This window comes from Columba livia, chromosome 2 (genome assembly GCF_036013475.1).
Source record: "Columba livia isolate bColLiv1 breed racing homer chromosome 2, bColLiv1.pat.W.v2, whole genome shotgun sequence".
NCBI classification, from domain to species: domain Eukaryota; kingdom Metazoa; phylum Chordata; class Aves; order Columbiformes; family Columbidae; genus Columba; species Columba livia.
Genome location: NC_088603.1, coordinates 60,196,212 through 60,483,813, shown reverse-complemented (window position 1 = coordinate 60,483,813; position 287,602 = coordinate 60,196,212). Strand labels below are relative to the sequence as shown.

Below are 287,602 nucleotides of genomic sequence, written 5' to 3'. Positions count from 1 at the left end.
AACCAGGATCTAGAATGCCCTAAGTATGGATTTGTTTGGTTCACCTTACTTCAACCTTCACAAGCACCCTTGATCCCACATCTCTCCCACGAGGTTGCCCCTCTCCCTGAGCCCTCACAGTATCTTACTAGCAGGTGAACTTTGCACCCTAGGGGAGGAACTGGGTCAAAGGAGGAGGAGAGGAGGGAAAATAAAATAAAGCCCTTGTTTGTTGACAGAGCTGTTGTCAGAGCTGTTTTCATTACTCAGAGTGCAAGTGTTGGTATATTTGGGTTCCACTGTTGGTTTTGGTCCTTTCTGGTAATACAGAACTAACCAGCTGTGGTCCCAGCAGGTCCCAGCCTTCTGTGCCTTTACCTAAATGTGACAAGGTGATATAGGGTGATACGCCAGTAGTAAGAGAAGTCCTCCACCTGCCCGAACTCTGATGCTGGTGTTCACCATGTATCACTTACCCAAGCCTTAAAGAAGGCAAATGTGCCAAACATATTTAGGTGCTTGTTAGGATGCTCATACCCCACTTTCCTGTGTGGTCTGAATCCCTGCCCGATTCTCAATGAAATGTACAAGTACATAAAATAGTTGGTCCATAAATATGAAATGTGTTGGCAAATAGAAAGCCTGGGACCTGTCATCAGTGTGCCAGGAGAGGCTGTTTAGGCTACTGGTTTATCAGTTAAGTGATAGCTGAGGAAAATAGACCCACTCCGAAGGTAGGGTCTAAAGATAGGGATAGGACTTGTCCATTTGATGTGCAAGCATGGGCTGAGAGTCTACTTTGGAATGAGTCACTTGGATCTTTTTTTTTTTTTTTTTTTACAGATATTTTTAATTATTATAGGTGGGTTTGATTTAGACACTGGAGTTGTTCTGCAGTAACAAGGCAGTGATGGGAATAGAAAAATAACATTTCTAATTCTGCAAAGTCAGTGCTCATAGACTGCTGGTAAAGCACAAACATCTTTAGTTCTGACTTTGCAGAAAAAAACTATGTCATTTTATTAATAGTAGTTTGTTGGGGTTCCCATGTAGTGTCTGATGCTATGGATCCTGTGCACTTCCTAGGAATGCAGTAAGTTCTGTGTCAAGCCTCTGCTTTGTGCCATTCTTTTCTAAACCACTTTTCTTCCCCTTGAGGAAAGAAAGCTATATGTGACACATTTTCTGTTTCCTTTTTTATTTTGTGATGTGTTTAGGATTCTCATTAGGAAGTGCAAGGTCAAAGGAATATATTTGTTTTGCAAAGGAAAAGCCTAAATCTTGATGTGTTTAATATCTGACCATGTTTTGGGCTGGGTCTATAGAAAGCCGTTCCCTACATAAGTTTTACCTTTGCAAAGCATGTATCCTTATGGTAGAGAAGTAACAGAGATGCTGATGAGCTTTCAGTATTAGTGCTGGCTGCCCTTCACCCCCATTGTTTTTCTCTCCTTCCTTCTCTCCCCTCACCTCCTGCCAGCGCTAGCCAACACCAATGTGTCTCCAGGGTACCCCAAAGCAATGAGCAGAACTGACTCTGTATGAGTGGAGCCCAGTAACAGGCGACTGAAGGTTGTCTTGGACAGCTTTAGTGGAAAAGCAAGGTAGAAAATACAGTGCAGAGGGCAGTGACCTCATTTGTGTGCTATGAACATTTTGCATCTGGCAGTAGGCCAGGGGCAGGAGGAGGCATGGCTGGAACGTTTGTTCTGCTGCAGAAGACCTGGCAGGGTTTTGGCAGGAAGGAGCACAAACTGGGTAAGTAGGGTTCTCAGATAACATGAACCAAACACTACAGATGCTCACCTAAGACCTTCCCACCAATTAATTTTTTTAGGTGGGGTGGGAGGAATGCAAGAGGGTGTGAAGGGAGGGAGCAGAAATAACGAGGAACAGTACATCATCTTTACAAATCCAGCTGCACGCTAGGAGATCTGAGCGGCTAAGAGCACTCTGTTGTACTTTCCCCATTTCCCCCCTCATTCCCACCAGGCTTGGCTTGCCAGTGCAGGTGGGACCACTTCAACAGGCATACACTGAGGCCAGGATTGCCAGATGGCACATGTCAAAAAAGAAAAAAAAAAAAAAAGCCCAACAAACAGAAAAAATATAACTAAAACAAAGGAAAACTACAAACCTTTGATTTTTCCCCCTGTTACTGAGGGTGATCATAAAAATCAGGACAAATCACAACCACGTGGCATCTATGGCTCAAATGTAGTCCGACATCCTGGCAGCACAGTGATAGGGAAATAAAATTTGCCTTCCTTGCCTCCTTGCATTAGTTCTAATCCTAGTATACAGAAGAGTCTGGCCCAAGTCAGACAGTCCATCCCAGAGCAGCTCAGCAGAAGTCTATCCTGGTGAGTCCTGGCAAGATGTCACACAAGGCCAGATTGCAGATAAGAAGGCACCCATCCCCTGTTGCTTTCAGTAGGAGGTTAGGAGCTAAACCGCTCTAAGAAATTGGCCTGTCATGCCCGAATGCTGTATAAAGCAACTTCTGCTCCTGGTACTTAACATTTAAAGGAAAAAGTTTCCCTAAACCTCTGTCCCTGTTAAAAACTCTGATTTCTTGCAGCTAGGATGGGAAACTGCCACCCTGCAAAATATTGACAGTAGCTTTCCACTGAATTGCTGTACTGCAAATTAATGTGATGAACATTTCCCCTGTATATATAATGATCACAAGAAAAATAACCTATTTCTGTTCGTTGGAGATCAACCTTTACACAAGGGCAATGGGGTGAGAGCAGTCAGAGTGCTCTTAAGTATGTGCTGTAGCTGTGAGTTTATGATTTCCCCTCCTTTCTTCACCATTTTCCCTTGGCAATGCTGCATGACAGCTGTTCAGTGCTGGGTAGACTCCATGAAAGGACTCTAAGGTTCTGCCCAAATTTGCTGCTTCTTCATTATTCTGACACAATGATTGCCAAAATATTTTGACACCATGAATGCAATGTTATAACACAGTTGTATGCAGGTCTCACTGTAGCTCATTACAGGGAGGTTAGACTTTAATTACTTATAATGCCAATGCTATTAACTGCTTTGCAGTGCTTTCCTTGGGAAGATCTCAAAACACTTCACAAAGAAGCTCAGTAGTATACTCATACTTTTAAATCTGGAACAGTTTGTTAGACTGACACTGACATCCAAGTAACACCACCACATTCAGTGAGCACAACATGCGACGCCACAGAACCATAATACAGAGAGCAGAGATCTCCATGCTTTGGCTTTCCAGTTTCTACAAGCTGCTTCCCACTCCTATTTAAAATCCAAAGCTTGTGCCACCAAATGGCAGAAGGATTTTATGCCGTTTCCCTCCTGCCAGGCTCTTAGAAAATGTTATTAGTCTCCTCTCAGGCTGTTTTCTCAGGCAGGGTTGGTGCAGTCTATTCCCACCTCTGCGACTTGCTAACTCCCACACTAATTTCTCCATGGACAAAACCAGCTGGAAAACAGCAGGGCTCTCACTTGCTTTCTCCCTTTTTATCTGCAACCACTAAGTCAAAGGAACGTTCTGGAGATGAAAAGGGACCACATCTCAAGCCAAGGGGACCTTTTTCTCTGCTTTCAGAAAAAAAAAAAAAAAAAAGGCCTGGCTTTTTAACAGGTTCCTTTTTATAACCTCTGACTTTCTGTGCAGGACAGGAAACGGCTCTTTCTAGTCTCAACGTTATCTTTTAAATGCATTAATACTGCTGCCTTGGGCTTTTCAGTGGAGAAAGGCTTTTCTACCCAGAAAACTTTTCAGTAACTTCTCTTGGAGGCTGCTGCTTTGCCCAAGGCAAAGGCTTGCAGAGCGCAGATGGGATTGAAGAGGATGGGAGAAGGGGAATTAGGGTAAGGAGAGTGAAAGAAGAAAACTCATTGCAGGAAAATAGAGCTAAGCGTTCAGGAGGCAGAAGTGCAAGAAGTGTGTTTTCCCCTACGCTCCCACCCACCACTGTGCTGTCCTGCTGAGGTCAGACAACTTAACAGGAACATGCAGAAAGCAAGAGACCAGGAGAGTGTAGAAGACATTATTTAATAACTCATCTTAAATAACACGACAATGTCAACATGTGAACGATTTACACCTGTCAAAGGTGGTACAGAATATCCTCTTGTGTTTTCCCATTTATCTGGTGCATATGTTTGGAAAATAGAAAAAAAATACTGCTCCCATCAGGAGCTTCAGTGTATGATCAAGGTTTAGACACCCCTTTTTAAGACACAGCTTGACATTGAAACAGAGGTGCAAAAGCAACATGATATATAAACAAGACAGGTTTTAAATAAGTTTCTGAGCAAGTTCTCTAGTGAAAGCTATTTTTTTAAATGCAGTTTTAAGTCTATAAATACATAGTACAAAAATGCGAGTTTACAAGCCATTTTTCCCAATAGAGTTATGCCATTTGAGTTTTAAGTAGCATCATTCCTCCAACATAAGAAGCATACATTAAGAACAATAATATTAAGTATTTACATATAAAGTTATTAAGTGTTTGAGGATATAAATTAGTAACAACACACAAAAATAGACATACTGTGAAATAAATAATTAAACAGCTTTACATACGAGGGTATCTATGATATTATACAAACAAAATATACAAGAGTGTAGGACTTCATCTTGCACTTGCTCATATTCTCAAGCATCTGAGTAACCCCAGGACAGTAATAAAGCTGCTTATGGGGTTACTCAGATGCTGAAAATCAGGTGCACAAAACTACCCTACAAAAACAGCTCCTCACTGAAATGTCTCCTGACTACATCAGGCCCTGTAGAAAACTTGGTGTGAATGAATATGTTTAGTTTTATTCTTGCGAGCTGAGATATTGTTGGCATTCGGGGTCTCCTTCCATATCTGGAGACACAGGAATTCTTCTTCCATTTTTTGGATAGACACACCAGCATCCAGCAGGCTCTCCATCCAGTGAAGTTTCACACTAGAACATTATTAGCAAAAAAAAACCCACAATAAGTAACTGTAAGCAGAAGATTACATGTGAGATACTGCAATTAGAGGTCTTGGACAGAACTAGGATCAGAAGGTTGCGACCTGCCATGCAGACTTGTTTTGCATGTGGTGGTCCCTGCCCTGACAGAGCCTCTGACCAATACACTTGGTTAGGGAGCCATGACCCAAGCTCAGCAACCACAGTAGCAGCTTCAGATTTAAAAGTTTGTCCACTCCATGGTAAACAGCAGTATAAAAAAGCAAAATCTTCCAGCATGAGAAACCAGAAGAAGGCAGAATATACAAGCTGGTAGGGCAAGAGCAATGACTGGCTCGTCCGGCTCTTCTTGCAAGAAGGCAAATATGGTGGGTTTTTTTCTTGGGGAGGGGTTTCAACAGATTTCTGTTTGTGCCTGATTAGATCCCAGGTCACAATGTTTGTGACTCATACAGTGCTGCCATGCCCAAAAACAAGGAGTCTTGGTGATACAGATTTATGCAAACCTGCTAAATTTGTGTGCATGACCTGTGGTTACAAGGGTGTGGCTTGAAGTTTGGAGCTTTAGTTAAATTTGCAGATTACACTCAGTGTAACTTGCAATGGCTTTTTTTTGAGGCTATAATGGAAATGAGCATAGAACATCATCCATAGGCAGCACAAATCTGTATTTTTGTTCTACTTTCGGAAGGCTAATCTTACTCCACAGAGATTTTTCACTGACAATGTAACTTTTTCACTGCCCAGGAGCTGAAAGCCTCCTTTCTCCACAGCGATTCTTATACATTCAGTGGGCTTTGCAGGCAGATATAGCGGATATTATGAATTAATGTCAACTGTCAATTTGCTAACAAATTAGGTACATGGAGCTTGATTTGGCCTGGGAGCAAAAAGGGTTAAAATATTTTGGAGAAGGCCTTGCCTGCACCTGTTCTGTGAATGGAAAAAGCTCCTGCCTCTGTTGCTGTCAGCCCATAGCATGCAGCTCACTTTTAAGAGAAGAAGGACAAACCATCTGCTCCCACTACTAAGTATCCCTGTTTTCGCAACCTGCTCTTCCAGCAGCTGCAAACTTGGGAGTTTGCGAGCGGAGGACTGTGAAAGGGTTGGCTTTGACAGGCTAGTTGTACAGCTAGTGTGAATGGACAGAGGAAAAAACACGTACCTGTTTGCTGTGGTAAAACCCATTCTTGTTGCAGTTGGGCAAGTAGAATTTGTAGATCTCCCCTCCGCTTCTCTGCTGAGCCTTTGCCAATTTATACAGGGCCCTGTAGAGCTCCTTCTGACAAGGTCCCTGCAGGAATACAGTGCAAAGATCGTCAATATCAAAATTGCAAAGAAACCAGCTAAACAAGAAATTATCAGTACAAAGCTAGCAAATAGCTGAAAATACTTATTAGTCATATAATCTGCACCAGGCTGCTTTGCATTTAGTTTTTACTTGTTTCAGTAGGAGCACAGCCAGAAAACTCTGGTGTTGCATTTAGGCCTTTGTTTTTATTCTTTGAGGTATTTTCTGTCCTCAGAAACAGGAGGATTTAAGTCCTCAAATTGCCACACAAGGAAATTTAACCTGTGTTAAGTAAACACATTACTGCTCATAGGGTACAATCTCTCCTATTATGGGGAGGTGCACGTTAGAAGACTGGTGTACGTGAGACTAGCCACGTTTTCTGGGTTGCCATGGCCCTGTGCTCTGTTGATGTATGGAGAATAGGTGAAAGACGTATATAGACAGTGCAAGAACAAACATCTGAATGTTTGTTATCTTTTATACAGGACAGAGCTGTTGCCAAAGCAGAATAGAGAGCACCCCTGTGGCTCTGAGACCTAAAGCAAAAGTTCCTGGATTTAGGGATGAAGAACTGTTTGTAATACTCACTATTTTTACAATTTGCTTGCTCCTCTTTTCAAAGTCACAACTGCCATTTATTATTAGTACCTAACATGTTTAAATGAGTGAAAGGGGGGAAGTGACTGAACAAATACTTTTACTTTAGAGTGAAAATAATCACACTCTCTGCTTTTGCAAGACTTCCGTGTATCAGTCCCTCACATTAAGTGGTGCTATTTAGGTCACATGCCTTATCTGTGACTCTGGGTGACAAGAGTAGAAGTCTAAAAATCAGAACTGGAGCTCACAGTACTTATGTATAATAGTTCAGACTAAATCAGTGGTTAAGTCCTGTTCTGGATGTGCAATGAGGCTTTCTAGGTGGGCTGGTGGTTTGTAGGTTTTGGTTTTTTTTTTTTTTTTTTTTCGTTTTGTCTTTGACCATTACAAAACTGGGCTTCTGTGATGCCCCATTCTAATTCAACGCCGTGCTGCGGGTGTGCTGGCTGCCTGGGACTGGTCTAACTGTGGTACGCTGATGCCCTCCAGTGGAACACATACCTGCTTGCAAAGGCCTCACACCCCCATTACCCACGAGATTTTGCAGTGCCGAAGGTAAAAGCTAATTTAATTGTTGAGCTTTATATCTTTTTACATGCACCTGATTAACAGTGTTTCCTTGTGATCATCAAGAAACACGTTTTGGTTTGCATTGGTGTTTCACCAATAACTGTATGTAGGGACTCCTTTTTATTTCACTAAGCATTGGACCAGCAACAAATGCCTTTGATTTTTTTAATTTAAACACAAAAGCAGTTCAAGATTTTAATCTGAGCTCCTGGAAATTAAGGGCCCATGTTATAATCTGATAATAAACGTAGGGAAAGATTCAGCCTCTGCATGGAGTGTGTATAGGATATATATGATGCATACCTGTTTTTATTGCTTATGCTATTTTGCCTGTTCCTGAAGCATCTGATGAAGGCATTCCAAAAGTCTGTTTGCTGGCTACCCAAAATACTGACATGCTAGTGTTGCTGCTAAAATTTCACAGACATTTTCGTTTTTTATTCTGAATCAATAGCATCTACTGAAACGGTCTCTGAAAGGTTTGCAAATGAAACCTACCTGCTCTTTCCATTTCTTGAGTTCAGATATCCTCTTTGCTTTCATGTTTTCATATGCAGTGATGGCATTCCAGGGGATGGATTTGTCCTGGCCTATGGGAAACATCAACTGATAGCTCAACAGCTGATCCTGTGTCATTTCAGTGCTTTCCAAAGGCACATCCTCAGGGTCAATAGAGTCTGGAAAAAAATGATAGTAAGGTGAACATTTCAGCATTTATTTCTCCAAGTTAAAAAGGTAAAGAATAAGAAGAATCAACAACAGCAACAAAAAAGTAATATCTAGGACAGAACCATTACAGTAGCTCTTGCAAGTGTAATAAATTATGTATGCAACACAGCCAATTAAACTTTTGTCACAAATTCATATGAGGACACATCAGCTGTTTGCTAAAAAGTTGGTTATTTTACAATTTTTCAAAATTACTCTAATCCCAAAAAACGAAGCTGTAGCCAGTCTGTTAGAAATGAAAAAACTTTCTTGATCACAGTGCATTGCAGAGACCTTGCTAAATGAGGAAGGACTGGAGTTAAACTTTAGATTTACCTTAGATTTACTTTTGTCAGCATGATATGTGTCAGTTTTTATTCAGGAGAGGAACTGGTCCAGACCTGATCCTGTGGCATCCTGTACTTTATTATGTGGCTTGCCTCACATATAAGCAGGGGTAGAAATTCACAAGAACCAGCAGTAGCTCATGCTGGCCTGCAGCTGATCAAATAGTCAGGCAATGGCACAAACTGGATCTGCCTGATTATGGCCTGCATGCCACTGCCAAACTCAGCACGTGTGAACTCTCCCACTGGAAACAACATAAACCATTTGCAATTGCAGGGACTCATCATGGGATAAAATTTTGTCACGTGTCTAAATAACTTGTTGGATCAAGGTTATAAACACTATCCAATTGACTAAAAATCACCTGCTTTTCCCTTTGACAGTGCTTAAGAAAAACTGGAGGTGGAAAATTGAGGAGGAAAAGAAGAAAGGAGAAGAAATAAAGGAAAGAAAGAAAGAAAGAAAGAAAGAAAGAAAGAAAGGAAGGATAAGAAGGAAGGAGGGAAAGAAGGGAAAGAAGGAGGGAAGGAGGGAGGGAGGGAGGGAGGGAGGGAAGGAAGGAAGGAAGGAAGGAGGGAAGGAAGGAAGGAAGGAGGGAAGGAAGGAAGGAAGGAAGGAAGGAAGGAAGGAAGGAAGGAAGGAAGGAAGGAAGGAAGGAAGGAAGGAAGGAAGGAAGGAAGGGAGGAAGGAAGGAAGGAAAAGAAATCAAATACTAGACCTTTTAAACTGCTGGATGCTTAAACACTCAGTTTAGTCACTGTTGTCTCCCCTCCTCACCTCCTCAAGTACAAGCGAAACTTCACTTACTGCCACCAATGGCCATTGTTGAGTCAACAACGATTATTTTTGTAATGCTACTGAACTACCTTAATCACCACTGCATGAATATAGCAGTAATGATGGTGAAAATATTAACAGTAATAAATTGCAAAATAATGAAATCACACTGAAGAAGTTCCTTATCATCATATACTCTAAGATGCTTGATATGTCTTTTTGCTCAAAGATAGTTTTGGCCAGCATGACACTACTTCAGATACATTTTATTCTTGAAATTAAGCCAGGCACAAAGCATGTTTAGGTCTTTCAATTCTCTATCATGACTTTTGGAGATGGACACAAACAAAGTCTAGAAAACATTTGTCCTACTCCCCGTTTACTACTAAAGATAAACTGTCTATATCGTCCCAGAAACCTTATTCTGATTATTTTGCATTGTCCAATTAGTAGGCTTTAGGGTTTTCTTGCTGCCTGTGGGGTAACAGCCTGCTGGGAACATCTCTTGGCTCCCCACCCAGATGCCTCTCACCTGGCACAGGTCAAAGCACGTTTTCCTGGAAACCGCGGTTTGGCTTCCCTATTTTCAAACTCCTGCCTAACTTTGCTCATTTTTCTAAGCTCCTGACAGCCAGTCCCCCAGCCCCAGGCGCATCCCGCCTGCTGAGCCCCTGTTCCTCTGGGCGCGGGCTCTGCCGCAGCGCCCGGCGCGCAGCTCCCCAGCCCGGCGGCGCGACCGCGCGGTACCTGCCGGCTCCGCCATGCTCATCCCGGCCTCGCTGGCGGGCAGGCACGTCCCTTGCCCCTGCATGAGGGCGGAGAGGGGCCGCGGCTCTCCTGCGGGGACGTGGCAGCGGAGCCCCTGGCGGCAGCGGGCCGTGTAAACCCCGCACGGCTGGCCCGGCCCAAGCGCGCAGGTCTGGCAGCAGCCGCAGCCGGGCTGCCGGGCCGTCTCCGGGCAGCCGGGGGCGACGGGCGGGCAGAGGGCGAGCTTCTCCTGGGTGCACGGGGCGCAGTGCATGGGTTGCAGGGCCATCCCGGCGGTGAGGCGGCGGGCCAGGAGCGCCGACAGCAGCAGGGACGGCAGCCAGCAGCGGCCCAGCAGAGACCGCGGGCTATTCATGTCGCTGATGAGGAGGGACGACGGAGAGGGCCGTTCAGCAGGCTGAGGAGCGGGAGGCAGTTTACATACATTCAGCTCGCCCAAGCCATTTATACAGTGCTTTGCCTGGCTATTAATCTTTAACCCCGAGTTAACTATTATCTGAACAGGACGGCTAGAGAAGCATCATTTCACTGGCAGTTCAAGTCCCTGAGCACTCTTTCCCTCCCCTTTCACTTTCCTCCTTTATCTTTTTTCTTTCCTCCAGACATGCAGGAATGCTTTTATGCCCTCACCCCCACCTCTCTGTCCTGGCATAGTTAACAGGCAAAAATGTGGCTGGGGTGGAGGGGAAACAGGCAGAGGGGGATGGATGAGTGGGGGGTATCCCCTCCCCTTTTGGGGAGGTTGCTGGGGGGGCGGGGGTGAGGAGGAAAGAGGGAGATCCCGTTGAAAATGAAGCAACTGGCTTCATATTTCCACAGCAACAAATGCAACAAACCCTTGTTTAATTTTCGTCATGTGGCTGCAGGTTAGGAGGACACTGACATACCGAAGAGGGGGCCCCAGGGGTAATAAAGGCATCGGGATCCTGTAACGACTGCACATATGCACGTAGGAGTCCTTGCATTAACATCCGGAAGGGGCTGCGCAGCCGAAGCTGCAGGCATCTCTTGCGTCTGGGCTCAGTTTTGCTACTGCTGCTAGGATGAGAGAAATAACACTCCTCAAAACATCCACTTGGGGGAAACCAGTGTTTGTCAAACAGTCCTGAAATAAATGAGATAACTGCTTTTCTGTCTGTCCTGTTACTCTCTGCATCTCCTCCTGTATCACCTGGGGAAAAAAGAAAAAATCTCTTTTGCATGCAACGATTGTCACTGCAATAAAAGTGAATGTATTCAAACTTCACTGTGATGAACATATTATTTTATCCTGGCATCTGTAGCATGTACTGAGCTTGAAATAGCAAATTCCACTGTCAAGTCACCAATTGTCGCATGATTATTGTTTGATAATTTTTTTTCATTTAGTCCTCCTCTTCTGTAACGATATAAGTTGTGTGAAAGTGAAGCAGAACAGCAGAGCATTGTTTACTTTTCTATTATTCACTCCGCTTTTTCTATTATTGATGCCAAAGGTTTAATTTATAATGTAGTGAATTTTTAACCCCCTATATTCATAACTCATTTTTTAAAAGTATTCTCATTGGTTACAGACTTCTACAACTTGAGACATTTTTGCTTAACTACTTAATCTAAAGTTGTTGTTTTTTTTTTTTTTTTTACACTTCATTTTTTTTAAGGCTTGCTATCTGGTTACACAAAAGTTGACAGTCCTTAAAACTCACTAACATTTACAAGCAAAACTAATCTTATAGATTTTAAAATAATTCTGTGGACTTCACACGTCTGACTAGGAGCAAGTTTTGACTGAAAACCTAGGGTACCACAATCTCTGCAGAATATTGCAATTAGACTTTTCAAACTTAATGCTCTTTCCTTCTTTCATTTGTAGTTTTTTCACATAAATCTCTCAGAAAATCACAATTCTCTTACCATTCAATGTGAAGTGAAAAATATACAGAAGCATGTCTTCTTTCCTTCCTCAAAGAGAAAAAGAAAACAATGTAAAACAAAGTCCCTTTCATGGAGAAACATGAAAAAAATTATGAATTAAAAGTAGACCCAGTTGCAAAATGACAAAGACCCAAAGAGCTCATATACATTTGTGTATATGTATGCATGTATTCATTCACTTACCTATGTATGTCTCTCTCCTGTGTTAGGTAGCTTTCTGTGAACTGAGGATAATTTTACTACTGAACTGCTTAACAGAAGCTACTTGCACCCAAAATGACTGTAACTCCAGAGTAACTGCTACCATCCTGCCTGCACTTTTTCTGTCTATAAAAAAAAGGATGTAAACTAGAGGAAATAGTGTTTAATGGTACACATGAAATGGTTTTTAAAATTATTTTTATAACTCATCAGCATAATTTTTAAGTAACTAGATAAAGATGATGCATGCAAGAACAGAGTCCTTGTCTGACATACAGGTCTATACCATGAGACTTCCATTGTTTTCAGAATCTTGTTATTCCAAAGCATCACTATGTGTTCAGGTCCTTGGCACATTTTTCCTTGCTGACAGGCAGCTGGGAGTATCTGAACTGACCAGGCAGATCCTAACAACTGGCTGCCTTTTAGAAACCAGATTTTTTCAGTTTACCCAGTAAGATAAACAAAAGATAAATTACCACCCCCATGCCCCTCGGATTAGAAAACATTTTGAAGTTGGTTTTGTTTTGGTTTGTTTTGCAGGTCAGCTCTAACTGATGGCCAAGCCTTTTTCCCTTGCTGTCTTTTGTACAATCAAACTGAAGAAACCTAATACTGTGATAAAGCAGACTTAGTGAGCAGATGTTCTTCTGCACAAAAGGTAGACCTATAAAACTCAGTCCCTTTGTATTTTATTTATATAAACGTAATGAACATGTGTTAGAACAGGCTATTATGACTTAGGACAGTACCAGTCAACAAGGAAATGCTTTTTTATAGGCCATGGGACATCAATGAAGTAAAAGTAGTCTATATGTTTATGTAGGCTCTCTTTGACTCTTTGACATAATACTACAACTCATCTACCAACCTCCATCTCTGACCCTGACGTTGCTTTAAAGAACACAAACAGATAACAGGAGGTTAAAAACATCCATGATGTAAAGTTGTGCTTTCTGAAGACTTCTGATGGTAATTTTTAATTGTTCCAACTGTTATCCCCTAATTTGAACCGCTTGTTAAAAGATATCATATGGATCTGAGGCAAGGGTTACTTTTCTGCAAGACCCTTCCAATTGGTTTCTCAATTATTCTTAGTCAATGACCTGATTTTGCATGTTAAATGAAGTCTTGGATTTTTAATTTTTTTCTTTAAAGTCACATAGAGTGACTCATAAAACATAAAGCTTTATATAAGTTTGTCTACAAGTGATCTTTATCCTCTGATCACCCAAAATTCAAGACTTGCTATGATAGAAGTACAAAACACCTAGTCCCTCCTCTGTCATTTATCCCCCAACAATAATGCTTTATTTAAGCTCTATGGATTATTAGTAATTTTTTATCCACGTAATTGACAGTACTTAGGTTATTTATGAATGATTTGATTCAAGCATTTTTTGATTGATTGTTGTCACTTTGTGGCATATATGCTGTTTGGTATTGTTTCTGTATTTTGGTTGGGTAAGCATGACTTTTAGAGTTAGATTCTGGATGTAGATAATGTGTTGCAAGTTTGTGTTGCACTGATATTCTCTAACTTTTGCAGACAGAATTTTGCTTTTTTTTTTGTCAGCAATTCATTTTGCTAGAATATTTTAGAAATACCTAAAACTAAAACTGCAGAAACTCTAGTGAGAGAAGTGAAAGCCTGTCTCATGGCAAGTCTAGATAGGGAAGGCTATGGACTTTCTGCATCAAATCATAGGTCAACAGGTTCAAAAAAGGGTGATTTTCTTGGTGGCATCTGAAGTATTTAGGCACTGAGTAAAACACAATGTTGTGCCTGCGTGGACTAGCCAGATAATTATTTTCTAAGAACTGCTGAGTTCTTCTGGCAAGACAGGTTAAAGTCCTCCAGTCACCCTACCAGCTGCTCCATGCAGTGATGGCACAAGTGTGAGTTTGCCTAGCTGGAGAAATAAACCAGAAACACTCTGACTAGAGATAAAGCTGAAAGCATGCTGCAGAGTGTGGGTTCCTGTGTGGAGAGTCAATATAAAAAAGATTCTGCTTCACCCGTTCTGGTGTAGTCAGCATCACTAACCCCAGGTAGGGATATTCCCTTGGACCAAATATGGAAATAAAGCTTTTCAGTGCCCACCAGAATGAGCTGTAGCTTAGCAGGGGGGTTGAAGAATGTAAATGGTCCCTGTAGCACGGGCTCCAGGCACCTAGACTAGCATCAGCTGTTCAAATCTCTTTGTATTCTTCAGCCACTGTGTCTCTCTGGTCCCAAAGATGGAAGAGAACCACCAACCAAATAATGTGCTCTTTACTGCAGTCCCTGAGAGCTGTAGGGACTGATGACATGGGTCTCCAGCCTTCACCACCATTAGGTTTACTTTCTTAAGTGGTTGCTATCTTATGTTGATAACAGAAAAGGTAAATTCCCCAGAGATTAACTCTAAAAGCAATTTAAATATGGTAGGGCTTTCAAATACATATTAAGGCATCTCATATGAAGGACAGTTTGAGACAGTAATAGAAGGCTACTGCTTAATGTATGGATCTGTCACATGGGTTAAATGCCAGTATGCACATGAAACTCCCCTTTCTTCCCCAAACTAATATATGGCTTTTCAGAAACAAGCCTTTTCACATGCAGTAGGGAGAAAATTAGGCAGTACTGATGGAGAAAAAGTGAGATCCAGTCCCAAACCAGGGGTATCAGAGTTGGAGCCACTTGCACAACTTAGGGGAAAAGGGTCCATGAGAAAACAGCCAACAGTAATTCATTTATATTGCTTTATACCTCATCGAATGCAACAGATTTAATTTCACAATAGAGAGGCTGGATTTTTAAAGCAGCTACTGCTAATGCAAAAATGGAGGAGCCCTCGATGTTTCAAATTCCTGCTCTTTCCTTCTGAGGCTTCATGGAGGTTTTTCTCCTCCATGAGTATATTTGGCTGTTAGTACTAGAATTTAAAATGAGTCATATGACTCAGACCACAGTAACTTAAGAGGTCCATTTTCTCTGGTTATCCATCCTACAAAGTGGGAAGTTAAAACTGGGGGACAAGCATGTCTGATCTGTGCCTGCTATAGGAACACAGGCTGGGCTTCAGCCAGAGCAGAAGACAGCAGCTTGAAATTCTCAGCAACAGAGCAAGAGAGCTGTTACTGACAGCAAAATGATATGCTGTTAAAACAGAGAGGCACATTTTTCTGGATCATTTACATTTTTTTTCCACATTTAGGTTCTTTACTTCTGCAGTGGTTCTTAATAAAACAGTTTGACTAGTTTCTTTTGTCAAAAAAATCTGTCCCTGCCTTTAGTCCCGGCGCATTTCTGATTTCAACAATATTACTGCTGTTAATAATTATTATAATATTGTTGCCAGTAATACCAAGAGTACTTTTTTTCAGGTTTCAGAGCCTCTGTTTTTTCCCCAGAGGATGGCAGACAGGACTGTGTGACTTCAGTCAATCTACAGAGCTTGGTGCTTGCATGGAGAACTGAAACCAGGCAAGCTGCTGCTGGGATTCAGGGTAGCCTGAGCTATTTGAACATCACCACCATTGAATTAGTGCCTAATAGTTATCAAGTGTGAAAGCTTTTGATGCTCACTACAGACTTAATCTACATGTATTTACTATTACAAAGTCTTTGCAGTTGTAGGCCTGCATCTAATGGAGTGCCTCAGAGGTCAGTACTGGGGCCAGTATTATTCAATATATTCATCAATGATTTGGATGAGGGAATAGAGTGTACTATCAGCAAGTTTGCTGATGACACCAAGCTGGGAGGAGCAGCTGACACACCAGAAGGCTGTGCTGCCATCCAGCGGGACCTGGACAGGCTAGAGAGCGGGGAAAATTCAATGAAATATAACAAGGGCAAGTGTAGAGTCTTGCATCTGAACAGGAACAACCCCAGCTTGCATTATAAGTTGTGGAATGACCTATTGGAGACCAGTGTAGGAGAAAGGGACCTGGGGGTCCTGGTGGACAACAGGATGACCATGAGCCAGCCCTGTGCCCTTGTGGCCAAGAAGGCCAATGGCATCCTGGAGTGTATTAGAAGAGGGGTGGTTAGTAGATCGAGAGAGGTTCTCCTCCCCCTCTACTCTGCCCTGGTGAGACCACATCTGGAATATTGTGTCCAGTTCTGGGCCCCTCAGTTCAAGAAGGACAGGGAACTCCTGGAGAGAGTGCAGTGCAGAGCAACAAAGATGATTAAGGGAGTGGAGCATCTCCCTTGTGAGGAAAGGCTGAGGGAGCTGGCTCTCTTTAGTTTGGAGAAGAGCAGGCTGAGGGGTGACCTTATTAATGTTTACAAATATGTAAAGGGTGAGTGTCAGGAGGATGGAGCCAGGCTCTTCTTGGTGACAGCCAATGATAGGACAAGGGGTAATGGGTTCAAATTGGAACACAGGAGGTTCCACTTAAATTTGAGAACAAAGTTCTTCCCAGCAAGGGTAACAGAACACTGGAACGGGCTGCCCGGGGGGGTTGTGGGGTCTCCTACTCTGGAGACATTCAAAACCCACCTGGACACATTCCTGTGTAACCTCATTTAAGTGTTCCTGCTCCGGCAGGGGGATTGGACTAGGTGATCTTTTGAGGTCCCTTCCAATCCCTAACATTCTGTGATTCTGTGATTCTGTGTGCGAAGAGCATGAAGACAAAGTAACTGTGAGACACAACAGCCTCATTTAGGCAGGTCACTCTCTGTGACACCTACTCTTAGGCAAATACATCAAGCATTTTAGAGGAAACCAAAGCTCCTAACTCTATTTGTCAGCAGTTTTAAGGGTCCTTGAAGGAGAGCACATTTTGCAAATAGAGATGTGAAAGGGTTAATCCAACCTGTAATTATATCAAAATCACACTGGAGATAAGATTGAATGTCACGTGAATATTTGCCTGACCTACTGTATAAATAGTCTCTGCCATCAAACACAGAAATCACACACAGTTACTGGATTTAAAAAAAAAAAAAATCAATATAATTTATGTATAATGAAACAAAGCAAAAAGCCAAGATTAGATTGTCAAGACACTTCCTAACAGGTGAAAGCACAGTGCCTCTCTTTATGAATATGAATTTGACTGCATTCAGTAAATCACTGTGATTTTACCTTCTGCAGCAAAGCCACATGGAAAAGTATAAAACTTCTAGTGACCCACATCTTGGTGATGATGGGTCAGTTGTAAAAGACAGACACAGATAAGAATTATTAGATGTCTCAAAAGCTTTTCTCTCATGAAATCTGATTAACTGACCTGTTGTAGAAAAGCTTGTATGTGTAACTACAAAAGTGAGATTTTAATTTTCTTTTTGTTGTTGCTGTTGTGATTATGTGACTGGTTGACATGGTCAACACGACAAAAATAAACAACGCCCCCAACATCACCTTCTTTTTCATGTAATTTTTCTACATTTTCGCATATAGCTCTTTTCCCCCACCTCTAATTTGATAATTTTATCAGTCTCAAAGTGAAAACACATTCTGCAGACTTATTAAATATATGCATAAAAGTTCACCTTTAAAAATATCAATTCAAGTCTTATTTTTCTTTAACTCCATTGATCTTGTATTCTGAGAAACTACAAAGGCCAATTGATCTTTTAGATATCATTAATCTGCTCTTTGTTTTTGCTTGCTATGTTCATCTCTTCTCCAAACGGAGTCATCACAGTCTTTTCATTTGGCCAGTCTCATGTAAGAGCTTTGTTCTGTGTTTTGTTTTCTTTAATCAGTTGTTATCATCACCCAGTTCTGGTCAAAAAAAGTCCACCTACTACTGAATATACTAGTCAAGGTCAGGATACAATATTGATTTGTATACTTGCTGCCTAACCTTTGTAGTACAATTTCCAATCCTACAGTCCAGTGGACTTTTTCTCAGCTAGCTGGGGGCATTCAGGATGCCAAACAGCACTTATTTCTCCACTACACCAGTTCCACCCCTTCTTTCTTTCCTCTAGCAGTTACAGTTATAACACATATCCACATTAGCATATCTGTTGTTATAATTGAAGATATTTGATGGCAATTGTAAGCCTTATGTCCAATTGTAATGGCTTCCCTGTCATGGTGGCAAAGCCTGTTGCTGATGTTGAGCTATGGCTTATGTAGGTTTAGGGGCTCTTTTTTTTTTTTTTTTTTCCCCCCCAGGGAGGAGCACCAAGTGCTAAAGCGCCCATCTAATTTGTATAAATAGTCTTATGCAGCACCAATTTGATTTAATTGCATGCTGTATCATGCAATGACTTGTTTGGTGCTCTCTTGGCTGGGAAGTATACTTTGAAAGGCATCTTGTAAGTGCTTTTCTGAATCCAGGTCCTCTCCCAGTAAATTTGTCAGCAGTGCTGCCCATGCTGCCCACTCCATACTAGAAAGCTGGATTATTTCATTTCTAGAGAGCTTTTGTTTTCCTGTCCCAGAGGTATGAGATATTTCTTTCACCCTTTCATTGCTGGCATCTCCTCCTTAGGAGGAGATGTAAGATGTAAGCTTTAGGAAGGAGGCTTACGATATCTGCTAGTGAAAGAGGGGTCAAACCTACAATGACATGAAGAGCTAAAAGCAAGCCATTTAGAAGAGGACATGCAGTGCTAGGAAAGGCCAAAAGAACAAAATGGAGGACAATAAAAGGAATCAAAATGGCACGAACAGTAAGAAACAGGAATTTTTTTTTTTTTTTTTTTGATCCCTGTGAGTAATGAATGGTGTTTTTCCCCCTTCTTTTCTGCAGTTCTTCAATAAAAATGCATGAAGACAGAGGAAACCCCCACAAAACCCCCAAGAAATAAAATTCCACAAATGCAAGACTGTGTATCACTGATCAATGTGATCAATGATATCAATCATGTTCAATCTTCTTTTTTAATGAGTAATTAGGCAAAGTAGAACAACTTTGACAGGTAACTCTTAAAAGGCTTGGCTTCACATTAAGTCAAGAGAGGTGATTACTGCCTTGTGGCATACGACAGTTTCAAGGTCCTACCTCAGATGAGAAGGGGATTTGAATTGCAGTCTCTCACTTCCACTAGTTTTATCCTGTGGGCTGCTGAAACTAAAGGCAGATAGATATACCTCCTGCCTGACCGGTGTCTGCTATGCATCTCCTGTGCACAAGACCCATTTCAGGGTGGAGGGATGGATCTGGTGTAAAGTATTGTGAGATCACATGCATGGGCAGAGCCAGGAGGCTGGCAACCATGAGCTGCTGTCATGCTCTACAGAGTTTATGTGCCTGCTGCGACTGACTACACTATCAAACAAAATTTCATTGTATAGGAGCATTAGGCACCCACATTGCAGGACTGAGCAGCAGATCTGAAGAGTTTTTGGGGTGGCCCCTGCATTCTAGGTGATGTGCTACGATCTGTGCCTAGGTCTAGTTTTTAATAACATTTGAAAATGTTACAGAATAGCTTCAACTGGTCCAACTTTTCTAGCGGCTGCTAGGCTCAGTAAAAACTTCAATATGTTTATTCTTTTTCTAATATGTCAGAAGTGTTGAGAAATGAGCTGTTTTAATAGACATTGTGGACTGCAACGACAGAGGGAGCTAAGGGAGACTTTTGTACTTGTGTGTCTTATAGAACAAAACCACACTGAAGTATGGGTCATTGACACTGCTGGGCAATTTATTATTAAAGATTTTGTCTGTAGCAGGAATGTAACTATGTTGTGATCTAGAGAAAAAAAAAAAAAACACCTGCTTTTATTTGAGAGTTTTCTGCTTTTCCAAGTTATCCTAAAATTGTTCAGCTATGATCAGCAAAGAAGTAACTTGGTTATCAGTTCTCTGTTATTTAAATGTTAAATATGTTTAAAAATATGTTAAAAAATGTGTGCTAAACATTTTTCTCTTCAATCTGGCCTCCTATAGAAGCACTGCAGCTGGGCAGAGCACTCCCAGCTCTGTCAACAGGAGTGTTGCCATTGCTTCAGTGGGAACAAGGCTGAGCTCATAAATCCAGGGTGAAGACATTTCTGTCTCATCCCTCTGTTCTTGGTATTGTTTTTTTTCTTCTCCATCCAACATCATGCTTAGTCACCATCAGCAGGTAGATTGTGTAATATCCATTCAGAGACAAGGGTACTGAAAACAGTTCCCTAGGTGAAGGTCATAGCTTAGCTCCTGAGGGAAAAATACTGCCCTAAAAGAGCAGTGGGAAGTGGGAAGGCACTTCCAAACATGTTCAGTGTTGCATTTGAAAATCAGGACAAAAGCAAGGCTCAGGAACCTGTTACAATTCTGATTGGCATTCATCCATTCAGAAAAAAAAGAGTTATTTTATTTTACAAAATGTGATGCCTTGGGGGCTACATTCTCATAAGAATCTACTGTCTGTAGTCCCTAATCTTTTTCAGCCTCGGCACCTGCAATCTATACTTAAGGTCACTAATAATTAGAGACGCCTGTTTTTTAGAGGTGTTTGACTCTGTGGCTGACACAGAGTTGTTTGTTGTTGTGTTTGTTTGTTTTGTTTTTTACTCTTTGTTGCTATTGCAATATAAATATGCCTAAAGGAACTTTGCACATGAAGAGAGTTGCTAACTAAACAGTAATTTGCCATTGTTGCCACTAGCGGATGAAAGAACACTGAAACTGCATACTATTACTGCCTTTCTCAAAGCCTGTTCTGATAACTATAAAAGAAAACTAGCTGTAACATTAAACTTAGACATTAAACTCCAGTATACCCAGGAGTCTACAGAAGAAACAAATGAAAGTGAATATCCTGTGAACAAAATAAATACTATTCTTTTTCATTATGGATATACTCACATATTCCACATGAGGTGCAATACTAGCAGTGTAGTTTTGTACATGTCATTTGATACATGTAGTTTCATATTCCCTAACATCCTGGCTTTTAAAAATTAGAGAAAACCTCTCTTTAGGAACATCATTCACTAGGGGATAATGTGCAGTTTAGTGCTATATAGGTCTAGCTGAAATCCCTTAGTATTCTAACCTATAACTAATTATTAGGTTGGTGCAAAAGAAATAACGGTTTTTGCATTGTTGAAATTTGCCATGTGATATTTGAATATATCCATAAATAAATGTGGTTATGCTATACATCATTTGAATAGACTTTTTTTGCTTTATTTTTTTTTCTGCTGACTTTTTAATTGCTTTTTATTTGATATTTATTTTAGACTATGGCAATTATGTTAGACAAAAAGCAAATTTGAGCAATTTTTTAATTTGAGTTCAAAATGGGTCATAAAGCAACAGAGACAACTCAGACCATCAGTGACATATTTGGCCCAGGAACTGCTAATGAACGTACAGTACAGTGGTGGTTCAAGAAATTTTCCAAAGGAGATGAGAGCCTTGAAGATGAGAAGCATAGTGGCTGGCCATCAGAAGTTGACAACGATCAATTGAGAATAATCAGCAAAGCTGATCCTCTTACAACTACATGAGAAGTTGCTGAAGAACTCAACATTGACCATGCATGAAGCAAATTGAAAAGGTGAAAAAGCTTGGTAAGTGGGTGCTTCATAAGGTGGCTGAAAATAAAAAATAGTCATTTTAAAGTGTGGTTTTCTCTTATTCTACGAAAAAAAAAAAAACCACAAACAAACACCACATTAACCAATTCTCGATCAAATTGTGACATTGATGAAAAGTGGACTTTATATGACAACTGGTGGCCACCACCTCAGTGGTTGGACTGAGAAGAACATCTAAAGCACTTCCCAAAGCCAAACTTGGACCAAAAAAGGTCACGGTCACTGTTTGGTGGTGTGCTGCTTCTCTGATCCACTACAGCTTTCTGAATCCCAGCGAAGCCATTACATCTGAGAAGTCTGCTCAGCAAATCGATGAGATGCACTGAAAACCGCAATGCCTGCAGCTGTCATTGGTCAACAGAAAGGGCCCAGTTCTTCTCCACAACAATGCCCAACCACAAGTCACACAACCAGTGCTTCAAAAGTTGACAAAATGAAGTTTTGCCTCATCTGCCATATTCACTTGACTTCTCACCAGCCAGCTACCACTTCTTCAAGCATCTCGATCACTTTTTTGCAGGCAAAATGCTTCCACAACCAGCAGGATGCAGAAAATGCTTTCCAATAGTTTGTCATACCCTGAAGCATGGACTTTCACAGTACTGGAATAAACAAACATTTCTTGTTGGCAAAAATGTATTGACTGTAATGGTTACTACTTTGATTAATAAAGGTGTGTTTGAGCCTAATTATAATGATTTAAAATTCATTATCCAAACCCAGAAGTACTTTTGCACCAACCTAATATAATACTGTTGATGTCGTATCAGACACATTTCAGAAAACCCCTGAAGCACCAATTAATTCTATTAATATTTTCTCATGAAATGCTACCAGAGCAATATTGTGACTTTTGCAAATTCATGGGGACCTAAATTAGTGGGAGATGGATGCTATACAGTCTTCTGTATTTCTTTATAAACACTCCAAAGACAAGGAATAGAAGTGGTTTCCAAAATACTGATAGCCCTTAGTTTTGTGCATCTGTCTGCGTGATACAGCTTCATGACCTGCAAAGACCCAGTCAAAGTCAATTCTATGCTACCACTAACATCAATTTTTTTCACTCCACTGAGGAAAGGCTCTGGGATTTCATTGGAACCAACTAATACCATGAATCTGGCAGGGTGGCAGCCCTGTTTTCTGGAAAACTTTCCCACCATTTGCTGTTCTTAATCTTCGAAAGTTTGGGGATGCACTTGGCATAAACCCAAAGATTTCTTAGATTATAAGCAGCCATATTCCCCAGATTCCTCTTACATTCAATGTAGCCTGAAGCAGGTCCTGAGAAGGACTTTCCCAGCAACTACATCTATGGCCTCCTAAGGGCTGGAACTTGGCCCAGTTGGCCTTTAATAACCTTTCCATTTGGCCTAGCATCATTAACTTGGTCATACTAAGCAGACAAAGGCACTTAGGGATACAACAGCTGAGTCTGATTTTTGGCAGAAGACTGACATCAGGTATCAGAGGCTGTCAGCAAGTCTGTTGGTCATACAAAACTGGGAGGAATGGTTGATACACCAGAAGCCTGTGCTGCTATTCAGCAAGATCTAGATAGGCTAGAGTACTGGGCAGAGAAGAACCTAATTAAATTCAACAAAAGCAAATGTAGGGTTCCTGTACCTAGGAAGGAATAACCCTATGCATCAGCACAGGTTAGGGGTTGACCTGCTGGAAAGCAGCATTTCAGAGAAGGAACTGGGAGTTCTGGTGAACAACAGGTTGACTATGAGCCAGCAGTGTGCCCTTATGGCTAAGTAGGCCAATGGCATCCTGGGCTGCGTTAGGAAGCGTGACCAGGATGTTGAGGGAGGCTATCCTCCCACTCTACTCTGCTGCATCTGGAGTACTGCATCCAGTTCTGGGAGCCCCAGTTTAAGAAGGACAAGGAATTACTGGAGGGAGTCCAGAGGAGGGCTACAAAGATGATTAGGAATCTGGAGCATCTTTCTTATGAGGAAGGACTGAGACAGCTGTGTCTGTTCAGCCTGAAGAGGAGAAGGCTGAGAGAGAATCTTATAAATGTTTATAAATATCTGAAGGGTGGATGTGAAGAGGATGGGACCAGACTCTTTTCAGTGGTGCCCAACAATAGGATGAGAGGCAATGGGCACCGACTGAAACAATGGAGTTTACATCTGAATATGAAGAAAAAGTTCTTTACTTTGAGGGTGACAGAGCGCTGGAACAGGCTGCCCAGAGAGGTGGTGGAGCCTCCTTCTCTAGAGACATTCAAAACCCACCTGGACACATTCCTGTGTCATCTGCTCTAGGTGAAGCTGCTTTAACAGGTGGGTAGGACTAGATGATATCCAGAGGTCCCTTCCAATCCTAACCATTCTGTGATTCTCTATCATATGGACAAGGAATTCAGCAGTGAAGACCAGGCATGGAAGACAGAAAACTTCTATGTTTTATAAGGAAGGAAGCCACTAGAGGCCAGATTGGAGAAGACATTAGATGGAGACATTTGGAGATCAAGGAACTGGATGGGCTCAAGAAGGAGCCAAGATTGACCTTGAGAGGTGATTGGTAGAGAGAAAACCAGAAGCAGTATCAAGACTTTCTGAGACCAGGATGAGAAGCCTGAAGAAGGAACAAGAGTAACTGGCTATCTGGGAAGGTACAAATAAACAAGACAGAACTGGGTCATTTGGATTAAGCATCAGGTCATGTGGCCAGACTAATATGTACTTGTCCTAGGAGTAGAGGAGGATTTTATGCTAACCTTGCACTTGCCTGATCTTAGTTCAGCCCCTGGCACAAATCATAGATGCTGATGAAATGCCTTCAAGCTCAAGGGGAATAGCTGCACATCTGCAACCATGCCTATTTTATCTCAAAAGCAGCTTGGGATTTACATCAGCCAGGAGCTCCCTGGTTGCCAGAGGAACCTGTGAGGGCCAGACAAGCAGCCTGGGTAACACACACAAACAAATACCAGAACACTACACTAACTAAACATCAAACCATGTGAGTGTGCTTTTGCTGTTGACCTGAGAGGAGACATCACCCCACTGCCTGGCTACCGCAGAAAGCCAGGTCTGAGGACAAGGCTGTTCTACTGAGAAACTCTGAAATTTCACTTCAGGAATCATTAGCAAAATCATCCTGATTCCTTTTAAATCCTGAGAGAGTTTGTAAAACCACAACTCCATTTGCATTTTTGAGCATAACACAGCTGCTATTGGTTAGCCTGTTTCATAACATTGGCATGGACCATGCTTCGGCTTCTCTGCCATCTTGGACATGAGATATTACAAGTTCAGTGTATGAAAAGGAAATGGAAAAACTTCCCTTGCCTCTGTCCTTAATTTGCAGTTTTGTTTGAACAGGGATGCTCCCCTTTGGGGTAATTAGGTAGTGCAGAGGACAGGCTGCAAAACCAGAATGGCCGGGAAAGCACATATGCTAGAGCCACGCAAGTATAATACTACGTGTGCACATGTGGTAAATCTGTTCCGAGTGCCTGCTGCTGACATACCGAAGATCACTTTGCAAACACTAAACTCTGCCTAAAGAGTAAGTAACAGACAGTAGCAGGAACTAAGATGAGCACTATGCTTTTTGCATCACTTCTTGACTGGTGCTTCAGAAAGAGCTGCTATGAGCTGAATTGCTATTTTACTAACACAGCTGTGAAGGAGATACCCTTCTTCCCCCTGCATGCAGCAGCTCCAGAGAAAAACAGAAAACCCATACCCCCTCAAAACACACAGCTGAGCATTAGGGACCTTCAATGCATCAGAAAAGTGCATTTACCATCAGAGGCAGTGGCAAAATAATTTTGAACCAAAACTTCAAAACAAACTGTCATGAATTAGTAATCTCTAGAGGCTGGCCTCCCTCCTTGGTGCCTCTAACTATTTCCTCATCTCCTCAGCTAGCAGCAAAAACATTCCCTATTGCATCAGTTTTGATTACTCTTTAGATGAGGAGATTCTCCTTTAGCTAACCGTGATTGCACTATGTGTGGCCACTAGGACTTTGTCACTTAAGGAATGTCAGCAATCCTAGAAGATTTGAACACTACACAAAAGAGTATAGTTTGAAAGAGCTGTGGCATGATGAAGAATGATTCTTAGATAAAGTTCTCCTTCCCTTCCTTGTTCCAGGCTTTCAACTATTATAAATGAACATTGGCTCTTATGGACAGGCACTTCTTAATTTGTACCCAACTCTTCCTAGATTTAAGAGACAGAAATAATCACAAAATGAACAAACAAAAAGAACACTTTGGAATGAAAGAGTGAGTTTAACAGGCACTTTAGTTAGGTGTGCAATTTATCTGAACCAGCTGTTCCCACAAGCGGAATGTGATAGCACTAATTCCATAAGTAGTTAAATCAAGCTTCTTCAATTGTCAGTTCATGTTCAGTTGCTTCCTGAATGTTTTTAAGTTGTCGAAGAAGCCATTCTCTTTGTTTCTTCCTCTGTTATAGAAAAAAAAAAGTAGTCAACCAAATCCATTCAGGTGTCACCTGCTTAAAAAGAACCACCACCACAAAAATAACATAAAACCAAAACAATAAAACCATACAACATACACAAAAGCATTATGAACTCAACTGGATTTTGGCTGAAGTTTTCAATCTGTTTTAAGTTGAGAAGCCTTTACTCTTAGAGTAGGCAAGCTTTCCTGAACATTCACACACCTATGAACAATATGGTACAGGGGAAAAAACAAACTAGAATAGAATCTGATGGCCTCAAGCTGATGTGACAGCCTTCAGAGTCTGAATCTACTGCCTCCCTATCCTTTCTAGGGGCTTTCCACAGCCAATTATCAAAGTTCCAGGGAATTGAGCTCTTGTACTCCACTGAACAGAAAAAAGATCTGTATAAGGTCTATTAATTTAAGCTTTCCATAGGAAACCCCACACTAATCAAAGTACTGCACACAACACCCCATTAGCAATGACTGACATTCTTTTTATAAAGTAGTATGATTTGGACTGAACAAGGAAAGCAGTAGATTTGTTTCTCCAGTTTTAGTTAACTTGCCAACATTAGGAAACCTGAGAATTTAAATCACTGATTTCTTCCCATTCTTAAGTTTATCCTAAAGAAAGATATACTAAAAAAAGTGTACTTTTGCACTAGTGTACACAAGTAGTCATGCAAGTTCACAAGCTGAAGCAAATACTGGTTTGGAAAACTGCATCCCATCCACTCTATGATAAGGAATGATAACACAGAGTCTAGCAGGTTATGACTCAATTAATAAATATATGTTCTTGCTGCTGAAGTTGTGGAGATGTTCCATAACTAAAATTATCCCATATTACTAGAAAGACCTGTATATATTCAATATTTGTGGGAAATAGTATAGTTTAGCTATTTCATAACTAAAAGAAAACAATTACCACAAGAGCTTTATCAATTTTCTTCTTTCTGCTTTTTACTATTGGCAGATCTTTTATCCCTGGTATTCCAGTAACAAGCCGTGAAGGTCCACTCTTGGAAGTTACTGTAGCCTCCTCAGATGATTTGGTGGGAGCTTGAGTCTCTACATTTGCAACAACATCATCACTTGGTTCTTCATTTGATTCATCAGAGGCCAACACTGTTGAAAGCCTTCTTCTAGAAAATACAACCTGAGAGCTTTGGTTTATCTCTTTGTTCAATTCTTGTGAGTCAAACGCTGCTGAAAGCTCTTTTGGGGACATACGAGGGATGTATGCTTCAACACGTACTGATGATACTTGAGCTAATGTTCTACTTAGATTTGACTTTGGCACTGGAGATCCATAAATTCTCTTAGTGGCATCTTGGTCCTTAATTGACTGATTTGTCAGATCTGTAAGAGATGGCATTGTTCTTGAAAGCATTGAGTCCACTGGAGTGCTGTGTTTCACCATTCTCTTTTTCAGAGATCTTTTAACATTCAGAAAAGGATCTTCTTCCTCCAACATCCTGAAGTCAGGTTTATTGCTTTAAGAAAATAAGAAGAGAAAATTGTGTCATTGCTTACATAATGAGACTTGTTATGTAAGGTGTTCAGGTGCTGCAAAAGCAAATCCAAGATATTCTACTTTCATATTTGAATTCTGTCCAAAAATGGAATTTATCCTTTGTATAGATCAGTGTTCTTCAAAGGTTTGGAAGAGCCATATCGAAAACAGAACATTAGAAGACAGCTTGACACACACACACACCACTTACTCTTGCCCCAGATACTCCACATATGCTAGAATTTTTTAAGGTAGCTCATTAACTGCAACATCATTAAGACTGTGCTTTCTTCTTCAGAGTATACAAATAATATGCCTCTGGTGTTTCAACTGCTAACACTTGGTAGGTAGATGAAAACTGTTACATGCCAGAAGAATTACCATAATGTAGCAAAAATTCAAGTGCACTAGAGAGATACGTGGAAAAGTTCTGGACTCAAACAAGCATCTCTTACTCCAATTACCATTTCACTTCTCTTATTTTCTTAGAAGGGGGCTCACAAATCTATCATACCCTCCTAGTTACCTGACATTTGGCTTACTTCTGCTGATCCTAAACTTTGATCCTAAAAACATCTACGTTTTGTGCAAGTCTGTTTTCAACTCAATTTACAACAACGGCAAGGTTGTTTTTGTTAGCAGCATTTCCCCTACCCATTTGTTAACTCCCAACAAAAAGGGACTTGACTTCTTACACAAAGAGAAGCCTAAAAATAAATAAATCCACATGGAGATATATTTAAGATAAATATCTTAATTAGATGAGCAGTTAAGTATTTCTAGTAACTGTTGAACTCTTTGCTTTCATGAGGCAGTTCAGATATTTCACGCAGATTGATTTCATGAAGCTTATCAAGGGGACAATATGTTTTCAGTGCCCATATTCTAAGCCCTGTAGATAAAAGGCCTTGCCAGGGGCTGGGAGGACACTACAACCAAGCGAGGCACAGGAGTACAGGGAGATATATTTGCTGGAGTTAAAGGCATCAGTTCTCCACTCCTTGCCAATGTTTTGCACCTGTCTGAGTTTAACAGACTTTCATATCCACTTTGTGTTTCTAAAGAACAGGAGGCAAGAGATACAGCACTGATTTTTTTTTTTTTTCTCCTTTTTAGCCATAGTATTTATTGTAGAAGCTTACTGACAGTATGCTTGCATGATTAAACTTGGAGAGGGAATAAGTAGGAATTTGCAACCACCACTCCCACAAGCCCATCCTCAGCTATATATTTTGATACCTTCCTCTTACTCATTAAAATTTAAATGGTCAATTAAAACCTACTTTTAATTTAAACTTAGTTTTTAAAGAATGTTTTAACCAAAGTTTCTGAGAAAAACTACTTTTTTTTTTAAAACGTCACACTTTCTCATGCTTTAGATATATATATATATATATATATATACAAACAACAACTTTTTCTGTTCAGTTGTTTCAATAAAACCATTAAAGGGGTAGAGAAGTGTAAAAACAACAAAGACAGATAAACCATTTAAGATTGTCAGAGTCTACCATGGAGAAAGTATCTTGCAGCAACTTGCCAAATTAAAAAAAACAAACAAACAAGCAGAAAACAACCAAAAAACCACAGCCTTACCCAACCTACCAGTTTCCCTGATCTCTTCCTCTGCTCTTCATGTGATCCAGCTTCAGCTGCTCCTTCACTCTAGCTGGCTTCCCAGCATTCTATGCTGCAGAGACACATTTAGCATTTTTCAGGAGTTTCAGCTGTGCTGCTAACTGAATAAACTACTAAATAGAAATCTGGGATGAATTAATCACAGGAAAACGGGCTAGCCAGCTTATCTATGTGCTATGTTTGCTGCTATTTATACTCTGCTGCTTGCTACCTATTTCAATCACAAAAATACATCCAGTGGTTAATTGGCTTCACATGGCTGCTTAAGGCACATTGAGGATCTGTTACAAGATAAGACATATATTGATGGACGTATGTACGTTGATAGAATGTATCTATTCTCATTCTGATTTTATTTTCTCATTGCTTCTCTTGCCCAAAATATAAATGAGAAAACAAATGTTAAATTTGCCATGAAAACCTCTTCTATTAGGAAAACAGGTAGTGATAAACTGAAGTTTATTTTACTGCAGTCTGAATGTAATGGTGTTTTCAGCTAACAACTGTGGAAATACCAGCAGTTTATCTTGAAGGAAGTGGTTTAGAAATATCAGGTCTTAGATGAGAACTGTATTGGTCTGAAATGGTATGGTTCACATTAAGGACCATAATTACTGGTGACAGAGAAAAGCAACCAAAATGCACCAGCCCTGCTGAATTGCAAATCAGCTCTGTGGTGGATGGCAGTGAACAGCTGCTATCACAGCACTGTAGAGCAAGAACAGGCAAGAAGTAGCATGTGCACAAATGTTGGGGTAACCCCTTTTGACAAAGCGTTACTTGTGAACCTTTAAAATCTAAGCTGATCAGACAGACCTAATTTCAGGGCTCTATGTGGGTGACCTGAGGTTATAGGGTGCATCTAGCGCAGACAGGGGTGAAGGGCTGATCTTGCTGGGATTTGAACTTGTGGTTCCAGGCTGTCTGGGCATTTCAAGCCTAACCATAAACCATCCTTTCTTGCTGCATTAATAATTGCACTATGAATAGAGGATTGGAGCTACCAGTTCAATATTGAAGAATAACAGTCTGTCAGTATATGGGGAAAGTTGCTAGGTTTAAATTATGTGCCCCTAAGGAATTGAAAGAGAGCTTGAGAAATGGAGGCACTTTACAATCACATGGACTGCACAAGTAAACATCCTGGAAATAAATAGTCTGTCCAGGATAAGATATTTATTTCCTAAACTCCCAGGGGAAGTTCCTGCAGGAATATTTTGAGAACTAAACAAAAACTATTTTTGAGATATTTGTGGCTGGGCCAAAAAGAAAGAAAAAAATCCCAGTCCTTTATAAACATAGAAGAGGCTAGACCAACCCTTACCTCATTTTGAATATTAGTAGTTAGTTTTCAAACTAGTGAGCTTGTGGCTTGGTGAGCAAACCGACCAGGTCAGTCATACTGTAGCACCTTGCAAAGCTCAGCAAGCCAGTTCCTTATATAGCACTGGGTGAAGAGTGATGTCCTGACGTGGTGTTGCAATGTTTGCACTGCCCTGCTGTGTCAGTGGGACACAATATCGCCTCTCGCAGTGAGGCAGTGATGCAAAAAACGCTGCGTAGCTTGAACATGCATAAGAGGCTTTCTGGTGAGTCTGAGCAAAATTTACTCCTGGCCTTGTCTTCCAGCCTGTGTCTTGCCCGCCTTGCCATACTTGCCCTCACTTTATAGTGTGTTCTTTTTGTGGCATCTCACAGTCCACCAGTGCTGTCTGTAACTGCATCATCTTTATGCCTACCATCCATGGCCTTTTCCTGCAAACCTCTTCAAAAATGACCTTCCCTTATCCTGCAATGTCATTACTTGCCATTTCCTCTAGTTCCTTACCAAATGTTCTCAAGATATAAATTAGGAGATTTGGAAGTTGGTCTCACTCTTAGCCATGGTTTCTCTTGTGTCCTACAGACTTAACTTTTTTATGAAGTGGTAGCAGGATGTTACAGAGAACGGGAAGAATATAACTATGTAGAGATCAGACAGAAAAGAGTCCAAAATTAATGTAAGCATGCAGAGCTCAGCAGACCAGCTGCAGTGATGATAGTATCTTGACCTTGGTGTGTCTGTAGTGTGGACATGAAACACCCAAGCTCTGGCATGAGTAGCACCTTGAAGGCTTCTTGCATCTTTCAAAGAATGACACATAGTATGTCCTGCACTCAGGCCTATTCATTATGAACCATTCCTTCACTAAAATTATAATCCTTGGTACAACCATCTTCCTCCTCAGCATTATTGGAGCAAGAACTCCATAGGTCTAGATCCATCTGTTTGGTCTACATTTATGTATCTTCCACTTTTTTTGCTGTATGATGCAAAATGACACACAATTCTAGCAGTATTATTATGCACCTCCATATATATTATATCAAAGCTCCCACTGCCTTATGTTTATGACTTGAAGAATACTTTTGTTGATCTCATTTTAGGAGATAACTTCATCTCCCTTTCTAAATTTGTTCCAAAATTACAAAACCCACATAGGAAATGATTTAAATGTTTTTACTGCATCCCCTTGTGGGAAACTAATTCTTAATACTTTTACTTCCAAAACCAACAAAAGTGAGGACAACAGAAACAACACAGTGTTTTGTTCAAATTTCAGCCTTTTCATTCCAATTCAAATACACAAATTCAGTTCAGAGACATGAGAGTTTGAGGAGGCCTCATGTGGAAGATTACAGAACTGGAATTACTTTTCAGTTTACCAAGGAATAACATACATACAGGAACACAGAGATACTTTTTCTCTTAGTGTTCTAGTCTAGACTGAGAGAGTGTGCTTCTTCATTGCTGCTCTAGTATTCATTTCTTCATTTCTCACACTGACAATGTTGCCAAACAGTTTTCCTGAAGGGAACGAGGATGCTGAACCAGTCCTTAGCTCATATGCTTCCCTACCATATTATATTGAATTGGATATGTAATTGTAGTTTGTGAAGTCACAAACCTTGCAAAAGTGTCCAAGCAATTAGGAGCCCAGTGCAGGCTTTCTTGGGCAGAATAGTATCAGGCCTTTTCCCTACTCTTGCAAGTAGTCTGATATTTTTTTGGTGCAGAGGGTGATTCCACAAAGAAGTACACAATAGGCAGTAGGAGCTGGTAAGTGGAGCTCAGCCCTCTACTCTGTCTACCCATGGTAGGATGACCTATGTTTGGAGAATTAGAAGGGAGAAGGAAGAGTCAGAAGATGATTATATGTAGTGATGGGGAGTAAGAGGAGGGTAAAAAGAAGAAGAAGAAATGAACAGAGGCACACGAGGTGAAAATGTTTTCCTGAAGTTAGAGCCATGTGGAAAGAATAAATTAGAAGAAAGATTAAAGGAATAGGCAAGACAAAGGAAAAATAAAAAATAAGGGAAATTAAACTGTATTTCCTAATTTATTTATTAATAGAGGACTTGGGCCCCGATTATGAGTTTTTTATGGATGAAGCTCCATTAAGATGCAAATCTGAGTCAAGTTCCCACAACCTATTCTTCATGTATCTGAGTTTTGTGTATAGGCAAGTCAAACAGGTGTGGTCTAAGATTGGTGATCAGGCTGAACTCCTGGGTAAAAACATGAGTGGAACATCTCCTGTGTTGACATGAAGGCTGAAACCAGCAGGGAGCCTCATCATGAAATAACCTTTGCAGATGTAGTGCCTCCCTTGCTCTTTCCAGCATTATGGCAGAGTGGGTCATGCAAAAGGAGCAGAGCCTCTGTCCCAGTCAATCACAAGCTCCCTGTGCAGCCACAGACATTGACATGGAAACAGTCCACCACTTCCTGTGGACTTGGCCTCTTTAGGTACATAAAGCTGGAAAGAGGAACCTGGTGGGACTTTTCAAAAGCACCTCAAGCACTTTATTTCCACTTATTTCAGTGGGAATTACATGCCTGAGCACTATTGAAAATCCCAAGATTCATGATAGGGTATGCAGTGAAGGCAGTAACTTTGTATATGTGTTCTGAAGACACGAATAGGATAGATTTTTGTTTCGGTTGGAAGGGACCTACAAGGACCATTGAGTCCAACAGCCTGATGACTTCAGGGCTGACCAAAAGTTCAAGCATGGTATAATAAAGGGCATTTTCCAAAAGCCTCTTAAACACCAACAGGCTTGGGTCATCAACCACCTCTCTAGGAAGCCTGTTCCAGGGTTTGACCACCCTCTCGGTAAAAGAAATGCTTTCTAATATCCTGTGTAAACCTCCCCTGGTGCAGCTTTGAGCCACTGCCACATGTCCTGGCACTGCGTACCCAGGAGCAGAGCTCAGCACCTCCTCCTCCACTTCCCCTCCTTAGGAAGCTGGAGAGAGCACTGAGGTCGCCCCTCAGCCTCCTCTTCAAACCAGACAAACCCCAAATCCTTAGCTGCTCCTCAGAGGACATGCCTTTTAGCCCTTTCACTAGCAAAACCCTTACTGAAACCTTCAGAAACCAAGGACTATATGAATTCTTTGGGGTCTGTTAAACAAGCTTTTCAATGTTTAAGCAGCACTTACGTACATTTATGAACTTGATCTCCAGCAACTTTAAAGTTTTTGTCTCATAAGCAGCATAAGAGGAAGGCTTTAGGGAAACCTGAACAGATGGTTTGGGGGTTTCATAACCTATCAGAAAAAAATGGCTGTGTACTGGCAATACACCCATTCATAATGTGTATTTCAGGTTACATGTTTACACATTTTGAGTAGTGTACCTCTGCTGTGACTGGGTCTGTCCAGCTTGACAACAAATCTGATTTTGCACATTCAAAACCACAATCTTGATATACTGTGTTTCACAGCTGCTCAGAAAGTCAAACCCTTATTTAAATGTCTAAATCACCTTTCATATGATTAATTTCAGTGAGAGTTTGAGGAACAATGAGATTTGGCTCTTTGTCTCTGAACCATCACAAATATGCTTAAATGCTTTTAATGTAGATGTTGATGTTATATTTTCGGCTAGGTCCACCAATTGCAGGAAATTGGAAGTAGTATTCTAACTGCCATTTTTTTTTTTCTGCTTAAACATAACATTAGGACTGAGGAAACAAAAGCCTTAAGGAACACATCTTTATCCATTATAGACAAGTTCAGTGCCACATCCTCCCTCTGCATGGACCAGCTCTGCCCTAAGATGCAGTGCTTGATGCCTCTGTGAGAGGAGGATTAGGTTGTACATATTTAAAGATGCTACTATCTTAAGACCAATTATGAAACCTTAAGACATTAAAATTGTTGCCTCTCTTCGTTAAACAAGGTTATAATACACAAGCAGTGACTCTGAAACCAATGTGGGAATGCCAAATTGAGAAAAGTATCTTTTTTATCTGGTGGATTAATATTTGATTTTGAAAAGTCTAATTGCCTCAGTAGTAAGAAACTAGGTACACTTTAGTAGCAGTAGGGGTCATTGACCTTGATAAAATCAATGTGCTACCACCTGCCTTTGTAATTACGTCAACGACTCCTCTTCATTATAGGCTTACCCACTTCAGTATTACCGGAGTCCCACAATGTGTTCTACCAGCATGTTGTTTATTCACTGGACAGTGTCCTATACACTTTCTACGTGTTTCTACACACTAGAAGTCAATTCGAGTTAATATTCAACTGGGACCTTTCCTCAGTGACTTGCTGTGTGTTTTCTGATATGACTGCTCCTTTCTAATTATGTTGGCAGTGCTGCTGAGGAACACATATTATTGCCAAAGTTCAATAAACATACAGAGTAACTATAGAGTTTGGAGGAAAACAGTCAGCGGTGCTTTCATGACCTTTGGCAACAGTATGAGCACAGTTTGGCTAATGCCAAACATATGTCTAACTTCAAATCTCTCAGCAACAAGAAAATGATGGATTTGCCTTACTTCATTACATCTAACAATAAACAAACAAACAAAAAGTCATGTTTGTGCAGTGCAGTAGCGTGGTCAGACTGAGTGTAGTACTGTGCAGGAAGTCAGGCCAGATGAATATCAATAGCTCTTTCTTATCATATTGGAATCGTACAGATGACTCCCCAGATAGTCTGAGATGAGGGAATGCTAATGAAGTGATTGGAGTTCCACTGACTTAGTGAAGCAGAGCATTTGTGATAAGGAAGCTCATCTGCTTGGTCTGTGGTGCTGTAGTAATCGACACGTTTCTCTCTATGAAAGCCCTCATTGGCATCTTCAGACTATGCCTAGTAAATGGAAAGGTAAACATTCATAATAATCATGACTGCTTCATCACTAGCTCCTTCTACTTCATTGTGAGCTCACTATGGCTAAATCTAATAATAGTGGACAATGTCTGGCTAGAAGTATAGAAATAGCATAAGCCTAGGGAGGATCATATTAACATAATAGTAAAAGCCCACTTATATTCTTTGAGCCTTGAGCCTGAAAACCTATGCAAATTACTGCTGCAACTGATAGCAGAAATAATCTTCACAGGATTGGATGTTTAGGATCAGATAAGGACTCCTAAGAAGCCTGGCTGTACCTCAAGATCTCCATCCTCAAATGATTTCTCCACAGTTCAGTGGGATTTACTGAGAGCCAGAATTGTCACAGGCAATTTCCATAACATGGCTTACTTTCCAACTATGGCTTTCTTTCCATCAGAATGACCCAAATGAGAACATGGTCCATGACTGGTACCTGTATAATTGTTTCCTTCCATTGAACATCATGTTCCACCATCAGGAACAGTGCATTAGGTGACCCACTGCCCTAGGCTGCAGAACTGGTAGGCTTTGATATATATATATATATACTGTGGCAATACATCAATAATGCCTGGATAATGTACACAATGTTCTCATTTTCCATTTGACCCTTCCCACTATCTCAAATCAATAATATCCTCTGGTAACATTTTTGGACAGGAATGCCTGTTCTCTCTGAAATTTCTCATTCAGGTACTGCATTTCTATAGGATAAACCACCCACAACTGGAACTGGTGTTCTTGTAAAAAACTGTTACCAGAGAACGTAAGCAACTCACCATTGATACAACCTCATTCTTTAAGCAGAACAAATTCTCTTACTCTGTGATTATGTTGCTCAAGTGATTTGGCTGTGTAATGGGGCGTGGCAGAAAAATGTTTCCAAGTACCTGACCTGGGTCATTAATCCAGAATACACACTATCTCATTAACAAATGTGTGTGTGTGTGCATATTTTATATACAAGCATAGATAGATCTGTGTGTATATACATTAAATCCTCCAAAACCACACAGGCAGTGTTGCACATTCAGAGAAAGACTTAAAATACCTATGTGGCACAATTGGTCCAATGAAAGATGGAGGCCAGATTTTCAGTTTGTTTATGTCCTTTTGACTTTAGTGGAGCTATTCTGATTGACAGTAAGGAAGATCAGCCACAGTCTCTCAGAGGGCAAGGAGAAAACTAAAAAATGGCCTCAAACACTTCCCACTGGTGTAAGGGCAAACAAAGAATGGTTCCATCCCACTCACTGTCAACAAGATAATTCTGTATAACTCACACTATGCTCTCTAACCTGCAAGAGAAACAGCTTGGGAGTCTTAGTCTAGCACTTGGAATAGGAACCTTTGTATCTGAGCCCAGGCCATTTTTCATCACAAGGGACTCTGCATTTCCAAGTTATCTCAAGGCCTATCTGCAAGGACAGGCTTGACAGACCTGAGCACCTCTGCTTTAACTCTGAACTGTCCAGGTGGGAGTCTGCTGTGATTTGGAAGTGGTACAAACTACTTTGGTTCTGTGCCCAAACTTACAGAGTCTCTCTCGAGACATGTTACCTGATACAACTTTATCACTTTTCAAATAAATTTTAAGTTAACTTATGCAATTTTACACTTAGGTTAGTTCTGTACCTTGCACAATATAAACTGTCTACACAATCTACACCTGGCCCAAGTAGCCAATTATTCCTGGCTTGTGGAAAGGGAGATATGATCTTCCCTTCCCTGTCTTTTGGTCTACGTGGCCAGTATTTTGCCAGTATTTGCACGTTTACTTTCCGCTGCTTGCACAATTAACGGAGAGCTTGGCCCAAGCTGGCTTCCGCTGTAGTCAATGCAGAAAGTCAACAAGACTCACAAGGGACCTAAATTGTTCCCATAACGTTCTTCAGTTCAAAGCAATTGTGAAAGTACAATTGCAGGCTTTCTAGATGCATGTTCATATCCTTAAAACTGAGAAGTTGTAGTTGGACCCTTGGAAAGGCAGCTTGGTGTAGAATAATGATTTATTTGATTTACAAATAAACACCCCAAACCAAAACAACAATCCCAAACAGCTCTTTATTCAAGCAATTTTTTCCTTTATTTTTAATTTTATTTCAGAAATCATAATAGTGCAAACACTCAGTATAAAAGTTGCAATAAGAAATTTACATTCACATTTAACATTTCAGTCCATTCACTTTTTAACATAAAAATAGGACAAATATTGAATTGCTCTTCTCAATTTAACAATTCTGAAAAAGACTGGAAGATACTCTACAATATTCTATTTACATAAAAATAGACCCGTATTATTAATGCAAATCTATCATTAGAAGTTACCCAGTGTTAAGTTATTGTATTGTACTATGTATATACATACATATATATATATAGTGTATAGCTATATAGATATAAAAATTGTTTCTAGGTTCAGTGGGCTATAATAGTTGGAAAAATGACATCTTGACTTACTAGTACATTCCTGAAAGTTAGGACTATTAATTTTATTTACCTATGTAGATATTTCTACCGTGATACAGTAGGCCTCCTCCTGGTCCCTTTGAAGTCACTGACAACATGCCATTTGACATTAGTGGGAGAGGATCAGATATTAGAAGAAGGCCTGATCTAACAATCCAACAATAATTGAGATTAATACTTCCATTAATTTTACAGGGCTGTAAATCAGACTAAAAGATCTTCTGAAACCTCATATGCCAATTAAACAGAGAAAAGGATACATTTGGTTTTCCATTTGAGGAATGGTGTATCTTTACCTGATGCAAATCAGGTTTTTTTTGAAAGTCCAAGCAGAATATTCAAGTTAGTTTGGAAGCAATGGAGAATTTACTGCAAACATGTGCAGGTTAAGCAGGTGATAAATTTCCTCTAGCATGGTCTTCTTACTGGATACTTCAACTCAACCCACCTTATATTATAAACCCCTAAGACTGTCTATTTCCTTGCTCTTATTTTTTAGTAAAAAGTGGCAACCAGACACAGGCAACATGTCTGCCCTTGAAATGGGTTTGCACATGTTTAGTAAGCTGCTAGGGAACAGAAATTAGGCTACTCTACTCTAGCTTATCTGTGTCTCTTGTTTGGGGACTTGAGCAGAGACTGCCTGTCACTGGCAGGGTTAAGCCTCACTGCCCAGCTTGCTGTCAGCGGCTGGTGCCTGCACTCCCACCACAGGGTACATTTATTAGCCCTTTCAGGTTTGCTGTCACATGTACTGCTTCTTAACCAGATTATGTCACAGAATCACAGAATCAAAGCTGTTTCTTTTTCCCCAAACACCTATTATATGAAAAAACAGATTTTTGAAAACGTATTTTCTTTTTGAAAAATAGGTTGTTTAACAACCGTGTGATGGAGGACCTACAGAGGAGATGGCAAGCTGGTCTGAGTGGACAGTAACAGCCTGCAGCAAAAATGTGATGGCACTGAACAAATGAAGTCAAGTTAAGGGCAGCAGGCACACTGATTTCTAAGAAGCAGTGTTTTATGAGCTGCAGGTCACATTTTTACATCCAAACAAGTGTTGAGAGGCAGGTAGGCATGCCTAGCTCCTTTTCCTCTTAGTGCTATGGTATTTATTACATTTAAGTATTTCCAGGGCTCTTAAAATCATAGGAAAGCTTATAATGGACACTGTGCCATCATGTATAAGCAGACCAATTTTGATCGTAGAACACATGCTCCGTGTGGTTTTTTGCTTCCTACTTCAGACTGCTGAACATTTCATTATAAAAAGGAATCACACACACTTTTAAATCTTTTCAAATAACAGATCAAAAAATACTTAATATCTAATTTCCAAGCAGAACCTATTGAAGTGCAAAAATTAACCTGTCAGTGGAGAGTGCAAGGACTACTCAGCAGGATAATATCCAGACAGGTATGAGTTGCAGCACGAGTTTTAGTGGCAGAGTTTATAAGAGGTCAAATTTCAATGAATCTGGTTGAAACTCTGAAATGTGTGTATTACTACTGTTTTGCATGGTTTTCCACATTCCATTTCCATATTGTACACATTCTGTGTATAAACAGACAAATCTACACAAAAGCATATAATGGAAAAAGAACCTCCAAGAAAAGGCTTTTAACCTCTGTTGGAATTTAACTGAAAATAATCTCACTGCTCCAGAATTCTCCGTATTGAGTTAAATTATGCCAGAAATGGTAACTACTCTTGGACTCTGCTTTTTACACCAGTAACTCTGCAAGCGTTACCTTCATTCTTACAATATCTTGTGACATTTTTCAAAGCTACCTCTGTGTAATAAGCAGGTGCTTGAATGCAGAAAATAATCCATTTGGTTTGTTGAAATCCGAATTTGTACAGACAATTACACTTGTAAATAGGAGCAAGTTACACCATCACTTCTTTTTTTTTTCTTCTTAATTGAATGCTAGTAATGTGACTGTAAAAAAGCAAAAATTCTAAGTGAAGAAGGATTTCTACCGTAACAGCTTAAAAGTGTAGTTATCATGAAGCAATTTTGTGATGGCACAGGTAATTCATTTGCATCTATATTTCATTGAAAATTCTTGATTTATTGCTTGAATCACATCTGAAATGTAGGAACAGACAATCTTTCCACCCATGTGCACTAAGGCACAAAAGGCATGAGAAATCACCTAAAAAACTTCAATGTGCCAGCTCAAATTTTTCATAAATGATGCCATCATTGACAAGTCCAGGGTCAGAGCAGCAGGACAGGCACTTGAAAGTAAGACACAATAGTGTGCACGACTGCAGTAATTAAAGCACACCTTAGCCTTGCCCACAAGAGCTGCTTAGCTATTTTACCACCAGCAAGCTTATTTACATCTAACAAATCTGGCAGTGCAGTTACAAGCTGTAGGTGCGTTCTGGATGTTTTTAATCAATGTGTTGTGTAAACCTGTTCTGAAGAGGAGGGCAGCCAGCTTTTTAAAAGGAGCTCAAAACTATCTGGATAGATTTTTTGCAGAACATAGCTCACTGTCTGTGCTGAGCTGTCTTGTTCTTATACCTGTGTATGGCCCTCCCATAAACACTTGGAACACTCCTTGCACCCACATAGCTGTGCTGGAAGTAAACCCAAGTAGTAAAAAGCTTCACAGTGATGCAGCACTTTTTGTTCCCTCAGTTTTATGCAGGTGTAACATGTCAATGCCACAGAAGGCATAAAACAGGGATCCTAATATAAAAAAGCAGATCCTTCAGCATGCAGTAAGGCACGAGCAAAACCAAGTCCTTTCAGCACATAGGCTATGTATATTATTAACCAAAGCTAATTCCAATTTGAAGGTTCTTCCTCATTATGAGAAAATAGGCATTTAAGGTGACAACTCCCAACCATTTCTAAAGATTCCTTCTGAAATTCTGAAAGTAGTTCACAAAGAGATCTTGAACATTCTTGTGAATGTGAACAGACACCAAAACTCAGATATGGATTTGGCTGTGCAGTTACCACAAATATTAGCTTTGTTGCACTAGTAATCTGTTTGAATACTCTGCCAGCTCAGATGCTCAAGACCTGTCCCATGTCACTGAGAGCTTCGCCACTGACTTCGAAAGGAGTACTGGCTCTTCACCTTTTCCTTCCAGCATTTGCTACCTCACAGGATCCTATTCCTTTTGTTATTTTGTACTCCTATTAACTTAGTGCTTTTAAAAAATTATTTTCCTGTTTTTGTCTTTGCACCAATTAGATTATAAGTCACACCAGGCCACCCAAGCAGTGTGACATTTTGAAGAAAAATTATAGAGCAACAGGTAGCCCTCGTGTATTTCTTACCATTTATTTAGATTTACATATTTATTCATTATTTTGATATGGCCTGAAAACTCAGTAAGAGATGGGATTAAAAGGAATGAAGAGCTGAAAGAAGCCTTCAGAGTTCTGGAAAAAGCCAATACAGAGTTCTGGAAAAAGCCAATCATAAACACAGATGGGGTAGAGAAGCAGAGCCCAGATTGTCATTAGTTACAACAGTTATGCCACACTGACACATAAAACCCACTGAATTTGAGATAAGTTAGTTTATGACTGTTAGAAACCCTTATCTGCTGTATGAAGCTAATTATCAGTACAAGGTAGCGGTTCTTGTATGCAGGCAACTGGGATAGGTTGAATGAAACTACATCTTAACTCATGATGATAGAAGTACTTGCAGAAGCTATACTGCATAGTTAGCCTCACAGTCAGCGGGTTAAACAAACAAATTAATGGATTTCTAAGTCCTATTGTAAAACTAGATCAAATCTCTAAAATACAATAAGTCCTTATTAATCCATAGTAGAAGGTATTTACACTCCACACCCTTTTTCCTCTGCCACCAACCTCAGCTCCTACATTACTCCTCATTTATCATGCAGCAATTTTATAAGTAATTTGAGAAGTAGTCCCAAGCTGTAATGGAAGAGATAGCACAAGTTTAAAAATTATGCGTGCAAAATACCTCCAGAATTTAAAGTTTTGTTCAGCAGCAACACAGGGAAAGTCAGCTAGAGGATTGGATATTGAATTCTTATTCCTATGTCACTAACTGACATGGGCCTCAAGCTGTGGGTTAGACTGTTAAGCTTAAGGGAGGCATCCTTGTAAGCATGACTTCAGTGGGAGCAGCACGAGAATCAGCACAGAGCCCAGATGGCTCAAAGCCAGAGAACCCAGTGAACTTTCTCCTAATACTTTCTGTTAAATACTTTCTGCTTAGCAATATAAGTTATTTGGAAAAATGAATCCAAAAACCTAACAAAAATAAGGCAGCAAAATTAATTTATGTATATATACATATGTATGTATCTAGGAAAACAATCTATTTGCATTGTGTACTTTTCATATACAATAACTTATTACCACATTATAAATATACTCTGGGTAACATCAATGGGCCAGAAATTCACCTCCTTTTCCTTCATAGTGTTGCACCTGCATACAGCAATGATGGACTTGACACTTGGTCCTTCTTGATGACAATACTACATCAATGCAGTATCAGAGAATACCCACTGAATGTGAGATATTACACCATTATGAACTAGAATATCTGCTTGCTTTTTATATTACAGTAAGTTGAGTTTATTGCTTCTAATGACCAGAAGGTACCTTATGAAGACAGCACAGATGTTGATAACACTTTTCATATACTATGTTATGGATCTTTGAACACTGAGGTTGGCAGATCACAATAATTAAATTATTTTTCTTCTTTATTTGCTGTTTGCATTTTGATTTTGCTTTGCTGAACGCACATGCAACTAGTGGATTTAACTCTGTGCCAGAAGTGATATGTCAAAACCATTTAGGAAAACTTACTCTTTTGTTTCATTTTACCAAAGTCAGGCATGAGTGGCATGCAGTAGGTTGCAAGGAAAAGCAAAAGGACATCCATTTCCAAAGGATTTATAATACCCATGCACATGTAAAATGTCTCTTACAAAAATCATTAACATTTGTTAAAAGTGTGCCTTTTTACCTCTTTTTATACAAGTGTACATGCAATTACCTGTCTGACCTAAAACTATTTACAAAACTTCATAATACAATACACCTTTTAAAGTGAATAATACATGAAAGGCCAATGTTTTCTGTTGCTTTATAACATTGTACAAGATTAAAAAGTAAATAAGGCATTATAATACAGGTTTATCACAAATTAAAAAATGTCAGTTTTCACTGTAATAGAAAACTCTAACTTGAAAGAACATTATGGCTAAATAGTCCTCCTGCTTGGGGAGAATACATACTGAATCTGGACTTGCTGATGTAAAGAAAATGATTTGTTTCTGCTACAAGCAGGAATTCCACACATTTACATGATTTATGCTACTTTCTAATGTGTTCAGACTCCTCAAAGCACTGAAATGGCACAAGTCAGTTTCCCTTCAGTGACTCCAAAGTATTTTCTTTTGCCTTACAGATAAATTACAGGCAAAAGTGTGAAAGAGATTTAGGCACATGACCTACTCTTGTTTACAGTGTTGTAAAATATTCAATTCAGTACTGATGCAAGACATTGCTGTAACCCAAAGCAGAACTTGGCCTACAGAAGCTCCTGACCTTCACAAGCATGCTAAACTCCTGGTGATTTCTACAGGCCTTGTGGGTATATAGCAGATGCAGATTCGGCCCTAACAAGCTGAAGCTTTTTGGCTCTCAGCCCCGCCTGGAGAAAGGAAGGGAGAATTCGCATCTGCTTTACTGAAGACAACAGAGTGCGACTTGCCACAGTGGGAAGCAGCTACAAAAACCCATGCATTTTACAGTCTGGATTAAATAGCTTTCTAGTCAATGCAAATGGAAAACATTTGGAAACATCTAGCCAGTAATTCAAATGAATGCCAGTTTGTAATCTCAGCAGAGAATAATAATTAAAAAATCATTTAAAGATAAAGGTAGCATGGCAACACTTTGAAATTAGCTCTGAAGACAGTGAAGTCTGAAGATCTCTGATACTTATCTCCTTAAAGAAAGAAAGACTTCAGTATTACTGTTATCTGAAAGAGAAAATGTGCAAACTGATGTGAAATATTGTGCTTGCTATTGACAGATATCAATATGCCAAAATGGCACCACTTTGTTGTAGGGCTTGTATCTGTTGTTTCAAGCTGACAGCTGCACATAAACTGTGAACGGAAGAGCAGGAGGCTATTCTGCCCACAATGCAACAAGTTACTATCCTCAGTTAAACGTGAGGGACTTTGAGGTACTGTGGGACAGAACTGACTTCATGCTCGGGCTAAAGCAAGGTCATCCAGACAAAAGTTAGAGCTTGACCAGAAAACTAATAAATGCAACACAGGAAAATCAACTGCATGCATTAAGGTGGAGACAACCCCAATCTCACAGAAATGCAAGGAAACCCTTCTGATGATTTTCAGGGATATTAGAGTGGCCCATATATTATCTTCAGCCGATTGACAATAAACATTTGTTGACAAGCTTCTCTAATTTGGCAGAAAATGTGCATTTGTGGGGTTATCGGAAGTATCACTACTACCTCTTTACATTTATAAAACTTTCTGAACATGTCAAAGAATGCAGAAGAGCAGAGAGATTAAATCTATCATTTAACACTATCACACAAGAGCAGAAATAAAATGAATGTACACAGAAAAGGAAAATGGGGAAAAATTATATGAATAGGGGGGGAAGCATAAAGGCAAGAGCACAGCTTCATTATATCATGATTTCAACAGGCATTTAGTTTTCTCTGTTGGAATGGCCGTTGAACATTGCCTATCATTCTCACATGGCTTTTTACTAATTTGTGCCTTGTCTTAACCTCCTTCATGATTCTGTACTATTTACTCCAGGACTACGTGGAAAAATATAGTTTTTCCCATAGTAAAATCGGCAATAACAACTACAATAAAAATACAGAAAGTGTTAAGGGTAGGAGTCAAACCAAGTCTGGGAACTGATTCAAAATACATCATCATTGGTGCTGTAAGCTAGCACATACACACTGGACTGGCTGCAGCACCAAAAAGCCGTCCTGGTCCACTCAACCTGCTCTGGAGGCAGGTTCCTGCCAAGGGCCGAATGAGAAGCTAATGATGGATTGCGCCTGTCTGGTCCTTTCTATTCAACATTGATAAAACATTATTACAAAAGTCACACACCTCATTCGACTGTTGGCCAGGAGGACCAGGCTTAGAAGAACTTTGGAACAATTCTACTAGCACCTGCTAATCTTTGAAAATATTCAAATGAATATTCCAAATTTACCTTGCTACATGATCTTCCACTGACATTACTCCAGGACTAGGCTAGGAATGAGTCTGGGAATGAGAACAGTCCTGAAAATATTAGAACAGGGGACAACTCATTTCTGCTCACTGTCCATTTAGTGATAAAAGAAACAATGGCAATACTGTGGACCTATTATAATAAAAAAGTAACAAATAATTCCATTGTAAGCTTTTGAGGTGGGTCAATGGCTTTATTTGTCTATGTGTTCACATGCTACCAGATGTACTGGGCGATCTGAAAATGCTTTCAATAACTACACATGTAAAAAAATGTACTGGTGAAATTATACCAAATTCACTGATTCAAAAGTTGTGTAACTTGGGCTCTTTGTGAGTAGGACTGAGTGATTAATGCTATTGCACATAATGCTTTCGATTTGGTTAAATATATAATTTACTTATGTGATTATTTAATTCTTACAAACCTATTAGAAATCATAAATATGCAGTGTGCTTTACATGGATACTACTTATTCAGTTTAATTATTCTCTACATGTATTTCTTTAAATGGTTTAGAATGACTCCAAACCAGAATTAAGTTATTCTAGAAGACTACCTGTGAACTTGATAGCTGTTAGAGAGACAAAGATATGCAGTGACTTTCCACAGATCAGCCAGGGTGCATAGACCTAGTACAATTAGGAAGTAGTTATCATTTTTTAGTCATTTTAATAACAATACTAATTTTGCTAACTTTGTAATGAAGCACCCACCTGACAGGGTACATAAAAATTAAGTAAAAACCCTGCTGAACAACACTGGAGTCCCACAGCCGCCTGCTATGGCTACATGGAGTGTGGAAACTCCTGCAGCATTTCTTTAACTGTTTGCATCTGTTGACACAGTATTTGTCCATATACTTTTAACACAACAAGTGACTGCTCCAAAACAAATGCTGATTTCAGGAGAATCAGAATATTATTTCCACTGAAATCGGTAATGAAATAGGCCAACCAAAGGGAAATGTCACATCTAGTCCATGCAAGTTTTCTACTGTACTGTCTGGACAACTTCTGCAGACTTAGGTGTTTGTTTTTTTTGTTGTTTTTGTTTTTGTTTGTTTGTTTGTTTATTTGTTTGTTTTTAGGTAAAAGGAAGTTTTGAATGTTTTTATATAACATGAAGTTTTGCTTCTCTTTTGGAAAGCAGTGAGGCTGGTTAGCCTGTGCATCCCCAACAGGACAGTACGGCACCTGTCCATAGAGCACATCACTCATCAGAATGACCTCCAACTGCTCCCACAGATCAGTGTTGCAAGATGAAACTATGAACAATAGGATGTGGGCTGCACTGAAGGAAAAAGCAGTCAAAATATGTTCCCTTTTACGCCAATTAAGAGCAGGCCTCACTCTTCTGGCACGTTTACCAGTGTGCTCCTCATTTGGGCAAAGTTTGACTGTGCTTGTTTCTCAGAATTATAGTTTTCTATAACTGAACATATTTAAAGAGTGAGCCTGGATAGAATCAAGATATAATAAAACTGTGGCGTAAATTTTAAAATCAATTAAGATGTAAGACTATGTAGGCAAACATACAAATGTCACAAAGCTAGCAACAGCATGTTTTTCACCAGCACAGAACTATTATTTGAGCTGTTTTGAAAGGCAAATCTGAATTCTGGAACTAAGCCACATGACCTGTGCTGTTTGTAAACATCTGAAATAATACCATACTTCTGCTCTTCAGTAAAATCAGTACTGTACATAAAGGAATGTTTTTATATTGCATAAACATATTGCTGTGCTTGCAGGGTGGCTCCTCAGTCTTGCACAGAGTCAAATGACCTGTGAAGAGGCAGCAACTTCTAAACTCTATCACTTCTTTTTTAATGGAACGAATATATATTGTTCTTCTGCCAAACCTTTAAGTTCTGTAGTTTATATACTTCATGTCCTAGTGTTATGGTTTGAATTGGATTTTTTGGATGGTTTTAGAGCATGCAAAGAGAATTTTAAAAAATATATAGGGTTTAGCAATGAGCTAAATCCACCCTTCATTAATCTGCCATTGACAGCACAATGAACACTCTTCTCATTGCTTTAACTCATGCACTGGGAGCGCAGTTTCTCTAACTCTTGCTGTAGCCCTGGAGAGTCTTCAGCTGCCCCACAATCCATGGTTAAATGCAGCTTTGCTAATGCCTGAGCTAATAATGCTGGCTATGACAGAAAGAGAAATCTCTTTGCTATGTCATTGCACATATATGTGTAAATAAATACATATTTTTATGTTTATATCTATATCTATATCTATAAATCTCCACTAAGTCTACATAGGACTGTTTGTATATGTGCATATATAGATTAAAACATATATACACACATAAATAATTGCTTGCACATTTATCTCTTTTTTGTTTTTTTTTCATTTACCCTTTAAACATGCCAAGAAAATATTCCTCGTTTCCAGAAAACCAGGTTTTTACTTTTCCTAACAGAATTGCTAGCCCTTATATGTTCCATCTCAAGAGTTCATTACACAGTCCCCAAGTTGTCTTTGGTTGGGTTGTAGTGGTCCTTGGTTAATGCCATGGCCTATGACCTCTAATCTCTTGGTAAAAATTCAGGCAACGTTTGTTCTCCAAGTTCACTGCAAATGGCACAACCAAATCTCCTTTGCTCTATGCCTCCTTCACAGCTGGCACAGAAGGAAGATAATGCAGTGTTTGATTTGTTTGAGTGGCAGGGGCCTGGCCTGCTCCAAGCCCAGCTTTTACATTAAAGCTGGCAACTGAGGACATCGACGGACAGCTGGTGCCCAGTTTTGTTTGAATGTTTGCTCGCCCATAAGGGTACGTTTTCCGCTCTAAGTTTAAAGACCGTGTTTGTGAATTATTTCCATCAGCCTTTCCTTCCAGGAAATAGGTCAACATTTCGCCTTTTCCCTTTACACTGACTTTACCCCTGCACATGAATTCATAACTGCACCTTTTTAATATCCGCTGAACTTCTTCTGTCACCTGAAGACAGTAAAAAACAGTAATTAGTTTTTCCTGTTCATATAAGGCTGATCATTGAACTGCCCACCCCTCCTCATTTTACTTCTCTGTCACAAAATATGCATAAGCAGAATGAATTAGCACCTTCTGCTGTTCTCACGCTCAGTTAGAATTTTCTTAAGGAATTAAAAATCACTGACCAAACTGAAATCTGAGAAACAGGACTTCTGGTCTTGAGCTGAATCATTACACAGACAGATTAAGCTCTGTCCAACAAAAATGTGTAAACAAATTGTCCACTCTTGTAAGCTGGATCAGTTCCAGTGACGTTAATTTACTCCAGAAGAACTTTTGATCCCTGGAGACTAGACTGGTAGTTTGGATAAAGGGCTGCAAGAGGTCATAGAGATTTTGAGAGGTGCAGCATAGTTCATAGCCAAGCTCTAGTAGAACAACGATGTTCTTTGTCTGTGTAGCTTCTCTGATCAAAAGCATTCAAGGAATCGTTAAAGCTTCATAAGAGCCTGCAAGATGCAAATGGACATGGATTCTTTCCTTGTAGTCCTTGTTCAGGCAAAATTCCTACAGCACAAGGACTGGGCCATATAGAGTTGGCATTCCCAGGCTTGCCTCCAACTGTGTGCAATGTGACAGAGAACTCTGTTTCTTCTGGTAGGAAATGATTTATTTGTGGATTTATTTACCTCTAAGTAGTGAAGTGTACTGGAAAACAACTATACCTCTGATGCTTGAATCATCTGGAGAATGTCGCCCTTTTCATACGAACCACAAGATCAAGTGAGGCTGTGTTTTCTAAGTGGTCTTGAAAGTGTAACCACATATAAACTAGAAGGTATGTAATGTTTGCAAAATTGTCTCAGAATGAACTCACCTGAATTTTCCCTTGTACTCCTGTACTATCCATCCGGCTGGCAACATTTACAGTGTTTCCCCAGATATCATACTGTGGTCTTCTGGCTCCAATGACTCCAGCCACTACTGGCCCGACATTAATACCTAAAATCAAAACAATGAGTTTGGTTTCAAACACTACAGCATATTATCCAGGGGAAACATGAATCATGCAAAATAGATCTAACATGAGCACCTTAGAATTTTTTTGGTCATAGGACATAATATATATTAAGTTAATGCCAATTGGACTTCTGCATTTGTAAGAGGTTTAGTAACAAAATGAAGATACACACAGACATATCTTATTGGAAATGCAATATGACAGACCACATAGAAATTTGGCTCATCTGTGGATTTTCTTCTTTTGCTTGTTTTAAGAAAAGAAGGAAAAAAATGGTAGTGCAGAGTTTAGCTCTAGAACAATTCAGAATAAACAAGGATCTTCAATTGTTTGCTACAACTTCCACTATGCGTGCTCATATAAAGCTCTTAATAGAGGTTCTCCAAGTGGAACAGATAAAGTGGCATGAAAGACACAAGGAATGGGGTAAGGGAAGTGTGTCACATTAGTTGACAATACCAGATAACTCAGATCAGGGAGACACAAAGAAGACAAGAGTATGTGAAAATGGCTCAAGTGTCTTTTTTTGGAGGAAACTATGGGGCTCAATTCTACATTTCTGACTTATTTTGACATCTTGTTTAGAAGATAAATGAGGATGTTTATTCATCAACAACTTGGATGAGGGAATAGAGTGCACTGTCAGCAAGTTTGCTGATGACACAAAACTGGGAGGAGTGGCTGACACACCAGAAGGCTGTGCTGCCATCCAGTGAGACCTGAACAGGCTGGAGAGTTGGGTGGGGAAAAAAAATGATGGAATATAACAAGGGCAAGTGTAGAGTCTTGCATCTGGGCAAGAACAACTCCAGGTACCAATATAAGTTGGGGAGCGACCTGTTAGAGACCTGGGGATCCTGGTGGACAGCAGGATGACCATGAGCCAACACTGTGCCCTCGTGGCCAAGAAGGCCAATGGCATCCTGGGGTGTATTAGAAGGGCGGTGGTTAGCAGGTCGAGAGAGGTTCTCCTCCCAATCTACTCTGCCCTGGTGAGACCACATCTGGAATATTGTGTCCAGTTCTGGGCCCCTCAGTTCAAGAAGGACAGTGAACTCCTGGAGAGAGTCCAGCACAGAGCCACAAAGATGATGGAGTGGAACATCTCCCTTATGAGGAAAGGCTGAGGGAGCTGGATCTCTTTAGCTTGGAGAAGAGCAGACTGAGGGGTGACCACATTAATGGTTATAAATATGTAAAGAATGAGTGTCACGAGGATGGAGCCAGGCTCTTCTTGGTGACAACCAATGATAGGACAAGGGGTAATGGACACAAACTGGAACACAGGAGGTTCCTCTTAAATATGAGAAGAAACTTCTTCACAGTGAGTGTGACAGAACACTGGAACAGGCTACCCAGGGAGGTTGTGGAGTCTCCTCCGGAGACATTCAAAACCCACCTGGACACATTCCTGTGTAACCTCATCTAGGTGTTCCTGCTCCGGTAGGGGGATTGGACTAGGTGATCTTTCGAAGTCCCTTCCAATCCCTAACATTCTGTGATTCCGTGATTCTGTGACTGTGATTCTGTGATGTGTCTTCTTCTGAGAACTCTGAAGAGCTGCAGATGCTAAACCCTGAATGACATTCTGTACAAAGTATTTCCCAAGCAAATTATGCAGAAGAATGTGGGTTAAATATTTGTCTTTTGCCCCTTTGTAAACTTGGAAAGGCCAGTTATAACAGACCTCAAAGACTATTTGGGGTTTATAATTATTAGGACCTATAGGAGGGCAAAGATGTATTAACTCTCCGATTTCCACCCTTGATATCTTTGGTGTTTCTTGATCTTCTGCTGCCAACAACCTCACTTTTCCCATTGTCCATCCACTATTCTCATAATTCAGCCATGAAAATATATAGATAAAGAAGCTGGAGAAAACTATCTGTGTTAGACTATGCAATGAAATGAGAACAGCAGTAGAAGTACCATTGGGGAGGAGCAGGATGCTGGGAAGGAAGGGAAGAGGGGAACTTGCTATCTAAGAAGGCAGGGAGAATGGACTCTGAGATGTAAGATGTAATAACATGTAAAGGATTTCATGACAAAGTTTGTGTTGTGAAGATAAGAGGATTTGATTTGTTGGAGAAAACAGGACTGGTTGAGGTGATCTGGCATCTGTGCACAAAATCTCCCATCACACTTTTAATGCCAACAAAGCTTTTGCACATGCAACTTAAATTAATAGTTAAGTACAATCAGACTCAGTTCTCAGCAGTTTAGCAATGCAAACCAGTGTAAGGCACAAGACTGGAAACACTAATTATATTGTATAAAATTATTGCTGCAGATTCCTTTTAGGGATGCTGAGATGAAATAAACACAGTTGAACTGGACTCAACTATAATTCCTTAATACTGATGCTCATCATCCAGCCTGCTGATCTTCTACATAGATGTGACTCTCCAGCTTTTCAGCTTTTCAGTTTTAATCAGGAGTGCGGGACAGGTAATCCTTTGAAGACAGCACAGGGAAAGACAACAAACAACAATGTTCTGCTTGCGTGATAGTTGTAGAAATGTGACTTACCAACTCTTAGGACAAAGTCGTTGTAAGACTGATAGTTGATTTCATCAAGAACGTCAAACATCTCTATTGCAAAATCTGCCAGTGTACTCAGATGGGAATAAATTGATTTTTTAGCCTAGAAACAAAATAGTATTGCACATTAGATTTGTATGGTACTGAGAGGCAAATGAAATACCGAAGTGAAAAACAATGAAAAGCTCAAACTAGATGGCTTAGGAAAATCATCTCAACCATTTTGTTTGTGAAAAGAAACATTTGGTGGTGGCCACAGCACATGCATTCTTTTCTCAAGTACTGAACTCCTTTTTCTTTTTTCATTTTTTTTTTTTTTTTCTTCCCACTCTCTTTATGATTTCTGGGAAGAATAGAAAGCAAAGTTCCCGTGGTAAAGTGGTTCTGTTGCTAGAGAGCTGCAGATGTTTGTTGTGAGCATGGCAGGGAATGTAACCTGCTTTCTTACAAAACTGCTTTGCGTGATGATTATTAATAACTATAGTTTCTGCCCTCTTCTCCCTCTGGGGCTTTTGCTAGCTTCCAGCTCCATGGGGTGTATGTTGTTCCCATTGACAAAATTCCTGTTAGGTTTAATCCTGTGAGATGCAATACATCCCTCTTTTCTTTCCTTTCCAGGCAAGTTGAAGCGAGTTGTTATAAAATGTATCTAAATGAACTAGAGCAAAAGAACCAGAAGGGATTAAACGAAATGCTGAAGTTTGAACTTGTAAAGAAAACAGAAAATATAAGAAAATAGTTTTTACAACTTCAGTCTAATTAAAATGTTTAACTAATTTTCAGAGAATATTGTAGATTCCAAAAGTTAATAAGATTCAAACATAATTACTCAAACTCATAGGAGAAATATTTTCTACAAAGTAGTAAAAATATACGTTATCTGTAGCTCTAGAATTTCTTAAGCATCATATCATTAGGAAGTGGAAAAAGGAGGTTTTCATGTTTGTCCTGTAACTCATGCCCTTCCCCCAGGATGTACCATTGGCTAGTAAAAGACAGTTTACTAGAATAGACCTTTGACCTGACTCAGTCTGGTTGCTTTTATGTTGTGCTCTTATTTGAATAATAAATGTGAATTCTTGAACAGATTTGTAAAGTGAAAGTGGGCTAAAGGTAGGATATGGGGAAAGAAATGCAGGGTCAGTAGCAGTCTAGCTTCAGTGGGGTGTTGCACAACAGGGCTGTAGCAGCTGGCACGAGATGAGAGCTTGCTGAGTTTTTTTCATGATAGTGAGATTGTATAAATGAAGGACTTGACATTGCCTCAGAAACAGGTTGCTATTTGCTTTATTCAGCTCAGTTTGAAAGGTTTCCTTCACGTGGCTGAGAAATTTACAAAAATTAGAGCAAAGTGCTAACAAAAAATTATGAAAGTCGTCCTTCTGGCAGTACAAAGTTTTTGGAAGAATATTTTTATTTACCTGCCTGGCTTTCTGGCATTCTGCTTCTCGAAATGTCAGCTAGGTCTACTCATTTCCAGCCTCAACCAAGACAAAGGAAAAACAAGAATTATATCTAAAGAGCTAATGGCTACACTTCCAACAGAGAAGGAGAATAATATTGAATGTCTGGAGGAGGGATGGAGGAATGTAAAGTTTTATGTAATCCTCTAATCTTCCTTATATTCCTTATCCTTCCATTTCTTTGCTGCCTGATGAATGCTTTGGTTTCCTGCAGTGCCCCTCAGGGTTGCAGGAGAGAGAACCAGTGACAAATACTGGATGCACTGCAGGTGACAGATACCTCTCAAAAGGATTACTAGCAAACTCTTTTGAACCTGCACTGAAGAACACCACAAGGTTAGCATCCTGGTAAAGTCAGGATGATGGTGAAATCACAGATGTAATTTCAAAGGATGCCGCAAAAGATCTTCATTTGTGTGCTGGCCTGGTGGTGTAACTGGAAAGAAATTATTTATTTAAACATCAGAGGAATAGTTACTGGTAAGACTGCCCAGAGCATCACAGAAAAACCACTCTGACAGAGGCAGTGTGCATTTACTACAGTCACCTGCTGAAGTCAAGCTTCAGAAACAATAGCCCTGTAAAATATGAGATTTAAATATTTGACTTCATCAGGACGCGGCCTTCTCATGTGAGTAAGTACCCTCAGTTAAGAGCACAGTTAATCTCATCTACTGCCTTCTGCTAATGTCCAAATCCTAGAATAAAATAGGTGGCTCACAAACAGAGCCTGTGTCAGATCTGATTAATCTGGGGCACACCTAGCAGAGGAGAGAACTTGAGTGTCTCATGGCTCCCCATGGACACATATGACTTCGTAGGGCAGCCCGGGAGCTGTGTGAGGGCTGGCAGTGATCATCTGCACATGACGGACTGCCCAGGATCATCAGACTTCTAATACGTAACTGGATGCTGAAGACCTAGGGCCAAACTGCCAAAAGGATGTGAGCAATTTCTACTCATTTGCATCACATGAGGAGTGGGAAGACATCACAGAAAAGCTGAAACCTCAAGTTGAAGTAAAAAGTATTGTCTGTTTTATACAAGATCTTTAGGTTTTTTGTAATACAGAATGTTAAATAAATACTACTTGTACAGAAATATTCAAAATTTGCCCCAAGGTCTCAGAGAAAGGCAGAGGCATGACCACCTGCAGTCATTTAAAATGCATTACTATCATAAGCTCAAAGCAGTATCTTCAGTACTGGGCTAACTCAGCTGATCCTTCAGCTAGCAATTATAAAATACAAGAGATAAACACGTTTAGGTTTTGGAACATATACGGCCAAAGTTACCCAATAACACACTTGTTTTCAGCACTGTAGTTCAAAGAGCATTTATAGCAGACACACAAGTATGCCGTTGCCTGGTTGCCTGAAATCACACCGAACAAAATTTGAAGTATCATTTTTTTTCCTGTCTCAGGACCCAGGAGTCAAACATTTAGCATAAACAGAGTTTTAAAAATATCTTTTTGTAATGTGTAGATTTCTAGGAATGATACAAAGGAGAGCATCAGTTCTAAATACCCTGCAGACCAGAAAATTAGCTGCATGTGATATACTCCAACATGATCCTAAGAGTTGATTTCAAAATGGCCTTGTTTTTTATTTACTTAGCAAGGATAATCGTTGCCAGAAAGTTCACAGGCCATCTTCTGGCCCTTTTTGCTTTCGCACTCCAACTTGGTGTTACTTTATAATGCTAAATGTACAATGCATGAGTGTACCTCTACGACATAAGTAAATGCATATCAGAACAGGGGAGAGGTGTCTGAAAATTCTGGGCAGACTAGGTGCATGGATTGCTTTAATTTTAATTATATTCCTCATGTTATTAATTATATTATTTTTCGTAAATTAATTTTACTAATATTAATGTGTGTAGTACTCTGTATACAATTTATTCAGTATACTAGCTGCAGGGTTTTCTGCTTTTCCAGATGCTGAGTGCAAATCTAGGAAATCTCTGTCCCAAGACACAAACTTAAGGTAAGAAACACACTCAGGAGTAGTAAGAAAGATATAGAATAAAAACTGTGCTTCAGAAATAGTGGGTCTGAAATTACTTTGACTTTTTATTATTAAGAGGGTAAAAAGAATGCTACCATTAGAGACAAAGAAGAGCTGATTTGGAGGGACCAGGGTAAAATGCAGCAATATACCTAAGCACTATGTTGAAAGAAAAATAAAAAAAATAATAATATTAATGTGTTTGTTTTGCAGCAATTCGTTACATCTAGAGTCTCCCCTTCCCTGTATATTACAAGGTCACCTGAGATACCAGGTTTAAAACATTACCAGTCTGACTTAGTAGGTTTATATGCCAATTTGAAGAGAACCCAGAGCTGCAGACAACAAAATCCTGAATGAAGCCACATAAGCAACTGCTAGCATATTTTTATTTTCCAGGCTAAAGTTGTTCTTTTAATTTCAGATTGAAATTGTGGTAAAGTAGTAGTACACGTTATCTATAATCACATAGAGTTAGTTGTGTTTCTGATGTTCTTCTGGAAATTCATAGAATCATAGAATCATTTGAGATGGAAGAGACCCTCAGGATCATCAAGTCCAGCCATAACCTAACCTAAATTTAGCACTAAGCCATATACCTAAAATCCTTGTCTGAAGACCTTTTAAACACCTCCAGGGATGGTGACTCCACCACTTCCCTGGGCAGCCTGTTCCACTGCTTCACAACCCTTTCCATGAATAATTTTTTCCTAATATCCAATCTAAACCTCCCCTGGTGCAAACTGAGGCCATTTTCTCTTGTCCTACCACTTGTTATTTGGGAGAAGAGACCAACACCCTCCATGCTACAACCTCTTTTCAGGTAGTTGTAGACAGCAATAAAAAATGGAACGAGAATGGTTCGTTCACAGATGACTGTCATGTAAAATCATCTTACCTTAGTTCCCGAAGTAGGTACGAGTCCCACAGCTGCCATATATGTACTTCCAATTGTCTTGATTTTTTCTATGTCCTTATAATATTCTTTGTCCATAAGCTTTGTTTAAAACATAAAACTGTTAAATATTACATAATATTTTAGACAAGCAACCATAGTTACCAGATAATATGTGCAAGTTGATTAAAACATATTATTTTTGGTAAGTTGAGGCTTGCCCACTTTGAAGTAATTGAAAAAAATGACCATTAACTCACATTTTAATACACTACCTATATTAGAGGAATTTGAGGTCAGACTCACTTGCCTAAAAATACAAACTAGGCACTTAGGAGAAGCCCAGTGGACACCAGCTACAATTAAACAGGAAGTTTACAGCACTGTTTGATTAGGCAGTGCAAGATAGGCTGAGTTGCTACAGATAATCTCTGTTGATAGCAATTAGGTAGAACTGAAATGGTCAAAAGACAAAGTGTTTAGACCTTACCTCATCAAAATCAGCAATGATTTCATTTAAAAGGCGTAAACATTCCACTCCCATATTATTGCCGTCCAATTCGATGTAAAAATCATTGAAATTTGGGATGGAAGCAAACATCACTCCCACTTGTGAATATGACTGGTAATAAAGGTCCTGCAGTTCATGAGCAGATACATTTTTTATTTTAAAAGATTAATCAAACCAGACATCATTATTATTATCTCTATTCTACTACTAAGCAATAGAACCATGGAATCATAGAATCATTTCAGTTGGAAGAGACCCTCAGGATCATTGAGTCCAATCACAACCTAACTCTAGCACGAAACCATGTCCCTAAGAACCTTGTTTAAACACCTTTCAAACACCTCCACAGGTGGCGACTGCACTGCTTCACTGGGCAGCCTGTTCCAACGCCTGACAATCCTTTCTGTGAAGAATTTTTTTCATAATATCCAATCTGAACCTTCCCTGGTGCAACTTGAGGACATTTCCTCTTGTCCCATCACTTGCTACTTGGGAGAAGAGACCAACACCCTCCATGCTACAACTTCCTTTCAGGTAGCTGTAGACAGCAATAAGGTTTCCCCTCAGCCTCCTTTTCTCCAGGCTAAACAGTCCCAGTTCCTTCAGCTGCTCCTCATAAGACTTCTGCTCCAGGCCCCTCACCAGCTTTGTCACCCTCCTTTGCACTCTCTCTAGTAGGAGAGTAGCTAGGACAAAAGCCATATTTTTTGGCAAAGACAAAGACAGGCTTATTAAAAAAGTGTTGAAAGATCTCTCTACTCAAAAACACTAAAGAAAATTAACACTCAGCTATTAAACCCTTTTAAAACATCTTAGTATTTTTCTCTGTTTAGGCAGGGAAGTAGTGAGTAAAAATTCTGTAGGAAGTCTTAACAGTTGTAGAACTTTTGTTATATGAGAAATATAATTGCATTTTCTCAGCTTCATTTTATAACTAAGATAGGAGACATAACAATTTTACCCAGCAGCACAAAACCAGCCTCACTCCTTCATGTCATTCCCTGAATTGCAGAGTCCTGTATTCAACACTAACAATACAATGCTGTTATGTACAGTAAGGTTTCTGCTTAAGAATTTGGAGGGCTCATGGAAAGTAAACCCACTCTTCTGTGGTTCAAATACATTGACCAAACTCTCAAGAGCAGTATCATGGCCATTACAACTACTCCAGTGCTGCAGGTATTGCAGCTACACCAGGACTCTGGGAAAGGGCTTCCCGAACCACTTACACTGCAGCCATTGATGTTAACAGCTACTCTGTCTTTCTTGGGTGTGTACAAGTCTCTGTTTTTAACTTTAAATGGATGGGTTTGAAAATGGCAGCATATTTCCAGAACTAGAGTGGTTCATATGAAAGTATCTGGCAGTTAATACACTACTTCACCATTCAGAACCAAACTGACCTCATGAAATACTATGATAAATTCCAATATTCAAAACTGATTGAAAAAAAAAAAAATTGTGATTTGCACGCAGACACTTGACTGCATTAATATGGAATGACACAACATTCCCTTATCCTGCTTTTTATGAAAATTCTTCAGAAAATGAGGACACTATAGTGAAAGAAATAATCCAAATCTAGTTATTGAATGCAAGTTTTTACAAAACTATCCCTTTTAACACAAAAACATACAGTTGAAATGTGATGCAAGCTACAACATCACCATGTATTTAAATTTTATCTTGGTTTACCATATTTCTTGGATTAGACATAAGAAAGTGCTGTGCAACATGTGCTGGCAACAGGTTGAAGAGAATTCTTTTATTATCCAGCTTGACTCTCTCCATATCGTCTCTCTCTTCTTCTGCCTGTGGGGACAGAGAAAAAGAAAAACCTTTCCAAAAAGCAAAAATGTATAGAATCATCAAATCATAGAATGTCCTCAGTTGGAACGGACCCACAAGGATCATTGAGTCCAACTCCTGTCTCTGCATAGAACAACTCCTTAGTTCACACCATGTGTCTGAGGGCATTGTCCAGTCTCTTCCTGAACACTGTCAGGCTTGGGGCCGTGACACCTCCCTGGGGAGCCTGTTCCAGTGCTCCACCACCCTCTGGGGGAAGAACCTTTTACTAATATCCAACCAAACCTCCCCTGTCACATCTTCCTGCCGTTCCCTCGGGTTCTGTCATTTGTCACCAGAGAGAAGAGATCAGCGCCTGCCCCTCCTCCTCCCCTTGGAACCCCTCAGTCTCCTCTTCTCCAGGTTGAACAAACCCAGTGACTTTAGCTGCTCCTCATACAGCTTCCCCTCCAAATGACATGCCATTAAAAAAAAAAAAAAGAAAAAAAAAAGAAAAAAAAAGAAAAAAAAGAAAAAAAAAGAAAAAAAAGGCATTTCTAGAGGTGTTTTAATTACTCTGGTATTTGGCACAGAAATTTCCATGCACAACAGCAACAGAAATTCTATCATTCATGTGAATGTGAGCATTCAGAAAGAGTCCATAGGACTTAACACATCTGAAGTCCTTAATTCAAGATAGTGGTATCTTATTGCAAGTGCCTTGACTCACAGGAGTTAGTGGGAGTCATGCCTTAGGAAACAATTCTAAAAATCAGATACCTCTTATTGGAAAAATACTGAATATCTAGGGATCTCATTTGGGATTCCTAGATTTGCAAATTCCAGCCTAGTCCTTAGCAGACTCTCTGCAAAATTACTTCTCTGGAATTTGGTCCTTGTTGTGCCTTTTGGCCCCACATTCTGATTTAAATTAGAAAACATTTGATCAGTACCATATAATTCTTCTTATATAAATCACAGCTTATTCTTTGCTCTTCCATCACACTTACAGAACTATAACACAAATCTGCTGTGATGCCTGTATGATTTTGTTTACCTTGTTACAGACTGGAAGGCCAAATCTCAGGCATTGTTGAGAAACTACAATCATGTAAACCAGTGAAGAAAACCAGTGAAGAATCTGCTATAAGCTTTGTTAGTGCCCCTTTTGTATCTAGAATTTTCTATCCTGATCTGTTACAAAGTCCACATACTTTTCTCACTATACATTTCTGTCTAAGTAGGCCGAAACCAGTCACCTCTTGCCTTTGTATAGTCCTAATATAGTATTTATCATTTTTTTTGTTCCCCCCTCCCCCCCCCGGGAGCTAATTTTTGCTTTCTATGACAAAACTTAGGAAACAGCCTTTTTACTCAAATCACACAGTCCACTTTGACTTGCAGTTTACTTCTGTATTACTAAATTTTTTTACAAGTGGAAAGAACGCTATAACAGAATTGGTTTTGTAAACATAACTTCTTCAGGAATCATTTCCTTTTGAAATACATTCTTAGCTCCTCCTCTAATTTGTGCAATGAGAATCAGAATTTACTCCAGGGGTGAAATATCAGTAAACATTAAGTAGTAGTTAAGCTTTGTAAGAAATAAGCTGAAATTTTTATTCTAAGTAAATACCTATTTCTTGTTTGTGTCCTGTTTTTCTGACACTTTTTTTTGCTGTTTAAATTCCATATCCTGTTTTCTTAAAATATTCTTCCCCTATTTTGGTGGTATAATTCCATTTCTGACTTATTGTTGTCAATAAACGTGATAATGGCCTCTTGTGTTTATTCTGATTGTTGGAATTTCAGTATTCTAATGGCAAAAATAAAAAGCTTTTTCCAGCTGAAAATCCAAACTAAGCTTAGAACTCCATTTTTACATCATACTGGAATATGGAAACTTTGATGACAGCAAAAAGATTTGCAAACTGAATCCATGCTCTGTGTAAAAAAATCCACTTTGGGCTTGCTTATCCATTCCTCTATTCTTTGAATAAGAAACTTCTTTGTTACTTTCTTCCTAGGAATGTTTAAGGTTCTCAGTTACACCCCCAATACAATATGGGGCAGAATAGCAGCCTAAAGAACAACACACCTTTGGGCCAGGGTGCAGAGATTTCTGGACAAGTCAAAATAATCAAGTAGGAGTAGGTAAATGGAGTAACCAGTTTGATGCATTGCATGGATAGTGCTGTTGCTCAATCACTGGCAGCTGCTGTTAATTTCTGATCTGAAAATGTGTGATCAGATTCCTCTGCCTTGCCCAGTAGTGGACCAATGCATTTATTTTGGAAGAAATTATTGAGAAGGTTCTTCAGCAATTCGTAATGTTTCTTATCATTGTGTATGATTCACAACGAAGGCTTTAGAGCAAGCCATAGCACAAGGACAAACCTGCCAGCACTGAAACAGACCTTTGTGACCATGGTCATGTTGCTGAAGTTCTGTCCAGCCTTTGATGCACAGAAATAAAAGACAATTCTAATACACCAACATAAAATGAGAAAGGACACTCTAGCCTGCTGGTTTTCTTGTTGCTTCCCTCTGATGGCAATTTAAGGCATGTGATGGCTTTTTTCCTTCTTTCTGTCTTGCTTCACTACAGTCATGAAACTACTGGGAAAGAAATGCCAGTGACATCACTGTGTGCATGCAGGTATGGGTGTGACAATGTTCACAATGATGGGATCACAGCTGTGACTAAGAGGCTGAGAATTGAGCTCTGCAGTGAAGAGCTAGTGGCTCAAACCAAACCACAAAAGTCATGACTGAAGTGGTGGCAAAATCCTCTAAGAACAGTAGAATGCTACATTTCAAACGCACCTAGCAAGTGCCTCTTCCTCTCTTTGGGTGCAAAGCTGTTAACTACAATTTTGACTCAGAAGGTTCAGTTGCCAGAAATGAGATGAAAGCCACTAAGGTCATGGTAGGCCCTTGAATAATACCATGGTGAGTAACTGTAGCAAACACTAAATACAGACATAGTATGCAAACAGCAGAACAAAGGGAAGGTAGGTCAAGTGCTCTTAGCTTTTTGTGCCCTGGCCTATTTCATGTCAGGCACTTCCTAGTGAACAGGGAGAGAGGAGTGCAGTCTCTCCCTGTGGTTCAGGGAGACATTTGCACTGGCAATGGCTATGTGGGGCAATGAAGAATAAGCTGTGTTAGCTCTGCCTGACCTAGGCCCACACATAGAAGCAGAATGTTCACGTAATTAGCATAGCACTCCTTCTGAACTACTTAGTCATGTTGAAAAGCAAGGTACAATAGCCTAGACCACACACTGGGTTAATACTGTGTACTGGTTTTGTTAAAAAACAAGTTTCTCTTTTAGTGAATTTGCCTGTCAGCTAAAGCTTCATATTAGCTGCATTTTCCTGGAGAGCCAGATAAATGTTTTGGTAAAGATAGCAATGGAATACGAAGTTATTGATAAGCACGGATGGACATCTCGTGAGAGGGGCGACGAGAAACTGGTGACCAAGAAACTGACCAACTGTGTATAACATTCCATTGATGCGAATACTTCATATAAAAGTGGGAGATCACGAGGATCTCGTCCCTTTTTCCTTATGGCCGACATTAGGAGAGGACCTTGCTAGTCGCCCCTGCAAACTGAGGCCTAGTGAGAGACTGAATCCAGCTCCGGTTGGCTGCAGAGTCCAGTCCAGGACTTTGGTTGCCAGCTCTGCAGCTGCTGAGACTTTCAAGATTGGTTTTGTATATTTTGTATTATTTTCTCTATTCTTATTAGTAGCATTAGTAAAACATCTTTAATTTTTTCCAACTCTCTTCTCTCTGTCCTTCTTTCCCTCCCGATTGTCTGTCCTTAGTGGGAAGGGGGGAGAGGGAGGGGCAAACGGGGGAAGTGAGGGGGAGAGGAGGTTAACAGTACATCTGCCAGGGTTTTATTGTCACCCCGCAAACTAAACACTCGACATACTGCTATATTATTGCTGGTACCCCAGCCAGAGTTTCTGCATGGACTGCACTTCTACTATCAAGACATACCAAATGTCTTAACATCCTGCCTTTCTTACAGTGATATCTAGGCATGTTAACTCAAATGTACCTTCGCTCGGTAGGGCTTGTTGCAATAGGACAAGGGGAAGTTCTTTTTAACTAAAAAAGGGTGGATTCAGGCTAGACATGAGAAAGAAATTGTTTACAATGAGGGTAGTGAAACACTGGCACAGGTTGCCCAGAGAGGTGGTAGATGTCCCATGCCTGGAGACATTCAAGGCCAGGCTGGATGGGGCTCTGAGCAACCTGATCTGGTTGAAGATGTCCCTGCTCATTGCAGGGGGGTTGGACTAGATGAGTTTTGATGGTCCCTTCCAACCCAAACTATTCAATGATTCTCTGCTACTAGTGCATAGAGTTCGAGTACCCATTCTCTTAACCTGTACTGCCTAAGACAGCTCTCATTTATGCAGTTCTTCAGAGAAAGACCTGGGAAAAGAAGAAAGATCTCCCTGTGTCTCTTGCAAGGGAAGATAAGGAGTGAAGGCGAGGTAAAAAAAGACTTGATCATGCTCGGCAGTGAGGACTCTCAAAGTATTCCATCACATGGCTCGAAGGGAAGTAAACCGATTATTGATATTTTCTGGACCTTTTTCCAGCGTCCTGCTTTCTGCCCTTAGGGGGAATACAATGAATACTGTCCTTCTTGTGACTCATGAACTCCTAAGAGTGCCTACTCTTTGACCATCTAAGATAAAAGGAAATGTATGCATCACCCTTTCACAGGCAAAACAGACACTTGAGTGTCTTGGGGCTGGAGAAAGAAGATTAAAATAGCACAGGGAGAAACAAGGCTAAAATAACACATATCACAGGTATTTACATTCCTGGTGGAAATATTATCCAGACAGCTAAATAGCATCCAAAGCTTCATCTATTTGCTCCTATTCCAATTTGTTAAAGAAAGATGCCAGCATGATATTTATGCAATACCTGCTGGATCAAAAAACAAGGCAGATTATTGTGAAAATAAACAAGAAAGAAAATACATAGGCACGAGTAACATAATTTTTTATATTTTGCTTTTTGCTTATGCCTATTTGGTATTTGTGGCAGGTATGTAATTTTGCAGAACTTAACTGTATTTGCAGAGCTGCAGTATTTAAAAGCAGGCTTTGTTTTTGCTTTGGATCTGGTGACAAAATTTAAAATGTTCTTTGGTACTATGGCTTTTGACATCAATGTAATTTACAGCTATTGCATTTTACAAAGTTTCATGGCATCCCAGAATTTGCACTATGTTGGTTACTGGTTACACATTCTCTCTTCAGGAAGTGGTTTGAGCTGTTGTATCACCTGAGGTATCAGGTGACTGTTTAGTAAGCAGAAAAATGCTGTATCAATGCCACTGACTGAAGTTACCCCATGAAAATACACTTTCTCAAGATACAGCTAAGCAGGGCACCAGCACCACAGAAACAAAATCTCTGTACCTGAAGGTGGCACTAAAACCACGGGGAAGAGACTCATCACGCTGTTTCTAGAGGGCCAGATTTTTAAGAGGAAGTGTAAGCAAACCTGGCCAGTCTTGCCTGCTGAGTGTAAAATACATATTTCTTGCAAGTGTCATGGATTAGAAAAGACAGCTGAATGATATTCTAGTATTCCCTAAAGAATGCAACAATCAGTCATATCATTGTATTATTCTTATTTTCCTCCCCTGACAAATCCTGGGTGAGTGAGCAACTCAGCGGTTTTTGGAGGTTTTAGCTTCTTCATACATTTATTGCTTGTATTTATTTGTTCGGGTTTTTTTTCAGTTTTGTTGAAGAATTTGCATAAGCAAAAGTGATTATCAGTCACCAATAAGTAAAATATGAAATATGAAATATAAAATATGAAACATGTTAAGCAGAATTAGGTGAGAGTTGCTTGGTGTCTTCAGCAAATCTACTGATAGTACACTCTATTCCCTCATTCAAGTCACTGATGAATATACTGAATAGTGCTGGTCCCAGTACCAATCCTTGAGGCACTCCACTAGATACAGGCCTCCAACTAGACTCTCTCCCATTGACCACGACACTCTGGTTTCTTTCCTTCAGCCAGTTCACAGTACACATCACTACCCAGTCGTCCAGACCACACTTCCTCAGTTCAGCTGTGAGAATGCTGTGGGAGACTGTGTCAAATCCTTTACTGAAATCAAGATAGAACACATCCACTGCTTTTCCATCATCTATCCACCTGGTTATGTCCTCATAAAAGACTATGAGGTTGGTTATGTATGACTTCCCCTTGCTGAAGCCATGCTGACTGCCCCTAATGACCCTCTTATCATTGATATGCCTTGAGATGGAGCCAATGATTAGTTGTTCTATCACCTTTCCAGGGATGGAGGTGAGGCTGACTGGTCTCTAGTTACTCTTGTCCTCCTTCTTGCCCTTCTTGAAGACTGGAGTGACATTTACTTTCCTCCAGTCCTCAGGCACCTCTCCCATTTTGCATGACTTGGCAAAGATGATGGAGAGTGGCCTAGCAATGGTTTCAGCCAGCTCCCTCAGCACCTGCAGGTGCATCCCATCTGGACCCATTTATGGATGTCCAGATTGCTTAACTGGTCCTTAACCCAGTCCTCATCAACCAAGGAAAACTCCTCCATTGTCCTGACTTCCTGTGAGGCTTCAGTAGTACGGGGCTCCTCAGGACAGCTTCTGGCAGAGTAGACAGAGACAAAGAAGGCATCCAGTAACTCTGCCTTCTCTGTATCTTCTGTCACCAGGGCACCCACCTCATTGATCAGTGGGCCTACACTGCCTCTGGTGTTAGTTTTATCTGCAATGTATTTGGAAAAGCTCTTTCTGTTGTCCTTGACCCCTCTTGCAAGTTTTAATTCTAAGAAGGCCTTAGCTTTCCTAGTTGCCCCCCTACATCTTCTGACAACAGCCTTATATTCTTCCCAAGTGGCCAGCCTCTCCTTCCATGATCTCTAGACTCTCCTTTTCCACTTGAGTTTGCCCAGCAGTTCCCTCTTCAAACAAGCAGGTCTCCTGGCTCCCTTTCTTGACTTCCTATGTGTTGGGATGCTCTGATCTTGAGCTTGGAAGAAGCAGTCCCTGAATGCTAACCAAGTATCTTGGGAACCTTTAACTTCAGGAACCCTGTCCCATGGGATTTCCCCTAGCAATTGCTTGAAAATGCCAACATTGGCCCTACTGAAGTCCAGGGTTGCAATTTTGCTCTGTATTCTGTTCCTGCCACATGAGATCCTGAACTCCGCCATCTCATGGTCGCTGCAGCCAAGGCAGCCCTTAACCTTTATGGCTTCAACTAGACCCTTCTTGTTAGTGAGGATGAGATCCAGCAGTGCTCCTCTTCAAGTTGGCTCATCCACCATCAATGCACTGGAGGAACCTCCTGGATTGTAGATGGCTGGCTGAGTAGTCCTTCCAGCAAACGTCAGGGTAATTAAAATCCCCCATGACAACCAGGGCCTGTAATTGCGAGGCTGCTCTCATTAATAAATAATAATTAATAAATAATTAATAAATTAAAATTCTGTTGACTCCCAAAACAGCTGAAACAAACCTTAAGTTTGCACTAGCTCCATGAAAATGTTATAAAGAGGAGCAATTTCCTACAAAATTCATCTATGTTTCTACTGTCCATAGACAGAACAGATGATAAACTACTGTGCTTTTATGAAAGAAAAGAGATCATCAAAACTACTCCCAAATAATTGTGTAAGTTTATAAATAAAAATATGCTCTGTACCAGATACTCTGCTAATATACTATTTATGTTTCCACAAAAGCCAGCCACTCCTTCCATGATCTGTAAACTCTCCTCCTCCACTTGAGCTTACTCTGCAGTTCCCTGTTTAACCACGCAGGTCTCCTGGCTCCCTTCCTTGACTTCCTACATGCTGGGATGCTCTGATCTTGAGCTTGGTAGAAGCAGTCTCTGAATGCTAACCAACTATCTTGGGCCCCTTTACCTTCAAGCAGCCTTGCCCATGGGCAAGAAAGCAAGAGGGTCCATTCTGAACCTTGCTACTTAATGGGAGGGCCTCCCTCTACCGTTTTGCATCTCCTGTCCCCATAGAAATCACTCTAAAGCAACTCTCACCCAATTTTGCTTGACATATTTCCTCCACACAGAGGTAACCTTGCCATTGAAGTATGTTAATATTGCACATTGTTCTGAGGCAAACAGAACCCAAAATCACTCATTAGTTTCCTGTACTTGAATGTTAAAACTAATTGATTTCTAATTAAAAGCCAACTTGAAACTAAGAATCTTTAAGTGCTACATTCCTTAGGGATGCACAATTCACTGTGCAAGTCATAATAGCTGGAATGATGAAAACCATTTAAGATGCTGGAATCCACTCTTAACCTTTTGAAAAGTCACAAGAGAGTAAAATAGTATCTTCCTCCTTGCTACTCTGTTTCATGGCTAGGAATAATTTACAGAAGGTCTCGTATTCATGTATCATATGGCACCTCACCATGTGCCAACTTACATAAAGATATCCGCTATACAGCTAGTCATGTGCTGCTGTGAGTTTCGAAGTCAGGGGATATTTTTTCCACCTGAAAAGTATATTTGATGCTACAGCAAGCAGAAACTATTATAACTTTGTCCTAAACAAACTTCTGATGCTGACAGGCACAGCACCTATCAATACTGCAGGTTATAGGACAAAAATTAAACTAAGTGATCACATATTGTTGACTCTGTTAAACAGCACTACTAAACACTCTAAAAACAGCACTACTAAACAGTCTACTAAAGTTGTGGAACAAGATAAACCTAATCATAAAGGGGCTGAAAATGGTCTTGGACGTCAAGACAAACAAAAAATCCTGACAGAGCTTGTCTAACAATTGGTAGGTAGAAAAACTTTAAAAGCAGAAAGTAACAGAGCTAAGTCATTCCTGATTTCTCCATTCTAGGTAACACAGTGGAGCCAGTGATGTGTTTAACCCATGTGTTCCAGCCTTGATCTTACATGCAAAAGCAAGCACTCTGATGATTTACACAGTTCTCTTAACAACTTAGTTAACAGGGTGTAGATGAGAACAGGATGTGATCTGTGAACTAAAAGAGTGTAAATTTTATCATAAAAGCAACTTCCAAATTCCATCAAAACAAACTTACATCTTCTTCAACTTTCTCTTTCCCTCAGGGGTCAGTGTGAAACCCTTCAGAGGTGGGAACAGGACTGCAGAGAGGCATGGCAGGATGTAGACATTTCCTGATGTTCCTGCTTATGGCTAATAAAATTTCTACGGGTTTTGCTGTGATTATGATAGGAAATATATATATATATATATATATATATATATAAAAAGTCCACGCTCTTTGTATCTAAATAAATTCCTGATCTTCCTTTGGGAAAGAGTTCCAGAGTTTCATTGCATGATATGGTTATAAGTATTTCAACAGTTTTATTTCTTCTTTTCAGTTTACCTGAACATCAACTTATTTTCATCCCTTTATATATTGTAAGATGAAACAACAACATGGATTTAATATCTTTATCTCAAGTTGATATTGCTAACAGTCAGTTTCCCATGTTTGAAATTCTTACTATTCATAATGCATGTTGGATATAGATACATTACTTTATTAATAACGTATTCTTATGGAACAACTACGAACAAACAAAAGAATCACTTATCCAGAGCAAATGAGTTTTCTAGGTCTGTGGAAAGAAAGCTCTACTAATTTTTCTCTGTTAACCCCAACAGACCTGAAAATTTGAAAGTGTCTTAGTCCAACTAATTTGTTCTGAAAGTATTTGCAAGCCACTTCAAAAAGTCAGACATCATTTTGTGTGCACGGATACTAGAAAGAAAAGTCCTATGACTTACCTGCACAGCCCAGAGGTAGTCCAGACGCAGCTTCAAGTCCACCTGTCTGGAATGTAGTGCCAAAGCACAAGAAAATAGCAAAATGGCTAGTATTGGTTCATAGCCACGCATATAAAAGGAGCCACCCCTTAAAAATAAAGAGAAAGTAAATGGGTTATTCCACGTTTTCTAATACCTAGCACTCGGCATTTTTAATATCAGATCTTTAGTTTAGAACACATGGGTACCTCCTAGTCACTAGCCTCTTCTGAAAAGGCTCACATGGGCAGGGAGGAAGGTGAGAATAAACCTGATCACATCAACATTCAGCTTCTTGAGGATTTTATAATGCTATACATTATTATAATGTGTGTGCACGCTTTTAATTAGGAAATATAAAACCACTCAAAAGCTCAAAAGCTTAAATGGAAATGGAATTGGAATTGGTTAAGGGCTGCTGAAATGTGGAAGTGAAGTTTTTCACAGTGTTTTTCTATTTCATATTTTAATTAGACTGAAGTGTGTTCAGCTGAGGTATGCTGGCATAAAACTACAGAATAATGGTGCAACATTTGCTATTTCACAAAAGCTGATCTCCTGTCGATGGATATTACTAGACCCTAAAATTGTTGGGGGGGCGAAGCCTTAAGTATTTCTTGTGCTCTACTGAGTATATAGTCCTAAGCAGCACTGAGTGCTAGAGGACAGTTCATAGATGAGTAGTCAATGTTCTGACTATCCATACAGAAATATGCATAGCTTTTACTTTGCAAGATACCTACCCCACCGCTTTTCTGTAACCACTGAGTTCCAGAATAACTATGTACAAAATTGTAACAAAAAGCAGAAGAATCATTTTTGGCAAGGAAGATACTCGTAGAAATATTGCCAAGGTGAGAGTCCCCACGACACAGGAAAGGAAAGCATAGTGGGCTGTGTCACATGGAAGTTCATTCATTGTTTTATTTGTTCCACCAGAAGAAATTATAACTATTGAACTGCTGGAATTGATATTCCAAACCCAAGGCATACAGCCAACCTAGAAAAGAGAGGAGAGGTGAGAAGGGGAAAAAGTTAAATATAAAACAAAAAGAAATGGAGCTGCGATGGGGGCTGACTGTAGGTCATTTCTAATTGGGAAAATATGGCTGTGAAATCCCCATCCAGCCACTCCCCTACTAGAATCTCTCTCCTTTTCCTGTAACACTTTACTCAGTCTTAGGTGGGAGACACTCTTTATTCATTAGATGCCAGTAAGGTCGACCAATTAAGGTCTGGCCTTAGTTGAAAAGTTTCCTGCTCAGTGCTCAAAACCAAAAGATTCTCAAGCTAACATATTCCTGAAAAACTAGGGAACTTCAGTAAACACATTATGTGGTTGTGTGAGTAAGAAAGGTTCTCACACAGAGAACATGAAGAAATTTGTTTGTTTTATTGACTACGTAAATTGTAACAATTTTAGTTAATAAAATATAAATTAAAAACTAAACATAAATAATATATTTTCTCCACTTCGGAACTACTTCTGCTATCACATGTGATTCAAATACAAGGTCTCATATTTAATTATCCCTGCCATTTCAGTTACCCAAGGAGTTCCATTTCCTCCCTAAACTGGGAAGTAAAAACGTGTTTTAGTGCATTTTCTTTGGGAAATGTGAGGAAATTTAACCCGCTTCTTACAAAGGCAACATCATGTATATTAGAGCTATTACCCGAGGAAGGGAGGAATTTCTGGCAAACAGTGCAAGTCCTTAGAGCTCTGATTTGTAATTGCACTCCAATTTTCACTCCTTATGAAGGGAGAGGATAAGAGCATAAGTGCGGAGAGTGGGATGGTAGTGTGAAATCAATTTTATCAGGAACCACCACATAAGCCCTGCACTGTACTTAAGCTTCTCTTTTGAACTGTGTTATTAAACCTTTTTATTTCATCCTAACCATTGATAATGAAATTTTATAGCATGCTGTAAAATAACTGACAACCTGAAAGGCGATTAAGCAGTATATATTAAAGGGGGTTGTAGTAATTTAAAAAGATGAGACATAACAGATAAAATGTGAGTTAAACTCATAAAGGCTAACATAATGAAATAAGATGAGAAAGAGTGAAGTGAAAAATGTTTAATGTGATTTCGTTCAATATCCTAAAAATGCTGTTCAAACTAAACTCATCAGAAAACACAGGCATGCATGAGGGCTTCATAAATGATGTGCAATCCATCCAGGAAAACACTGTCTACCCTACAGCTAAAAGTGAAACCTCAACATCTAGCTCTTCCGACAGCTGAGAATTCTAGAGGTATTGCTTGGCAGGAACCAATAATTTCTACCCTAAACATTTCTCCTAAGCATTTCAATTGTTACAGGCTATTCTTGCTTCAGTAAAGGATAAAGTTATACTTGTGATCTATTCTAAGTTGCAACTGAATGATCACTGCCTTGTTGGAGGCCAGAAATTATGAATTCTAATCTGCTGCCTTCTACTGATGTTCAGCATTGCCTTAGGCCTTATGATGTCTGTTTCCCATTTTCACTGTCTTTAAGTGGCAATAATGGTGCTTGTTTCATATGGCCAAAGTAAGTGTCAGATCAATGGGGGCTGATCCAGAAAGGTTCTAGCTGTCACAATACTAATCTCAATCCCAAAGTCAGAAACAGAGCTTGCTGAGATGCTAGCTAGCCTGGAGGCACTGCACATACCTATGTGGTTTGGGTTTATATGCACATTAAGAAACATGTATATGTCTGTGTGCTATTGAGGCTGTGTGTTACTCACACAGCTGATGTTCAGGAATTCCCAGAAATGTCTGAACAACGCTAATTCTTGGTACCTCTCAGGACACTGGAATTAGTGGACAAGGGATCTTCTGCCCATTCAGTTCATGGGAATCAGCCTGGCAGATGTTCTCAGGACAGGTCCAGGGATGAAGTGAATACACAAAATAAAAAACAATGGGCTTGGCATTTCAGCACTGTGAATTACTCAGGAAATCACTGTCTTCCTATTGGTCAGAACATATTACCTAAATCCCACAGGGAGGCATGATTTGAGACATCTGCCTTCTCAGCATTTCCGATTGTGTTTATCATACTACTTTTCTGTGGATTCTTTCCTTTGGGTAACCTAACAGGTTTAATTAATTAGCATTAGCAGCCAAAATACTGGAAATAAGTGCTAGGAATTTGACAAAACAACTTAATGCCAAATACTTAAGGGAAGTTTAAATCCCATTTGACATTGAAGTCCAAGAAGTATTGAGAAAGTTCACATCATACAAGAGAAGCTTCCTAGATATTAGATGTGAAAGGATCATGTAAGTAGCACAGTGTAAGCACCTCACCTCGTTACGCAATACTGTCTATATTTTAAAATGTTGTTATCTTTTCTGATCTGCCTAGACTAAAAATATCCCTGTTACTAGACAGAAATATGTTCTATAAGTTGCCACATCATAATGTTGTTTGACATCATGCCTTGTCTGTCACAAAATTTTAGCCATTGAACTAGTAAGTAAGTTAAACATTTAAAAATTGTTTTCCCATGAAGTACACGACATCAGCAGACTATGTGATACTAAGGTTTGATATAAAAATTTCTGTAGGTCTTGACTAGGCATTATCTGTGTAATTTGCTAATAGCTTTGGCATTATTAATTCAACACCCTGACTCAGGGCAGTGAAAGTTCAATTTATTAGCAAAGGGTTTTATTTTTGAAGAAATATGATCTGCAAGTATGAATAATAAAACCAGTAGGAATTAACCAGATGAGAATATGGTATGTGTTTAACAGATCCATACCAGGTTGTTCATTAAAAAGAATGCTAAATTAAGCAATACTTGATTTAAATACTCACCACACATCCTTGAGCCACAGAGTATATTAAGATCACAATAAAAATACACAAAATGGTACGAATTTGTATTGTCAGGCACCCTGGAAAACACTAAGGAAGAAAATAAAAAGATTTATAGATAAATAAATAAATAAATATATTTTAAAGAATAGCTGTTATTTTTTAGTAGTCTATAAAAATAAGTGAATAAGGGATATGGAAATTTTGCCTGGAGTGCAAATTATGAAACAAGCATGCAGTTATTATTTTGTATATGTGTTTTAATGGTAACTGCATTTTTGGAGGAAACAAATGTAAAATTATTATTACTATACACTATTTCTCGCCAGAATTGAAACTCTTTGACAGGTTAGTGGGATGTCTGCTTATAAAGCAAATAATAAACTAGGATGGCATTTGATTTTTTTTCTCATGGGCAAATACTCAAAGCATATTTTGCCTCATAAACGATCAGATAAAATTATGAACCAAGAGAACATATTGTCATAGCACAGAATTTTGGAGTGGTATTTGTGTCTTCTGCTATGATACTCCTGTTAAATGCCAGGGTAGTTTTAATTATCAGGACTCATTTAAAATATTGAATTTGTCAGAGCAGAAAGAACAGCAGAAAACAAAATGGTCTGTTGCAATGGAGTCTTGTGAATCTCTTGCTCATCTCCATTTTTACCCTGATTCCATCACTGTGAAGTGCTTGCTGCTGTAAGCATTTATGAAGCCAGTGACAGAAGGTAAGAGAGAAAGGATAAGTTTGTCAGGTTGTGGCACTTATGGTTGTTCTAGTCATACTGATCTCTATTTTCAGGGAAACCTGCTTTCCACCTTTTTCCCTTGCATTAAGAATGTTTGGGGCCTCTATTATCAACTGGATCCACGACATGTCCTTCAGACCACAGAATTTCTTCCAGTGACTTCAAGAGACAAGAATGAACTTCAGGAAACAAACAGATTTAAAGGAGGAACAATCCTGTGTCCCTTAAAAGGAGGAGTCTCAGACTTATCAAGGCTGGATTTGACTAAATATCAAATGGAACAAGCAAACATCTAATTTTTGGATGAAAGTCTTGATCTTACATGCAAAAGCAAGCACTCTGATGATTTATACAGTTCTCTTAACAACTTAGTTAACAGGGTGTAGATGAGAACAGGATGTGATCTGTGAACTAAAAGAGTGTAAATTTTATCATAAAAGCAACTTCCAAATTCCATCAAAACAAACTTACATCTTCTTCAACTTTCTCTTTCCCTCAGGGGTCAGTGTGAAACCCTTCAGAGGTGGGAACAGGACTGCAGAGAGGCATGGCAGGATGTAGACATTTCCTGATGTTCCTGCTTATGGCTAATAAAATTTCTACGGGTTTTGCTGTGATTATGATAGGAAATATATATATATATATATATATATATATATAAAAAGTCCACGCTCTTTGTATCTAAATAAATTCCTGATCTTCCTTTGGGAAAGAGTTCCAGAGTTTCATTGCATGATATGGTTATAAGTATTTCAACAGTTTTATTTCTTCTTTTCAGTTTACCTGAACATCAACTTATTTTCATCCCTTTATATATTGTAAGATGAAACAACAACATGGATTTAATATCTTTATCTCAAGTTGATATTGCTAACAGTCAGTTTCCCATGTTTGAAATTCCTGCTTTCCACCTTTTTCCCTTGCATTAAGAATGTTTGGGGCCTCTATTATCAACTGGATCCACGACATGTCCTTCAGACCACAGAATTTCTTCCAGTGACTTCAAGAGACAAGAATGAACTTCAGGAAACAAACAGATTTAAAGGAGGAACAATCCTGTGTCCCTTAAAAGGAGGAGTCTCAGACTTATCAAGGCTGGATTTGACTAAATATCAAATGGAACAAGCAAACATCTAATTTTTGGATGAAAGTCACCAGTCCTGAAGAAAAGCTGTTTACTTCAAGGGTATTATCTACATCAAAAGCATAGCTTCCAGCAGGCAGCGAAGTACCCATACAGAGGGCCTTCTCTGGCCTTGACACAACAGAAATAATGTATTGAAAATCCTCCCCTTGCATTCACAGAGGCGGAGACTTTTCTGCTGTATGTGTGACCATGAATTAAAAGTCTGAGATAGCTATAGGTGAATCAACTTCATCTGGACTGTGAAACATGAAAATACAGCAATTACAGAAAAGATAAAAATCCATGTGTGATCTGCAAACACATTTTGGCTTCAGTGTGGATTAAGTCTATGTAAATGGAGGTGGGGAACAACCAGCGTTAACACCAATAGAAGATTTAGATAAGCATGTTATGGGCTTGAGTTAATTGGCTACACCAGAAGCCAATTCAGCTGTTAGTCAGCATTAGTCAAATATATTGGGATACCAGAGGTCTATCACCTTTAATAAAACAGTGAGCATATTGTAGAACAAAAACCTTGAATTGTAAGAATCTCACATTGAAAAGCTGTGTCTCAAGGGAGGGGATATAGCAGTGTTCAAAATTACACTGTGAAAAAAGATATAGATTATTTCTGCGTTTATTCATTGTTATCATACATTTCAGGCTGGAAGGGACCTCGAGGCACCCAAAAGTACTGTCTGCCTTGACCCTCAGAGACATTTTTTCAGATCTGATCGGTCCCCAGTCTGGTCATTGCAGAGGTTCTTCCTTCTCAGGGCTTGGACTTTGCATTTATCCATACTGTATTTTATAAAAGTCCTGATGACTCATTCTGCCAACGTATGTGAGTTCCCTTCAGTTACCCCAAAACTGGAATTATTGGAAAACCTTACATGAGTATACTCCACATCTTTCTCCAGGTCATTGAGAAAAATGTTTAACATGACAGGTCCCAGGACAAACTCCTTTGGTCCCAGGACAAACACCACTTATTACTGGCTTTCATGTATAGTATGACCATAAACTGCTATGCTCTGAATGTGATCATGCAGACATTTTTTTACCCATCGAGCTGTCCACTCAACTAGATCAAAATCTATGCACACATGAGGTGGAACATGTGTGTTTTTTAGTATATAAATAAAATACAAAACAATAATTTTGTTTGAAGGAAATATATATTCTATTAATTCTTTCTGCAACCAAATAAATTATCTAACGCTTGTTGAGGAGAGAATCCCCATAGTTCAAAGTTAATGCTGTATTGTTAACAGTGACAAAGCAAAATGCAAATTCAAAGACAATGTGTCCTGGCACATTGTGTAGACATTTTTTTTTGTCTGTAGTACGTGTATGTTTTAAATGTTGACATGCTAGGCTATTGGTTTAAAAAGGAAAACAAACCTTTAAAAGATAAGGTATGATAGGTCTGAATTAAAACTCTGACTGACATTTAAAAGAATTATACTTCTCACTTTTTATCATTCTAAGATTCTATCTCAGCTTTTATGATAGCATAGCATCTGAGGCTTAATTTTCTTTGTTTTCTTTTATTTGTGGAATTTTTATTAACTAAATAAGTACTGTCAGATCCCTGAAACACTAGATAATTGGTACAGTAAAGCAGTATATTAATGGTTTTGAGAGAGAAGTAGTGCATGCTAAAGCATGGAGAAGTTGAATCTCTTGTCCAGTGTGAAACAGCAAATGAATGCCAGAAGACGGATTAAAATCATGGAATGACCATTTTACAATTTCATATTTATTATACGTAGGATATTAATTTTATTTGACTTATTATATGAGGCAAATTTTCACCACAAAATTTCAAACTGTTGTATTCTGAGTTTTTATACTTCTTTATTTTCCTAATGCTGGATTTGATCCTGTGAGGTACTGAATCTCTACAGGAACCTGGAATCACAGAGAATCAAAGACTCAGAGACTGTTAGGGATTGGAAGGGACCTCGAAAGATTGTCTAGTCCAATCCCCCTGCCGGAACAGGAACACCCAGTTGAGGTTACACAGGAATGTGACCAGGTGGGTTTTGAATGTCTCCAGAGAAGGAGATTCCACATCATTATGAAGAAGTTTCTTCTCATATTTAAGTGGAACCTTCTGTGTTCGAGTTTGTATCCATTACCCCTTGTCCTATCACTGGTTGTCACCAAGAAGAGCCTGGCTCCATCCTCGTGACACTCATTCTTTACATATTTATAACCATTAATATGGTCACCCCTCAGTCTGCTCTTCTCCAAGCTAAAGAGAGCCAGCTCCCTCAGCCTTTCCTCATAAGGGAGATGCTCCACTCCCTTCAGCGTCTTTGTGGCTCTGCACTGGACTCTCTCAAGCAGTTCCCTGTCCTTCTTGAACTGAGGGGTCCAGAACTGGACACAATATTCCCTGGTCTCACCAGGGCAGTGTAGAAGGGGAGGAGAACCTCTCTCAACCTACTAACCACCCCCCTTCTAATACACCCCAGGATGCCATTGGCCTTCCTGGCCACAAGGGCACAGTGCTGGCTCATGGTCATCCTGCTGTCCGCCAGGATCCCCAGGTCCCTTTCCCCTACGCTGCTCTCTAACAGGTCGTTCCCCAACTTGTACCTGGAGTTGTTCTTGCCCAGATATAAGACTCTACACTTGCCGTTGTTATATTTAATTAAATTTTTCCCTGCCCAACTCTCCAGCCTATTAGGTCTTGCTGGATGGCAGCACAGCCTTCTGGTGTGTGAGCCACTCCTCCCAGTTTTGTGTCATCAGCAAAGTTGCTGACAGTGCACTCTATTCCCTCATCCAAGTCACCGATGAATATACTGAATAGTGCTGGTCCCAGTACCAATCCTTGAGGCACTCCACTAGATACAGGCCTCCAACTAGACTCTCCCCCATTGACCACGACACTCTGGTTTCTTTCCTTCAGCCAGTTCACAGTATACATCACTACCCAATCGTCCAGACCACACTTCCTCAGTTCAGCTGTGAGAATGCTGTGGGAGACTGTGTCAAATCCTTTACTGAAATCAAGATAGAACACATCCACTGCTTTTCCATCATCTATCCACCTGGTTATATCCTCATAAAAGACTATGAGGTTGGTTATGTATGACTTCCCCTTGCTGAAGCCATGTTGACTATCCCTAATGACGACCTTACCCTTTATATGCCTTGAGATGGCGCCAATGATAAGTTGTTCTATCACCTTTCCAGGGATGGAGGTGTGGCTGACTGGTCTATAGTTACCCTTGTTCTCCTTCTTGCCCTTCTTGAAGACTGGAGTGACATATACTTTCCTCCAGTCCTCAGGCACCTCTCCTGTTTTGCACAACTTAGCAAAGATGATGGAGAGTGGCCTAGCCATGGTTTCAGCCAGCTCCCTCAGCACCTGCAGGTGCATCCTATCTGGACCTATGGATTTATGGATGTCCACATTGCTTAATTGGTCCTTAACCCAGTCCTCAACAACTGAGGCAAACTCCTCCGTTGTCCTGACTTTCTCTGGGGCCTCAGGGGTACAGGGATCCTCAGGACAGCTTCTGGCAGAGTAGACAGAGACAAAGAAGGCATCCAGTAACTCTGCCTTCTCTGTATCTTCTGTCACCAGGGCACCCACCTCATTGATTAGTGGGCCTACACTGCCTCTGGTGTTAGTTTTATCTGCAATGTATTTGGAAAAGCTCTTTCTGTTGTCCTTGACCCCTCTTGCAAGTTTTAATTCTAAGAAGGCCTTAGCTTTCCTAGTTGCCCCCCTACATCTTCTGACAACAGCCTTATATTCTTCCCAAGTGGCCAGCCTCTCCTTCCATGATCTCTAGACTCTCCTTTTCCACTTGAGTTTGCCCAGCAGTTCCCTCTTCAAACAAGCAGGTCTCCTGGCTCCCTTTCTTGACTTCCTATGTGTTGGGATGCTCTGATCTTGAGCTTGGAAGAAGCAGTCCCTGAATGCTAACCAAGTATCTTGGGAACCTTTAACTTCAGGAACCCTGTCCCATGGGATTTCCCCTAGCAATTGCTTGAAAATGCCAACATTGGCCCTACTGAAGTCCAGGGTTGCAATTTTGCTCTGTATTCTGTTCCTGCCACATGAGATCCTGAACTCCACCATCTCATGGTCGCTGCAGCCAAGGCAGCCCTTAACCTTTATGGCTTCAACTAGACCCTTCTTGTTAGTGAGGATGAGATCCAGCAGTGCTCCTCTTCAAGTTGGCTCATCCACCATCAATGCACTGGAGGAACCTCCTGGATTGTAGATGGCTGGCTGAGTAGTCCTTCCAGCAAACGTCAGGGTAGTTAAAATCCCCCATGACAACCAGGGCCTGTAATTGCGAGGCTGCTCTCATTAATAAATAATAATTAATAAATAATTAATAAATTAAAATTCTGTTGACTCCCAAAACAGCTGAAACAAACCTTAAGTTTGCACTAGCTCCATGAAAATGTTATAAAGAGGAGCAATTTCCTACAAAATTCATCTATGTTTCTACTGTCCATAGACAGAACAGATGATAAACTACTGTGCTTTTATGAAAGAAAAGAGATCATCAAAACTACTCCCAAATAATTGTGTAAGTTTATAAATAAAAATATGCTCTGTACCAGATACTCTGCTAATATACTATTTATGTTTCCACAAAAGCAATTACTTTCCTCCTGTCAAGGGGCATTTTTCTTAACTAAAAATTTGTGTGTGTTAATCAGCAAAGCTGATTAAATGTGTAGGTGTTTTCTTCTGCTATTTTTTTGAAAATACAAAATTTACATTAAGCCACTACAGATTTCCTTCATCAAAAAATTAGCCTGTAGGTGCTTTATTCTGTTCTGGCAGAACTAGTTCTCTCCTACAACAACCAAATGTCCTTCTACATCATTACTGTTGTGAAAATATAATGTAGGATAATTAATCATTACTAAAGGTTTCAAAAAGACCAAGGGTTTCATGTGCAAAACACTGTGCTTCACCATCAAAATTGCTGCTGCTTTGGCAGGAAATGTTTTGAAAACAGAGGGGAAGTTTGCAGGACTTTACACCCAGATACAGTTGGAATGGGAGAACCTGTGTGCTCTCTAGTCAGAAAGGAGAAAAAGTCAGATTAAAGCAGCTGTTTATCTGAACAGTGGAATGATTCAGTAGCTAGTGGTAGGTGTTCAGGGAAGACACAGCAAAAAAAAGACAAAAAGCATATCATTAATAGCACTGAATGCTACACTGCTGTAATGAATACTCATGTAAAAAGTCTACTTTCAGGTGAACCATCTTTGGTTTTGAAGTGCCTAATATATTACTTATCAATGGACTTGAAAAACCACATAGATTTCAGATTCTATGAATCTGTGAAGAACGTGCCAATGACTTAATACTCCAAAGGACAAACAAAACATAGCCACCAAAAGCAAGAATAGCAATAAAATTTTAAATCACTTACTTGTACTTGTGTGACGTGTAGGTACATAATACAAGCCACTAGGAAGCATATGCAGAAAACCAGAAGAACGAGAACTACGGTACTCCTACAATCAAAACACAGTAGAAATAAAGCAATGCAACTCAATAGCAGATGAGAACAAACAGCACAGAGGTCCTTCTGAAGTGGTATTTTGGATGTATGGTGAAGGATCTCCCCCTCACCTTTGCTGTAGCACTAACTGTTGCAGAGGAAATTTCATAGTGAATTACATTGCTCTCAAGAATGAGAAATTGGTAAATGCTCTTGTATATGGTGCCCACTCTGACCTCAGCAAGGAGAGCAAAGTGCCTCAAAAATTCAAACTGAATGGTGTGTCAGGGGAGACACTTTCTAATTGTAGGCTAATGCAGAATATTCAGCATGATGACTCTTGTAAGTAGAGTCTGTAACCTAATTACTTGGCCTTGGCAGCTGTATAACAGTTACCAGATGCTCTTCCCTTATAATCTCCTTCTCCAAATTCAGAAATCAGAGGTCGAAGAAGCTTCAATAATTTTTAAAATTCTTAATCTTCCCTCTCCTGATCTGTCAAAATAGGCTTGTTCTTCATGAGAAGTGCAGACCAAGCACTTCCCCAGAAAGCCTGTTTTATTAGAACAGTACCTTATGGATGTGAGCAAGCTGGCAAAAATTAGTTCACCAGTGCTGCTGCTCTGATTTATGCTCAGGGTCAGCCTGGCCCCAAGCTAGTCATGGAACAAGTGCCATATGATAGCAGCATAACATGATCTTCACATCTTCTTTTCTAGTCTCATAAGAACAACCCAGACAGTCCAGAAGATGTGAACCATCTGCAGACATTTATTTATCCGTGTCCCTGACCATCACTGGAGAAAGATTGCTTATACAGAGTTTCTAAAAGCAGAAGAGTGCAATTCCTCTGCTATAGAATTTCTCAGTATTTGGCTTTGATCTCAAATTCATGTAACAATACCAACCAATACACTAACAGGGAAAATTCTGTGGTGTAGTATGTGTATCCAGAATGGGGTGTGACTGTAGATGCTGTCAGTGCGGATTCTGAATACAAGTATTAATAGATAGCAGGGTGTGTTTTTAGAGAACTGGCTTTTATTCAGGATGATAGTGTGTTAGAAAAAATGTAGAGGACATGATTGCAACAGTGTCTTTTAAGGCAGCAACAGCCAGCCAACAACCAACACTAGTGCTGAGTGGGACACTGACAGAGATTTGGGTTAACAAGGGGCTACATTGTTTTTTAAAAATAAACTCAGCATAAGACATCATCAGGACTATTAGTAGCTACACTGCATGTGTGCCTCCATAATTGGGCAGCTTAGGTTGACAGGGTCATAGCCTTACTTTCACCACTTCCAACTGGGGATGTAAAATATGTTTTTAACTGAGAAGCTGTTTTGCTCGGATCATCAAAGGAATTGTGAGAAAGTCAAGCCAATTGCTTTCTTTGTATTTATCCAGCAATTCACTTTTCTACAACATTTTATTGTCTCCAGATTTTGATCCTCGTTGGAATACTGTGATACATGTCAAACACTATTCTCATTACTTCCCCCATTATAGTAACACATTACACTTGTTCTCTTGGCTTTTGCGTTCTTTTGTTATACTTAAAACTACTTCAGCAATCTAAAGAGCAACTTAAAGCTCCAAGTTCTGTAGAGAGCGAAAACTTTCCAATACTTCCAAAATTTAAGTCTAGCTCCTTGTTGCATCTGTGTCACAGTGAGGGAAGAGCCTGAGAAGCCTAGTAATTTGGTTGCATGAAGCCACCACCACCAGACACTGGAAGACAAAACTTAAGATCATTCAGTGGGTGGCTTTTCTAACTAATCCAATGATGAACCTATTCATCTTCATGGCCTTCAGTGGTCGTGTTCTGCTGGAGCTTTTGTGTCTGTCAGATCAGAGCCTAAACTAAATCTCTGTCCAGGTGGTCTTTAAGTGACAGTATTTTTTGGAAAGGTTACAAACTACCATACTATATGACTCTTGGAAATTCATTCTAGTTAAAACTACACTAATACTCTCTTTCTCTTCGTGTTCTAAATTGCTATGTACTGAGCTTTACTTCAGAAGTAGGTGAAAGAGTTCTTAATTATGCTTTAGCTAGTCATCAGAGGCCATTAGTCTGGAAATTAGACAAGTTTTGTAAATGTCTTTGAATTCTTCAGATGAAAGGTGATATATAACAAATTTAAATGATGATAATTATTATTAAAGTTTAAAAGTTGTTTCTCAAACTTCCAGTTAGAAATAATAGACTATAGGAGTAAGTATTATTCTGGCTAGGGATTTGTGAATAGAAAAGACCAGAATTTAAAATAGGATTTTCAAAAACATTATCCTGTGGCCAGTTCTATTCCCACTGAAGTCCTAACAATTAGTAAAAATAAGAGAAGCTTATTTTGAATGTTTTGATATTCTCATCTGGAAAAACTTTTTGCTAGTATTTTTATAGCTTGAACACGATTACATCTACTTATTATAACCCCCAGATTTGAAAGGGAAGTCTAATTATTTTATTATTTAGTAAGCATCCACACAGAATTCACAAAATCTGAAGTAATCACTAAAATATATCACTCAACAATAGGCACCAGACACCCATCAAACAAATCACAAGTATTTGGTTATGTCTGCTTTAGTGCAGCCAAGGTCTGACTGCAACTCTTGTGGAAATGACGAAACTATGTACTAAGCAGTTTGTGTAGTGAGAGCACTGATACCAAAAACCTCAATGCAGCCCGTAAATTTGGGTTGAAGAGCTGGATGGATATTTCAGTACTTAGTTCCCATTAAGTTCTGTATAGTTTTATCTACATTGCTATCAATACCTGAAGTACCTTATCCAAAGCCAGCACAACTACATTTAGAAATGCTGCAGTAACACCTTTGCAGTGCAAAATGCTTTAAATAAGTTTAGCAGATTTCCGTGGTTTTGTTTTCAAAGTGCACCCTTCTGCCAAAAAAAAAACCCCAAACCAGCAAAAAACGACAAACAAACAAACAAACAAAACAAACAAACAAACAAACCAAACAAACAAACAAACCCCACCCAAACCAGATATTATTTGTTTATATATATATTTAATAATATAGCAAAATGTGGCTCGTTTGGACAAATGGAAGAGATAACAGTTAAGACTGAGAGTATACCAACAGAGATCCTCCTGTGTGAAAAGATACCGACCTGGGAGCTAATTCCCATTCCAAAGACATTAACATCTTTAACTGTGAGGGATGCTTGAAGATGTTCCACCTCGAATTATAATGGCCAAAGACAGAAACTTACTGTGGTATTATTAGAAGGTAGACAAGGCCAAATAAGGCAGCTAGAATTAGTGAGAGAACTACAGCACTGGTGAAGTACTCGTCCTGAAGCTGGTGGTACTGTTAAAGAAAGGAAGAAAGGAAGACACTGAGCATTTTATACACACCCAGCACCCATGCTTGTCCATTCTCATTAAGAAAGAACTATAGCCTAAAATAAAACAAGCCCCCATCCATTTTACAAACATACTAGTAATTATTGCTTAGTTTACATGAAAAAAAGATGAGGCAAGTCTGCACAACATTTTCCTTGACAGCCTTCCGTTCAGCTGCTCCTGTTGGCCTAGCTGCTTAGATTTCACCCTGTCAGTAGTCAAATCTGGATTAGGCTCAGACATAAGTTTATCTTTTGGAGCAAAGAGGATTCAGCTGTTTTGAACCAGAGGGAGGTGGCACTCCCTGCTCTCCACTTATTCTTCACAAAAAGAGGCCAGAACTCCCTTGGTGCTGCCTTGAAGGAGTTCTGTCATTTCATTTGCTCAGGACAGGACACTAATGGGTGGGCTGGAGGCAGCTACTACTGAGACACAGGCTCAGTTTTGAGCAGTTACTGTCCCTGATTCCACTAAGACACACAGTCCTTACAACACAATGCTTTTTAGTGTTGGAAACATGAGTGTTTTCTCAGAAAGATCAAACTTTCAATCTCATTTACACCAAAAGACTTTCTTATTTTGAAAGAAAACAGTTTAAATAACAAATCACTGTGGAAACTGGAAATCATAGTTAATGCTCAAAACCTTAAAAAAAATGAGTTCAGTGTGACACAGAGCCACAAAACAGTAGTGATGTGAAATCTTAAGGCAAAAGATTAAAATTAAGTGCAAAAGTAAACGCTACTGCCAAGTTAATCCAAAATCATATCACATTTGCTTTTTCAAACACATAAACCAAAAGCTTTTTTTATTTTTCTAATTTACAACAAAACTCCATACACGATAGGAACAAACAGCTCTACTTTGTTAACTTATATGCATGCTTGTAAGTCTGGAGTAAGTTCACTGCTTTCAGCACAGTCACACCGGCATAAGTTCACAACTTAGTCCAGAGAGTTAAGATTTTTTTTTGTATTTTCTAGGATTGATGGGATCAATACTTATCAGGCTACTTATGCAGATGGAAGCATCCTCCTGTCCTTAACACTTCTCCAGAGCAGATTAATCAGTGGGAAGCCAAATTGCCATGTGACAGCATTAAACAGGTGACACAGGTCAGGCAGTTTGGAGAAGCAAGAGGAAAGCCAAAAAAAAAGGATGTGTAACTTTATGGGGAAGGATCTTTATGAGTAGAAAGATACTGATCTTTCTTTTTGTGGTGTCCAAGAGCTTCCATAGAAGGTGGAAATAATGTCTCCCTCTTAACTGAGAGACAGTGTTTAAAGATAGTGCATAGAATTTAAATACTATCTAAAACCAAACAAAAAAAAACAATGCTAGTTGGCTCATGGTCAGAGAAATCAGTAAAAATAATTTAAAAACCCCTTACTTTATTTTCGCGCTCAGCTTGCTTATACTTCAGTGTAATGAAGTTCAAGTCAGCCATCTCAGACTCAGTTTGCCGGGCCTCTATCAAACGACTGATGTATCTGTTTACTCGAGTTCCTGGAGTGTTGTATACAACATTGGTAGAAAAAGAGGAACGATTCCTGAGTTTTTCAGAGGCTGTCCTTAATGCTCTCCTCTGTAGCACAGATGAAGAAAGAAGCACAGATTTATTAACATGGAAATTTTTTTTGTTGTTCATATTATCTCAAGCTAACAGATAGGATGAGGAATTCATTAATCAGAACAACTACAAAAGACAGAGATCTTATCTTTATCTTCTAAAACCTCCTTAGTATAAATGAGAAAACCTCCGCTGCCTTCCTGAATTTCAGTCTTTGAGGACTGATATCACTGAAGAAACCCTGCATTGCGAGACAGTGTATTTATATTAAAATCATATATCATGCTGCAAAATAAATTTTACGTATTAGGTCCAAAAGCTCAGAACAACTGGTTCAGTTAAAGATAGCTTTGTGGAACTTCACTGTGAATGTTCTGACATGAGAAAATTTTCATCAGATCCCTACAAACCCATGTCAGGATTTTCTGTGTATACTATCATATCTATACATATACATATACAAGATACATTGTAAAGTATTGCATGTGCTTCAAAAATGTGTGGGTTATTTTTTAAAAATACAAAAATAACAGTATTAATTCACAATTGGAAGGCCTTGCACATGGTCAGTTTCAAAATTAAATCTGGAATTCCTGAAAGTCTTCACTGACACTGTGTTTTCTGGAACTAATGAACTTTCCTACCCTTCTCCCACAGAAGAAACACAAATGCATTTAAAATAAAAAATATGAAAGTTAAAAAGCTTTCTGAAAGTAAGATTGAGGCTGATTCTTCAATAAAAGGACATTCTTAAAAAAAAAAAAAAATCGAGCAATCAAGCAATCAGTCAAGATGAATTCCAAGGCACACATGCCCTGCCTTGGAAAACTGGTGGAGTGATCGATATAATATTGCCACCTGCTGGCAAAAACACTGGAATGAGCAACCTTTCAAAAGTTTCTTCATAAATTTCTGGATAGATCCACCCATAGAAAAGGAAGTAAGCCAGGTTGCTGGTATGTAAAGCAATTTTGAGTTACGGCGTTACTAGTCATTCAAGAAAGTGGTATTCATATTTTTATTAGGGACTTTTGAATTTACCATTTATCTTAGGGACTAAGAGGTCATTTGGCTAATCGGTTGCCTGTCATTTTTAGAGAACCATCTAAAGATGCAAAATTATTCTGTTATTTTGCAATTGCTGCCATCAGCTACAGACTGTGATAGACTCGTGATGCAAAAGAACAGCTCTTGGTAATTGTAGAAAAAGCCTCAGAAACTCTAATTCCTGTCAAGCAAGCCCTTAATGGGAGCCACATAGGTCAACTGTGCTGGCTTGTTCAAGAGGAAATCCAAATCTGAGGCCTGTTATAATTAATTTTTGTCTTTATTTTGAGAAGGCTGTAGGCATGAGACAGTGGTAGCTCCAGCAGGAACACCAGAAACTCCTCTATCAGTTGGTCAGATCACCCCATAGGTTCTCAGAGTACATGTGCTTGATGCAGCCCTGGAACCAATACCAAAGATGCATGGATTACCTTATCATCATCCTCACACGTCATGACATTGGAGAAAGGGATCTCTGCTTTGAACATCTTACGACAGTGCATGAGCTGAACAAGCAGGTAGCAAACAGTCTTGAACTTCATTCTTTTGGCAGGCTTAATGTCTGAGAGAATCAGTCCAGGAAATATCTGTTGGTCAGAAAAATTGTATTTCTAACTGTGTCACCACATTCCCTGGCAGACATTTACACCATCTAGTGGTCAGAACAAAGTAATACTCTAATCAAGAAGTAACACATTTTGATAAACATTGTATATTAGCAGATGAAGATTACTTCACATTTTCTAACCTGAGATACAACAAATCTATCGAACAGGCAGTATTTAGACACATACATAACATTTTGGGAACTGTTTTCTATGTAGAAATGTAGACTATAAAAAGCATATTAATGAGGAAATCATAAAAGAGGCAATATTTGTATTTCTTTCACCTTAAAATAAATTCTGGAAAAATATGGGAAAAAATAAGAAGGAAATCAGCATTTTTATCAATTGATATTAAAAATATAGTTTAAATATTTTTTCTTATTTCCTCATTTTGTTACTTCAGCCACTGGTAAATGCATTAAAATCACAAGAGGGTAGCTTTTGCTTTAAAGATACACTTACATACATGCCCTAAAACGAGGATGCGAGGCACTGAGGTTATATCCTACTTCTTATTTCTTCACAGCAAGAAGTGTTATACTCAAAAGGTTGGGTATATTCTATTACTTTTACCCCAAAGCACCCAGTTCAGCAAGGACAAATATTTTCTTGGTTAACTCTCAAGCATGTGTTTAACTCCTGGTGACTTTGGTAAACCCTTAGCACATGTTCAGATGCTTTCACAGATCAGAATAAGAGTGCTTCTTTATTCTACTGTCAGTATTTATGCCAATCTGGCATGTGGAATGGGTAATGAAGTGTTCATGGGAAATGTGGAAGGACTCCATGCCACCACAGTATGGGACCTGAAGTTTGTAAATTAGTCTTTTCTGAAACAGCAAAAGAAAGAAGCACAGAGGTTTGGTCCTTAGTGTTCCTAGGTACAAAAGACAGAGCAAATCACACTGCGAATACTTTATTCAAATGCTCTAGAACCCACAAATGGCACTGAGGATTTGCTGTCCAGTCTTCAGAATACTATGTTTTACTAGAGCAGTTTACAACATTACTTGACTGACCAGGGAATGAAGAAGGAAGTGATCTGGAACCATTTGTTTAATGCATATTCTCATGGATACCTAAATTTAGAAGGACAGGACAAATGACACTGCTTATATTCTGAATAGCATTGCAGATATTGATTTGCTATGCTGTTTAAGATGTACAGTTATGTACTTGCATTTTCTGGAGAATTCAGGGTATGTCCTATTGACTGACCAATATTGTACATTTTTTATTAGTAGCTGGCTGTGTTATAAACATGTGACATGTTTCAAATGTGGAAAGGTGCCTAGGTATGCACATGTGCTTTATTGTGCAATGAAAGGCTGACTGAAGCTAGCTAGCATCACCACTACTGTACTGCATGGTCATCAGCTGGAATGTAAAAGGACACCAGTGTATATAGTGTATAATAACATGTATAAGTGACAGCTTAACAAAAATCTCCATGAAGGGATTCCCAATATGAACCCTTTCTTTTGAGGGTTTTCTGGCAGAAGACTTACCATTGTGTTGCAAGAGCCGCAGAGAAGATACTGTACCAGGATATTTACATACTAATCATCCTTTAGGTATTCCTAAGGACACCATGTAGATAGTTGCTAGGCTTGAGTATGGCAGATGTGATCAGCTTTTCAGCTACCATTCCCAACAGCTAAAATATAATTTTTGGACAGGTACTCCATGTACAAATTGTCCTAAGGTAGCCATAATTCCTCTAGAAGTACTATATATTTTACGCAGTTGCCATATCAGCATTTTGACACAAAAAAATGAGCAACTTTCTTGAAACTCCCTGCACTTTTGCATTTTTGTTCATTTATTTTTTAAGACAGAGAGACAAAAAAGGAACCAGAGTGATTAAATAAAATTAACTTTGCAGAGAAAGAAATCTCCTACAAATATAGATGAAAATTTAATTTGAATGCAAACAATAAATTTAAAATAATTAAGTAATTTTAATTAAGTAATTTAATTAAAAATAATTAAGTAATTTTAGACCTATTGTTTCACTCAGTTTAATTTTTTCTTCTGTAGCCATCTTTTTTCTTTTATTATTGTTCATATGATAATGTCAAGATGACATCTTTTAATCGTGTTGGACAAAATCCAACAATCTGCTATCAAAAATCCTAGTAACATATGGATTATATACATCAAATTGCTTCACTTTAAAAAGTAATCTGAAAGTATTATTAAGATATGACAGAACACATCTCAAGAGTGTATATGAGCCATTATACTTTTGAAATATGCTAGTTGCTAATAACGATTCACAGGTAAAAGTGATTTGCCAATAAAGTCAAAAGGTAAGCACATGTAGTTCCTATGTATTTCATTTATACAACACAATAAAGCCATCATGAATCTATGTTGTTTTCTCTGTGCTGTATTGCATAAAGTTCATTCCGTGCTAGGGAAAAAAAAATCAAATCAGCCACAGGAAAGACATAAGCAGACAAAAACCTGTTGGTTGTTGGTAGAAAGATATGGACCCTAGTATTTTACTTTAACATAGAAGGCAGATAATCTGCTTTATGCAACAAAGCCAAGCTGACTAAGAGTGAAGGAGGATATTGTACTCCAAATCAAAAAATACTGCCTTCTCAAGCAGGAGAGTGATAGAATATTTCTTTATTTTCCCGTTACCCCTTGGTAATAGGACTGCAAGGCAGGAAGTTTAAAATCACATCTGTTTATCCTAGGTGAAAAAACAACATATAAAAGTGATGTGACAGCCAGCCTTTCCCACTTTTCTTGCAGCTGCTGTCATGCCAATTAGAACAAATCTCAGATTGCTGAATTTCAGCCTCTTTGATCATGAGTCAAAGAAATAAACTGATCAACCTTTTGAGCTGTTAAATCATCTGCAGTTCACAGCAAATTATGTCACAGGTGTGTAGTGTACATAATTGCTCTAGATCTTTCTGACGGTTGCAAGCATTTTTACATTTTAAATAGTATTTTCCAAAGGATACTCCTAAGCTGTGTTTGCTTATTGGGAGGATTCTTGAACCTTCAGGCTTTTGACTGACTTTTCCTGAAATCAAAAGACTGAGAAGAGTTCTCTTCCTCAACTATTGTTTTAACTTCTCTTTTAAAATACTGCTGGTATTTTGGTTTAGGTATAATTATCTTTTGGACAAAAATAAAACTGAAATTTTATCCACCTGCATTGGAACGTTTAGGGCACGATTCAACACAGCAAACCAGGCAGGAGACAGAGGACTATTCCTGTTATAAGCATGCGCTTCCTTCCAGCTGGGTAACTAAACAAGGATTCAGAAAAAAAAACAAAACCAAAAACCAAACCCCCCAAAACATTACACACTTTTACCTGGGATTTTCAGGATGGTCTAGCATTAGTCAGAGATTGCAGATAATAAAGCAGGGCTGTTCATGCTACAGAAAGGATTTTCTGAGACTGCTTGGCATGGCTTTGTATGTATGCGGTAACGTAGGAAGAGAGATGTCAGCCTTTACAGACAAACAGCTAATTTTCAAAGGGTGAACAGATGTGATACTCACTTTCATGGGCTTTTAATGAATGTCCGTCACTGTGTGCTATTCAAATGGTAGATGCAGATATCATGTGATTTACATTGCCAGAAATAAAAGATTACTAATATAATTGTATACACATTTAACTGGTGAATAACTCATCAGCACATCAGTAGATATTTTGCAGATGGTGATTAGCAACCTATCGGAAGCTAATTATTGATTGTATTTTATATTTGAGGTATGCTGTCAGATCTATGAGATACTTATGAATATATAGGTATCATCTATAAGTTGTTTCTGTATGATTTTTATAATTTTTGTTACGCCCCTTCCTGGACACAGCTTTGTTGCTCCTGCTATTGTTCTATAGCATTATTTGTCCTCACCTTAGCTCTGGAGCCAGCTGGCAGTAAGTAATAGTGACGGCAGGCCCACTTCTGTAAATGTAAAAACTAACAGTCTAACAAATCTTTCCCCTCACAAAAACTTGACCACTTCTGCCCATTGCTTGGCTATCAGTAAAAGTACCTTAGAAGTTTTGCTTAGCTGTCTGTGCTGGGCTGTTTCTCAGCTGGTGAAATTAATGAGTCTTTTCAAAACTTGAGAAGTACCATCAGAGAGTGAATTGCTGCAACAAATACAGAGAAGTAAGGCCAAGTACAAAACCATCTGGTTATCACTGAAGTTGTGGTCAAACCTTAGGAGGTGTTATACTGCAGGAGAATTATACTTTCTAGAGAAACCATAGAAGTGAAGAAGATAGTCCAACTAAGCTCACTACCTCTTGCTGTGCTTCTGGGAGCCAGCTGTGCCAGCTATAAAACTGAGGCAAAGATACTTTGACAATGAAAGAACAAAGAATTCTGGTGAAAGCCAGATCAACTCTATTAAAAGCATATAAATTAAACGTTAAGCATACAGTTTGAAAGTCAGAACAGGATTAGTCAGGTAGATTACAAAGGAATCATGAATGGAAAAAGTTATTTAGCTAGGTATGAATTATAAAGTTCTTATAAAGGGCTCTAAGATTAATACAGAGTAATATGTACAGTACTTCAAAAAGCTAGGATATTTTGAAACTAAGAGAATGTCCATGTGTCTAAAGCGTAGAATATGGATCTTGTGAATATTTAATATATTAGAAAGACATCTGTTTTTCTAACTGGGTCAGACCCATTTTAAAAGTCCAAGATGTTCATGTATGTGATCTGATTTATGGTGAGTTAAATAAATCAAACTCTTCAAATCTTGTCTCAGTGCAATATTTTGGTCACACTACTGGAAGTTCTAGTATAAATATAAAATATATTGAAGACATAATTAAACTTTATTTAAAGGGGAAGTACTGGAATTTTTGAAACTAGAAACTTTCTCAAGACATTATAACATTTTGTATTATAATTAAAACACATATTTGCATAAGTTTTTAATTACAATAGCCAGCAAAAAAATCTAATTTAATTCAAAAAATTTCTGTATAACTTTGGAAATCAGATGAATTACTTAAATCTGTTTAGAAGCTGAATGTTGTCCAGTTAGACATGCATAATTATTGCTGAATAATAATCATAATAGACTAATATAATGTCTACCAAAATAAAACCAGCAACAAACCAAAAAAGTATTCCCCCAGTGGTGACTTAGAAGTACTCTCACACGTAGTAGCTTATACACCAAACTAACTGTCGGATAGGATCACAGAATTGTGATTGTTAGCTGATTCAATAAAAAATTAAAAAAATTTGGAATACTTTATAATTTGTTCACATCTAAAATGTAACTTGTCTTCCACTGTTATTCTCATCCTTGGCTTGGGCAATATTTGTGATGGACGATTTTCCTGTCAGACCAAATACGGAAGAATGTGGGGCATGTATCTTCTAAATAAGTAAATAAAAAATTTTTAAAAATTTAAGTGAGCCTATTTACCTTTCAAATTCAACAGATTCTTGGTCATCTGTTAATCTTAACATTGTTTTTCATTCCTGTTGGCATCATACCTGCTAAAGTAGTTTCATATTAATGTCAGAGATGATGCATGAAGAATAACAAACGTGTCTGCATTTCAGCTACTGAGGCTCTGGAGGAAGAAATACAACATTAAACCAGTTGATACCTGAATTGATCAAAAGAAAGTCCACCTTGTCTGTGCTTCATGAGTAGCTTTCAGTTTCTATGTGTCTGAAGAGTTAATGACTGAATCGGGGTAGGAGGGGAGAACACGTATTTATTTTGAAGGTAAATAATACTATTATGTGTCTCATGGTCCAATAACCAGTATGCAAGTATATGAAGACTGGAGACAGCGGTTATGTACTGTGACAAACAGTGAAGTAACATGCTGATTAATCTGTGAGCCCAGTGGAGAAGTCAGTCAATACCAGTAAAATTAATGATGTGTTTCTGTCTGCCTGTTTGGCTGACATGCTGTGGATGCATGCCATAGAGCTAATGTCATTAGCCAAGCTGTAGCACAGCATCTGCCACTTCTACAAACGCATCAGTGACACCCATGGGTAATACGGCATTTGGTATATGTAGTTGATAACAAACTGATCAGTCATTTCTCAGCAGTCACCGGTAGTTTCTCAGCAATCTTGCAAAGACAAAGAAACGTGTTCACACAGTAGCAGGCTCTCATCCTTGCACATGAAGACATGCATTGACCCGGTTTACTTTAATATGTGAATATCAAGCTTCTGTTCCTCAGTCACTGGTTTATGCAGCAGAATTGCCATAACACAGCTTCTATATGTAAGAGACATATTTATCCTGCTTTCTGTACTTGTCTCTGTAAACAAACCTACCAATAATTTCCTGAAATTCAGCTATTTAACTCCTCATTATGAAATGAAACCTGATACAAAATAACATAGGAAACAAAATTATACATAATGCTGCAGGAATGAAAACAGCAGAAAACCAAGACAAACAAATCTAGTAGCAATAAGCAACACACCTACCTTAATTGAACCCTCCCTTGTGATTTCTTCTTTATTGGGATTGACTAATTTAGAAACTAATTCTGATTTCAAGAAAGCCACCAGAATTATCTCTCACTGATTGCTAAAACAGAATCTAGTCCACTGTTTTTCCACCTGTTTTCTTTCATGCTACCTAAAAACCAATCCAATCATATATACCAGCAGAAGAACAAAATGTGAGCTTGCATGATTTTTGCAGTGGATAAGAACACTTCAACTCTCTAATAACAAAATGCTTTAGAGGAAGTACATAAAAAACATAATAGCAGTAACCTTTCTGGGATAAAACAACAAGAGTTTTCACTCCTAGAATCAAATTCCCCTGGTGACTGGACTCCCAACGTTTCCATAAAAACTTCCTGAGTCATCAAATTCAGGCAAAGAAACTGACTGCAGATGTGGAATTCAAGATGACCTGCTTTTTCCCTGTTTACATTTTTGTCAAGCATCCATTGGTTAACACCCCCAAGCATGGAGCTTTGCCATCACTTCAAAAAATCCTCTGTGTTGTTTTCACACTTACATTCAGAATCGGATAATTTTCCCTATAAAGGTCAAATCCCTCAATGAATCTTGTTTGGGCAGAGTCTCAGAAAGTAAGGCTGCAAGCATCTGTATCCTGAGTTGTCTGGCTAAGAAAAAGAGCAATAACGTTCCTCTTGGACTGTAAACATGTTATGGTGGATAACTTCTAAGATAATCTTCATTTGATGTGGAAAAGTTTGGAACAAATCGTATGTGTTTAAATGACGATTATGGACTCTCAAGGCTCCTACTGAAGTCACAATACATTTTGTAGTAGAACAAAAAGCTGCCCTAAATGCAGTAACTGGTTGAGGATGAAAGATGTGACTATAAATGAATCCATTGGGAAACCACTGTTGCCACCTTCACTGCATGCCGAGACTCAAGACATTACCATCACACTGCTGAGCCTCTGTTCTCCTTATCCTGAAAATCTGGTTAGAACAAGGAGTCACATTCATCTCCATTAGGGGTGGCTAAATCCTGAGCAACAGCTAAAAAGTAAAGTTCCTGCTCAAATATGCTAAAATATTCTCTTACTATATTCTTTCCATACTTTTCATTTTCTGTTCTCTGCCAAAAAAAAAAAAAAAAAGGAAAAGAGCAGAAAATGTTATTGTCCCTCAATAGCACTGCTGATTTCCTCCTTTTTTCCTACTACGTCTCCAGGGGTCTGACAAAAGGAAGAAGCTGAAGGTAAGGGGGAGCTTAAGAACATTTGGAGGGAAGGGCAATTAAGAAAGGGATGGCCAAAATAATTGCAGGTGTCAGAGGTGGCAGAGCAAGCAGGGAAAACATTGAATTTGTCATGAGCAGCTCAAGCTAGAAAAAACATGCATGTTTTGGACAGTGAATATTATTTGTTGCAGTAATCTTAGAAAATTTATGCAGCTCCAGCATAAATACCTGATCTGTGGTTCAGTGGTATATACATTTGAAAGCAGGATGGTTGACTTCAGCATCTTCCTCTGACCTGGATAAAGGGCTTAAGTTGTACAGCTTGGCACATGGTGGATTTTCCAAACTTCCATGTGATGTTAGTTCAGTCACTGCTGAATTAATTTCATTAACTTCTCTGCTGTGGGCATGACATGTCTGCAAATTCTACTTTTTCTGTGTCTATTCATTGGGGAATCCTCCAGGTCCAGTAAAGGAGCCACCAGTATCACAAGTTGTTGCAGAAAGTGTTAGGAGAGCATGAGTAAAATGGCATGGGTATTCCCATGGGAAAGAAAGAGTAAGGAAAACCAGAAAAAAAATAGCCAACCTGTGAGCATTAAGATTCTGAAACACCCTTTTGAAGTGAGAGGGAAGGGAAGAGTGAATTAATTTTTTGGAGGAACATATAATATAATTTCTGGTAGAATAATTACAGAATCTGAATAAAAAAACCAGTGTTGTTGGTGGTGGTTTTTTTTTTGGGGGGGGGGAATAAAGCGAATAAAAGTTTTATTTTTAAACTTCAAATGTAAATTGATCACCTTCTCTGTATAGTATTCAAGGTTAGCTATTTTAGCATACCTGTCTCAGTCAAAATCAAAATATCTAATTTCAAGAGTATTTGAAGAGCCTTTAGAAATAAGAAATACCAGTATTGCCTCTGCTTTTAGAATATCACAGAACAGCTGTTAAACTATGAAAACATATCACAGAATAAGCCAGAATTTGTGGACCTTACCTTCCTACGATGAGATGGCACAATAAAGTATGTTTCAATATTATGCTTCTTCAAGAAACTATTTCTTTCATGACCATGTCCTGGTTCTACCTCGTAGTCCCCATTTAGGCACTCTAAGGTGGTCTTTGTAATGTGAACTTTCCTGAAGAGAAAAATTGGACATTGTTGTTCAAAGCAAAGATACATTATGACCGAGTTGTTACTGAAATACACTCTTGTGCAGAAGATCATAAAGAGGCCAAATTACACGCAAAATCCTATTTTTGATGTAAAAAAAATAAATTATTTAGTCCTTCCAACTAAATAGAACATTGAAATAATCCTATTACTTGCATTTTCTAAATTTGAGCAGAGTGAATAGAAAGATAACTATTGATTGTCCAGACACCTGCAGATTTGTTGATTTGTAGAAAATGAAAGTCTATACATCATCTTCTACAATGTGTGGCTTTCTTAATTATTTACCTAACTGCCTGCTTAGAAAACCATCTTGCCGTTTGAAACCTGTGACTTCACACTCCAAATCTCTTTTGTGCATAAAGGAGAAACTTATTTTTCTGCTCCTCTTCACGTCTCTGACTTGTTTCTTTTAGCACTCTGTTTCATAGGCAGCTTTCTAATTCAATTTGTTGTGGCAGCATAGCCATCTTTGACACTATTGGTGAGTTTTCTTATCCTGAAAACTTCACTTTTTCTCCTGAAAGACCCCTTTTATCTGAAATGTCTTCACAGAAGACATCTGAAAAGATACTACTGTTTTCCTCTATTAAATATGTCTTCAGACTTTTTTCATTGGAAAGCCTTAAAGTAACGAACTTACAAAATACACTGCCAAAATTGTGTAAGGTAGACATATGTAACAAACAGAAATTCACTCATCTTAACCACAAAAATTAAGAGGGTCCATTGTCCCCCTGTTCAGCAAATCATGATCTTGTGAAAAACCAACAGAAGATGGTAGGTCCCAGTCCAAATGTGAGTTGCACACAGAAGCACACCCATGTAACTTTGCAAAAGTGACTGTATGCATTTAAGTTTGGTCTAAGGAGCACTTAGAATTCCAGGATGTGTCCCATGAAATGGCTGTAGGTTTATGTGCTACTGCATCATTTGCACACACATCATCAATATTTGAGTGCATAAGCAGGTATTTTTTCTATAGCACACTGCTAGTATTGGAAATCTTGCCATGTAAAAGGAGTAAGACACACACCCCCAATCTGTGTAGAGGTGCAAGGGTAAAAGTTTCATGAAATAATTAGAGGGTTTTACTTTTATAACATAAAATGGTGAAAACCAAGCATTCCTGCATTCCTAGCATTCCCTCATTCCTACTCTCTATATTTGGCAACCTAACCTTTTACTAACATAAATATCAAGGTAATTTAGAGAATTCCATGGGAGAGACTGTACAATACATTGCTGTTATCAAATACAACCCTTCTTATTGATAGCAATTACACTGCAAATGCCTCAAAGAAGGAAATAAATTCTTCAACCATACAGGTTTCTGGGTTTTTTTTCTATGATTCTTTCTCTGACTTACCCAGGCAGTCCTCCAGCTTCCATGACATTAGCTAAAGTCACGTCATTTGACCAGACATCATATTGCCATTTTCGGAGACCCAGGACTCCACAAAGCACCCTGCCTGTATGCAATCCAACTCTCATGTTGAGATCAACCTCTGTGGCTTCTGCAACAGACCTGGGATAGACAGCATTAGAATATTAGTCTTTAGACAATGACATTGCTCTTGATTTTATTTTTCATTCCTTCCCCAAAAATTAACATATATTTATATGTACATATATATATATATATATATATATATACACATGACTGAATAGACAGGATATTTTTAAAATCTCAGATGACGTATTGAGGTACTGTTATTTTCCTTCACTAGTTTCAAAGCCCTGATTGTAATTCCAAATAAATAGTTTTCTTGGTCATATATTAATTATTGTTAAACCAAAATCACAGTATCTGCAGCACACAGGGTTAAAAATATTTTTAAAGAAGTTATTGTCTCATGTATGTGGTCACAGTTTAGATTTCTGATGTTCTTTAAGTTCATAATTTAATAAAATTTCAGCTCAATGAAAACCTACTTGGCTAAAAATTAATATTTTTTTTCCCAATTGTCTAAGACTGTCAGTCTTCTTGGGTAAAACTTCTTTAATATTTCATGTTTTCTCTTTTTTTCAACTGATATTTTTTCCTGTTGCTACTGCTAGGAAAGTGTTGCAACTACTAATAATCACACAGAGTTGTGCTACACCTTCACAGTACACACAGCTAAGCATTATTTCCTATGGTGAAACTGAAAGGGCACAGACATATTTAAATGCTCTTACACTCTCTGCAAATAGAGAAGGCAAATGGATAAGCAACGATTCCACTCTACTATGTTCTAACTGGTTCAGTTACCCAGTTACAGGAGTATAGGACAAATAAAAGGATAAAACCAATAAATCAGTGCATGAGCAGGAGACGAAGAGTGATTAGAAACACTAATATCTTTCCAAAGCTCCTGCAACAGTGGCACAGAAATCACCTGCAACTGTGGATTTGTACCTGTAAATTAAAACTAACCTTCAGAGATTTTAATTGTGTAGCTGGAAAAGGAGGAATTAATTGGCAAAGTCATTATTAAAAGCATTTTTTATTTTGGTGCCATAGTTAGGAAGGATTCCTCATTTCTGTGAATGCAGGACATGCTATGACTTCCACTCTACGCAATTTATGAATACTGAAAAGGAGCCTTGAAGTCTTACACATTACCTGCAGAGATAACACTGCATAAATCTTTGCAGCTTTTTCTGTTACAGAGACACCTGTCATTCCCCAGTTGAGTTGTAGTCCAAAAGGACATAATATTGGTGAATAAATGAAACTTACTAATCAGCGTAAGATTTGATTTTCATCAGGTTTTTAAATTAAAAGTTTCCAATGCTTTTAATAAAAGAAGACCTTAAACTGAGGCTCTGGCTGTAATTTTCACTTGATCTCATTTGACAAATATATTTTTTAGAGTTTCATCCAGCTACACTGGATTTGGCAGAAACATCTTTAGGAAGACTTTTCAACTATTTCAGGAGCAGTCACTGTATCTCTTGTATCATTGTACTTGTTTAAATACAATTAATGGAAAGGGCATCACAGGTCAGGATGGGGAGTAAGCAGCACAAGACACTTGGCCTCAATATAAGTAAGGAACTGTGCAGCCATGAAGTGCTGAGGTATAAACCATGTCAGCCATCACTAATGTGAGTAACATGGAGATCTCTTTTCTCCCCATAGACATAGGCATACCACATTTTTCAGTTGTATTTTATACAACAGCATATAAAGGCTTATGCACAGATTTCTGAAAGATTAATTATTTCCTTGTCCTGTTTCTGCTCACTGCAAGTCAGCTTTCCTTTATTCAGTATCTGTTCTCATTAAAGCCTCAAAAAAGTCTTCAAGGAGTCATAAAAGGACTCAAATGTTACAGGACTTATTGTGTACACTGTCTGCTTGACAAAGCCTTCAGGAAATGAAAGGAACTAATAATATAAGTCACCTAATGATAACTTAACCTTTGTGCCTTCACCTGTGCATGTGTATTGTGCCATTAACAGACTGACCTTACACCAAGATCATGCCCTGCAGGCCAAAGCCCTTCAGGATTACATCTTGCTTGCCTGTCTATATTCTCCTGCAAAACTAAGTAATATTAGGTTGGTGCAAAAGTAATTGCAGTTTTGGATCGTCACTTTTAAATCATTATATCTAGTTTCAAATACATCTTCATAAATCAAAATAGGAACCATTACAATCAAGACATTTTTGACAACGAGAAATAAGTTTGTTTATTCCTGTAGAGTAAAAATCTGTGCTTCGGGATTCAACGAACTCTTGGAAAGCATTTTCTCTATCCTGTGGGTTGTGGAAGCCTTTTCCATGCAAAAAGTTGTCGAGATGCTTGAAGAAGTGGTAGTGGGTTGGCAAGAGGTCAGGTGAATGTGGTGGATGAAAAAAAACTTCATAGCCCAATTTGTTCAACTTTTTAAACATTGGTTGTGCAATGTGTGGTCGGGTGTTGTCATGGAGAAGAATCGAGCTCTTTCTGTTGACCAGTGCTAGCTGCAGGTGTTGCAATTCTCAGTGCATCTTATTGATTTGCTGAGCAGACTTCTCAGATGTAATGATTCCGCCAGGATTGAGAAAGCTGTAGTGGATAAGACTGGCAGCAGACAACCAGTGACCATGACCTTTCTTTGGTGCAAGTTTGGCTTTGGGAAGTACTTTGGAGATTCTTCTCAGTCCAACCACTGAGCTGGTGGTCACCAGTTGTCATATAAAATCCACTTTTCGTTGCACATCACAATCCATTTGAGAAATGGTTCATTGTTGTTGCATAGAATAAGAGAAGATGACACTTCAAAATGACAATGCTTTGGATTTTTGGTCAGCTCATGAGTCACCCACTTATCAAGCTTTTTCACCTTTCCAATTTGCTTCAAATACTGAATGACTGCAGAATGGTTAATGTTGAGTTCTTCAGGAGCTGCTCATGTAGTTGTAAGAGGATCAGCTTCGATGATTACTCTCAATTGGTTGTCAACTTCCGATGGTCGGCCACTACACTACTCTTCTTCAAGGCTTTTGTCTCCGTTGCGAACCATCGCTGCACTGTATGTTTGTTAGCAGTTCCTGGGCCAACTGCATTGTTGATGTTGCAAGTTGTCTTCACTGCTTTATGACCCATTTTGAACTCAAATAAGAGAATTTCTCAAATTTGCTTTTTGTCTAATATAATTTCCATAGTCTAAAGTAAATTTCAAATAAACAGCAAGTAAGAAGTCAGCATCAAAAAAAAAAAAAAAAGCAAGTGCATTCAAATTATGTACAGAATAACCACATTTGTTTAAGAATGTATTCCAATATCAAATGGCAAATTTCAACTATGTAAAAACCACAATTACTTTTGCACAAACCTAGTAGTGAATTATCTTCTTTGGAGAACATGCAAGTGCATGAGTTTCTCTGTTCACAAATTAATGTCATATTTTTCAGATTTAAAACAGTACATAAAACCTCTGGCTAAATCTAAGTGGAAAGACAGTGGAATTCAAACATTGATAAAGACCACTGTAGACCTTTGACTTTGCCTTTTCCCAACCTGCTTGAGGGGGAAATTTCATCTGCTTTTAGAAATCTGAATAGCAAAATGAGAAGTGAGCAGAGAAATACAACATGGCTGATCAGACTCCTTGTTAAACAGGCTGGACTGTATAATGTACCAACAAAACATAAAGCAGAATCTGAAAACACTTCATGTTTTGAAAAAAAGTTTTCCAGAAGTAGTCACTTAGTAAAAAATCCAAATGAGAAAGTATTTCTACATTTTCCCCAGAAACTACAGTGTTTTTCAGCGGTGCTTTCACCACTATTAAATTTGTGTAGGAAAAAAAAGCTCATGAGCAGTTCACTAAACTTTTTGAATTTACCTTTAAGATCTGTGTGCCCTTTATGCAGTTAATTTCCATAAATACACCCTACTAACCTATCAAAAATGAGGAATGTTAAGTAACAGATAAAGAATAAAGGCAATTAAGTTTTGTTGTTTGAAAACCTTTTCTGCATGCTTTCACAGTACATTGCTCATCCAGAGCATTGCAGCAGAGAGCTAGGGCAGAGACCCTGAGCTGTGGCAGTCTGATGGCTTCAGTGATCAAGAGGCTCACTTTAACAGAGGTGCAAGCTGACTAAGCTTTCATGAATGGTAGACAGATTTCTCCATTTCTGAAAAATGCAGTTGCTGGTTCTCCCAGAATTCAAGGTCAACTCACTCCTGCCAGTCCAAACTTTCTCAGGCCCCAGACCTCCAGAGGACCAGAGCAAAAGCAACAACAGTGTTGACATCAGGAAAGTTAGTGCTTCTGTCTTCTTCCTCAGATAAAAGATCATACTTGACATTTCAGCTTGGCTTCCTCAAACCGGCTGTTGTAGTTTCTCTCCCTTCTTTAGTGCCTTTGGTGAGCCAATGACCAAACCCATAGGAAGGAGACAATTCAAGCATCAACCTCCACAATGCCCATGAAACCAACCAGCAACACAATGTGCAGATGCAAAATAAGCCCAACTTCCATCTGTTACTGGAGGAATAATTCATATTAGATGGAGTCATCCGTATGAGATAAACTCACCTACGTGACACAAAGAAAAGCTGATAGACCCCATTGTGGTGCCCAGATTTCAAGAAGCACAGGTTCACGGACACTTTTCTTCAGACCTCTTCAAATCCCCCAGGGAACAGGAACATTCAATCCAGGGGTCCAGACAAGACCTTTTCTAAAGTAATCCTCTCCCTCCTCCCCCCTGTTATATGTATAGGTTAAACTGAAGTAGTCAGCTCCTGTGATCTACAAATGTGCTCCTACTGTGCCATGTTATCTGCTAACATAGACATCACTAGTGATGCGGCTATTGGTGCAATTCCCTCTGAGTCACTACTAAAATGGCATCCTAGTAAGATGTAGTAAGGAATATAATGAAAATGTACCATTTATGTGACAACATGAATGACTACAGGATCCTATTACACTTTTGATAAGTTTGTGAATGTTAACCCAAATATTTTGGTCCAGTCCCAAATCTAGTATTCATATCCTGTTCACCCAGATTCCCTCCTCATTTCCAATTGGAAACATTACAGTTCGCTTCTTGCCCTATGGCATTATTGAATGCATTTAAGTAACTCCCTCGTTTCATCCCATTTGATCTCCTACGAGGTTACATTTCTGGACTAAGCCAAAGAACTGTTTAATATAATTTATGTCAGTTGATGAAGCGCTCTGTAAAGAAAGACAAGCTATGGCTAAGAATGTGTAAAATTGCCCCTGTAACACTAGCTTAAACCTGAACTCTAGCCAATTTATGGGAGAGAGAGAGGGAAGAGCTTGGGCAGCTGGGTAAAACTTTTCTACATGGCAATTAGTTAACAAATATATCTATTTAGAAGGCAAAATACTGTAGTAAATAGAGTGGAACCTTCAAGTGTGGCAAGCAATTTAAGTAAGATGAAGACCCTGCTTGGCCTAACACATTGTTCAAAAACAAGGTGAGGACAACATCTGCCACATTAGAGTAACATCTGGCACATTAGAGACACTAATGAACATGACCATTTTTATTATATTACTAACAAAAATATGACACTTAAAACTCACCTGATGAAAGCAATATCGGTAGTATCTAATACTTTACTTCCACTTAAATATTGCCATCATGGCTTAAGTGACTCTGAAGCAGAACAAAAACCTGACCTGTACTGACACATTGACAAAAAACTCATTGGCAGCAGAATTTTTTTTTGCATAGGAAAAGAATATAACATTATCTGTTTTGTTGGGGTGTTTTTTAGAAAAAAAATCCTCCCGTAAGGGTTCTGGTCTGACTTTAACTGTGTCCTTGAAAAAAATACTTTGTAGAAGGCAGATGAAACTCTGAAAATTTTAAGTATTTTATAATGTTATTTGAAAATTACCTTGAAGATCTCAATCAAAAAGTAATGAGACAACATTCTCAGATGATACTTATATGCAGCACCATACTCTAGGATAGTTAAGTAACGGTTATATGGAATATGAAGAGCATAGAAAGCATCCATTTATATAGAATCATAGAATCACAGAATAGTTTAGGTTGGAAGGGACCTTCAAAGGTCATCTAGTCCAACCCCAGCATGAAATGTGATTCAGCTGATGGATGTCAAAGTATGCACCAAGATGTGCTTTTTCCAGGAAATCAAGAAATACAAACTTCTAGTGGCTGATTGCTGGATCTGTGATTTCACTGATTCTAATGTTATAATGAGTTTATATATTTGAGTTCAGGGCCACAAAAATTATCAGAGGGATGGAACACCTCTCCTATGAGGACTGGCTGAGAGAACTGGAGTTGTTCAGCCAGCAGAAGAGAAGGTTCTGGGGAGACCTTATTGCAGCTTTTCAGTACTTCCAGACAGACTTTTTAGCAGGGCTTGTTGCAATAAGACAAAGGACTAAAGGACTAAACTAAAAGAGGAGAGATTCAGGCTAGACATGAACAAGAATTTTTTTTACAGTGAGGGTGGGGACACTGGAACAGGTTGCCCAGAGATGTGATAGACGTCCCATCCATGGGGATTCAATAATCACATATGATTCTATAATTCTATGCATAATCATACGAATAGAAGATAAAATATTGCATTCCAACTTCACCGACATAGGCTCTTCACTTCTCCCTTTCATTTGCTCAACATATTTTCAAACAAATTAATTTGAGGAATCCACCTACTAACTTTGGTTTCTGTGAAGGAATGAACAGCTTTTTTCCTAATATTCAGCAGAATCTATTTCCTGATTTGGACATTTTTGCGCAGTTGGCACATGCTTCTGTCAACAAAAGAGCCTCACCCAGAATCCACCAATAGCTGAACAGGCGATGCTCCACTTGCAGTAAAAAAAAAATAGTACTGCCATCCACAGCTAGGGTACTTGTCATGCACCATCTTCCTGTTTCCTAACGTAAGAAGAACAGGTGCATTCATTTCACTAAAATAAACAATATGCATTGAACATGGATCTTACAGTCCTTACTCGCTCTATTAATTCCTCATGGAAAAAAAAAAAAAAAGGATTAATTAATTCTGCATATGTACAAAGGATGCAAAATAGGTCTCTAGCCATTCAACAACCCTAAATAAATCTGGCACTCTCTTACAACCTTGCGTCTTCTCCATCTTGCGCTCTCACCATGCTCTAGCCACTGACTATACTAAAGACTTACAATTTATTAATTCTTCAAAAAACAAAATGCTGAAATTGTCAGTTAGTTGTCTTCTACTACAACATCTGACTAAACATGTCTAGATAACAGACTATAGTCCATCGACTTGGAATCAGAGTTGCTGGCATTGAAAGGGGCCTCTGGGTCAGAGAAGACTTCTCTGGTCAGAGGAGAATGTTGCCCAGGACTATATCCAGCTGAGTTTTAAATCTCCCCAAAGATGCAAACTGCACAACCTTTCATTGCAACCTCTCCAGTATGGGACCATCTCCGCATAAAATAACAACAACAACAACAACAACAACTTATATTTAAATTGAATTTCTTGTATTTCAGTTTGTACCCGTTTCCTCTTGTCCTGACACTGGAAACCACTGAGAAAATTTTAGCTTTGTTTTTTTTTACACCCTCTCATCAGATATTTGTTTGCATTCATAAAATTCTCCCTGAGCTTTCTCTTCTCAAGGCTGAACAGTCCCAGTTCATTCCTTCCTTATTAATTCAACTCCTTTTTAAGTTTACATTATCACGACAGCAGCCAAAAAATGATAACATAAAAAGGGAACATGTTTAATTTCTAGTATTAATAAAATTGAAACATTCAAAAAAGGAAAATTCAGACAGTTATATCACTACCTTATTTGTGTACTTGAAACACAGCACAACATTTAAAGGTTAATGCTAGATTTAGAAGAGATTGAGAGTTTTCCAGGGAATTAGTAAAAACAAAAGACTTAGGAAAATGTGTACAAGGCCTGTATATGTAACTATGCTTCCAAAGGCCAAGGCTTCCTAATCAATGGAGTATCCATATACTGCTGGAAGAATGCACATATCTATAGTCTGCAGATTTAGGATATTCTTTCAGGATTTTATAGTATCATTTATTATAATAGATTACAAAGTCTATCTATCAATTTTACAAAGTTTACAATGATGATGAACTTGCATTGAATGACAGGGAGAATATGTATTCATTTGCCCATCTCCTTATACTTTGAGAGATTTTATAAATGAACTTGTAAATAAAAACACATGGATTGAGCTAGAAATGACAAGCAGTCTTCAATTGCTTTAAGTACTCTCATTTTTTTCTATGCTTTCAAGTCCTCTGTAAAGAAAGCTCAGTGAATCCAGGGTCAAAGAAAAGTTTAAGGTTGATATCAAACAACAAAAATGTGTGGTCATGTCCATGTTCCCCTAAGGCATTAGCAGGGTTTGAACCACTAGCCATTACTTCCACCAGAGAGATAAACCTAACTTTCTTGAGCAAACCTTACAGTGAACTCTGTGAGAGGATCAAAATACACTCTTCTACAAAAACAAGACTCTCCAGAAAAAAAGCATAAATTTGATTCGGAAAAACAACTTCTTTTTTGTATATTTGTGCATAAATACCCTCACATACAAATGGAAGACACAAAACATAAGATGTGGTAAAAACTTTATTAGGAACAAGAAAGAAGGTGAAATGTTCCAAACAAAAAATGCATAATTTGAACTTCTAAATCTTATGTTTGCTTATTTGATATATTTTTCTTTATTTAATTGTTTACTATTAATTTTAAATTTAGATTACAGTGTGGTCGATTCACCTTCACAGAGAAGGCAGGTCTTCTCTGTATACAATGCAAAACTTAGCAATTAAGTGAGGGGAAGCAGAACCTTGAGTCAACTCCATATTCCCAACAGTCCAGCTGACAACAGAGAGAAAGAATAACTGGCTCACTCTCTCACATTCACATTTTTCACCTTGATAAAATAACGATCAATGCAGAGCTCTCAAGTATAAAAAAAATATTTTGATCAGCAAAGTGAATTCCACATTACATTTCTGAAAAGTAAAATTAATTCAAGGATTAAACATGACATACAGAAATGACCACCAAAACAACCAACAAGCTATCATTTTGAGAATACAAACACATACACAAAATGCATACATCAGGACTGGCTTTGAATTGATGTACTGGTGTGCAAAACAAGTGGTGTTTATTGCTGTAAAACAAGAAATTGAACTCCTTTCTTTGTGGCAAATGGCAATACGAATATTTCATTATTTCCCAGTATATTTCTGTTCCCTAGTAAGTGCATTTATGTGACTCTGCATACTCATATTTGTGCACTTTTTCCTCACAGTGATCACATGGAGTGGAAAATTGATGTCTAGAATGACCCCTCCTAAAATCAGTATCCTGTGACCTGAATGTAGCAGTGTGAATTGCTAGGTGGGAAGTGCTAGCAGACATTGGTGTTTTTCTGAGAACACACCTCCTGAATGCCACATAGAAGATGTAGCGTTCCTGTCTGGGTTCACTGTGCACAGTACTTACGTGATGGTGTCAATCATATCTAGTCCCATTTCAACACAGCAGTGGGCATGATCTGTTTTGGGCTGGGTCAATCCTGATACACAGTAGTAACAGTCTCCTAGGATTTTTATTCTTCTGCAGTGGTTTTCCTTTAATAAAAACAGAATGGGAAAAGTTTTACAATTCAAATAAATATTACCATTGAATTTATCTCCTGTTTCATACAGTTTAATTTCTACAGCCAAAGACATCGGGATAAATCCCTCCTATTTTGAAAAACCTATGACGCCATGTCATGATTGCTACATCTATCTGAGCAGAAAGTTAATTTCTAAACAAAGGGCACATAACAAAAGGCCTTTAACAAAGCTGTGCCTTTAACTAACAAACTATGAGGAAACATGACAAGATGATAGTATTCCTCGCAGCTAGACTATGGGAACTTGTACCCATCCAGAGTATGGCACAGAAAAGTAAATAACCTGATTTAATGAATCCAACTTTAACAGCTGGGACTATATCAGTAAGAGCCATGCAAAATCAGCATTGTGAATATAATGAGACAGGATTAACAAAAATCTGATTCCTTCCCCAGCAGTGTGCTATATAGACTAAAAAAAAAAAAGAAGAGAGAGGGCTGTGGTGGGAAAATTTAAAATTTCTGCAAAAGAAATGACCTAATCATACTGGTCTTATATAGGTACATATTCTCATCCTGTCTCCTGTCTACAAGAATCAAAACCTTCCAGAGTTGACCACACTCTCCACATTATTAACCATATTCCAGCTCAGAAGTGATGGCTATGTCTACAGCAATCCCATTCTCAGACATGTCAGACACCAGCATTTGGGGCTGGTTTTTACACTCTTTTTCAGCTGTAGACATTACTACACCTGTCGTCTTTAGAACTGTTTCTGAGTATTGAACAAATATTATAAAATGAGAATTATCTCTATTCAGGCATGGAAGAAGGCATGCTAACACTGTTTGGAAAAATGGGTTTATCTATTTGTCTACTTGTTTTTATAAATTAAGCAGTAAATTCAGATCTTGAACTAAAGAACAGAACAATCCTTTTGACTATGCTTAAGTAGTAGAAAAGACTTTTCTAAGACCGACTACTGAATATATCTTCTGCAGTACAGCAGGATTTAAAATATACTGCCATTTATCATTGCTAAGATATATTTTAATCAAGCATAATTATTTTAGAAGCATTATTACCTTAAAATTATTGCCTTAAAATATTCCCACAGCCTACCGTCACAAATGCCTCACCAATTTTGCTTAGAGTTTTAATTGTGTGCTTTGAGATCCTTGGCTAAATGGTATTATATTAATAAAATCATTATTGATGTACACAAAATAATATGCAGAGCTCCAAATCTATCCTGACACAAAACACGCCTTCCAAATCAAGGTTTTTGGACAAAAACAACTAAGTTTTTTAATAGAAAGCCCCAAATTTTTTAGTAGAAGCCACTAAATTATATTGCCAAAATAAGCCATTAAAAAAAAAAAAAAAAAAGCCAAATCTTAAAGCAGTAAAGGGTACTAAGTAGTTAAAGCTGGAACTCACTTTCCAAAATGAATCCAGTTTTGACTCACACCTTACAATCCTCCATAAAGCCCTTTTCATCTTCAAATTTCATGTGCATGATCTGTGGCCAGGCAATGGCTATTTGACCCAGTTAAAAGTTATTCAGAAAAGCCTTTTCAGTAACCTGGGCTTGACAATACAACTGATCAGTGTTCCTATTCAGTGTCTACCTCCAAAATGGCTCATTTCTAACGACTTAGTTTTCTTAGAGAGCTTCCTGTGCTATAAAGCAGTGCTGCACATTTTATAACAGGATACACAAAATTACTGTCAGATTGGCACAGAAAAACTAGCAGTCTGGTAGATAGATTAAGAAAGGAAAAACAAAGAAAAACATAAAAAAGCTTGATCCATTACCACTTTTTCAAGTCAGTTTATTACTTGTGCAGGAGAAAAATAAAAGAAAATAAGGGCTACAGCATTTTCTAGAGAGAGATAATTTAAATGGAGGACATATGCCTAAACCACCTGCTGTTTTTGAAACCACCACTCTGTTCCTTATCAGATGTATCCTCACTGTCCTTATTTATAACAATCAATTAATATACAGTAATATCTAGAAAAAAATGTTTGTTTTCTTTTTCTTGACATGTGAAGCAGACTTCCAGGAAGGAGAGGCAGTGCAGCTTTGTAATAGCAATCTTTTTAAGGATTGATATGCAAATTAACAAAACAAACCCTTTCCCTCTTTTTGTTTTGTTTCCTCAGCAACTTCCAAAAAAGCCCTCGACACAGCAATATTTTTCACATTTGTGACAGTGATGAATTCAAGTGTGATAGTTACAAATTCCAGTCACAGTTTATACAAGCAATGCCTGTTTAGTAACAGCTGATTATTTGGTTTTATGAACATGATAAAAAGCACCAGAGATTGCTAGCACTGCATCAGCCAGGCAGCTTCCCCACCTGCAGTGCCTTACTGAGATTTTTCCAAGCGGATCTGCAGAATTCTCTCTGGCACAACTGTCAGTCACAGGGTTTGTCAGTGTGAAGTTGAGGCCCAGCTGGGAAAGCAGAGAATACTTCAAAGTTGCTAAGCGCTTTCTTTACACTTTCAGACAAGTACTTTATAAAGAATTTGATTCTACGTATGTGTTAGGTAGAATGGGGAGGGCCTTCTGTTTCAAACAACTCTGGGTTTTTGTTGTAGTAGGGTTTGTTTTGTTTGTTTTTTTTTTGTTGTTGTTTTTTGTTTGTTTGTTTGTTTGTTTGTGGGTTTTTTGTTTTGTTTCTTTTCTTGTTGTTTTGATTTGTTTTTGTTTTTTAAATGTATTCTGCAGATAGAGTGAAGTCTGCCAACTTAGACAGCAAAACTGGAAATTTGGACCATTATCTCCATATTATTGTACTATACAAATCAAATAATGTTTAGTATACTCAGGATGAGGGTTCTTTTTTTAATAAAAAATAAGGTGAAAATAATTTTATCAAAAAAAGTTGTCTCAAAGAAATAACAAAGTGTAAGGAGCTTGAAGACCTCTCCCAGCTAGGTGTTCTCTTGAATAGAGGGACTGTACTGCATAAATGTAAAGTCTTTTAAAGGAAGATCTTCCTCAGATGTTGGATTGCAACAATTCTTACTGTTTCTGCTGGATTTTTTTTTAATAAACTATCCAAGTTAAGTATTTGTTACATAAATAGATCCAAAGTCAGGGATGCTCAGCACCTTATTTTTGTTTCTTGTAACACTGTCTGGTAGGAGAAGAGCCTCTTTAAAGCTTTTATTTATCTTAGAGATGGCAGATGCTAATCCAGGAAAGAGTCCCTGCTCTGTCTTCTGTCATTGAAACAATCTATGTATTTCTACATACTCATGTGTCTTCATGATATGTGAGTACCTATGAAAGTGAGCCAAAAAGGAAGGTCAGACGTAAAACAATTTTAAAAGCTAAACACTGAACTTCTCTCTCTCATAAGTCCACTAACTGCAGTGGAATTACACCAAGGATGATTCTGACTCTGTTTGACTTAATTACAATATCTTTTATGTTTATTGTACACATCCATTTATTTTTCTGCAAGTCTGCTAGCAACCTGATTTGCAGGTGTTCTCTTCAGACTTTTACTATCCTACCCTCCTGGAATCACAGTCTATGAGTAGGAGGGATTTTATTTATCCATGAGTTATAAAGACACTTTTTTTACTGTTCCTACTAATAAAAACTGCATCAGCTAAGGTACATAATAAAGATTCTTTGCCATATTCAGACAATTTGGATTTAGTTATGATGTGCAGAGTAGGAGAAAATATTAATAAGGACTACAAAAAGATGCAACTTGAACCCTACCAGTCTTACACTTTTCTAGAATGCTCTTGGATGTGAGCAGTAGTAACATTTAGTTTTGTTTAGGCTAGAAAAATGTGAACAGGAGTTTGGTCACTACCTATGATGCTTACTGGTTGCAAAGTTAGACTGTAAAAAAAATAAAAAAAAAAAAAAAGAGAAAACCAAAACCTGCTTATATGTTGAGGTAAAAGGGAGGAGATTTATTAGGCCTGGACTTACACTGAAGGCTTTACTTTGTCAGGGGAAGGCTTTGGCATCCTCACCAAACCTCAGACTTCGACATTAGTGACATGTCTGGATATTGCCCCTGCACAGCTTCAAATTAGTACAAATTAGCACTGCATGAAGCAGAGGAGTGGCAGGAGGTGCACTAGCAGCACTGTGAACACAGTGAACAGCTCTTGATCTCAAAAACCCTTCATGCCCCCTTCATCCATTCACTGCCTGAAACTGTTTGAATCTGTGGAGTAGAAAACATTACCTGGCTCCCTTAAAAAAAAAAAAAAAAAAAAAAAAGTGTTAGCTCAATGTTTTCTTCACACATTGAAGAGAAGTGTTGGGTAAAGGGAAACCATCCAAATGCAAATCTCTGATGGCTCAGTTTTCACTGAGAGTAGACTTAATTCTAGGGGGACAGTGGTGAACTATGGGGGTTGAAGAAGGAGTATACAACACTCTCCTGGCCCTGTCACTGCTGTCAAGATCCTCATCACTGGAGCCAGGCAGTGCCACAGAGGGGGAATCGTTACCCTCCTTTACAGGAGTTCAATGAGACAAAAGGAAGATCACAGTGACCCTGAGGAAAGGACCCATCACAGAAATACTTTCATGTTGTTCTTCTTGTTTTCCTTTCTTGGTTTATCAGTCAGCCCCATTCCAACAGCTTCCTCTGAGCAGCCTGCTGTGCTCAGAGCTGAAATGTTTGTATCAGGCAGGCAGTTTATATTAATCAGCATGGCACCATAGGTTCAGGGGAAGTCCACTAACTTATACCAGCTGTCCCTCTAATCCTCAGGGATCCAAGCCATGATTCAGTAATCCAGGTTAATAACATGACAGTTACAGTCCTTTCTTAGTTATTACAGTATAAAATGACTATTTGGGGAAAAAATGTGATAGCAATAAAATGCATTCCTTATTTATCTCTCTTTACAAACCCAGAACTTCATTCTACTTTGTCCTGGGTTTGACTGTGATAGTTAATTTTCACAGCAAGCTGGGAGCCAGGACACAGCCAGGACAGCTGACCTAAACTAGCCAAAGGGATATTCAATACCATATAACATTATGCTCAGCATACAAACAATCTCAATAGAAAATTGGCATAGAAAGCTTTGAATCACTCTAGAAATTAATATAAATTTATCTATACTATATATGTGTACAAAGACACAAAAGAAACTGGCAGAAAGAATAGCATTTTCTACTGCATCCTCTAAAACTGAAATGATGTCTCTATCCAATTGCATTGAATTCATCCATTAGATTGGAACAGAAGTGGAAAAAACCTATCATACTGTGTAAATATATGAACCCATAGATATATACGTGCATTTACAAGATGTACAAACACACAGTTCTGAAAACTTACCTACACTGTCTTGCATATATACACGACATGTGATAAATGCAAATTTTTATAATTCATCCTCTGCACTATTGATATATTAACCAAGTTGATTTTGCCTGACAGTTATGGGTCAGATACCTGTTTTGAGCCCCCCTTTCAACACAGAAGATGCCTGGGTGTTGATGTCTGTTCCCAACATCCACTCCTTCCTTTATAGAGAGATAGAGCAAATGCCTTACTGTTCCAAGTACATTTGAAAGGGCATAATACAGTGTTCTGCTGTTAAGGAAATGGTGAAGGACAAGCCATTCTCCTTCAGGAACATAGTAGAAAAGGCAGTGAATTGGATGGAGTTAGTTGGAAAGCTGTACAGTGCAACTAAGCAATACCATATTAAGTTATTTAAGTTCAGTGCACAGTGGGAGGAACAGATCCTTTCTGAGATATCAGTTTGCATTTTGGATATTTGTATTTTCCTACTATACTTAATTTCCCTATAAAATTAGGCAAAACATAAAAGATCTTGCTATTTTTTTTTCATTCAGCTGTATTACTTTGTGCACTAAAGAGCTTTAGAGAAAAACAAAACCAAAAATATTCCATGGGAAGGACCACTCAGCGAAAGTCTCTTAGACTACCACAGTATTTACAACAGTGCAGCTAGATACAGAAAAAGATGAAAAAATGGTTTTAGATTCCCATGAAAAACACTCCTTAGAACCCTGCTTTGAAGCCCCTTTGAAAGGGCCCTTTTTCTGTGCTGATAAAATGTGAGCCTACTCAAGCTAAATTCTCACAGTTAAACTTGTGAAAATCATAAAATCACAGAATCAGGATGGTTTGGGTTGGAAAGATCATCTAGTTCAAACTCCCCTGTCATGGGTAGTGACATCTTCCACTAGATCAGGTTGCTTAAAGCTCAATCCAGCCTGACACTTCCAGGGATGAGGTATCTACAACATCCCTGAGAAACCTGTTCCAGTGTCTCATCACCCTAATCATAAATCACTTATTCCTTATATCTCCTCTAAATCTACTGTCTTTCGGTTTAAAACCTTTTTGCCTTGTCCTATCACTATAGACTCTGGAAAAAACCTCTCTCAAACTTTCTTGTAAGCCCCCTAAATAAAGGCCTAAATAACGTCTCCCTGGACCCTTCTCTTCTCCGAGTTGAATAAACCCAATTCTCTCAGCCTTTCTTCATAAGGGAGGTGTTCTCTTTGTTACTCTCTTCTGGACCCTCTCCAACAGGTCCATGGCTGTCCTGTGTTGGGGTTCCCAGAGGTGGATGCAGAATTTACCCACACCATCTGCAACTTTCATTAATGACAGACAATAATTTCACTTATCATTTTACACTGTTTTCAGTAAAACAAAAATATTTACCAGCATGGTTTCTCTGTCTAGTACTGAAATCTATTTTATAACTTGATGAATGTGGGTCAAAATGTGAGAGGTTATTTAAGCCATTTTATCAGATATACTTCATACTCCAATCCTGAGTGTAATAAAGTGACATGGAAATTACCAGCAGGTCCATTAAAGTGCAGCATGCTAATAATGATAATACACTTTTGAAAACTGTCCAGCCCCTTAGAAAATTTCATTGATTCTTGTCAATTACTGCATATACATTTTAACATTTCTTTTCACCCAGGTTTTGAACTGTCTGTTTAAAAACTGAAACAACTATTTTGATAACCTTTTAATGGAATGCCAGCAAATAGTAACTTTACTGACTTATATATGTGCATATCTGTCAGTCCCAGCATAAAAAACCTTGAGAATAGGCTAACTGCAATACTCCATAGAGTTCAATTTAGCAGGGTAATGGAGACATACTCATAGCAATAAGAACGAATATAGACTTAACAAGAAGAGCTTCTACTGAGGGGCAGAAATAATAGGAAAGGAAAACAAATCTGGTTATGACATAGGAAGTACTACAGAAAATTGCTTGATAAGCTCTGATTGAGGAAAGCTGACAATCTCCAGATGAGCATATGTAAGCTTGTAATTTAGAACTGTACTTGAGAAGTCATGACAAATTATCTGCCACCATGAGAGTCATATCATACATGAACCAATGTAAACTTAGTCAAGATAGCTATAAAAAGGAAGATATTTTTCTTCAATTTTATTGGTAATTATACTTGCAATAACCTACTGGTTCTTGGCCTACCTTTTCTGTGCATTCCCATTCCCACAATAAATTCCTTCCCTACTCCACATGGAGCATAATTTTACAAAACAAGGAGGTTAAATGTTTTTAGTACTGGAGGGTGAGAACATATTTAACAGTCATATATGTTCATTTACTTACAAATGAAAAAGGATTTTAGGAAGAATATTTTACGCAGTCATCACGACCAATATGCATGCTTGTCTCCTTTCCAGCTTTCACTAAGTATCCTTTAAGATGCCATCTTTTTATGAAGAGGAATATCCCAGGAGAAACAAGTCTAAACCAAATACACTCTAAATGTTGAAAAACTAAGCCCTATATTTCAGGAAATGGATATTTTTCCAGATTCTTCTGGAAACAACACAACAGATTTAAAATATTTAAGATTTAAAAAAAAAAACTGTCACGTTTGTGCACCAACAAAAGTATGAAATTCAGTCATTCTCCAAACAAAAAGCACGGGAAATCTTTAAGACCTAATCACTGGAAACAGGCATTCCTTTCCATTTGTCAGAATTACTGAAAAATAACAGCATGGAAAGAGCTAGCAAGATATTGTATACAGCTGGCTATAAAGAGAGTAGTTTCCAGAGAGATTTCCATAAAAGATAAAAAGCGTGGCTTGAGAAGAGCAAAGCTGACTGCTCTGAAGATAGGGCTTCTGGACTCCACTGCGGGAGACATGGTGACCTCCATGCTGAGGAGAGGTTCTAACAACTGCTCTCCTGATGTACTGCCATGCCCCGCATAATAGAACTGCACATAGGCAAAGGACTCCAGGTAGGATTGTGTATACAAAGTCCATTAGACACATCTGACTTATCAGTCAAACCGCTTCTACAATGATGAAGTGAAACAGGCACTTCTGGGGTGCAATTACACAGCCTCCTTGGATGACACATATTGGATTGAACAGGTTTACTCTTTCCTGGGTCAAAAACTGCCTGGATGGCCAGGCTGAAAGATTTATGGCAAATGGTGTTAAATGAGGTCGATGGCTGCTCGCAAGTGGTGTTCCTCAGGGCTCAGTATTGAGGCAAGTTCTCTTTAATATCTTTATCAATAATCTGGATGAGGGGTTTGAGTCCACCCTTGGTAAATTTGCAGATGACATCAAATAGTGAGAGTGTTGATCTGATGGAGGGTAGGACAGCCATACTGAGGGATCTGGACTGGCTGGATTGATGGGCTGAGGCCAACTGTATGAGTTTCAACAAGTCCAAGTGCTGGGTCCTGCACTTGGGTTCCAACAACCCCAAGCAGTGCTACAGTCTCGGCAAAGAGTTGCTGGAAAGCCGCCTGACAGAAAAGGATCTGGGGGTGTTGGTCGACAGGTGGTTGAATATGAGCCAGCAGTATGCCCAGGTGGTCAAGAAGGCCAACAGCATCCTAGTGTGTATCAAGAACAGTGTGGTCAACAGGACCAGAGAAGCGATCATCCCCCTATACTTGGTACTGGTGAGGCGCCACCTTGAATATTATGTTCAGTTTTGGGCCCTGCACTACAAGAAAGACATTGAGGTTCTAGAGAGAGTTCAGAGAAGGGTCTGGAGCTCAAGTCTTATGAGGAGCAGCTGAAGGAAATAGGGTTGTTTAGCCTGGAGAAAAGAAGGCTGAGGGGGAGAACTTTACGGATGTTGTAGCGAAGTGTTGTAACAAGGTGGGTGTTGGTCTGTTTTCCCAAGTAATAAGTGATAGGACGATAGGAAACAGTCTCAAGTTGCATCAGAGGAGGTTTAAATTGCATGTTAGGAAAAATTTCTTCGTGGAATGTGTTATCAAACATTGGAACAGGTTTCCTAGGGAAGTGGTTAGAGTCACCATCCCTGGAGGTGTTTAAAAGGTGTGTAGATGTGGCACTTAGGCACATGGTTTAGTGGTGGATTTGGCAGTGTTGGGTTTGCTGTTGGACTGGATGATCTTAAAGGTCTTTTCTAATCTAAATGATTCTATGAGCTCCAGAAATTCCTTTCTCTGTGACAACTGAATGAAGAATCAAAACAATTCGTTTCAGTGCAAATGCCCACACTGCAAACATCTGAAGCTGATCAGAATAATTCAACACAGTCCTATACAAAGATGCATATCTTGGATTTGTGGAATGCACACTCAGGAAGCATGCATGACACAGAACTGGCACACCAAGCTCTGTATCCTCCTACCTAAAAAGTACCGTAAAGGAGGTTAGGAAAGACCTAACCTCTGTAGTACCTGCCCATTTAGATATTCCTAAAATACTTAAAGCATGTGACATTGTCTTCCTCCCTCGAAAAGTGTTGCACAAACACTTACCTTAGCCATACACACATCATTAGTCCTTAATCCTATAGAGTCTCAGGCATATTCAATATGACTATTCTAATTAAAGCAAGCTTACTTCCTTAGGTCTCTCTAGAAGACCTCTCCAGACAGTTGCTCAGACTGAATTCAAGCTGACCTGCATGATCTGCCTCAGTGGCATCCCGTGTCTGCACTGGTTCTCAAGGGAACTAGGTAGACAAGTCTCCTTAAAATTAGCCTTTGTAAACATCTCCACCTAGTGCACACGAACCAATTTCCACAAAGAAGGGTTACATGCTGCAAGTTTATGTTTTCCAGCACTAAATTTCCCATCTTAACCCGCCCACAAAACTTTGTTCATTTTATATTTTAGAAATACATTTTAATTATCTTCTCATAAACTAAAAGCATTCTATATATTCAATAGAATCAATTTCTTAAAGTGTTGTTTTTTGCAGAAACAGCTAGTTTGAAGCACAGCAAAGGACTGACTGCTCTTGACACAGCTAAGAAAACAAAACAAAACAAAAACACAGAGGCTGATTAAAAATATTACTTACTGACCCTTTGCCTAAGGCTCAGCAGCAATGTACAAGACAAGCGTTTGAAAAACATTTTTTCTATAGAGGTGAATAAAAAAGAAAGGACACAATAAAAATACAAATGATTTCTACTAGGGATTAAGAAGATCAGGATTTTTCTTCCCTGAATTTTTTCTTCCCTGAACAGAATGCACAAGCAAACTTTCAAAAGAGTTGAATGACAATAAATTGAAACCTAAGGTTTGCTTTCAGAACTCCCTGTCATGAGCTGTAATTACATTGAAGATACTGTGATTTTAAAAATAAGGAGTAGCATTTCAAAAAGAGCAAAACTATTTGCCTTACCAAACAAACAAACAAAAAAAAAATAAAAGAAACAGCATAGAGAAAGAAGGAAAAACCTAATGCTAAAAAGCATAAGCCAGCTTCTAAATGTCAGAAGAACAAACTTTAGGATTACCTTGTCCTGGATCTCTCTACAAGAATTTTTTTATGCTCATCAGAAGTATCTGTTTCTGGTCAGCTTCAGAACTACACTGTCAAAAAGCAGACTCATTATTCCTACAATATGTCAATGTTCCAAAATGCCAAAGCTCTTCCTAAGTGTCCCAGCAAGTATGTTGCCTTACACTTACTAGACTTCCCACAGTAGCGACAGGGATTTTTTTTTAAGCATTATAATTTTAAGACAGGATAATTTTTTTAACATGGATTGCCATAAACTGCCCCTTTCAGTTGACCTTGCTTCCTAAGAAGCAGCAGCACACAGCATGCACACGCACACATCACACCTTAGTAGTCACAGGGAACGTAACTATTGCCACTACATTTTTCTTTAAAGTCCCTGCAGTTTGCTCCTTCATCATGCTGAATGTTAAAGCACAGCACTGTTTTAAAATCAGCCTAGTTCTCTGTTTTGACCTAATAATTAATACCTAGAAGTTGATTTAACACAGAGATCATAATCCTTCTGAAAAATTGCACTTCTCAGCACATTTCTTCCAACTGCAGGAGACACAATAACAAGCAGCCCTTTACCACAACAGAAGGTGTCAAGGAAAGCTCCTGTGTTCTGTCCTTCATCACAGCCCAATACAGCACAGTTTGAACTAGAGGGACATGTAAATAACAAATCTTCTTCACATAGCTGAAAGAAACCATGAGGTTTATTTTCAAATGTGGAAGAAGAATGTAGGAAGGCTGAACAGAAAAGCCAAGGCTTTTTAGCTCTTCTGCTGTCTCTGATATGCTTCTTTCCCTGACAAACTGACCTTGCACCAAAAGCTGGCATCTGCCTGTTACCCTGGCTTCAGGTGTCACTGAGACCTCCAGTTGATTGCACCTGGCCACTGCTAAGGGAGCAAGCACGGTGCAGTAGCCATCTCCCTGGCTTCAATGCCATGTCACATGTCACAGCCCATGTGCATTTGTGTGTGCACATGTGGCATCTCCTGTTATGTCACAGTACTTGGGTGTTATTACATTGCTTTCTGTTTCACGACAATGATGACTCCAAAAATTATAGCATTATAAGTTTTAAAAGAGCTTATTAGATGTCTGGTTGACATTTGGAGGATGAAATTCAGTAATGAAATGAAAGTAAGAAGACTATCTGAACTTTAAAAGCCATTTAAACTCTTGCCAATGATTATGGCAGTCTCTTTTATTTCTAAGGTATACATCTCTGAAGTACTCTAGTCTGGGGACCTGTACTCTCTATGAGGCACTGCCAGTAGTTCCAGTCATGAATCAATTACACAAAGTGTGTTACAAATTCACACCAAACCAGCACCTCCATTGCATCTCTATTCAGCATTTGAGTTAATCTTCTGTTTTTCATGCAAAAAGGGAACACACAATAATCCCTCTCTGTTCAGATTTGAATAGAAGATCTAGTACAAATCAGGACAAAGCACTTGATCAAACGATAACCCATTTAACTAAGAACAGGCCTTCCTCAACCCTAGCATCTTGCGGAGCAGAAGACTTATTTCTTCTTGGGGTCCTTGACAGCTGTTTATCAAGAGGGAGTGTCTTGGTTTTGGCTGGGATAGAGTTGATTTTCTTGCTAGTAGCTGGCGTGGTGCTGTGTTTTGGATTTATAATATGAATAACGTTGATCATACACTACTGATTTAGTTGTTGCTAAGCAGTCGAGGACTTTTCAGCTTCTCATACTGGCCTGCCAAAAAAAAACAGGGATTGTCCAAGAAGTTGGGAGGGCACATAGGCAGGATAGTTGACCCAAACTGAGTCCACAGACTTCAGATCTCTCATGTTGAAGACTACATCAAGGAGAAGTGAGTTTGGACTGAAAAAATGTGGATGCTGTTTATGTTTGGGACCTGAAGAAATATGTCCTCTTGGCTGCTGTGCAGAGTTTGAAGACAAGAAAGACAATGAAGAAGCATAACCTATGTGGAGGTGATAGTTCTCAGCAATGAAGGCTCCGAGGACATGGTTGGCAAACAAGATAGATTTGATGAAGTTATGCTTTGTTCAAGGGGAAAACACATTTTCAGCATATTGTTAAATGAAATTTGAAACAAGATATGTGGCTTTTTCAGGTACATCCATTCCTCTCATTTCTTGTTAAATGCTTGTGGTACCATTAGACTGCTAGGAGTTATATGCTACGAACATTTCTCTCATTTTCCTTTTCCTTGGGGAATCTGGTACAATGTAAGTGCAATGACCCAAAACATCAGCTTCAGTTATGATATCGATCCCATTTTGCCTACAATAGCCTATCTGAAAAACTAACATCATTTCTGTGACAAGGAGTACTCTCTATCAAGAACTAATTTTACTCTGTAGCTTCTTATTATCACAGACAGTAGTTTTATGTCATACTGCCAATATTCATATTTTCCATTATCCTGTTTTTTTTCCATGCAGGACAGAAATGTAAATATTGAACTATTTTCTCTCTTTTGTGCAAACAAAACCAGTGACAAACACTGATGGCCTGCAAGGAGGGGGAAGAAAAGTATATTTAAAAATAGCAACTTAAGCTTCTTTCCTAAACAATTAAAATAGACTGTTTTCTCTCCAGAATATTAATTAAGAATGGAAGCTCTAGAAATTCATGATACATGGGGCTAAATCAATCTATTACAGATTTCTGACATGTATAGCTCATTCATCATTTATCAGAAGGGAATTTAAATTAAATTGAAATAAGGATGTTATACTTACTGTAGCTAATTCATCAAATTTGCCAAAGAGCTCATTCAGCAGTTTCACCAGCTCTTGGGCAGTACATTGTGACGCCAAACTTGTGAACCCCACAATATCTGCAAACAAAATACTGTAAAGAGGAAAAAGACAAAGAGATATCAGTATCAGAAGACATTGAAATTCTCATTACTTTTATAGCATGAATGTGATGCAAAGCACAAACTCCAAACAAGCCCTTAAACACTACCAATAAAGTGCTAGTTTGAACAAAAATGGCAAATATTCAGACCAATACACATCAGTCTGGTGCTGTCAACTGTTGTAGAGAACCCTGGGACACTTTCAATGCCTATACACTTATCCAGTGTACATATGGCAAAGCACCTCATTCATGAGGTTGCCCTACCAGCACTCCAGGAGTACAGAGAACAATTGCTTTTCCTCTTTACAGCTGGGATTTTCTCAGCTGGATTGATTTCAAAGACAGTTTTTCACCAGCAGAGTTCCACTGCCAAATTGATAAACCTTGAACGAGGTTTACTAAGTACTGAAAAACAGGAATTAGTTAATAACTTGTATACAGTAGCTCTGTGATGTGGTTTTACTGCTCCTTCTGAGGAGCTAGCATCCACAGGGTAAGGCCAGGCTTCTCTGTACTGTGCTGCATGTCTTGGGGTAAGTGTCCAGCTTTCATCAGTGTTAGCAAGGTTTTAATGTCCAACAGTTTAATAACAGTTAACAGTTACTTATCATCTGTGATGATAAGGGGAGAGACCTGAAAAAGTGCATATACTATTGTGACAGAGTGAATAAAAATTATTGTGCAGATCCTGAACTCAACAGCATGGAGATATGATCCTTTTAATTATTCAGATCCCTTTATCTGTTGGCAGGGGCTCGGACACTGCTGCAGAAACCTAATGCATTTATCTCCAACACCCAGACTACAGATGTCAAACAAGTCTTTATTTATACAAATGCTAACAAACAGTCCCATGCTACATGTCTTAGGTATACTTGACACAGTGTAAAACTTAGCTTGCAAATTGTAAGTTAAATTAAACATTACCTACTCCTCTTCCTCTACACAAACTTTCACCCTATAGATAAAACAGCAGATGCTAGAAAAGCAGGACTAGTAAGTCTACTGTTTCCCATTTAACATAACCAGGTCTGAGCTCTTCCATAAAGCTACAAAAAAGAGCAAACACAACTCATGAGCCAGCCCCGTTTCTATAATTTTATTTAACCCAGTCACTAAAATCTCTTGTTAATCAGAGCAGGTTAGGTAACATATTCCAGCACAAAACCAACTCATCTGAAGTTCAACCACTTTAGTCTACGAATAAAAGCTCTAAGTTATCATATTAATCCTTGGGGTGGTCTCCCCACTCTCTTCTCCTTTGAGCATGCTTTATGACAACATTGCTCAAGATGTCCCTGGTTCAGGGGAACAATAGCTTTATGAAACACTCTGCTGTTTAAGCACAACAAAAGGGCTTCTTAAAATATTCAGAATTTAGTAAATTTTACTGATTTGTGACTCTGCTACCACGAATGTGAACAAAGCAAGTGATGATGGGTATGGCAAAAGGCATTAACAGACTGAAATAACACCAGCAAAGTTCTCTGCCCATTTGCTTCTGAGGATCTACTAATTCTCGTAAATCTGGACTCATATCCTTGTTGTTTGACAGCCCCAGGATGGTCTTTCTGGAAAACCATCAGTCAATATCAAATTACCCTCCTAAATTCCTTGAAGATTTTTCAAATGTATTTAAATGTACATCAAGGTCTTTCACATGGTTTGTTTTATAACCCATTTGCTTTATGACTAAATTCACATCAGAATTCATATAACTACAGTTGTTGCAATTCAATATGTCATATAGTTTCCAAGTTTTAGTTAGTATGGAGGGGGAATGTAAATGTTATTTTATAACAACAGCTTCTGCTAGCTGCCATTTTACATCTCATCCTTTGCACATTCTACATTTTTATTGTTTTCATTTTTCTATTTAGATTTTAAATACGGCAGTTCACATTTTTGTGTGTGTGTAACCATATTTACAGTAACAGTAATATCTCCCGCAGCATCAACAACATCCACTTGAAAAAAATTAGCTTTTATGGTTGGTTAGGCCTTTGAGGTAATAGCAATGTTTATCTGTTTACCAAGGTCTTTAACAATGAAGAACACACACAAACCAGAAATGTCCAGTGTTTGTGGATAGTATGTAACTATGTCTTAAGAGCAAACAGAGCAACCATTACACTGCTGACTTGTACACTTAAATCAAAACCTTGCAAGTAGTTAAGTACAAAGCACAGGAAATACATTCATGCACAATTATTCAGTTAAAAGTAAAGTTATTTTATATACGACTACCTTAATAAGTCAGTTTGAGATCCTTGCTAATCCTTTAAACATGTTGAAAGAGCATCTATTAATGCTTAACCCTCAGAATTTGATTCAAAAATAGGTAATTATACAAAAAAGCTAAGTCCATAAAAATACCCATGAAACATAACTCAACATGTAATTGCAACTTCAGGTAAAATACTTAATTACGGTGTTCTGAGACACAGTTGTAGTTCAGTTATGCTTGTGAATTACTTCATACAGCAGTTAACTGCATATATATATCTTAAGGCTAAAGGAATATGTTAGGTTACATAATTACTGATGCACTTTTTTAGCATAAGGATTGTTAAAAAAATTGTAATTGTTTTTTTTTTTTACAAAATTTCTAACTGCATTATTAAAATGTGCAAAGTATAACTCCCATGACTGGACATGGCACAGTAGATGCTGTGAGTACAAGCCCTGCTTTTTTTTTTTTAGAGAAATTATTTATTTCTACCACCACAAAATATTACAACCATAGCAGCTGCTGCATTTCTTTTGAAGGTAGGCTGAAATAGAAATGACCAAAACTGATTTTTCAGCAGACATTACAGGAAACAGCCTTGCAGACCCAAAGTGCAACTGGGACTGAGAACCTGCTGCTTCCGTGGTCAGTTGCCATTCAGGGGTAGCAGTCCTGAGGCGGGTGACCCCCTCTCACACACATGGAGCTCCGATATTCTAAAAATGGCATTGAAACTCATTAGCCAGTTCATTTTATTTTAGCTACTGTGCTGACCGATACTGTCTCTTGCACTTCTTTACCTCTTCGTGTCCATCTGTTGCCTCTTCCCTTACTACTTGGGCTGCAAGTGTTGTTGTGGCAGTGCCACTACTTACTCTTCATTGTATGACGTCCTAAAACAAATTTTGACAGCATCTTGGTCTGCGACACAGAGTTTTGACTATGGAGTCAAATAGCCCATCTTCACACAAAAATAATAAGACTCTTAAATGTAGGCCATGACTAATATTTATATATTTAGAAAAGCTAAGACAAAGCTACTACAAAAATTATGTCAGTTTTAAGGTGCATTAATCACTCCAGTAGATGCACCCATTCAAAAGCAAAGTAGTCTTGGTTCACAGTAACTTAATCACTAATTGCCATGGAGGTTCAACATCCTCAGAGACGATTAAAGCAGAGTAAACTAGGGCTACCTTATTTTTGCATGAGAGTCCTCGTAATGATATAGTGTAGAAAGGAACACTTCACAGTGATTGCCATTAAAAAAACCCCATGCATTAGCATATATAGAAACAGCAAGTGAGAAGCTACTCATTAACAATTGTTTCTCTTAACAACCATTCAGGGATATGACTCTATCTGCTTTAATTCCACAGAAATCTTAACAATGCCATTGGGGCACTCTGGTGAAAAACAAAACAAAACAACAATCTCAATTAAACTGCAACTATTAAAGAAAGAAGAGAAATGAAAGTGGAAAGTGAAAACAAAGGGTATTTCTGTCCAGCAGCATAGCTTGCACATGATTCAAGCACCACTCTCTGTGACAAGCGGTGTGAATGTGAGGGTTAGGAAGGTTAAGTAGTTATCTCAGTGCTAAGCCTGGTGTTGCCTCATTGCCTAGAGACTCAGTAATGCTCTTACTCCTCCGTTCCACAACTGAGCAAAAGGATCCCAAGGTTCTATCACTCTTTTTGCTTGTGGGCTACAGCAAAAATCCTGCAAGACTATGCTTTTTGAGATATTCAGCATTTCTCCTGTATTTTCAGTCATACCAAGGTTTTACCAACAAGTTCACAGGATCAGGAAGTTTGGCTAATTAGATAAAAACTTAAATCACTTCAGCTTTTAGACAGACAAGTTATTAGCATCATAAATTACAACAGCATGTCAATATTCTAATTAAATCCTAGGGGAAAAAGTATCTAGTTATTGAGCAGAGCTTTGTCAAACTTCTGCTCTGCTCTCGATTTTAAAGTCTGCTAGAGTGCTGTCCTGGGTTAGAGGTTTGCTTACTCCCAATGCTACCTGCTTGCTTACAAAAGATGAGAGGAATATATACTGGGCATTAATAAAGCACAAAATAGCAGTAGATGGAGGCTAATTTGAAATCTTTCCTTGTGATGGCTTCATTTGAGATGCAAGGAATGCTTTTGCTACTGGTTTTCTCTCTCAGGGTAACAGCTATGATTACCCCCTCCATGACTTAAAACTCCCATTGTTCCTGTAACATCTTCTGATCATAGCTAACAACTGCTTGTAGTTGCAGCTGCACCTGCATTAGCATTGCCTTACTTCTTGCAGCACTCTCAAAGCAAGGCAAAAACCCCGTTTTGATTCTAGCATTTCTGTGGCTATTTTCTGAAACTTTTGACCAGTCTTACTCTCGTTTAGTAAACCAAGCTTAAAACTACTTGTGTTTTTGTATAATAATATTTTAGTTTTAACATTTTTTAAAATGTTGATTGCTAGAGTGAAGCTTAAATACTGTACAGTGTACAGTAATTGCATCTACAATTACCAATGAACAGTTCCTGCTAGATGTTCTATATACAGACAACATGCCTCAGCTCTAAAATCCACATAAATTTGGTATAAGACTGTATGTCAGACCGCTGCAACAAAGCATATATGGTAGATACCTGTATCTTAATGTGTAAATACAGATTTGTAAGCATTGAAGAGCAGTGTTTTTCTTTCGATTATTCATTTCCCTCCTTATTTATTACTGTCATAGACAGAGGGAGGGAGTGTGCTCTTAGCAAGATTGCGGATGATGCCAAGCTGAGTGGTGCAGTTGAAACACTACAAGCAAGGAACGCCATTCAGAGGGACCTTGACACACTTGATGAGTAGACCCATGCAAATTTCATGAAGTTTAACAAGGTAAAGTGCAAGGTCCTGCACCTGGGTCAGGGCAATCCCAAACCTGGATACAGACTGAGAGATGAATAGATTGAGAGCAGCCCTGCGAGTAGGACTTGAGAGTACTGGTGGATGAAATATCAGACGAGTCAGCACTGTGCATCTGCAGCCCAGAAAGCCAATTATATCTCAAGATGTATAAGATACTTGCATACCAGCAGATTGAAGGAGATGATTTTTCCCTCTCTACTCCACTCTCATGAGTCCTCATCTGGATCACTGTATCCAGCTCTGTGGTCCTCAGCACAATAGACATGGACCTGTTAGAGTGGGTCCAGATGAGGGTCATGAAAATGATCAGAGGGCTGGAACACCTCTCCCATGAAGAAAGGCTGAGAAAGTTGGGGTCGTTCAGCCTGGAGAAAAGGTTCCAGGGAGACCTCATTGCTGCCTTTTAATACACGAAAAAGGCTTATAAGAAAGACAATGAAAGAGTTTTTACCAGAGTTTGTACTCACAGGACAAGGAGTAATGGTTTAAACTAAAAGAGGGTAGATTTAGATTAGATACAAGCAAGAAATTCTTTACTATGAGTGCAGAACAGGTTTCCCACAGAAGCTGTGGATGTCTTATCCCTGGAAGTGTTCAGGGTCAGGCAGGTCAGGGTTTTGAGCAATTTGATCTAGTAAAAGATGTCCTTGACCATGAGAGGGGGATTGGATTAGATGAACTTTAAAGGTCCCTTCCAACCCAAATCATTCTATGACTCCATGAGCCATACTTTTAATGGAGGTTTCCTAAGAATCTTTCTTAAAGTTACCTGGAGTATTTGATTTGATATGCAAACAGCTGTTTCGAATTGTTTCTGATATAAAAATTCTGAACAAAATCAAAGCAACAATACAGTGTGCAACTGCAGGAAAGAAAACATAAACAGACATTTCTCTCATCTCTGTCACAAACAAGGAGTTGAGCTGATTCAGCACAGGCATACAGGTTACATACATCATTATTTCATACTCCTTGATGATCTGGAGCACTTCTGTATTGGCAAGCACTGAGTCATCCCTCTATGACCCTCTGTATTCCTGTTTTCTCCTCTGTGATCCCTACACGCCAGCATAGCCAGCACCTGCCCGGTGACTCTGCAGCCTTCCCACAGCACTGCAGGAAGATGCTGCACCTATTTGGAAAGCCTATGGTTTGGTTTAAGAGATTTTAACTGCTTCCCAACTGCGAGTACTGATGGAGCAAGCCTTTTCTATTTTACTCTGTGGGGTGTTTACAAGCAGAATGCCTGTCAAGTTACGCAAGACATTTAAGAGCTTGTTAGGTGGTAAATGTTCACTTTTAACAGCACTCATTCATGTGCTTTATGCACTTGAATAGTCCTGCCGATTTCAATGGAGCCACTTGTATATAAACGAATACTCAGCAAAATAAGGAGGAGTTGAATGCCCTGTTTTTTCTTTCCTCTTGGGTCATTTGTTTAATTAGAGTACAACTAAAAATGATATTTTAATGGCACATGCTGCCCCAGAAAGGAACCTGTAGGAACCTGTAGGTCTTGTTTTTTGTTTTGTTTTGTTTTGTTTTGGGGTTTTTTTGTTTGGTTGGTTGGTTTTGGTTTGTTTTTTTGTTATTTTTTTTCTTAAAGATCAACCATAGGGGAAAATTATTAATAACTTTATCTATAACTCACTGTGACAATGAAGAAGCAAGTGCTCTCAAAAAATTAAAGAGAGCTATTAAAGTTAAAAACAAAGGGAGGGTTGTTTTTACAGAAAAATCATTAATGAAAACTGGTTAACTGGGAAGTCTCATGAGCTCAGAAAGACCTACATGCAAAAAAGCCTGTTCATAGGTGTCATGATCATGGCTTTTTAAAACATTGGAATAGATAAGCTAAATCCCATTTTTTTTTTTTAATCCTGATGCTTTCTAGAAGACAGGACAGATCAGAAGGATTTGTATGCATATTTGTATGTACATTTGCTGCAGACTGTGCTCTGGCCTCAGACTGGGTCAACAACCTCTAAATGGCCATGAGGAATCTTTTTAGTGGTAGCTTTGAACCAGAAAGTATGTTGCCTGAAATTAACATATCTTCTTACAAAGCAGACAGTTCTATTTCACACTTGTAAAAATTAGGCTAAATGAAATTGTTGTGACAGAGGCTTAAGAAATTGGTAGCAGTTCAGTGTTCACTTTCTATCTCTTGAACTTTTTTTGAATCATAGAATCACAGAATCATTTCAGTTGGAAGAGACACTTGCTATCATCAAGTCCAACCATAGCTTAACTCCAGCAGTAAACCATGTCTGTAAGAACCTCATCTATAGACCTTTTAAAAACCTCCAGGGATGGGGACTCAAACACTTCCCTAGGCAGCCTGTTCTAATGTCTGACAAACCTCTCCATGAATATTTTTTTCCGAATATCCAATCTGAATCTTCTCTGGCACAACTTGAGGCCATTTCCTCTTGTCCTGTCACTTGCTACTTGCGAGAAGAGACCAACACAACGCTACCACCTCCTTTCAGGTAGTTGTAGAGAGCAATAAGGTCTCCCTTCAGCCTCCTTTACTCCAGGCTAAACAGCCCCAGTTCCCTCAACTGCTCCTCATCAGTCCTGTGCTCCAGACCCCTCACCAGCTTTGTTGCCCTCTTCTGAACTCCCTCCAGCACCTCAATGTCTTTCCTATAGTGAGGGGCACAAAACTGGACACAGTATTCGAGGTGGGGTCACACCACACCAAATGCAGTAAAATGATCTCTCCTCTAGTCCTGCTGGTCACACTATTCCTGATACAAACCAGAATGCTGTTGGCCTTTTTGGCCACCTGGGCACACTGCTGGCTCATGTTCAGTCAGCTGTCCATCAACATCCCCAGATCCTTTTCCTCCAGGCAGCTTTCCAGACACTCTTCCCCAAGCCTGTAGCATTTCATGGGGTTGTTGTGACCCAAGTGCAGGACTCTGCAATTGGCCTCAGGCCAATGATCCAGCTGATCCAGATCCCTCTAAGGAACCTTTCTACCCTCCAGCAGATCAACACTCCCACCTAACTAGCTGTCATCTGCAAACTCACTGAGGGTGCACTCAACCCCCTCATCCAGGTCATTGATAAAGAACGGGCTGCAGTACTGAGCCCTGAGAAACTTCAGTCGTGACCAGCCACCAACTGGATTTGACTCTGTTCACCACAACTCTTTGTGTCCGGCCATCCCGCCAGTTCTTTATCCATAGGAGAGGACATGCATCCAAGCCATGAGCTGCCAGCTTCTCCAGGAGAATGCTGTGGGATACGGTGTCAAAAGCTTTACTGAACTCTAAGTGCACAACATCCACAGCCTTTCCCTCATCCACTAAGTGGGTCACCTTGTCATAGATGGAGGTCAGGTTGGTCAAGTAGGACTTGCCCTTCATAAACCCATGCTGAGTGGGCCTGATTGCTTGGTTGTTTTGTTTTGAGTTGCGTGATGGCACTCAAAATGGTGTGTTCCATGATCTTCCCTAGCACCGAGGTCAGACTGACAGGCCTATAATCTTCTGGATCTTCCTTCCAACCCTTCTTGTAGATGGGCATCACATTCATCAACTTCCAGTAAACTTTTCTGGACACAGGAAATAATAAAACTTCCCTGGGAAATATTTCTTGTTCCCCTTTTCTCATGCACAAATACATGGAGAGGGTTGGAATGGATAATAAAATTTTTTTGTACCATTATCTCGCTTCCAAAATAAGGTGAATTTGTGCCTACTGATCTTTCTTTTTTTTTTTTTGATATGAAACTGCTGCTAAATAGAGAGCTTTGATGTTCTTCAAAAATTAACAGTTAATGAAGGAAAAGAGCAGTTATTTCCTTATGTTTCACTTAATCTCCAAATACAGCCAAAAAAAAATTGCAGAACCACCACAAAACTGCACTAGGAGAAACCAAATAAAAGGAAGGGGAATAATGCAAATAAAGGTGATAAAAAGTTAACATAAACAAAATATTCAGAGCCATTAATTTGGAAATATAAAAGCTAAATAAAAAATAAAGAGTTACAGATCAAAGGGGCCAAACTACATTTCAGATTGTGGACTGTCAGTATTTGTTTCTGCAAAGCTAAAGCAGTAAGCATAGGCATTGTGCAAAGGATCTGCTTCTACTGGAAGTAAATTATAGAAGTTCAAGCTCTGGCATTGGAGGAACATGGAAGCTGCAATCTTTCATCTTTCCTCTGCACTTCTGGCACTTTCAGTAAAGTTATATAAAAGACTTTCCCTAAGGTACAAGCTTGCACATGTCTCTCTTAGCGGGAATTTTTCATTTGCTAAGTGTGAGCATTTTGGAGGAAAGAAGGGTTTTCCCACAAACCACTACAGTTCCCAGTGCCCTTGCAAGTTACTTTGATGACACTGTAATTTGTTGTAGTAAGCCATCTATTCAGTGCTCATTTATGGGCTATATTCATTGATGCCCTTAGAAATGTCTCAAATTGAAATATAAAGTAAGTTTTAAACTGGCACCCTCTCCACACAGAAATCTTCAATTGATATTGAAGGAGTTTAATGCTTTGTACTGCAGAAATAAAAATAAAATCCTGGATACTAAGGTGGTGGTCTGAAGTGATTTGTAACTGAAAAAAGCTATCTGTAAGCAAAATAAAATCCTCACTTTACTACAGATGTAGGAATAGCTTATTGAAGCATGACACAACACTGAGGGCTTTGACCTCAATATGGAGAGGCATGTTTGCATTCCCTTCCAGGGGTCTGGTCAGTTGCAGGCAGTCATTGAACAATTATTTGATAGTTGGTAAAATATTTATCAGCTAAATGATAAACCAGGGCTGTTACCACATGTATTTGAAATATGCCAGTATCTTTTCCCAGTCCATTATTCAATTCTTGCAGGGGTGTATATATATATAAATATATATGACTGTAATGTATCAGCCTGCGTTTTTCTGGGAGAAGGTGAGGAAGCTACCTGTGTGAATCTCTTATTTTTCACATGCAAGATCTAATACTTAAAGATTTGTTGTTGTTGCTGCTCTTTTATGGGATTTGTTTGTTTGTTTTGGGCTTTTTTTTTCCTTCATGCAGCTATTTAGAAGACTGAAACAGATGGGTTTTGTTGCTGGTGAGACTTTTCCTTTTTCTTCTTTTCCTTCTGTTCCTTCTGTTCCTTCTTTTCCTTTTCCCTTTTCCCTCCCCCCCCCCCCCCCCTTTTTTTTTTTTTCCTTTTATTTTGTTGAAAAATTGTGTAGTTTACTAACTGCATGCCTACCTCCTCCAGCCTATCCTTTCTGGAGGATAAGGCTCTGACACTTCCATATATTTGCTGGGAGAAAAAGAGAGCATTGCAATAGTAGAGTTGAAAGTGCAGCTCATTTTCTATTTTCCACTGTGTAGCTCTAGGGTTAAAAACTCCAGAAGTTTAGAACAATAGAGGGTTTTTTTGTTAGTTTGTTTTAAAAGTCACATTTTACAGAATGCTTCATGTGAAAAGGGCAGCTTGTGACAATATGGGAATGGTCTCTTAGGTCTGCCCAGCATAGCACTAAACTGCCACTACTCAGAAGAAAAAAAGTTGTTTTCATCTCCTAAAAAGGTAAAGCCCACATCTTACTATTGGCACTCACACCCAGCAGCACTTCCTGGAGGGATGCTGCAGTGCTGTCACCCACACTGGTGTCAGGGTGGCACCTGTAGGGAGTTCCCTGGCATCATTCAGATCAGAAGAGTCACACAGTCCCTATGATGAAACTGGTTTATCGGGACCTGCTAGCTACATCTTGTTGGGTATTTACTCGGACACTATGCCCCCCTTTATCTTTTTTTTTTTTTTTCTTTAATTAATACAGTAGTTGCATTACCGAAATATAATGTAATACAGTTTCTTAAAGTACAGATGGTGAGGAGACGTCTCCTGTTTTCAGTTCTCTTCCCTGAGGATCTTTCCTTTCACACTAAAATGAGACCGTCTTACTTTGCCTCCACTAGCCCCAAAAGTACCATCTTAATGTCAGAGAATGAATTCACCTCTCCAGATGGGGTATTCAGGTTCAAAATCTTTTATGAACTTCACATCAAAGCAGTCAGGAAGCCATAGCAGCCTTAGTGGTTATGTGAAACATCATTTCATGTAGAAAACAAAAAGGGTACTCCTGAGGTTACATTTCAAAAAGATCTCGGTGAGGGAGAGGTCTCAGAAGCATTATAATCAACCAGTTCAGCTGCAAAGCAATACCATTTAAGAAGACTACCCATACTGCAACCAATGCAGACCTGTGACAATCAGAAGTTATAAATGTGCTAATCAGGATATAATTATCATTGGCTTGCCTTTAATCTGAATGTAAGTGCAGCCAACAGTAGTATACATGTATTCTACAGCACCGTGACAGCATAACTAGACACAATTTTTGTAAGTATACAAGCAATGTGATCACAAAAGGGACAAAGACAGTAGAAGGCACCCAAGCAACAGAAATTTGGCAGATAGCAGACAAGATAAGCACAAGTGACTGAAAATAGACAGGACATCATCCAAAAGCAAAAGATTGGCAAGAAAAAGAAGAAAAAGAAAATGGTGTTGGAGGGGAGAACAAGATAAAAGCATGAGGCATAAACAAGAAAAACTGGAGAAGGAGGAAGACAATCCACCTTGATTTTGAATTCTGTCCTTCAGGAGCTCTCAAGTATGACTTTGGCAATTGAGAACCATCAAGGACCATAACCAATAATACTAACTTTGCAGCATGAACTCTGGGGTACTGTACACTTAGATCTAACTTCAGATTGGATTGTTAAAGATGAAATGTTTTGTATACATAGTGGTGACGATGATAAAAATTACGTAAGGTTTAACCATTAGCAAGAAGTGAGCTTCTAATGAATAAATTGAGTAAGGTTTAATTTTACAGTGTAAAACTGACCTCATTTTTCTGTTTTCCAAACACCCCCATTGCAGCCATCTCTGATTCCCTCACTGACACAAATGCCTTTAGTTGCAACAGCTTAGTCACTAAAAAGTGATCCTTGCAAATATTAGTCAGCTCAATGGTAGACTGAACTCCAAGAGAAGGAACTTAACAGTTGATGAGGGAGAGGAGGAGGTGCTAATGGAGTTTACTCCTTTGCCACATGAGTACACAGTGCAAACCAAAGTAGCTCTGCAGCACCACTTATTAAGCTTGCACCTTGCTTAGTGCTAGGGTGGCACCAAGTAAACCTCTCCGACACTGTTTTTAGTGTGGAAGCAAGGCACTTGGAGAAAAAATAACTAGAAACAGTATGATAAAACAATACCATTCAGGCAAGATTTACAAGGAATTTGGTTTGGAGGACAGAGAAGAATAGCAAATGAGAATGCACTTTAACAACAGCCAGTATAAATGAGGGCACTTGCACAACAGTCTGTTACTGAACAGAGCAAGAAGTAGAATGGAGCCTCAGCCAATAACCTCTGAGTAGAAATGGTCATATGAGGAGGACAGACACACATTTTTTTTAGTTTACATTGCACTTTCTTTACACATCTCCATGCTGTTACACAGAAAATCTATTGCATTAGAAGTAACCTATCTTACTATCAGGAAAATATAAATCTGTAAAAGTTACCATGTTAAATAAATACTCCTATTCACCCAAAACATAATACAGTGCAAAAAGCATGAGTACTCATTCGATAATTATACCTGCCTCCCAGCACTGCTATTCTAAATCATTTATTGATTCACCATTATCTTCTGAGAAGACAATTAATTATTCCTGGTGGGCCCATTCTCCTCCTCTGCATTAATGACCATTCTTCATTGTACTGCTTGTTTGTGGGTTTTAGGGGGGTTTCTGTTGTTCATTTGTTTGTGTTTTTTGTCTGTGTTTTTTTGTTTTGTTTTGTTTTTCTGTACGACCTGACTGCAATTGCATGTCACTGTATTTGTACTGAATATTCTTTTTTTAAAATTATTTCTTGGGACATATCATTCCTACCTAACGTTGTCATGCCTTTGAATGTAAATCTTGTGGAAAATCCTTTCAGGAGGCTTCAGGAAATCTTCCTTCATTTCCATTGCAACATTCCTGGGCAAAAGACTCATCAAGAGACGTTCCTAAAAGAAAACATAAACAACATCAGTTTTGTGGAGCAGTGTGTGACCATTTCCCTCCACCTTCTACAGCCTGTGTAGGAATCTTTTTTAAGTCTTATGCACTATAAATAAATAAATAAATAAAATAAAGAAACTATACAGAAAGGGAAGATACAGCTTCAAGAGCAGATAATTGTCCATAATTTTCATTAACATCACAATGCTAATAATAACAACTTACTTTATTGTTAGTAACATTTATCTGTCTGGGAAATACTGCCCAGAATCATTTGCTATCCTTTTGTGTGTCCTATTTCTGAATCTAGTGGATGTGTTACATTACAAGGACTATGACAGCTGCTTATTAAGCAGGGAGAGTGGATGACAGATCTATACACAGTCTGAATCAGCAGAACAGTAATAAGGGTGCAGTTTTAATTGCATCTTATCCAGTGTGGCAATGTCTGTTCCAGCCAGCTCAGTAATGGAATGCATCAGTACAAACCCCTGGTTTAACACATCTCTTCTTGCTATACACTCAGAGAGATTTTAGGCATGGATCACCAACCTCACAAAAAGGACCTCTGATATTTTCGATCTTGTAAGTATTGACCATAAAGGCATACATAGTTTTTCCATATATTCATGGGTATCACCTGGAAAACTTGCAGCAGGTGTTCTTAGGTGTTGTGAGGTGTCCTTAGTTACCTGCTTAAGTTTTGTTTTCACACAGAAAGCACTTGCCATTTAAAATGCAGTTCCAATCTTATCCATCAGGTCTGCTGTCCTCAGCCATGGCAACAGTCTGAATGAATTCACATATATGCATCTGATCTGATTCAGGAATCCCAAGTTCCAGAGAACATGGTAAAAGACTGGATGGAGCAAGGAAAATGTACCCTTGCTGGAAGAGGATCAAGTCAGGGAATAGTTAAGCAACCTGGATATACATAAGTCCACGGGCCATGATGGGATGCACCCAGAAGCACTGAAGGAGCTGGTAGATGTCATTGCAAGTCCAATTTCAATAATGTTTAATCAAACATGGTGACTGGGAGAAGTGCTTGAAGACTGAAGGAAAGAAAACGTCACTTTTGTCTTCAAGAATGGCAAGAAGGAGGAGCCAGGGAACTACGGATGAGTCAGTTTCACACTGAGTCCTGGAAAAGTGATGGAGCAGCTCATCTGGAAACCAGGTTGGTTGGACCAGATGATCTTCAGATTTCCCTTCCTACCTCAATTATTCTGTGATACTACTATATGATGATTGAGAGCCACCATAATGATAGCTGAGAGACATCACAGAAGTGCAGCTCCTGGCCTCACCACATCCTCTTCTTATTTAAATGACACTAAATAAACAAGGAGTAACTGAGGTTATAAAATGAACTGATCACCTATCAGACAATACAGAATACACAAAAGAGAGAAGTTTGGACTGATGGTCAAATTCTCTGGTGCTTAAGATGGCATAAACTCCAAAGGTTGATGGAAATTCAGAAGTATTTTAATGGTGCAAAAGTATTATTGAAATTTGTTGTTTGATATTGGATATATACTTAAATAAATGTGGTTATGTTATACATATTTTTTTTTTTTTTTTTGCTACTGACTAATTACTTGCTGTTTATTTGGTATTTATTTTAGACTATGGAAATTATGTTAGACAAAAAGCAAATTTGAGCAATTCTCTTGTTCGAGTTCAAAATGGGTCATAAAGCAGTAGAGACAACTTGCAACATCAACAACACAGTTGGCCCAGGAACTTCTAGTGAATGTACAGTGCAGTGATGCTTCAAGAAGTTTTGCAAAGGAGATGAGAGCCTCGAAGATGAGAAGCGTAGCGACCGGCCATCAGAAACTGACAATGACCAATTGAGAGCGATTGTCGAAGCTGATCCTCTTACAACTACACAAGAAGTTGCCAAAGAATGCAACACTGATCATTCTGCAGTCATTCAGCATTTGAAGCAAATTGGAAAGGTGAAAAAGCTCAATAAGTGGGTGCTTCATGAGCTAACCAAAAATCCAAAAATTGTCGTTTTGAAGTGTCATCTTCTTTTATCCTATGCAACAACGAACCATTTCTCAATCAGATTGTGATGTGCGATGAAAAGTGGATTTAATATGACAACCGGTGACCACCAGCTCAGTGATTGGACCTAGAAGAACATCCAAAGCATTTCCTAAAGCTAAACTTGCACCAAGGAAATGTCATGGTCACTGTTTTGTGGTCTGCTGCTGGTCTGATCCACTACAGCTTTCCGAATCCTGGCAAAACCATTACATCTGAGAAGCCTGCCCAGCAAATCGGTGAGACGCACTGAAAACTGCAATGCCTGCAGCTGGCATTGGTCAACAGAAAGGGCTCGATTCTTCTCCACGACAACACTCGACCACACATTGCACAACCAATGCTTATAATTTGAACAAACTGGGCTACAAAGTTTTGCTTCATCCACCACATTCACCTGACCTCTCACCAACCAACTACCACTTCTTCAAGCATCTTGACAACTTTTTGCATGGAAAAGGCTTCCACAACACACAGGGTGGAGAAAATGCATTCCAAGAGTTCATCAAATCCAAAAGCATGGATTTTTACGTTACAGGAATAAACAAACTTATTTCTCGTTGGCAAAAATGTCTTGCTTGTAATGGTTCCTCTAGTTATAATGATTTCCTCCTAGTTATAATGATTTCAAATTCACAGTCTGACACTGCAATTACTTTTGCACCAACCTAGTACTATCCTGCACGCCAATTTTGTGTCTTATAAGGACTCAATGTTCATTGTAGCTTCTATTTAAGTGATGACATTAACAAGATCTTCGCCATCTTGCTGAAATGGATAAATAAATTCCAAAACTTTTATGGACAAAGAGTGGGGTTTCAGCTTTCCTAGAAAATCAGACTGAAAAAACAGACAAACAACCAAATGAAAATTACACTGACAGACTCTTACAGAGACCAGTGCTGACTGAATAGTTTTTCTATGTCTGTAAACACAATTAAAATACAAGACATGAATAAAAAACTCACAGATAACTTCTGCAGTGCATGGCAAATAGCGCAGAAGCCAGGGAAGTAGTAACAATCATTATTACTATGAAGGCAGCATTGGAGAGCTGCAAGATGCAGCACTTGACAACATTGAAACCTGCAGATGTCAGGTACTACTGTATTAAGGGAGGCTACAAAAAATGGTGATTCCTGTACATGTGAGCCTGACTATTACAACACCTGAAGCGAACTTATGAAAATACTACATCAAATTGTTGTTGCTTGCTTTTTCATTAGAGATGGGGAAAAAACAAAAAAAAAGGTAGATTACTGAGGAACAAAGAGTTATAGTGTTTTTACAAAGAGGGTTAGCAACCTCAGATTCACTGAGCAAGGAAAGACTTAATTATGGCTTTCTCAAAGGCCAGCCACTGCTGACCTTTCAAGCCAAGAATGGAAGCAACATTATGGCTGTAAAGAATTGTCACTAGAAGAGAGACTGGAAAATGTAAGAAACAAGTCCACACTGGAAAGTATTGGAACACTGAAAATAAATGAAAGACAGCATCTAGCTCTCTAGAAAAAATATAAGAAAAGTCTCTTCTATTTTGGGCAAAATCTCATCTGTCAGTCAAAGCAGGATTGCCCTTCAGGTCAGCTTAAGGAATGATCAAGGACTCAGAGGCTGGAGCTGCAAGAGTATACCAAAACCGTTGGAAGGTTTGGGAAAGGCCTCTGCCTGGGTCTCTATTCAGCAAGTCCTACCATCATTGTCTGTTTTTTTCACGTGCTCCTGTATGTTTGATCTGATTATAAAAATAGTCTGAAAACCAGGTTAAAGTGAAAACTAGAGGTGCATGACTTGCATAGTGTATTGAATGGAACAAGTGACAACACCAAAGCAAGGCTGGTCACATTTGTGGTGACATTCATGCTTGAGTGGTTGTTGCCTCTGACAGGGATGGGTGATGGCAGAAGAAAATTGAATGAGTAAGACAGGGAGCACTAATCAATTGGTAACAACTCTGACTAGAATAAAACAATACTCATGGTGCAGACGTTCTTATTGGTGATAAATGGTGTACTGAGGTAGACTCAACACGTGGCAGATTCCAAAACACAGGGAGAGAAAAATGTTTCCATATTTTCACCTTTCTCACTGGTTCACAATGCTGTTTAGGCTTATTACAGCTGGTTTCTACCCAGAAAATTAAAACTTGGCCCTATGACCAACTTATGTTATTTTAGAAATCTGTACTCTCTTACTCTCCTGCTGTAAATCCTCATTCAGCATTAATGTGGTGAAAAGCGAAACCACGTGCTGAAAAAAAAGTTTAGTTTCAGAGACTGCAATTGTCTGCAAATGATTTTGCATGCCCTGCACAAATCTCACTAACAAAATGACAGATGAGTATCTGTATTTCCTTTGTTCACTGCATTTTTCATTAAATTTGTATTTTAAATTGCCAGTCCTAGCCTGGGATTTGAAATGTCAAACTGGGCTGCCTCTGCCAGCCATTTTATCCTCACTAATGAGGATTTCTGTATCATTAATGAAGACTTAGTTAATTTTGAAAAGGACACTTGAATTAGAAAAAATCCAGATTTTTTTCTCCCACAGTAATGAAGCATTGCTAGAAATAAGAGAAAGAACAAACATTCATTTGACTCCAAGGCAAGTCAAAATGTGCATACCAAGCCAGTTAGGAAGTATTCAGTGCTACCTTGGCACTATTCAAAAACTAGGACGATTATGCACATGGTAAAGAAGGAAAATATGCAAAAGCAGAGAAATTGAAATAAAACCAAATTGTTTCCCACTGTTAATGACCAAAAGGACCCTATATTACTACTTGTTCTTTGGAATGGTCTCAACCCTAATTGCAAGTACAAGCTCCTGTAATTCGATGCTCACTCCGGGTTGGACCTAGGGAAAAACTAAGTTTTGTAGTTATTCAAGACTTGGTTAGACAATGCCATAGTTGACCAGACCTGATGTTGCTGGCAGTCCTGCTTTGAGAAGGTTGTTGGACTGGATGTTCTCCAGAAGTCCCTTCTAACCATTGTGTGCCAACAAGGGGGACAACAGCACAAGGATCAGGAGTGGAGGATGCCTGTGGCTTCCTGGCTGAAGCTATCCTGCCACCTTGACACATACAAGTGTGGCTTCTAAAACAGCAGCAAAGCTCAAGGCTCAGCACCCTTTAGCAGTAGCATGATTTCTCTTTCCTGAGAGGAGAAGCAGAAAGAAGCAAGCAGACTACTGAGACTGTTGAAACAACAGTTTCCATCATCTGCACACTCTATTTTGCCCCAATGCTCTGTTCAGTTTTCACCAATTTGGAAGCTTCTCAGTACAACTCCTCCCATCCCCATTCCTGGTCTGCACAGCTTCTCCGACCTGCATCCTGACTCTGCTTTTATGCAAATGCCCAGTGCACGTTCCTAGTACATTTCTTCTGCCTGTCTCCAAATGAAGATGGCCTTCCCCTCCCATTTTGAAATATCATTGTCTGTTTTATTTTAATGCTTCTTCCAAACACTTACAACTTTCTCAAAGTACCTTTGAAATTTTCACCTTGATTTATAATATTTTATGCTGCTCACCAAACAATACTATCTAGTCCAATACCACATTGTATTCCTATTGTACAAAATTATTTATTTCGACATCCGTATGGGGAACGACTGTGAAATATTTTCAAATTCCTTCAGCAGGTTGTAAATCATTTATGAACCCACTCTCCCTTAATCAGAAAAGACTGAAATGCAGAAAAATGTCTTAATGTTTCCAGATAGCATCCTTTCCTTTCTTTCCCACTGCCTACTGTGTACTTGGATGACCCCTTACAAATTTCTGCCCATTAAATGGATGCACTTGCTGTGCTTCTCCATGCTAAATTGTATTCTTGTAGATATCATATGAGATAAATAGAAAACAAAGTGGTAATATTAGTTACAGTCAGTGCAGAGTATTTTATCAAAGGAAATAGTCGTTGACATTTTTTTCTGAGATACGGAAGAGAAGCAACCAGAGGAACTGTAGCATGCCCTCAAAGCTGCAGGCTCTCTTGTGTCCCTGGTTCTTTGAACCTCATTACTCTTTGTCTTCCCACGCTACTGTATACACACATGGAGTGAAATTCAGGACATCCTGAAGGGCCATGCAGAAAAATTTACTGCACTTCATGACTTTCAATCCCGTGAGAGCAGGACTGTAATGGAGGTAACTCAATCTCTTTTAGTCAGGTTCACTAGGTTCCTTCTGAACTGCTGCTTACAGCCAGCCTGCTGGTACTGCTGCCGTTGCCCACCAAGGAGCTTGAGCCCAACGCCTGTCTTGGCAGAGAGCTCTGCCTCTTGCAGCTTGCTCAAAATGAGACTCAGAGGATTCCCAAGCTCATGCTGGGGAAAGCAGTAACTCTGGATAGCACACCAGATCCTGGTCCTTTCTCATGCTTCCTGGCACACAACCACATTATTCAGGTTAGACTGCATGCCCATGGGCCACTGTTTTCTGCATTTTCATAAGGACTTTTAAAAAAAAGAAAAAAGGAGAGAAGGAGGGACGGAAGGAGGCAGGGAGAGAGGAAAGAAAGAGAAAGAGAGAGAGGGAAAGAGAGAGAGAGAGAAAAAGAGAGGAGGGAGAGGGAGGAGAGGGAGGGGGAGGGGGAGGGGGAAGGGGAAGGGGAAGGGGAAGGGGAAGGGGAAGGGGAAGGGGAAGGGGAAGGGGAAGGGGAAGGGGAAGGGGAAGGGGAAGGGGAAGGGGAAGGGGAAGGGGAAGGGGAAGGGGAAGGGGAAGGGGAAGGAAAGGAAAGGAAAGGAAAGGAAAGGAAAGGAAAGGAAAGGAAAGGAAAGGAAAGGAAAGGAAAGGAAAGGAAAGGAAAGGAAAGGAAAGGAAAGGAAAGGAAAGGAAAGGAAAGGAAAGGAAAGGAAAGGAAAGGAAAAGGAGGAAGTATTTAACAAAATCAAGTTTGGCACCTTTGTACCTGGCTGATAAAATATGAATATTCTCGTTGGTTATAGTAACACTCCAACAATGATGACAAATAGGAAAATGAGCTCACAAAAGAAAGGAGCATTTTGATCATCTGTTCTACAAGTTTTTTTTACAATACAAAACATGAAGTCTAACCCACCATGTTTTGCAGTCTACCACAGATCTTCTTTTGTTATTGCTATACTTAAAAGGAAAGTGCCACCATAATTAAAAAGGATTTTGTTCCTGGAGAAGACAAGCATTGGATATGCATAAAAATATTAATAAGACTGTTTCAGTGTCAACTCATCTATACAATTTTGAGATTCACTTTCTACTTTCTACATCTGTGACTCCAAAGTACATCTTAAATATTACCACCTGCTACGTAATTATACTTTGATAAGTTCATTCTTGCATAATTTTAAAATCCACAGCTTAGTAGGTTTATGGTCTCTGTCATCCTTATATTACACTGCACAGCCATTTTAAATTCCCTGTAAGGAAAATTTAAAAAATGAGAGAGAAATGAAACCTAGTGCAATGCATGGAAGAAAATCTTTGTGTAAAACTACTAGGATTCATTTATACTTCCTGTAAGCTGGGAAAAAAGAGAGCAGATTTCATTAGTGAATTATTTTAAACTATGCTATGGCCTTTCTTCCAAGTAAGCACAAAAAAAGCACTGTCAAAGATGGTGATATTAAAAGCCACAAGGTGGCAATGTTTCAGAGCATTCCTGAGATTTCTTGAAAAATTATGCTTATCAGTAAGTCATTATTACAATCATAATCATAAAAGATCATTCAAAAAGCTGCCATCTAATGCACAGGTTTTTGAGTAGGAAGAGGGTGGCTAACAACATACAGGTATGGTAGATGATCAATATACCATGTATGAACTGCACAATGGATTCAGGATGAGTTAACAGACGTGTACCAGACCAATTTGACATATTTCTATGGTTAAAATTAAATGTATCCACAAAACCATTGCATAAAACTTAACAAGAAATGCATGATAATTCTTTCAGTTAACGGAAATCTTCCTACTAGAAGTGAACTTGAGTAGGAAGCTAAATTCACAAAACCAAGCAGTGCCTTTATACTTAAATCATCTTTATTTGCCTCACTATGGTGCTGATACTGCAGGCAAGTAGCTATACAGATATGATCAGATGTGTGGTTTAGCCCCTCCTTCCTTCTTCTTCCCCTAGCTTTATATGCTGAGCATGAAATCACATGGTAAAGAATACCCCTTTGGTCAGTTGGGGTCAACTGTCCCAGCTGTGTCTCCTCCCAAATTTTTGTGTACCACCAGCTTACTCACCAGTGGGGCGATCTGCTAGGAAAACAAAACAAAACAAACAAAAAAACATCAAATGGGAGTTTTCAAATTTTCTCATATTTATTGTTAGTATAATAACTGTCCTTGTTTCTATCAAGCTCCAGCAGGATTTTAATTAACGGTATATCAATGAAAATGAAACTTTTTTTTGGCACAGAGCAGCCACTGAGCATATAATTCTAAATCTTCCTACATAGAAAGAAGACGATTTGCCCCTTCTATTGCAGAGTAAGGAAGACCAGGTTTCAGCTTTCAATAAAATTATCACCTCACAGTAGCACTGACAGCATGCATATGTTTTGAGTACATATGTTAAAAAGACATATTTAAAGCACAATGTTCAAAAATTTAATCTCTTTATGAAAACACTTTTGTGATTTAAGTAAAGAGCATCCTTAAAAATGACCAGAAAGACTACCAATCATCTGCCAATGTTGATCAGAGGGAACACAGAAGTGTTATTGCAATTCATAGGCAGGCCTGCAGCCAAGACATGTGAGCTCAGGCTTGCTGGAGGCTGAAGCACCGCACAGAGGGATCTGTTCCACCCCGAACAGGACTAGGATAACAATTCCATCATTGTATCTCACTCTCTTCTTTTCTTCTGAAGATGCTAGAAAGATGGGATCACAGGCAGCATCAGCTTCACCAACACTACTTCCTTCCAGGGTAAATGGAAGAGCAGACAGAGCTTCACTGGCTTAACCCTGCTGTACTAAGTTTGCTGTAGAGTTATACATTCACATTTTTCCAGTCCACAGCTATGTCTGGTTTGTTCCACCAGTGTAACACTGTATACTTGGGCTAGCATGTATGTATTTCTTGGGAAGTGAAAGTCACAGAGCTCAACTTTCAACAAGGCTGACACATACCCCTCTTCTGCCCTCACTAATCTTCCAGTCCCCAGCTAGTGGGATTTTTCTTGAAGAACACACTACATGTTCCAGCTCAAGATGATACTGGGACTGTGGCACCCTATGCTTTTCCTCTGCCCCATGAGATATGACTTCCTTCCTCACCCCACTCCTTCTCCAAAATCCATATATCTTCACCAGCTCCACACAGATACGTAGCAAACTTGCTGTGGTCTGCTCTGGCACCTTGCTAGGAAATGGGGCTAGCATAGAGGAGAGGGTGGAGAAAGGCCACAGACATCTCCAGTCTTCTTTCCGCGCTACTGGAGCAGACACACTGTGCAGCTGAGGGTCCAGAATGGGGGAAGAACCAGAGGAATCTTAAGGTCACACTGCTGTGCTAGTACCGGTGCTTTACAACATTCTTACTGTCTGACACAGCATATATTTAAAGCTGCACTAGCCACTCAGTATTAACACATGCCATTTCCTATTACAGATTTTTGCTGGCAGTGGAACAAGCAAGAACTCTTCAGTAAATATAAAGCTTTTGATTGCTAGTGATAGAAACATGAGCTTAGAAGCGGATGTAAGCAGACTAAGGATTTTAAAGAAACAGGAACCTCAAATCAAAAGCAATAATTTTAGAACCTAAGACATAGTAAGTGGTAAGCAGTTACCATTTCTTTTTTCAAAAACCACCGATGCCTTTGGTATAGCAATATGAAAGCAACTTATAGCAAAAACCGGTAAAACGGAACGGACACCAAAATCTCCAGGCACTAAGATAAAATACTTTGCTTTGAAAAATCCACCATTTTTCTAATCTAGATTAGAAAATTCTAAAAGCTTTTATCCTTTGCTGCTCATCCTCATTTTGTCTTCACAGAGCAGGGGAGTGAGCCTAACCTACCACCAGAAAATCACATTATCTTCCGAAGAGGAAAAAAACGAGGACCAGCCATGAACATGCTAAGGAAGCAATTAGTGTATGCACTCACTTGAACTGACAAGAGTGTTTCAGATTTAGTCCATTATTACCTTGTCAAACTGGGAAACTCCTAACCAAATGTACCTGAAGGGAAGCCAAACTCCACATAAAATCAGTTTATATTGAAGAGGTAATGAGGAACAGAAACTTTGGAAATAATTTAAATTATGTGACAGATGGAAGTTCATTCTAGAATGGCAGACCCGAAAAAAAATTACCTTAGAATGTATTTTTTTTCCAGTTAACAGGGTGTGGTCTAACTCTCTTCCTCCACAGAAGATTGACCAAAAGAAACAGGAAATACATCTATGAAAGTATGTGTGTGCAAACAGTGTATACTGTCCAACACTGGAATGAAAGCAAAGTGCTCTGCTCAGTACCCTGTTCATGGAGATAATCTGTGCTTAAGCAGTAACATAGCAACTCAGAAACCATTTGGCAAACTGCATGTGTGGCTACACCAGCTGCTGTAATGTGAAGCACCTATATGGCACAGGTGCTGGTCTATGGTAGAAGCACCTTGCATTTAAAGAGTGGCACAGCAAAAGTTGTGTCAGGCTTGTGTTAAAGCATTAGCCATCTTTTTGTTACAGTTAAGACACTTCTAGAAGTTAAAACAATTCTGTGGATTACAATAAAAACACATGTAAGGAAACTTTCCTAATGACATTTTAAAGCTCCTTATGAATTCCCTCTGTTGCGAGAAGAACATCAGGAATCAGTCCTGAGGTTGCATTACTTTATACCATGACATCCTACTAAAATACATAAAAGCATTGCATGAGTGTCCACATAGCACTGCTGTCATGGATATTTATCTAAATTTAGAAATCAGTTATAAGAAAGTGCTTTTAAAGTATCTTTCTTACTATTTAACTTGAGGATCTGATGCACTACAGCCAGAGTTCTTACCAATGACAATTTACCTTAGCAATTGTTATCCATGATGTTATCTGTTATAGCTGTATGGTAGTGTATTTTTAATCATCTAATAGCAGGTTTGTGTGCTCTTATTTTTCCCTCCTCCTCCATTCTCTCTAAGAGACAATACACAGAGTAAGCAGGAAAAAATAAACTGAAAAGTTCAGAGTTAAACACCACCAGCATATTTGACATTTCCCAATATTTATTTCAAAACTCCTAATAGCCAAAGTATTAACATGGTTTAGAATGATACAACTATTTTTTAACTTATCTATTTATGTTTGTCTACTCTACTCAATGTAAGCCAGCATCCACTACAGCATAGAAGGACTTAACATAGGTGGCATGAATATATGTCACACATAAATCTATGAGAAAAAACAAAGTGCAACAAACAGCAGTCCAAGGAATCCCCCTAGTATGAATGACTACATAGACTTATACTAAAAAGAAAAATTCACATGCCCTATTTTCTTCCTTAGAAATCTGTTCAGTTGCCATATTTCAAACCTTGTGTCCAAAAATGAAATGGTTAATGACTGATCTAATTGACATAGTAACATCAGGAAGCTTTCAGGGAGTGAAATAAAGTTAAAGCAAGTTGTTACAGTAGTCATCTGGCCTGCTGTTACAATTGTGTCTTTTTAAAGGGTTTTATTGATTTTTCTATAATATCATATGCTACATTTTGCAAATAAAATACTTGGGTAGAGTAACACAATTACAAGGAAATTGAAATACATGTACTTTGTATGATTTAGAAGTAAATGTTTTTTCTTGTGTGTTACTGAGTTTATACAGTTTGCCATTTCAAGTCCAGTTGCAAGACAACTCTCTCTTACCATTCAGCTGTGTAGCCCTAAGTTTAGGTGTCTACCTGATACCACTCCCAGGATAAAACCTCATCTCATCATCAGCAAGAATAGAAGGGATTAACTACCGTTGTTCGTGTCTATGACTACTGAGGATTACTACCTATATGTTAAAAAGTTAGACTACAAGTTTCACTTTTACTTGGTCAAATTTAGGTAAGAAGAACTCCAATGGTATCCCAAACAATGCAGCTTCTGGCACCAACTGCATTCAGATGACATGTTCTGCATAAAAAGAGGTGAAACAGAGCTGTAAAACTAGAACACATTTATTGCAACCCCACCTTGCAAGCGGTAACAAGCAGTTCCTAATGACTCCAGGTTGAAGCTGAAGCCTTCCGCCTGAAGGTTCACATTTAACCTCAGTAGCCCCAGATTTATTATTTGCTGTATTAAGGATAGACATGTGCATGACTATTGCAGGACTGGGAACTACCTGATGCTAGTCAGTGGAAAGCTTCTGGGCAATTAGTACTGTGAGGGACAGAGAAATGTGCCTCTTCACAACTCCTTTTACTTGAGAAAGGTGGAAGACAGACCTAGGTTGCCACATAGGTTCATCCCAGCTCTGTGTAAGGATCTAAGCAGCCGAAGGTTGCAAACAAAGCACAGAGTATGACAAGTTCCCATCACTGTTGCTGCGGTTATTTGGCTAAGAGGCATTGCTGGCCAGCCTGCATGAGTGGGCATGAAGCTGAGCAGTTCAAACTGAGAGCGTGGAATTGCAACATTCCTTATTTTCTCTTTTCCCTATCCTAGAAAAGAACAGATAGATTTTTGAAGGTGGACTTTCCTGTGGAAGATGTGGTTTGATGACAAAATAAATTCAATTTTAAGCATCCTCCTAACAGAACACAGTGCTAATGTGGTACAGGCTCAACCTGTTAGCTAAAATTAGTCCACCTAAATTTTTCAAAGATTGCTCTGGCTAGCTTTTGCAGAGGATCAGTTATCACCTCTCACCCTGCAATTTGTGTACAATCAGGATCACCTCCCTGTTGCACACTAGATAATTTTACAAGAACATTTTTTTGTGCCCACACATGATCCAGATGAAATGTCTGCTGCAGGGCAATTTGCTGATGCATATAGCCAGTATCAATGATTACAGACACAGGGCCTGTGTTTTAATGATAAATTTCATATTTTCTTCTCTGTGTAATATCAAGATTGTTTTGAAGGGGAATCTGAACCCAGCAGGGAATTTGAATCTAAAACACCCTAAGTGGCAGTTCAGAGTATTCTGCACTGAGACTCATGGTATCTTCTATTGAGGCTGGTTCATTTTCCATGAATAGGTATTAATCAAATCTCTGACTCTGAGATGTCCCAGTTACTATACGCAATATTAAGGATATTGCCCTAGAACGCAGCAGACACTTGGAATGCATAGACATATACATAGTATATGGGATACTAGTAAAGGGAACAGTCTTACCTCACAGCAAAACCAATCAGACTATCTGGAATGCTGAAGCACAGAGCTGGCTGCCTCAGCCCAGTGCTTCCTGACTCCCTGTAGTTTTTAGTGCTTCCTTCAGCTTCTTATGTTGAAGCCTGTAATGAACTTAAATTTCATGCATGGTAGTGGAGTACATAACTATTTCATGAAAGATAGATGCCACCACTGAATACATTTCTCCAGTCGCAGTGGTTTGAAAGGCTAAATGTGAATTCATAAATAGTTTTTAAGATAGGCAACCCCCCATTCTGGAGACTTCGTTGTTCTCCTGTTGTTTTTCCACCATCATGTTCTAATTGTGAGCAAGTACAAAAGTAACACTTAGAAGTTAAGGAAAGGTATAAGAAGTTGCTTGAAAGATGGTCTTTATTTTGCAACCATATTTGCAGGTACTTATGCAATTAAAACCCAGTGATGATATCTAAGCTGTCTTTGTGGGCTTTGGAGGTTTGAATGATGTCAAACATTTTTCCAGCTTTCCTCGTACAAAAACAACACGCACTTTTCACATCAGCCTGTGCTGCAGCAAGTGCAGCGATGGAAATTATAAAGTTTATCTCCAAATCCAATTCATGAATATGCATAAAAATATTCTTATTGTTGTGTGGGGGGAAGAAGTTGAGTAAGATTCATTACAAAGTTGGCAAGATTGGGGTAGGAAATAGCTTCCATACATTGGAGACTAAACAGGCTACAATTCTTTAGTTTGGAGAGGGAGCTGAGCAGGCCTATGAGAGAAGTCTACAGTATTGTGAATGGCATGGAGGAGGTTACTGTAGAATGACTACTCATAATTTATCACAAAATAATTGCTGGAGAGCACCCAATCAAGTCATCAGATAGTAAGCCTATGACAAATAAAAGGAAGTCATGTTTCAGAGAGTGTATAATTAAAGTCAAATTCACCATCACAAAACTGTGGTGAGGACAAACCTATACAGACACTGAAAGAGAGACTAGAAAAATGGAAGATGGTCATCTACAGGCCTGTAAACGCAGTGGTCCAGTTGCACTTCAATTTCAGATGGCCTCAGAATTGCAATGCTACCATTTCCTTGGAGCATCGCACCACTTTAAGAGTTGCCACGCTGGGAATTAATAAGTGGTGATCTACAACTTCCTTACTGGTTTCCCCTTTGAATCAGATGGCAAGCAGCCTCAATCAGCAGCAGATTACTTCTTTCTCTATGCTGAATGCATCCCTCATTCCCCATTCCTGCTCACTCCTTTCTCACTCACTTGGGAAGGGGTGAAGCACTGCCTGGAGGCCACTCTCAGAATCGGTAGAGACATCTAATGCTGGGAGTCCTCCAGGGAGCAGGGTGACAATGCCTTGCATGAAGTGGACACAGAGAAAGTGTCCAGTGGGAGTAGAGGGGAAGGGCTCAGGTGCTCTGAAGGAACAGGAACAGAACAAATGCAGTTCCAGGGAACAGGTTCCACCTCATAATATTTATTCTTAACTGCCTGTTCTGCAAAGGATGGTCTTCATGCTGAGATTTATAGACAATGAAAAACCTTATCCCAGGTGAATGATTATTATTATTTGCTCATGGTCTAAAACTCATTTGGTTCTTGGCCTTCACTCCTGGTGTTACTCTGGAACTGCAGTCTAACATTCAGCAATGTAACAAAAGTATGAAGCCACCATTGAGGCCAGTTATTTGTTGTGACCAAAGAGAACAGGTAACAGGATGAACATCAAACTGAAGTTTAAAAGAGTCCATCTGCTCCCCTTCTCCCCAGCAACGCCTCCAAAGCCTCCTTGCAAACTCCTACATGATAACTCCAAAAATGCTACATGAGATCTTTGCTTAAGCTCATAGAAATTGATTTATCAAAATCATCACATGGTGCTATTACTACAAATGCATCCCATATAAGGAGAATTGCTGTAAGTAGGACACAGGGGAAGAAACCTCAGTTATGTTTTCAGCATTAGTATCTGTGTCACAGAGTCAACACTTTAACTCCAGAAGGCTGTTTATGTTCAAAAGACAAGACCGTGTTCTTTCCTTTCCCACTAGAGACTTGCACGGAAATACCAGGGAAAGGTGTTCACATTTTGGATTACAATTGTCAGTGTAAAAGGTCGATGGTATTTAGGCCAAAGCATTTGAATAAGACATGAAAATCTAACAAAAAAATTCATTCCTTTTTATCATGTAATGTTGGTACTTCAAAGAACAAAAATACATGAATGAACACAGAAACTGAACTAGGTCAGCAGCATCGCTTTTGCTCTCAAACACTTTTGAGTGTTGCCAGCTGGAAACTTGGGCTAAGTTATGCCACAGCAACTGCAGAATAATTTTGTAGCCTGTAATCACATCTTTATTGTTACGATGATTTTAGAGGTGTTCTAATACAGTGTGAGAGCTGTCATATAAAGTATTTCGTGGTACTTTTGACAGTTAATTAGTGTATTTCACACATGTATTCAGTTTTACATCGTGTTGCATAAGGTTAATTTCATAAGTGTAGGAGAAAATTGTCTTCTCTTCACTGACCTGTATACTGCATTGGAAAAACATTTGCACGATTCTCTAAGTATACTATCAACAGTAATGGTACTTATGTATAATGTTTTTGCTTTCTTGTGTTTCTATATGCACGGATAAAATATAAAACAAGATAGATTGCTAATTTGCTAACTAGAGAAGCACAATAATCAATATTATTTTAATGTTGGATCCTAGAAGTGGGTTTTCAAAGGCACAAATGGCAGAGTTGCCTAAGTCCTATGGAAATTCACTGCTGGCACATTTATGCCTTTGAAAATCTGCAGCTTTGGATTACAAAAGACCAGACTCAAACCTAAGGGCTTTGATCCTAATACCATTTTTACACAGTGAACAGAAAAATGCGGTTGTTCAAAGAAAATGTCTACTTATTATAGAGTACCTTCAGATCATAAAAATGCATTCAGTCAGTGAACAGAAAATGCTTAATGACTTGCATTGTTTCATGCATAGGAACAGACTTGCTAGAGAAAATGCAAGTGAAGGGAAGCAAAAGTGTGTGAGGTACACAAGCTTTAAGGTCTCTGACATCTGATGAACAGACCTTATTAGGTTTAAGATTCAGATCTGTGAATAACAACACCAAGCTCCAAAATATAGCATTTTTTTGATTGCTTCCAAATCTGCTTGGAAGATTGCTTGATAAAACTGTGTGAAATAAACCATCAAACTACTAAGGTGGCTTTTGAAAAAAGGAATAGGTTGTTATTACAGTTATTGATGTATATCGGTGCAGCCCTCTCTCCTCAAAATGTTTACTTGTGTTTATAGGTCTCATGAATGCAAACAGGTTATAGCACACACAGCCAGAAGAGAGGTATTTACAGCATAACTAACACCTGCCTAAAAACATCCATGCTGAAAACAAACAATCAAACAAATAAAAAAAACCCACAACCAAACAACAGCATCTTAAGTTGCAATAGAATGTTATCTTTGCCTCAGCCCTAAAATGCAACCCCCCCTGGTACTGGAGCCGACAGCAGCTGTGGGATTAGCCTGCACCTCCTGTGTGTGATGCAGATGAAGAGTGAAGTGTGTGTTTGCAATGGGGAGGAAAAGCTGAAGCAGGCAGGGGGAAGCAGCACCCTTCCTTCACCATGGAAACACACACATACCCTATCATGCACTCAGCAGCAACGTCCTGACTTGTAGTTCACATAGCTACAGTCATCTCAGAAGAAACGGAGAAAAAGAAATAAGGCTTAGAAACTGACCTGTTTTTCATTTTCATCCTCCAGCCTCAGCCTGTCCTCAATGCAGTTCCTGGCCTGAAGGAATGCCTTCCTCTGAGCCCTTTCTGTCAAAATCCTCACAAAGACCCCATACAAATTTACACTGACAAAAAGGATTGCATTGGCCACAAGCTGTAAGAAAGAAAGAAAAGTAAATGAATATTTTAAAACACAGATTTTTATGTTACATTTCTGGTCAGCAAAATCTAAAACAAAAAAAAAGGAAATAAAAGAAAATAATTTAAAAGTGCACCATCTTTAAAAATTCTACCTTGCTAGCCATGTCACAGATATCCCTTCCCACAACCCAGCTGCAGTGAAACAATTATAGCAGCTACCACAAGTCCAGGCAAGCAAAACTGCAAAATACACAACTTTGCATCTTCTGAAGTTAATTTCTCTTATGATGATCTGTAGCTTATCACTTTTATTCAGCATAAGTTCTTTCATCAGCCCATTGGCATATCTGTCAATCTAATAAAGAAAGCAGTATCTTCAGCATTTGTTCTATTGCAAGATGCCCAGAAGACTAAAATTATTTTACTATGCCTTTGCAAAGCAGGGAGACTACTGTCCCTTTCTTTATAGTTGAGATGCAAGGCATCGACAAAATCTGTGACTAAATAAAAATGTATGCTTGGGCACTCCAAGGTTCCATAATGTGCAATTTGCACTTGGAAAATCTGCTTTGCTTCCCATATCTATACTGTTAGCAACCACACTGTATTTTTTGAGAAATCATCCAAAATATTGTTGATGCTATCCTGTAGCAGACCTCTCAGGTGCTGAGTGCTTTCAATTGATGGCTCTTGGCATAAACCAAGCCCCATCACAATAATATAAACAGGAACAATTAATTACTTTTGAACGACTTCTATGAACAGTGCTTTCATGGAGACAGAAATGACCCAACTACCCTTCTGGGTTTTTACAGTATGCGATAAAGTTGTTAACTAACCTAAATAACTCGACAGTGGCTTGCACACAACCTCCCTAAGACAATACTGCCCAAGTTTCCCACCGCATCTCTAATGTCTGTAACATGTCTTCAGATGGCAAATTCTGCAATGCAATGCAGTAGTTGATTAGAAAGGAGGCAATAAGACCTATTTACCCCATACATTTCAAGTCTCATTCTCCATATTTACTCCAGTTACTACCACAGCATCATGATAAGGGTTCATGGGACTCAAAAATTCCAATATTTCAGAAATCAGCTGGCACATGAATTGGCCATGACTGGGTATAATAAGAGCAAAGAAAGGCATTACAGCAAGTAATATAATTCATGTACAATTCCTGTTCACCTAAAATAGTTCATAAAGACCATATACCTGACATTTATTTCTTAATTCAAGGTATACATTTCAAGCTAGCACATCTCTACTGTTCTGTGATCTGCTACTGTAAATTGGAGACCACTGCCATTGTTAGCACTGCATAGTGAGTCCAGCTGTGCCAAAAACACAATAAAGTTTTAAAAAAAATAGAACCATTGACATCATTGTAGACAATGTTCACTGACTAACAGGACTAGTGCTGAAGGCTTAAATCCAGCCAAGACAGTAAGTAAAGATCCAAAATTACATCCAGAAACTCCTTGCTGATTTTGGAGAAACTTTGGGAAATGTTTCACCCTACAAAATCAAGAAGAAAGCTTCTGACGTGTATAACTAATAGCAGTATACATCTCCACTTCCTATGATCTCAGTATAGTGGGGAAAATGGAAAGATTCATTTTGGGTGGGTTCTCCTGACCTTCATGGATTCACAGCTCCTCTTTTACCTTCATACCTGGTTGATATTACTTAACAGGACATCAACAACAACTTCCCTGTAAACATTCTCACCAGCACAAAACCAAAAGATACCCTGTGACAATAAAAGGAGCTGTGCCCAGTGTTAGCATTTTCTTTCTCCTCAGATATCGAAAGAGTTATCTCACAGGAGCTAACACTAGTGAAGAATGGTGTTATGGCTTCCTGTTGAGAACTGTAAAATGTGGGTTCAGGTGTCATCAGTCAGATTAATTTCAACCTGAGGATCTCATATACCATGTCATTTCTCAGGTCTGTAGATGGTAAAAAATTGAAGATGAGCAGTACATGAGCATGTTGTTTCATGATATAGGCTGAGCACAAAGAGTGCAATTCCTATCCTGCCTTATTTTGTGTTATCACAGAGAAATGTTTGAGGTATATAAATTTTCAGCGTAAGTTAAAGCCTACTAAAATGAAATTCCTGTATAAATTCCAGTAGAATCCTATTTTTAGAGATACGAATGTGGCCACACTCACCTTTATCCCTGCATTTTATCATGCTGCAGTGTAGAGACAACAGTGTATTTTACAGCTAATTCTTAGAAGTATAATGGAATAAAAATACAAAAGGATTTGTAAAGGCCCTATTCAAAGGCAGTAGAAAGAACCCACAGAATAACCTGTTAAGACAGTTACACAGTGCAACTACTTGACTGTGTACATATACAAACCAGCTCCTAATTACACAGGGTGAAAAACTAATACTATCTTTATGTGCTGATATCACAGTGGCCCAAGACATAAATAATTACTTCCAGAGAGAACTAAAAAAAAAAAAAAAATAGTCAACTCAGTTTCTGGACTTTAACTGGAAACAGTAAAAGACCATATATTGTAACAATTTGCCAGCTGTTCTGGGACTATCATTATGATTTCACTCAAGTGATGGTGATCACCTGGACTGGGGGTAACCAGTAAGTGCATTCCTGCAATCATCCAGCTGCTTTCAGACTCAGCAGGGTAAGTAATTTTCTGACATGCTTTGAACAGTTTAAGATAAAACAGAGGCTTAGCTGTCAGCTCTGGCCTGCAGGGAATCAGGAAAAGTGATAAAGCAAGTAAAATATTCATAGATTTCAAAATGTGAGAAAAGAAAGTAGGGCACATTGTCTCCTGAGGTATGAGTTCCTTCCCTCCACAACCCATTTTCTGCTTAATTACTGTTTTTTTCCCAATTGCAAACTGCATACATCTCTCTCTTTAGGTTTCTCAAATGCATGCCATTTCCTGGTCCTTTTCATTTTAGTATGTAAATATGTAACACTATATATATACACACAGGCATACATATATAACTTAACATATATTATGTGCCATAACTCCATAAGAGGTTGGGAGACTTGCTGTTAAAACTAAGAATCATTGAAGATGTACTGAGGCCTTCAGAACTGCTGAAATATCAAGGAATTAAATTTTAAATCCTTCCTACAATATTCACTATACTACTGCTTAGTAGCAGAGAGTGCTCTTCAGGTTTCACCATTGCCTTCTATTTACAGTACTACCAAAGAAACAATTTACTTAATGCAACACAAAATGTCTCAAAGACATTTTTATGATGCAACCTCTTTCAAACACTATTACTCTCACATTCCATAATGAGACTATAGGTCAGACAGAGTAAAAAAAAAGGAATCAGGGTCATTAAAGTCTTTTAAAAAATTTATTTATTGTTGTAGCTGAATCTTTTATTGTGCATTCAGCATATGTGCTGCGCTTCCATACCAACATCCTGAGATTTAGGTTTCTCTAGTCTTTGGTTGGGTAGACTTTCTGCCACTGGATGAACTCTGGCATAGTTCCTTGTGCTGGCTCTAGAGGGTGTTACCAAAGGAGGACTTCCAACACAGAGAGCTAGTTCTTGTGGGCTGCCTAGTCAGTGAAGAGGGACTGGCAGCTCCAGCAGGTATTTTAACCAAATTTTTGTCTCTCCTGATTTTTTATCCGTTGACGTTCCCGCATCTGAGGTTAGTTTTGGTAGGGAACTCCCATCAGGGAGTGAGCAAATAATTCTGGAGGTAAGAAGCATGTAGCATTCACATGCGTACATAGGGCTTGTGGAGTTCAATCAAAGATCTCCTTTCTTTTTTTTTTTTTTAATTCCCCAGAATCATCTCCCACTTTTTGAGTGTCCCTTGGGATTAGTTGAGAGGCTCTTTGAAGAGTGTCTCAAAACTTTTCTCTCTATTCCAGATAGGATTTATTCTCCACTTCTTTTACCGTCAAAGAAGGAACCCTCATGTGTACACTCATGGCATGCGCTTGTTCTCTCAAACAAATGGTGGAAGCTCCTGTTGAGAGGCCTCTGTTTACTCAGCACACTAACTCTGCTATCAGGTAAACAGTTGCACAGTAGATGATTCAAACCTGAGGCTGATTTTCATTGTGGAATAGCTTTCTGCTTGTCTCACAAAATTGCCTCATAGGAAGATGTGGTTATTTCACAAACATGCAAATGACTTCTGGATCACTTGAAGACTACGAAGTGGCATTAATATTGATAGATATTTAAATACTCAACTGAAGTACACTAAATGAGAAATACAAATTCCCAGAAAACTTCAGGAGACTCCCTCAGAACTTCATTGTGATTTCTAAAACTTGTCACGTGAATGGGACTGAGAAGGCATTTCAATAGCTACCACGCCAAGGGTTATAATTTAGTGGCTAACATCAATATTTTATTTATTCTCAGCAGCATGAGTTCTCCCGATATCCCATGAAGTAGAGTGGAATACATAGGAAAAATGGCTGGCATTTCCAGGTGAAGGTTGAAATTTGAAGAAAAGACAAGATCAATGCAGTTCTTGTATGTCCTAAACCTCACAAAACTCATTAAGATGAGAGTTATGTAGGGCTTGGATTCTACTTCCGGTTTTCCCTGTTAATTGAATTTTACTGCAAGTAATTTCTGTGCCACTATTGTTCCTGTTATGTAGACAATGTTACATTTACTCATTCTGTCAAAATGCTTTGAGATATGGCAATGAAATGTGTTTCTGTAAAACATGAATGTCTATTGTGAGGCATGCCTTTAAGGAGTGTCATGAGCAGCTTACCAAAATGAGTCAGTGCTTCCACCATTAAAACTCTTGAAGAAGAAAGCAAGACTGTGCTATTCATGAAAACTATTGATATCATGAAGAAGACCTTTTACAAGTTTAAACAAAAATCATTTATCTTTTTCCTGTTATGGAAAATGTTACCATTAAAACAGTGTTTTATTTACAGCACAAGACTACATAAAAGAGAATGCATGATTGCCTCTTGATCCTGACGTGATTTTGTCAAGTTTAGTAATTCACTCAATCAACTCACTTTGTAACCTTTTGAGAACACTTAATTACTGTATATGCTCCCTCTGTTTGCTTCAAGTGACATAACATAGGAGCGGAACTTCTCCCTAGTTCCTCACTGCATCCCAGAAAACACATCATCCTACTAGAGAAGGCAGCCGAACAAATTTTCTCCAGATTAAATAAATGTATTCCCATTTTTAATAAATATCCTGTTTTAATTTTGTTAGTTTTTGTCCTAACTGGTTTATGCCACGTACTAAGAAAATACTGTTCTGCTGTGCTATTCTCTGTGATGTTTGTCTTCATTTGCATCCCTCCTGAATCTACAGCATATTCTCAAAGGGAATTAGTGACTAATTATTTCAGTGATAACACGTTGAATGAGAGCAGATGTCACTGCTGAGGAAAATACAGAAGCACGGGAGTGTCTATAACCATACAAGTGAAGAGAGACTTTCAGGATACCCAGGATGCTATATCTGTTAACCACAGCTAGTTTTTTTTAAATGTACAGGCACAATGTATAATTGCAGAAGTACACTCTGTGTCTCTCTCTCTCTGTTTGCATACATGTTTGACTAAAGTACAAGACATAATTTATAACCACTATTTAAAATACATGCCATAAACCTTTCTAATAAATGCCCCCTACAAAAACAAAGTCATTGAGCTCCTCAGTGTTAAAAGTTCATTTGTTGCACCTTTCTCTAAAGGCCATGTCCTTTTAACTTGGAAACATGCACTGGGAGGACCGTTAGTGCAAGGCAACAAACTCTTTCCAAAGCCAAGAGAAGTGCTGAGGCTATCACAGACAGAAGAGAATATATGAAGAATATTGCACATGAAGAAGTACAGTTTCCCAGTCATCCATACTAATCAGTCAAGTCTACGTACAAAAGAAAACTGGCTGATCTCCAGTTTTTCACTACATGAGAGGCTATGAATGCCTCTCAGATAAAATATGAGAGAGATGATATCTCAGCTATTATATTTCTTTCTTTTGCTGTTACATTATGGTACTGCACTCCAGACTGTGTAACAGGTTCACAGCAGAACATACACCTTAAATGTATTAATATAATCTCAGTCACTTCGATCTGTGGAAAGCTGACATAATGAGCTACCCAGTAAAAAGTCAAAATATTCTTATTCACTGGCTTACATGTCACATCCCACTAATTTCTTTCTGCTGAGAGAGGCAAATGGGCAAATGTCACATGTCTTTCCTGATTTATTTTTTGCATTCTTTTATGGTATATTGTAAGTCACCATCAAACAAATAAGACCTCAGTTCTTTTGTGCTTTTGGGGTGGGTTGTTATGGTTTGGAGGTTTTTGGACATTGCAATTGTTCCTAAGCATCTATCACAAAAAAACTTAGAATATTTTGCCAAAGCTATTTGAAATAATTTCTATAGAAATATTGGCCAATAGTTTTATTTATTTGTGCATGTTATTTACTTGCTTGACAGAGTCCAGGTGATCAGCCCCTGAAGATGTTCTATATCAAGCAAAAAAATACAGCTTTATCTCCTTTTCCTATTAGTTAGTATAATGGCATGTTGTGCAATTAGAGAGTAGTACAGTAATCTCTTGTCCAAAATCTGTCTGCGTTTGTTGTATGCAACACATGGTTCCTTGCCAGTACTTGTTCCCCCACAAGAACCCACCTGAACATCTTAATACATTTTATCTTTAAAGCTGCAGTAATTAAATACATAAAGACTTGTGGGGATATACTATCCAAGATAGTTTTAAAGTTTTGGTGGGACTACAGTTGCTACGTGATGGGATCTTCAGATCTTAAATGCAATTTTTCTTCATTTGAGTCCTGTATATGACTGAAAAATAACATGTAGCAGCCCCCGTCTTGTGCCTGGCTGCTGTAGACAGTAAGTGTTTCCTATCTAGTTTACAGCTCTCAGACTACAGAGACACAGGATGAGGCCATGGCTTCAGTTCAGCAAGGGGCGACAGGTTTTCAGATCGCTCCTGTAACAACCCAGGAGGAAGATTGCCCAGTCAAAGAGGGACAGCCTCCTTTTGCAGCCCACTGTGTGCCATCAGTCAAGTGAACTAACTGTTGTCTCATGGTCCTGTGGCATGATTTGGTCGTATCCATAAAACGTAGTCCACAATGTGCCTCTTATGGGACCTGGCTTACCGAAGACTGATAGCTATGCTCTGAGCGCCTGCACATTCTGGCAGCAGGAACACAATTTCAGCTTTTCCCTCAGGACCTCTTACTCATCAGCTTTAGTTGTCAAAGTGTTTTCTGTAAAAACTCAAAAGTGCTCTATAAAGCTTTGCCAATAAAGAGCGCCAGGGCAGAGGGCTCATTGGGTCAGCCAGTGATGGAGCTGCTGACTTGGTCTTCCCAAGTCCCAGCTCTGTTCTCCAAAGGTTCAAGCTGGGTCTTGTCAAGGCTAGGAACTGCTACTGGGGACAAAGTACTACCCCCAGGGCTTATTTTACATGCTGCACAGACACTGCACCATCTATTTGGTACTGAAATGGCACTCTCCTGTGCTGTACACCGGCCACTTCTTGAATTTTCCTCCTGGAAGGCTGGGTGCATAAAACCTAGGAGATCCAGCACCCATCCTTAAAACCTCTAAATGCCTTTTTTAAATTTAGCTTCAGGGGACTTTCTCAAGATATGGGAGACAGCCATGGATACAACCAGGTTCCCAAGTCAGTGTATGTCAGTTAGGTACAATCACAGGCATATAGCAGCTGAAAAAATGAAAAACAGCTCAAGCAACTGTCCAAATATTACACTGTAGTGAACTCACTATTAGGAAATCATGCTGAAATGCATTACTTAAATTTCTATATAGCAAATTCAATTTATTTTTGGTGATGCAAGCAGTGTCAGGTACACATTTTTCATATTGAGCATGGGGCCTCATATTTATTTTATGCCACTAAAAAGAGTCTGCCCCAACAATGTTAAGAAATATACAGAAGTCTTCTAGCAAGTCACCTGCAAACTATATCCAGTTACTAAACTGTGAAGCACTTGGTCTCTTTCCAGATGAATGAAGGCAGATGAAGATAAGGAGAGGAAAAAGTGTTCTGGCTACCAGTGTACTGCTAAATGAAAACATGACTGCATTAGGACTAGAGTGATCTCAGCCCATTTTCCTCTCCACCAGAAGGATTGCCTGCTAGACCTGACGAATGTCCTCTTATATCTCTTTACTCTTTTTTCGTCTCCATACACATATTTGAAGCAGTTGGTGCATGATGTCACTTCTGGTCAAATGTCTTGAAAAGATGAAAGTGTTTGCCTTGAGGAAGCTATGTTCTATTACACAGACCCCATTTACTTTTCTCCTATTGTGCTTTACAACTTGCAAGAGCTGTCACTGCAGATAATAAGATTTTCGCTCTGCAGGGTCATTTAAGCTGTGGCATCTTCTGTCAGTGTTGGCACTTGAGAGCTTTCATACTGTCAAACTTGAAAGGAACAATTTAAGCAGAAAAGATAGAGAATGATAGCCATTTTCTTGTTCAACTTTGAAAATTATTTTTGCAAAGAGAAACCAGCTATACAATATGTAACTAAGCAATTGATCAATCAAGAAATGGATGGAAGATTGAAAATAATATTTCCAGTCATAGTAGTACTTGAGAGACTTACTGGGAAAACAAGGGGATATACCTCTGCTTAATAATTCTATTTGACAATTGAATTAATCAGTCAATTATTTCAAAAGAAGACAAAGCAATTCTGAAGATTTAGGACCAAAGGACCAAACTCTGTTCATTTTCAGTTAGTGATCCTAAAATCAACTTTGTTGTTAGAATCTCTACGCTGTATGATTAAAAATAGTCTGAGTGTGCTAAAAAAAATGGAAGTGTGATTCTGTAGTTGGGAATTTGGCTAGTGTTCCAAACCGATTCATACAAACCTCATTGCTGGATCAGAACAATATGCTGATTTTATGAGCAACAGGATACTTTTAAAGACATATCATGAGAGCACATGACTAATAACTTCTCGTGTTATATGATCTTGTTGTGTGTAGGTTTTCTGTTTCTGTTTTAATGTAACATCATTTGAATGCAAAAAAAAAAAAGATTTTATAAAAAAAGTCACATTATTGTGAATGTCAAGCATTTAAAAAGAGAGTTGAACTGCAGAAATATATCAAAGTATTAAATCATTAACCTGGAGGTGTGTAAGAGACAACAGAACATAAATCAAGTGTGTTTTTGAAAGAGGAAGAATAATTGAGGGTAAAGGGAAAATTTAAAAAAAAAGAAAGAAGGAAAATAATGATAAAAAGTGGAACTGAAACATGCTTACTCTGAGCAGAAAAGAGAAAATAATAAGGCAGCTAGAATTACAGATATGATGCCAAATTTAGATAAAATTTTGCACAATTTTGAAGACTGTGCTAATGCTTTTTTCTTTTTTTTTTTTTTTTTTCCCCAATGTCACATTTTGTTCTATCTCATTAGAGGGAGGTATGCAAGGTTTTCGAAAGTTTTTTTTTTTAGTTGAATGAAAGAGATGACAGGTAAGGATCATGAACTGCTATTCTTTGAATTGTGAATGAGGTAACTTCCTGGGTTTTTTTTTGCTCCTACAGCTACCAAAACACTCAGAAACTCATCCCAACTTGCATTTAAATGATAAAAGTCCTCCTTCCTAGAAACCATCTGGTAGGTCATTTTTCTGCTTTGAATACCTTGTCAGTTCTCATTAGCTTAAGGATGTCCATCAAATTAAGAATGTGCAATGGTAAGAGAAACAGTGCTATTTCCGCTTACATATTATAAGAGATTGCAAACAGCAGAATTTTATGCCCTGAAAAAGACAAGAGTGGGATATAAATGAGTTATGGAGAATCGTGAAAATTACAGCGGAAAACTTTTGTAATTTCTTATTCGGCTTCAAAACAAATGAGACAGAGGAGACAGTATGTTAGACCCCAAAGCAAGCTGTTCACTGGTAAAAACATAATAAGAGTCAATTGCAACTACTGTAATATGTCATATTATGTCATATTACATCTTTCTTAACAAATTCCCTCTTAAGGTTTTGTGCTGACTGCACCTTTTTTTTCCTTTTCTTTTTTCTTTTTTTTTTTTTTTTTTTTTTCCACAAAGAAACAAAGCAATAGCAAGTATGGAACAGGACATGTACTCTTCAGTGCTCCTGCATTTTTGCTTTCTTCTGACGCAGGCTCTGTGTTTTCTTTAAGATGCAAGATAAATCAAGGACTGCACTTGACTACATCTCAAACAACAAGAAAAATACCTGACAGGTGTGGACTTGCAGCTGGAAAGAGATGGTGCTAAGGCTACACACAGTATGTGCATTCTGGGAGAGGTTAATATGGATCAGCTCCAGCTTGGTCTGGTGGACCAAACAATAGTTAGTCTACTTTCCACTGAAGTCTCTGTTCTTAAAGGCACAAGACACATTACCAGAATACAGACAAGAGATTGAGGCTTTTTCTTTTTTTTCCCCCAACGCAGCAAAAAATAGAGATTACTTTTTTTAAACAACCCACTATCCCATAAGTCTCAAAGGGTTTGTATCATAAAGACTGCACAGGTACAGGAAAAGATGGCCCTGACAACAGAAAAATATGTGCTGAATCATGCTAATCTTAAGAGTGTATAAAAGGGTCTCATAATAAAAGCAAATATAGCACTGTTGATTATACAATATGTATATTAGCAAGTGACAATATACACAAGTCTGGCAGATTAATAAATCCATGGCAAAGATTTGCTTACCTGCAGAAAGATTAGATTACAAATCACCTATTCAGTCAATAACTTGTAAATGATTTAAATATTTTCTAATACCTCCTGATAATAGTAGTCTTCTGAAATAAGTAGTTTCTAAATCATTACATTATTATGTCAGAAACAATCCTGGAAAATACAAGTCTATAAGAAGGGAATTAAAAATGAGATATGTGGTAAAGATAGAACCATAGAATCATTTTGGTTGGAAGAAACACTCAAGATCACCTAGTCCAACCATAACCTAAATCTACCACCAAAACATGTCCCTAGGAGCCTCATCTATAGACATTTTAAATACCTCCTGGGATGGTGTCTCCACCACTTCCATGGGGAGCCTCCTCCATTGCTTCGCAACCCTTTCCATGAAGAATTTTTTCATAATATCCAATCTGAACCTTCCCTGGCACAACTTGAGGCCATTTCCTATCACTTGCTACTCAGCAGAAGAGACCAACACCCTCCACACTCCAACCTCCTTTCAGGTGGTTGTAGAGAGCGATAAGGTCTCCCCTCAGCCTCCTTTTCTTCAGGCTGAACAGCCTCAGTTCCCTCAGCGGCTCAATGTCAGACTTGTGCTCCAGACCCCTCACCAGCCTCATTGCCCTTCTCTGAACCCTCTCTGGCACCTCAATGTCTTTCCTATAGTGAGGGGCCCAAAACTGAATACAGCATTTGAGGTGGGGCCTCACCAGTGCCAAGTGCAAGGGATTGATCACTTCCTTAGTCTTACTGGCCACACTATCCAACCCTTCTTGTAGATGGGCATCACATTTGCCAACCTGGCGTGTTTCATGTGCTATATTGCTTTGCTTTGACATGTTAAAAAACATTCTTCAAAACAGGCAGATTTTCATATTGAACAACTAAAGGCTCAATTTATATAGTCAGAATTAATTAAGCACAAGAACTGAAGCAAGAATTGAGATTAAATCTTTAGAAAGAACTCTAAATAATTTTATACATGTTAATATATGTTTGTAATTGTGTTCAGATTCTATAAACTATATACAACACTACCCTTAGAGACCTGTGCTCAAAGGGACATTGAGTGAGACAGTTTTCCAGTGAAAGGCAGAGTGTAATTAGTTCAGTGTAGGAAATATACCAAGTAATTACATTTTTGCCTGCCTAAATTACGCCTGTAGGTTCAGCTGATTATAGGAATCTGCCAGCTGTTAAGCAGCCACTGTGTTTCACCTCGAGTAGCAGCTTTTCAGCAACACAGTAGGCAAAATAACTCTTCTAAGTCTGTAAGGCATCACCATGCTTCCAAATGGGCCAATATATGTAAAAATCTTGCTTCTCATCTGTACAACTGCAGAAATAATGAAATCCAGTAATACAACAGGTTGGAGTGTTAGAGCTCACCACTGCAGTCCTTCAAGGTGCTGACAGGGAACACCACTGGTTTTCCAGGGGTTAGTGACGAGTGCATGCACAATATGGCTTTTTGAGTAATGAAGACAAGACTACTGGTAGGAGTAGGATACGAGTGTAAGTGGATCAATAATTTGATTTAGCAATGCAACTGTTTGGCAGAAGACATGGCCTAATGAGTCAGTTTATTTAGGGTGTTAGACTTCTTTTCACAGTCCAAATAGAAAGCCAGTCACCTAATACCCTTCCAAGGCATATGTCCTAAGGCTGACCAGTAATTGTATGTCTTCCGAGCACAGCACAGTGCTGCAAAGGCATCACCAGCTGAGCTCTGAAAGCTGTTTGTCCACAACAGCACAGTCTCTCTGCCAGAAAGACTCAAAACCCTCTGTTAGGAGAGTTTATCCTCCTGGGTGCAATGCTGTGCTATTGTGGCCACAATATTTCTTGTTTCAGTGCTAGAATGGAGTCTGTAAGCTCTGCATTATGCTGCAGAGCTGCATTAGTGCTGCTGCATATGCATTAAATGAGGAGTGGGAGGCAAGGAGCAGCAAGGCAGCTTGACCCAGCTGAAGAGGACACTGCTCTGATGCTACTTGCCCTTGTGCTGACTCTTGTTCTTATCCTGTGCCAGCAGTCATGTTTAACTGGCTCCAGGAACTCACCTGGCCAAAAAATAACCCACACTTCACAAATAATCTTATTTTTCAAATTGTGCCCCTTGAGAGGTTGCATGTATTTCAAGAGTAAGCAACATGAGCTGCACCACTGCATGGAAACTTGTTCCAGTTAAACAAAATTAATAAAGAAAGATGCCACAGATATATGTATTAAGTCATAAAGTATTGGCCCTGGTTACTTCCACAAGGAGGTTAGTGACAATTATGGAGGTGCTGATTTTCAAGATGCATTGTACATTTAAGTTAGTTAGAGTGGAAAAATAATCTAGAAAAGTTGAACCAAAGAAAAATATTGAGGAAGGTGGTTCAACTGAGTTGGAAGTGTCACAGAGGAGAAGTCAGGCTGTACCCTCCACAGCTGCTGTGAAAAAAAAAAAAAAAAAGAAAAAAAAAAGGGTGGGTCATGATCATAGGAGATTCCCTTCTAAAGGGAACAGAACGCTCTATATATGTAGACCAGACCCATCTATTAAGGAAGTCTGCTACCTCTTTGGGGCCAGGGTTACAGACATGAAGAGAAAATCTCCTTCCCTGGTTAGGCCCTCAGATTATTATCCTCTACTAATTTTTCAAGTATGCAGCAATGAGACTGAAAAGTGAAAAAGCGATTCAAGAGGGACTTCAGAGCCTTGGTACAACTGGTTAAGAGATCAGGAGCTCAAGTAGCATTTTCCTCTGTCATCGCAGCTGCTGGGTATGATGAGGTAAGATACAGGAAGACCCAGCAGATCAATACCTGGCTGCATGACTGGTGTCACTGGGAGAATTTTAGGTCAGTTTACACAACACCTGGCCCGCTAGTGACCAATGGGCCATGCCAGTCTCAAAGAAGGAAAAGGATCCTTGGGCAGGAGTTATCAGGACTCATTGAAAGAGATTTAAACTTGATTTGAAGGGGGAAGGAGAGAAAATCATGCGCAGCAGAGGTGAACTCAAAGGCAGCATGCCACCATTTGAGGGACGGGGTGCTAGTGAGGCCCTTTGGTCTGCCATCTCAGCAGAGATAGGGGATGAAGTGCCAAGTGGTAGAAGACACAAGGATTATACACATGCTAGAAACTGTGGAAGCACCTAAGAATGGTCACATAGGAATCAGGGCTTCCCACCAGAAAAAGGGGGCTGGATCAATAGCCCAGCGGAAGTGCATCTATACAAATGCACTGTGCAGCAGAAAAGCTATGATGTAGTTCACATCAGAGAAACATGGTGCAATGACTCCCACAACTGGAGTGCTGCAATGGATGGCTATAAATTCTTCAGAGGGGACAGGCAAGGAAGGAAAGAAGGTGTATGTTAGAGAGTGTTTTGATTGTCTGGAGCTTGATGAGGGTGATGATAGCTTTGAGTGTCTATGGGTAAGAACCAAGGGGAAGGCCAACAAGGTGGATATCCTGGTGGGAGTCTGTTACAGACCAACCAACCAAGATGAAGACACAGGTGAAGTATTCTGCAGAGAGCTGGGAGAAGTCTCATGATCGCTAGTCCTTGTGCTCATGGGGGACTTCAACTTAGCAGATGTCTGCTGGAAATACAACACAGCAGAGAAGAAACAGTCTAGGAGGCTCCTGGAGTGTATGGAAGACAACTTCCTGACAGCCAACTAGGAAGGTGCCCCTCTGCACCTATAGTTTGTTAATAGAGATGTACTCATGGGTAATGTGTCGTTTGGGGGTTGCCTTGGGCATAGCAATCATGGAATGTTCAAGTTTTCTATTCTTGAAGAAGTAAGGAGGATGATTAGCAGAACTGCTACGTTGGATTTCCGAAGGGCAGACTTCGATCTGTTTAGGAGGCTGGTTGCAGAGTCCCTTGGGAGGCAGTCCTGACAAAGGAGTCCAGGAAGGCTGGTCTTTCTTTAAGAAGGAAATCTTAGAGGTGCAGGGTCAGGCTGTCACTGTGTGCCAAAAGACAAGCCAGCAAGGAAGAAGACTGGCCTGGCTGAATAGAGAGCTTTGTCTGGAACTTGGGAACAATTTATAACCTTTGGAAGAAGGGGCAGGCTACTCAGAAGGACTGCAAGGATGCTGTGAAGTTATGCATGGAGAAAATGGAAAGGGCCAAAGCCCAACTAGAGCTGAGCCTAGCTGCTGACATAAAAAGGAACAAAGAGACAAAGCTAACATTAAGTCCACCATCTGTGGCACTAAAATTGTTGCACAAGCTATTATTTTGTCATGTGCAGTTTTAAGTAGTTGATGGGGCCTATGATGCAATATGACCAGAAACACATGCAAGAACGTTGTATTTCTGCCTTTATCCAAAACATGATTATGTATTTGAGATGGGATGAGGCAGTTTCTGCACCCTGGCTTCCAAGAAGCACAGCACTGATGACAAAACTGGCTGAATGATCTAGCAACAAAAGTGATATGTCATCCTGTTTGGTTTTATCTGTTGCACAGCCCCTCCTCAGCAGTTCTTCTGAGTGAGAGAAAACAGACTGAACCAAACAGAGCCAGGCAGAGCACCCTCCAGGCTCTCACAGGCAATGGCTGGGAATAACTGCATGCCATGTTCTGCACAATAATTAAGCTGGAAGAATAATCTGTGGAAAAATACAAGGTCTCTTCTGTTTTCTTCAGCTAAAAGAGAAGACTTTCACAGACGATGGGATATGGGAAAGAGACCTTGGCTAGTCTGGTAGTGTGGGAAGTGACTGATGCGCATCCCAGCCTGCGTGTCACTGAACAAAGCACTGCAATGGAGAAGTGTAACACTAGCTCTTGAGAAAAAACAGGTTTGGTATCACAGTGTTTTGTATAGCCACCCTGATATTTCACTGGGGAGATATTTTATTTATATAAACAAATATATGAAAGAATCACAAATCTCCACTGTGAGACACCAAATACAAAGGGCCAGGACCAAAACCAAAAATAGATCATGGAGAAATACATGAGGCTAGCCCTGCAACCCTGTCAAGGGATTCAAAATAGCACAGTAGGAACTCCATAGGAGAGCAAATCCCTTTCATCCCATACAGTTATCCCTTGTCATGTAGTTGGTTTTGGCTATCATCTCCTTTCAAGCTGTAAAGGCCTAGATACTTCTCTGCAGAAATTAAAAGTTTGCTGGATATAACATGATAATTAATAATTCTGAGTTATCTAAAATGCAAATTAGGCCACCAGATAAGTTTCATTAATGATTCTTTTAAAGTTAGAACCGCATTTTTGGAAAAAATATTTCCCCACAAATGTAGGTCAGTGACTGAATTCCATTGATCAGATAACTGGAATATCTTAACCCACTTAAAGGAAAATAAATTTAAACTTATTTCCAAAATCATCCATTGCAAAATGATACATGTATATATATGTGTGTGTGTGTGTGTGTGACATCTATATATATGTTTTATATATGTGTATGTATATATAAAAAATATGTTCGTAATTCCAGTTTAGAATGACTGAAAAGCTATCCCAAATATTATAATGAAATCAAAACATATAAAATATAAAACAGCAATTAAATAGTCCTTCATTATTTCTAATTACAGTTCAACACAAATATATATGCTGCCCTGCCATATTGTCCACTCTCACTTCTTGTAGCCAATGTTTCACAGCTTTGCAGGTGAGCAAGAAATGCTAAGGCTCTGATGTAATTCCATACAAAATTCCCCTTGACATGCTTTATTTGTTTTTCTAATTAAGTGCTTAGCCAACCCACACAGCAATATGGACACGTGTAACTCTATGAGTGTACATCATGCTCTCCACTCCTGCAAATGACTCCACCTTCCTGGAAACATGCATGCAAACCTCCTACATCCCAAATGCAGATGGCATTAATTATCAGAAAGGACTTAAATGTTTACAACAGGGATTTAACCTTTTCATCAACATGCTTCTTTACCAAGTATTGACAAAAAAAAAGGGTGGAATAAGGGCAATGTTGGCCAAACTAGAACCAGAAGTAATGGTGAATTCACAGCTTTCATGCAATTCTGCTTGAAATAGTTACTCAAAGATACACCCATTCCCAAGTGATTTATGATGTACTTATAATAAAATAAAATAAAATAAAATAAAATAAAATAAAATAAAATAAAATAAAATAATTTTTATACAGCAATTATCCACTCACTCAAATGAATCATGACTCTAAGTTCTACCCTTGCTTCTAACACTGGAAACCAGAGGACTTCTAGTCAGGGTGAAGAGCGCAACATTGCGGCATCATCTGCAGTAGACTCTCCAGTTTGAGTTTGTTGTACTTAGGTGTTGGCCCTTCCAAGGACTTGTTGTGAATTTGAACAGAATATAATACACAGCGTAAAAAAAGTGAAGTTACAGCACATCAGAAGTATGAGCCGGTTTATTAGTCCTTGAAGATGAGTCACTAACCTCCTTATGAGGGGGAACAACAACCATGGCAAACAACCCGGCACCTGGTCTGATGGTCACTCTCTGCCTCACTCTGCCCTGCTCACCTGCTGATACCAGCACCAGTGTGGCCAGTCTGCAAGCGAAATACCAGTTCATTTTAATTGCTGGACTGAATAGCCAGCTAGTGGTAACTGTGTGATGGCAAGATTATCACTAAATCAGTGATTTCTCACTATTAGATATGCAGAACTGCAACTGCATCTAATTTTTATTAACCTTATAGAACACAGTGCATGATTTCCCACAGCCTGACATAATTCAAAGGCCTGAATTAATCTTACTGAGAGATTATCCCATTCTGTGGTAGAGAAAAGGAAAATAGAGGGAAAAAAATAATGGAGAGGAAAGCAATTTCCAAAATCTGCTGCCAACAGCATAGGCATCAGTAAAATCTCTAAGACAAAACTCTACTGAGAACACCACTGCATGTGCCCCAGGCACTAGGTACAGTGAAGCAAGCGTGGAATTGTGAGTGAGTAATAGGCCATAGAATAAGAGTTTATTTTATAATTAAAGGTACCACATTCTTGACCATACTCTCCACAAAGGCAACTTTGATGTGAAAGTCTAGATATCCAGATACGTATCCAGGGAGTAGCTACATTGACATCCAAAGCACGGAGAGATTCCCCATCCGTAAGGGATGAGCAAAATGTCCCTTGGCTGTTGCACGCGGAGGTGAGCCTCACTTCATCCCAAGCAGAACAAGAACAGAGCACTAAAGTCCTCCTCTCATTCAGCTAATTTCTTGGGTGCTTCCCTTATACCACTCTCACTTGGAGCTCAGCTTTCCCTCTCTCTGCTACAATCCTTTTATACTCTATTTGGCCCCACTTTCTGTTGTATAAATCTCTGTATTTATGACAGGAGGCTGTGACCATTTTTCAAGCCAAAAACTCTTCCTGAAACAGATCAGTGCTGGAGACATACACAGCAAACCCTTCAACAGGACTAGAAGTGCTCTGCTGGAGTGCTCACTACCAAAAGCAATATCTTCGGAGTAAGGTAAGGGACATGGTGTCATGGTGGCTAGCAACAAAGGCAGAAAGTATTATTTCCAGAAGACACAGGAAGCTTTTGAACAGATGGGACAGGTCCTTACCTTCCCTGAAATCAGCTTTTTTCTAAATGTATGCAGAGGTACCCCCAACATGGATGCATTAATGACATGATTACTACAATAATTTGTTATCCTACTGCAGTGCTTTAATATTTACTGTTCAATACCAAGCACAATAAGAAGAAATTTATTTGAGAGGAGGCTGCGACCATATTTCTGCTTTGCACTAACAGAACAGGTAGTTCAACAAAACCCTGATGCATGCCTTTGCTGGGGGATTTTTTTTCTCATTTATTTTATTAAATATAGTTTTCGTAGCGCAAGTGCTAAAGCAGTATTGAAGAAAGTGGAATGGAAGGTTTTTGGGGGTTGATTTGCCTGTCTGATTAAACTCTGCCTGACCCTCTTTCCCTTTTTATTTCTCTCCATGGCATTGATTTTCACAGAGGTTAATAATACAAGGGGTGGTGCTATATACTCTGACAGTCAAGTGGGAGGTGGCTAAGGAGCAGCTTCTATTTTAAGACAACCTACATGGCATGCTGTTTTTCCTGTATCATAGCTTAAGAAACTTTCCTTTTTCTGCCTTATACAGGCCATAATACTGTTTAAGGGGAACCAAAGAAAATTCTAAGAATATTTTAAATTCTTTTTCTAAAGGGAAAATATCTTCATACTAACTTAACTCATCCAGACCTTCAGTTCCCACAGATTTGTCAGACTTCTTAGCATAAAAACTTAGCACATGCTTCTCATATGCCTTGTCTTCAGTGATTGCTAATGCTCTTGAAATCCCCAGCCCCGATGCTGTATTGCTTGTGCTCATCAGTGTGATTAAGAACAAAAATCTAAGCTGTGCAGTTACAACCATGATAGCCCAGCCATGATCCCTCCTGGTAACACAGATAGCATTTATCTGTGTGATTCTGTATGACCGTGTCTTTCTTTCTCCTCCGTGTATGATCTCATAGCAAACTATATTCCTGTTACTGAGCATATGGCCACAAGAAAAGTCTTAAAATCCGTCTTTTAAAATATTTTCAGAGTACTCATTCAGTGATGGTAAATGTATTCTGTGGTTATTTGAAAATTAGTTATAATCAAGCATAGAATTAACAAAGCAAAAAACAGGAGGTGGTAGATTTTCAGTTTATATAAGCTAAAGTCACTGGAGCTATGGTGGTAAGTATACTCTGGATCAGGCAACAAAGTTCAATTTTTAATTGTGGAATATATAAATAAACCTCTCTCTCCTGTTTGGGTAGGCTGTCATAATTAATCAAGCATGTATCACTATGTTTTTAATGACAGTGCCTGAGCAAACAGTTGCACAATTACACTGGTCCCATTTTAGTACACACTTTTGATTGTCTGTTTGGTACCAGTGGTTCTTATCTTGACCTTTGAAACACAACATGCTACTACAGTCTAATAATTAACCAAGGCCAATCACAAACTGACCAGTTGTGCAGTGCGCAGCCAGTGTTCATGTGCACATCTAGGGAATCACCAGCCTGTGGCGCTCATGGAGATGCCTGTGGGGACCACAATGTGACTCACATGGCCATGCAGCAGGAACTCAGTCCTTTGAAGCTGCCATAACTCCTGTGCAAAACAGGAGCACAGGCTTATAAAGTTCTTTCTGCACCGCTCTATCTGGTTGCAAGAACTAATGTTTGGAGTTAGAGGCTGAATTCTACCAAGATCATGGAGAGTTGCACAACTAGGTACCTTTTGGGTGTTTCAGCCCAAATTAAATTCAACAGCTAAGACATTTTCAGAATGCAATACTGCAATGTGTTCCAGCACAGCTGGAGCATTATTGTAACACAACTTCCATAGCACAAGTCATCCAGTGGTATCTACCTCAGGCCCAAGCTAGAAATCCAAGGTCTTCTGTCATGGAGCAAGGAGAATCTGACCTCCTTCTGCAGAGGAAAGGCATTTAAAATCATTTATCAGAGTTCAACCACTTTTGCTTTGCCGTGCCCAGTAAATGCCCAAAGTAATAGGGACACACTGAACCATTTCTATCTGCATTCATTTGTACTTCACAGCTTGCATGTGTCCCTCCTGATGTGGAATCTGACAAATGGCAAGCAACTCCTGAGTCAATATTCATCAAACTAAGCCCTACTGGTAAAAAGAAGTTATTTCCTGCCTATTCTTAGCACTTTCTTCCATGTGAATAAGAGCTTCCATCAGCAACCAGGGCTTTCATACTGTCTGCTAAGTAAAAGTCTGGTTGTGGAGAAATTACTAGGAGGCAGCTGAAAGCAGTCAACTATGGGTTGACTTGGGTGCAAAGATATTTGCACAGGTATTTAGGTTCCTAATTGTCTCTAAAATCAATCCAGAGACTGCAACATAAATATGTGTGAGGACCTGTGCCTCACAGTTCAAGTTTCATTGAATATATATGGATAATGTAGTATTTTATATATAATTTGGTCACCACCATGTCTTAATTTTTTTTCCAAAGTGATACTTAGCCTTTGTAACAGCAAATAGAGGATACCTTTATAGAGGATACCTTTACAAAATTTATAGATAAATGTCTTTACATTTACTGACCAGTTTGGTGATGAGACCTGAGTAGGTCACTGCTTTTCTGTGCAAAAAAAAAAAAAGAAGAAAGAATATTTTCAAGCCTCAGAAGTTAAAATGCTTTAATCCATGAAATACTACAAGCAGCCAGAAAAGCAAATCTTGAAATCTGTACTTTACTCTTCCTTAGGCCATTTTAGTCAAAATCCCCAGTGAAGTCAGACACAGAACACATTCCTACAGAAGGTCACAGGCACCTGTACACTTCTCTACAGATTTTCCAGTGTGCTTGTGTTGTGTTAATCATCATCTGAGCTGTCTGCATGAACACAGTGAAGTCAACATTTCTACCTGAGGGAATAACACAAAGGAAGAAAATACTGTTTACTTATTTTCTCCTATCACCTCACAGAGAGAGAGAGAGTGAAAGAGATAAATATGAAAAGAGAAAATGAGGGAATCAAAGTAAGAGGGAATGAAAGAAAGAGGGAACAACAGAAGCAAGCAAGAAGGAGAGAGGGAAAAGGAACAAAGGAAAAGGAAAAAAAGAGCATGAAGAAGAAAAAAAAGAACAAAAAAAGAAAGAACAAAAGAAAGAAAGAAATGGATGGACAGGCAAATAGATAAAAAATAGGAAATGATGGAGTCTCTGAACCTGTGTGAACTTCACTGGAGGTAAGATGTCTTAACAAATAGCCACAAGTTCGCATGTGACTTAACATTCATAAAAAACCTGACTAACTTTAAAATGTACTAAAACGAGTACACGTAATTAAAACAAACTTCCAATCTAGGTCATTGTTTTGTACAGTACTCAGATACGTATGAATGCATTTGGTGAAGAAATCAGGAAGGGTTATGCAAATATAGCTGATGACAAGATCTGCTTCATTTTCCAAAATTACTGTGCCTAAACCACCTCTTTAGTTTCACAAGAAAACTAAATAATGATCCCACAGTATCTACTGTGTTCTCTAAATCTCACCAGACTAATCACTCTGCATATACCGAAAATATACTACCCAAAGCACAATTAGAAAGGCATTCAAATACTTTTTTTTTTTTCTCATATTCGCTTCAGACTTTACTTTTAATCTATTGAGAAGTCATTTCAGTCCAGCCAAGTCAGTTAATTAGCTGTTCATATGCTACATTAATTACAGCAAGTAAGAAGGGTAGGGTTTACATACTGTCTGTTGGTCCTGCATTAATACTTAAATAGGACATGCAAAAGCTAAGCTTGTAATGCTGTGATCACATGAAGCAGTATATCACAAAAAAGCAGAACAACAACAACAAAGGATTTGATTCAGAGTCTAAATATGGAAAATGGTGCTGGTCATTGCAAATGACTAAATTATTCAAGGAGGATATTAGTCAAGTGGTATATGAGTGCATTTGGAGTTTCTGAAACAAGCTCGTTAACACAATCACTATTTTTCACACAAAAAGTTCACATGTTGAAGTCAATAGCAAAGTAATAAATTTTTTCATAGCTACACCCAAATATATTCTGCCAATTCAAAACATCACCCTTTCCACGACTGAACAGTAATAAAAGCCTCACCTGGGATTTAACAGTGATGTTCCAACAAACAGGAACAGCAAAGCACACCGCACTGAGAGGGGACTGCACATCAGCCCCTAGCTGGGTAGTAGAAAGGATGCTGCTGCAGCACACAGGGAAACCTGCCACGTTTCTTATATCACACTAGTTGTATTTACAGTCCAAACCTCAGCTACAAGTGCAGTTGTACAATATATTTCCATGCCTTACTTTCTAAATAGTCCAGACTCAAATGAGGATGAGAGAGCTATTTTTTCACAGGGGGAATATAATTTTAAAATTAACATGCTTAAATGTAAAATAATCCTCCAGCAGACAGACAAATACTTCTCCTTGAGAGCACAGTGTTTATGAAACAGCAAGCCCTTTAGTTTCCCTGGAAACTGTATTTGTCAAGGGCCACAATTCATATTGTCCCAGAGGCTTTTAACATTTGCAACAAAGTTTCAGAAGATGAGAACTGTCAGTGAGTATTTATCCACAAAAAAAGCTAACTTCACTTTTAGAAGGTTGACGATTGACTGTTTTTTTTTTTTTTTCCCTCGCTGATGATAAATAATCTTTCAAGAAGAAAAAAAAAAAAGAAAAAAATGTTGTAAAGTTGTACTTTTGCATTGTGTTTATGCAAAGTCAAGAGCAACACACAGGACGTTACACTTGCTGGTCAGGGTTACACAGAGAGCTTCCAAGCAAATAGGAGAGCGAAAAAAATTAAAAAAAAAGAACACCAACAGTTTAAGTACTGTAAGCATTTTCTGTTTACATCTGTCCAGTAATGACCCTGAGAAACCTCCATCAGATCATGATCTACTTTGTAATCAGAGTAAAGGAGATCTTCTTAGAAAAAATGTAAAATGTAGGAAGCTAAAATTAAGTAGGCAGAAAAACTTGAGTTTAGGTCAAATACTTAACTGACAAAATGTTCTTAATCTTAGAAGCTGAGAGAACTTTATTTTTTCCAAGAACTCAGCTACTCTCAGAGGTTCACAAATTCAAGTTGTACAAAACCCATTGCAGAAAGAGCCTATACGCTTCCTACTGTTTTCTGAACTTAGATACCAAACAACAGTCTACAGAGGAGTCTTGATGATCATACTCAAGCAAACCCACCACTGAAGTCACTGGGTGAATTGCTTACTCCGGGATGAAGCAGAACAGTCAAAAATACATCCTTTGATTTTTCTCATTTCTGCATCAATTTCTACTCTTGAAAAGTTTAAGAAATGGAAGCTGTGCCAAGGTGGATTCCTCTTCTGAGGGTTTTACACGAGCAGGAGTTGAGGAATGCAGAATTTTGTATTAATCACCTATGTAATAAAAGAAATCAGGAAATATATAAAAAACAGAGAATTCTCCTAGTCATACAGATGCTGAAGAGATGAGTTCAGGGAAAATCTTTGAGAGGTCTATGCAAGAACACTAACAAGGAAAAGAGACAGAATGAGAAATTAAGAGTCCTGTGACTCATTTCCTTTGGGAGGGGAAAACTTACTGAGAAAAGAGAAAAAATAGAAATCAGGCAGGATACGTCTTTCAATAACTTTCAGAATAAATCTGCTCTATCTTTGTGTAGGCGATTGTATACTTTAGACTAGCATTTGCAATATTCAAATGTAATATTCAAATAGCAAAAAATAACCACAGTGAAAGTTTCACAAATGCAAGCAGACAAGAGGAGGGAAATAGTAATTTTTCACAATATTTTATAAAACAAAGCCACTTACATTCCTCACACCATAAACTTTTAATCTATTCTTTCATCATTTTGAGTCGTTCTGCTAAAGTATGCTCCATTCATGTTCTGTCAAACATACAGCAATAGGTAAAATTTCATTATGTGCATAGTAAGATTTTTCTAACTCACAATATTTGTGAAGCTGCTCCTGGGAATTACCATCAGCTAGCAATGGATGCAAGACAGCTTCCCTCTTCTTTTTGTTTGACTAACTCCTGACTCCTTCAAGCTTCCTCTCAACTTGGCCAGGTACACATATCTTATTAATACATCTATGTCTTTTATGTCATGGAGCAAAAAGAAGCCAAAATCCTCTGCAGGTATACCAGTGTACTGCCTCCAAAAAGCCTGTTAATATTTCTTTAGAAATGCCAAACAGAAATTTAAAAAATCTTTGTAGATAAAAGCATTTAAGGGCCATCCATTTTTCAGATTCTACATGCTTAATGTTAGTTTATTAGCATTATTAGAATGAAAATAAAATATGCTCTGGCATAACTCCATCCATCTTTATCTCAACATTATATCTGGGATACAGAATTATAATGAATAGCCATTAAAATGTAAAAATTACACCTTGTTTCTTCTAAAATGTGATGGAAAATTATTCAAAAATATATTTGTAGCCTCACTATGCCCAAGAGAGAAAAAATGAAGTGAAACAATTCCCACTACTATTGGAAAAATATATAGATAAATAGCTATACTTTGTTGTCTACATTCATGTCATTGCTCTGGGTAAACAAAATGAACTTTTCATCTATATCTTGTGCAGTTGATAACCAAGTTACTGAGGAAAATACATCAAAAAAAACTTTAAGTGGCTCATAAACGTGCTCCAATTAACTGTAACATAAAACTTCTCACTCTTTTATGAACATCCTGCCCCAAGTCATGCAGACGAGAGGAAAAGGTTCATCTCAAATAAATTGAACAGAAGAAACCATGGCAGTATGACTTAGCCCAGAGTAATTGGAAATATGTTAAACTGTTCCTTGCGGCTTTACGATGCTTAATATGAAGTCTTTACTTTATGAAATTCTTGTGCCCAGACAAGAGTACCTGGAGTAAGGAGACTCACAATCTATTCTGATTGACCTCTGAGTTTCAGAAACTCATCTTGCTTCTCTATCTCTACTCTTTTTCTGTTTTTTGCAATGTCTTGCATAGGACAACGGATTGCCTGTTATTTGTGCACTTGTACAGCAAGCAGAGAGTTGAGAAGCTAATCAAAGTTGACACCTGTAGGCATTACCATAGCTTCAGTTGGTAAATAAGACAAGCTGAATTTCAGCCAAGGATTTGATGCATAAGGTTTGTGAGCAATCCCTTGTTTGCTTTGAGTTACTATTTTCTCAGCTGCAATGAGAAAACAGTCATTGAAAAAGAAGCATCTTAAGCAAGCAGTTCATCCCTGCGACGCTACTGCAAAGTCAGACTGGTTTCAGGACAGAGTATTTTAGAGCATTCTATCATGAATTTTCAGCAAGTAGTCTTCCGTGTTTTCCAATAATTTGCTGCAAGACATCTCTATTTGAATACATGAAACTACAGTACTATGCAAAGCCTCTTCCTGAAAGACACTGCAAAACAAATTTAAATATATTGTGAATCTCCTTCTGCTCTTGACAAGGAGAAGAGGAAGGGCAGGCACTGATCTCTTCTCTCTGGTGACCAATGACATAACCCAAGGGAATGGCAAGAAAATGTGCCAGGGAAAGTCTAGATTGGACATTAGGAAAATGTTCTCCACCCAGATGGTAGTGAAGCACTGGAACAGACTCCTCAGGGAGGTGTCACAGCCCCAAGCCAGACAGTGTTCAAGAAGAGACTGGACAATGCCCTCAGGTGTGAACTGTGGGATTGCCCTATGCGGGGACAGGAGTTGGACATGATGACTCTTGTGGATCCTTTCCAACTCCGGAGATTCCATGATCCTATGGACGTAGCAGTGCTGAAAAGTACAGATTATTACAGGGTGTCATCTTACTATCAAAAATAAGATTGCCTTTTTTTTTTTTCCAAGTGCCTGCTTTGTAACTCAGGTATTCAGATCCAAACACATCCAAAGTAATAATAGAAGATAGAAACTGCCTATTTTGTATGCAGCAAAGATAGTTTCTGTCCATTTTGAAAGAAATAACATATTCACACAAGATTTCCATGCTAGCATGCAAAGTCCATTGATTTCCCATATCAAAATCCCATATAGTATCTTCTGCATTGGGCACCAGACACATCATTACCTGCTCCAGAACTAACGGGTTCTGCAATTCACTCACTGAGTCCACCATACTGGTTATAGATAAAAAAAATTATTTATGATAATTTTTTTTCTGTGTTGGCATGAAGAGGCTGGGAATTTAAATACACTTAATGTGTCATCTTGTAGGAATTCTAAATCTTTAAAAAAATTGATTTGCTTCTAGCCATTTTAAAAAGTCACCTCCCTCTTTTGGTACCATTTAACAAACTAGTCCCTCTATATAAATGGCTTAAGTGGGGATCTTTGAATTATTTTTAAAGGGTTTTTGAAATATAAGAAAATATGATTGTTGGTCCTTAACACTAATTTATGTTTGTAAGTTGCTTATAAATGTTTGGCACCTGAAAGCTGTTCTAGGATCCATTAATTAAAAACATTGTTTTAGTGGCTATATGAAATCAAAACAACCTTTACTTATATCACCTGATTTACCTGTTTTCCAAACATCCATATCTAAACCAATGCACGTGTGATTAGCTATAAAGTTAAAAGTTTGGCTGCATTTAGAAAATATGCCATCAGGCTACTGCTGTTCCACTGAAGCTGACATAGCAGTGAAGACAACACAGCTGCTCTTACAACACAAGGATTTAAACTGACAGAATGGTAAAAACCAAACAAATAAACAAATAAAAAACACAAACAAAAAAACAACCAAACCAAAACAGAAAACCCACAACAAACACCAAAACATTTCTGCCCTTTTTTTCACACTGGTTACTCATTCATATTCCCAGCCTCTTCATGCCAGAACAGAAGCCCATGCAGGTGTTAACAGGACTAGCTGGTTCTAACTCCCCGGCTCATTTAGTGCAGGGCTTCAATTGTGTGTGAGTGGTGAAAATGGGTAAACAGGGATGCATATCCACATCGTCAGGACTACTTTTTTCAGTGGTAATAATGACTTAAAATATGGCTGAGAGTAAAACTAAGCCATTAATATCTTCTTTAGGAAACTGAGAAAGAAATAGCTGGCCTTTTAATTATTTTTCAAACCTTAATCACTCACCTATAAGATTTCCTTCCCTCTACGCTCTGGATATCTGATGTTCCTGGAGTCTGAACAAAGTCTAGGTGCTGTTTTTCAACACTAGAGATTCCTGATTCCTCTTCAGAGGGCATTACTTGAGCATCACATGTCATCACACCTGCTAATGGTTCCCAGGTTTACTATTCAGGACATAAACAGCAGATGTGATGATATCACCAGGCTTTGTTACCTCTCCTGTTATCTACCTGTGTGTTAGCACTTTTATGCCACTTTATGATTCACGCAGAGAGACATTACAGCAGAGAAGGCTGTATTGCCAAAATGAACCTGGCTGTGTGACAGAGTTTGTAGCTCACACAGCTAAGCCTAACAGACAGATTCCCAAAAGCATGCCTCAGGTGGGACAATGTGGAGCGCTACCTACTCTTACCAAAGGCACAGGCACGGCTGACCTAGTATAGAAGGAGTGACTCCATAGCACAGAAAGTGAATGCACCAAAACATGGTGCAGCAAGGTGTACCACCAAGGCCCTCCTCCTCTGAATACAAAGACTTACCTTCCAGTTTCATTGAGTCAGAGAAGAATACGTATTTGCTGGAGTTTCTGGTCTGTCTGCACACATTATACAACTGGTATAAACATGAGTTAGGGTTTGTACATGGAGCACCCCATGCTGTAACATCGTGCTTCAGACTTTAAGAGCATCATCAACAAGCTAGCGCAAAGAGCAGTTTGCTTCTTGTCTTTGATATTATATTAGAATAACACTGGCAATCTTCTGTGTCCATCAATTTTAAAAGGACTAAGTCAATCCATAAACTGAAAGGTGGAACCAGACCTCTGATGTTTATTCATTATTAAAAGGAAGTCTAGCATCTGTTTACATCTCAGTAATTTTGTCTCGAAAAAAAATTATATTCCTCCATTCTTCACTATGCCCAAGGAATTATGTGCTGGACGAGAAATTGTCCCCTGAAGAGAAGCCAGGAGAGATGTAAGACATAAAGTATTGTACCTACTGCACAAAGACTGAGAAAGGCAACTAGATCCTATTTTTCCTATGTTACTACTTTGTCACATGAAACTCCCCAATGGAACTTAATTCAGAAACTGCTCAATCTACAGACTGATAATACCAAGAAATATCTACAGTTGTTGATTATATTACATCTAGGTATATAATAAAGAGATTTTTATTACATTTAGGCCATCAGCAGACCTTTGACATCTACACTGGTCCCAAGAAGCTTTCCAACAGCAGATAGTTTAATCAACTCTGAAAACAACTGTGAGATCTCCAGATGCTAGAGAGAGAAATTTTTCTCCTGAGGATCATTCTAGTGGCTTTCCCTTCTTCAGGTATTCCAAGACAGCCTTCTGCATGCCAACTTTTGAACTGCTGTACCTGGTAGTTTCCAGGTGATTTAAGGGTTCCTTAAAGGAAAAAAAAAAACACAACCTCAGAATACTTTGCAGTACGTCACAGAATGAGCTCATGTGTAGCCAATGTCTGCTTACAATAGATGTTGCACTACTGTCATTTGCTCACAAGTCGAAGCCCTCAGTTCTCCCTTGCAACTGATTTACAGTCATTGTGACTTTTCCCACAGTAAGAATCATGGTATTTACCCAACAAGTTGTAAGTCAAACACAGCAGCAGACTCTGTAATATGCTGAGAAGAGGTTTGCCCCACATTCCTCTGTCAAACGTGTTAATACCAGCGATGCAGAGGCCCTGCGAACTTTCATTATAATTCCATGTATGACATACATATTACCTCACAAACAATCTTAGCAAAACAACACTCATGTTTGCCCAATGACTAAGAAAACAACTTACGTTTACTGGGTTTGCTGAGTTACCAACAGTGATGTTACATAAAAAAATTTGCATTTGCATCTCAGAAACTGGACTGTCAGCATCAGTCTTTCTTATACATTTTAGTAGGTCATCCAAATATCTTTAGATAGTAGAGGAAAATGAACTTTAGCAACCTAAATTTGAACTGTGACTCTAAAGAAGAAAGGACCTTTTCCTCATACAGCTCCATTCTTGAACCTCTTAATTGCAATAAGGAGAAAAACATACATAAACCTCCTTTTCAAGGTTTGTACCATTGAATAAAATCATCCACATTTGGGACTGTGCACAGTAAGATTACAATAACTCAGCAGTGTCATCTTTAGGAATACTTTTTTTTTTTTTTAATTACAACTTCAGAAAAAGGTTATCAGCTGCTTTTTACAAAGCAGTTCTAAGTCTTTGATTTTTCAGTCATGTCTTTTTTTTATGAGTGGAATGGCAGCAACTATCATACACATGGGAAAAGAAGCCAATATAGCACCTGATATCTCCCTGTAAAGAAAATTTCTTTGAGAATGTTTAGATAATGGATTATATACATGTCAAATCCTTACCTTTACAGAGGACCAGGAACTCTAAGCAAACTTCAAAATACAACTTCAGGAGCATATAACAAATTTTGTAAGAAAGACAATTTCTCTCTATTTTGGATATTATATCTTTTGCCCAAGAGAAGGAAAAATCATTGTGATCAGTAGCCAAGCTCAGTTCTTCAGTACACTATTGTGCTGGAGAAATGGGGCTCTTGCAAATGACACCATAGAGATTTGGGACTAAGGTTCATGAGTGTAGGCTCATTAACCAATGAGAAACATGAAGTCCTGGGCCTGAAAGTTGTGCACCCTCAGGGAAATTAGGAAAGATCAACCTCCTTTCCGCAGTCATCCCCATCCCAGGAGAATGTTCTCTCTTTTTTATCTGGTTGATGTTCTCTTTCGGGAGAAGTTCAGTAGAGGTCACTGCACCAAGAACTAGAACAGTCAGCACAAAACTGACAGGGACTGGTTGCACAAAAGCGGCAGAAGAAAAAGAAAAAAAGCAAATAAGCAAAACTTTTAAAAAAATTATTAGGTCCTCTGATGATAAACTAGTAATGCTACAAAAATATCCGTTAAGGATCAAGAATAAATAATTCATAGCTTTGCAAGTGGTTATTGCCCATTTCAGTACTTTTATTCATCCTAACTGCAAAATACTAACTGTAAATTTTTTCAGCCTATTCTTCTAAAACCCAAGGGTAAGAAAGGTGCATTTTTCATGTTCCTTGCCCATGGGGAAGCTAAGAAAATTCTATAGCTTACTCTATACATTGCCCACCAAATAAATACATTAACTACACATAAGATTTGCACTAAATAGTCAGCAGGTATTCAGGAACTCATTCATTATACCCTTAATGTTCCTGTCAGGCAATAAATAAGGCTTAGAAATAGTGCTATTGAATTTTTAAAAAGCCATGCCAAACAATTTTGTCAATCACATTCTTCCAGATTTCTAATTTAGCAATACCAATGGAACTGACAGTCCAGCAAATTAAGCCTACTCTCTCTTAAACATCATCATCTTTTTCAGTGAAGGATACTCCAGAATATCCTTATCAGTTTTAAGAACAGCATGCAGTCTCAATTAAAAAAGTACACTACCACTACACTACAAAGCCATTTCAGCCACTGTATTAATATTAACTGATGTTGTAAAGTGCAATTTAGAATAAGAATTCCCTCTTCAGGCTATGGTCTCTTCAAAGGAAAAAATCAGACTAATCTTTTTAACAGTGTAAGCAAGAAGTAATGGTGTATTGATAAAGCAGTTTATTTCAACTAACAGATGAAGCTGGACTGCAATCTCTTCAATCTACTGCCACCCAAAAGAGACGGCTGCATAGAGAAAGCCAAATAAGCTAACGTAAACTTTCCTTCTGAGGAGACTCAAATAGCTACCATTCCCCACTCTCATTTACATAACTGGGGATAACAAGGGGAAACACACATATTGAACATTGAGGTAACACTCAGTTTGTTTCTCTGTTTCAAAAAGCATCATTATTCCTTATATTTCAAAGCATAGATGAATGACAGAGAGAGCGCTCATTGTAGCTAATCCAACCACTGATTTAAACACCATGTTTCTTCAACTCCCACTGCCCCACTACAGCTGATTTGCATTAAAGTAGCGTGGATCAGCACAGACATCAGCATGATGGCCGCAAAGAACAGTACCAGGAATCACACAGGACATTGACGAGGGGTCATCCCTAATCTCTGGAGCATAGCATCTAAACTCTGTGGCCCATAATCCCAAATGAGGAGTTAGCATCCAAATCTGAGATACTATGACAGCAGTGACCAGGAGTCTGCAGAGTAGACTCCAGAGGCAACCTGCAACAGCGAAAATTTGATCTTAATGTAGCTTCTCTCTCTTAGGGGTCTGTTTGCCCCTAAGGAGATGTTCCTTTCCATGATCATTACTACTTTAATGTCATGAGGTAAACAAACAGATCTTGACTTGCTACAGAGTTCATATTAAATGGTGTGCCCTTTTAGTTAAATCATTCTGGGATGAAATTATTACTGGCAAGAAGAATTCCTGGCACATTGTGTAAATCTCCCCAAAGCCCTGTGAGATGATTTTTGGTGTATAAAATGAGGCTCAGGCCTATATCCTTCACCTTTGAATTAACATTGATCAATTTACCGCAAAACTTCATTTTACCACATTGTATTTCACACAGATAAACTCTGTACAGAAAAACAAACAAACAAACAACAACCAAAAAAAACATTCTTTACTTAGAAGGCATAGGCCTATTCTCAGCTTCATATGACCAAATTTAACAAGTTCTGCTCAAGCACAGTATTCTTTTTCAGGCTGTTGATACTTTAAATTAAAGATATATTTTATGTAAATCTCTTTTACAACTGAGTTTATTAGTGTATCCTAATGTTGTGTGGGTGGATAATTATTTTCATCTTCTAAGACAGAATCATAAGCAGGGTTTATGGAAATTGAAAAATATTTCTCTGCTATTGTATTGTATAAATTAGCAACCTATGAAAAAAGAAAAAATGTCAGGTTGGTTAGAAACACCCCTTAATTTTATGTGATAAGCACTGTAAGGAACAGTTAATTATGTTTACTTTTATAAAGTTGTACAGGAGGATACACAACCACTTGTTACTGTATCCAATAACATCTTGCTCCAGAACAAACATCTGAAAGTTGGTCTTATGGTGGAATATTGTTCTGTAATGTTTTTCACCTTAGCCACACTTAGATAATTTCTCACAACATGTACCTCTGAACGACAAAGGACTTCTGTGGTTCCTGAACTATAACTTAAGAAATAACTATATTTCTTACAGCTTTGTCTCACTTTATTACCTGCCTTAGAGCCACACTAGATCCACATTTCTGGGATTTTTCACTATTTCTAAATCCTGCTGGAGAAAACAGTTTTTCTGTGTATACAATGTGTTTGGTGAATTTATTTCTTTCAGGAAAGAGCTCATGTGAAAAGTTCATATAGAATATTTATTCCTGTGTTATATTTATTGTACATTTATATGAATTAAAATGTACATTGTATTAACCTGCATTGAAGGGCAGTGCTTTGCCCAGATTACACTTCAGTAAATGAAAGGTAATAGTGTTAGTTTTAATTATTCCAAACACAGAACAAACAGGTGGACAGAGTAGTTAACTACGTTGTTTCCTGAAATTCCTCCAGGTACGTATCATAAATATTTGAAGCAAAGACAATTTCTTCCATGAAAAGTTTCCGAGTGGAAGAAAGTAAGAAAGTAAATCACGTACTTCAGAAATTTATAAACAAAGCATATGGATTACGTTATACTCTTTGATGGTCTCTCAGGCTCATCCATGATAGCATCCTCCCCTTCCCAACAACAAGGGTCTTGCAGGACTTAATACTGCCTGATTTCTTCTTGTCAGCAATGTTCCAGAGTTTCAAATTACAAACATTTTAAGTCCTAGATCAAATTTTCTTGTAACATATTATGAATTAATGGGAACTTGAAACACGCACAAAACCATGCCATCCCTTTGCCACAGTCATAAAAGACTTTGTAACAGTTATCCACTATTGACACAACCAAGAGCTTAGAGACAAGGAACCATGCTGTTCTGTCTCATCTACACATGCTATCTACATTGTTATGTTTTGCACTACTTTATTCCTGTAGGGTAGACAAAAGTATATGGCCTTTTGAATCGAAGAAAGCACAAGATGATAACTAACCGTAACAAACAGAAAACATTATTTTATGCTAGGTTATATTTTCTAGCATGGCAACAGTAGAATTTAGCACGTAAGAATGCAATGCACCTAAACAGACAAGGGCCATCTATTATAGACATGAAGACATTCACGGCTGTGTTTAAAGTAGATGAAAATAAATTGAAACCTGCACTGGCTATACATTGTGTTACATCGGTTCTGTCCAGCAAGACACTGCACTGTAATAATAACTGGGGAGAACAAGGTGGTGAGAAAAAAATAGAAGTTTGAATCCAGAAGAAGAAATGGCAGATCACATCAAGGAAAAGTATTGACTATTCTCAAAATTTTCCCATATGAGTTTAGCACTGAATATACTTAAAATGCCTTCAAAGGCCCGAATGTAATTTTAGGACTGTATAAATGTAACTACTGCTACATTTATACAGTCCTAAAATTACATTCGGCCCTTTGAAGGCAACCGCAAGGCTGATGTGGCCCTCGGTGAAAATTAGTTTGACACCCCTGGTCTAGACAATAAAATTTTACCATTTTGAAATGAAGCCACCATTTAACCCACTTCGTTGGCATTAAAATGAAAACAATAAGATACATGCAGGCAGTCTAAACCACACACATATTAACAAAGACTGCAACCATATAGCCATATAATACTCTACTACTATTGCTCTTACTGTATTGCCATTGGTATATATAAAGCGATAAGCTTTGCAGAGAGTTTGCAAGACCTCTGAAGCATGTCAGTCTTGATCTGGGCTAAAAGTTTAGCATCCAAGGCTACATTTTTTGACGTTCCTGCACTTTGTTTTACTCAGTTTAGACATAACAGCATTTTTTTTCTAATTGACCCAATGTCTGTAGCTGATTTGTGTTACTTTTGCTTACCTTTATATGTTAGCACAACAGTTTTATGACTGTAACAGAATGATGTAGTGTGCAGAAATACAGGCCTATGGAAACATAGCAGAGGCCGTGCGAAGTGGAGACACAGGAGGTGGTGTAGAGGAGTACAGGCATGGAATTACAAAAGATGGAGCACAGGCTTGATAATGAAGACAAAACCCATAGTTATAAAAAGACTCACCAATGGTCAATTAAGGAAATGCGGACCTGAAGATAGACAAAACTGGGTTTAGGTGTAACAAAAAGAACAAAGAACAAGTCTCCAACATACATAAAAGAAACCATATGTAGTAAATTTAGAAGCAACATGGAGCTGTAGACCAATAAAGAACGAGGAATGCATGTTAGCAAACTTATAAATATGTCCCCAAGTGGACCCTAGTGCAAAGAAGAAGCCATTAACATGAACATCCCATTCCTTCCAGTGAAGGACTCCAGATGCTACCAACACAGGTAACACCACCAGAAGAATGAAGCCACCAACCACAAGACTTGGAGAAGCAGGGGAAGGGTGAGCATAACATCAAGGAAAGAGGGTAGAAATTAAGTGGGTGTGCAGCAATGTTAGCTGCTTTATTATCATTAAAACATTTTCTGCATAGAAGCCCCCTTTGGTAATAATGGGATCCTGTATGTTAATAATTCTTTGATTAGCTGCTTAAGAGTTCAACTGCACTAAAATAAATAAATAAATAAATAAATAAATAAATAAATAAATAAATATTTGTAGCTTTATATAAGTTGCATTTCCTCTTTGACCATAAACAACATTTCAAGTATAACAAGACTAAGTTATGTTAGCTTGACAAGTCAGTCAGAGCTTACCATTAGCAAATTCAATTTACATTTCCATTGCAATTTTTTTCCAAATGGAACAGAATGGGAGAGGAAGAGGTAGAGCCAAGGAGAAAGTCTGCCTTTCGTCATGTATTTCTTCACTGCACTAGTTAATAGGCATCTGGTCCATCACAGGGACCCACAAGTTTCATTGCAATACAAAGAGTAATACACTAGCCACAGATGTCCATACAAAGGTCATATGACAAATCATTGCAAAGAACTGCTACCAAAAAAACCTAATTCTTATAAGCCTGTGAATATGGTGACATACATTGCAGAGAAGCTGCATTCTCCCTGAGCAAAAAGGAGAAAAACAACTGAAGTTATCTAATAAATTGTTATCTATTATTTCTCCAAGTTTGTATGATTCTTGCCAGCTTCCTAAAGGCTTCTTGTTTCTCAAGCATGCAGAACCATCAGCATGCTGTTATTATTTGGAAACCCATAAAAAGTAGCAGTGTCAGCAGTTTGCAGACTCAGGAAGTCAAAAGCATATTAATCTCCACATGGAAAAAGACACTGAGCTCTATATTCCACAGAAAATCCTATACTTCAGCCCCTAGGTGAAAGCACTGTGGTCAATACCTGGCAATCCCCATGCCACAAATGAAGACTAAAATCTCACTTTAGCTAGGAAAAAAAAAAAAAGTTTTTTTCAATCTTTTAATATGGACTAAATGTCAGCTTGAAGTTAGAACTACACACAGATATTGAGAATCTCTAAGAACAGAGGTCCCAGTCTTTGTAAAGAGACAAAACCAGCAAATTCAAACAGGATATTAGTGCATAGATATGTTTGCAATACTAGAGATATTCTTGACACTCATATTTTAAAAGTACCGCAGAGAATGAACTAGTACTGTCCGTCAGCAGTACTTCATATGCATGAAGGAGAAAACCTGATCTTTGCACCGAATAATAACAACAACGTAGCTGAGCTGTCTTTGATTTGCAATCCTTTTTATGAGGCTGCTAGACCCTACCTTCTGTGTGAGACAAAGGTGTGGACATTAAGTTCTGTCAGTGATGTGTACATTAATTACATTTTATATCCTAACAGAAACAGGATTAACTTTGGCATGATAATGATAATTCCTTGTGATATTCCAGACTGCTATCACCCTAACCAAGCAAAGAGTTAAGATAAAGTTGTAAGTATTATATAAATTATTTTAAACAACTGTCACCAGCTTCCTCCACATTATCCTTTTCATAGTCTACCCCATTCTCCACTACCATTTTGGTACTTGCTGAATAAATGAAAGTACGAATCATACAAATAAATAAATAAATGCATTAAATCAGTTTAAAATATAGCTAGAAAAATACTACAACATTTATTTCAACACACTGCTGGAAAACAAAAAATCACTAATTCATGATAGCACCTTTCCTCTGCTCTTTGTTACTCATGTTGGAACTTTGGCTTTCACAGAAGATTTGCTTTTTCACAAAGATTTCTGTGATATGTAAGGGCACTTTGCTGGTGTTGCTTTTGAATTTTCTGGAAATAAGTATATATTAAAAACAAACAAACAAACAAAAAACCAAACAAACAAACAAACAAATGAAACAAAAAAACCACAAAGGGGAAAAATATTTAGAGGAACCAAAAAAGTTATTTAACAGTAAGTCGTGAAACTGTGCACATGCCACCACTGAGTAATTTCTGTGAGCAGCCTTTGCCTTCCTCACCCCATCTGGCCTTAATACCTCTAACACCCACTCACTGCATCACAACAAAAATTAGACTAAGCTCCTTGGCGCAGGGTTTTATATATCTGTAACTGCTCTGAAGCACCTAACTTCCATCTGAAAGGTGCAGAGAAGAAAAAAATACTAGAGTCCAAGCTGTCAAATCTTCATTTGTAGGTTCAGCTGCTTGCAGATACCTTGCCAAATTACATGACAAGAGCACTTTGTTCCATGACTCCAAAAGAAGTGAAAGAATCCAACTAACATGACCAATACGTTATTGCTTATATACACTGTTTATATCATTATCACAGTATAAAATATGACATACAACCAGCTGTGAAGTCAGCATGCCTTCTGCCATGAACTTATTCCAAATGGCGTGACGGTTGCCCACAAGTACTTTGCATATTTTAAAATTCCTCTTATTTATATTTACTTTTTGTCTATCACAACATTTGTCTTGAGAAATTAGCAGGGCAGATTAACAGGTTGGAATCTTTCATTTGATGAAAAAACAGATAGTGAGTGGAAAGATTAATCTTAAATTCTGCCATGTTACTTCTCCAGCTGTCTTTGCTTCCCTGCACTTGTGTTCCTCCTCTGCTCTTTCTTTTACACACACCTGAGTCTCAATCCCAATGTGACATGACATGACATGACATATGACATGACATGACATGACATGACATGACATGACATGACATGACATGACATGACATCTAATGGTGGAGAAGAGGTGGAAGAAATGAGCTTGTGATCTCCACAGACCACCCACAGATAACACGGTGCTGTCAGAAAACTATCGCTTGCAAATTAAATGTGCTTTACCATGTAGACCTCATAACAAACTTCCCTCACAATGAGCTTGTCTATTGATTTTAATATGCTGAAGTGTTTGTACATTTATATACATATACATGGAAATTCTAAGCACACCGTAGGACCCACTCAGGGTCTGATTCAGCACTATTGAAGTCAGTGAGGCTCTTGGCATTCAATGATTTGCATATGGTGAGTCCTCACATAACATGGAATGGAAGATGTGCATCCAAAAGCCTGCTTCAGAACAAAATCCTTAACTTGGCTATGCCCATTTTTGAATGGTTTGAACTTGGAACAACAAGAAGTGCTTGTTCTTACTGACAATTTAACTCGCTAGTTTAACTTCAATGGAAGTTACTAGGTCTGTGCTCTCTTGAGGCTCAGACTAAAGAAAAATAAAATTTATTCCCTGCCTGAATCATCCCAAAATCAAAGGCCTCTTTAGCAACACACTGACCTCAGTGGATGGTACAGGTGCTTCTGCATTTCTAGATACAGCAGATTTTTATTTAAAGATTTAAATTCACCCATTTGCCTGGAGTTGGGGATCAAGAGGTTGGGAGAAAGAACAGAGCCATTCATGCTACTGCAGCTCTGCATAGAGCAGTCCTGCCTCACTGGCAGGCTGACTGCTTGCTGTGTTTACAAGCACTGGGATAATCATGATAAAATTCAGTGGCTGGAAAGCAGATCCGGATTGCAAGCCAGCATCCATTCTAGCCTTTACAAAAAAAGCTGGGCTACTCTCAGGCTGCTCTCAGGCCAGGTAAATAAAATTCAGATTATGTGGCCCTTCCCTGGCTTTAAATTTATAACCATTGTGAAATTGTTCTTTAGAAAAGAAAAAAACGACTTCTGTGTAAGGGAAGAGTCCCTCCCATACACAGAGATAGTTTTCAAATCACAAGACTTATTGCTTGCAAATATGCAACAAATCAATGTGCATTTCTGTGCAACACAAGTTCACAAACCAGTTATTTTGCTTGACTCAGAGCTGGTTTCTTCCATTATCAGCAAAGCATACTGCTTTGGGGACTGCATACAAATTACTGAAATCACTTTGGTGGGGAGGAGAGGGCAATGAAGAAGAAACGTATGTGTGTTACATCAGCCCCTAGTCAACCATTTTTATGTATTTTTAAGCTAGCTTCTTGCCTACTGAATAACTGAGTTACACTAGTGTGAAGAAAGCAGATTTCCACTCTTCAAAAGGTTTCATATTCAAGCCCTTGGCTAGACAATTTAGTGAGCAGACGTTATTGTCAGCTTCTTTATGTTGTTCGTCTAGAACAGGAAGTGCTACATTGAGCTGCAACTTGGCATCAAGAAAAATCTGCCTGCGTGTCAGAACAGCCAGGATAGCCTGGACTCCCATAAGGACTAACTGGTACTCCAATAAAAACAGCTATGTTCAGCCTCACTCAAATAGAAACATTCTAGAGTTTTTAACATCCTTTTGGATACTTTTAAGGAGGGGTCCTTTCAGTGCTGCTGCATTTCAGCAGCTTTCCCTCTCATGGAAACTCTAAATCATGCATTTAAAAATAGACATCAGATTATCTGGGTAAATCATAAAGCTCAGCTTATCTCTCTCTTCCCCTTCAAAATATACAATTTATTGTCTACCAGCTAAGCAGCATGAAGCCTTGAATAATCCTGTTCATCTCAGTAACCCCACTCTTTTGATTGTCCCTGTGTATCTCCTTTATGTGCATGTATGTCATTCTGAATGTGTGTGTCTGTGCAAGAATGTAAGGAGGAAGAAAGAATTCAGAGTTCTGGGCACAAAGGTGTACAATTCTGCTTATGGCAGCGTTTATGTCCATGCCAACTGTGCGCATCCTAGCATCACAACACAGCCTTACACAGCCATGGAGATTCATGCCAGGATTAAGCAGAAGTAATGTACTAAGTACTTCAATTATGCATTAAACTGTTGTTTAACACCAATCTAGACCCCAGAACCCATGTGCTTCCCCTGAGGGCTGACATAATCAATGCAATGCGAGGGAGGACAAAAAATTTTTCCAATTTCTCTTTCCCAGTGGTTCAGACCTACCACATAACGGGGCTTTAAGCAGCAAATCCCGACTCCCAGTCCCAGCGTCTCCCATATGTCCATCTCTCCACCCTCCTCCCCCTGCCAGTGCAGCCCATCAGGCCACGGGAGCAGGAGAAAGCCCTGCAGGGCTATAAATAGCTACTCGGGGGAGGGGAGGGAGCGCAGCAGCAGAGGGAGGTTTTCCTGGATTAATTCAGAGGAGAAAGGGAACCGCTATGAAGTTCATTGACATGGCAGGTATTGCCTGTGGACGGGCAGGCAGCTGCCCTGGGGAAACTGAAATGCGCCCGCTGGAAGAACAGCGAGGTTGGTTTCCCCGTTTGAGTGTCCCACCTCCTCCAGAGGGCTCCTGCAGAGCGTCGTCATCCCCCCCCCCGTGCCTTGAGATCGGCTGTAAGCATGAAGGGTCCACAGCTGAGAGAGAGGGCGAGGATACCAATCAACTTGATCGAAGTGTTATTAGCACACACAGCTTATTATCTATGCCAAGCTGTACTCAGCCAATAGGTGTTATTTATACGCACTGAATTTGCACTGACCGTGCATGCGGTGCCCCTGAATCTGCCCCAGCATGGAAACAGTAGTGTTGGCTCCCCTACCCTGTCCCCGGTGTTCCTTCGAGAAAGAAAGCCCGTCTCCTAAGAGCCTTCCTATCCCACTCTGCCTCCCGGAAACTTCCGGGAGCTACAGACACTGCCTGAAGCACAGGTGCGTGCTCGTCCCTTCCACACCGGGAAAACACCGCCTGGCGCCGCCGCCACCCCGTCTGGCTGCTGGGGGTCGGCATGCAGCCTCTGCCGCTCCCCAGGCCGCTCTCCGCGTCCCTTCGCGCCTTTCCGCCCTTCCTCGCCCGCTCGCCGGGCACGCACCGCGCGGTTGTGCTGTGCTGCAGTGCCCGGCCCGGCCCTCTCTCACCGTCCTCCAGAGCCGCTGCCGGTTGGCACTGACGGAGGTGGCTGTGACGATAAGGTGGGAGACGGACACCACCAGCCCGAAGACGATGGCCAGCAGGGTCCGGACGGGCAGCAGCGAGTAAGAGACGAAGGTGACCAGCATGAGCTGCCACATGCCCTGCTCGGGGGCGCTGGGGGGCTCCATGCCATAGGCGCCGAGTGAGAAGGGGCAGCAGAGGAAAGAGAAGGTGAAGCTGAAGAGTAAGGTGAGCTTGACGATCTGCTGCAGCTGGGTGACCTGCAGGTACTTGACATTGGTGACGATGAAGAGGGAGAGGAAGATGATGCAGTGCACCGGGTGAGAGCCTTTGGAGATGGTCAGGCTGGGGCCAGAGAGCAACTCCACCAGGGCCAGGCTGGCGGTGAGCACGATGAGGACGGCCAGCGCCTTAAGGGTGGATGTCTGCTCCAGCTTTAGGTTGTAGCTCTGGAAGAGAGCCTCAAGCTCCTTGCAGTCAAATTCGTCCTCGCAAGCGATGGCATCCAGCAGAAGCAAGGGAGGGGGGTCCCCCAGCCCGGCTCCCGCTCCCGCCGCCGCGGCAGCCGGCGCGGAACAGCAGCAGTGGCAGCACTTCTTCCTCTTGGTCTTGACTTTCTGAAACGGTATTTCCTCCATGTCAGTGCCATTCATAAACCCCGGGGAAGAAATGCTCTTCCTGGTGTCCCGCGCTGCTGCTCCTGCGCCTCGCTGCTCATAAAAGAGATGGGGGCTGCGAGCAGGATCCGCGGCCGCACGCCCGCCGGCAGCCCCCGCCGCGGCAGCTCCGAAAACGCGGGCACCGGGTGCAGCCCGCCGGCCGCAACCCGCGGCGCCGGCAAACGCCCCGCTCCGCTGCTACCAAGGAGCCGGCGATGGCTGGGACGGCGGGAGGAGAGCCTCACTTATGTTAATATGCCAACCTTCCTGCCTGCTGTCTCTCTCTCCCCTCCACCACCCTCCTCTTCCTCCTCCTCCTCCCCCGGTGCTTCGGGGATGTTAATCTCCTAATGACACCAAAACACCATCCAAAGGTTTGAAATCAAGCGGAGGGATGGTGGGTGGAAGCGAAGGGGAGTGGGGGATAATCAACAGGCGGGTCTCCCTTCAGATACCGCTGTTTGGAGGAGCAGGAGCTACGGAGAGCGGGTGGCAAACAGCCTCTCCGGGAGTGAGCGACATTGAGACGAAAAAAAAAAAAAAAAAAAACCACGACAACAGGGAAAAAAAAATAATGAAACCCAGCCAGGGAACTGGGCTAAGACGAGCAAACGTGAGGCAGAGGGGCCGGAGACAAAGCAGGAGACAAGGAAAGGCAGGGCGATCCCCTTCTCACGTCCAAGAGCATCTCGCCGGGGCTGGGGTGTGAGAGGCGCCTGCGCGCCGCTCGCTTGGGAAGCCCGACACGTCCCCCGCCGGGGCACGGCGGCTGGGGAGCCGCTGCCGGGCCGCTCGCTCCTGCGCAGCGTCCAGCGCTCACTGCGCGGAGTCCAGCGCTCCCCGGCCGGCGCCCTCCGGCTCTTCAGGTACACGCGCCTTCGGGGTGCGCCTGCTGTTTGACAGCCTTGTGTTGCCCGCCTGCCTTACATCTATTTAAATATATATAAGTATACAAAATCTATATATAACGGCGTAGAAACACACGTAAATATACATACGTATGTAAATATACTATACATATATACATATATACACACATGTAGGTGAATCCTGCTTCCTTTGAGAAATAAAGTCTTATCTGCCTGAATAAACATGCTCATTTTACCGGTTTTCCCTCCTAGATTCTGAAACAGTTGGAAAAAAGTGCAATGGATGAGAAAATTTTCAAGAAAACATGTTTCTGTGCATGCAAAACCAAATAAAAATCAGTACAAGTCAGTCACTGACTGTGGAGAGATATTCTTGTGACAGGAGTTAATTATTATCTCACAAAAAATTGCATTTGGTCCCTGATCAAAAACTTGAGTTGGGAGTCTGTGTGTTGGTTTTGAAAAAACCTTCCCAATTCTGCCTATAGTGCTGCTACCACACACCACTATTACCAAGTTGCTACCAAAGAATACAGGACAATATTGTTTTCTGTAACCATTGCATCTAATTTGGGGGTTACGAGACTGAATCCAAACTTACCATGTACTAGAGAATGGACTCCAATGTTTCTTTTGGCTTTGTTTCAAGCATTTGTAAGAGTCAGGGCTAGGAAAATGTCAAGACAGAAGACATTAATACATTAGGAACATTTGGCTTTTCAGTAGTAGCACAGGAATACTTTCCAGAATCAAAGCAGAATCCTACTATCGTGGGTATGTTGAAGATCCAATTGTTGATTTTTGTATCAGTGTTGTCAAATTCTGGGTTTGGATTTGGGCTGGAGGGCCTTAAGATCAACAGCAGCGATTCTTTAAGATTTGTTATAGCTGTGAATGATGTTGGTACTTCACTTCTGGATAGTAATGTAGCTCTTAAAAAAAATGTCTAATATATGATCTAAAGCAACATAGTTTTTACATTATTTTAGTATTTTAAGTTAGTCTTAGTGCTCCAGACTCAGTATCAAGTAGGTCTTACAAACCCATACAGACCTCATTAGGAGAAGGGAATGAATCAACGTTGCTGGAGTTTGTGTGTTACAGATTCAAAATATTTCACACTTGACACAGTGACTGTTGCTTTGTGTTCATGTGATGCCACTCATAGTGGTTTCCTAGAGTGCAACTTAGGCTCCCAAACACTGCAGAACTGTAAAAATAGCTGGTGTTTAGATTTATTTAAATTCCTTCAGGAAGAAATTAAAGGGGTTAGATTTGCTGACCGAAATGCTGGAAACAGGAAGAGATGTTTAGCTGAAATTAAATTAAATCTAGGAAAAAAAAAAAAGCTTCCTTTGTTTTTGTAGTATCTCTAGTGTGTTTGGAAAGATAATAAAATTCATCTTCTTGTTCCTTTGGTGCGTGAATTCACTTAGGTGCATAGATTCACTTCTGTCAAACACATAGTAGACAAATACATGTTCTATTTTCACCTGTCCTCAGCTTTCTTCTGAGCTTATATACCCTGAGGGATAAATCACATCTCGCACTGCATAAGAGGTGGCACCTGGCTGCCCAGCCCTAGAAACAATCCACTGAAAGAGTTGTCATGCTAGCAGTTATCATTTCTTTTTTCTGGCTCTCTGCTTGCTGCTGGGAAAATGGAAGGCGAGTTACTCCCTACAAGGCACCCTGTGGTTTAGATTATTTTCATGCTTCTTAACAACCTCGGGTTGGGTTAGTTAGTACATACATAGAGCAGAGAAGGCCCATTTGTATGAGACATACACATCTCCATTCTTATTAGGTCAAGGGAAAGCAGTGAACTGCGGAAGCTTCATCTTCCTTAGACATTGTAGGAATATGGAAGTACCACACAGTGATTAATGAAACTCTTCCATCCTTTATGCACTGTTACACAACACGAGGCAAATACCTCACCTTACCCTGCATAGTGAAGAGCTCAGTTTTTACCATGGCAAATATAAAGAAGGAACCTCAGAACCTTTGTCTGAAAACAGGCATCTTATTCAAGTAAATAATCGGCTTTAAAACTGCTGGGATGCACTGACACAGTGCTGTGTTTTCTGACCAAACTTATCTGCTGCAGATGACAAAAGCCTTGTTGGGGTTTTATGAACTGTGAACAGCACTTTGTGGTCTGTAGTGCACTTCAGGTTCATTTCTAAGGAAGATACGTGGTTGCTTTTGATATACAATACCCTCAAAGTTCTGAATGTTGACCAGATCCAAGCCACCTCTTCCTGTTGAATGCCCTTGTGTTTGTAACCTGAGACTGCTCTGGGAATAAATGTAGTATTGGCAGGAAAGGGCAATTAGGGACCAGGTTTATCACCTTTTGCATTGCAAAACCTATCTGTTTTTTCAGATTTTTCCTAAGATGCAAGCTGACGTGGTTGGTTGAGTCACTGGAAGTGTAAAACATTTCTTTATGGAGAGTAGGGCAGTATATGGATCAGAGTTACACTAAGCAGAAGTCTCTGTACCTTTAATCAGACCTTAGGAGTAGTCTTGAATTAAAGGGCTACTCAGTTTCAGAATATCTGGTTTTACTTATTTTGTGCACGTGGAGTATGCATTTAATTATTTATTTTTCATTGTCCATCTTATTTTACCTTGCAGAACTTGGTACTTGATTTTTGTATCTCTACACTTTTAACAGTCTCAAGCACTTGCTACCTGATGCATTGGCTGGAAATCATCTTTGGAAGCAATACTTTTTACAGCACTAGAGCTGATTTATGACAATTTTAGAATTAAGCATTAGAAGTTTGGCATCAATATAATTTTGTCTTTGATTAATTTTTATATGAGTTAGGATTGCAAAGATCTTAATCTTTTGTCCATATTTAGTTTTGTCTGCTTATCATTTAAGACAGGGATAGAAATCTTTTTCCTCTCATCCCCTCTGACAGTAAGAGTAAGGGCGCTGCATAAAGCTATTGAGAAATTTCTGCAGACTCAAAACAACTTCCTGGTTTAAAGCTTTCCTTTTTGCTGCTTCATACAGGAGCCATTTTTAAGAGATGAGCAATTACCTAAGGCACCCAGAACACAGCTGAGTCCTTCAAGGGTAAAATTAGGTTATAACACTAGTCACTCAGTGTCAAACCTGTGTCTTACCTTCTGCTTATGTCTAATAACAGCACTTTTGCTCACTCAGTTTTCTTTGCACCACACATTGTTTTTGCACTCAGACTATGTTAATCACAATTCTGTCTGTCTATTTAATTGTGTAATCTGTTGGAGAAAAATAAATCACATGAGAAGAAAATTACATTAAGACCTTGACCTCAAGTCACTTGTCAGATAAGACTGCTGATGAAGCAATTAGGAGATTTGACCAAAAACTGGTATGGTTAAAGTGGCTAATTTGCCAGCAGAGAATGGGGATGGATTTTCTCCAGTCCTCTGCTAAGCAGAGAGTACAGACATTAAGAGCATTTGAATCCTTTACGTCTCTCTTCTATTCTAAGCCTTCCAGGAGAGCATGAGACTTCTGTGACCTACTGAACTTCTATATTAATACTAATGAATGTATCCAGTGAGCAAGCAACATGCTTTTCAGCCAGCATGGATTTATAGCAGGGCAGCTGGATTCTTACAGCTTTTGACAAGTCATTAATTTCCTTCATCAGTACTACATCAACTCTGATTTATCTATTCTTTATCTGAAATTAGAGACATCTAAATACTATTATATAGGCAGAATTTCAGGAAAGAGGGTTGGTGCATTTTTCTGAGGGATTCATTGATTTTCTTTTATGATGTCTAGTAAGCCACTAGTTTTCAGGAGCTTTCCCAAATACCACAACGTATCTGGCTATGCTTCTGCCTCACCACTCCCTACTGCATACTCCTGGTTATCCCAGGGAAATGTCAGGGTTTTTCCTTCATGAGCCCATGGATGGGAACAGCATAGAAATGACATGGGAAACATTTCAAAGTTTCTTCAAAACAGATTGCTGCATACTTTGCCAAGGGGTATAAAACAGTGATATATATTGATTAAAAAAAAAAAAAGGGCAACAAAACCAGATATCACAAACCACCTGCAAAACCTAGACAGGACTTTCACTGTCTACTTCTGTTATTTCATTTTAAATACATCAGTTAGAGCCTACTCTTTTTTCAGTGGAGAATAGTGCTCAAGAGGGTATGCTGCATCTACTCGCAGTTGGCTATGAAAGTCTGCTACACCCTCATGATGCAATGAAGGTCCATGCAGAGGAAGGTCATTTACTGAAACCCATGTATCTGCACGTTATACAGCCTTGCGCTTGTGCTAGAGCTTGCCAGCTCAGGGTTCATACTAAGTTTACATGGTTGTACAGTAGCCATGTCTGAAGACAGCTTGTTCAGGGCTGCTTTGGGATCTCTATACTGCAATCTGAAGACTAGAAATATCATGTTAGCCAGCAGCAGCTGGCAACCTTTCCCCTCCTTTCCTTCCACTAAGGCAGATCTTTCAATACATTGGTATCTTCAGAATCACATTCCCATCTAAGGCCAGGATATAGCCTAAGCAGTTGTGTGTGATTGTTTACTCCAATAAAGCTATTATTTTATCCTTCCTGGTCAGCTTGGTTAACAGACTTTTTCTGATCCAACTCCATAGTTGATATCTCACAAAAATCACAATTATTTAAAGTTGGATCAGTTCTCAGGCAAAATACAGATATTTTTGAGTTTCCACAAGTTTCCTTTTGCAAATTCTTTCAGAAAAAAAAAAAAAAAAAGAGAGAGGAAAAAAGAAAATAAAACAAACCCAACCCTTCTCCCTCAATATCTCAGTACTTGTCCATGCAAAAGAACAATGAAGATTTCTCAAACCAGTTAGCAGATTTGGTAGCAATTTCTGTTATGCAGGTGATCTGATTGACAAGGGCATTCTTAAAAAATCCCTTAGCTGTAAAAACATACCCAGTAAAATTGAGACAACTTGGAAGAAAATATATTTTAATTCTCCTTGCTTCCATGGTAAGCATTCAATTCTTGTTTTAGGAGTTCTGCAAAGGCTTAGCATCAGGGCGATGTCAGTGTTTGACAACATTAAAAAGCTCTGATCCTGTCCATGAAATCAAGGGAAGTTTTGATATTCACTGAAGTTATATTCGACCTAATATTATAACCATGCTTATTTCCCAAGGAAGGTTTCTGTTCCTCCTTTTGTTCACATTGCCGTTTTCGAATGTAAGAACATGGCTTTGTTCAGAGCCTATAGTGTTCTTGTTTGCCTAGTGAAATGTAGTTTAGATATATTTCAGAGTTCTGTAAGGACAAGCATTTTGGTTGGTGTAATCCCTTGAATCCTTTGAAAAAGAAAAGCCAAGAATATAAGCAAAAATAAAGATAGAAATCATAGCTGAATTCCACAGTTCACTCCTAGCCATATTTCTGATATATCTATTTTTAAAAAATATACATTAAATAGTAATACATATTCACCAGATCTGATCTCCTTCTGTTTTGGTCATGTCTAAATTAGATTGCAAATATGTTCTGGGATCAGTTATAATAAAGGGAAGTATTATCATTTATGAACTGAACATTTAATAAACAGCTCTTGTTTTTTTTTTTTCTCTTTCTGTTTTAAGTAAAGGCTACTAGTTGCTTAAGTTTTTTTTTTATCCCATATATGTTTTTGTTATGTCAAGTTTTCACTCTTAGTAATGTTCAGGACATGCTCTGCTATCAGAGTGCACTCATTAGCAGTTCTGTAAGTAACTTCTTCAAGTGCCAGATCTGAGGCTGTCTTCTGGACTTCTGATTTGGGTGGAACTCCACATTGATTTTATTTGGGAGTTTTTCTTGAGTAATTGTTCTGAAAACCTGCTTATAATAATTTTCAGAGCCTCCTGTCAAAGAGTGAAAAGTACACTGGCAATATGAATTTAACAACTACAAGAAGTAGTATATTTGCAAACAGTTCCCACTGGAGGAAAACATTGATCTTTTATACTAATTTTAGTGTTTTCTAATGATAACTATGAAGCTAACAATAGTTTCAAGACATGACATACTACAGACAACCAGTGTCTTCCCTGTCAATTAGTACTTGCACTTCATCACTGAAGTGAATTCAGATATAGTCCTTTTTTTTTTTTTTTTTTTTTTTTTTTTAATAAACCAAAGGAAACAATCTCCTAAACCAGTGGAATTTTAAATAAAAAAAATTAATGTTTTTGAAATAGAAAGATAAGCTTGTTACAGGAGGCTAAGTCACAGAAAACAATTACCAGAGATTCGCCTCCTCTAATACCCCCTTGCAAAGACCAAAGTACCCAGAAACAGCATGTATCAGATATTAAACTGCTGCTCCATTTGATCTCCACCAAGGGCCAAGATTCCCTCTATTTTGTATCTAATCTATGTAATGAGATTCTTCATGTAAGTCCTGTGACTAGCAACAACTAATTAGGTCAAATTAACAGCACGTATGCGACTGGATCTATTTTGAGTTTAAACCCTCAAGATGGAGCTACCCTTCTGTCTAAGGTAACAATTGCTGGATGTTCAAAGTACAAAGACAACTTTATGTTGTACTGTGTTTACTAAATCCTTTAGTCCTTTAGGCCATTGTTCAACTTTAAGACAGATTTCTGGTGGCCTTCAATGCTATATTTACTTTCTTGTCACCTGTGCTCCCCTTTTATCCTAAACAATTTGCATAAACCTGTATAATGCTATTTAGCTTATGCTCCAGTGTTACTATAAATAGATGAACTGGAAATTCAGCTTAGTAAAGTAATTTAATTATTTTCTTGTCTCATTCTTTCTTCCTCTTTACACACTGTGCATGTGTTCGTGTGCGTGAAGGTGTGAAAGAGAGACTGTGTACTTAAAAGGAGTTTTAAGGGAAAAGTGTTAGTGTTCTTATTAAAGATTAGAGGAAATACAAAATTTTCTGAACTGATGCAAAAATAGGAGCCTTAAGAAAAACCACAGATATTACAGGATGTGGATGTGTGTGTGTGCTCGTGAGTCTGTATGTTTGTAAATTTAGAGAAGGAGAGTTTTTTTTCTTTTTTATTTTTTAAGACAAAAAAGGGAAACATTTTACATTTTTCCTAATGTGAGGCAAGTTGAGAGTTATGTGGTCAGGTGGTGATGTTACTAACATCTCATACCTTTTTCTTCCTTTGTTTTTTTGTGTTTTAGTTGAGTTGCTAAACAATCTGCTTGTCAGTCAAGGTTACAGTTGAAAAACAGGTTGTTTCTTTGAAAACCTATAGGTGCAATTAAAAATCTCATAGAATATAGACTATGTCTATTTGGAAGGGACTCATAGGAATCATTTCATTTTTTGAAACAAAATTTTATTTAAAAGTAGGTCTGCATGCCTAAAAACTTAATTGCATATTTGGTGCAGCTATTTTTATAGCACCTTAGCAGTTAATCCCTGAGAATGCTTCCCCTCCTCAGTGCTGATAGCACTTTAAAGCACAGACACGCATTACTCTAAGGAGAGCTTATCTTTGTTTTTGACTTCAGAATGAGTACGTACAAGCCTTACTACATCTATTATAGACTGAGTCTTATCCTCTAGTCCGAAATACATCTCACTTCTCTAAACAAGGCTAAGTGCTCTTTTTCTTCTCCTAATCCTGTTTAGCAAGACAACACAGTAGTCTGGGCAGTTAAAATAGTCCAGCTAAGTGAAAGGTCACTGCAAGATTACTGCAGAAGTATCAGGTGGTACTAAAGGGCAAATGTATTTTCTTAAGGATTTCCAAAGGATTGTAGGAAAGGAAAGGCAATACTAACATTAAAATTAAAAAGATCTATAAATACCATTGCAGTGATTAAATCTATGTTTATTTTGTTAGTAGACGTTACAATTTTGTTGAGCACCAGCATCCTCTTCTGACCTTGCACCAAATTCACCAAAAGCTGGGGAGACCTTCCCCCTGCTTTAGCCCCAAGTGCTGCTCTGCAGTGCCAGTGGTGACTTCTGCCTCATGGTGGCCAGCTCTGCTCATTGCACCACCTAAGAGAAATTCCTCTTATTTCAGTGGAAACATATCTTGCGGGCCTGATTCCAGAGGTTAAGGAAGTCGACTGGATATTTTCCATCAGCTCTGCGTGGTTTTCTGCCAGACTTGTAACTTTTGGGCCTCTATGCTCAAGATAAATGTGTGACTGATGGACCTCATCAGTGAAATTTACAACAGCCCCTGCAGTGAGCAAGGTGCTTCCAGTCATCGTATGCACAACACAGACTTACAAAGCAAATACTGAAGAAAAATGCCCCATTGACTAAGTATTCAAAATTCTCACCTGTAGGTTTTGGTTTTTTTTCCTCAAGAGCCCCACAGGACCTTCTCCAAGGACCTGGTGGAAAATGATAGCAGCAATAATCTGAAAAGTGATGAAAGCACTTTCTGAGGATGTAGGAAGCTCAAGTACGATCCCTGTCATGCAACAGTATATGCTGGGGGCTGCCCACCTGGAAAGAAGCTTATCAGAAATTGACCTGGGGCTCCTGGTGGACACCAAGTTGAGCATAAACCAGTTATGTTGTCTTGTGGCAAAGAAGGCTACTGGTATCCTGGGCTTCACTGGGAGAAGTTCTGCCAGCAGATCAAGGGAGGTGATCCTTTCCCTCTGCTCAGCACTGGTGAGGCCACACTTAGAGCACTGCATCCAGTGGGACTGGAGCATCCCTCCTATGAAGAAAGGCTGAGATTGCTGGGACTGTTCAGCCTGAAGAACATCAGAAAACACTTTTTTACTCTGAGGGTGACTGAGCATTGGCACAGGTTGCCAAGAGAGGATGTGAAGTTGCCATCCTTAGAGACACAAAAGCCGTGTGGACTTGGTCCTGGGTAACTGGCTCTAGCTGGCCATGTTTGAGCAGGGGGGTTGGACTAGATGGCCTCTGAAGTTCCCTTCTGATTTCAGCCCTTCTGTGATGCTCCAATTCTGTGATACATGTAGGGAGGGGGCTGCAAACCCCTCTGGTGCAACCCCACTCCAAGTGGCAAGCTGTTTTATGTGCAGGAATTGTGTTCTCCATTTTCCACTTCATGTAAAAAAAAGAAAAATAAAAATCATCCAGCTTGCCAAAGAAAAAGCAGATTGGATGATGCAAAATTTGCCCTATGAAACATGTATAATGATTGCAAAATACAAAAGTATAACTAATACTAATACTAATACACTTGATCCTGCAGGTATTAGATGTATTATATTATAAGTTTCTCATGGGGTTACAGAACAATTGAAGGAACAGTTACTTTAGAGATGTTAGCTGGGCATACCCATGTCTTGGGTAAAAGAGAAGATCCTTCAAACTCTGACAAAGCTGGAGTAGTTCTGAGAAAACAGGTGAAAACACCAGATCCCTAGAAAATATGCCAAAAGAGATATGGAAACATTATTTTAGCACTCCAGTTTTATGCAGCAGTTCAGTGAGAGATTTGAGGAATGTAATTTGTGTTTAGGTTTTATTTGGTTGCCTAGATCACTCACGGGATCTGACTTAGAGTGTGCAAATTTGTGTGCATGAGCAGAAACAGGTAAACTGTGCACTATCAAGGTGAGCTTTTTCACAGTCTTTGAAATATTCTACCTGGAAATGATTCCGTAGCATAGCTTTCAAAAGTTACCATGTATAATGATCTCATTTTATAGCCTTTGCCTTTTGCACAGGCCTACTATTTCCTCTTTTAAATATATTGTGATTTATGGAACTTACAGATTCATAATATTATTTCTTCTCCCATTTTCCATCATTCATACAATTAAACAAAACAAAACAAAACAAAACAAACAAACAAATAAACAAACAAAAAAACAAAAACAAAGGAAATGCAAACATCATGAGACACTATTCACCCATCATAACTGAACAGTATTTGTTGTGGTTCAGTAGTGTCCTTGTGTGTACCTCATGTTATTGTGTCTTTATGATTTCAGTGAAAATCTTCATAAACCCCTTTACATTTAATGTTTCTCTTCATCTTATGTAGTATTTCATTTACACACAGTAGATGAAATACCCTTCTACAATTTCAGTACTTCAGCCTGTCTTTTGAATAGATGTTTCAAAACCTATTTATCATCAAGAGGAACTTTTTTTAACCTGAGTTTTGTGCATACATTTATGGTAATGAATACAAGCTATTATGCCTGTCATAATACAAAGCATTTCAGCTGGTATTATTTTCATAAATATTTAAAAGCTGGCACACCTACAGCATAGGCTAGGGGTATTTTAGTAGAATCTTTTAAAAAAGGGGAAAAGCTATGTGATCTTCATCTAGATGAACTTGGTTAAAATAGCAGTGAAGATGAGACACTTGGGCTTTATTTTGAGATAGCAGGTTAAACTCAGGTGTAGAGATAATTAGAATAAAAATATAAGACATCTTTTCTTCACTGCTTTTTTAACATAATTTGACTAGAACAACTTAGTCACTTCAAGTTTGGAACAAGTTTTTCTCATACAGTGTAAACACAGCTTATGTGAGGATACATACATACCTCATCTCCTAGGAGACTGCAACTAAAGTGCAGTTTTGGACACGGCTTTGATCATCTTGATCTAGTGAAAGATGTTCCTGCTCATTCAGGGGGATAGATGATCTATGAAGGTCCCTTCCAACCCAAACTATTCTATGATTTTGTGATTCTATGTTACAGATTATGATTCTAATAAGCAAAGAAAATGCCAGATTCTGTACCCTGTATCCAAGGGTGAGAACAACAATAGGCATACCTGGAATACTGAACCATGCAGAATCGTGTATAGGGAAACATAAAATATCTATAGAAACACTAAGTCAAGCAGATTGCTCCAAAAGGACTTCATTTTCTATTTGTCCAAAAGTAGTGTTCAGTATTAGACCTTAGTCTTCCTTTTTTTTCTTGTATTTGTAAACTTCAAGCTGGCTAGATTCATTGCTAAATATAATTTTTCCTCAGACAAAAATAGAGAACATGATTTGAGGAGCCTTTCAATTACCTTTTTAGGTATCTCCATTTATTGAACACCCAACTCCATGTAGCCTTGGACAGGAACTGAATAACTGTTTTTTATCACAACAATATAACATGTCAATAAATGGAGCAAAGTCATTTTTTCTACTTTTCCAATTGCTTTGGTATCATTGCTGTCTCCTGTAGGGAACTAGAAGAGTCTGTTGGGAGCTTTTGCCAGAGGAACAACCTTATGTGTATTTGCTGTGGTTGCTAAATGGCATTGTGCTTATCATTTGTGAATCACTGAAGCTTGCATTTGTTTCTTTTAGCTGGGTTTTGGGCCTAAAGGCTTATTTTAATGGCCCATTAAACCCCCACCTGGCTATTTTGTTGCTTACACTAATGTATTTATGCATTCATTTGTAGATTTCCTAAGGCAGCTAAAAGCATATAGTCCTTTCCATGATCTACTTTAAGGCACTGCGACTGTTACCCATTTAAAATACACCAAGGACTCAATGGCAATAAGCAACTAGTTCAAGGCAGTGAAAGGGTAGAATTCCTCTTCGTCCTTTTCTTCTAAAACTAATTAAATATAAGGATGACAAAAAGCCATACTTTTTTAGGAATGATGTGAAGTACAAAATGCAGCAATAGTTCACTTTATTTTTTCAGTCTTGGAAAAAAAAAAGGACTTCAAATGTTGTTCACTCATACAAAAATGTTAGCATTAAACTATGGCACTACTATATTATCCTTTAGGGTTAAGTACGTGTACTTCAGTAATACCAAAGATAATACCATATAATCAGAATCGTAGAATGGTTTGGGTTGGAAGGGACCTTTAAAGGTCATCTAGTTCACCTCCCCTGCAATAAACCAGGACATCATTAGATCGGGCTGCTCACAGCCTTCTTTTTTTCTTTTTTTTTTTTTTTTAATCTTAGAAGTTGGCTGTTCCATTCGAGATCAGCATTTCAGCAGCTTTTAAACTGAGAGAGTGTCAGTACTGGTTCGATAACTACATGGGCAGCAATGGTTGTGCTGACAGCCTTGTCAGAAAAGAATACAATGAATCCGTTGTATTCGGTTGCCCATAAATCCCCATCTCTGATGCTTATATCTGTTGGTCTGCCGTTTTAGTACAGAAAAGCATACATGCAAAGACCTAATTATCTTTAGAGAGATGAGCAAGGTCCTCATCCTTAAAACAACATGCAACTTGCTCAGAAACTATGAAGACTTCTCGATGTCAAATTTGGTAATACTAGCCAAACCAAAACCTAACACAGCCTAAAATACAGGTTAGAAACACCCTTGAAGGTGCAGGCACAAGACGTGCAGAATTTATGCAAAATTTGAATTTTCATTAAGTTGTAAAGAAATCAGGAAGAACACAAACTTAGAAATTCAGTGTTTTAGAAAGGTTTTGGATCAGATCTAAAGAAACCATTAGGCTGATATTAATACCTTCTCAAGTGAATCACAGAATCACAGAATGTGAGGAATTGGAAGGGACCTCAAAAGATCATCCAGTCCAAGCCCCCTGCCAGAACAGGAACAGGTGAGGCTACACAGGAAGATGTCCAGGAAGGTTTTGAATGTCTCCACAGAAGCAGACTCCACAACCTCCCTGGGCAGCCTGTTCCAGTGTTCTGTTACCCTTAGTGAGAAGAAGTTTCTTCTCATATTTAAGTGGAATCTCTTGTGTTCCAGTTTGCACCCATTACCCCTTGTCCTACCATTGGTTGTCACTGAGAAGAGCCTGGCTCCATCCTCGTGACACTCACCCTTCATATATTTATAAACATTAATGAGGTCACCCCTCAGTCTCCTCTTCTCCAAACTAAAGAGAGCCAGCTCCCTCAGCCTTTCCTCATAAGGGAGATGTTCCACTCCCTTCATCATCTTTGTGGCTCTGTGCTGGACTCTCTCCAGCAGTTCCCTGTCCTTCTTGAAATGAGGGGCCCAGAACTGGACACAATATTCCAGATGTGGTCTCACCAGGACAGAGTAGAGGGGGAGGAGAACCTCTCTTGACCTAAATCTTGAACGTCAGAAGAAAACTGCCTAGGAAGTTAACCAAAAGGTTTCAGCATTAAGGGAGAACATATGTACAGTCTAGGAAGTTTTCAAATGTATGAAAAGCACAGTAAACAACTGGAAATAATTGAAAAAAAACCTCTCAGTTGGGAGAACAATTGGTTTGAAAGTGAAGGCAGGAAAAAATACTGCTGAAAACAAAGAAATTTGAAAGAAAAAATATGCTTGCTTTGTAAAAAATATATGAAACCATTGAAGAACAATCAAGGAGAGGTCACTGGTCACTTTCAGTAATTAACTGGATCTCTCATCAGATTTTAATTTGGAAACAGAAAGATTACACCTACACATACGAGAGGCTTCATCAAAAGACCTACCCACAATGAACAAACTCGTAGGATATAGTTGGGAGAGAGGTGATTCTGGGAAAAAAAATAGCCCCATTGTAATCCAAAAATATTGTATACATTGACTGGAGGACACTATTTGTGCAGTGTGCTAATACTCTGTACACAGCAGAGTTGTTGAATTTCTTTATCACAGACAAAAACAGCTCATTATGCTCTTTTTTTCCATTCTGGTAGATGAAATTCCAAGGACAAATAGACAGGCTTTTGGAAGCATTTGTATATATATGGAACCAAAATTTTCAAACAGTTCCATCACTGAAAGTATTTTGATGGCATCTTTTGGTTTTAACTAAAGCAGACTTCTGCTAGATGAAGAGTATTATAGCATTCAGGAATAACTGCTGGACCCTAGATGGTGGAATTTGAAGAAACAGGGAGAAAAAGGTCTATTTTGTCCCAAATTCCCAATCATGATGCTTGCATTTCTTGCAAGGATGTAAGTAAAGATTTCTTTAGAAAAGACACAAATCTCCACACAATCCTCACCCATGAGATACAAAAATCTGTTTGATGTTACATAAAGTATGTCTTGGGCCTTCTATTTACAACCCCCAGAAAAGAAACCTAGATTTTGGTTGCTCTATTACCTTCACATTCAGAACTGACTTCATTTTGATACAGGGGCTAACTTGGCCAAAGTCATAGAGCTGAGTCATCTCCACTGACTGAATTGCCGTTCCTGTTGATAAGCACTTGTATCTCATAAGGAGGTTTTCTTGTCTAAATTTCAAACAGCTTGAATCTTCCACCACATCTCCTTACTGACTCAAGAAAAAGACAAGCAGCATGCTCAGGTCTCAAAGTTCACGTACAGATAGAAGCAAAGACATTTTCACATTAGAAATCTCCTTGATATGCTAAATCATCATTTGGTAATGGTGGCTAAATAGCTGGTGCATACTGGCACTTTTTCTCCTTTTCCCTTCCTAGAGACCATGCATATTGTGAATATGATGGCAGCACAGTCATAGAAACAGGTATTACCAATTGATATTTCACAGGTGTGAATGTGTGCATTATTCCTTTAAAAATTGTTTGGTTTGGACTTTGAACAAGTAGAGAACACTGACACTGCAAAGGTAGCAAATCTGGAAAACAACCAGGAAGGGTGTAATGAATATCCAAAAAGATTTGGCCATATTTGTTAAAAGAAGTAAACAAGCTAAACGTGTGATAAAGTAATTTAACTTTTCCAATTAGTAATGCAAAACCAACTACTTTACTGCATATTATCTAAAGCAACTGTGTTTCAAAAAGGCATTTATTTTCAGGAAAAAACACAAAAGATGGAAGCTAGCAGATATAAATCACAATTAAGTGCATTAAGTTTTCACTGAATTTGAGGTGGTGGAAGCTGTGTATGGCCTCAGTGATACCACTTTTCTTTGCAGGATGTTGTCCCATAACAGAATAGACTGTAAAGAAAAAAAAGAAAATATAAAAATCAGCAACATGTTGTTTGTGTTACAGCTGGTAAATCAATGCTCCAGAGCCTAATGGCAGCAGACAGGGTCTATAAATCTTGTCACATATAATGAAAAGCAGGACTATAAAGACAGATGTGAACAACTGGTTAGAGTAGGCTTAGGTCATACATACTTTAATGTACTTCAAATAATGCTATCTAAATGTTGTTCCAAGAATATTTCCAGCTTAAGTTGCCTGTTATCAGTTTATCAGTTTGCAATAGGTAATACATGTCTAAAAGGACATTCAGTTAAAAAACAGTTTTGTAAAAAAAAAAAAAAAAGACAGAGAAGAGGAAAAAGGGATTTCAGACAACCTACCTTCCTATTTTTTCATGTCTGTACTGTTTAGAGTCAAGTTCTGATGGTAAAATAGATGAAAAACATGGACTGGAATGACTGAGTAAGCAAGAGTTAGCATTTGCCATATAAATTGACACTGAATAATATCTTCAAGTAAAGTCCAGTTTCATTGCTGTCAATTGCTATGTGACTGAGGAAAGATTTAGTGAATATGGTCTTTTTCATACACTGAAGAAACAGAACTACAGGTAATTAAAAAAGCACAGCAGTTTTCAGAAAGATTGCCAATACCACTACTTCGCTCTTTATTCTTATAATAGAAGAATTTCTTATTCTTACATTCTTATAATTGCCATGATTTTGCACTTGTACTTTCTTCCTTATAAACTTTTCTTAAGAAGACAGGGCCAAACAGGAATATATCTTATATGGTGTTTTGAAAAGTAAACCAATCTCCACCTCTGATGGATAAACTAAGACACTGGGATGGGATGACTTGCACAATAGCAACTACTAAATCCTGGAAAACCTGTGAATAAAAGAAGTCTTGCAATCTTGTCCCCCAAGTAAACTGACACAGGGAAAGCCTTTATTTCATGTATACCAAGGAAATAATTTACTTCAGTTCAAGTTTTGGAGGCATGGACAGGATTTTTTAGCTTCATCTGTGATTTCACAGGTAGTGGCTGGCCATTGCCTCATTTTTCTTTGCACTCCTGCAATAGAAAAAACTTTACAGTTTCAAACTGCTGCAACATCCTCTTACCCCTGTATCTCAGCTTGCATATCTCATTCAGTGTCACTTTCTTGGTTTCAAAAAACACATCCTATTCCTTTTAATTCATATGCACCCATACCTTTCCCAGAAGTAGCCATCTAGAAACTATGTAGGTGAGGCAATACAATGAAAGGGGTATACATCTATGCTGGAATGTATCACAGGCAAGTAGAATAATGTGCAACATGATTTATGCAACTTCTACTGTGCGTTTTCACAAATGTACTATGAGCTATTCATTGAAAGGCAGAAAAAATTAGAGTCCATTATTCTTTGGACACTTGTTTGATTCTGATATAATGACAATTCTTAAAATGCACTCACTGATATTTTTTTATCAGCAACAAAGAGATGGTTTAGCTTTGCCTTTTGTACATTCACACAATTACATGAAAACTATTATAGGGATGCGTGTATGCCCGTTACTCTCGTTCATCTCCAAAAATTTAAACAACAAAGCAGTCTCTTTTCAAAACAGCAGCTTTCTTTGCTTTGGCACAAATGTCATTATGCTATTGTTTTATCTCTAATTGGGTGGATCACTTAATTAAGAGCTGACATATTGGTTGGATTATTCTTTACGAATTTCTCAGAATTTAAAAGGCTGGCAGCTTCATATTCAGGACTGCTGGCAAAGGCAACAAAGAGGCCAATGTTTGTTCCTCTCTAAAATTTTTTCCTCCTCTCTTTATGACGCTTTTTAAGAACAACCTTGTTCAGCAATCCCCCAACAGACAATAGACTAACTTGCTCACAGTATTGGAAGTAATTTGCCAATCTGCAGATCCTGGGATTACAGCAGAGATAGCAAAAATTACATAGCAATGGCCATTTTGACTTACTGACAACTACATCTTTCATACATTTGCCCTGGCTGGCACATATCCATGTTAAAAATCTGGCACAGCCTCTCCTTTACAGTTTTTAAACAGAGTCAATAAAAGTGAAATATGTTCAGAATGTTATGATCTCTATAATTTTAATAGTTTATCTTGTAGGAAAGCAAGCAAATGAACCTTTAAAATGAGTCAATGACATCAGAAAAGAGCCAAATTATTGCAGTTTTAGTGTGCATATCAAAACAGCTATACTTGTTTGTCTCTTCATTTTCATTAATAAAAAATGCAACTTCTGAATCTTAAAAAGGTTCCCATTTTGCCCACCCAATCTCTTCAGAGCAGAGAAAAACATATTGTCTCACATCTGGGTTATTTAAATACAGTCTGGAGCAACAATGGAAGACTCTGCACAAGTTTTCAGTTAACAACATACTGACATAACTACGGCTGTCAGTAGCGTCCCTAACAAAATGGAGCTACACCACTTCATTTGATGATGATGAGTTAACCACTAGGTTGGAAGAGACCAATAAAATTTCCTACAGTTCATGAAAAAAAGGTCGTAGGTAGGCGCTGGATAGAGACTCGATATTTTCCTACGACAGTTCATCTCTAAAAAGGATCAGAAAATCACAAGGCAACAAGTAAAAAAATTTATAAGTTCTCTTCTAATGGTAACTGATACCCTCCTTCCACAACAGATTCACAGTGGCTTCTTGTTCTTTCAGTCTCGTATGAGCTGAAGAGTATTTGATTTCCTATCCCTCGAGGTGGTGAGGTGTATGAAGTTCCTTTGGGAAATTCCATGACTTTAGGAGACAGAGCAGTTGGCATTAAAAAAAAAGAAAAAAAAAAAGACTGGGAGTTGCAGTTGCCCCAATGCTTTTCTCTATATCCTTCTGGTTATTTTTTTAGTTAAAATCCTTTCTATGTTCAGAGTATGGATAATTTCTCAAGTGGGCTGTACCTCTAGCCTTACATACATAGACTGTGCCTATGCTTTTCTTGCATGCTGTATATACAGGTCTAAACACAGAAGCCTGTGGACAGGTTATATGGAAGTGCCTGAAGACATCTAAAGCCAAAGTTTGCTCAGGCTGCAGGGTTGCTGCTATAGATCTTAGAAAATAATTGCTGCAAAGCAATTTGAGCTCAGGCATCCACAAATCCAGCACAGGTTGGAAATAGGCCGAGTAACCAAACATGTGTAACTTCTCTGGTCGTGGAACTAAAGGCTTCTGGTCAGTCTCATATTACTTACTTATATCTAGCTTTCCAGAGCTTTCCTGCTTACTCTGTTATCCCATCTAAAAGTGTATCTTCTATTTTTCTCAATCAACTCCTTTGGTGTTGTTCTCCCCTAATACCTTCATCTGTTTTACTGCTTGTTCTCCATTACAATCCAGGACAGAATTTTGTTAGAATATTTATCATCATTACAAGTAGTGGGTGTTTTGTAAATGTCTCCATTTGTTTGAAGTTTTATTTTGTCCTGGATATAAGGCCACATGCTCGCTTTATTTCTAAGGACATAAACAATTTGCCTCTTGTTGGGTAATAGAACAGATGTCATTTGCCCACATACTGATTAGCAGCAGTCATCACATTCTGCAGAATCAAAGGCACTATGAGATCTCTTTGCCCTCGGACTTTATTCTTCACAGCACAGGTACAGGTTAGGGGGTTATGTGTTGGGGGTTGTTTCCTCGGTGGTGGGGGGGTGGTGGGTGGAGCATATGTGTGTGTTTGATTTGGATTTGTCCTGGAGCACCACAGATTTGCATTTCCTGATGACTACCACATGATGACTTGCAGCATCAAGGCTGCTGAGGTTGTCTTCACTGGCATAGCAGAGAGATGAAACCTAGATTAAAATAGTATCTGTAACGAACGTCACACTGCTATCAAGAATATAGTTTGCACCTTGATTGTAGACAACAGAAATCAATGTGGCTACAAAGGGAGGAATTTGGTCCAGTGTTTATTATGGTCAGAGGTACCAGAGTGGAAGCTACATCAACTCAATATGTCTCAAATACACAGTCAGGAGTCAAGAGTATGCATTTCAGAATAATGGAAGCACTAAGGAGCCAGACTTGTCAGCAGTCAGAGATTTCCTCAAGTGCTCACTTGGTTACACTCTGGTGTAACACTCTGCTTAAGCTTCAGAAACACTCTGTTCACACTCAACATGCTTGGAGTGAGTTTACGGAAAGGGTGGCATTTTTACTTAAAAAAAAAGAAAAAGAAAATATTGGCTTTGACAAAAAATAAAAGTACTAGGAAAGGTTTTAATCTAATTTCCTAGTCAAGATACCATATAATCCTTATTTTTTCACTTGCATGCTGCTTAAGGTAACAGGCTATTACATAGAAAACATGCAGCAGTGTGCAGTACTGTAAGTTTCACAGTATGAAGAATGTTTTGTCTTCTGACAAGAGCCAGGGAGACAGTAATGTACCTGGATCAAACAGCGAAAAGTGATATATGAGACAGGATAGGGAATCCCAGTCTTTCTCATACTCTCTCTGGAGAGTTAGAAAAAAATGAAAAAATTAGAAAGTAAGGGGAGCATTTCACTTACCAATTAATAATGACAGAAGAAATAACTATTTAAAACCAACAGAATTAAACCCAAGGATGAGGATGATCCCAAATGAAAGTATGGTTAGGGCAGAGCATCAAAACACCGAGGGAAAGCCTGGCTCCCAGTTTAAGAAAGAGAGTGAAAGAAGTTGAAGGAAGGGTTTGAAGAAGTTTAGCTCTGAGGTTTCGTTTTAGGGATAGGCTGTTAAAAAGTATGAAATGTTTTGCTAGTAAACAAACAATGTCATACATAAACTGCACGGAAGTCGTTGGCCAGAATAGAAACTCAGACAACTTCTGTGTTGCTGAGAATTTCCCGAGAAGTTTCACTTACTTGCAAAGTTTCCCTCTGCACAAATTCCCCAGCTCTTAAAAGCAGACTTTCCATATCATATCATATCATCTGATTCCCCATGATTCATGTTCCTTCTACAATGCTCAAATTTGGAGAAACAACATGTTATTTTTAATTCGCTTTGGAGTTACACCTGGTGTAGGCCAACACATAAAATCATCAAGAAAGATTTGGCTCCTCCACGTCCCATCCATTCGCCTCAGATACAGGTCTTGCATCCTTGTTTTTAGCATATGCTTCAGTAGAAGCAAAAAAATAACCAGTCTAGTTCATTGACATTACTAATCTACTATGACAGCACAAGCCAAGCAGACATTGGCAATACCTATTCACTCAGAATAGGAAAGAAGAGAGGAAGAGAATTTAAGAAGGAAAATTCTGTATAGCACAGTATTAAGTACTTCTCTTCCTTTTTCCACAACATAGTCAATAGAGTTGACATATCACTAAAATGTGTTTTCTTTTGAATACTAAACACCTTTCTCTCAATCTCTGGCCTGGAAAACAGGGTTCATTATATTCAAAGCATCTTTCGAGTGACTGGAACCTGAATAATGCATTCCAGCGTGCCTGTTTGATGCGCGGAAGACTGTCATGAGTGACTCACATGAAGGAATCCACTGGGACCCTGCCAGCACTACAGGCTACAGTTAGTCCACATTAACCCCTTATTAGCTTCATTTTACAGGCTGGCTACATGTGCGTACTACAGAGCAGTACAATCTGCTAATAAAATATATCTAGGAGGAATCTGCTTAAAAACCACACATTATATACAGTTCCAGGAAAGAGTGGACTAAAAGCTATCTGCTTCTCCCTGATTAATCTGTTTTAAAACTGAAATAACAGAAAATAGGCTGAAATTTTTTTTTGCTGACTCTGTTGGATTAATAGAAGTAAATTCCCTAAACAGCAGGAATAAACCCTCTTCTGTGTTGTACTCTGTGCTATGCAGTACGAACAGTATGGCGGGGAAGAGAGCATAATCTTTGAATCCCAGCCCAGGCTGCCAGGATAAATTTGAACTGATAATCTCATATAAATTAGAGCTTTGTATATATTTCAGTTTACAGAGAAGACTAAGATAATTCAAACCAGAAAACAGGAGCCTCCAGGCAGTCAGAGATGTGATCCCTTCTTCACTGTACACACAAACTGCCCTGGTTTTGTTTAAAACAAGACCAGTTCTCTTTAAATGAATTTTCCTTTCAGCTAAGTTCTTCTAAGTAGCTGCACTTTTCTGAATTTGGCTGCATGTTTTTCAGACACTGTTTGCTCTGGAGCTGCTAATGGTAGCAATGGTGTGCAGAAGAGGCCCAGGTTTAGACTTATTGCTATGGCAGCCAAGGTTACTGTAAATTTTGCACATCCCATAAGTGAGAGGGGTGTATTTGCAAGAAGGGGCAGACAGAACATGCGACTAAAATTGACCAACTAAGTATTCCATCCATACTCATTATACACCCTATAAAAGTGGGAGATCATGAGGGTCTTGCTCTCTTTGAACATGGATGGCATCTGAAGAGGACCCTGCCTGTCGTGCCTGTGATCCAAGGCCTGGTTCCAGACCCTGCATCTCTGAATCCAGTTCCAGTTTACTGTGGAGTCCAGCCCAGGACTTTCAGGTGCCCACCCTGCAACCACTGGAGCAACGCCGGGCAATGCTGTGCTACCCTAGGAAATTCAAGATTGGTTTTGTGTATTTTTTTCTCTATTTATTAGGAGCATTAGTAAAGCATTTTTAAATTTACCAACTTGCAAGTCTCTCTCCCTTTTCTTTCTTTTGCCTTTCCGAGTGGGGAGGGTGGAGGGTTGACAGAGAGCATCTGCCACGTTTTATTGTTGTCCTGCAGTAAATGGTGACACAAACCTACACTGAGCATTTGCGTGTGCGCAAAGCATGCCACAGATGCTCTTGTTTGACAGCATGATGTGGAATGATGTCACAGACCTGAACAAAACGTTGATAAACCATAAATATATACACATCTTGTATATGTATCAAAACTTCTGTTTGTTTCACAGGGGGTTTAAGTACAGTTTCAGTGACATGATTACTTTTTAAAAGCTTTCTTTTTTCATTATTTTACCTTTTTACAGCACCAGACCATGTTCAGACAGGCCAGCACTTTTCCTTTTTTTCTGGGCTAATCTGACAGTGCAGTGCAGTGTGGTAATTGAGAAAACAGACTTAGAACTAAAGGTGAAAGAACCAAGAATTCCTGTTGTTCTTGAAGTCAATATGCACATGAAATCATGTCATCAACATTTTCACATATCAAATCATGGCAAACCTCAAGCAAATTTGTTACCTTCACCTTGATCAGTAACTAAAGCCTCATCCATCAAGTATTTACCCTTGGGTACAACTTTAATGACAGTATCACATGCTTGCATTTGTGTGTAATATCAGCATGTTGGATCTTCAGTAGCATCTAATTATTGCTACTAGTAGTACTAGAGATAGTCCACCATGTGAGGCATAGAAATACAGTTGAAATTGGTAGCTGAAGAGCTGTAAAGTGATAAAATTTATCAGTGGTTTATAAAGATTATAGTTGGCTATCACTATAACTATTTCATTTGCCATCTTGTGTCCCGTTCAAGGGTGGGTACACATTTGACACTTTCATTTGGCCTGTTTTTATTTTTAATTTAATTTTAATTTTTATTAATCAGAATCTGCTTAATTGACACTAATTTTTTCTTTTTTTTTTTTTTTTTTTTTTTAGAATGGCTTTGGAAACAAGGCATCTGTATTCACTGTCTCATTCATCTGCCGGTGTGCCCACAACCTGTAGTAATTTTGGACCATTTAACCATTTATCTTCATCTGGGTTAAAAGACTGAAAGCTATTAACTTTTTATAGCTTTGTGGAAACAGGTTCCCTGACGGCAAGAGATACAGCTTATATAAAAGGTTTGACTGAGGAAAAAAACCTCAATGTAACTCACATTTTAGTAGACATCAAAAAATATACAAAAGAGAGAAGAAACTCAGGTAACATTCACCCCTTCCTTGGTACACAAGCTTCATTATTGCTTGCAGATGTGCTCAGAGTAAGCACTTTGTTCAGAATTTATAATTGAAATGCTTTATTAAAGTCTTCCTGTAGGTAACTTTATTAACAAAACAGTTGTAAGAATTAGATCAGGCTTCTTTTGCTCTCTACAGCTACCTGAAAGGAGGTTGTAGCATGAAGGGTGTTAGTCTCTTGTCCCAAGTAACAGGTGATAGGACAAGAAAAAATGGCTTCAAATTGTGCCAGGAGAGGTTAGATTGGATATTAGGAATCTTTTTTTGTAGAAAGGGTTTTCAAGCTCTGGAACAGGCCGTCCAGGGAAATGGTGGAGTCACCATCCCTGGAGGTGTTTAAAACACGTGTAGATGAGGCTCTTTGGGGCATGGTTTAGTGCCAGTGTTAGGTTAATGGTTGGACTCGATGATCTTGAGGGTGTCTTCCAAGCAAAATGATTCTATGATTCTTTGACGAGACCTGTTTTCCATAAATTTATGTTGCTGGTTGCAGCTACAGTATGATCCCTTAATTCTTTATCAAGTGACTCCCATATCTGCTTTTCCACTGTTTTGCCTAACTTGGTGACAAGCTTTTATTTGCTGTATCGTTTGCCTGCCCCTTTTTTTAGGATAACCACAGAATCTCTTTTCCAGTCTTTTAGAATTTACCAGTTATTTTAAGATTTATAAATGTATTAAAGTATTTCCTCAAGAGGCCACAAAGCTGCTCAGCCAAATCACATGAAAGTCTGAGGAACAAGCCACCCATCATTACCAAATGACCATCTTGGTCAGGCATTTTTTCTCTTTTTGGGATGCACATTTTATCCCTTCCTGAATTGCAGGTTCATCACAATAATGTATGTCATTCTTACAGGACAAAAATATATTGTCCTGCTCATTTCAAACAGATATCTCTGTTTTCTTCAACACTGGACCACGGCTGATAAAGAAATTTCCGTTGTTCGTAAGACTTCAAATAAATATTCTCCCCCCAATAACTGTCAGCTGTTTATGGTAGTACAATCAGTACTACCAACCATTAACTTTTTCCCCCCTCTGCCTCCACTCTTCATACACACGTATCAAATTTTCTTCCAGAACAGTCCCCTTCCCAGAAAAGGTCTCTACCTTGATCCTTTCAAGATACTTTAAGGAAGACACTCCCTACTTTCTTTGTGTTCTTGGCCGGTTATTCATAGTCTGCCTCTGATCCAAACTAAAATGCTGCATTTCCTGGAAGGGTATTCTGAAGGGGTCTGGTGTTTCAGGCGAGTACTACCAAACTTACTGCAAATTCTTCAGCCCTCTCAGTCAACCTTTTGCAGTAGGGGGCTGAGCTCAAGAAAAACACATTGCTAATACTGACTTAAGTACAATGGGTTGAAGCTCAGCGTGAAACTTTTGCATAGTGCTAACTTGACTGTACCAATCTGAAAACATGTTCCTTGTGTTTACTTGTACTTTAAGAGCATGCTGCTACCATATGTGTAAGAGCACAATCTGTTCCTGAAGGCAGTTTCTTATTTTTAAATTTTTATCCAAATTTACTCAACTACTGCTAGTACAGAATTAAAGAAAACATCCATACATAGAAAAGTGCACAGTAACTGCTTTCTGCTTGCCCTCTGCAAAGCCCAGCTCTTGCTTTTTTAATACAGAAAGAAAAGTCTGTGATATTTTCTGCAGCAGAAGAGAAAATATGAGGAGCTCGGTCACAACTACCTGTTACTTACAGCAAACATTCTGTTCAAAGATTCTCTTATAATGTAAGTTTCTGTGACACTGCTTACCTACTAAAATTGAACAAAAGAACAAAATATGGAGGTCAGCTATTTTGTTGCATAGTCCAGCACACTTATTGCATAGTCTTGAATAAAACCTCAGAGAGTGTATTACTAATTTCAGTGCTATGAGGATTTCCCTTTCAGTTTGGACTACCTACCACAAAAGGGAGAAAACACAAAGGCAAAAATTTGTTTATTTCTCCTTTCAAGCTTTTATAGCCATTGTGCATTATTTGACATTTTTCTTAAAGCTACAGTTCCTGCAATTCAGTAGTTGTCTAAACACCTTCAGTTTCATTCAAAGCAAAAACCACCTGCCTTTGTAGTGTCAAAGGAAATTTGCAAACCTGCCCTAAAAGTTCTGCAAATGAAAGTAAGGAAAGTGGCAAGCAAATAAACAAAAACCAAAATGCATTACTGATTTGAGATGCAATTTATATTATCTGAATTATCCAGGTTGTAAATATCTCTTACAGCTTTCTTTCATACAAACAAGTGACAAGTAGTCTGTTTCCCCTTTCCTTCAATTCTATGACTGTGCAAGCTGCAGTTCCATTCTCCTTCTTGTGCTGATGGTAAGATGCAGCCACAGGCTGTGGTGTGGGCTGTGCAGCTCCTCATCCATCTTGCCTAACGTGGAACGGATGCCACAATTCCTGGTAGCAGTGAGAGGCTGCATTGTGCTGGCTGACATGCCATACCAAGTATCCCAGCCTATGCTTCCACTTTGGTTTTCTCCCTCTTGTTCAACATTGGGATCGGCTATTGCATTCTTCATACAGACATCCATGCACCAAGTGGCTGTATCAGATGAAACACTAGTTCAGCTCTGAGGATTATCAGGCAATCTGGCACCAGCAATACCAGGTGATATGTTGCCACGTGAAAGCCTGCAGAACAACCAGTTCAAACCAAATGACACAGAGAGAGTGAACGCATTAGTGTTGTCAGAGCCCACAACACTCTAAGAAAAGGGCAAGGAAAAATACCCATTTCCTAGTGGTCACCTACACAAAGGGAAAGAAGAAGTTATCTACCTCTCTTTGGATAATGATACACTTTTCTTGAAAGTTCATTTATATGCTGTCACAACAGAAGTGCAGATTAGGTGTCTTGTTCTTTCCTGTGGGCATCCAAAAAGTCATTGCTGGTATGCACATAATGAAGCAGTGTTTTATTAGCAATTCTATACTGGGTTTTATCCTTTTCTGAGGTGGGAAGGGGAGAAGCTAAGGACATGATAGAAGCCAGGAAAGGCATGGAAAAGAAATGTCCAGATTTAATGTCCTTAAACTTATGTCGTTCAATAATTATGTATGGTGTATAAATATAGTTACATGTGTTAATATAATTATGCCATTATATTCATAGGAACAAAAGTCCTTTATTGCATTCACATTAAATATCATAAATTATTCTTTTAAGTTAGCATTACAATTTGGAGATTGCTCTTCTGAGTCATTGGTCTTGTTAGAAAGAAATAATAGTCGGTAAGTTTATGGAGACACAGGGCTTTGTTAAGAATTAGTCAATTTCAGACTGTGTCTGCTGCATGCTTTCATTCCTTACTGTCTAAATAAGTTTTGTGGAATATAAAGGTTCTGATATCGTTGACATAATATTAAAAATAAATAAAAATGAAAATGTTCTCAAACAGATGCTTGACTTAAAAAATGACCTTATCTGTTGCAGATACCTTATTATTATTCTGAATTAAGTTCCTAATTCTTCTCAATATTCTTGACCTTTCCTAATTCTCATTTGGGCCTCAGAATGTGCATAGAAACAGAATCATTTTGGTTGGAAAAGACCTTTAAGATCATTGAATCTAACACATGCATCGTTTCTAGCAAAAAAGCATATTAATTATGTGTATGAGCAGTCTCACAAGCCATTTCTGAAATATGGGCACTAGAAATACAGTTGTAAGTCACAAAAACAAACAGCCAGGTTGCACTTGACACCTTGAAGTAAAAATCTCCCACTGTTGCCTATAGCAGAGGTAGCTCCATTATACCATAATAGGATATCAGTAACTACCTCAGAAAATAAAAGTTATATCCCACCTGGCTCTTTCACTAGAACAGAAGAAATAGAGAGAGAAAGAAAAATAATCAAAACTAACAGAAAATATAAACCAAATGAGCTGCACTGTAATGGACTGCAAAACCAAGAGTAACTATGTCCCCGTATTTCCTCTTCATCACAGTAGATCACACTCACTGCTGAAATGCCACAGAAACTAACAAGGCAACCTCAAAACAACCTTTGGGTTTTTCTTTTCCCTACAAATGCAGCATGTTGCAGACCACAAAGGTAGAAAGGTCATCCTGTGATTCTCTCTCTCAACTCTGTTGGTAACACTGTTTGGGGAACAGTGGGGGCAACATCTGTGCCTTTGTTTCAGCAGCTGCCACGCACACAGCCATTACAGCTCTGGTCCAGTGTGTTTCCAGAACCATGCATCTTGTTTGCCTTCTCCACAGATGCTGCCAAACAGCAAACACTATATTGTTTAGGCATGGAGAAAAAGATCTGACTTGAACATTATTGTGCTGGGTGCACTGTTTCAACGTTGGAAGGCAAACCATGACATATGGGAGTCCAGCAGTAAGTACTGTTTTGTTTTGAGACCTCCAGTGAGTCTGTAGTCCAAGACCCTTTACAGGGATATTCAAGTCCTTACTGTTTCTTTTCTACCAGATACTTTCTTATCTATTATATAATGGATGAGCCTCAGTTTCTGGGTCCTGTTGACAAATGCTTGACCTACATGCTGGTAGTTATGTGCAGCTGGGCAGGATTATGAACCACTCTGCATTTGTCAGTACTCCAGTATCTTTGCTCAGCACAGCCAATGTGCTGTTTTCTTTTTTATCCTGTTTTGCTTGACCTGATGGTTAAAAAAAAAAAAAAAAAAAAGGCTATTTGTGGCTTAAGCCAGGGGTGTCAAACTCATTTTCAATGTAATTTTAGGACTGTATAAATGTAGGAGTAGTTACATTTATAGTAGTTACATTTATACAGTCCTAAAATTACATTCGGCCTTTTCAAGGCAACCGGGAAGCTGATGTGGCCCCAGGTGAAAATTAGTTTGACGCCCCTGGCTTGAGAGCACAATGAGTATCTTGATCTTCCCTGTTCTCTTTTTCTCCTGGTCAGTATCATCTTAAAGAATTATGTTATTTTTTAATCTATTTTCATAAATCACAGAATCAAAGAATAGCCCAGGTTGAAAGATAATTTGATTCAACCTTTAATTTTAATTTCAAGTATCTCACCAGCATGATAGCTTAGTCATTACTTAGTACATCAGAATGTGGATATCAATTTTAGGTCACACTGAAAGCTTAGCAAAAGTCACCTTACATTTTTGCTTGTAATGAATTGAAAGAGAATATGCTGAAATATCTACAGAAGCAGCTTCTTCTCCTGCCATCCCTGAATATACACTGTACTGCTTGCTGCTCAAAGAGGGTTTCTGAAATTTTATTTCCATCTAAACTCTGCTCAGCCACTGAGAGATGACACATTTACAATGCAAGATAGAGCTACACAGCGGATATCCTTGTTTAGATCCAAGTTTGTAACAGTTCACTATACTCTTAAATTGAAATACTGTAGTGTTTGAGCTCTTCACTCTCTCTGTATTATTGTTAATTGTGGTTCCTGTGAATCTTCAGCTATACAAATACAAGATGAGGCTAGGGAATAGTTCTGCAAAAAAAAAAAGCAGCCAGTGTTTACAGTGGAACGGAAGCCCAACATGAATTAAGACTACAATATTTTCACCAAGTTTACTCCCAGAAACTGGAATTATAAACAAAAATTTTACACTTGAGACACCTCTCGCCCATTTCAGCTAGAACAGTATCTACTTTAGGAAAACACATTTTTAAGGAAAACGTGGAAGAAGTGAAGAAACCCAGAGCAGGAAACTCAAAGGCCTAAGGAAGAGACACAAAACAGACCAAAACAAAAAGCCTGAAGAGTAATAGAGGAAATTCAGTCTTTCTGTGCTTCAGAAGGAAAAGGGAATAAGCCTCACACCAAATCCATGACAATGGATCAAGAAATAACAGACTTAAATCCATTTTTAAATAGTACTTGTGGACTAGTATTATTAAACTGAGAATAGACACCTAATCATAATTAGAAAATATACAAAATGACAATCCCTCTTCTAAATAGTGTGGGTTAGGGGAGAAAGTTATGCATATGTACTATATTTAAATGCTCAGCCTCTTTTAAACAAAACTAATCAGTGAGTTTTCACTCTGGAAAAGTTTACGTGACACCAACTCTACCACTAAAGATGCAACACATGAAGTGTTTTCCTTATCTTCAGAGTGCTCTGTGAGAGATCCAGATTCCCTCATTGCAAAAGACTGATGAAGGTGTGAAAAGTGAAATGTCAAATTTGAACACGATTGGTTGAAGAGACAATATAAGGGAGTGGGAAATCAACAAATTATCTTTGTTTTGGAAATCTCAAAGTCTCATTTTAGGCTTATGGTAAAACATGTGTCTTAAACAGAGGCACTGGGGAGGCTCAAATTAGAACTGCCTGCAGGCAGCTAGTCTTCCAGATGTAGATTACTTTGCCTCAGTGGTACTACAGTCTGCATCTGTCCCACCTGTCACATATTGCACTGCTAAGGAAGTATCATCTGCACTACAATTAGTCCCTTCTTTATTTTATTTCCTTTTCTCTTGAACAACCTGTGAATGACACTGGAAACCCCTGTCCCTTCCTTTGCTTTCCAACAAACCAAGTAACCACAACTAAGCCCTGTGTACAGGGTTCAGGCATTGTGCTGGAAGGCTCTTCGTGGATATCCAGGCATTTCAGCAGAATCATAAGATACAATTTACCTTCTGGGCTGTAAGTGCATATTGCCAGCTCACGTCCGAGCTTTCACCTACCAGTACCCCCCAGTCCTTCTCTGCAGGACTGCTCTTAATCCCTTCATGCTCTAGCCTGTATCGATACTGGGGCTTGCTCCAACCCAGGTGCAGGACCTTGCACTTGGCGTTGCTGAACCTCATGAGGATCACGTGGACTCACTTCTCAAGCTTGCCCAGGTCCCTCTGGACAGCATCCCATCCCTTAGTCATGTCAACTGCACCACTCAGCTTGGTGTCATCCGCAAACTTGCTGAGGGTATGCCCAATCCCTCTGTTTATGTCATCGATGAAAATATTAAATAGTACTGGTCCCAGTACAGACCCTTGAGGGGATTGCACTTGTCACCGGTCTCCATCCAGACATGTTCATCCATAATGTTATTTTCAAGTTTGAGCTATCCAAACTAGTGGTCACAATGTAGAGACATTCCAGCACCAAAACATAGGTAGCAGAAGTTGAAGTTTACTTGCAAGGAAGAAGACAAATGAAAACAGGGTAACAGTTATAAGATGGCTTTTTGCAAGCTGTTTTTCCTTGCAAGATTTATGGACATGGATAAGCTTCACATGTAAGTTTTTAAAGAAGCAATGAAAACTAGTAGATTTGTTAACCTATGATGATATTTTCTGTTTGATAGTTAGATTGGGAGTGTCAATTCTATCAGTATTTGTGCCTGTATTTGAGGACAAGGTGGTCAAAAATCTCTTGTGAATGTGGCATCAACTCATACATTTCTGAAGCTAGCATAACTTTCTGAAGAAAATAAACAATTAGGCGTGGAATTAATTCAGTTCGCTCATCTGAGCTCATCTTCCTAGTGTTTCACCAGTCTCTTACAAAGTACAAAATAAACTCAAACCTGAGCAACTGAAGTGAGGTGGGCAGATTTCTATCTATGCCTTTACCGAAGTGGACCATTTGACTAAGTTCAGGAAGCATGTCTGGTTTGTTTCTGGTATGCTTCTATACTTGTCAGCTAGAACAAATCAGACAGAATTAGGTTACATTTTTGTATTCTGAATTAATCTTCTAGTAGGTACTTATTACTCACCTGAAAAATTCACCAGCTTAAGTGAAAATTCAATAAATAAAAGCAATGCAAGATATTCAAGAGGTGAGGCTGGATTTGAATTTTTTCCAATATATTTTGCCCATAAAACACCTTTAAGCCAGCAAAAAATGTAATTGTTTTGTTAGTACTAAGCTTAGAAAAAAAAACACCAAGCAAGATGGCCTAACCTGGAAAAAGGCTCAAGCCTAAGAAATACTGACCCTCAGAAACTTCCCTCTGAATTATTGTTGTCTCTGGAAGGAAAATTTAATCCACATCCATTTTTTACAGTCATACATGCTGATTAAAATTGAAAGGATTCAGAGCTGTGGATGTCACTTAATGCACAGCTCCCTGATCACAGTGAAAAAGCCTCCACTCTCCTGCATATCCCTGGAATTAGGGTTGTAACTTCCAGCACAACAGCAAGGCTTGTCACACTCAACAAGAGAATTATCAAACCACTGCAAGGTGTCTACTTTCAAGTTTATAATGATAAAAAGTCACTAGCATCATTGTAAACTGGTGACAATGCCCTTTTCTTCTTTCCCCCTCTATATAATTTGCTATAAAACACCAGCAAGTGTCTGTAAACCTTCCTCTGGATATTAAACAAGCTTTGTTGACAGGAGTCTTTGGCAGATGGTACACAAGTGAAATGGAAGATCTTATTAAGTTTTCTTGGATAACACTCTTTAAAACCAAACAGGTAGCATGGTACTATGCAAGTGGCCATCCCCTTTCCCTTATTACTTAATGTTTAGAGGAGCATGAGGAAAGGAGGGCAGTAAAACAGCCTTGTTTCAACAAAAGGGATGAAGGAGAGTAGGAAGCATGGTAAGAGGCACAGGGGCAGAAGGCATCTGCCAATGAGAACAAAAGTGCTAATGAAGAGCTTTCGTACTTTATATATTAGTCAAGCAGACCCAGCGCGCCAGGCATTACTGTCCACAACCTATTTGACAAAAGTGATGTGAAAAAAAACCAAGGTATTTCACTTCATATCTCCTCCTTCCATCCTCAAAGACAACTTCTTATACTCTTTAAAGATGACTTGTGTTTCACTAATACTTTAAGGGAAACCAAAGTGATGACCCAATTTCTTCCATTCACCTGGGAAAGGAATTTCAAAGTTCCAGTCTGCAAGAGGCTAGCACCTGGGGAATGGTGTCCTTTAGCTCCCAAACTTCTTGCAACCCCTTTGTTGCATCTTTGCCATACCAAGAAATGTCATGCTAAGAACCCAGTAAGCAAAAATCAAAGCACCATGTTTATATAGTGATAAAAATTGCTCTGAAGCACCCTACAGGTATATCCAGAAACAGGACTGACACACTGACATGTGTCTCTGCTAGAGATTTCTCCTTTAAAAAAATTTTAGCCATGGAGAGAGAAAGCAAACAAGGGGACTAAAACCACCAAAGGAAAAGGTGGCTTTAGAACAAATTGTTTAAAACAAGATGTTTTATGGAAAAGACCGTTCCACCATTTGAAAAGACCACTTATTGCCCTACTGGAGGTCAGGTTGTGAGGAGCATGTCAAGACACCAAGGCAAGAGCAATGTTTCTTGTTCAAATGTGCAGTTTCAGTCTGTCTCTCTCTCATCATCCTTTGCTGAGCCCAGCAATTGTACTTGTAGCTCAGGTTCATTCTGTGAGGCAGGACATGCACTGCAGAACCTCACCAGTTCTTCCAAAGCAGTTCAACCAAAAGGAAATCCTAGATCCAAAGCATCTTCAACTTACATAAAAAACATGCCCATGTCATGGCTCAGTATTCTTTTCAGAACAGAAAAGTGTGGAGTTAACATTCTCATCAGGCTGTGGATCACGTACTTGCTTCTGTGCTAAGTGATCATAATTGTTTTTTCCTTCATTTAAGTGCCCATAATCACCTGCTTTAATATTGTGCCAACAAGACAGCTGCATTAGAACAGTTTCATTTCTTTTCGCATCTTTGCTTGCACTAACCACAAACTTTTGTGTGAATGTCATTGAATTAGGCATCAAAAAATCCTCAGTGTTATGATTAAACATCTTCTCTAAGAGGGAAAATTGAGTCACAGAAAGGTCCTTTGCTTTGGCCAAGGCAATCCATTCCAACTCTGGCAGCAGATAGAAAAAGACCTCCACACTGCCAGCACATCAGACAGCATCCCCTTCACTTAGGATCATGCTCTTCTGCATCTCATTCATACAGGGATAGTCTGTACAGAAGTTTCACTTCTTCTAGCATCTGGGAGAGAAGGTGGGGCAAGGAAAAGAAAGATAGGAGGAGGTGAAGAGGGAGGGGACAGGGAGCAGTTGCTTCCAAAATACGTTTGTCTTTTTTATAACATAAGGAACAAGGTGTGGGGCAGCTGACATGGGAATATGAGTAAGGAGGCTGGGAATCTATTCACAGCTTCTGGCCTGTGTCTAACTGCATGGCTTCAAACAGTTAGTTTTCTGGGTTAGTTTTCTGTTTCTTTTGCATCTTTACCTGATTAATCCTCAGGTGATTTAACCTGGGGATTGAAAATCATGCCGGCATACTTTGGGTGGGGAATTAAAATACTGCTGTTCAGCATCAAGCATGGTCAGGCAGGGCATCTCTTTGGAGGGCACTGCTGGACTTGGTGCTACCACTGGAAGGAGGAGGTGGAAGGGATCCCTTATTGCCTGCTCGCAGGATGCTGGAAGGCAGTGGCAGCAGTGTCAAAGGTTGTTTGATGAAGTGGCAGTCAGAAAGCACATTTCAGGTGGCTGCCTCACTGTATTAAGGGCCTATTTTTATCCAGTCATTTAAGTTCAAGGACATCTCTCCTCCAGTTTTGGAGCTCTTTCTTAGCTCTTTGCTCTAAATTATTAAAAGACTGCACCTCCCTCTTACAGGCAAGTGCAGGAGGCTTAAACAAAAAGTGGAGCTGGTATGGGGAGCATATGTTTTTTTCAAGGACAGATGCCTAGGGGAATGGTCCCTTGTATCCAAACATCACCCAAAAAAGGTCATACCAAAGTGGCCATTTGCAACACAACACAGGGTGGCTTCACAGCTGCCTCTTCTGCTATCCGTGCTGCCAGTGCCTTGCAAGGTATGTGCAGAGAACTGGACACAGGTGTAAAACACAATACAGGCAGCAAGCACTCCTGTATTGCTGCTGAAAGAGCTCTGAAAGGCACCCCATATTAGAAGTCCAGTTCCTCCCCTACACTCAAGGCTGCTACAGGCTGGATGGAGAACCCTGAGTTTTCACATAAAGCATTATAGATACTGAGACCTACACAGAAACTGTCTTCCTGGACTCATACTTTATGCCACCCTAATGGGTGGCTGGATGATTTGTTTCAAGCATTTTTAAATGCTCCTGAAGTAGTCCAGGGAAAAATCTACTCACTTTGATGTCTACAGTTTTACCCAGCTCCCACACTCTTCTTGGAGCCTCCAGGAGAGAGTATTCATTAAAGATCATATTTCCTTTTTTGGTTTTGTAATTTGTAGACTCCCAAGAACAGAAGTTACCGTGAACAGCAAGGCTACGGCCTTGCCTCATGCTGTGAAATACTAGTAGTAGTCATGCCTTCAATATATTTTGTAGAATGTATCTTTAAAAGCATTCAGCACAAGCCTTGTTAAAAAATAACTCTTTCTTCCAAGGATTTGCCAGATGATCTCAAGCTACATCCAGCAAGGGTAATTTTATAACATGTATGAAATGAGATACTTTTAATATTTTACTTAATTGAATATTGACTAATTAGTTTGCCATGGAGCTGGCACATTGAAAGGGCAAAAGGACATAGAACATATCCTTCCCTTTCCCTTTCTTTTTTCAAGGTGGTAGGTGTGAAAGGCCACCATCTTAGTTTTGAAGCAGAAAAGAAATTTTTTTTGTTACTGAAATAGCATCAATACCAACTTATATCATTATAAATACACATGGGCACCACAAATGTGACCCAAGCAGTTTATCATATAAGCAACATGTAGAAAGGGAGGAACAGAATTAAAAATGAGTGATGAGTGAATAAAGATAGAAAATTATGTATTCAAGTATTTCTCCTTTCTTGGTCAGGTAGCACGTGGATCTCCAGACATTCACATCATCAAGTAATCTATTTTCTGTATGCTAGTAGGCATGAGCATAAGGGTAGATTTCATCTCAAGCAAACTAGGGTCAAAAGGCAGGATGATCTCAAGGCAGAAGGTCATAGACTGCTGTGGTTAGTGATGACTTGAGAAGGTAAATATTCTGAACTAAAAGAGAGGAAGACAGCAATTCTATCTGAAAACCAAAATGTCTTCCCTACTGCTATACAAAATATCTTTTGCAAATAATCCAATCCATGATTCATTTTACCCAAGCAGAGTATAAGGGAAACAAATATAGAGATGATCCCACAATAGGTGCAGAGTCAAGAAACAGCAGAAAGAGGAGAAAAGGGAGAAAAAGTTAAGTCTTTGTTAAGATTTAACACTCAGGAACAGGTAACAAACATACATTGCATTGATGAAGAAGTTTCACAAAGGAGACAAGAGGTTTGAAGATGAGGAGGATAGTGGCTGGCCATCAGAAGTTGACAACGATCAACTGAGAGCAATCATCGAATCTGATCCTCTTGCAGGTACATGAGAAGTTGCTGAAGAGCTCAGTGTTGACCACTCTATGGTCATTCGGCATTTGAAGCAAATTTGAGTGGAGAAAAAGCTTGATAAATGGGTGCCTCATGAGCTGACCAAAAATCCAAAGCATCGTTATTTTGAAGCGTCATCTTCTCTTATTCTATGCAACAACAAAGAATCATTTCTTGATTGGATTGTGACATGCAATGAAAAGTGGATTTTATATGACAACCGGTGACCACCAGCACAGCAGGTGGACTGAGAAGAACCTCCAAAGCACTTCCCAAAGCCAAACTTGCACCAAAAAAGGGTTACGGTCACTGGTGCTGTGCTGCAGGTCTGATCCACTACAGCTTTCTGAATCCCAGCGAAACCATTACATCTGAGAAGTCTGCTCAGCAAATCAATGTGCTGCACTGAAAGCTGCAACTCCTGCAGCCAGCACTGTTCAACAGAAAGGGCCCAATTCTTCTCCATGACAATGCCCGACCACACATCACAAAACCAATGCTTAAAATGTTGAATGAATTCGGCTACAAAGTTTTATCTCATCTGCCACATTCATCTGACCTCTTGCCAAGTCACTACCACTTCTTCAAGCATCTTAACAACTTTTTACAGGAAAAATGCTTCCACAGCCAGCAAGATGGAGAAAATGCTTTCCAAGAGTTTGTAAAATCCTGAAGCACTGATTCTTACACTACAGTAACAAACAAACTTATTTCTCATTGCCAAAATGTGTTGATTGTAATGGTTCCTATTTTGATTAATAAAGATGTGTTCAAGCCTATTTATAATGATTTAAAATTCATTGTCCAGAGCCACAATTACTTTTGCACCAACCTAATACATCTGTTCTGATTGTCCTAAGAATTCGATTGAAAACTAAACATTGAAGGATTATGGAATACATCCTATTAGTATTATAACACCTGAGATTTTTAACCTCTCCTACCCTGTCTCAGTATTCCTGTATCACCATTAAATCTCACAGAACCCTTACACCTTTCTGATGGAACAGTTCCCTGAAGAAAACATGGATTCCCAAAATAAATAAATGTATACACCTTTTTATTTTTTTTTTTTTTTCACCTGGAAGAATGCTGCTTCTGCATCATTATAGTACTGGTGGGATCTTCAGGATAAACAAGAAATCCTTCCACAAGTGTGGCAAAAGGGAGATGCTTAAAGCAAGAGAATTTGTCTAGATCTCTAGCCTGCCCAGATTTCTCAACATTTGTGGTACAGAATAATCAGTCTCATCCAAGTGCTATATCATCCAAGCCTCACAGCATAGAAATGAGGAAAGCTGGCATATCGTTTCTTTGGTCTCCTGATGTTCTGCAGCACAACCAGATTGACAGTTATTTCTGACATTAAAATATCCATGTTAGGAGTAGCCATTCTGCAGTACAATGAAGTTAACACATAACCATGAAAACATTTCTTCCAAGTCAGTACATCCCTGGTAAGATCTGTCTTTAGAAATTAAAATGTTACAGTTGCACAACAACTGTCAGATATGAGCACATATAAGACACTATTAGGTTGGTAGCTTTTGTTTCCTGAACATATGTGACTTCCAAGTGAAGATTCATTCTCCTTGCAATTAACAAGTCTTCACTAAATTCCTTCAACATTATTTAGAAATAGAATGTCCTGAGCTGGAAGGGGCTGACAAGGATCATCAAGTCCAACTCTTGTTCCTGCGTATGACAACCCCACAGTTCACACCATGTGTCTGAGGGCATTGTCTGTTTGCTTCTTGACTACTGTCAGGCTTGGGGCTACCTCCTTGGAGAGCTTGTTCCAGTGCTCCACCACCCTCTGGGTGAAGAACCTTTTCCCAAGGTCCAATCTAAACCTCCCCTGGCGCATCTTCCTGCCATTCCCTCAGGTTCTGTCATTGGTCGCCAGAAAGAAGAGATTGGTGCCTGCTCCTCTTTCTCCCGTTGTGAGGAAGCTGTAGACCATGACAAGATCTCCCCTCAGTCTCTTGCTGTCCAGGCTGAACAAACCAAAAGACTTTAGCTGCTCCTCATATGGCTTCCTCTCCAAACCCTTCACCAACTTCGTAGCCCTCTTCTGGACACTCTCCAGTAGCTTTATATCCTTTTTATCCTGTGGTGCCCAGAGCTGCACACAGTGATCCAGGTGAGGCCACACCACTGCAGAGCAGAGAGGGACAATCACCTCCCTCACCCAGCTGCCAATGCTGTGCTGGATGCACCCAGGACACAGTTGGGCCTCTTGCCTGTCAGGGCACACTGTTAGCTCATGTTCAACTTGCTGCCAACCAGAACCCCTGGATTCTTCATCATGGACTGGCTCAATCCATCACACTCCTGACATGACATGTGGCAGTAAGAAAAAAAAAAGGTTTTTAAATGCTGTTTACTGCACCAAATGTTAAATATGTTAAATATTATCCTTAACATTATTTAATGGTATTTATTCTGGAAGCATTGTTGAACTTATAAGACTCTTCATACATTTTAAGGGGGATGATCTTCTCAGCTTAAATTTATGTTTTTCTCACCATGACAAGGTGTGGAGGATCAACTCAAGCAACTCTGAGTGCTTTCAAGTACACTTGCACATAGAAATCTACTCTGAAAATAAAACTAGCATCGTTTCAACTTAAAACTGTTGTGACCAGCTATTTCCTTTTGAAATAAGAGTAACTAAATGTTTTCATCTTCCAAAATTATCAGTCTGTTTCTCATGAATGAAAACAGTTGCGGTCCTCTGGTTCTTGAGCTTGCTCTTGGGAGACTGTGTTGTAGAATTAACTATGATTTCAGCAATACAGGAGAGGAACACTTATTATAATGGCACCTTGGGGCATTGTTTTGCATGATTGTAGAGCCCTGTTTTGCAATAGCCAAGGCAGATGACAATTTAACTTTAAAAGTTAATTCCTGAGTACCTTCAAATCACATTCTGTTTGGTCCATAGTGATATTTAGCCTATCTCAGGAAGATATAGAGTATAGGGATCCAAATAATGTGTCAGTTGAGCAATGGTTTTCTGAAATTTAGTTCAAATAAAACATTTTTTTTTAAGTCATACTTTTATTTTCAGAATTTTTTATTCCCCCTCACATTATAGGAAGCAGTTGCAACTCTCAGTGTGTCCAAGTTGGCCACAGTTACCAAACATTTACTTCAAGTAGATTCGGTAGGGCAGGGAGCTGAAGGAATGTCTCAGTGTTTAGGATTTACACTATAGGTGTGGCTATATATATATAAATATATAATAATAAAAAATAGATTATATATATATTTTAGGGAAGCAAAACTGAAGCATGCTCTAAAAAGATTTCACTGAGCATATGTGATGTGAGTTGGGTATTCTGGCAACACACATGTCTGCCACTGAGCCCAGACCAGCCATCACCCACCAAACCTGGGTACAGTCAGCCAAAACATGACTCAGGAAGAGAGTTGAACAGTATCTGTGCTTTCCTGTTCAGTCTTCCTGTTCAGTTTTTAATGGTTCTGCCTTCATTTTAGGAATTATTTTTCTGCTGTTAGAGTACATTCAGAAGGCCTTTAGTCTATTTTCAAACAGAATAAAACTGCATGGGTGAATCACTACCAGAAAAAAAAAATTAAAAAGTTAAGCATCAAGTTCTGGGAGGTAAAAAATTGCAGAGGGATCCTAAGCAGGGGGAGAAAGGGAGAAGAACAATCTGGGACTGCGAGCAGAGTGTGAGAAAAGGACAGTATGAACAGGGTGGGGCACTGGAAAGGGTGGGAAGATGTGAGCATCAGTCAATGCTTATAAATATCTCAAGGGTGGGTGTCAAGAGGATGCAACCAAACTCTCTTCAGTGGTGCCCAATGATAGGATGAGGTGCAACAAGCACAGACTGAAGCATAGGAGTTTCTGTCTAAACATGAGGGGAAACTTTTTTACTTTGAGGATGCCAGAACACTGAAACAGGCTGTCCAGAGAGGTTGTGGAGTTTCCCTCCTTGGAGACATTCAAAACCCACCTGGAGGCACTCCTGTGCAATGTACTCTAGGTGAACCTGCCTTAGCAGGTGGGTTGGACTAGATGATCTCCAGAGGTCCCTTCCAACCCCAACCATTCTGTGATGCTGAGAGAGACGATGAAAGGACACAGTGGCATCTCATAAGCACACACTGCTTTCTACTTATCCTGGGATATGAAAGTTTTTCTCATCAGAAATTCTGATCCTCTTGAGCTTTCTGCTCTTCTGCTGGCACTTGCACAAGGATTTTGTACTAGCTTGAGAACAGAAAAAGGAGACATAGAAAGACAGACACTTTAGTTTCTGTTCATCTGCTTAAAATTACTGTAAATGCCTTCTGAAAAGCTACCAGTGTTTGGAGACACAGAAGCATTTGGTTGGTTTCTTTCCTGTACCTATTAGCTATTACACAATTCAAATATTACAAAGTATGTCAGTTATCCTCAGTAGAATATATATATGATGATGAATTAGTTTCTTTGTTCTTCTAAATTATGGTATATGTGAGAAAAACTAGCAAGGAGTCCTGTAGCACCCTTTATCTTGGTCATATTAGTGACACAGCTACACATGTACACAATTACTACAAGCACCTTTATCTAAAAAATAAAATCAAAGAATCACACAGAATCACAGAATGTTAGGAATTGGAAGGGACCTCGAAAGATCATCTAGTCCAATCCCCCTGCCGGAACAGGAACACCTAGGTGAGGTTACACAGGAAGAGGTCCAGGCAGGTCTTGAACGCCTCCAGAGTAGGAGACTCCACAACCTCCCTGGGCAGCCTGTTCCAGCGTTCTGTTACCCTCACTGAGAAGAAGTTTCTTCTCAAATTTATGCGGAACCTTTTGTGTTCCAGCTTGATCCCATTACCCCTTGTCATATCATTGGCTGTCACCGAGAAGAGCCTGGCTCCATCCTTGTGAAACTCACCCTTTATATATCTGTAAACACTAATGAGGTCACCCCTCAGTCTCCTCTTCTCCAAGCTAAAGAGACCCAGCTTCCTCAGCCTTTCCTCATAAGGGAGGTGCTCCACTCCATTAATCATCTTTGTTGCCCTACGCTAGACTCTCTCCAGCAGTTCCCTGTCCTTCTTGAACTGAGGGGCCCAGAACTGGACACAATGTTCCAGATGTGGTCTCACCAGGACAGAGTAGAGGGAAAGGAGAACCTCTCTGGACCTACTAACCACCCCCCTTCTAATACAGCCCAGGATGCCATTGGCCTTCCTGGCCACAAGGGCACAGCGCTTTCTCATGGTCATCATGCTGTTCACCAGGACCCCAGGTCCCTTTCCCCTACACTGTTCTCTAATAGGTAATTCCCCAACTTATACTGGAACCTGGGGTTGTTCCTACCCAGATGTAAGACTCTACACTTGCCCTTGTTATATTTCATTAAATTTTTCCCTGCCTGACTCTCCAGCCTGTCCAGGTCTCTGGATGGCAGCACAGCCTTCTGGCGTGTCAGCCACTCCTCCCAGTTTGGTGTCATCAGCAAACTTGCTGATAGTACACTCTATTCCCTCATCCAAATCATTGATGAATATATTGAATAATACCAGCCCTAGCACTGACCCTTGAGGCACTCCTATAGATACTAGGCTCCAACTAGACTCTGCTTTATTGACCACAACTCTCTGGCTTCTTCCCTTCAGCCAGTTCGCAGTCCACCTCACTACCCGATCATGCAGACCGCACTCCCTCAATTTAGCTGTGAGGATGCTGTGGGACACTGTGTCAAATGCCTTACTCAAGTCAAGGTAGACCACGTCCACCGCTCTGCCATCATCTATCCATCTTGTTATGTCCTCATAAAAGTCAATGAGGTTGGTCAAGCTCCAGCACGACTTCCCTTTGGTGAAGCCATGTTGACTGCCCCTAATGACCTTTTTATCCCTGATATGCCTTGAGATGGCACCAAGGATAAGTTGTTCCATCAGTTTCCCAGGGATGGAGCTGAGGCTGACGGGTCTATAGTTACCGGGGACCTCCTTCTTGCCCTCTCTGAAGACTGGAGTGACATTTGCTTTCCTCCAGTCCTCGGGCACCTCTCCCATTTCCCAAGACTTGGCAAAGATGATGGAGAGCGGTCCAGCAATGACCTTGGCCAGCTCCCTCAGCACCTGTGGGTGCATTCCGTCTGGACCCATGGATTTATGGATGTCCAGATTGCCTAGCTGCTCCCTAACCCAGTCCTCATCAACTGAGGCAAACTCCTCCATTGTCCTGCCTTCTTCTGGGGCCTCAGCGGTACGGGGCTCGTCAGAGTAGGCAGAGACAAAGAAGGCATTCAGTAACTTTGCCTTCTCTGTGTCTTCTGTCACCAGGGCACCCACCTTGTTCATCAGTGGGCCTTCATTGCCTCTGGTGTTAGATTTATCTGCCACGTATTTGAAAAAGCTCTTCCTGTTGTCATTGACCCCGCTTGCCAGGTTTAATTCTAAGGAGGCCTTAGCTTTCCTAGTTGCCTCCCTACACCCTCTGACAACAGCCTTGTATTCTTCCCAAGTGGCCAGCCCCTCCTTCCATGATCTAAAAACTCTTCTCTTCCAGTTGAGTTTACCCAGCAGCTCCCTGTTTAATCATGCAGGTCTCCTGGCTCCCTTCCTTGACTTCCTACGTGTCAGGATGCTCTGATCTTGTGCCTGGTAGAAACCTGTCTTTCCTGAAAAGGACATAGACATCCATGATCACATTCCAGTCATGTGAGCTGTCCCACCATGTCTCTGTAATTGCCACCAGATCATAATCTCCTGCCCTAACACAGGTTTCTAACTCCTGCTTATTCCCCGTGCTGCACACATTGGTGTACTGGCATTTCAGAGAGCAAGCTGAGCACTCCACTTTCACCTCATGGGTGTGGGGGGGCCTCCCAGCCCTCATGAACTCTGGAGTGATGCCCTCTTCACTTACTGAAGAAAAGCCCCACAAAAGTCAAAGAAATGGCCTTGTTTACTGTTTAATAAGCTTGTACTTTTCACATCTAGTGGAAGAAAGAGGAAGACAAAAATGATCAGAATTTTAAGTACAGAGTCCCCTGAGAAATGATAGAGGCATTGTGTTTATTTATATAAGGCATTCTCAAGGCAATATTTAGTCTAAATACTTTTCAAGGAACTTTTATCAATCCTCCTCCAAACTGAAGAAAGAGACAAATCCTAAACCAATGATTTTGTCCAATTAAATCAGTTATGGAATTTTACAAATTAAGCGATACGTATCACAATCTTTCTTTATTTCTCATCATTTCAATGACGAAGACTCAGATTACTCAGATGGGAAGATGGCTTATATTATGAGAAGCATATCACACACAGCATGTTCTAGAAAGACCGTTCACAGTGCTTCAAATTTCTTTTCTGTTGTTGTTTGGATAGTAAGACAATATTACACTGATCCTGAGTAACGGGCTCTCTTTCCCTCCCATATAGCTTTCTCTCTGAACTTTGCTAAGACATCTTCGAAAGTTTTTTCTGGTTTCATTAAGAAATTTCCATGTGAGCAGTCAGTCATTAGCTGCTCATTCCCACTCTTCCCCTAATCTAATCTTCAGTGGGACTTTCCTTGATATGGAGACACTTTATATCCACACTACTCAATAAAAATGAACCTGGGCTTCCATATTTGTATTCCTCAAATTATCACACATTTTATCAGTTTCACATTTTGTAGTTGATTTACTTTAGCATTTGATGTCTCCATACTATAGAATAATAGCTGTTGGAAATAGAAAAGAATTACTGTAACATTCAAGTTAGTCTTGCACTAGAGCAAACAGGTCCCACAGGCTTATTCCTCCCAAGATTCTATTACAGCATTACACTCCTTACGACCCCTATAACTCTTAAACTGAATTTTATAAAGCAGAGTTATCAAATGTCTGCTGTATGGAAATAATGAGCAAAAAAAAAAGATTGTACTTGTATAAGAAATATATTGTTTGTTTAGATAATTGTTTTATCTAAATATTAAACATTTATCTAAAAATTTTATCTAAACATTATCTAATTATTAGATATTGTTTTATCAATACAAATTGTTTTAGATGTCTTACTTGTATAAGAAAGATACCTATTTCTACTTTTCTGCTATTGTAGAGAAATAAATACTACTTACTGTATGCTAGCTCTGGTGTTCCTTGGATCTGTCCATGAATCAAAACAGCTGACTAACTGAAAACTAGTTATACAAAAACTAATACAGGTAAAAAGGCGCCAAACCCTACAGATAATTTTCTGCTTGTTCAGTGATTTGAACTGTTTCATGATGAGAGCTGGACTGATTATATATCCAGTTGCAGATGGAATAAATTTAAATATCAGAAGTTCTGAGATAACCTGGCTGTTAAAAAAAAAATCAGTCTAAGTCTTGATTTCTGAGTAGACTGAAGCACAAAGAAATAGTACCCTTGTCTAGGAGCTGAATTAGACAAACATTTGCCTTTTCTCTAGTTCTCCCTCGGTCCAGCTCCTCTGTCTTGGCCACATGGTCCCATCTGAGCAAATATTTCAATTTTCATGCTACTTAAGTCAATGAACAACAAGAACAAAATCTTATTTTCTCTTTTTCTCATATTTTATTTATTTATTTATTTTTACTTCTGATTTAGCTTTCTATGGGGATAATCAGTTGAATTGTCTAACTAACTGAACTAACACCAGTTGATTAAAGGCAACAACTCTGACAGATATGCAGGAGAATGAGAAAAATTTCCCCCAAAACATTTATGCTAAGCTCATCTCGTTATAACTCAGGCCTAACAATGTTCTTAGATGACAAGTCACAAATTGTTGGCTCTGTGGAGATGCATCACCTTGGTAAGAACAACGTTCCATGTTTTTTGTTTTATCTACTCTCCTGTTTGCTAACTCATATCCAGAAACATTATCTGATTTTTAATACAAACTGACTCTGCTAGTCAGATGCATTTCAACCTAGTTTGAAAAAGCATTTTTAGTTCTTTACATTCAGAAATCTTATGCTCCCCAGGGCGTTGAAAGACTACTTTGACATGCAATAGGGACTCTCAACATTCTGGCTTGCAATAAACAGTGAAAATCCACAGAATGGCTATTCTGCTTCTATCTCAAGTTTGTACTTGGCTCACAAGTAGAAATGGCTCAGGTATCTGTTCCAAGAGCACTAAAAGAAGCAGAAACGTTGTTTGATGTGCTACAAAATTTTTTACACTGCGTCAGAGTTGCTATCTAGGTGTAATATCAACACTTCTCAGAGGAACTGCGAGTTTAACAGCCCAAATACCTGCCTGTGCTGCAGTGAGAAGTGGGTGGAGGACTGCTCCAGACAGAGCAGTGCCTACCTCCTGCCTAAACACAGAAATGACACCAAAGCCTTTGGGGAAAAAAATAGGTCGTGCAGCTTGGTGTCATCCGTGAACTTGCTGAGGGTGCACTTGGTCCCACTGTCTACATCATTGATGGAGCTATCAAACAGTACTGGTCCCAGAACATACCCTTGAGAGCACTAGTGTCGCCAGTGTCCATCCAGACATTGAGCCATCGATAAACCACAGGAGCAATTGCAGGTAAAGGATTGTGAAGAAAGACAATGAAGGAAATGATGCTTTAGGGATGCAGATGCTTATCTTTCAAGATAAATGCAGAGGAAGGAGCAAAATGTCTGTGTAAGGAGATGGGGAAGATCAAAGATACATGACCATATCTCTATAAATTATTGTAGTTCTATTGACTTAAAAGGAGCTTCACAGATTCGTTAGCTGAAGAGATTTGCCATTAAGAACTGTCATTCCACTATAAAAGCTAGCTGTATCTTTGTGTGATTTTTGTTTCTCCTTCTACTCCTGTTAACACTGTATCAAAACCAGTTTAAATAATTATGTATTTTTTAAACTAATTACACACTAGCCACTACACACTTCACCATTACAGTCTTAAAAGGCTTCACTCCAATGTGAAATAAACCTCATATCAGTTTATATATATTCTATTATCATCCAGCACCATTATTCCTCTCCCCATGTCCTTGAAATTAACTGTTAAAGAGCTAGCAGTTTTTGCTTTGAAGGATAGCCACACCGAATCGCCTACAGCAGCGTGGGAAATTCTATTTTCTGATGTTTCAAGATTAGTATTATTTCTTGAGAGCCAAGTAAATATAATTATGTATTTCTCCTATCAGTAAGCCATAGGAGGGGCAGGTGTACAACTCTGGGCTGCCACAGTTTCATAGTTATTTTAAGAAACTGATCTAACATCTACCATTTACTTGTTCTCATCTAACCGCTGGTCAAGTCTCACTGCAAAGGCAGAAAGTTTGGGGAATCTAGAAGGAGGAAAGCCTCTTCCAGCAGAACACACCTGCAGGGGCAGAGAGTACTTTTGCAAAAGGTCAAATGAAACCTTGCAAGGACTCTGCCTAAAAGCCCAAATGTCAAATTGTCCATTTTGATAAAATACTTCTTGTTGGGTTCCCTCAGAACTATTTGCTACAAGTTATCAATTCCAACAAACACAGTAGCACACCGAATCCCTTGCAGCTTTAGGCTGGACACTTCTCAGTGAGGGCTCTCACCATCTGAAAATTCTAGTGCTTTGGTGCTTAAAGGAGGCACAGGAAGATGACTATTCAGTTACCTAGTGCACAGACACAAGTTAATGGAAACAGTGGAAAAACACAGGCACTCTTATATGTGGAGATTCTGCGAGGGTCGAGAGACCACTTTTTGTCTTCCTTCACACATTGCAGAAGATGAAAAAAATTTGCAACAATTATGCATGGGGAAAAATAAGATAATTAAATAATATTTCCCAAAGGTGACTGTAGAATGATCATTCTCATAATTATTATATGATTATGTTAGCTTGGTGCAAAAGCAATTGTGGTTTTGGACAATGAATTTTAAATCATTATAATTAGGCTTGAACACATCTTTATTAATCAAAATAGGAACCATTACAATCAACACATTTTTGCCAAAGAGAAATAAGTTTGTTTGTTTCTGTAGGATAAGAATCAGTGCTTCAGGATTTTAGAAACTCTTGGAAAGCATTTTCTCCATCCTGTTGGTTGTGGAAGCATTTTCCCTGTAAACAGTTATTGAGATGCTTGAAGAAGTGGTAGTCAGCTGGCAAGAAGTCAGGTGAATATGGTAGATGAAACAAAACTTTGTAGCCCAATTTGTACAACTTTTGAAGCACTGGTTGTGTGACACAACAAGCTGGTTGAGCTTTGTCATGAAGAATTGGGCCCTTTCTGTTAACCAGTGCCAGCTGTAGGCGTTGCAGTTTTCGTTGCATCTCATTGATTTGCTCAGCAGACTTCTCAGATGTAATGGTTTCACTGGGATTCAGAAAGCTGCAGTGGATCAGACTGGCAGCAGATCACCAAACAGTGACTGTGACCCTTTTTGTGCAAGTTTGGCTTTGGGAAGTGCTTTGGAGGTTCTTCTAAGTCCAACTGCTGTGCTGGTGATCACCGGCAAAATCCACTTTTCATTGCACATCACAATCTGATCAAGAAATGATTCTTTGTTGTTGCATAGAATAAGAGAAGATGACGCTTCAAAATGACGATGCTTTGGATTTTTGGTCAGCTCATGAGGCACTCACTTATCAATAACCTTGGCTGCCATAGCAATAAGTCTAAACCTGGGGCTCTTCTGCATACCATTGCTACCGTTATCAGCTCTGAAGCAAACAGTGTCCAAAAAACATGCAGCTAAATTCAGAAAAGTGCAGTTACTTAGAACAATTTAGTTGAAAGGAAAATTTACTAAAAGAGAACTGTTCTTGTTTTAAACAAAACCAGGACAGCTTGGCAAGATATCACCAAGTATTCCCTCAAGTATCTAGCAACTGCTGTTTCCATATAACCACATAAACAAAATTGAGGTTTGCTGTATTTAAACCTGACTGTCTGATTTTTCAATGTTAGGTGTTCACTTGTGGGACCTACAGGAGCTGGCCTGAAATGTCTGTGAATGAACATCCAACATCTGTTCTTTTTAAAGTATTGGCCTCATAAACAAATTTGAACTGCTAGCAGAAGTTTCATATACAAACATAATTCAGTAAGAGTTCCTGAGAATCAAAAAAAATTCATATTATTTTTACTTTATTAAAATTGCCCTAGTTCTGAGTTTTAGGATGTGTATGCAGACTTTGCTAAAACACATTTTTTAAAAGATTACCAGTTACAAATAGGTGAAGAGAACGAGATACAGATTGTCATTGTGGTACATATTTCCTATGCCTTTCTTTGAAAGGCTTTAGGATTTTTTGAAGATTAGTCAGACTGAAATTTTGTTTTAATAACAGACAGTTCCTTCAGGTGTCCATTGCATCAAGCTATTTAGAGTCTTCGGATGTGCTGCACGATTCATAGCTACAGATAATCATTACTTGTGGTGACCAACATAATCCATAGCCAACTAACTGTAAGGATACTTAGCACACAATATCAGAACAAGCAGCAAGACCCTTAAAATTGCTGGGGCTGATTTGCCACAATAACAGTTAATACTGTGTCATCGCAAACCTAAAAATATCCCATTCCTACACACATCCCCAATGCAAGGTGTAATCAATCTGCTTTCTAATGGATGTCATTTTACACTTCAAAGGTGATAATTTTAAATCCAATACCATGCATACAGGACATCATTCCACATTCTGCAAAAGTAAATCAAGAACAATTCTCATCCTGTTGTAGTATTAACATGTTACTTCCTGGTTTTGCTGTACGCAGCACACCATGTGTGTCTGTCTGTGTGTGGAATTTGTTCATTAGCTCATCTTCATTTACTAGAGGCTGGAATGCTTACTGATAGGAAATGCATTCAAGCACACACCAGTTGACTTAATTAGTGTTTAACAGCCAGCCTACAGAATTGCAGATTAACTCATCTGTAACTAAAATCCTAGGCTTGCATGTTGTGTTCAGATCCACACACTTTGCAATGAACTTTATGGGAAAAACAACACACCATCAAAGAACCGAAGAAACTTAACAGCCAAGAAAATAATTTCTATATCCAGCTATTTCCATAATCCATTTTGTTTCCTCTCTGAATAGGCTTTGTAGCCAATCTTAAACAGGAATGAATATGTTGGAAGTCATGTAACCTTTAGATTTCAATCAGTCTCACTAACATCATGTTGATGAAGACATTATAAAAAGGACTACAAGATATCTCAATTGCCCGTGTGGGTGCAACTGAGTAAAGGTAGAAAAGAAATTTAACAAGTAGAATTTATTAAACAATTTCCCTTTTGAAAATTATTACAGTTCTTTAAGACGTAAAAATGTGTCAACTCATCCCCATAGTCACCTGCAAAGAAAGAAATGTCAGCTAAGGGGATGCTGTCAGCATAAAGCTGAGACAGTCAGTTATTCTCCAGTATTTTTGAATATAACTCCTTTAATATCTGAGAGACTCTTGGATCAACAACAGTGAAGCACTAGCAAAATTTTATGTGGGACTTCGTCTTACAGGGAACCGTAAGGAAACACAATTATTACTTTATTTTCATTAATGTGTGAGTTCAGTTGATAACAACTATAGCATTTATTTTGTGTAGTTGAATTCCTGTTCCCAGGTGGAAGAAAAAAAGTGTTCATAAATTCCTACTAGAGCTTATGGAGCTATACAGGGCTGCTAATCTGGGAACACTGGAAAGCTGAGCCATTCTGCTGGTATTGTGAGATGGAAAACAGTACTCAGTGAAACTCAGGGGCCTAGTCCTACTTCTGAGCCTCAATGTCTCATACTAACAAAGGGGCACAATATCTTCCTGTCTCAAAAATCTGTTCTGCTGATAATGCCTTGAAAGTATCTCTATACATTGCTGAAAAGCCCCACAGCCTGCACAACTGCCTGCCCCATCTATTTCCTCATCTCTTTCCCAGGATGGTCCTGCCCCGACACCAGCTCTGCTGTTTGCCTGGCTGCATGGTGAGGTGGTCCTCCTGGTAGAGAGATAGTTCTCTGGACCAGCACCAAAGTGTGACTCAGTCATAACTGAGGACAGTAGAGGTATCAGCAGAGAACATGGAGGCCACACCTATTAACCCATCATTATTCAGAAAGCCCTAAATACAAATTAAAAAAGCTTAACAAATGCACAAATACTTCATTTTTTAGCTTGCTTTCTTTGTAACTAGAAAAGTTGCTTAAGTAATACTAGGAGAAGCAAACAATCCAAAAGGTAAGATGCTGAAAATGAGATGTTCCTTAGATAAGAGACAAATTGATTTTTGAGGAAATGCTTTGAGTCGTACATCCTGCCAGCCAAAGATCACGACACAGGGGCCTAAGGACAGAAATATCTGTCATACAGGAATAAGTAGTGCCTCTCGTCTCTTGTTGTAGTTAAAATAGCAAAGGGCAATTAATTCTTCACTATCATCAGGCTACTACTGTACCGAGCATGTCACAGTTACAGTGCAAATCACTGTGGGGTGGGAAACAGTCCTACCAGTGAGATTAAAACAGAGTAGATTTGAGACATTTGAGGATGGCTTTGTCCTGAGTGTGGTGCATGAACACACTCTTCATCTACGACTACCAGTATAATGCCTGAATATTTTTATGTCTCTGTTCTTCTTGTCCTCAGCTTATATTTGCTCGGGGCCAGAGAGCAGACACAGATCCAGGGTCTGGGATGAAGCCAGATAGCACTTCATTAATTCACTTCCCTCTCACTATAGTGATTATCGTAATAAAGAGTAATACATTAATTAGCATTTGAGAAGATAAAAAGAATTGAGACATTCTTCAGTTCATTGTACAAAACAAATGCATGTTTAGTTTTAGCCTGCATCAGCTTGTGTGTTAGCCTATGTTTTAGCCAACCACTTCTGGTTTAAACAAATGCAACAGTACTGACACACTTCTTTCTGGATGTGTGTTTGTGTGGCAGTGATTTAACAGCACAACAATGCAAGGTCATGCTTTCATCTTTATGTAAGAAACTTCTAAGATACATATTTAATCAATTTAAAGTGCTCCCTAGCATGTTGTAATACTGTTCTTAACATGGCACGTATGCATGTATGGCAGGTAAGCATGTACGCCTGCATTTGTGTGTAAAATAGAAAAAGAAATAAAAAAATCAAGAGATGTTTTGGCAAAATGTAGTTGAAAGAAAAGTGTTTAGTTCAGTAACAGACTGGTACAGAGCGAGATCATCATAAAGACAGAGATAAAGACATCTGGTACCCCACGTATAAGGTGATTTACTGTGGATTTAGGCAGACCCTTCTGATACATTCCTAGAAATGCTAAACCCTTAAGCTGGCACACCCCACAGTAAAACAGCAAAAGGCTGAGGACCCAGAATCCTCTTTTTAATATTGCTTCACTGATATTTTTCAAAACCCTGCAGGTAGTGAATTGTGCAAGCAACCTTAGCAAAGCTGTTTGCTTCATTTTGCTGATTACCTGACGATGTTTTATTTAGACTTATCAAAGAGAAGTCATTTTACCATAATACACATTCAGCACACATTCAGTTACCTATGACAACCAAGTTTATTTTTTTCCATAGTTACTGAAGTCAAGTTCCATTATAATGTTATTAAACAAAACCAGCTTCCTAAAAGAATAAAAATAGCAAGCAGCAGAGGAAAGCAGAATAATCTGGGCCAACTTCATTGCACGACTAGAGACCTTAATTCTGTTAAGGTGACTTTTGTTTTTTAATATTTCCATTTTTGTGCTTCAGAGTTTAGTAAGAATAAACAGGCTGAGTCTGTTAGATTAATATGAGCATTACTTCATTAAAAATTAATAAGTAACCATTTCTCTGATATCCTGATGATCATAAATACTAAAAAGAAGCTTATGCAGTTGTGCTTCTCTCACAATTTAGTTTCATTCAGAGAATCTCAAACACTAGTATGAATAAATATTCAAAAGGTGAAAGCAGGATTCTTACCTCTTCTACAATTTACAGCCTAGAGTTTTTTAGAAGTCAAGCTTAGTAACTAATAGCAATACTTAGTAGTAAAGGTTGATTTTTTTATGTTTTTCTTTTTTTTTTTCCTCATAAGAATGTCATTTAAGATAAAAGTAGCACTTTCTTTCTACTTTAGAGGTAAGAAAACTGAAGGTGAGTGCAACAAAATGTGTTGTGAAACTGATCACAGGTGGTGTGTGGCTGCCCTTGGTGTACAACTTTGCTCTGGTTTCCTCATTCCTAATCCCATCCATTCCATTATGAGGGCATCTCATGCTACTGAGGACCATAAAGGCGAGCATGGCTCCTGAAGGATGCTGAGAGCCCAGTACCAACTAGCAATCAGTGCACATTGATTTTACTACAGGGCTGTCTCATATGCTACCTCCCCCCTCCTCCCCTGCACACCCATTTCATCTAGTACTGTGAAGCCTTTATTTTCTTTGTTTAATAATTTCTAATCCAGAAGAAAGCAATTCATAACTGATCATGTCTGTGTTCTTTTTATTATGAAGATGTATACTATAAACTAGAGGAAATCTTTCTTGGCAATAACTACATAAATATGTACTACACATTGTTGTGGTGGGAATCCTAATTGACTAATTGCCAGAAATTAATATTTGAATTCAAGCACCAATATTAATTTTATGTCAGCTGGAGATAGATGCCAGCTTTGTCAATACTAGTTGTAATGTACAGAAAATTAGAAACTGAGAATATTTGATTATCACTCTCGATGACTATTTGATTGTTCATCAGTAAAATGTCAGAGGCTAATTGTTCTATTTTCCACCAAAAAGGCATTTTCACTGACTTGACATGATTCCTCACCCATGTTTAATAAAGGAACGTAAAATGAGTACAAAAGCTGTAAATATTTATATCCAGCAAAACTGGAATGTTACTCTGATATTTTTTTCAGTTTAAAGAGTCAGTTATTTCAGAGAACTCTAGCTGAGTAGAAAGGCACCTTACTGACTAGCAGAAAGAAAAACAAATTGGACAGGGATATCTGTTTTGTGGCAGATTTCACCTACACTGCAGAAATTGCAGAATATCAGCGCTTTAAAATTACTAACACATGCCGCACCTGGTTCCTGAATAAACAAAGCACAACATGGGACTCTCCCTTGATGACTTATTTTTATGAGATCACTGAGCCAAGGCAGAAAGCTTGAATTACAAAAGCAGCAGCTTGAATAGATCTGCTTGTTCCTGCTTCAATTACCTTTTCTCAGTGAAGGCTGCTTATTTTATCAATAGCTCTGTCAACATTTTAAACCCCCCTCTGAGTAATTCAGATTGTTGAATGTAAATAAGCCACCTGCTTTCAAAGATCAAAACAAGATTTATTTGTTTATTTATTTATTTATTTATTGACTTACATACTTACCTATTTTGTTGAAGGTGGGGCCCTGCATACAAATAACAAACCACTCCCCATGTCTTTCTTTAATCTCTGATTTTGAGATGTGCAGATAATGCTCGAACTGAAAACTTTTACTGTACAAATACGCGATAGGAAGGGAACTTAAAGAGGCATGTGCTTGCCTATACAACATCAGATGAACAGTGATGCAACCCAGAATTTGACATTTTGTGCCCAAACATTTCACTGCAGTGCAAGGGATCTCTAGGAAGGACGTGGCAGGATGTTATCACAGAAGATGGCAAAATAAAAGACCCCTTTTCAGGCAATGCTGTCAATAGTACAAGGAAGGCATTGCGACTCATGAAAGCCCATGGAGGACAGATCCATGTTTGACGTCGATGGTGTGCACTGAGTATCTACCTCTCTGTTCAGAAGGCTGGGAAACACGGGGTCCAGCATGGCAAACACAGCAACTTGTTCTAGAATGTAAAGCTATTTAGGTGACAGAAATGCTCACATATGTTTTGGTTTATGGAAATTATACCAACCTCTTCTTTCCTTCCATCTCAACATTTTATGCTGCCACAAGAGTAAATATAGACTCTAACAGAGGATGGAAGTTGAGTATGTATAGCATGACACACTCATTAGCATAAATATCCTTGTCATTTTAACCTTGTGCCGTTAGAGCCTGTCAAGCCTTATTTTCCTTCTGCCTCTTTTTTTTTTTTTTGCTTTCTCCCATCTAGCATCATCTCCAGCTTTCCTAAGCATGCAAAAGGGATAGATTTTAGTGCACATTTCATAAGCCAAAAATGCATTTTGAATTCCTTGGAGCTCTGCATATTATCTACAGATTCATGCTTGACTGTCATTTATCTGCAGAAGAGCTAAATATTTATTTTCACTTCTTGATATCTTAGGATGCACAGTATAACAGAAATATACATGTATTTTAACTCTGAGACAATTCCTATTTGGCTTACTGTATCAGCAGTACACTTTGCAGAGTGGATATGAGGAATTCCACACAATTGTAACAGTTCACAGTCGCAAAGCTGCTCTCACACTGTCAGTGGGAGCTTTGCCATTAGCTTCAACGGGGACAAGTTCAGTCTTCATATTTGAAATCCAGACATCCATAAGAAATAATTTACTGTATCTTTAAAAGCTCTTCTCTTACCTTTAGTGCAAATGAAATTACTTATATTGACTGTGTTCCATTATACTCTTTTAATTATCCTTCAGCTGCCAACATTTTCTCACTGTGTTTTAGGGTTTTTCTAAGAATACAACTCTCAGAGCATTCCTTTTAAAAACATTCCTCTTAAGTAACAAGTTTTTGGTTTAAAGGCAAATAACAGCTGCTATTTATTCAGTTTTTCCATTGACATTGTCCAGCTTACAGTCTGAGATTTGAGGTGACCGTCAAACGTATTTATTTCTCATATGCAGCATCATTGAAACTACAAAATAATGACAGGCAAACAAGATTTTCAGGTTTCTCACAAGTGTTGGAAACATACAGACAACAATCCTACCACACATCAGTGACTATGATTTATTGTAAAATGGAGATTTTGATATTTCTAGCATTTCACATGCTTTGGATCATGTTCAAGCAATGTAGAAGCATCTTCCATAAGTTAAGCAGCAATGCTGTGAAAGATGACTGTAGTGTAACAGAAGCTCTATTTTATTATAGAAAACAGTTACAGATAAGATACTTTATGTAAAGGTTATGGATTTATGGATCAATTTAGGTAAACAGACCAGTCAATGCAGAAGAATCTCTTGAAAGAAAAAGAAGCAGATGGTTCACTGGCACATAATATATATCCGTCTTCTCATCTCATGATGGTGGGGGATGGAGAGAGGGAAAATGAGAAAAGAAGAAAATGTTTTGAAGAAAATCAAGGGCACATATGCCCCTGAAAACTATATGCAATCAGGTTCACAGTTTCCACTTGGTTCCAGCTTTTTGCAACGGAGATCTCTACCCCTAATATTGTTAACTAGATCATGACCTGCAGCATGCCAAGAGTGAAAGAATGAGACAGGGAATTGATCTCTTTTTCTGATGTGACTTCCTATCTATCAAAATGTTCTTTTGAAGATAATAGCAGTCATGTCAAGACAATTAGGCCCATGCCATACAAGGAATCTGATCCATTTGTTAAATATTACAAAACCAGTCTGAGCTGCTGTCATGCCCAAGCACCAGGAAACAGTGACTGAGGTAAAAATTTATACCCTCTGAACTATTCATACAGTTCCTATAATATTTGCATGCGTATTACTTCCAGAGGCACATTAATAGGTTGACTATTGGTGTTACAAAGAAGCAGCAGCAGCAAGGGAAGAAAAGTGGTATGTGTATCATAAATATGCAATCTAGTCAATTTTAAAGCTGAAAATTTTAAAGACCACATTGACATGCCTTGGTAAACTATTTGGCTGATGACCACAGCCTCTATTTGTCACAGTTTCCTTGTGTCATTACTGGTTTGTTTTTTTTTTTTTTTTTCCCCTCAAAAAATACACTTAACTAGGCCAAATAGATAAAAATTTGTAACATTCTCCCATGAATGTGTAATGTTCCTAGGGATGAGAAACAACTCCAGAATCTCTGTTTTATTTGGAAACCATACTAGCAGATGTTGTTAACTACTTTTGGAAGTAGTAGCACAGAAAGAGAAGCTTTGGATCCAAACCTTTTCTAGCAGGGCAAGCCCAAATATTTGGTGGCATCCAAATATTTTTTTAGAAACCAATGGAATTATGCTTAACAATTTTTTATCAATTTCCAAATCTTGAAATATTTATTTCCATGGAGAGGTGGTATGCCTAAGAGGACTTATAGCAGTGGAGGTTTGGTACATATATTAAAAATTAAAGGCTTACTTGAAGTAGATCAAAACAGCAGCATCCTGAGCCTTCAAATCAGGCCTCCAGCCTGATCTACAAAATCTCTTTGGAATGGATTAACAAAAAGATAATAAATAACTTTCTCTTTATATACCAAAATTAAAAATTTAAACTTTAACCCTCCTTTTCAGGCAATGCCCAGAAGCATTTAGATATATTTCCTGAGGCATAAGTTTTGTTAACACCTCAAGCCAGACATATTGCTCTCAGGGTGCAAGAATGTCTTCCTCCAAACACACTAAGCCGCCCTGCTCTTAAAGTTCAGACAGAATTCATCAATGAAGTGAGGAAGATCAATGGTCATCTGTGAGTCATGAGCTGCTGTGCACACTCTTACAGGGTAACCAGATTTCTTGATCTCTTGACCTTCAGGCTAATGTTTTTGCATAGTCAAGAACCACAAAGTGGCTGACTGTAATACTTGGAGAATAGGAGCTCTGGAACGATCTCACTAGAGGAATCGATATTCCATTGCTGATAGAAATGGAAGGAGTAATGTGGGCTCTGCAGTCTTATGAGCCTGTTCTGAGCTTGGATTTTAGATTTACTGGATCCTGAATTCCTAAACCCAAGTCTGCTTTTTGCTGTGGATATACAAGACTATCTGTCCTTTGAGTAGTTATTGCTCCTGGCTGAAGAACTGTAAAAGCTAATCTTACTTTCCACCATTGTTGTTCTATTGCCCTCAATCTCTCTCCCACACACACAGAGCTAGGAAAAGCTGCTTGTGCACAGCTCAGACATTACAGCACTCGTTGAGAACATACATCTCAAGATAGGGTTGAAAACGCCTTTTGGGCCATGGGTCTTACAGAGAAAGTGCCAAAAATCATCAGGCTATCTAATATACAGCTGAAAACCAATCAGTTATTCTTTTCAGAAACAATCAAAGATTCATCAAAACATGAATTTGATTCACCCACATCAGCACTTAGCCGCCAAGTGAATGTTTGTTTGTTTGTTTCTTTCTTTCTTTCTTTCTCTTTCTTTCTTTCTTTCTTTCTATTTTCCATCCTTCCTTCCTTCCTTCCTTCCTTTCTTTTCCTTCTTTCCTTCCTTCCTTTCTTTTCCTTCTTTCCTCCCTTCCTTCCTTCCTTCCTTCTTTCCTTCCTTCCTTCCTTCCTTCCTTCTTCTCCTTCCTTCCTTCCTTCTCCTTCCTTCCTTCTTCTCCTTCCTTCCTTTTCCTTCCTTCCTTCCTTCCTTCCTTCCTCCCTTCCTGCCTTCCTCCCTCCCTCCCTCCCTCCCTCCCTTCCTTCTCCTTCCTTCCTTCCTTCCTTCCTCTCTGGTGCATTGGATACCTAATTATCTACACAGAATCAAAGAGCTTTAGCTGGAAAGCCTTGTGCACACTGGTCTATCAGCAGGTGATGAAAGCATTCTTACTGGAAAGCCAAATTCACATTTTTTCTCTGAAAACAGCAAAGTACTTTCTCTAACTACAGGATTCATGGGTGCTTGGCATTATGTTTTGCATGAGAATGACTCAAGGAGTATTATCTTGGCTGTCAATACTGAGGGAAATGAGGTATCCCATTCCAGGTCACACTTGTATAATCAAGTCCCACTTCTACCTTATCATCTCTTACTCCTTACTTCAGTCAAGTCTGTCATAGAAAGTGTATAGATGCTTAGCTTGGAGGCTTGGAGTTGTATGTTACATGCATTAGTGAGGTGGAGACAGCAGTATATATCCAAAGGATTCAACTGCTAAAGCAAACTGGAGCTGTGAACAACTATTCAGGGATAATGCAGTTCAAGCATCACAGTGTCAGTTCCAGAAAATTCCTTCTATGTAACAGTGAAACTCAAGGACTGTGATTCCTTACTACACAGAAGGGTAGAGACAATTTCTACTGCAAAAACTAAGCACTGAGTTTCAGATTGTTATCTATGTGAGCATGAGGTAATGCCAACTGAGAATGTGGAGGATGCAGGACAGTAACCAAAACAAGACAAGAAACTCCTGTTTGACATGATGAGCAGCTAAGACAACAGATATTTTTGAAGAAAATATGTTTGGCCTGAGTATGCACATAGAAACAGCTTTTTAATTTATTGCACCAACTGAAGATACAGCAAGCCTTACTGAAGGGTCAGATGGCTTGGGGTCTTGGTATAAGCAATTTATTATTTCTACAGATTAGATCACTCTCATCTTCACATAATGCATCTCTTTTCCACAGGCTTCACATTAAGTTACTGGGAACAGATAATTCTTCACTAGGTAGTGAGACTAAAATTGCTGCAGGTACAATGGGTTTCTCATTTTATTTATAACTACCTTATTTCCAAAAATTTTACAACAAACAGTTTACTGGCATGGGAAAAACAGGTACATAGGAGGCATTTTCCTCACTCTGGGTACCCCAGGGAGTCAGGGAGAAGCGATGTCTTAGGACATAGGACCAAAAAGATATTGTGTCCTTAACTTACTCCCACCCCTGGGTAGAATGAAAAACATCTCTGGCAAAAGGTTTAACAAAGAGCTTAATCTAAAAATCCACTGAAATAAAAACATTGCTTTGAAGCTGGGAAACTGGAAGAGCTGTGATTTCCTGATCACCTGACACTTAGGAATAGTAGACCTTTCAGATGTTTTCTAATTTAGTGTTGTTAGATTTTTTAAAAAATTTGGGGGGGATTTGGGCTTAGAATTTGTGTATAAGATAAGAAACGGTAAGAAGAACAAAGAAGAACCATTCTGCAGTAAGGTGGTATCTGAACCAATAAGTAGGATCACCCTTAAAGCCATGGAAAAACTTGTATCTGCTGACGACCATCCATATTGACTTCACATCGGTGGCAATTCCTTGTACATAGTTCCTAGCCTGTCAAATCTGCCAGGGTGTTTTGAGCTTAATGATAGCATTGGCACCATGAAAAAAGACTTGTTCACCAGCAGAAATCTTAACATTCCTTCCTTCTTTCTTCCCTTTCTTTCCCATTATTTCAGGCAAGCCATAAGAAGAGACTATAGCAAGTACTAAAAGATGACTGGTTCTCATGGAAGAAGGAAACTTGGAACAGCATTTAGCATTTCACCCAAGAAATAATAAGCCCAGGTAGAGTGCTTCCAATGGCAAATGCAAATGTAGGGTAGTAAAACATATTTCACAGTTAATGGATGATACTAGTATAGGGACACACACTCAGACATGCAAGAAAAACTGACAACAGAAGCTCAGTTCCCAGGAAAATCAGCAGAAGCCTTCCATCAGATTCAGTATATAGGAGTGTTTTTTGTTGTTGTTGCTCAAGTAGCTTGTACTTTCTGCTTTTCATCTTTACTCATAAGGCCACAGCATTGTGTATGCAGATGGTGGCAGAGTATGGATGAGCCAAGACACAGTAACACTCCAGATTTTCTGCAGCCCACATTCTCCTTATCATACAACAACAAACGCAGTCTTTGCAGTATGTCCTCTATTATAATAAGAAGAAAAAATTCTGATCCAATATTAGAAATTTTTTTTTGCATCCAGGTGCACAAAACCTAACAGATAGACTAACTATTCCCGAACCTTGAAATAGATGCTCTGCTGTCATCTGAAAAGGAAATGCTGGCACAGAAAATGAGATCCAGATTGATGAAATATCATTGAGATCTGAATCTTGATAAGAATCTTGATATAGGCTGATGGTTCCTGAGGGTACTGTTCAGTTCCTGACATACTTAGAAGCATGACTTTAAACTGCCAAACAAAATGCATCTCAAAATGTATCCTGGTCATGCCCTACACGTCATCATCTGTCTTTTACACAGATACTTTCATAATATATCATTTATTGTCAAAACCTCTCGCACAGGGGCAGTATACCTGCAACAGGAATACTTTATTGCTACTCTGTCAGACTTCTGTCACAAAACTTCATAACATTTTGCAGACTTAGTAATATAGGAGATTGCATAATTTAGCTGGCCTTCATTTTTCAAACAATAATATTCTGATGTAAACTAGAAAATTAAAAAAGATTCCTTATAAAAAGGTTTTGAAATATATCACAGAAGTTTCATTAAGACACCATGAATGCCTAGAGAAAAGGGTGAGCAAATAAAGGCAGACAAATGAATAGTCACGTGAGAAAGAACTTCCAATATCTTAAATTTCCCTCTCCTCCACATACAGCAGGAGCGTTTTGTGGATATTAACTTGGCTGGCATGGTTTGTTTCCTCTCCATTGCCCCTTTGGGCTACTCTTTTTTAGACCCTTAGAGCTGTATGAGAACATAGATCTTTGGCTATATTTATATTGCAGGGTTAATGGGTAGTCTTAAGAGAATATTTAAGCGTGCTAAGCCCCACAGCCACTGCCTATCTTATACTTATCTTATACTGATAAGATTAACTTGGATTTGTCTTCATGCATCCCTGTTGTGCTTACAGAGATACAAGCTCAGAATACTAATTGACAGATTAAGTTATAATATAAAAAGCCATAATTGTGCCATTCTCAAACCCTCCAGGACTCATTCTTGACTCAAAGCATGATTGAACCTTACCTGCCTTGTGCTTCTGAGCATGTACTAAACACCTGTCTTTATATACAAGTATATAGAAATTCATGTGTGTAATTGTATGCATGTAAGTATATGTTTGTATATGTAACTGTACATACATGTAGATAAATAATGGAGATAATAGCTCAAATAGACACTTGAAGACAGCACTAACACATCCTGTCTTTGACTGAACTCTACACATAATGAGAACATCGTACTTTGGAAAAGGCTGGCTTGAAAAATTAAACAGCAAGAGGATCTTTCAACCCTTAGAAAAAAGATAGACAGAAGATCCTACTTCTGACTTGGGTATTTTAAGCTTTAAAAATGTTTTAATTTTAGTTCCTTATTTCCAGAAACGTGGACGCTTTAGACAACATAGTTATTATGCTCTTGTAAAATGGACACATTTTACCACAGGGACTTAGAATCAGATTTTAGTAACAGTTTGACCCTTTTTTCCCCCTGTTGTAATATTTATTTGTGTAACAAGTAGCACAGTTAAATCTGAGGTACTTAATGCTTTCTTTGTCTCAGTCTTCACAAAGTCTCCCAGGCCTTTTTGCCTGAAGTTCAGGGAAGAGACAATCTACCAGAAATGGAAAAGGATCAAGCTATGTAAGTCCATGGCACCTGACAAGATGTATCTAGGCACGCTAAGAAAGCTGATCGATGTCACTGTGGCACTCTCTGTTGTCTTCAAAATGTCATTTAATTAGGGAAGACCCACAGCAGCTAAAGAAATACAAATGTGGCACTCATCCTCAAAAAAGGCAAGAAGGATGATTCAGGGACATGCAGGTTGCTTTGCCTCACTTTGATGCCCAGAAAATCATAGAGTCCTCTTGACACCCATTTCTGGGCAGATGATGTAACAACAAAGTATCTAGAAATAACCAGCATGCATTTACCAAGGATGAAAGAGGCAAAAGCAACCTGATTGCTTTCTATGATGAAATAACTAGATTTGTGCATGAGGAGTAAGCAGTAGATGTTGTTTACTATGACATTAGCAAGGCTTTCTGTATGGTTTCTCATAGTATCCTTAAGATCAAGTTAGAGCACTATGATCAAGAGAGATAGATTACTAGACTGGTAAAAATGGTTAAAAATGGTATTGGTAAACAGTTTGTACTCCACTTGGACACTGGTAAAAAACAGAGTACAACAGAGCTTTATAGTAGTTTAACATCTTTATCAATTACCTGGAGGAAATGGAGTTTGTAGAGCATTCCGACTGAGATCAGTATTTTCTTCAAGGTGGAAATTCAGAGCAGGCAAGACAAGCTGGAGAAATGGGCCAACAGGAACTGCAGGGAAGTCAACAGAGACAAATAACAATTTTGGCAACTTTGAGTCGATTAATCATGTAGTAGTACAGACTGGGAATGGTGTGGCTATGGAGCAACTCTGCTGCTGGTAGGAGATGAGAGACAACAGACATAAATTGAAACAAAAGTGATTCAGTTCGATAAAACTTTTGCCGTGTGAGGACAGTCAAGCAGTAGAACAGGCTTATGCAGTCTCCAACCTTAGAGGTTTGCAAGACTCAAGTGGATAAAGCACAGAACAACCCGATCTCTGGTCAGTGTTAGCCCTGCTCTGAAATGGAGGTTGGATTAGAGATAACCCGTGGTGCCTTTCAGCCTAATGGGTATTGTGTTTCTGTGCTTGTTACATACACATGGCTGTGTAACCACCTGCACCCTTACACACACATACACATTTATTCTTTCTGCTTAGAAACATAAAACACAGAAAGATTGTACAATCTCTGTGAACATCTATTGTCAAGTATAATCCATTGACTTATATAGTGCCAGAATAAAGGCTGTCACTACTGAGCTGTTGGCCCCATTTTAAAAAATTTCCTCTTTATGCAATAAACGGGTATAAATTTTACACCTAAATTCAGTTGTCATCCTGCCAAGGAAATACCAAAGAACACTAAAGTCTTTAGAACTAACAAAGAATTTGTGTTCAAATCAAAATGCATTTAATGAAGTTTTCTACTTTTAACAGCTGGGATGCAGGAATTTTTACTGAACGTTCTATTGTACTCCACACAGATTGTGTCAGTCATCTAGTTCATAAATACATTGAGCAGGTAAAAAGGGGGCATTTTGCCAGGCAAAGATGACCTAGGAATACAGAAATATAATTAGTTTCATTTTAAGAAATTAACAATAATGAGGTGGGTAAGATACATTTATTAAATATTAATGACACATTTACTTAGCTAAAATCTCTTCCTACAGACCTACACAGCTCAAGGAGCCTACTCACTTGCTTCCCCACCCACTTTATTTGTGGCATCACCACTAATCTCAGTGGCATTTAAAGATAATGCCTCCTTTCAGTGCAAGACTGTATTTCAGTTAGAGTTAGTAATTTTTAAGTATGTGAGTGTAGGAGGCTCTGGCCTTGGAAATTCACATACTTATTTGAGCCATCCAAACCTCTCAAGTGTGGGAGACTGGGCCAAAAAATCCCTCAAGACTGCTGCTATCATGAAATTGCTACAGTGAGCTCAAAAAAACAACCAACCAACCAACCAACCAACCAACCCACCCACCCACACCCCCCCCCCCCGCCCCAAAACCAACCAAACAAAAATTACAGGACAGGAACAGTACGGTTTTAGGCTCCAGTTTTCTGAATTGCCCTCTTGGGAAGAGTGGGAATGTAAATGACTTCTATTCCATCTCTCACTGATAGGTAAAGCCACTGAGAAAGTAATGCCAGGCAAGCTACAACAAAATAGTACGACTGCCAAAATCCTGAAGCTTTTGCAATCAGGCTTTGGGCCAGGTTGGACCATTTAGAAAGCAACAGCAGCACTAAAAGATTGTCTCCGCATGGCAATGGAGTGGCTCTTTCTCAGTGCTGAAATTATTCAAATTCACTGTAGCTTCTGGCAGTCAATCCCACAGGGTTGCTGTCCCACTTAAGTGACATTAATAAAGGCATATTTTATAGTTGTATGATGAATTACTGTTATGAGGATCCAAAGAGTAATAATGGTAAATTGTTTCTTCGTTAAGGACTGACGGAAAACTAAACAGGGTTACAGCTGCACTCCTTTTAAGAGATGTATGGGTTTATTTTAGACTATGAGAAATCCTGTTCTACACTGGTTTATGTTGCAACTGAATACAAGTGACCTGCAAGAGTGCAAGGACAATATCTATATCAGATCAGTTATGAAGCCACCTGGCTGTCCTGGAAGCCCAGCAGGAGTAGAGCCCTGACAACAGACTCCAGAAGCATGGGTGAAACACCTCATCCTCCTGGGCCCCAGGACACCATATGCAGTACTTGATTACAGCAGTTAAAGTCTGAAACTGAGACGAGGCCTAGCATTAGTCTTTCCTACCCTAGGTTAGTTAAATACCAATTGATACATTTATAAAAGTTATTCTGGAAATTCTTTGAAAGTCTGTTCCATTATACAAATTTTTTAGTTTTATTTGTGTCCTGATTCTATTGTTACTTGAGGATGTCCTAGCATTTCCAGCCGCAGTTTCTGTTGTGACTTACCTGGCAGCCAAGTAACTCAAGGCAAAATTCTGGTTAGAAAAGCCCCTAGGAGAAATGCAGGTTTAATCATCATGCTAATTTTTTACCAAGGCTCGAGTTTTTTGAAGGGAAAAAAAGTCAGCTTATTTTTTGAGGTGAACAGAGAAAATAATGTTATGTTCATATAGCAAACTCTCTATAAGTAATGTTAGGCCTTATCTGTGTTAGAAGACAAAAAATAGAACAACAACAGAATACAAATAAAGTTAGCCTAGTTTAGACGTAAACACCATATGCAAAATAATCTGAATTAATGCAATTCAGACTTGATTTAAAAAACACTCATTTCCAAAATTATTTCTGCTTTCCAAATTAAAGAGCATTTTCCATAAGACAATGTTAATTTGAGACTTCTATAAAGATTTTACTTACTCTTAATTTTAAGAACATGAAATTTCTGAAGATTTCTTTCTCTGTATAGTGTCTTATTTGGAAAAGCAGATGTCAACAGAACTTTTAATTTATGCATATCCCTGCTTTTCATATATAAATAAAAACTGTGGAAGCAGGGGATGCTCAGTATTTTAAGTATACCTTGAGATGTCACTGAAAAACCTGGACTTGCCCTCTAGCCCTCTTGTATCATCACATGGCACTGTGATGTTTAACAGCTTAGATTAGCAAGCGATAGTTTTACTACTGCAACAGAATTACCTAGACTGATGTGATTTCAGTCCTAGAAAGGAAAAAGAAAAGTATCATTGAAATGTGGTGGACAGACACAGAAATATTTTAGGGACCTCTGCTCTGGTCCAGAACTCCTAGGCAGTTAAAAGTATATTCCTTAATATATTTGTACTGCGGTTCTACATTTCTTCACCAGAAATGTTTTGTTTCCCTCTCTTCTTCTTTTTACACCTCATTTCTAAATATTCTGCCAAATCAAGAGAATTTTTGGTACTGAATCCTCTCAAAATCAGTTGAAGTATTTAGAGTGCACCAAACTAGATGTATGAGCAAGGGCAGTTTTGTCTTAATGGTATTTTCTTGGTACGAATTTGCCAGTGCAAGAACTATAAAAGAATTCATTCATGGCTTGAGTTTGGGTCTACCTTGGACACATCTAGATATATCTATCTCTCTTCCGCCCCTCAACCTATTCTGCTGGTGCAAGAGCAGTCTAAACTTCATTAAATATTAGTTGGAAGTGAAATTCTTTATTGTAATAGGAAATGGAAAAGAATGTGATTTATTATTCTATATATGAAAGACATCTAGCATAACACAAATCATATAATAGTCCACGTTTTTGGATACTTCCTTGATAAACAATATTCCTAGTATAAAACATAGGCTATAGCAAGGTAAAATTATAGAGCAGGAAAAGTAACAGCAGTGTTTTAAAACCCTAACAAAAGGGCCAAGTTTACTTTGAATACATCTCTGTATTCACAGACTGATTCTAAGGCCATGGAAGTTGACAAAAATACTGTCAGTTATTTCAAGGATCCATAGTGTAGGTCCTAATAAAATTCTAACATTTCAATCTGCTGTGTGATCTGGTTGATTCTAGATTTAATATCACCACGCAGTTGCTGAGTATATGAAAGGCTATTGTCAAGTACAAACATGATATTTAACAGCACAAATTTTCCCTTACCATTAAGCAATGATGTTGCTCTTCCTGTATATATCGCTCCCTTTATTTCTATTAACATTTTAATACTCCCAAATGAAGACAATCTGATTAGATGGCTCCCAGGGTCTCAAGCCTGATGCCATTGTGCAAAACCTTTGTTTTATTTATGGGATAGTGCTCTCTCCATGTTACTACTCTGTTCTGCTACTACAAGAACAGCTATAAAGTATCTAGTCTATTACTGAGAATGCTTCTGTTAGGCAGTCTGTGAAAGGTTCATACAGAAATGGAAGTCACAAGATGATGTGTGTTCCTAATTTTGATGGGAATGGTACACTAAAGCAATGTTAGAGACTCCTAGTAATACACTTTAAGGTCCATAATGGGTTGTTGAACATTTTTCTAAGTATAGAGGGATAAATATTGTTAGTGGGTTGCCACTAGTACATTGATGATTTGGTGGACCTATATTATAGTCATTAGATTTAATATTCTTCAGGAAAATCAGAAGCTGATGTAAGCATTGAGTGTAATGTACCACAGTGAGGATGCCCTTACTCGGGTCCTGTTATTAACAAAGTCTCAAAAAGAGCATGTATCTCTTTAAAATCCGAAGTAGAGAATAAACTAATGAAAGCTATGTTGTGCAATGACCAGGGACCAGGACAAGAAGGTCATGACAGCTGGGTTTCCGTCTACACTTTATAGGCTATCCATAGATTGACTGTGTAACAATTTGCTAATTTCTATGTGGATCAGTCTCCTTCGTTAAAATGTATATGCCTTGGGCCAAAAATCTACCAAGGGGCCACCAAGTAAATTAAAGGTCCTTACAAACAACAAATGAATGACAAAAATCACACTTAACTGTCCTTGTAAGTTCACATTGAAGTCCATCCAGAAGCCTGGAAAGGCACAGTGAAGGACCTCAAAAAAACCCCGATGAATCTCTAAGACAGGTTGTTTATATCGTCTAGAATTTGTTTTCATCCTGGTTACTTTCATTACTTTTTCATGACATGGATGTTCCAAACCGTTCTTGTTAGCAGTTCACTTACTCTTCATGTGTCCTTTATATAGCTAGTTCCTAAAAGCAACCATTCAATAGGAACAACTGAGGTAACCTTAAATAGATCCATGGATTTTGGTCCTTTTGTTCCCATCTTCTCATTAAACACAGTGAAGGAAGGAAACGAAGGTTTTGTTTATGCAGGTAGAATGTGTTTTTTTCTCCTCTGTAGTGAGTTAAACACACACACTTTGCATGGAATAAAAGTGGCTCAAGAAACAAGGCTGAGGTTTTGAAAATGAATAGAATCACCTGTTAATGGCAGAAATCATAATGTTTGCTAATTTAAGGTGGCAGAATGAACAAGGCTGTACTATATTTGAGTAATACAAGTTGTTAACATTGTTCTACATGTGGGATTTTGTAGTAGCACTTTTCTGTCTTATATTAAAAAAAGACTAGACTAAAATACCTGAATGACTAGATCTGATTTTGCATTTTGATATTACTTTGTTAAAATCCTTTTCATGTGCTGGGAGGTACCACTAAAATAGATAAATAAAATTTCAAGAAGTGAAATAAATTAGATTCAAGAAAGTATATTGGTCATAAAGTACATAATCCTTCATCCCTGGAAACACCAATCTCTCTCTTTCAAAAGACAAATTCTACCTTGGACAAAAACATTAGCCAATGACAGAGTTTGTTCTTCAAAGAAAAAGTAATATATTTGTGGAGATGTGAGGATTGTCTTTTGCCTACACAAACTCTAGGGTTTAACAAAAAAATGAAAGATTAGTTGCCTTGGAAAGTACACTGCCTCCTCTGCTCCTCATAGTACTAATTTTCCTTTTCCTTTTCCTTTTCCTTTTCCTTTTCCTTTTCCTTTTCCTTTTCCTTTTCCTTTTCCTTTTCTTTTTCCCTTTCCTCCTCCTGTTCCTCCTCCTTCTTCTTCTCCTCCTTCTTCTTCTCCTCCTTCTTCTTCTTCTTGTTCTTCTTCTTTTCCTTTGTCTTGCTTTTGCTTTTGCCTTTTTTTTTTTTAATAGCTTGTTGTGTCTTCTACAAATACTTATGGTAAAACAGGCGCACATAAGTAGTCTGTACTACTATTTTCAAACAGTTTGCACTCACACACCAGTCATTTGCAGTGTGGAAAATTTGATGCCTGACAAGAATAAAATAACACAGTGAAGAGGGTGGAGATTCATCTGCATAACTAAGCATGCAGTTGCATATCTTGTATTAATAGATACAGAGGACTGGCAAAACTTTTAATTATCTGGTTTCTCTTGGAAGCTGGAAACAGTGCTTATGAGAAGTTTTCTACACCACTATAGTTGACTATGCTAGGTCTTCTGATAAGTTTGTGTGAAGTATGCCAAATTAGTTTAAAATAGAAAGGTTTAGTATTAATATGTTTTATTTTACTCTGAGATCTAGGGATTACTGAGTCAGATGCAGAAGTAAGAAGGTCTAAGATACTGGCATGTTCCTGTTTTCATTTACCCTCTCTCATCTGAGATGCTGAACAAGATTGTAACATTGTGAATGGGTTTAGTATGCTCGAGCATATCTAACATGGCCATAGATTTGGCACATCAGACAGGATGGAAAAAACAAACCTGGGAGGGAATAAAAAATTTAGTTTTATCCCACATTGCATAATTCCAGTTTAAAAAAAAATGTTCTGCAAACCTAAAAAAAAAAATCCTACAAACTAAGACCCTAATAGTCCTTGTTCTCCACTTCAGTTCTTTCCTACTTGTTAAAAAAAAAAAAACCAAACAAACCAACATCAGAGTCATAAAAATCAGGCACTACAAACTTCAGAAATGCCAAAATTAGGGGCTTTTGTGCAGTCCTCTGTTCACTCATGCCTTTCTCACTTGTCCAACAGTGCTAGGAAACCATTCTTTAATCCTGTGCTATTTTCCTCACAGGGTCTCTGCTCCTCCCTGCAGTACCTGAAATGACATTCAGTACCTGAAATGACATTCAGTACAATTGACTTCTTCCCAATGATCAGTGAGTAGGTACTGGTGGATGAATGATTGGACATGAGCCAGCAATGTGTGCTTCCAGCCCAGAAGGCCAATCATATCAAAAGAAGTGTGGCCAGCAGGTCAAGGGAGGTGATTCTGTGCCTCTACTCTTCTATGATGCACAATCCAAAGAATAAAATTAAAACTCAACAGCTCTTCCTACAAAGTCAGTCTGTACCCCCTTAGAATACTCACAGGAGGACACAGAGCTGTCCTTTCTTCTTCTCCTTCCTGTTCCTTCAGGCATCTTTCCATTTACTGCTTTTGACACCACAAGCTTTTTTGTGACCATATGGTAGACTGGCAATAAAAAAAAAAAAAAAAAAAAAAAGCAGTGGTGAGGTTTAGCTCTTCTTGTTTCCCTGTGTTTGTTGATGCTGTCAGACAATCACAGAAGTAGTTCTGTTGCCACAAGGAAGAGAGACAGCACTAGGATTGGAGTGGGGAAAGATGAAATGGCAGAGCCAGTGTAAATTAGTTATGAAGTCATTATTGGTACTTTCACATAGAGAATTAGCTGTAAATAACAAGAAAATTGCCTTTCAAAGGCATCATCTGAGAAATAAGTTATAAAAAGTCTTAGCAAATATGGAGAATATCAAAAGGGCAGTACCACATGCTTAGTGGCTGAAAGCATAATTCAGACATAACAGTTCATAGTAACAAAGACATCCATTTAGTTTAGTACCATGTCATGACTTATCATGTTCATGAGACAGAAAATGCAAGATAGAGTAGTATTTATAATTACCATATAATATAGTTCAAATGAAAGTCAGCACTGTATTTGGTAAATATATTAAAAATATCATACATATACATGGTCTATTTATCCAGTAATTAAAATTGAGGTGCTTAAAAAACAAACAAACAAATATATATATATATATGTATATATATATATAAGGCAACAACCCACTTAATTATATGCTCTCCTTCACTTCCCTCTGGTCTTCAGATTCATGCTTGAGAAGCAGAGAAGAGATGAGAAAAGAAAAAATATGCTTTTGACAGATAGGCAATACAACTGGTAATGTTTCAACTCACTGTATCTTCCTGTCCTCAGCACAGGTTGCTTATATCTTACATATCAGTACCTGCTAATACAGTTCTAGAGCTCTGAACAACTCTAGGCATGGTTCTGGGCAGCCTGCTCTAGGTAGCCCTGCTTGAGCTGGTGGCTTGGACCAGACGACCTCCAGGCATCCCTTCCAACTTCAAATAGTCTGTCATCCTGTGATTCAATCATATGTTACTTTTTAACACAGTGCTTAATCTTGTATTGTGCTCTTGCATGAAAGCCAAAGTACATTGGCTAAACATCTGAAGTCACGGTCCTCCCCAATGAGGTCAACCATAACACTCAATAAAGCTACAATTTCACCAAGAGCTAAATTCAGTATTTTATTGCAGAATTTTACTAATTTGCCTAAAATAGCATGAAAGAATTTTCATATTTCTCACAGTATAAGAGGAACAGATTCTCTTTGGAAAAGACTGGCAGCAGTAGCGACAAGACACTATCATGATTTCATGGTATTTTTAACAGTTTCATTTACCACTTGCCATTGACAAGAAATGCTAGCAAAGTCCCACTAGAGGCTGATCTTGTAGCATCTCAGTTAGAAGTATTACAGAAAGATTTTCAGTCTACATTTGCTGAACCAGAAAATACAGTCAGTTCAGACAAACATAATCAATAGGCCAAGAAAAGCATCAAGCCCCATTAGTAAACATGTATTAAAGAAACACATGTACATACAGTTTGTGACAGGTATTGATGAAATGGTCAGTCTAACACTAATGGTATCTGATGTAGTTCGTAAGGGGGGAGGATTAAGTATAATGTTAAGTGCTCTGTGAGGAACACATTTAATTTCTGGTAGTGCCTGCTGCTGAGTCACAAAGTCTTTCAAAATTTTTTAGAATTTATTAGAATTTATAAAAGCAATGTTTTTAATTGACCTAAACATATTCCTATCTAGTTTTTTAATAGATAGGTTAGAAAGGTTTTTCATTATTTACATAATGGAAGCACATATGTACAGCTCCTAATCCATAAGACAATGGCATTGCCAGTATGATATTTAGCTTTCATTATAGAACATGGAAAGAAGAAAAAAAAGTTATAAAGCTGGAAACCAAATGCATCAAATTCTTTCATAGTTAAGCTAGTGTTGAGTTTAAAACCATGATAATTATTTTTCACTAATAAAAACAAATTTTCCGTCACAGAAGAAGCATTTGTATATTGTGTTTTATTTAGATTACAGGAAGTTGTAGGCTATGATGTGTTGACCCATAAACTAGCCTAGTCTACCTGCTAAAAAAAACCCTAGTTTACTCTTATTTCACTCTCCTTCATTATATTTTAAAATATTTTCAATAATAGTTAAATACAGAATAAAAAATAGGGACCAATAGATTACAATTTTATGGAAAAAATATATATATATTTAATATATGACAACTGGACATTAGTTTGGCTTTGTGCTAAATTGTTCATGTCATTCACTGCACCCAAGGTTTTTTCCTATGATACAATGACATTGTGCAAAATAAATGTTATAAAGCCATTTATGATCTCACAATCATTTACCATACAGCATTACACAGCAAATCTGCTACTTAACCATTTGTTGTAGGAACAGATTTCTCTACAGAATCTAAGTCTCATTGATGCTGCACAATAATTCTAATATATTGCAAATTCAGGATTATTTTATTTTTTCAAAAATGTTCTGTATTCTGACAAATAAAAAGCATTTCCATTCCCCAAAAATGATTTAGTGTTAAATTAAATTGATCCATCTGAAAATGTACATAAGTTTTAAAGAGAAATTATGGGAAGACAAGGTAGAAAAGACAACAGACTTGAAGAAGAACATTTGTGAATGATATTCACTGATTGTGGTTTCCAAAGAGTTCTCTATTTCTACTTTACTCTGCTGATGTTACAACATTCTCACTGTTTTATGAATACAAGGCAGGACAATGAAATTATACATAATATATCGTTCATTACAGCTGAGTGCACTACCCTCAGTTTATCAAATGAATACTGCCCATTTTACTGTTTATTCCTGAATATATTTGATTTTCATAAGTTTATTATTAAAAATTCATCTTTAATACAAGCAAAAGGCTATGTTATGTTCATATGGATATTATCTAATTCTGGTCATGCACTATTATTTTCTTTTCTTTGGTCTAACGAACTAACACAAGCAGGCAGTGTTTATGATCAGATGTTGGGTTTTTAAAAAAATTCTTCAGTGAGTGGATGAAAAAGTGGTAAGAAGATGGGAAAATGCAATTAATTTGTTTATCTTTTTTAAAATATTAAAGAAAAGAGAGGAGGTGAAGAAACCAGAAAAGAGGCAGGGAACTACTAAACAGAAAAATAAATCATAAAAGGAAAGAAACATGCAATTTTTATTTTACTTATCATTTCAATTGTTTTATCCAGCAGGAAATTTGATGCATAAAATTGTTGATTCTTAATTCCTCTGGATAAAAATTAAGCCCTCTAACAGTCTGTCCATAAACTTTCTTATTTGAACTTGGAAATTAGACTTGCCCATTGCTTGTAAATGGCAAAATGAGAGCAGTCTGTTCTTCCACACATTGGTCCTTCTTACATATCAACTACTGCTGAGCTGACAAAAGGAATTGTGTTAATTTACACAATACACTACGTCTTTAATCTCCCCTCTTCATGAGACCTGGCTGTTTGCTTGTATAATTTCTTAAGGCAGGTGCTATCCCTTCCTTTAAAAGGCACAAATATCAAGCATTACTTTTACTGCTATGATTTTATAGCACTGTTAATATTAATCTTATCAGTGAAAAATTAACTCTTGGATAATAAAAAAAGAAAAAAAAAGTTATTTTGAGTTCAGCTTTGAAAGAATAGCTGCCTGCAATTAAAAAAAAATACTACATAGTCAGGCTTGTAAACCAGATTTTAGAAGTCCCTTAGGCATTTGCACCATGGAAAACACAACATGCAAAGATTCACACACCAGTTCTTCCTTCTATAGTATCCTAAAAAATACATGTCCCTAGAGTTGGAAAGCAGTAGTCAAGGTTGTGACAACATCTGATCCCGTGAAGATCATGAGGGTCAAAAGTCATGCAAGGAGTATATTCTGAAATAAAAGCAATAGTCTGTGACAGCTCAGACTATGGGAAATGGTTATCAGTCTCGAAACAAACTGTCATCATTTAAAACAGAAGGGAGTAATGCTGCAGGAAAAATATTTCTTAAACAGTCTACTGTTTATGCATGATAATTCAGGCTTAGCAGCCCCTGAAGGTAACCTAGAGACAAAAAACCTTTGTAGACAGCACAGAAGGAAAAGTAAATTGATATTGCTACCAACCTACTCTCTGTCCCCACATAAAATCCCTTATTAAACTGTATATCTCGCTCTGATTCTCAGCTCTTTTCCATCCTAATATGGTCTCATAACAGCTCTGAAGTGTTTTCTGATAAGGACCTTACATTCTCGCTTGTTTTTTTTAGAGTGTCCATTTAACTAAAACAACATATTAATATATAAACATTCTGATAAGGCACTCAGTCTTCATGGCCATTCATATCTAGCACTGTCACAGTTCAAGATTTTCAAGAATGTTTTCAGAAAGTGAATAATATTCAGGAAAAATATTGCAAAACTGGCTGGTATTATTAGCAATGCCTCCTTTATCTTGAAAAATGAATCTTTTAAGTCATCCCATAACATTTAACAAAGAAGCATATTTTTGGATAGGTAGTATGAAATTCAGAGTGTGCTTATAGTTGCATTGCTTAGCCTTTGTACAACTTTAATTATTTAATCAGTAAATATAACCTCCATTCTATCATATCTGAGGTCTTCATAATCCCAGTTCATATTTGGAATTTAGGACATAGAATCATTTCAGATGGAAGAGACTCTCAGGATCATTGAGTTCAACCATAACCTAACATAATTCTAGCACTAAACCATGTCCCTAAGAACTTCATCTATGTGTCTTTTAAACAAATCCAGGGATGGTGACACAACCACCTCCCTGGGCAGCCTGACAACCCTTTCTGTGAAGAATTTTTTCCTGATATCCAATCTAAACCTCCCCTGGTGCAACTTGAGGCCATTTTTTCTTGTCCTGTTGCTTGCTACTTAGGAGAAGAGACCAACAACCTCCGTGGTACAACCTCCTTTTAGGCAGTTGTAGAGAGCGATAAGGTCTCCCCTCAGCCTCCTTCTCTCCAGACTAAACAGCCCCAGCTCCCTCAACCTCCCCTCATAAAAATTGTGCTCCAGGCCCCTCATCAGCTTCGTTGCCCTCCTCTGAACTCTCTCTAGTACTTCAATGTCCTTATGATGAGGGGCCCAAAACTGAACACAGTATTCAAGGTGGGGCCTCACCAGCACCGAGTACAGTGACAAAATCACTTTGCTAGTCCTGCTGGTCACACTGTTCCTGACACAAGCCAGGATGCTGTTGGCCTTTTGGGCCACCTGGGCACTCTGCTGGCTCATGTTCAGCCGGCTGTCAATCAACACTCCCAGATCCCTACCTGCCAGGCAGCTTTCCAGCCACTCTTTCTGAGCCTGTAGTACTGCCTGAGGTTGTTGTGACCCAAGTGCAGGACCCAGCAGTTGGATTTGTTAAACCTCATACAACTGGCCTCAGCCCAACGATCCAGCCAGTCCAGATCCCTCTGTATGGCCATCCTACCCTCAAGCAGATCAACATTCCCACCCAATTTGGTGTCATCTGCAAACTTACTAAGGGTTCACTCAATCCCTTCATCCAGATCATTAATAAAGAGATTAAACAGAACTGGCCACAATACTGAACCCTGGGGAACACCATTGGTGACCAGCCACCAGGAAAACTAACAGCATCTCTTGTTAAGGATGCCAAGAACTACAATATTATTGTTCAGATGCACGACAGTTAAAGATTTCTTTCTTCTGTTTTCTGTAGAAATGTCAACATTTGCCAAAACTGTTTACCAGTTATGCATTAAATGTTATAGGTGGAAGAATTTTTTTTTCACTGTGTCCTGTAGAGCATTTTTAGGGGTGCAGTTTTTGTACAATGAATAACTGAATCAGATATAAATATCAACTCCTTTGAAGCTAGTTATTTCCCATCAGCTAGCCTTTGTAACATGCAGAACACTTTTATCCATGCTTAATTCAGCAATATGCATATTCACACAGGAAATACACCTAGCTCTAGCTGTTTGATCTTTCTTTACAATATGTCCACTTCCTATTTACCTTCGCCTTTATTCCCAATACAAAGAAAAGAAACATTGGTGCAATTTCCTATTATAGCACAGAGTAAGAAAGGCAAAGCACTAAGATGTCACCAGACATCTAGTTTGCACAGTTGCAGTTTTTCTGTAGGCTTGAGTTACACAAAAGCAGAATAAATTACGGCAGAAAGATAACCAGGAGAACTGATGCAAATCGTGTTGTATATACCATAACTAAATACAGGAGCCACTCTTCTCATCTGGAAAGGAAGGTTTTCAAAGACACTACGTTTAAAGAGTAGATGGGGGTTCAGTGCTAATAAAACCAATGGAGAGGTAAACAACCAAAGGCCAAATCTGAAAATGCACTCACGTCATATTTACAATGCAGCTAGAAAAACATGACTGCCAACACTATTTAAGTTGGTAGTTTAAATTTAACTTGTGGGTTTTTTTACAGTATGTATCAGCAGTACACTATAATAACTTTTCAAGACCATCGGTTGTTCTAGAGTCAGTCCTGCTTTCAGTTGTTCTGCAGAATAGATACACCTAGACCAGCTTTATATTAGTCACCTGAGGTGCAAGCAGCAAAAGAGAGGTCTAGATTTTTGCAGGTATGATAAAACCTGATTGTTTTTCTGAAGTTTGAGGAAGTCAGAACCCACTTTATTCTGTGACAACTCATGATCCAACATGCAGCTGGCCACCCATTCAGGGTGGGAGATATGGATTTATGGAAATTGAGAAGCCTGGATGCTCTCAAGGTTGGGTGCTCAGTATCAGAATTCTGAGTGTGTGTGGGACACAAGGCTTAGAGAAATGTAGCCTAGTGCAAACTTTAGGGTCACAAAACAATATAATTTTCGGGGATTAAGCAGTTAAAATTTTTGTTAGCTTGAATAATGGAAAAGAGGTATAAGATCTGAGTCTGAAATCTTGGAAGGAGGTCACATGTTAAATTAAAGGGTGAGGGCATGAATCAACAAATACGCTTTAAGTGTTAGTGTATAGTAGATAGCAAGTATTTAACATAGTTGTGAAGTCAGGCTTTGACAATGAAGGGCTAGGTGGCGATAAGCCTTCCACTACAGATGTAACATTATGTAAGCTATTCCATACTGTATATTCAAAGGCACACTTCTACTCAGAGATATATATGCAAACTGGACAGTTTTCAGAGGTAAAAAGGAGACACTTGAGGAGTTTGTTTGTTTGGTAATGCTTTTTTCTGCAGCAAGAGACTTGATATCTGTTTTTCATCTTCCTCCTGCCAAACTGAAACAGGTAGCAAGCCAGGTAAGAAAAAGCTAGAGGCTTTGCATTGTGTTGAAATAATTCTTTAATTTTTAGCACTGAAGAGTGTTAAATATTCATCATGTTTGTTTCTGCTGTTCAAAAACACAATGTGCTCTATAAAGACTCTAATAACTTTCAGGTGACTTTGTAGAAAGATAACCCTATTAAAGGAATAAACACATAGCCATGTTTATCTAATAAATATAACATGTAAAAATTCTGTTGAAGTCTCACTTCAGATACCTACTTCCTCTATTGAATCTGGTTCTCACTCCTAATGCCCTTTTGAATTTACCACCCTTAAGTTCAGAGATTTTTCCACTTCAGATTGCCAAGCCATAAAAGAAAAGACCTTCCACTGTACATGATGCGCAGAAGCAATAGAGGCAAAAATAACTTCTCTTTGTTCAAAATGTAATGCAAGTGAGCTGCCTGCTGCCTAGATTGAAGAATCGCCTATATTCAATGAACGGCAATGACAAACAACCCAGATATGACCTGTTACACTTCCCAAACAAGCACTCAGTATCTTTCACTCAGACTTCAGAAACACTTTTTAATGATAAACTAAATTTTTTGCTTCGTGCTTTGTTTTACTTAGCCGGAGTATTTAATATTGATGATCTTTTTAAAAATACATGTTTTATCCAGATATAAGTTCAGACACAACACAGCAATATTTTGGTACGAGGACCAAGTGAAATAGGACTAAGGGAAGAAAAGGCAATTTCACCGAAAACAAAGCTGGAGAAGCCACAGCAAAGTTCAACATTCCTGAGAGATGCTTTTACAAAAAAAAGTGCATTTGAACTTTTTCAGAACTGGTATTCAGTTCCTGATTTCTTCCTTTTCATCAGGAAATTCAGAAACATCCTTAAAATGAAAGCAGAAATTCTAAAATTATCATCTGATGCCAGAAATTTTGTTGTTGTTTCTTTAAAACCGAAAAAAAAAATGGAACCTCCAAGCATCAGACTGCCAGGATAAAAGTTGATAGCAATACCAGCAATGCATGGGTTCTCCCTGATAAAAAATGTCAGATAGCGTATTCTGCCTAACCATTGCAACACAATGTAGATGTTCTTTAAAACTTTCAGAGCAGGTATTTGACATTGTCCAGAGACACCAGGAAGGTAAAAAGTGTGTTTAGATAATTTAGAGTAAAATATTACATTATTGTCTTTCTCTTAACCAGGGATAATGACTACTCTCCTTAGAGTAATGGTCTCCTGCTGATTTTCCTCATGGATTAATCAATATTATGCTCTTTTCTACTTTATTATGTACTATTATTTATCAGTGTTGCCTTATTTTATCAATTGTTTCCAAAGGTCCCAGAAGAGGCCAAGTCCCTGTTTCAGGCACTGAAAAAAAGAACACTTCAAAACCACTATTACTTTGTGAAAGGACCCACACGCTGGATAGTAAGGTTTCTGCTGGGAGTCCTAACAATATTTTATTGTCCTTATCCCTTCCTGACTTCCCCTTATGTCTTATTCTTGTTGCCAGTGCGAGCCATCAGGCTTCTAAGAACAACTCAGAAAACTTATGTAAAATTATGGACAGACCACTATAGTAAACAAAATATAGATGTTGCTACTAATTTAAGGATAACAAAGATGGAAATATATAACATTACATACAACAACCAGTAACGGTAATTTTTATGCTTTCACCATTCAAGGTAAAAATTAATAGAGTTAAGGAATTAATAAATATCAAACCAATATCTGTGCGTAATTAAGATGTTAGCTAATTATTTTGCCTACACACATGATACCAAGATTTCTCCATTTGCATTGAATCTATGAGGAGAACTCTAGGATTCTTGGCATCCTTGTCACATTAGGCTCTTTGAAAAGTAGCACTGAAACTTGCTCTAAAATTTAATTCCTTAATATGATATAGATTTATTTCCATTTAAATTCCAAGTACACCCATACACCACCCGATTTTCCATTTCCATTGTTCTAATAAATGTCATACCTTGGCAGCTTTAAAATACATTATACAACAGGCCCTATGCATTAACACCAAGCTGATGTTAAAGAGCTGTAAGTCCACTGCAAATGATTCCTCAGTCTCAACACAGCTATTAGGAGGAAGGATCTCCAAAGCTTGAAGAGAGCACGTCTGTCTTCAGAGCTGTAGTCAGCTTTGTCCAGAATTTATTCTTCTGGCCCTTTTTGGAATGTACATGGCTCATCAATGTAGTGTGAGTTCCCATGAGCTGACTCAGCTGATTCACTCTGTAATAATGCCAGTGATTTCACTGTATCTTAAGGCTTTTTGCATTCAACACGTATCTGCCTCCAATTGGAGAAAGAAGAGCTCACAGATGGTTGTGTCTAAAGGTAGCACCTCTGACTAGTAAAACACCAATGGAAAAGGTCCAATTTATTGCAAAGTAGTGTATCTGCCCTTTGTTTGGCAAGAAAAGAAAAAACTGCTCCACCAACGTACACCTCTACAGAAAAATAAACAGTTCAAGAGAAACAACACCCATGCCACCCCAGAATTGTGTGTAAAAATTTGCTTTTAGAACTATTCACATTTCTTTTCCTGTAAGTTTCAGATCTGGAGGGGAGTGGGGGAAGAGGAGCAAAGACTTTCTTTGTATAATGTGATGAAATGTATTAATGTTTGACTCAAATAGCCAGAGACTAATAATACAACTAAGAAGTAGGCTTTTACTGGTGTGCACATGTGTGCATGTGCTCATGCATATGAGTCGAGTTGGAGGTGTAAATACCTACCCTATAATCTAGGAGGGCAAATAATAAAGAATGTGTATCTGGGCATCTCCTAGTGAAAACACTAATTAAACTTACGTAGCATCTGATGAGGAACAGAAAAAGATCTCCCACGGTCTTGATGCAGATAGGTAAGTGCCAAGACTCTTCACTGAATTTTATGTTTGCAGATTGTCACTCAAATGCCTTTTAAGTGTAGCATTTTCAGTGCTGTATGCAATACTCTGGTGATTACAGGGCAGCTTTTTAAAAAGTGAAAATGAGTATGTACATTTAAAAGTCAATATAGCTTCTCATTGGTGCACATCCTTAAGAACAACAGATGACCTATGGGTCAGATAAAAATCGAGCATTCAGAAACTCAAAGAAAAAAAACGAAAACGTTTTTGGGCATAAGGCTGAAAACATTGACCGTGCAGCCAAGACATGAGTGTGAACATACAAATTTGCTAACAATCAGCAAAATCATCGACAACAACATCAACGTAATTGATTATAATTGTATTTGAGGGGTGATTCCTTTACTATCAGTTCTATCAAGTCACATTAAGTGGTCCATAAAGCAACATTAATCAATACACTCTGTGTTCTCAGTTAAGAAGTGAGTGTGAAAAGTGTTGAAGAGAAGAGTTCACTGATCAAATGTGCTTGGGTACCAGTACATCAACATGATATACAATACAACCACATTTTGACAGGATTCTCATTTAGTTGCAATCAGCCCAAATAATGGTTTTCATTCTTGTCTAAATGAACAGGGTGTTTAGAAATTGTAACAGCCTATTTGACTCTTGGGATTGGTGCACCGTATGCCACTAGGACAAAATTCCTCCTGGCCCAAAATGATGGGAGTAACTCCTCTAAAAACATGCTGGGGTGGCTACCAATGAAAGCTGAAGATCTTGTTCAGAAATAGACCCAGTTTTGTCTTTATCTCTTAGTCATTGTCTTCGATTGCAATAAACTGCTTCACTCTTTTCCTTTTATTTATTTTATTTTTCTTCTTATTTTTAAAGGGAGTGGGGAAAAGGAAGAGATTTAGTTAGAGTTGTTGAAACTACTGTGAACATCTATTATTATTACTGTTACAGGTTTTTTTTTTTTTACTGTGGCACCTTGTGATTTTTCTCAAATATCTGAATGAGTTTGGGCAGGTGCAGCTCCGTGAAGTACACTTAACCTATGTAATAGAAAAATTTATGCATCTATATTCTTTCATAATACTTTGAATTAAAGTTGAAAAAATCTCCAGTGAGCAGCTAACTGCAATATGAGGCTGAGTATCTTGCTTTTATACTTCATTGCTTTGTACTGTACTGCCAGAAAGCTATTTTTAGACCTCCTCTGCAGCTGCACAGTTGTTGCTTATATCTTTCTTGTCTAAAGGAAGTAAGATTGCACTACTGAGACTTTGCCCTTCTCTCAAGGGTAAACTAAAATCCATTAAACTTATATATATGCTACAAACTCTGCACATTAGTGGCTAGGATGGAAATATTATGTAGTTATTTATAACAAGATATCCATTTGCAGAAGATAAATGAATAGGCATATCTGAAAATTATTGCCTCTTCATTCTCCCCTAAAGTAATTGTCTTTGTGCCTAAAGCTTGAAAGTTTTGTTTGCTGGCACTGTGACAAAGTAATCAAATGTATCTTCATAGAACAGGCCAGTGCTGCTTACAGTTCCACAATAAATAACTTGTGAAACCTAGCACAAACATTCAAACAGATGCTGTATTGCTCCAAAGAAATCCACACAAATATTTCTGATGACAGGGGATGTTTTTTAAACACAGTCATTCAAATTACTGGGGGATAAGTAAATAGTAGAATCAGAGAAAAATATCCATTTAATCTACCTGAATATAGGTAGATAGGCATATATATATAATGATAGAGATGAGCAAATGCCTATACATGCACATGTACATGCACACACATGCTAAGTCATTGTAAAATTGACTATAGACACTGTGAAGGTGTCTTTTTGTAACTATACACTTATGTATTAGAAAGATTCAGATCCATATTATTTAACCACCGGCTTTTGTAGTTGATGCTAAAACAGGGAACTGAAGATGGAAGAAATAGGAAGGGAGGACACAGAAAATCTGAACAAGAGATTCCTTTGAGACATTCTTTCTGTAACATATCAGCCATGTTGTAAGATACAAGAGCCCCTGAACTGAAATAATATATTACTTGATACTAGTTCCAGCATAAAATAATAATCTTCTCTGGTCTTCTTTTCTGAGTCTATGTTATGCACCAAAATATACTCAAGTTAAAGGGCAAAAGTTATATCCAAAAGCAACATCCAGGGACTTACAAAGACGACCTACCTAGCTGTGATTTCTCCTGCTATTCTTTGGAGGGATCTTTTATGGTCCTCATATTAAATCTATTTCGATGAAATTTATACACACACTAGATGCAGGAAGCGACCTTGTCAGTCTTTCAAATAAGTCATTCTGCCTTTCAAAGAACTTCATCAATCTATGAAAATTTTCTTTATAGCTTGCGGAGAAAAGCAGAGAGAGATTCTCTAGCAGACAGCTAGCTGATCTTACAAGATTTGATGAGGTCTGCAGTCTCTTACAAAGTGCTAAGAAAAACAGCAATAGTAAAATTATTAGCAGGAAGAATTAAAGTTGTTAGACTAAAATTCTGAATAAGATTAAGACTTCTCTGAAACAGAAGAAGACAGACAGCAGCCACATCTAGGTTTCTGGGCTGGGAAGGTGAGCCTGGGTCTGTTGCTTCATGCTTTACAAGGCAGACATGATGAGTCATTCAAAAAAAGAATGTGTATGTATATATGTATGTGAAAACATGCTGTCTTTCTTGTAATCCCTTGTTGCTGATCTCCAGTCTACTTTAACCAAATCTGTGCACTATCTGCATTATATTCTCATACACTTGAACAAAAACAAATAAGAAGTCAACAAGAAGGGAAGGCTATATAATGAATGAATGAATGAATGAATGAATGAATGAATGAATAGGATGGTATTGCTCAGTATGAGAAAAATGACAAATCAAAGCAGGACATAGCATTTGACTGATTCCTAGGCAGCTCCTCCAGCCTTGTCTCCTAGCTTACCATTAATGTTTTGTGGGACTGGCACCACAAGTGAGTCTACTACTGTTTTAGCCATGGGAAGAGAAATCTACGAGGTAACTTTATTCAGATAATTATGGGAACAAATAAAATGTATCATTGAGGACATGTCTATTCTGAATTAATGACATTAAACACAGATAATCCAGAATTAGAATGTCATGTTTAGGATATAGAATTGTTTACTAAGATTATATTGAACTTCTAGACTCAGAGAGGCCGTGTGGGAAAATTAAGAGATGCTTTGAAGAATTTAAAACAGTTGTGATTTTACTAACACATGTCTATTCTGGCAGAGAAAAGCATGTATTGTATATATAAATGCCCAGGATACGTTATATTGGAAGTTCAAAGCCCAAGCTGTCACATTTCCATGGCCATTTGCAGTGTCTGAAAAACAGAGTTCATGTGCAAAGAAACCTTGAGATGGGCACCTTGAAACAAGACAGACAGGTAAGTAGGGACTAAGAGGAGTCTCTGAGATGCAACATCAAAATACTGAAAAAGTTTGTGTCAGCTTTTGTTCTACTTTACAAAGCATCCTGAGTTAAAACAAATTCATGTGCATAAACTGAAGAGAAACATTCCCCTGAAAAAAAGCACCTTTCCAACCCTAAACCTAAGAGCAGAAAAACCAATAATACTTTTGTTCCTTTGGCTATTTGTCTCCTATTTAAACACACACTACAGACAGGGCTGTGATTACCGTGATTTGTAAGACCTTCACACAGTCATCCCACCATCTTCCTCCTCAGTCTTGCTTCCAACACTAAACTCTGTTCAACGCTTCCTTTGATGTAAGGGTGTATTTGTTTCAGTGACTCCTCCCATTGATGGTGCACACCACGTCATTGCTCAACAGATCCCACAAATCACTCTGTAGCTATCTGTACCTTATCTGATGTTTACATAGCAGTATTCCTGATATTGGACATAGGATATTCCCTTTTCTTTGTATAATCTATAATTTAGTAGAATGAACGAGAAAAGGTACATAACACTTATATCCTCCAGCTTAATTTAAAAGTTTCTCTTGTTGTGTAACACAAAAATATCTTCCCTTTCAACTTTGGAACATGGTTACTTTGCCTTGGCTGATGATCCATCAATTATTGAGAGATCCCATATCTACCCACAGCTAGGTCCAGTTCAGAACTGGCAGGCATCCTGTCAGTGAGCCCCCAGCCTGCACTGGGGTTACCTACAGCTCCCAGCTTGGCCCCCCGTTTGTGCTGCTTTCTGATGGGATGGCGCCTGCTTTCCCCAGACAACTATTCATTGGAGTGGTAGCACTAGGGTTGCTTGACATGGAGCAGACATGAAAGAAGATGACCTACACTTCTACTCTTGTGGCTATGCTCACAGGCTGAGCATGTCCAGTGTGTCATCACTGTATTAAAAAACCAACCAACCAACCAAAAAAGAGTACGGGGAAATAAAATACCAGACTGCAACAAACCAGTTTGGGAGGGCACTTAGGATGAACGAATGCTATCACATTCTTTTTTACCAGTTTTGGTACTAAGGGAAGATCTGGTGGAGCTCTCTTTGACCATGCTTCTATTGTTATGGTATTAGAATAATGCATAAAATATTTCCCATAACTCACAGAAAATTTAAACATGTCAAAAAACTCCTTATTCGAAGCTGGGGGGAGGGGAGTTTAGGGGGTGTGTGTGTGGGGAAATAGAAGTGAGAACAAAAGTGAGGTTTGGAAATCCATTCTTACATATCCATGGAATTTTTTTTTTTTTTTCTCAGTAACTCATAATGTTCTACTTAACAAAAACTGCTTTCCGTTTTAGTTACCTTAAGGTTGAGATTAAACAAAAAAGAAAGCACTTTCTACTGCAGAACTAGAATTTTTTCAGTTTAGCAATGTCAAGCAGGAGTTTTACAAAACCAGAATGTTTATCCTGTGTTAAATTATTAATTTGTTTCCTGTGCTGGCAGTTGATGAAGCCTATTTTGTAGCATCAGACTTCCTCCAGACCCTGTAGATATAGGTTAAGGCACCCACCTCAACACTAACAACTCCAGGGTGGAATCAAGCATTTAAAAGCTAGATTGAAGGACAAGCATTACAGGTGCTGGAGACACGAGACTTGCACTGTAGACCTCAAATGACTACAACTAACCATCACGGGCACTTAACAGTGCCTCATTTCCTTTATGTAGAAATATAAAATTAATGTAATGTTTCTTGTGCAAAGAAGTACCGCTTTGATCTTCTATTCTTTGACATTTATACAGCAGTATCTATCTGAATATTTAATAAATGTGCCAGTTTCTCTCCTGAGCAGAGTATACAACAGAATCCAGCAATGAACAGCGTAGGTCAGGAAAACAAAATTAAAAACAAACAAACAAACAAGCCCAAATCAACATCCTGAGCAATCTTTTGAGTTAGAGGCCATACGAATATTTAAAAAGAGAAATACTTGTTTTTTTAAACATATTTCCACCTTTGTTTGTTTGTTTTTTCTTCCTCTTCAGTACTCCATGTGACTGACCTCAGGTCAGCTTCCTTTTGCAAAACCTTTTGCCAAGGTTTCTTAGAGGTTTAGACAGAAATTGCAGCTTCTTGGCATCTTCTCTCAGTTGTCACTGGGAAAAAAAAAAAATGTGTTTTGCAAGCTATATTTTTAATTACTAGCTTAGGTTTGTGGAGTTTTTGTTGTTGATTTTATTTTTTTCAATGTCATTTATTATTTAAAGCTCCCTTTTTCACTCCTGCTGTATTTGAGTTGGATTCAAGGGCTGTCAGTTAGGAATAAAAACGGGCAGCTCAAAGAGAGCCACTGTTAGCTTTAAGAGGTTTACCAACCTTTTACCTTCTTCTGTGAGAAAACGTAACACCCAGGAATTTGGGAGGTTAAACCAACTGCACTCTTTACTCATTGTGACTGATATTTTGGCAGCTCACTCTCACATGAGACAATGCTAGATCATTAATATAGAAGTGTGCTAACAAAAACAGAACCAAAATTTCACAGCTGACACCACGAGAACTCCAACGGGGCAGGCTCTCATAAATCTAAGTGACTGTTTCAGGAACTAAATACAGAGATAAAATATTGATTTACACAGTCATTCTCCAGAAAGACATACTCATGTAATTCAAGAAGCATCAAGATTTACAGAAGAAGGAACAAGAATCAGGACTTCTGTAATAGTTATAAGGAAGCAGTTCGGTACAGTGATGCTGCTCTGGAGAAACATATACATCCAGCTTTCTCTGACATATGATCCCAACGCATTTGTTCTATACTTGGAAGATATAAAAGGGTAAATGTAATTTCTATTATGAATAGCATTAAAAAGTTTCCTTTCCTAAATAACCTGATAGCATTGTATACATAGATTTTTTAAAAAGCACTTAACATTTTATAGTAATACATGCCAGCTGTCATCAAGAGCAAAATCCCTGTAGTACCTGAGGGTTGGAAAGCACCCTTTGTTTTGTTACTTGCAATAACAGGTAGTAAACTGGCAATAATTGGAACTAGTTTTTCTTTTGTTTCTTTGTTAATGAAGCTTTATACTAGAAGGCTTCTTTGTGTGTGGTTCTAAAGAGAAAATAAGTAGGAAAACATGTCTGTCCTAATGACATTTTAGGAGGAACATGCTAGACTACATCATTGCTGGATGCTTTGATGAGATGACAGCAAAGAAGAAATTCTACTACCACCTTTTCTTTCTTTGTCAGAAGCATTAGCATAAAAATGGATCATCTGAGTTAAAAGGTTTGTTCTTATTACAATCGTTACCATTAAAATATACTCACGATACCATGAGCTTTCCCAAAATAATTTTCTTTGTTTCCTTCAAATATGTCATGATATACCCGTAATACAGGCTGCTGGTGAAACACATTGCAAACAAAATCCCCTTTTTTAGAAACTGGATCTTTATTTCACATACTATTGAGCACTTTCAGGATATAATATTTCATAAATAAGTAGGGGAGAGGAGACTAAATTTTATATTAAACTCTTCTGTGAAAATGCTGTGCGACTTCATAGTTTCTAGTCCTCCAGCTGACAGTGTTTCTTCATATGTGTGGGCTAGAGTTTTTATGAAATAACAATTTTATGAAAACAGGTATTTCAAGCCTGGCAGTAAAATCATCAGAAGTGGACAAGTGATAACAAGAATCACACACAAAAATGTACATGTAATGTTCAGAACAGTTACTACAGTTACGGTGTGTTTCATGATTTTTCTGAAAGAAACTAATCCTCATATAAAAAAAATATCACCTTGTCTTGACTCAAAGCATTCAAAATTGCACATAATGGTCATTTCTCAATTTTTCAGCTGACCATGGAAACACCAAGTGGCTTGTAATCACAAAAACACTTTACTTTGCACTTGGCATCACCATTCAGTTTGCTGGTGAACAAAGTCTTATAGACAGCTCATCTTGATGATGGCTGATAGTTCATATGGAACACAATTGTCAACAGCTCATTCCTTTCATTTGGGGTCCTGTTCAAGCTCCTGAAATTTCCACTGATTTCCTATTTCAGACTGTAGTGTGCAGTGTAGTTCCCCACCTTGAAGGGAAAAAAGTGTTTCATGGAGCAGATGCACATAGGAATAGCTTGAGTCTACCATCGTCACCTAAGTCTGTTAGAAAATACTGAAGGGGATCTCTGTTTTAGTGACTTTACAAGTGGTGTGTCAGGATTAACAACTTTAGAATTCTTTCCTTCTTACCTAGCAAGACACACTTGCTAAACATACGGTGAGATCCACTGGAGTTAGAAATATTTTTTTCATGTAAATGTTTTCAAAATATGTCTAAAATAAAATGCTTTGATCAGGATACATTTTCCTGCAAATACCTGTGTAGTATAATTTCATTGGTATAAATATGTACACAGCCAAAACATAAAAGATACGTTATCCTATTATTTTTCATGAATAATATTTTGCAGATCACACAGTTCCAAAGTGCTCATTTGTGCTATAAAGACTGATTTGTGTATGTAAGTGAAGGAAGTAAAGGAAGTAAAGATCCTACATGAAATCAAGTGTCTCTAGCTACTCTGGACATAAGGAGGCAGAAACAATGAGAATTTCACCGCGTTTACCTACCTCAGAGTCAAAGTTCAAGCATAGATAAGAGAACATTCAGTGAAGCTTATCACAGAGTTTTGTCACAGAAACTTGCAAGTCCATTACCTGGCCGTTTCCCAATACATTAGTTTTCTCTACTCAGGTAGTACCACCTGTATCAACCAAAAAGAGGTTTGAGCATTAGGGTTAAAACACTTTTAGATTTTTCTTCATTATATATGAATGGTTTGTACTTTCATCTATGCCTTTGAATTATTTCAATTGTTTTGTGTATTGAAAATGAAAACAAAAAGCAGTAGTAGACTGAAAACATGTTCACATGAACTCTGGAAGGCTGAGCTTTTCCTACAATGACTAAATCACAAACTTCAGTTTTGTAATAACTCATTGCCATCAGCATCTTGTTACGTTCATTGTATGTATTATTTGAATAATTTTGTTGTGTGTTAGGATGCTCATTCTAATTTATTCTTTTGCCAGCTTGACTACTGGTGCAATTTTATTCTCATTATCACAGTATGATTTTTATTGCTCAGAATTGCACAATACGAAATGTGATATTTATTTTTAAGAGAAAGTATTTTCTCCTTTACAGATTGATGAATAATGTAAGAAAATATATTAAAGAGAAGAAAAAAAATCTAACAACTTTCAATAACTCTTAAGAAACTTTGTTCAATATTCATAGGGATAATGTGTATTGTAGGAAAAAATACAACAAGCCTGAAATTATTTGCACATAAGCAAATTTTACATTAAAATACCATATTTCTGTCTTCACTGTTCCAAGACAAAGAGACGATGTCTCACTGCCATCTTTAGGTATTTAAATAAAGCCCTAAAACTAGAAATTTAAGGTCACAACATAAAAGAGAGAGGCAGACATCTACAGAGAGCACCACAGTTGCAAAACCAGCTGTTGTCTAACTCCAGCCCTCTAAATGGCTCCTCGGAGACACAGAACTCCCTCTGTGAAGTGCTGGAAGATACCCAGCAGGTGAGAAGTGCAAGAAGACAGGAATGGCAGAGAGAAACTATTATGGACTGACCAAAATCCCTGTACTGTTCAGGGGTCAAGGGGTGGGGAGGAATTAAAGGAGTCAGGAATAAAGGAGTGAATTAAGAGTGAGAAGAAGAGGACTGGGGGAATGTGTTTTAGTTTTGTCTTTGTTTCTCTGTTTGTCTTTGCCTGACTAATCTAGTGGGCTGCTATGATGGAGTGACTGTCTTAGTGGATAAGGAAAGAGCAACTGACGTCATCTACCTGGACTTTTGCTAGGCTTTTTACACAGTCCCCCTTAACGTTCTTACATGTAAATTGAAGAGATGGATGGACTGTTCAATGGATAAGGAATTTGCTGAATCTCTGCATGCAAGAATTACGGTCAATGGCTCAAATGGAAATGAGTAATGAGTAGTGTCCCTCAAGGGTCTGTACTGGGACGAACACTATTTAATATCTTTATTAATGGAATAGACAGTGGGACTGAGTACACACTCAGCAAGCTTGCTGAGTGGTGCACTTGATATATTTGAGGGAAAGCATGGCACCCAGAGATGGACCTTGACAGGTTTAAGGAGTTGGCCCATGTGAACCTCATGAAGTTCAACAAGACCAAGTGCAAGGTCCTGTATGTGTGTCAGGAAAAACCCCGGTATCAATACAGATTGGGGGATGAATGGATTGAGAGCAGTACTGTGGAGGACAACTTGAGGATAGTGGTGGATCAAAAATTGGACATCAGCTGGTAATGTGTGTTTGCAACTTAGAAAGCCAATTATCTCCTAGGCTGCATAAAAAAAAGCATGGCCAGTAGGTCAAGGGAGGTGATTCTCCTCCTCTACTCCACTCTCATGAGACCCCACTTGGAGTACTGCACCCAGCTCTGGGGTCCCCAGCATGAGAAAGATATTAACCTCTTAGACTGTGTCCAGAAGTGGGGCCACAAAAATGAACAAGAGGCTGGAACACCTCTCCTGTGAAGAAAGGCTGACACAGATGGAGTTCTTCAGCCTAGAGGAGACTCTTTGGAGACCTTATTGTGGTTTTTCTTATAAAAGGCCATAGGGAAGACATAGGAAAGTTGAAAAAAGGCTTTTTATCAAGGCCTGTAGTGACAAGACAAAGGGAAACAGTTTTAAACTGCAAGAGGGTAGACTTAGGTCAGATATAAGGAAGAAAGTTTTTATGACAAGGGTGATGGGACAACTGACCGCATTGCCCAGAGAAATGGTGGATGCCCTATCACTGGGAGTGTTCAAGGTCAGGTTGGATGGGCTCTGAGCAACCTGTTCTAGCAAAATATGTCCCATGGCAGGGGAGTTGGACTAGGTGATCTTTGAAGGTCCCTTCCAGCCCAAGACTTTCTATGATTCTGTGATTCTCCTCATTCAGCTCTATTTTAATAGGCAATAAATTAAAATAATTTTCCCCAAGTTGAGTCTGATTTGCCCATGATGGTAACTGGTACATGTTCTGCTTGTCCTTATCTTGTCCCATGAGCTTTTTCATCTCATTTTCTCCCCCTGTTCTGTTCAGGAAGCAGAGTGAGACAGCAGCTGGGTTGGTATCTGGCAGCCATCCAAGGTCAACCCACCACAGCGTATCTCTTGAAAACAGCTTAAGTTGACCTCAGTTGATCTATCTGGCATTGTAAACCTCAAATAAAATCTTGTCAGAAAAATATCAATGTAAGTTTTGCTGTATTTCTGCTACCCATCATGTCTCTGTTGTAACTAATAAATTACTAATAAATTGTGCCTTATTACTTGTTGTTAGAAAAGGTTGCAACTTTTCTGCCTATAGGAAGTTGCATGACCTATATTGACATTAACTAATATTGTCTACTATAAAATAAATCATTAAGGAAATCATTAAGTGGTTGCCATTTGTTCCATGATGAAGCTGAGGAAAACTGTGTAACCACATGATTAAAGGCTGCATGTATGCAATGTTGCTCAACGAATCTACATGAAGAAACTTTATTAAGATTGGCACCAAGCATTTTAATTTAATTACCTCTAAGTGCTTCACTTTCTGACTATACTCTTCCTAAAAAAAAAAAAAAAAGTCTATACTTCTATAAGCAATTGGAAAAGAAGTCAGTGAAAATTCTGTAGAAATTTCAGAGAAAAGTCAGAGAATAGTATTGTTTCATGGAAAGAGCTAAGGAAGCACTGCACCTTAGCAGAAATATAGTAGTTTCAAGTGGTTGGGTGTCGTGTAAACTTAATATCAACCTTGAATTTTATTGCGTTCCTTATGTCTCTGCTATATGCTTGTTTCCTCTCCTGAGGGGAATACTTCTGTGAAAGTTGTTTTATATGCAATTATATACACTCAGCTGTTTGTTCTGGGCACTTGTATTATCCTACAGATATTTGAGTCAGATGTGCAATTTTATTCATAATATCTTATAGAAAGACACATGGAAACAAGCAAAAAGACTTCATATTGACTGTTTATGCTAAAACACACCCTTCAGGCATGTATTCAATATATATTAATACACTAATGATTACCCCACATTCCTGGAGTCAGTATATTTATACTAGGTATACTTATTCTTGCATTTTTCTGCTGTAAAAAAACAACAAAACCAAAATGACTTAAAATCTACACAGAGGATTGCTTAATTTGAGCCCACAAATACCACCTGCTATTTATTTTAGGTTCTGTATGAGTTGAAGTAAAGTGAATATAATCGAATGTGTGATGACAGAACCATATTGCTGAGTTAGATATATGATAGCAGGTGCTATGACAGTGTCTCAAGGAAGACATGAAACCTACATTCTCTCACATAGATTAGGAGGATGAGGAAATTAATAATATTTCTCTTATCTAATATATTTTTCATAGCTGATTTGCAGGGCACATTTCCAGGGAAATGAAGGCTTAGAAAAAACATTGGCAAGGAGAGGACCAAAATGGATGTTTTTTGAGTAGTAGGACTGACACATATATATTAAATTCCAGATTTGCAATAGGCGAATACTAAAAGAATTGACTTAGATCTTCTCTTTTGCATTTAGGAACTGATTCAAATCTGTCTAAGCAAACTGGAAAAAAGTCATTGTTTTGTGGTTCAGTTGTTTAAATAAAGCTTTCATATAAGAATCTTAACATAGTTTACTATCAGTTTTTATTACCTACATTGGAGATAAGCACTAGGCCTTCAAAAATGAGAATGATCACAATGCAAATCATGATTTTTGATGCCCATATTTTCAATTGAGTCTCTGATCCAAAAACCTTAGAGTATGATTTTCAGAAGTATAATTCTAAGTTCTGTCATTTGAACAATTTCTAATTCTGTCATTTGTTGTCTTCACTTTGAAAAACACATTTTCCTTGAATTCCAGGCACCCAAATGCAGTATTGGCCTACAAAAAGTACAAAAGTATAGATAACATCTCTCAGCCATCAAGCTAACAAGAATAGATACGCAAGTAGATATGTGAATAACCTCAGTATACTTGCATGTTGCATAAGCACTAGTGTACACCTAATTAAACAACTAATTCACCTCTCAAAGCACAGTTTTTAAGATATTTCAATAAAGCATCCTGCCTTTATAGTTAAGAGATGTTAAATAGTTATTCCCAGTGTTGTTTGAAAAGATGGACACTTTCTTTAGCTACACATAAGAGCAAAACCTTTGTAGCTTCTGAGTGGAAGCAAAGAATTGCCATCCCCTTTCTTAGCAGCCACAGTCCTGCATCTCTCCTGATCTGGAAAAAGGCAGAAAGTACTCTGAAAAGTTCAGCTTTCTCATGAAAAAAGCTATGCTCTGTGTAGTAGGTGTGAGAAGAATTTGATTGCAGCAGATTCTATAAGGAGAGGGTAGTTGCTCTGCTTGGGAGGGAGAGCAGAATTTCACAAGGACTGTGAGAAAGCATTCCCAAATCAGTTCCTGCCTGGATAAGACCACACCAATATTAAGTCCTTCATTTCAGAATATGCCTGTTCTTTCAGATTTCTCTTGGAAGAGCAAGACATCACAGTTCTTCATAGCCCATAAATTTTCTGCTTGAAGTCTAAGGGAATCAGGTGTTTCATCTGAGGCTCGGATAAGTGATCCAAAAATCAAGGGAAACTATTCCTTGTCTTCCTGTCCCTGTTTTTTCCTTCACATTCTCACACACCACTAACACATAATTTATTCTACAGACAATTTGAAGGCATAACTATTCCTTTGTTAACTGAAACAAAGTGAGTTTAAATAGAAACATAAATAAATAGCAAGCAAGTTTAGTTTTCTTTAATATATCAGAATCTAAGATTGCATTGCTCTACAACTTTTGATCCCTTCTGAATAAACACATTTGCCTTGCAGCTCCTTAGCAAGATTAGTCACTGAAGTAAAGTGAATTTTAATGGCCTCAGCAGATGTTTAAAGTTCTGCACATACAGGAACTGAATAAATACCTGAATATGGACAGTTGTAACCAAGAAGCTCCTAATCAAATTTTGGTCTCCCTGATAATATTGGTAAAGACAACAGGACTTTCAAGATATTCAAAAGCAGAAAAAAAAAAACAACAACAACAAAAAACAACTTTGAGAGATCTAGGAGTTACACAATCATAACAAATATGAATCTTTCAAATGAAGCAACTTTTAGGTCTCATAGGGAGCCTGTAGAGGAAGTCACTTGAAGCAACAGTATTAGTTATCAGGCAACATACAGGCAAATCTTGATTAGTCTGATGATGTATCATCCTACACTCACTTCATCCTGAAGTGCTGTTTTAAGCCATCTATTGTGAAAGGACAGAGTTGTCCAGAAATAAAGACAGAGATACTGCATTGTCTCATGCCAAATTCTTCTCTGCCTGGCAGTCTACTGAGACCTGACAAGAGTAAGGCAGCCAAATAAACAGTAAGACTGTTATATTTCATTATATCCATTACAGCTCATGTATTTCTTTTGTTCTGCCACTGTCCACAGCCTTACAATTAGATTTTCATATCTAAAGTTTGAATGATACAATTCTGGCTGCAGCTGTGGCTTAGGCCCTTGAAATGTTCTCAGTTTTCATGCATTCCATCAACAGTGATGTCTCAGAGCAATGAACTATGGGACTCTACTACAGATGCTGCCATAATACTGATATTTCATGGCCCTTTATATTAAATTCAGTCCACCAGTGGCTTAAGTTTTGATTGTGTCCATAGAGAAGCATGAAGGCAAAGCTATTTCTTAAAATAAATGGGTTATACAGTGTAAGTGGTCTTGTGCCAAAACCCTCCTGGCATGCAGCTAACTAAATACTACAGTTTCAAACAACTACCATTTCTGACTAGCTCTAGTTTCACATAATATACAGTAGTGACCAAGGAGATTTTTCTACCCAAATTGCCAGACTTGAGCAACAGAAGTCTGTGAATTGTTTTGAAAAGCAGGGGTTCCTGAATGCTGTTTGAGAACTGTACATTCTTTGATTTGGGTGGCTACTCATGCAGTCATAGCAAATGAGCTTAACGTCCTTCACCGAGAGTACATATTACCATTCTAGTTCCAGGAGAAGCGGCAAAAGCAGTCCTATAGCATATGTCATCACTAACTTACTGCTAAAGCCACTATCTATAGGTCCTGAGGTTTTCTTATTAGTTGTTTCTTTTTTCCATTTTGCTAGACATTTTTGACATTCAGATTTATTATTCACAAGTTCCTTTTGTCTAGGAGCTTGGGGGATAGGTGTTAGCAACACAGACTGTGAAACAGTGAAAGGGAGAAAATGAGTTAGAAATTGAAATGACAGCTTTGGTGACAACTTTTTGTTCATCTAGTCAACTGTGCTATACTGCAGTCAAATTAAATGTTTCCAGTGTACATAGAAAGAAATATGAAGGACCGATGAGTATATATTTCTTTCCTTTTTTTTAGTACGGCAACTTGCAGAAAAGAAATTGCTGCCAAATGTTCCTTATAATGGAAGTTGTTACTGCATGTGAGATTTTAAAGTAGTAGCATATATAAAAACATAACTTAGCACTTAACCTTCCAGGAAACTGCAGGTAAGCTCAGGGAAAACTATCAGTATGAATAATTCCTGTCATGTCTTGTTCAACTCAGTTATTACACTATCTGTTCAACTGGATCAATACAGTATAAAATTAATTGTGTACATGTGTTGTAAACTACTTTCCAAATACAGCTGTTGGTGTCTGATATTTATGTTCAGGAGGATGTAGAGGGTATTTGATATGAGGGACATAGAGTCAAGCTGTCATGAATACAAAGAACTCAATAATTAAGAAACATATTAGATTTGCATTTCAACACTTGGGGATTTAAAGAAATCTTGCTGCTAACAAGAACTTTGTGTGTGTGTCTCTGTCTGCATCCCTGTATGCATTGTTCTCATTGCCTCACTATTTACCACAACTCTTTGGGCCCGGCCATCCCACTGGTTCTTTATCCAGTGAAGAGTATGTCCATCCAAGCCATGAGCTGCCAGCTTCTCCAGGAAAATGCTGTGGAAAACGGTGTCCAAGGCTTTACTGAAGTCTAAGCACACAAAATGCACAGCCTTTCCCTCATCTACTAAGTGGGTTACCTTGACACAGAAAGAGATCAGGTTGGTCAAGCAGAACCTGCCTTTCATAAACCCATGCTGACTGGGCCTGATCTCTTGGTTGTTTTGTTTTTGCCACATGATGGTGCTCAGGATGATCTGTTCCATGTCCTTCCCTGGCACAGAGGTCAAACTGACACGCGTGTAGTTCCCCAGATCCTTGTTCTGACCCTTCCTGTAGATGAGCATCACATTTGCCAACTTCCAGTGAACTGGGACCTCTCCAGTTAGCCAGGACTGCTGATAAATAATTGGAAGTGGTTTGGTAATAACCTGCATCAACTCCCTGAGTACCCTTGGATGGATCCCATCTGGCCCCATAGACTTGTGTGCGTCACCTGTATGGTGTAGCAGGTCACTAACCATTTCCTTTTGGATTATTTCGGCTTCATTCTACTCTCCATCCCTAACTTCTGGCTCAGGGGAGTGTGTACCAGAAGCACAACTGGTCTTACTCTTAAAGACTGAGGCAAAGAAGGCATTTAGTACCTCAGCCCTTCCCTTGTCCTCTGTCACTGTTTCCCCCTCACACCCACCAGAGGGTGGAGATTCTTTTTAGCCCTCCTTTTATTGCTCATGTATTTATAGAAGCATTATTTGTTCCTTTTCACAGCAGTAGCCAGGTTCTGCTCTAGTTGAGCTTTGGCCCTTTCAATTTTCTCCGTGCACAAAGTTCTTCAATCAAAGCAGCTGTAAAGGGATTTATTGCTTCTTGGGTTTGGCGGGGTTTTTCGCATCATGTTTGACTGGTTGGTTGGTAGTTGTTTGGGTGGGGTTGTTTAGTTTGTTGTTTTGTTTTTTAATTTTGCTTATTTGCTTTTTAAGAGTGGAAGGAGGCTTTGATTTTAAGAACCACAAATACAGTTCTTTTTGTTTCAACAAATCCTTCATTGCCAATTCCTTAAAATGATAAATTGATATTTTTGTAGTCTTAGAGGTATTCAGTATAAAATAAAATTCTAACAGGAAATACACTAGATTGATTCTTACATCTTACAGACATATTCCCTAATGATAAATAAGAGTTTACTGAAAATATGCTTATGTTGACATATTAATTACTTTGAAATTTTGTTTTGATCA

At 38.7% G+C, this 287,602-nt stretch overlaps 3 protein-coding genes across 6 annotated transcripts; all 3 read right to left on the bottom strand.

Annotated features, from left to right (window-relative positions):
• Positions 1 to 3,995: 3,995 nt before the first annotated feature.
• Positions 3,996 to 10,673, bottom strand: IGFBP1 (insulin like growth factor binding protein 1). The gene is made up of 4 exons (XM_021298075.2): positions 9,971 to 10,673; positions 7,889 to 8,067; positions 6,092 to 6,220; positions 3,996 to 4,917 (listed from the first exon to the last, which is right to left on the bottom strand). Exons 1-4 carry the CDS (start codon positions 10,344 to 10,346, stop codon positions 4,786 to 4,788), a joined length of 816 nt encoding a protein of 271 aa, XP_021153750.2. The 5' UTR covers positions 10,347 to 10,673; the 3' UTR covers positions 3,996 to 4,785.
• Positions 10,674 to 21,264: 10,591 nt separating this feature from the next.
• On the bottom strand, positions 21,265 to 29,361 carry CCDC201 (coiled-coil domain containing 201). Its single transcript, XM_013369606.3, has 3 exons — positions 29,160 to 29,361; positions 26,967 to 27,534; positions 21,265 to 26,033 (listed from the first exon to the last, which is right to left on the bottom strand). The coding sequence occupies exons 1-3, from the start codon at positions 29,189 to 29,191 to the stop codon at positions 25,947 to 25,949; spliced, it is 687 nt and encodes a 228-aa protein (XP_013225060.2). The 5' UTR covers positions 29,192 to 29,361; the 3' UTR covers positions 21,265 to 25,946.
• An 18,105-nt stretch (positions 29,362 to 47,466) lies between these two features.
• Positions 47,467 to 191,695, bottom strand: ADCY1 (adenylate cyclase 1). 4 transcript variants are annotated; one of them, XR_010470219.1, is made up of 20 exons: positions 190,821 to 191,695; positions 149,936 to 150,085; positions 132,667 to 132,785; positions 119,456 to 119,567; positions 105,813 to 105,940; positions 96,202 to 96,360; positions 94,656 to 94,797; positions 85,785 to 85,940; positions 84,127 to 84,321; positions 82,604 to 82,701; positions 79,288 to 79,372; positions 71,984 to 72,073; positions 68,908 to 69,164; positions 68,147 to 68,273; positions 58,209 to 58,325; positions 56,493 to 56,639; positions 56,006 to 56,123; positions 51,621 to 51,735; positions 48,948 to 49,072; positions 47,467 to 48,076 (listed from the first exon to the last, which is right to left on the bottom strand). XR_010470219.1 is itself a non-coding variant. In XM_005510172.4 (20 exons), the coding sequence occupies exons 1-20, from the start codon at positions 191,487 to 191,489 to the stop codon at positions 47,738 to 47,740; spliced, it is 3,429 nt and encodes a 1,142-aa protein (XP_005510229.2). In that variant the 5' UTR covers positions 191,490 to 191,695; the 3' UTR covers positions 47,499 to 47,737. The 4 variants fall into 4 exon arrangements, 2 of the variants coding, with proteins under 2 accessions (XP_005510229.2, XP_064908209.1); XM_005510172.4 differs by having other exon boundaries at positions 47,499 to 48,076; positions 56,006 to 56,104; XM_065052137.1 differs by lacking the exon at positions 149,936 to 150,085 and having other exon boundaries at positions 47,499 to 48,076; positions 56,006 to 56,104.
• Positions 191,696 to 287,602: the final 95,907 nt, after the last annotated feature.

What these genes read in the sequence shown, in the direction of transcription:
- IGFBP1 (XM_021298075.2), bottom strand. Translation starts at nt 10,346, where the DNA reads ATGAATAGCCCGCGGTCTCTGCTGGGCCGCTGCTGGCTGCCGTCCCTG. An exon ending in TCAAGAAATGGAAAGAGCAG is followed by an intron (nt 6,221 to 7,888) that starts GTAGGTTTCATT and finishes GTATTCCTGCAG; the next exon opens with GGACCTTGTCAGAAGGAGCT. An exon ending in GGTTTTACCACAGCAAACAG is followed by an intron (nt 4,918 to 6,091) that starts GTACGTGTTTTT and finishes ATAATGTTCTAG; the next exon opens with TGTGAAACTTCACTGGATGG.
- CCDC201 (XM_013369606.3), bottom strand. Translation starts at nt 29,191, where the DNA reads ATGAAGAGCAGAGGAAGAGATCAGGGAAACTG. An exon ending in GGAAGAGATCAGGGAAACTG is followed by an intron (nt 27,535 to 29,159) that starts GTAGGTTGGGTA and finishes ATTTTCTTAAAG; the next exon opens with CAATAAACCTGACTTCAGGA. An exon ending in AAATTGATAAAGCTCTTGTG is followed by an intron (nt 26,034 to 26,966) that starts GTAATTGTTTTC and finishes TTTCTATAACAG; the next exon opens with AGGAAGAAACAAAGAGAATG.
- ADCY1 (XM_005510172.4), bottom strand. Translation starts at nt 191,489, where the DNA reads ATGAATGGCACTGACATGGAGGAAATACCGTTTCAGAAAGTCAAGACC. An exon ending in GATATGATTGACACCATCAC is followed by an intron (nt 96,361 to 105,812) that starts GTAAGTACTGTG and finishes TGTCTATCCCAG; the next exon opens with GTCTGTTGCAGAAGCCACAG. An exon ending in TGCCATCTCATCGTAGGAAG is followed by an intron (nt 85,941 to 94,655) that starts GTAAGGTCCACA and finishes TCTGACCAACAG; the next exon opens with ATATTTCCTGGACTGATTCT.